The sequence below is a fragment of the Patagioenas fasciata genome, chromosome 30 (genome assembly GCF_037038585.1).
Source record: "Patagioenas fasciata isolate bPatFas1 chromosome 30, bPatFas1.hap1, whole genome shotgun sequence".
Classification (NCBI taxonomy): Eukaryota; Metazoa; Chordata; class Aves; order Columbiformes; family Columbidae; genus Patagioenas; species Patagioenas fasciata.
This window is the reverse complement of record NC_092549.1, coordinates 2232268-2500828: the sequence shown is the minus strand read 5'-3', so window position 1 is coordinate 2500828 and position 268561 is coordinate 2232268. Positions and strand designations below refer to the sequence as shown.

General features: G+C 63.4%; 20 protein-coding genes and 2 pseudogenes across 40 annotated transcripts; 11 read left to right on the top strand and 11 right to left on the bottom strand.

The window, feature by feature from the left end:
- Window positions 1–9600: 9600 nt before the first annotated feature.
- RHBG (Rh family B glycoprotein) lies at window positions 9601–15632 on the bottom strand. Its single transcript, XM_065857599.2, has 10 exons — window positions 15402–15632; window positions 13353–13539; window positions 12798–12948; window positions 12511–12658; window positions 12081–12247; window positions 11738–11875; window positions 11431–11564; window positions 11125–11246; window positions 10320–10393; window positions 9601–10128 (listed from the first exon to the last, which is right to left on the bottom strand). The coding sequence occupies exons 1-10, from the start codon at window positions 15580–15582 to the stop codon at window positions 10063–10065; spliced, it is 1368 nt and encodes a 455-aa protein (XP_065713671.1). The 5' UTR covers window positions 15583–15632; the 3' UTR covers window positions 9601–10062.
- Window positions 15633–18978: 3346 nt separating this feature from the next.
- Window positions 18979–21400, top strand: HAPLN2 (hyaluronan and proteoglycan link protein 2). The gene is made up of 5 exons (XM_065857699.2): window positions 18979–19189; window positions 19425–19775; window positions 20180–20296; window positions 20399–20584; window positions 20684–21400. Exons 1-5 carry the CDS (start codon window positions 18994–18996, stop codon window positions 20965–20967), a joined length of 1134 nt encoding a protein of 377 aa, XP_065713771.2. The 5' UTR covers window positions 18979–18993; the 3' UTR covers window positions 20968–21400.
- An 871-nt stretch (window positions 21401–22271) lies between these two features.
- Window positions 22272–40355, bottom strand: BCAN (brevican). 6 transcript variants are annotated; one of them, XM_071800359.1, is made up of 15 exons: window positions 38327–40354; window positions 37969–38249; window positions 32389–32481; window positions 31866–32258; window positions 31513–31687; window positions 31294–31421; window positions 30070–30363; window positions 28351–28746; window positions 26940–27746; window positions 24940–25047; window positions 24646–24804; window positions 23438–23520; window positions 22969–23113; window positions 22579–22761; window positions 22272–22498 (listed from the first exon to the last, which is right to left on the bottom strand). In XM_071800359.1, the coding sequence occupies exons 3-15, from the start codon at window positions 32471–32473 to the stop codon at window positions 22473–22475; spliced, it is 2982 nt and encodes a 993-aa protein (XP_071656460.1). In that variant the 5' UTR covers window positions 32474–32481; window positions 37969–38249; window positions 38327–40354; the 3' UTR covers window positions 22272–22472. The 6 variants fall into 6 exon arrangements, with proteins under 6 accessions (XP_071656460.1, XP_071656461.1, XP_065713607.1 ...); XM_071800360.1 differs by having other exon boundaries at window positions 38781–40354; XM_065857535.2 differs by having other exon boundaries at window positions 26940–27386; window positions 27558–27746; window positions 37969–40350.
- Window positions 40356–43482: 3127 nt separating this feature from the next.
- Window positions 43483–50765, top strand: NES (nestin). The gene is made up of 4 exons (XM_065857505.2): window positions 43483–44398; window positions 45239–45363; window positions 45899–45972; window positions 46546–50765. Exons 1-4 carry the CDS (start codon window positions 43586–43588, stop codon window positions 50286–50288), a joined length of 4755 nt encoding a protein of 1584 aa, XP_065713577.1. The 5' UTR covers window positions 43483–43585; the 3' UTR covers window positions 50289–50765.
- Window positions 50766–57590: 6825 nt separating this feature from the next.
- On the top strand, window positions 57591–61788 carry LOC136112761 (dnaJ homolog subfamily A member 1-like). The gene is made up of 8 exons (XM_071800372.1): window positions 57591–57726; window positions 58771–58913; window positions 58984–59182; window positions 59898–60002; window positions 60079–60306; window positions 60389–60619; window positions 60700–60800; window positions 60880–61788. The coding sequence occupies exons 1-8, from the start codon at window positions 57606–57608 to the stop codon at window positions 61102–61104; spliced, it is 1353 nt and encodes a 450-aa protein (XP_071656473.1). The 5' UTR covers window positions 57591–57605; the 3' UTR covers window positions 61105–61788.
- Window positions 61789–65135: 3347 nt separating this feature from the next.
- On the bottom strand, window positions 65136–69443 carry CRABP2 (cellular retinoic acid binding protein 2). Its single transcript, XM_065857700.2, has 4 exons — window positions 69296–69443; window positions 66908–67086; window positions 65918–66034; window positions 65136–65806 (listed from the first exon to the last, which is right to left on the bottom strand). Exons 1-4 carry the CDS (start codon window positions 69363–69365, stop codon window positions 65756–65758), a joined length of 417 nt encoding a protein of 138 aa, XP_065713772.1. The 5' UTR covers window positions 69366–69443; the 3' UTR covers window positions 65136–65755.
- Window positions 69444–72326: 2883 nt separating this feature from the next.
- ISG20L2 (interferon stimulated exonuclease gene 20 like 2) lies at window positions 72327–75962 on the bottom strand. Its single transcript, XM_065857666.2, has 3 exons — window positions 75294–75962; window positions 73490–73690; window positions 72327–72782 (listed from the first exon to the last, which is right to left on the bottom strand). The coding sequence occupies exons 1-3, from the start codon at window positions 75831–75833 to the stop codon at window positions 72669–72671; spliced, it is 855 nt and encodes a 284-aa protein (XP_065713738.1). The 5' UTR covers window positions 75834–75962; the 3' UTR covers window positions 72327–72668.
- Window positions 75925–80573, top strand: METTL25B (methyltransferase like 25B). The gene is made up of 7 exons (XM_065857790.2): window positions 75925–76033; window positions 76493–76621; window positions 76696–76986; window positions 79126–79188; window positions 79261–79973; window positions 80044–80231; window positions 80305–80573. Exons 2-7 carry the CDS (start codon window positions 76517–76519, stop codon window positions 80487–80489), a joined length of 1545 nt encoding a protein of 514 aa, XP_065713862.1. The 5' UTR covers window positions 75925–76033; window positions 76493–76516; the 3' UTR covers window positions 80490–80573.
- A 4-nt stretch (window positions 80574–80577) lies between these two features.
- Window positions 80578–83240, bottom strand: MRPL24 (mitochondrial ribosomal protein L24). The gene is made up of 6 exons (XM_065857681.2): window positions 83219–83240; window positions 81464–81647; window positions 81288–81383; window positions 81106–81209; window positions 80872–81002; window positions 80578–80783 (listed from the first exon to the last, which is right to left on the bottom strand). The coding sequence occupies exons 2-6, from the start codon at window positions 81641–81643 to the stop codon at window positions 80647–80649; spliced, it is 648 nt and encodes a 215-aa protein (XP_065713753.1). The 5' UTR covers window positions 81644–81647; window positions 83219–83240; the 3' UTR covers window positions 80578–80646.
- A 668-nt stretch (window positions 83241–83908) lies between these two features.
- HDGF (heparin binding growth factor) lies at window positions 83909–90473 on the bottom strand. 3 transcript variants are annotated; one of them, XM_071800329.1, is made up of 6 exons: window positions 90074–90473; window positions 85151–85227; window positions 84901–85039; window positions 84647–84829; window positions 84388–84578; window positions 83909–84290 (listed from the first exon to the last, which is right to left on the bottom strand). In XM_071800329.1, exons 1-6 carry the CDS (start codon window positions 90158–90160, stop codon window positions 84233–84235), a joined length of 735 nt encoding a protein of 244 aa, XP_071656430.1. In that variant the 5' UTR covers window positions 90161–90473; the 3' UTR covers window positions 83909–84232. The 3 variants fall into 3 exon arrangements, with proteins under 3 accessions (XP_071656430.1, XP_065713749.1, XP_071656431.1); XM_065857677.2 differs by having other exon boundaries at window positions 83909–84256; window positions 90074–90470; XM_071800330.1 differs by lacking the exon at window positions 90074–90473 and adding an exon at window positions 86686–86707.
- Window positions 90474–92789: 2316 nt separating this feature from the next.
- PRCC (proline rich mitotic checkpoint control factor) lies at window positions 92790–101722 on the top strand. The gene is made up of 8 exons (XM_065857585.2): window positions 92790–93518; window positions 94904–94951; window positions 95338–95898; window positions 96409–96504; window positions 98615–98758; window positions 99803–99868; window positions 100303–100423; window positions 100903–101722. The coding sequence occupies exons 1-7, from the start codon at window positions 93063–93065 to the stop codon at window positions 100387–100389; spliced, it is 1458 nt and encodes a 485-aa protein (XP_065713657.1). The 5' UTR covers window positions 92790–93062; the 3' UTR covers window positions 100390–100423; window positions 100903–101722.
- A 380-nt stretch (window positions 101723–102102) lies between these two features.
- On the bottom strand, window positions 102103–108006 carry SH2D2A (SH2 domain containing 2A). The gene is made up of 9 exons (XM_065857592.2): window positions 107676–108006; window positions 106666–106817; window positions 105909–106063; window positions 105661–105750; window positions 105414–105579; window positions 105031–105222; window positions 103989–104474; window positions 103151–103303; window positions 102103–102897 (listed from the first exon to the last, which is right to left on the bottom strand). The coding sequence occupies exons 1-8, from the start codon at window positions 107989–107991 to the stop codon at window positions 103163–103165; spliced, it is 1698 nt and encodes a 565-aa protein (XP_065713664.2). The 5' UTR covers window positions 107992–108006; the 3' UTR covers window positions 102103–102897; window positions 103151–103162.
- A 2398-nt stretch (window positions 108007–110404) lies between these two features.
- Window positions 110405–113857, top strand: LOC136112874 (death-associated protein kinase 2-like; annotated as a pseudogene).
- A 276-nt stretch (window positions 113858–114133) lies between these two features.
- INSRR (insulin receptor related receptor) lies at window positions 114134–125745 on the top strand. The gene is made up of 22 exons (XM_071800358.1): window positions 114134–114777; window positions 116473–117024; window positions 118496–118808; window positions 118897–119039; window positions 119180–119324; window positions 119410–119624; window positions 119694–119820; window positions 119993–120231; window positions 120310–120477; window positions 121213–121402; window positions 121526–121567; window positions 121676–121941; window positions 122095–122231; window positions 122781–122946; window positions 123120–123228; window positions 123363–123433; window positions 123988–124217; window positions 124296–124406; window positions 124498–124657; window positions 124745–124874; window positions 124960–125094; window positions 125263–125745. The coding sequence occupies exons 1-22, from the start codon at window positions 114684–114686 to the stop codon at window positions 125525–125527; spliced, it is 4008 nt and encodes a 1335-aa protein (XP_071656459.1). The 5' UTR covers window positions 114134–114683; the 3' UTR covers window positions 125528–125745.
- A 1530-nt stretch (window positions 125746–127275) lies between these two features.
- On the top strand, window positions 127276–136259 carry NTRK1 (neurotrophic receptor tyrosine kinase 1). The gene is made up of 17 exons (XM_065857541.2): window positions 127276–127524; window positions 128806–128880; window positions 129005–129076; window positions 129525–129593; window positions 129912–130066; window positions 130169–130317; window positions 130416–130542; window positions 130624–130953; window positions 131227–131244; window positions 131456–131514; window positions 131760–131862; window positions 132220–132366; window positions 132447–132577; window positions 132654–132826; window positions 134935–135175; window positions 135345–135503; window positions 135594–136259. Exons 1-17 carry the CDS (start codon window positions 127337–127339, stop codon window positions 135777–135779), a joined length of 2382 nt encoding a protein of 793 aa, XP_065713613.1. The 5' UTR covers window positions 127276–127336; the 3' UTR covers window positions 135780–136259.
- Window positions 136260–139718: 3459 nt separating this feature from the next.
- On the top strand, window positions 139719–152441 carry PEAR1 (platelet endothelial aggregation receptor 1). 4 transcript variants are annotated; one of them, XM_065857532.2, is made up of 23 exons: window positions 139719–139839; window positions 141456–141548; window positions 141649–141753; window positions 142074–142174; window positions 142247–142339; window positions 142910–143156; window positions 143244–143358; window positions 143440–143576; window positions 144070–144282; window positions 144813–144987; window positions 145785–145905; window positions 145981–146144; window positions 146605–146707; window positions 146787–146933; window positions 147013–147141; window positions 147224–147352; window positions 148653–148781; window positions 148855–149070; window positions 149141–149247; window positions 150718–150829; window positions 151012–151086; window positions 151890–152078; window positions 152196–152441. In XM_065857532.2, the coding sequence occupies exons 2-23, from the start codon at window positions 141457–141459 to the stop codon at window positions 152345–152347; spliced, it is 3051 nt and encodes a 1016-aa protein (XP_065713604.1). In that variant the 5' UTR covers window positions 139719–139839; window position 141456; the 3' UTR covers window positions 152348–152441. The 4 variants fall into 4 exon arrangements, with proteins under 4 accessions (XP_065713604.1, XP_065713603.1, XP_071656474.1 ...); XM_065857531.2 differs by having other exon boundaries at window positions 151890–152087; XM_071800373.1 differs by lacking the exon at window positions 139719–139839 and adding an exon at window positions 141015–141175 and having other exon boundaries at window positions 151890–152087.
- Window positions 152442–154285: 1844 nt separating this feature from the next.
- LRRC71 (leucine rich repeat containing 71) lies at window positions 154286–160308 on the top strand. Its single transcript, XM_065857956.2, has 15 exons — window positions 154286–154386; window positions 154459–154575; window positions 154660–154791; window positions 155053–155128; window positions 155209–155283; window positions 155365–155433; window positions 156859–157018; window positions 157087–157170; window positions 157249–157335; window positions 157434–157544; window positions 157642–157681; window positions 157752–157819; window positions 157891–157999; window positions 158078–158190; window positions 160134–160308. The coding sequence occupies exons 1-15, from the start codon at window positions 154293–154295 to the stop codon at window positions 160239–160241; spliced, it is 1443 nt and encodes a 480-aa protein (XP_065714028.1). The 5' UTR covers window positions 154286–154292; the 3' UTR covers window positions 160242–160308.
- Window positions 160309–160340: 32 nt separating this feature from the next.
- Window positions 160341–189818, bottom strand: ARHGEF11 (Rho guanine nucleotide exchange factor 11). 8 transcript variants are annotated; one of them, XM_071800340.1, is made up of 41 exons: window positions 189629–189818; window positions 182073–182164; window positions 180407–180505; window positions 179292–179341; window positions 179158–179215; window positions 177968–178146; window positions 177789–177860; window positions 177580–177699; window positions 177324–177378; window positions 177168–177244; window positions 176634–176774; window positions 175781–175855; window positions 175412–175513; window positions 174999–175097; window positions 173744–173786; window positions 172993–173089; window positions 172785–172907; window positions 172539–172562; window positions 172021–172165; window positions 171063–171156; window positions 169922–169951; window positions 169482–169608; window positions 169184–169363; window positions 168801–168848; window positions 168110–168297; window positions 167858–168004; window positions 167413–167492; window positions 167140–167265; window positions 166928–167045; window positions 166451–166629; window positions 166296–166371; window positions 165724–165891; window positions 165494–165581; window positions 165285–165386; window positions 164090–164178; window positions 163779–164015; window positions 162985–163245; window positions 162399–162491; window positions 161862–162022; window positions 161569–161755; window positions 160341–160969 (listed from the first exon to the last, which is right to left on the bottom strand). In XM_071800340.1, exons 1-41 carry the CDS (start codon window positions 189658–189660, stop codon window positions 160920–160922), a joined length of 4512 nt encoding a protein of 1503 aa, XP_071656441.1. In that variant the 5' UTR covers window positions 189661–189818; the 3' UTR covers window positions 160341–160919. The 8 variants fall into 8 exon arrangements, with proteins under 8 accessions (XP_071656441.1, XP_071656440.1, XP_065713916.2 ...); XM_071800339.1 differs by having other exon boundaries at window positions 169482–169611; window positions 189629–189817; XM_065857844.2 differs by having other exon boundaries at window positions 169482–169611; window positions 176634–176771; window positions 189629–189817.
- An 8231-nt stretch (window positions 189819–198049) lies between these two features.
- Window positions 198050–198168, top strand: LOC136113043 (5S ribosomal RNA; annotated as a pseudogene).
- Window positions 198169–207457: 9289 nt separating this feature from the next.
- LOC136112908 (ETS translocation variant 3-like) lies at window positions 207458–215348 on the bottom strand. Of its 2 annotated transcripts, XM_065857823.2 has the most exons (5): window positions 215198–215348; window positions 214208–214270; window positions 213124–213361; window positions 210851–210966; window positions 207458–208695 (listed from the first exon to the last, which is right to left on the bottom strand). In XM_065857823.2, exons 2-5 carry the CDS (start codon window positions 214251–214253, stop codon window positions 207530–207532), a joined length of 1566 nt encoding a protein of 521 aa, XP_065713895.1. In that variant the 5' UTR covers window positions 214254–214270; window positions 215198–215348; the 3' UTR covers window positions 207458–207529. The 2 variants fall into 2 exon arrangements, with proteins under 2 accessions (XP_065713895.1, XP_071656472.1); XM_071800371.1 differs by lacking the exon at window positions 215198–215348 and having other exon boundaries at window positions 214208–214524.
- Window positions 215349–219578: 4230 nt separating this feature from the next.
- LOC136112957 (SLAM family member 8-like) lies at window positions 219579–226826 on the bottom strand. Of its 2 annotated transcripts, none has more exons than XR_011736056.1 (7): window positions 226350–226826; window positions 223572–223913; window positions 222137–222430; window positions 221904–222023; window positions 221737–221817; window positions 220455–220579; window positions 219579–220359 (listed from the first exon to the last, which is right to left on the bottom strand). XR_011736056.1 is itself a non-coding variant. In XM_065857894.2 (7 exons), exons 1-6 carry the CDS (start codon window positions 226420–226422, stop codon window positions 220463–220465), a joined length of 1038 nt encoding a protein of 345 aa, XP_065713966.1. In that variant the 5' UTR covers window positions 226423–226824; the 3' UTR covers window positions 219579–220359; window positions 220455–220462. The 2 variants fall into 2 exon arrangements, 1 of the variants encoding a protein (XP_065713966.1); XM_065857894.2 differs by having other exon boundaries at window positions 221726–221817; window positions 226350–226824.
- A 9010-nt stretch (window positions 226827–235836) lies between these two features.
- KIRREL1 (kirre like nephrin family adhesion molecule 1) lies at window positions 235837–266905 on the bottom strand. 2 transcript variants are annotated; one of them, XM_065857904.2, is made up of 15 exons: window positions 266669–266905; window positions 246537–246686; window positions 245433–245582; window positions 242388–242545; window positions 242139–242289; window positions 240585–240690; window positions 240328–240476; window positions 240119–240246; window positions 239906–240032; window positions 239688–239788; window positions 239400–239598; window positions 239148–239279; window positions 238878–239017; window positions 238699–238776; window positions 235837–237880 (listed from the first exon to the last, which is right to left on the bottom strand). In XM_065857904.2, exons 1-15 carry the CDS (start codon window positions 266718–266720, stop codon window positions 237410–237412), a joined length of 2292 nt encoding a protein of 763 aa, XP_065713976.1. In that variant the 5' UTR covers window positions 266721–266905; the 3' UTR covers window positions 235837–237409. The 2 variants fall into 2 exon arrangements, with proteins under 2 accessions (XP_065713976.1, XP_065713977.1); XM_065857905.2 differs by having other exon boundaries at window positions 239148–239255.
- Window positions 266906–268561: the final 1656 nt, after the last annotated feature.

Below are 268561 nucleotides of genomic sequence, written 5' to 3'. Positions count from 1 at the left end.
TTTCAAGGTCCTTGTGTCCCTTCTGTGCCGCCCTAGAAAGGGAACAAAACTCTGTTGACAGCAAAATCTCAGCAGGAGCCCCTGGGCAAGGGGCACGGGGAGGCGAAGTGGAAAGGGTGCCAGGTTTCCGAGCGCCTGGAGGGAACAGGCTTTGGTCTCCGGCGTTTCAATGAGCCGGGGAAAGCAAATCAGCCCTTTCAAGGCCAATCACACTGTTCTGGAAGGCACACACTGCAGACAATGTGCAGTTGGCAGGGGGAGAGGGACTGGGTGGCCGTGGCAAGGGGAGGAGAGCTATGGGGCCGAGATCCGGTGGCCGCGCTCGGCTCCATCCATCCCACCATCCCGGGGCACGGGGAGAGGGACCAGGACCTCCTTAGCCCGATGCATCGGGAACGTGCCCGAGGAGGGGGGAGAAGGGACACCCATGGGTGTTTCTCTCTGTATATTGTGTTGTCCTTTGAGATGCTCATGGCTCTTCCCTCTCTGCCAGCACGGTGGCAGCTCCTTGCACAGAAGGAGCATCTGTGCACCATGCTCGCTGACCCTCTTCCTGCTCCAGCCTTTGGTTTCAAGCTTTTAATTCATTCTACCCTGTGAACCTGCAGCCAGGAGAGCCCCATCCCACCCCATGTGCTCAGTCTGGTGTCTTTCCCGGTCATAGAGGCATTTTGAGGAGGTCAGTGCCCTCCCCATGATGTCCTGGGGGGTGCGTGGGTTCCCGGCTGCTGTTGGGATTGGGGTGGGTTGGGGTGGGTTGGGACCTCCATTCCCGTGAGGAGCAGGGCCGGTTTTCCCTCTGCTCTGCCCACAGCACCATCTCCTGTCAGCATCGCTCTGGCTCGCACGGCCAGTGCATCCTGGGAATTTCCTTCCCCGGTGCCAGAATACCTTCACCCCAAACCCCATCGTGCACACGATCTTCCATCGTCATATTTAACGCCCCCTCCCCATCACTGACCAAAGCCAGGATGAAAGCGGCTTTTTCCCCCCACCGCTTTCTCTCTCTCTTTTTTAATGGCGTTTCATTAGCCTCCAAATCAGACAGGCTAAACAATGGTGTTCTGTCAGCGATGGGCTTTCGTGCTGATTTCATCTCCTCTCTCATCCGTATGCAAACCAGCCTCCAGCAGGCTTTGGTCATGCCATGGAAACCGAGGTGCAGGCCCGGAATGGGGGTTCTCGGAGTGAGAAATCTCCTGTTCGCTTTTTCCCATTTGCATAATGCAACTTTTCTTCCCCCAGACACTGAAGCGCTTTGTTTATAGAGAGCCGAGAGAAAGGGGGATGCCGGGGACAGAGGAGGAGCGCGGGGAGGGGGGAAGCGCCCGGTGGGAGTGGGGAAGAGGAGGGCAGCTCTCGCAAAAGAAGAACACGCAGAGAAAGGCGCGGGGTGACTGGAAGGGAATATATATGAGGATGGGGACTGGGAAATGGGGCTGGGCCAGTTCCTCGTGATCCTGGGACCCGTGCGCTCCTTTGGCCTCTCCGTGCCAGCGGAGGGGTATCGGGGGGACTCGGCGTGCCTGAGGATCCAGCTGAGAGCCTGGATCTGGGCTGAATTAAAGCCGGTTGCCATGATGATGCGCCCCAGAGGAAGCGGGAGCCTTTTCAAGCCCTGCGTGAAATACCTCAAAGGGTTTCGTGCAAGAAGCCCTTGAGAACCTGGTGGAAACCAAAGGTTGTTTGGAGGAATAGTGACCCGCAGGGTGGGCGGGAGGGTGGCAAAATGACAGCGGAGCGGGAGGACTCATTGTCCTGGGAGGTGGGAGAGAAACTGGGGAGGGATGAAATCGTCCTGGGTTTGTTCAGAAGGGTGTGTGGGGCTGGGGGGTAAGGAGGTTGAGCAACACAACGTTGCAGTCCGTTTCTCTCCCTTGAAACACGGCAAACTCCAGGGTTGCATGGGAAGGCAGGAGGATGAAAGGACCACAATCCAGTCCCCACCAGTGCCCCCAGTTTATTGGAGGCAAGTTACCTCCCACCTTGCACCTCTCCCTCTGCAAAACATCAGCTGAGTTCTCCTTTGCAAACCAGTTTGAGGTCTCCTGATGGAAGGGACGAGGGGTTGCTCACATGAATCTCAGCATCTCTGGTGCCTGCAGCTCCTGAAAACAGACACCGGTTATCACCCGCTCCGTCCTCGTCATTGGGGTGTCTCGTGTATGGATTGGATGGATGCACATTTAATAGTAATAATAACAATAATAGCAGGGAAATGTATTAATCAGTGACAGGTGACAGACGTGAAACCTGCAGTTAAAAGTATTTTAGAATATGTAAAAATCCCGGTAAATTATTTGTAAATGATTTGCAAATGAGGTGCAGATGGTAAAGTAGGCACCAATTGGGATATTTTTGAGTTTTGCCTTAAAGTGGGGTCACTCCATTTTTAAGGTGATTTAGTGCAATTTGGACGTACAGACGCCAGTTATTGGGTGAAAAGTCTCCTGTTGGTAACGTAAAAGCATCATTGATGCTCCAAAGTGTGGGACACCTGAGCACAACTGGCCAAGTCCTGCTAGAGTAGGCTTGAAAAGCCTGGGGGCTCGAGGGCTCTCACCTACATGTGGAAATCGCTCAGGTTTTGACTGGAATTGGTGCAAGCCCCACTTGTGCCATTTGCACTTTGGGTCCCTGGTTGCACATGGGACCAGATGTTACTCCATCCCCTCCAAAAGCAGCCGCGATTCATCTTGGATGAACTACTTAATGTAAAGTGTTAAATATCTACCTGCGGGCAGGAAAACTCCGCAGTCTAATCTCAGTGCCTGATGATTCTGGGACAGGGGGAAAAAGTGAAGGGAAAATATCAGCACTTTGGAGGATCGTGCTGTAACCGCACAGGGTTCCTTTTGCCAGCACCAACACCCACCTCGACACCCATCCCGGCGCGGCGGTACCTTCGTGCAGCTCAGCTCTGCGTCGCCGATGGGCTGCGATGCTGCTCGTGCTCTGGAAATGGGGATTTTGGGGTGGCTGCTTTGGGACTTTTTGTCTTTTTTTTTGCTCTGGTTTCTGCAGAAAATGAGATTTCTGCCATCGCAAGGGTGCATCTGTCACTTCTCACCTCTCTCGCGGGAGCTTCTGCAATGGGACAGCTTAGCCCTGTTGGGCTTGGCGCTGCTTGTTTGATCCCCAGTCTGTGGGAACTGCTCTGGGGCTTTAGTTATATTTGTTTTTCAAAAGCTCGTTTCTAGTACTGGCTCTAAAAAGCAGCTTTTACTTGAACACAAAAGATTGGCGAAGGGCTCTGGCCCTTGCCTTGTGGCAGGGAGAGGAGGGGTCTGTGGGGAGGGGTCTGCGAGGCTGCAGATGCCTCCGACCAGTGGTTAAAGCAGCATCAGAGCACCCGAGTCCAAGGAGACTTCAGCCCAAATGGGCTTTTACGAAGGAACCCAAGCCCATCGCGGCAGCTTTGGGCGGTGATGTGGGAGGAGAAGCACCACGCTGTGATTAAAACACTCAGCTTGGGTGTGGATTAAATCACTCAGGCAGGTGCCCGGTGCAGGGTGGGCAGGGGCAGCAGGTTGGGCTGTGCCGGAGCAGGGACGCGGTTTCCCGGCATCACTTCCACGCTCACCCTTCACCCTCCGGCCCGCTGGTCATGCCAATTTGTCACCAAGTTGGGATTTCAATTAAACCCCAAAAGGAGGGGTCAGGGGTTATGCAAACATGGTGGTAAAGGCCACTCGCCTGGAGGGCTTTCCCGGGGCTGCTGTGCCGGCCTCTTGCTTTACACAGTCCCGATTGACCCGGGCTGAGGGCCGGCATTGTTCCCCGCGCTCCATTCAAGAGGCAGTTTGTCAATAAAATTGACCTCTCGGCTCCCGGGGATGCTGCCTCCTCCTCTTCCTCCCTCTCCTGCCCGTCTGGCCAGAGCGCAGCTAATGGCCCCTCCATGGTCTTCACATCCCTGGATGTGACAAGGGTGAGAGCAAAGATGGCAGCAAAGGACCGCATGCTGCAGGGACACCGTGTGCTGCAGGTGACAACAGCTTCTTCCCCCTCAGTGCTTTTGTAAAACTTGATTTGACTGGTCTTTGCCCTTCGATGTCTCACATCTGAGGGCAGTTTCCAGCACGAGGACAGGGAACTGCTGGAGAGAGTCCAGCGCAGCCACCAAGATGCTGGAGGGAGTGGAGCATCTCCCGTGTGAGGAAAGGCTGAGGGAGCTGGGGCTCTGGAGCTGGAGAAGAGGAGACTGAGGGGGGACTCATTGCTGGGGATCAAGATGGAAAGGGGCAGTGTCAGGAGGATGGAGCCAGGCTCTGCTGGGTGACACCAGTGACAGGACAAGGGGCAATGGCTGCAAACTGGAACACAGGAGGTTCCGCTGGAAGATGAGAAGCAACTTGTTGGGGGTGAGGGTGGCAGAGCCTGGCCCAGGCTGCCCAGGGAGGTTGTGGAGTCTCCTTCTCTGCAGACATTCAAACCCCCTGGACCCCTTCCTGTGGAACCTCAGCTGGGTGTTCCTGCTCCGTGGGGGTTGCACTGGATGGGCTTTCCAGGGCCCTTCAACCCCTCACACTCTGTCATTCTGTGATTCTGCGAAATGTCCTCGCAAGCTCCAACCTCATTCATCCTCCCTTCTCCTCTCACAGCCATCTGCTGTCACGCTGCAGCCGCTTCCCTGAGCATCCCGGGGTGGTTTTGCCGCTCAGGTTGGGTGATGCAGGGGCCTGGAGGTCTCCTGTTCCTCCGGCAGAACGGAGCCTGCCACCCCTCCCCGTCACACAACCGACGCCGCGGTCCCATGCGGGCAGGATCTCTTCCTGCCAGGACACATTTGATGGTGCATCCCTCGGTCCAGGCTCGAACCCATTTTTTGAGGAGGTGTGAGGCTTCTCGGTGGGTTTGGGCAGCGAAACTGCATCAGCCGCTGCTCCTGCATGCTAATTGTGCCGGGCAGCGTTGCAAACGAGCAGTGCTTGAACCTGCAAGGCTGAGGAGGCCGTTTCAGCTGCAAGATAAATGGATATCGCGGAGCAAGTGGCAATTAGTGTGGGTAAAGAGCCCCTTAGTGACTGTCCCTTACATAACACCTTTGTTCCAGGCCCTTCACTTCATATTCAGTTTGTAAATAAACTTGACTCCCAGTTTTACTGGGGCCTTTATTCCCCGTGTTATTTTATTTTATTATTCTTTTAACCCGGCGAAGAACGAGCTGATTGTTAGCCCGCGGGGAGACGCGGCGCTTTGAGGCGCTGCCCGGCCTGGCCTTGCCCGCTTGCCCAGGAACGGGCTCCGGCAGCACCGAACAACAGAGCCACCCACACGGCCGCCATGCCAGCGATTTTAATTACTTTGCCCCCACTGATGGTGCCCGGAGGCTCATTACGGTGCTGATGATGAATGGGGGCCTGAAAACGGAGCTTCATAATTGCAACGGGTTCGAGATGGTGCGGGCTTTTGTTAGGAGGTGGTTTGGCAGAGGGGCTGAGCTCTGGCCCCCAGTTTTGGGGTTGGGAAAGGAGTCTGGGCGGCTCTGGATCAGCCCCAGCACAGGGACCTGTCTCTGATTCATGCCGTGTCCTCCCTGTCACCGTGTAACCCGCGGTGCCCCGGAGGCTTTGTCCGCACCCGGGGGTGGCCCCTGCTGGGCTGGCACTGAGAGGATGCTCTGAGATGCAGTGGGATGCGCCTTGGTGGATTTGGGGTGCCCGGTGCCAGGCATTGGGCGCATTACAGGGCCTTGATTCCTCTCCTGCCTTCCACCTCGAGCTGCAGTTTGCTTTTACAAGGTCCTTTTCCAAAGAGCAGGGCTTGGGAGCTACCAAAATGTCTAGTACCATGAGCAAGGGCCGCTCCTCCTCCACCGGTGCTGCCACGGCTCTTCCCCAGCCACGGCACAGTGCTGGTGCTGGGGATGCTGTGCCGGGAAGCTGTTGGGTGCTGCTCTTTGTTCGGCACAGGGATGGTTGGGCCCCTGCTCCTCTCCCGAGCCTTCCCTCTCCCATCTGGTGCCCATTATTAGACGCGTGCACCATCCTCGTCTGACAAGGAGCTTTACAGGTGTCGCTCGGCTAACGATTCACACTCTAACGAAGGTGGGAAAGATGATTAGCTGGCTTTCTATCAAACAGCACACGGTATCAGCTGTTCCTGGGGGTGGGGAGGCAGCGGGGGCTGCGGATGTGTAAGGACACGTACGCCGGGAGCCCAGGCTTTGTCCTGCCTCTAATTCCAATGGACTCTCATGCACTTCTTTGTGTGCCTTAGTTTCCCCAGCTGTAACAGAGGGATGTTGTTATTGCTTTGCCTTGTAAAACACCCTTTGAGTAGCTGATTGAGCTCCTGCATTAGCAAGAGGTGATTTAAGCAGGTCTCTTGGCAGCTGGGCTGCCGTGGGAGAGGGCAAGGGAGCTGCTGGAGTCGGGGCTCTCAGGGGACATGGCTGGTGGGGCGGAAACGTGAATTGAGTGCCCCCCCTTGCAGCAGGGATGCAGCGTGGTGTGTCTGGAGCGTGTCCCACGAGAGCCGCATGGCACGAGGACGGGTCCATGGTGCTGGGGTGGCACGGGCAGGCTTTGCTCCATGCAGACGGGTCTGTGCCCTCCTCTGCGGGGCCTCAGGCTTTTTCTCCTGCTTTATTTTAAATAAATCCTTGTTTAGCAGGAGGGTCAAAGCATCCCTGACACATGCACATCGTGCCCCAAAACCTCTGCAAAGCTTGCGGAATTTCTTCTCCGACTCTTTCCACGTTTGGGTATTATTGGGGGAAAGGCAAAATAGGAAAATGGGGGTAAAATGAGCTTTTCTCAGCTGTCCTCTGCCACTGTGCAGGGAAAGCGGTGCTGTCCCACAGTACATCTCCCTGTGCCAGGCTGCGATCTGGGGGTGAGCCCCGTTTTGGAAGTCACGGAGGAGAAAGACCCCCCCGCAAGGCTGGGGAAACTGAGGCACAAGCGGTGTCTGGCACCCAATCCACCCTCGAAGCAGCAGCAATGTGACCGTGGGGTGCTCGCCCAAGCTTCGATCGTCACCCACCCACCGCCACGACCCGCTTGTCCCGGGACGGGCCCCTGGAGCCGCGGGCAGAGCCGGTGCTGCCTCTCCCCGAGCTCGCGGGGCTGGCCGGATTATCTGCTTAGCTGCACCATCTGTTCGCCAAACTGCCATCATTATGTTCAACTTGGGAAGAAAACGGCCCCTACAGAGAAGCAATTTGTTCGCTGACTAAACCTTTCAGGCTCTCGGCGGCCGAACTCACCCTCGCCGCTGCACGGGCGAGCTCTCCGCTCGCGCCCGGCTCGCTTAAACAATCTGCGGGGAGAGTGGCGGCGTGCAAACCGGGCGTGCTGGTAAATGGGAGCGGGGAGGAGGGCGCAGGGCTCCCCTAATCCGATTACAAAACATAACAGCCTTTCAGAGGGGCCGGGGGGCTGGGAAGGGGGGGAGGTCCATTTCACACCCGACCCCTACGTCTGGGGGTCTCGCAATGATCTCACTGGAGGGGCTTTTCTTCCCGGCGCAGTGGGTCGCTTTTGAAACGTGCTGCGAGGAGTTCAAAAAGGGGAAAGGGGCTGCCTGGGAAAGAGGAGGAGAGGGCTGGGAAGGCGGTGGGGTGGGAGGGGGGGCGGGGAGCTGGGGGTGCTGCCTTGAGCTGGGGGTGCTGCCTTGAGCCGGGCCCCCCCTTGCTGCAGCATTGGCCCTGGTGCTGCTTCTCCCTCTTGCACCCGACTTGGCAGCACGGCATTGGGGAGTGGTGTGTGGCACCGGGGAGCGGCGTGTGACACGGGGACACGGGACGTGACACGGGGACACGGGACGTGACACGGGGACATGGGACGTGACATGGGGACACAGGACGTGTCCTCGCTGTGAGCCGAGCGTGGACGGGGCTGGGGTCTCTGCACAGAAACCCCGTCCCGACCGCCTGCAGCTGCAGCAAAAACGGAGCCGCGTGGCCCATTTCTCTGCGATTTCTGTGGAAGTTTAGTGGTGCCGAAGCATTTAGCAAGCATGGTGACTTCAGCAGGTTTTCTCTAACGGACAAGTGAAGCTGGAAAAGCTAAAGAGACAGTTTGACACGTCAAAGTGAGGAGTTTTGACCTTCTATGAAGCAGTGATTCAGGCTCCAAAGTTTCTCTGATTTGATCAAATTCCTTTTAGAAAGGATAAAGAGTCCCATTTAAACCCAAAGTTTTGTGGTCACCCTGTAATTAAATTGGTTTTATTATGTTTTTGCATTTTTTACGCAATAATTTAAAATATGTCTCAGCAGGTATCATAAGAAGATGGTGTAAAATGTGGCCCTTTCAGTGGGTAGCAAAGCACTCACCCCAAACCTCACTACACTGTCCCTGAACCCTGTTCCCTCTGCGTGGGACGAGGTCATGTCCCTGACTGCCCTGGGGAGACCACACCTGGGATATGGTGTCCAGTTGTGGCCCCTCAGCTCCAGAAGGACAGGGAACTGCTGCAGAGAGTCCAGCGCAGCCACCAAGATGCTGGAGGGAGTGGAGCATCTCCCGTGTGAGGAAAGGCTGAGGGAGCTGGGGCTCTGGAGCTGGAGAAGAGGAGACTGAGGGGGGACTCATTGCTGGGGATCAGTGTCAGGAGGATGGAGCCAGGCTCTGCTGGGTGACACCAGTGACAGGACAAGGGGCAATGGGTGCAAACTGGAACACAGGAGGTTCCGCTGGAAGATGAGAAGCAACTTGTTGGGGGTGAGGGTGTCAGAGCCTGGCCCAGGCTGCCCAGGGAGGTTGTGGAGTCTCCTTCTCTGCAGACATTCAAACCCCCTGGATCCCTTCCTGTGGAACCTCAGCTGGGTGTTCCTGCTCCGGGGGGATTGCACTGGATGAGCTTTCCAGGGCCCTTCAACCCCTCACATTCTGTGTTTCTGTGATTCCATGTCCCCCTCCCCAGGGAGGGTGCTGGCAGCTGGGGACACCTGCACCCACAGGACCCCCCCACAGTCTGGCATTGGAGGTGTGAAAGTGTCTGGCACCCCTCAGGCTTGTGGGTGTGGGTCCCCTCCGGGCCCCTCTTGCAGGGGACCCCAGCACAGCCACCCCCACCCCTCCAGGAGCCCCTTAGAGCTGTGTCCTGGCTCCAGGTGCTGTTGGACCCTCCCAGGCAGGAGATTTAAAGGTTGCTGCCTGCACCTGGGACAGGGTGAGAGCATCTCAGGGTGGGGGGATGTGTGGACACATGGAGCTGGGTGCTGACAGGGATCCTGGAAAATGGAGGGACCTGGGGGCTGCAATCATCAGGTCAGCATCCCTCTCCCAAAGAGGGTGAGCAACCGGGGGCACTTTCCTGTTTTGAGGGGGTGGGTGGCCTTTTCTTGCCCCCAGTCTAAGGTGCTGTGTGGGAAGGGGGAGGCGGGGGTCCCCTCTGTGCTGGGCACCCCATTGTCACCCTGGTCTTACCCCCAGTGCTGGCTGCTCTGGGCTGTCACACCCTCTGGTGGCCAAGGCTCTGGGAGGGGAGATGGAGATGGAGCAACCCTGGAACCCACAGCCTCGGTCTTTAGGGTGGGGGGTTCTGGGGGCTTTGCTTTCCTCCCTGGAAGGAAATCTGAAGGAAACTCAGCCCACAAAGCCGGGTGGGTGCTGTGCGAGTTCCCCAGGAAATCGCAAAGCTACAAAATAAGTTCTATGTGTTTTAATGTTGCGTACAAAAAGTGTCCACAGAATATCTCCGCTGCTTTCCACAGAGCTCGGTGTGCCCTTTCCTGACACCACAACCCTAAAGAAAAGAGCACCACTCCTTGCCTTCCTTTCTTCCATGCATCTCAGAGAGTGGTAGATGAGGAAACTGAGGCACAGAGCGGAGAGGGGAAGGGGCTGAGCCAAGTCTGGACACCCCGAGGTGTCCCTGGAGCAAGCCGGGTTGCTCCCACAAGCACCCGCATCCCTGCAGCATCTCTTCACCCCACAAAGGCCTGGGGGCACCCAACTGCTCCCCAAACCTTCGGGACCAGGAGTTGGTTCCCATGTGGGGACAAGCCTTTGGAGCCTGAAATTCGGGCTGCCAGAAGCTGTGCGGCGCTGGTGATGCTGGTGGAGGGTCACGCCTGACGGTGCAGGACCTCACCGGGGGTCAAGGTCATTACACCACGGTGCTGGTACCCGGCTCCTTTCTGCTCACCCCGCAGTCGGGTCCTTCCTCGGCCACCTGTGCCAACACAGAGACACGGAGAGGGGCAGAAATGGGCCCTCAGGACTATGGGGGGACCAGGACGGTTTTAATGAAGCTGTTTCCCACCCCAAACGCTGCAGCAGGAGGAGGGAGGGTATGGGCAACCGGTTCCTGCTGCAGCCTAAGCCCCCTAAACCACTTTTTTACCAGCAAACACCCAGCTTTACCTCCCGGAGGACTTTGCTTTCCGGGTACCGCGTGTCCGGAGGAGACCTCAGCCCCTTCAGCTTCAGGACGGCTCCTGGGGATGCAGAAAACCGGACGAGGGCGTCGGAGAGCGGGGCCGCCCGCCCAGCCCGGCTCTTCTCGCCGGGCTTCCCCTGACATCTAGCGGCAACGCGGGGTGGGCGGCGGGGACCCCGACCCTGGGGGGGCCCGGGACATCTCCAGCCTCAGCCCCGGGGCATTTCCAGCCCCGGGACATCTCCAGCCCTGGGTGATCTCCAGTACCGGTCCCGGGGGCATCTCCAGCCCCGGGGCGTCTCCAGCCCTGGGACATCTCCAGCCCCAGCTCCAGGAGCATCTCCAGCCTCAGCTCCAGGATCATCTCCAGCCCTTGCCCCAGGAGCATCTCCAGCCCTGGGACATCACCAGCCCTGGGACATTTCCAGCCCCAGCTCCGGGGCATCTCCAGCCCTGACCTCAGCCTCGGAGCATCTCCAGCCCCGGCCACGGGACATCTTCAGTCCCAGCCCCAGGAGCACCTCCAACCCCGGCCCCAGGACCATCTCCATCCCCGGCCCCGAGGGCATCTCCATCCCTGGCCCCAACACCATCTCCAGCCCTGGGACATCTCCAGCTCCAGTCCTGAGGGCAGACCCAGCCCCAGTTCCAGCCACCAGCGGTTTGTGCAGCACCAAGCACCACCCGCCCCAGTGCACAGAGAGGATTCACTTTGGGGGTGCTCCTGTTTTTCCCCCAAGTCCATCACTTCCTGTTGTACCCTTTGTCCCACCAAGAGGCAAAACTCACCCCCGAGGCCGCCCCCGAGTGCGGCCAGCAGCAGGGTGACGGGCAGCGCGCAGAGCTGGCAGAGTGCCTGGTCGGTGGCCGTCCGGCTGCCCTGGGCCACCAGCGGGAACACGAGCTCCAGCCTACAAACCAGAGTGGGGATAGGTTTTGGGGGAGCATATTCTCTCAGGCATGGAAACAGGGGATCCAATCATGGCTGTGGGTGACGTGGTACAAGCGGATGCTGTAATAGAGGGTGTATGGAGCATCCCCACTTTGGGGGGCTGTGGTGGCCCCAGCTGGTGTGTGGGGTCACTCACTTCTCACCTGCCGCTGTAAGCATCTGCAGTGGCCAATGCTGCCAGCAGTGTCCCCAGCAGGGTGCCCAGGATCCCCGGCAGCCCATGGACGTTGTGCACCCCACATGTGTCCTGGATTTTCAGCCTGGAGCGCAGGACGGGCTGCAGAGAGCACAGGAAGAGCCGGGTTATGGATGGGGGATGCTCGACCAGGGAGGCCATGCTGCGCCTCAGTGCTTGCAGGGTTGGGACGTGCCGGCTGGAAACATCCTGCCCCTGCTCAAAGGGCGTCCCCTGACCCAGAGCGGTGTCCTTGGCTGCCCAAGGCAACTCACCGTAAGGAATCTGAAGCCAAGCAGGGAGATCAAGCCAGCCAGAAACCCTGCAACGAGAGCCCCAAAGGGGGTGACCAGCATCTCCCCAGGCATCCCCATCACAGCCGTGCTGGCCAGGGCAGCATCCTGGATCTGAACCTAAGGGAGCAGGACATGGTCAGGGGGACATCAGCAGAGGGCCAAGGAGATTTGGGCTTCATTGGGGATCAAACTGGCTCTTAACAAACCCAGGAAAGCCTAACGGGCAGTCCCTTGTGCCTTGGGTGTGTTCGTGCTCACCATCCCCATGGTACAGGCCACGGGCAACGCATGAAACTTGGGTTTGTCGCAGCAGAGGACCTACCATCCGTGGCGTGCTCTCCTCATAGAGGACAGGCGAGAGCACGAAGGTGGCCAGGGTGCTCGCCGCCAGCGAGAAGTAGGTGTTGAGCACTGCCCAGGGCTCGGCGTTGTCATGGGCTGTGGTGGCTGAGCTGAAGCCGGGCCAGAAGATCCACAGGTAGATGGTTCCTGTGAGGAGGGGAAACAGGCAGGTTTTGGTGCTGGGGTGATCCCTCATGGGAAAGGAACTTCATGCAAGAGGCCACAGCTTGGAGAGCAGGAGGTTCAGGTTGGGCACAAGGAAAAGCTTTTTCCTGGAGGAAAGGTGGATAAATCCTAAGGGATACAGAGGTTCACCCTCCTTGGTGGTTTGCAGGTCTCTTCTAGCATTGGCAATGGTCCTTCCACCACCATGTCTGTAATTCCAGCGCTGTAGGGTTTGAGCTCCGTACCAACCACAGCAAAGACATCTGACAGGGGCCCCACATCCTGCTGTTCTTTCCTCTTGTCCATTTGGGACTGGTGCAAGATCCGTGAAACCATCAAGCCAAAATATGCTCCGAAGGCGTGGACGGTCAAGGAGCCACCGCTGTCGCTCACCTGGTGAATACAGAAAATGCTGTGCGGGAAGGAGGGATATGGGATTTGTCTCTACAGACAAGGTAGGTCTTGAAATGAGGAATCTAAACATAGACCTACGGTCACCCCCTTTCTGGTGGGCCCCCAGTTGGTGTCTCACCCCCATGAGGCTGAGCAGGATGTATTCGTTGAGACTGAAGAGGGTGACTCCCAGTAGGGTCAGCAGCAGCATCTGGACGGGGTTCACCCTGCCCAGAACGGCTCCGGCGGAGATCAGGATGGCTGCGGTGCAGAAGTCGGCGCTGACCATGCTGGGAAGGAGAGGGGGACATGGGGACAGAGCCAGCACTGCTGGGGGGTGAGCGCAGGAGCTGGAGAGAGCAGGGCTGGGGGGACAGGAGCTGAACCCACAACCTGGACCTTGCGTCCCATGGCTCCTGCAAGCCGAATGGGCAGCCCGAGCCTTGCGATATTGGTGACAAGGGGACAGCTGGGCTTGAGGCAGGTGGGGGTTAATGTGCCCCCCTCAAATGCTTGGCTGTAACGCTCGCGGTATTTACATAGCCCTTTACTAGCCTGATACTCAACCCAGAGTCCTACTTGTCCTTGTAATCCTCCTGCCAAGCAGAGCTGTGAGTTTTACAGAGGAGGGAGCCAGTGTGCCAGGGCTGGACCCGGCGGCAGCGTGGCCGGGCAGCAGCACCCCCCACCTTACCTCTGAGCTCCCACCTGAATTTTGCCATTCAGGAAGAAGTGTAAAAACCCCTGGATCAGGATGGCCCACTGGACGGCGAAGGCCATGGTGAGGATGCTGATGGCCACACTCCCCGGCCCATAGCGGCCGAGGAAGGCCACCAGGAGCCCGAAGCCAAGGAGGGCTTGGAGGTGGCCATCCCGGAAACCTGGTAGAAGAGAAACAGGAGGAGGATCTGGAGGGGGGAGGACAGGCAGCACCCTCCTGCCTGCTGGTCCCCCCAAGGGGACTTGGGTACCCTCAGCTCTAACAGGTTCTGGGGAGCTGGACGCTTCAGCTGGTGTAAATCAGCCTTGTGCCACCTACATGTTGAAGCACCTGGGGTGGATCAGGCCTTGGAGATCTCACGAAGAAAGCACAAGTGGTTGTTGCTTGTCCCAGTGACAGCTGTCCCCCCGTGACGTGGTCCCCCAACCCTTTGCAGTGCCTCCCAACCACCCCATTTTCAACCTCTTTGTGCATTACGTGCCCATGGGTCACCTGCAGCCCAGAACCTCCCGAGCTGGCCAGGAGCCCCCTGCACCCCCAGCACCAGCATGAAGTGGGGGCTGAGACGCGGCCGCCCCCTGGGACTTCTCTGCTTCTCCTGAAAATACCAGATACTGCTTCATGGGACGAAAGGACCCAAAGGGTGAGCAGCAAACTGGGAGCACTCTGGTACCATTTCACAGAACTACAGAACCATTTTGGTTGGGAAAGCCCCTCAAGGTCATCGAGTCCAACCGTTCCCCACCCCTGTCCCTGCCCCATGTCCTGAGAACCTCGTGTCCGTCTGTCCAGCCCTCCAGGGATGGTGACTCCAGAACTGCCCTGGGCAGCCTGTTCAATGCCCCACAGCCCTTTGGGGGAGAAATTGTTCCTAAATCCAACCTCAACCTCCCCTGGTGCAACTTGAGGCCGTTTCCTCTGCTCCTGGCGCTTGTTCCTGGGGAGCAGAGCCCGACCCCCCTGGCTCCAAGCTCCTTTCAGGCAGTTCAGAGATCAGAAGGTCTCCCCTCAGCTCCTGTTCTCCAGCTGAACCCCCAGGTTCCTCAGCCGCTCCATCACCCTTGTGCTCCAGCCCCTCACCAGCTCCGTTCCCTTCTCTCCACTCACTCCAGCACCTCAAGGGGTTTCTTGTCCTGAGGGGCCCAAAACTGCCCCCAGGATCTGAGGCGTGGCCTCTCCCCTTGTTTGGTGGCAAACCAGCGGAGGGGGGACCCGATTCTCACTTGGTTTCAATGCCCTTTGCACCCCTCGGCTCTGCCGACAGCTGCGCCGCGTCCTGTCTGTCCTGTCCGTGTGCCAGGCGGTGAGTCACACCGTGCTGGGTGGGGTTGTGCGGGCAGGCGGAACCGGGAGAACCTGCCTGCTGCTCCCTGCCTGCAGCTCCGCTCCCCTCCCTTGGCCAGGTCGCTCCAGGGGCTCCTTTCCCATCGCCTGGTTGCCCTTGGCCCCGAGACTCTGTGTCAGTCCCTCATCCCCCAGCCCAGGAGGAGTTTTGCAGCGATGCCCACAGGCAGGGGGATGCTCCTGATAGAGCAGACCCCCCAGCTTCATGTTGTGCCCTGTGGCGATACCGAGGGACCCAAATCCTCCGTGAAAGAGACTCAGAGCAAATCCCTTAACACAGAAAATCCCAGCGGGTCGGTGGGAAGTTTGGAGACCCCAAAGTGTGCAGAGCAGCTGCCCGGTTTCCCCCTGGGGACGGGAGGGTGATCCCAGCTGTGTCATCCTACCCAAGTGACCCTTCTGTGCTTCAGCTGCTGGAACACGTCCTAGACCCAAATGTCCCTGGTTTGGGCCAGGCTTTGTCCAAGCACATGGGAAACACTTGCAGCACATCTGCTTTCCACCCACCAACCCCTCCTTGGTGGAATGTTCAGCACCCCAGCCCTGCATCTCGCTGTTTCCCCTCCTCTGTTTTATTCTGGAGTCTGATCCAGTGCTGGATGGTGCAACAGGTGACATCCTGTGCCTGGGGACCAGGTAGAGCCGGCCTGTGCACCCACCCAGGGCAGGGGTACTCACGGGGATGCTGAAAACCCAAGTCAAGCTTTCTCCGGCTGCAGTTCAGCTGCTGCAAGCAGAGCTCGGCGCTGCTCTCGGGGCTGTACCGCACAAAGACGGCGAAGAGGATGATGGTGAGGGTTTGGAGGAGGAAGCACAGCCCGGAGAGCTGGAGCCTCGAGGTGACGGTGCGCTCCGGCATGTTGTGGGGTGTCCGGGCAATGTAAACCCCCGAAAGTGGAGACACGAGGAGTGACGTGCAAACCCCGCCTGCCCGGGCGGCTGCCAGGTCCTGCCCTGCCCCCGGGCTTCCCGCGGGCGGACCAGTCTGAACGGGAATGGGACGGTGCCGCCAACGCGGAAACCCCCGGCTGCCACCCCAGCACCCCTTGGCACCCAGTTCTACCCAATTGGGCAACTCGGGACACTGTGCCGGGGAAGCACACGGGGGTTTTGGTGTCAGTGCTGATCTTGGCTGAGTGGGAGATGGTCGAGGTGGGATTTGGGTGTGGGGGGAGCCGTGGCTGGGGAATCCCTGGGGTTTCAGTTTTCCTGGGGGTTCGGCATGGGAAGAAGGAGTGGTTTTGGGGGATCAGGTCAGACAGAGGAGATGGAGGGTGGTGCAGCAAGCACAGTGGAGCTGATTCATTACAGAGGTGCTGGGCTCTGGCAAGCTCAGCAAAACCAGGTTTAAACAGCAGGAAAAATGATGGTTTGGGGGGATTTTTGTTGAAGTAGTTGCCTGCGTGGAGAGGAGGAGGAGCTGAGCCTTGATAAACAAGGGCAAGAGGGGAGTTGAGAGCTGGGGGGAGCTCGGCGCTGGAATGTTGCTTTTGCTTTTGTTTTCTTTGGCTGCTTTTGCAGAGAGGTGTTTGTAATGCACCGAGAGCGGGTACAAATCCCAAAAACGGAGAGGAAGAGAAAGGGAGCTGAGAAGTAAAACACAGCGTGTTTGAGAAGTGATTCTGATAACTCTTTTCCAGACCGACAGGCCAAATTATGATCTCAGATAAGCAGCACTGGGCTGGGGTCGTGCCATGATGCTGATGGGAAGGGGAAGGGAAATGAGTCACATTTGGAAGCGTCGGCAAGTGCCCTGCTTTGGGCTGTGGTTTTGTGAGAGCCCAGGGTTGTAGCTATTGCCTTCATTTGGGAAAAATGCAAGAAAACACTCAGCTCCTTTGTGATACCGCAGAGCTGGGAAACAGCATCCTCTGGCCAAGGAGCCCTGAGGGCAGGAGCTGCTGGAGGGGGTCAGGATCCACTTTTGCAGCCACGGGCATGGGAAGGAGCAGGGAGTGTGATGGGCACTCTCTGAACAGCTGTGGACCAGCAAAACAGAATCACAGATGGTTTGGGTTGAAGGGACCTTTGAAGCTCATCCAATGCCACCCCTGCCATGACAGGGACATCTCCACCAGCTCAGGGTGCTCAGACCCCGTCCAGCCTGGCCTGAGATGTCTCCAGGGATGGTTCATCCACCACCTCTCTGGGTATCTGGGCCAGGCTCTCACCACTCTCAGGGCCAACAATTTCATTCTGTCCAGCCTGAATCTCCCTCCTTTAGTTTCAAACCATCACCCTTTGTCCTATCACAACAGGCCCTGCTCAAAATTCTGTACCCATCTCTTTTAAGTCCGGAAAGGCCACACTAAGGTCTCCCCAGAGCTTCTCTTCTCCAGCTGAACACCCCAGCTCTCTCATCCTGTCCCCCAGCAGAGCTGCTCCAGCCTCGGATCATTTCTGTGGCTCCTCTGGCCCCTTTCCAGCAGCTCCATGTGTGTCTGTGTTGGGGACCCAGAGCTGGCCCAGCACTGCAGGGGGGTCTCAGCAGAGCAGGGCAGAGGGGACAATCCCCTCCCTCCACCCCCTGGTGACACAGCTCAGGACACAGTTGGTGTCTGGGCTGCCAGCCCACATGGCCAGGTCATGTCCAGCTTTGATCCCCCAGCAGCCCAAGTCCTTCTCCACAGGGTTCCTGTCCACCCCTCCATCCCCAGCCTGGATGGACACCGGGGGCTGCCCTGACCCAGGTACAGGACCTTGCACTTGGCCTTGCTGAACCTCATGAGGCTGGCACAGCCCCACTCCTCCAGCTTGCCCAGGTCCCTGCGGATGGATCCCATCCCTCAGGTGTGTCACCTGCGCCGCTCACCTTGGTGTCACCCGCAAACCCGCTGAGGGTGCCCTCGATCCCACTGTCTATGTCACTGATGAAGACATTAAACGGTACTGGTCCCCGTACGGACCCCTGAGGGACATCGGTCATCACTGACCTCCACCCAGACGCTGATCCATGGGGACATGCGGGAGAGGAGCGTGCGGTGCTGCTGTGCTTCAACCCTTCTCTTTGAGCTGGGAGAGCCTTGGAGGCACCAAAGTCGGGCAGGTTGTTGCATTAACCCCTCTGCACAAGCAGCCCAGTCTGACCAAGGGCTGGGGGCTGTGGGAGCGGCTGGGGAGCCATTGTGTGCCCTGGTGCCGCTTTCCCTGGAGAGGTTTGTTTTCTGTGCCGTGCGTGCCACGGCAAAGCCGGGATCACTGTGTCCCTTGGTGCTGGGGACAGACGCTGCTTGTCTTGTGTTTCCTTTGAGATGAGCCGCCTCCACCCCTGGAGACAGACCCCGGGGGAGGGAGAAGAGACGGGAGCCCGGAACACAGCCTCATTGTCTGGCCTTGTTTTGTTCCCAGCAGCATCCCAACCTCAAGGTGATGATGGAGAAGTCTCTCTGGTGACTTTTCACCAGCCCCTGGGCTGCAAGAGCGGTGGGACCCCTCACACAACCCACAGGAGCCCCGAAAGATGGGAGCAGCATCCTTACATTGGATACGTGATGGAAGGCATAAAACAAACGATTGCCCTGATGTCTGCAGGAACAGAGAGCACCATCCCGGCACCGGGAGCCAGCGCCGAGGGGAGGCTGTGCCGGCCCAGGGGGCTGCTGGGGGCCTGTGCCGTGCCGGCATTTTCCCTGAATTCCCTGACGCTGTGGCCTGTGAATAAAGGGATGTTTGTTAGCTGGGACTGCTGTGTTTTGCCGAGCAGAACAATAAAGAGAAAGATGCTCACAATGGGAAATTGTGCTTCCTCCTCCCCGTGCGTTCCTCAGGGAGGTGTTGGGGGGAAAAATAGAGAAGAAAGCGGGAAGAGACGGCGACGGGGCAGGGAGTGAGGGTACAACCAGCGCTCGCCGCTCCCTCTGCCATGGGAGCCGACACCAAGGGACTGCGGGGCCGTGGGGCTGCCAGGACGCTGCCCGCCCCGGGACGGTGACAGGGCAGGGGCCGGGACCACCCGCTCACCACCTCCCGTGTCTGCGTGTCCCCTCTTCCCGGTAGCACTGCGACGCAGGTTTGGCCTTTCCGGAGCCCTCAGCCCTGTGATGTGGCAGCTGTGACGAGGACGGGACGCAGCGGGCGCTGGGGCACACATTGGAGACGTTGGATGGAAACGGTGGCTGCACAAAGGACAGTAAGAGGCGCAGGACACCAAGGAGTGGGATTGGGACATCCTGTGTCCTCAGTGTCCGGTGAGGGGACATCCCCTTGATGAGCCTCAATGGAGCCGGGCTGCTTGTCGACCCCACAGTGTCCCCGGCTTCAAGCCCTGCAGATGCGCCTCGCCATGTCCTCCGGTCCCCACCAAAGCTTGGGTACATCCCGCTGCACGTCGCTGACCCCTGCGCTCCCCCCAGGCACCGTCCTGCCCCCGGCTCTAAGGATGCGTTGGCTTCCCCTGCTCAGCTCCCTCTGGCTCTTGGTGGCCCCCCCAGCATCAAGCATCTTCCAACGGCCGACAGGGAGCCCAGGTAGGCAGCACAGGGGGGGCAGAGGGTGCTGCTGCTCGGGGTGGGTGCTGGCAGAGGGAGATGACGCCGGGGGCGTCCAGCCAGGGCCTTGTGTCCCAGGGCAGGCAGGAGGGGGACAAGGAGCCAGGATGGGCGCTGGGAATGGGGCTGGAGGTGCGGACAAGGGTTGAGATGTCAAGGGAGGTGCTGAGGGGGCCATGGCGAGCCCATGGCGAGGCTGCCGGCTGTGCCGCAGCCCCCCCACGCCTGCAGTATCTGCTGGAGCCCCTCCACGCCACGGTGCACACGCAGCGGGGGGCCACGGCCACCCTGCCCTGCGTCCTGCGCGCCCTGCCCAGCAACTACCGCGTGAAGTGGAGCAAGGTGGAACCGGCCAACTACCGGGAGAGCATCATCATCATCACCAACGGGCTGTACCACAAGAACTACGGCCCACTGAGCCCGCGGGTGCACCTGCGGCACAGCCACCGCTACGACGCCTCGCTCACCATCACCAACGTGGCGCTGGAGGACGAGGGACGTTACCGCTGCCAGCTGGTCAACGGGCTGGAGGATGAGAGCGTCTCGCTAACCCTGCACCTTGAAGGTGAGGCTGGGCTCCTTCCCACCACATCCCCTGGGGTCCCAAGAGGGAATCGGGGACCCATGCCCGAGTGTCCCCATCCCTCACATCCCTCGTTGCAATGCACCATGGCCACAGCCTTTTCTTCAGCACCAAATCCCCAGGGAAGAAATTGTTGACCCTGAGGGTGGTGAGAGCCTGGCCCACGTACCCAGAGAGGTGGTGGATGAACCATCCCTGGAGACATCCCAGGCCAGGCTGGACGGGGTCTGAGCAACCTGAGCTGGTGGAGATGTCCCTGTCATGGCGGGGGGGGTACTGGGGGAGCTGGGAAGGTCCCTTCAACCCAAACTATTCTGTGATTCAATGAGAAGCCAAAGCCTCCTTGGGGACAGCATTTCCTTCACCCTCCATCCCTGTCCCCCCAGGTGTTGTCTTTCCCTACCAACCCAGCAATGGGCGCTACAAATTCAACTACCACGAAGCCAAGCGAGCCTGTGAGCAGCAGGACTCCCGCCTCGCCACCTACCAGCAGCTCTATAAAGGTGAAGTATCCACAAAAAAAAAAACCTTTCTCCCCCAAAACACACCTTGCTGAGCATGGGGAGGAGGGAAGGGCTGGTGCTGAGCCCATTCTGGCCCCACAGCCTGGACGGAGGGGCTGGATTGGTGCAACGCCGGATGGATCCTCGACGGGACCGTCCACTACCCCATCATCAACTCGAGGGAGCCATGCGGCGGCCGTCTCCTCCTGCCGGGCGTCCGGACCTACGGGGCCAGGGACAAGCAGAAGGACCGATTCGATGCCTTCTGCTTCACCTCTGCTCTTCAAGGTAGTGCTGCGGTCCCCACCATGGCATCGCTGCATTGTCTTGGGGCTGGAGCTGTTCCCACGGTGGCCGCTCACCCGTTGTGTCCCCATCCATCCCCAGGCCAGGTCTATTTCATCCGGGGCCACCTGAACTTCAAGGAGGCCGGGCAAGCGTGCCAGAACCACGGGGCCGCCATCGCCAAAGTGGGGCAGCTCTACTCAGCCTGGAAGTTTTCGCAGCTGGATCGCTGTGACGGGGGGTGGCTGGCGGACGGCAGTGTGCGGTACCCCATCACCACCCCCCGGCAGCGCTGCGGGGGGCTGCCCGACCCCGGCGTCCGCAGCTTCGGCTTTCCCAGCAAGGAGCTGCGGATCTACGGCACCTACTGCTTCGCCGGGAAGTAGGAGCAGCGGGAGGAGAGGTGGGCTGAGCGGAGGGGACAGTGCGGGGACACCAGCCCTCGTCACCAAGGTGGAGAGGTCAAGGTGGGGGACTCAAGGGGGTCTCCCAGTGGTTTGTGCATCCTCCGACGGAGCGCTGGAGCTGGATTCGGGTGCTTATTGCATCCTATGATGGAGATACTCCCTGCACCCCAGCCTGCCTTGGGACTTTTTGGGGTTCGGGGCTCACTGGAGAAACCAAACTCATTGCTGGACAAGGAATGGGGCTCTGATCCCGCCCCCCAGGGGCAGCACAGGCTCCCCGTTCCCCAACCTCGCTGTGTCCTTCACCCCGTCCCCGCTCCCGCAGCCACGAGGATTCAGACTGGTGCAAGTGCGACACGCAGCTGGGCATTAACGAGCGTGACTAATGGAGTTTCGCCCTCTCAATTAATAAAGCGACGGTAGAGCTGCATGGCAGAGCCGCGCTCCCGCCTGGCCGCTGCCCCCTGGGACCGCCTGGCCCCTCCATGAGATTTGTCAAGGGTTTTCCACCTCAGACAGGGGGGTCAGCCAGTGTGGGGGCCCCCCAGCTGCCCTGTCCCACGGTTATCGGTGTCCCTGGCACCGCACACTGGGGGTTTCTGAGTTTTGCTGTTTGGCACGGCCAGGGAGAGCTATAAAAAGCCATATTGCTGGCACAGCGCCGGGGGAAAAAACTACGTGGGGAGATACCGGCATCCCCCAGCACCCGCAATGTGCCCCCAGGTCCCCTGTGTTCGCATCCCAGCCCAAACCCTGAGCGGTCCCCAAGGCCACCCAGATGTGGGGGCCAGTTTGTGCTGTTCCTGCAGTCCCTGGGGATGTTGCCGTGCCCAGGCTGTTCCTGGTGGCTCCACAGCACCGTTTGCGGCTGCCGTGAGCCAAATTTTGGGGCCGTGCAGCCCTGTCTGTCCCACCCCTGTGCTGGGGCTGCCCTAGATGTCCAGACCACTGCTCTGTGCCACCTATGTACGGGTTTTAAGACCCACAGCAACACGGAGGGCAGTTTGGGATATACGTACAGTAGATACGGCAGTGGATACGGCAGTGGACACGGCAGTGGATTCTACCTTTCCTGCAAGTGCAAAAGCCCCCAACCCCAGGATGGACAGTGAGCTGCAGCACAACTTGGGTGCCCCCGTGTCCCCCCATTGAGGGTCTCTGGCCTGTGGGCCCGAGATAGGAGAAAGGGGACGCTGGCACAGCAAAGCCATTGCCTGCCCGCAGTGCCCCCCTTGATTTGGACTCTGTTGAGGCTCCAGGAACAAAACACCCCTCGTGCTACGTTTTGAGTCGCTGTGGGTTCCTTTCAAGGGAATCTTTACTTATTAGGGTTTCTTTGTACAGATATAAAACAAGCAAGGAGGCAGACACCCAGCGGTGAGATTTTGCCACACGCCGGTGTCTGCGCTGGTGTCTCGGCACCGGCTCCGTCCGCGGTGGCTCCAGAGCCCAGAGAGGGGGCAGCTTCTTTCCTGGGGACTCGCTCAGTCGTCGGGGGGCTGACCCAGGCCTGGGGGGTACACGAGAAGCCCCAGGTGAAGGAAAAGCCCCAACAGATGCTGGGGGGAGATGGGGGAACCCCACACTCACCGGGGCGACAAACGAGCTGGGGGGGCTCCCATGTCCCATCCTCCCGGCACCGGATGATGGGCGAGTGGCGCGGGGCAAAGCCGGGGCGGCACTGGTAGCGCGTGATGGAGCCGATCTCGTAGCGCTGCTTTGGTTTGCCGAAGGCGCGGGCGTTGCTGACAGCGGGGGGGGACCCGCACTGCACTGCGGGTCGGGGGACAAGGGGCCATTGCACCCATCTGTGGATGGCCACCCCCAAACCACAGCGCGCACCCCCAATATACCCCAAACAAACCGAGGGTCCCAGGCACAGGACACATTTCCCCATTGCGGGGATGGTGAGGAGTGGCTGCTTTGGGGTCTCAGAGGGGTGCAGCCCCTGCCTGGTGCGGGGTGGGGGGTTCACCTTACCCAGCCCCATTTTGCAGGTGTAGGACAGGTGGTAGTTGCAGGGTACGTCGCTCCACTGGCCCCCGTCGTGCCACACAATGACCACACAGTTCTCCCCGGAGAGAAAGTAGCTGTCGGGCTGCCCGGGGTGCCAGTTCTCGTAGAGCTGGGGGGGACAAGGGGGACGGGGGGGACGGTGCACTGCAGCACACCCTTTAAGGGGGGGACCACACCAGCGCGCACCGAGCTGCAGCATCCTGGCCATGACAACCCATTGGGAGGGAGGTTCCATCTCCGTGCCACCTGGGACCCCAAACCCTGGGGTCTGGCTCACTCATAGCACCCCCAAGGATGCTCAACTCGACCGAGATGAGCAGCGCTTGGGGGGGCTGAAAGCCCAGCCCCAGGGTTGGACTCGCGTCCCCAAACGATGGAGAAGGATGACATGGTTCTTCTCAGGGGGCACACAGGGGCTGGCATCCCAACTTACCAAGGGGCTCCCGTCAGACCACTGGAAATCCCCCTCGATGGTCCGGTCGTTCAAGCCGATCCACTGGTATTCCCTGTACTGGTCTGGGGGGGCAGGGGGGTGCTGGGGGGGGGCACAACTGGGACCCCCAGCGCCCCCTGTAAGGGGGGGGCTCAAGAGAACTAGAGGCTGAATTTAGCGGGTCTGGGGGTGAGCATGGGGAGGTGGGGGTGTCCATAGCCCTGCAGGGGCGGGTGCGGGGGGGGTATGGGGACAAGGAGGCTCCAGAAGGGGGCACAGCGGGAACCCTCCCGCTCCGCGCTGCACCCCCGGGGGAGCGACGGGATGGGACTGGCCGGGAGGGGGCGGCAGTGCCCTGTGTCCCCACGGTCCTGCCTGTTCCTGCCTCTCCCTGCCTGTCCTTACCAGTCCCTGCCTGTCCCTGCCTGTCCCTGTCTGTCCCTGCCTGTCCCTGTCTGTCCCTACCAGTCCCTGCCTGTCCCTGCCCTTCCCTGCCAGTCCCTGCCCATTCCTGCCTGCCCCTGCCTGTCCCTGCAGGTCCCTGCCTGCCCTTTTCTGGTTCAGCCAATCCCTGCCCATCTCTGCCTGCCCTTGTCTGTCCCTGCCTGTCCCTGCCCCTTCCTGCATCACCCACGTCTCTCCAGGCCTCTCCGTGTCCCCCCACTGCTGTCCCCATCCCGCTCTCCCTCCCCGTGCTCTTCCAGCCTGGTCATTGCTTTGCCTTCAGGTGGACTTGCACATGTCCAGCCCTCTGCTGGTCTGTCCAACCATTGCACATCTGTCTGTCTGCTCCTGTGTCTGTCCATCTATCTGCCTGTCTGCTTCTCTGTCTGTCTGTCTGTCTATCCGTCCATCCATCGGTCCGTCCATCCATCCATCCATCCATCCATCCATCCATCCATCCATCCTCCTCCAGCCCAGTGATCCCACTGTCCGTCGTGCTCCCCCTGCCTCTCAGTAGCCAAGTGACCAGTGAGGATCCAACCACATTCTGGTTAATCCATCACATCAGTTATTCCCTTTTTTCTTTATTTTCTTTGGCTCCCTGCACAGTGTCTCCATCTCCCATGCCACAGCGGGGCTGGGGCTCTGCCTTGGACCTCATCTGCTTTTTGGCTTAAGGTTTAAATCTTGAAGGGATTCTGAGGGTCTGATGGGCAGAAGTTTTATGCGGACGGCGCATCGGGGCCTGGGGCGGCACCACGTACCGTTGATGAAGTCCTGCTCTTCAGGGGTCAGGATGGTGGCCAGGTGCCCCCCATAATGTCTGCACTGGCTCTCCGCGTCCTCCCAGCTCCGCCGTGTAGAGAAGTGCTTGTAGCAGGCTCCCTGGAAGCCGTCCCAGCCGGGGCTGCACTTCTCCAGCGCTGAGCCACGGCGGGGGCGAGGAGGGAGACAGGAGAGGGTCAAAGTGATGGAGCCCAACCCGTCAGCAAGAAAATGAAAAGAATAAACCTGATTTCCCCACATTTATGTCTCTGGGTTGGGCCGGGGGGACTCACGTCTCTCGCAGCTGCTGCCTCCATAGCCGGGCAGGCAGAGGCAGGCGGGGTGGGCACCGTCCTCTGTGCAGGTCCCTCCATTCAGACAGGGGTTGGGGACGCAGCCACCTGCAAGGGACACGCAGCCGTTCCTCACTGCGGGAGCTCACACGCAGGGACCACCTCGTTAGCGCCCGACATCGTTAAACATCATCTCTGCACTGAGCACCCTACGGGTGCCTGAGCCGGGCACCGAGTCTGGGACAGCGGGAGGGCTTGTGTGTGCAGTGACATGCCCGGAGCCATCCCGCCTGCCCGCGCTGCCCCCGGTTCTTTGGCGTCTCCCCGGTCACAGGGACATGAGATGGATGCTCTGTCCCCTGCATCGGGGGGGTCACTGCCATGCCAGCCCCCAGCCCTCTCCTGCTTTCCCTTGCAGTGACAGAGCGAACACGCTTTGGGACGGGATGTGCAAAGGACAAAGCCTTGGGCATGTCCCAGCCTGGCAGCAAGGTGAGCCCCATGTCCCCTGGTGTCACCTTCAGCCTGGCCAGGGCCGATAATTCAGCCGGCACCATCTCCGACCCGCACTAGCCCGTTACGGTCATTAAGGCACCCGGAGCACATCCTGTGCTCCCAGCCCAGCTCAAGAGCATGATTAACGCTGTCGCCACCGCCAGTGGAGCGGGGACTGGACGTCCTTGACACCCTCCAGCCTTACGATGCCCCATTTAATGGTCCTTGGCTCAGTGGAGCCGTGCCAAGGACAATGGTGCCGAGGATGATGCTGCTGCCCTTGCTCATCGCCAGACACCGTCACCTCCCCTGGCTCAGGACACCCAGCTCATCCCCAGCAGACCAGGGCACGATGAGCTATTTTTGTGGCACACGTCCGGCTCTTTCCGAGCATCTGCCCCTGCCAGGGCAGGAGCCGTCCCCCCAGGCCCAGCCATCTGGGGAGCGGTGCCAGGCAGGGAGGGCGCTGCCAGACCCTGGGGACTCCATAGAGACCCCCGTGCAGGGGGGCAGGAGGGCAGACAGGGCTTGGCTGCTGGGAGTGTCACCGGAGCTGGGAACATGGCAGGGGGGACAGAGGAAGGGTGACACCCACCTGTGCAGTTCAAGCACCCACCGCTCACCTCCAATGCTGATGGGTGAAGGAGTGGAGCTGGGGGGAGCTGCGGTCCCTGTGGGGCTACAGCAGCAGCTTTGGGGCACCTGGCCATTGAGGGGTGACCAAAGAGGGGTGCTCCTGGTGGGGCGCTGCACCCCACCACCCAAGGGTAGGAAGCCATCCCCTGCTCACGCCATGCAGGTTCCAGCCCCAGCTGGGGGAGCTGAGCCTGGGGGGGCCCTTGGAGGGCACAAAGCAGCCGTAACCCCACACCTGGTGTGGGGTCCCCTCCGCCCCACTCCCCGGGGACTCGTGGTGGGGGGGCCAGAGGATTAGTTCGTCAGTGGGAGAGGGCGTGGGGGAGCGAGGCAGCAGACGCGGGGACGAAGGGAAGAGCAAGCCGAGATGCTTGTTCTAGAAAGCTTTTAATTCCCTTTATTAGTACCACTGTTAGTCAGAGGAGGGGTTTGGCCCTTGGTTGCATTTTTTTCATGGAAACAGTCATTAAAACACTTCACAGAAGTAGAAGAGATTTAAGTGCATGCAAGCTCAGACCAATTTGTTTGACAAATATGTGCTTCTCCAGACCTGTAACCTTCCCTTACCCAGCTGAGGAGGAGAGAGAGAGAGAGAGAGAGGAGAGACAGACAGACAGAGGGAAGCACAGCGTGAAGGAAAGGTGTTGGCTTTCTCTAGTGGCACAGAGTGGCCAGGAGGGCTGTCCCGAGGGCCAGGGCGCTGCGGCGGGGACCCCCGGCCGGGTGGGCGCCCGCCCCCACGCTGGCCCGCTCGGTGGGGAGGGCGGGCAGGGGGGCGGCCGTGCTGGGGGACAGGTCCCCCGACCCCACCGGGGCCACCCCGGAGCCACCAGTATGGGGAGAGGTGAGGCCGTCCCTGCGAGTCCCACCTGGTTCTCCGGGAATGGCTGCAAGGAAACCCTCCACCGTTGCAGCGGAGGGAGCGGGTTGCTCCTCCTCCTCATCTTCCTCCTCTTCTGAAGATACAGTGGGCATCCCATGGTCAGTGCCTGGGGGTCGTGGCACAGCCTCCTCACCTCCTGTGGCTGGGGCACCGCTGCTGCCGGGCACCTCCGTGTGCCATGGGGTGACCACTGTCACCTCTGCCATGGGGATGGTGGTCCCGGCCCTTGGGGCCACAGGCGAGGGGACCCACAGGGCCCCTGACTGTTCCTCTCCCTCCTCCTGCGGCTGCGAGGGCGCCGGGGGCAGCGGGGACACCCTGGGGCTTTCGACCACGTCTCCCGAGAGCTCGGCGTCTTCGGTGGGGGGGACGGGGGTGCTCGCCCTGCCGGAGCCGTGGTTGTGCAGTGGGGTCCCACCAGGCTCTCGGCTATCTGTCGAGGTGGCAGAAGTGGCACTGGTTGGCGATGTCACCCGGTGTCCCGGTGCCCCAGGGCTGGCAGTGCGGGCCGGCTGCCCCATGGCATCCCGCGGGCGGTCAGGGCGGCACGTGGGGATGGTGGGGCTGGGTGGCCGGGGAAACCCCTCAGGGTGCTCCGTGTCACCTGCTGCAGCCCCATCCAGGGACAGGGCACTGGTGGTTCCCTCTGCACCCTCCCGTGGGACCATGGAGAGCATCTGTGTGCTGGTGACGGTGTCCGGCTCTGTGGGCTGGCTGGGGTCTCGCCCTCTGCCCGGGCTCTCTGCTGATGCGATGCCGGGGTCCCTGCCCGGTGCTGCTCCCTGCTCCTCCTCTGCAAAGGGCAAGGAGAACGGTGGTGAGACACCAGCACCAGAGCCAGCCCGCCCGCGGGGCTGCGGGCACTGGCGTCACCGGCCAGCACTGCAGTGGGCACAGCTCAGGGGCAACGCCAGCACAGAGATCCACAGGGAGATGGAAGCAGCCCTGAGCCCACACGACATTGTCCCCACCAAAGTGGCACGGTAGGGTGAGCTCCGGCTCAGTCGCCGCCAAGCCCAGCACCACACAAGGTTCCCTGCGGCAGGGGCCACGTGCAGCCCCTCACTGCTGCACCCGGGCTCCTCTCCCTCTGGCCAACAGCACCCTCCTCCAGCTCTCTGCAACTAAACTGTGGTCCGGCACCGACCTGCACGCTCGACCCTGGCCGAGGGATGGACAGACAGATGTCCCTGCGCTGGTGACTTGTGCACAGCCCTACGCTGAGCCACCCGTGCCCCAGCCATGGGTGTTCCCTCTACCAAAGGGACGGTGGCGGCTGCGGCAACCCAGGCACCCGCGTGTTCCTCTGACCTCTCCTGGCAATGCCGGCACCTCCATCCCTGCGGCTCCTCTCTGCACCCCAGCCCTAGCATCATCGCCGTGGCCGCTCGACCTACCCGTGCGGGACGGCTCATGCCCGGGCACCGGGCACTCCCCAACTGTCCCTGTCGCCCCCTCCTCCTCCGCGGGGGACCGGCTCCCCGGCTCCGCACCGCAGCTACGCGGGACGCCTGCCTCGGGGACGGCCGCGGCCGTGGGGAAAGGGACGGCAGAGGACACGGAGGTATCTAGAGGGGGGTGCCGGGCCCCTGGCCCCAGGGCGTCTTCGGGGGACAGGCTCGGCTTTTCCAGCTCCGCGTCCTCAAAGAAAGGGACGGCGTATATAGCCCCTCGCGACTCAATCTCCACTTGCGCTCTGGGCAGCTGCAGCTCCTCCAGCTTTTCTGCCACTGTAACAATCTCCTGGAGGCCCTCGGGCTCTCTGGCAGCCTCAGGGAAAGAGTTTGTCCCTTCTGTGGGCAAAAAGAAAGTGGGATATTACTGCCCGGTCCTGGCCATGGAAGGCAGAGATGCCCTCGTCCTGTTGCAGGGTTGGAGCCCTGGGGACAGCCTGGCACCCCAACGGGGACCCAGCTCTCCTTGACCTCCCTTCCCCTCTAAGCAGGGCTGGTGCGGGGCAGGATCAGGCCTCTGGAGCCGTGACACCGGGTCCTGAGGCCTGGTTTCATGAGGTGATGCTGATTTACGCTGCCCTAGAGCCACCCAGCCATGGCTCGTGGGTTCGACTGTTTTACGCTCAGCATTTCCTCCTCATCCCTGTCCTTCCCAATCGTGATTCTCCCCTTTCTTCCTCCTCCCCCTCCAGCAAACCCTGAACCTCAATGAGCACCAGCACCCGCCCTGGAGGGGTCCCTCTCCAGGCCCCCATCTCCATCCCCAAGGAACGCAGAGTTAGTGTGTTACGGGGGTCGCGGATTCATGGTACGGGTCCATCCTGCCTAACCCATGGGCTTTTCTGCCGAGAGATGGGGAAACTGAGGCATGGAGATGCGTGGCATCCCATTGATTCTGGGGCGCCCCCGTGGCTCCGAGGGGATGCACAGAGAGGAGGGAGGAGCGGAGAGGCAGCTCTTCCTCCCTCCCTGCCTGTTGTCCCTGCCAGCGTCCGTCCTCGCTCGTCCCCTCCCAGCTGTGTCCGTCGGTGACCCCCGGCAGCTCAGCGCTGCCCGTGGGGCTCGGTTCCCATTCACCGCTCTGAGATCCTGCCCAAAACCAGGACCCCGCAGCACCCCCGGCCAGCAGATGAACCATCCCGCAGCCGTGCCCGCGCAGCTCACACAGACCGACGGTGCACACGGGACATCCCTGCTCTGTCGTGATACAGTGGCGTGCGGTATTGAGGACATGCAAGGCATCCCTACTCTGTCACGATATATCGGCATGCACTATTGAGAACATGCAGAGCATCCCTCCTCTGTCACGACGTATCAGCATGCAGTATTGGGTCCATGCAGGTTGTCCCTCCTCTATCGCGATATATCGGCATGCAACAGAGACCATGCAAGGTATCCCTATCCTACCACCATAGGCTGACGTGCACAACTGAGACGGTGCAAAGCACCCCTGCTCTGTCGCGATACCATAGTGCACAGCACGGAGGGATCCCGACCCCACAGGACACCCCAGCTCCGCTGCACCCAGCTCTCAGTGTGTGGGTGGGCTCGAGCCAGCACCCCGCACACGCCAAGCACCCGCACCCTGCCCGGGGGTGCCCCAAACCCTCGTGTTGGTCCCTGCCTGGGAGCACCTGCAGGCCGGGGGGTGCCCATCTTTACCTCGAAAGCAGTACGCATCGTATCTGCTCTGGGCATCGGGGAATCCCGTCTGGTTGCGGAAGAGGAAGATGGTTTTGACACCCGGCAGGGCCCCGCCGCAGCGCTCCCGGGGGGTGACGATGGGGTAGCGGACGCTGCCATCGGCCAGCCAGCCGGGGCTGCAGGCGTCCAGCCCCGCGTTCCAAGCCGCGTAGAGCTGCCCTGTGCTCGCCAGCTCCGCGCCCAGCGCCCGGCACCGCGCCGCCGCCTCCTCCAGCGTGAATTTGTCTGGGGCCGTCTCCAAAAAGATCTCCCCTGCGAAGAGAGGAAGGAGGCGGCTGTCAGAGCTGGGGGGGACACACAGGCTCCGGGAGCTCTTCGCCTCCTCCACTCTCTGCACGTCCCAGGAGGTGGCTTGGGGATGGGGACCCCAACATGGTCCTCACGATGGGGGAACTGGGGGCTGGAGAGCCCTGCCTGTCTCTGGTCCCTCATGACAACCACAGCACGGGGACAGCTGGAGCGGCCACGCCACACGGGATACCTGCCCTTGCAAATGGAGCTGAGACTTTAAGGCACCCAGGAAAGGGACAGCAGAAGAGCAGGACCATGCCCTGCACAGCACAACGCACCTATGGGGACATTTCCAAGGGGACCTTCATGCTGCGAAGGGCTGGTGACCGCTGCCATGAGGCACGCTGCGTGCCAGCACCCACGACCGCACCGATCTCCCTGTCCCAGCACATCGTCCCTCGCACACCACCGACCAGCACCGCATCTCCGCCACCTGCACCACCCAGCCAGCCCCACAGCAGCCGCAGCTGCCGGCGGGGACCCTCCCTGGGGACGGAAGGAGGGGCTGGCCACCCCTGCACACCCAGCCAGGCGGGACGTGTCCCAGTGCAGGACACACAGCACCCCAGCGCATGCAAAGCACAACGTGAGCTGGCCCAAACCCCAAAACACCACATGTTGCTGTACCCACAGCGCAGTGACAGCCTGGGGTAGGTCACCCTGGGCATCTCCCAGCCCCAAGGCCAGGGGGTGAGTGAGGGGAGAGCCCCGTGTCCCCCAAAACCCAACCAGCAATACAGCACAGCGAGTCCCAAAGCCTTGCAGAGCTCAGAGGGTTCAGAGCCAGCGTTTGTGATGTGGGGTGGTATTTTCACGTGGGGTTACGGGGCTGAGTTAGTGCAGCCGGATAAGCAGGGAAAGGCAGGATGGGGCTGCGGGTACCACAGGCACCTGGGAGCTCCTCGGCATAGCAGTACACGTCGTACATGTCCTCCGGGTCCACCACCCCGTAGTTCCTCACCCCAGGGAAGCCGTTCATGTCTCCATAACAAGCCTCGCGAGGCGTGTGGATGGGATACCTGGGGTGGGAAAGCACAGGGAGGGCTGGCGACTGGCGGAGGGTGACGGGGGAGGCGACGGACGCGACGCCCGGGCTGTGGCGGTGCCCACCTGACGGTCTGGTCGGCGATCCAGCCGGCATCGCACTGCTCATAGCCGCCCATGTAGGCAGCGTAGAGCTGCTCGGGGGTGGCGATGCGGGCGCCGATCCGGGCACAAGCCTCCTGCGCCTCGGTGAAGGTGTAGGCGTAGCGCATGGAGCCCTCCCGGTAGTGAAACACCACCCCTGGGGGGGGACACGGGTGTGGGCATGGGGCTTCATGGCAGCCCCTTACCCCCACGGGTGCACCTTTGCAGCAGCCCCCCACCCACATGGGTGCATCTGCACCCAGGGTTTGCTGAGGCGGGAGAGGGACCCCTGTCCTCCCCCACCCCAAATGCCACCAGTCTCCACTCGGAGGTACCTTTGACTTTGACGTCGAGGATGTCATGGCCGTCCTCGATGCCGTGCTGCACGTCGCAGCGGTAGATCCCCGAGTCGTTGGGCCGCAGCTCGGTGAGCAGCAGGGAGGCGTTGGTGTAGCGCTGGTGGAAGATGGGCAGGGAGGCGCGGAGCCGATAGTCCTCGCTCACCTTCACCCTGTCCCCCCGGGCTACCAAGATCTCTGCCTCCTTGCCCTCGGAGATGAAGGTCCACTTGACCCGGGGGGCTCCCAGCACCGCGCGGCGCCCGGCCGTACCGGCGGTGGGCAGGGGACCGAGGTAGGTGATGAGGCAGGGTATGGTGATGTCGCCCGCCAGCACGGCGTCAAGGGCCGGGTGGCGCGGGATGGAGACCTGCAGAGCCTTGAGGTCCTCTGGATGGAGAAGAGAGGAGCCATGAGGGGGATGGGCACGGTGTCCCCACCCCAGCCCCTCACCCAGCCCCCCACGCAGCCCCCATGGGTGCAGGGAGCAGCACAGGTGCAGCCGGTGATGCTGAGTTACCTGTGCCATCTCCAGGGCCAAACACCTCCGGGACCACCGTGGGGACAAGCACGCAGAGCAGCAGCAGCGGGAGGGCTGAGGCCATGCTCTGCCCTGCAAGGGGGAGGAAAAACCACCAGCTGTGCTTACAATCCAAAACACTTCCAAAATATCCCTTCCCTGCATGGAGGGGGAGGTTGAGGGAGCCTCAAGCCCGTGGGCACCGGGATGCGGTGATGTGAGCGGTGTCAGGGCAGGGGGACGGGGATGCCGTGGGGTAACGCGGACCCATGTATGGTGGAAAGGAGAGAGAAGAGAAGGAAATGTGTCCTGGGAGAGAACACGGGGAACCGAGACTGTCGGCTCAGCACCACTGGATCACATCCAGCCCTCCCAGCCGGGTCCCCTGGGGACAGCAGAGCCCAGCCTGGCCCCGGCAGCACGGAAAGTCTGAGCCCAAACCTCAGCTCCGACAGGCGATGCCAGAGCTGGGGCTGCGTGTTCGCAGGCACCGCAGTTAAGAAACCTCAGAAGGGGTTTTTAATAGCTGGTGTTCAGCAGGAGAGAGCCAGAGAGCCCCGGTTGGCGGGGGTGAGTGCATGCACACACGTGCAAGCAGGGCACGCGCGTGTGTGCTTGTGCATCGGCACGCGTGTCGCACTTCTACACGCATGTTGCCCCATGCACACGTGCGGGTGTGCACATGCGTGTGCGTGCGCTCGTGCACGTGTGGGTTGTACGGGGGGGGGCGCTGAGGTCAGCGAGCTGCCGGGGACGGCCAAGGGTGCACAAAGCACAGGGCTTGGGGGAGGGAATGAGCGGGACGGCTTCTCTTTGCCATTCAGCTCACGCCGGAGGTTCCCTACACGCGGGCTGGGAAAACCGGGGCCGAGCAAAGCTGCCATTATGTCCCCGGCCTCTCTCAGGGCTGCCTGGCACAAAGGGCTCTCCCCCGCGGGCTGGGACCGGAGCTGAAAGAAGAGCCCGGTGGCTAGCACGGCTGTCACCAGCCCCCAGCCCTCCCTGGGGAGCAGCACAGGGACCGCTGTGGACACCGAGCATGTCACAGAGGGGCCCCGGCCACCCACGGCCTCTCGCAGCCTGCGGAGAGGAGGCTGATGCCGAGGACAAGGGGAGATGCTGTGTGTGGTGTAGGGGAGCGCGGCCCCAACGTCCCCACACCCCTCTGCACAGGGTCCTGGGGGTCTCCTCAGCCCCCTGTACCAGGGATGCAGCACGAGGTTCCCCAGGATGGGAGCATCACGACCCTGGGACTCGGAGCAGCTTTGTGATCTCTGAGCTCTTTGTGCTGCATTGATTTCAGCAGCCACAGAAGCGGATTTGGCACCTCCGCGGTGCTCTCCGGCTCAGGTCCCTGGCCGCCATGGCCAGCCCCATGGGAGGCTGTCCTTGTCACCCCCATCCCTCTGCGAACAGGGCTCCCTGAGACTACTTGTGGGATCAGCACCACAAAATGGCCATGAATACAGCCCTCACACCATGGTGTACAGCCCCCAGTGCCATGGATGTACAGCCCCCAGCACCATGCACCATGGATGTACAGCCCCCAGTGCCATGGATGTACAGCCCCCAGCACCATGCACCATGGATGTACAGCCCCCAGCACCATGCACCATGGATGTACAGCTCCCAGCACCATGCACCATGGATGTACAGCCACCAGCACCATGCACCATGGATGTACAGCTCCCAGCACCACGCACCATGGATGTACAGCCACCAGCACCACGCACCATGGATGTACAGCCACCAGCACCATGCACCATGGATGTACAGCCCCCAGTACCATGCACCATGGATGTACAGCTCCCAGCACCACGCACCATGGATGTACAGCCCCCAGTACCATGCACCATGGATGTACAGCTCCCAGCACCATGCACCACGGATGTACAGCCCCCAGCACCATGCACCATAGATGTACAGCCACCATGCACCATGCACCATGCATACACAATACCCAGCACCATGCACCATGCATGTACAACCCCCAGTGCCACACACCATGCATGTACAGCTCCCAGCACCATGCACCATGGATGTACAGCCACCAGTACCATGCACCATGCATGCACAATACCCAGCACCATGCACCATGCATGTACAGCTCCCAGCACCATGCGCCATGCATGTACATCCCCCAGTGCCACACACCATGGATGTGCAGCCCCCAGTGCCATGCACCATGGATGTACAGCTCCCAGTACCATGCACCATGCATGTACACCCCCCAGCACTATGTACCATGCATGTACAATCCCCAGCACCACGCATCATGGGTTCAACAGCTCCTAGCACCAGGCACCGTGAACACTGACCATCACATGCAGACCACAAACCACCCCCTTCCCCGCAGGAGCTCAGCACAGGCAGCCAAAGCCCGATGGCCCAGGACCTGGCCAGTGGTGCCAGAGCCAAGCTGGGGGCTTCCTCTGCTCCAGACGGATCATTTGAATTCAGCCCCACTCTCTGGAGCGAGGGACAAAACCGTCCTGCTCGGCAGCCGTGGCCGGGGTCCAGCACAGGGGCTGGCTGCCGTCCCCCGGGTGGCCGAGCGAGGAAAGCTTTTGTCACCGGCGCCTTTTCTTCCCGTTCCCAAGGCGCCATGGTGGCGTGGGCAGTGGCCGGCAGCAGCCGCGAAGCCCCGGGGAGGAAATCCAAGTGATAAAGCTCTACGGGAACGGGGCAAGTTGGGTTGAGCAGTGTCTGCCCAGGACCAGGGTGCTGGCGCTGCGGATGGGACACGGGGAGGATTAGACCTGGTTCCACCCTGTCCATGAGCGATGCCCTGAGGTCCTGGAGTCCTGTGGTGGCAAGAGACTCTCAGACGTCATGTTTGGAGTTTGGGGTTGGATTTTTGGGTTGGTTTTCTTTTGCTATTTACCACAAACGGAGAATTTTTCAGCCCAAACGTTAGGGAGGAAAATCTGGGAGCAGGGGCAGGGAAACGCAACCAAAAGGCTCAGCGAGGCGGGGAATGGCAGCGGCTCATGGGGCTCCATCGTCTCCATCACTTCAGAGCTCAGGAGCCGCTGGGAACAACCAAGATGCAGGCGCACACGTGGCAGGGCCGGCTAACCTCCATTTCTGTGGGAAATCAGGTGGAAAATGGAGCTGAGCTCTATTTTGGGACAGGAACGATCCTTATATTTCTCCCCTGAGCTCGGCTCTGCTTTCAGTGGCGGCTGCTCGAACACGGGGGCTGTGCATCTGGGCCTCCAGCACCCCCAGCGCCGTGGTCCCGGTGAAAGGCAGGAACTGCTGTGAGGGGCCATGGGGCTGGATCCCTTCCCATCTCCGGAGATGGGATTTCTCCTCGTCTGGGGCCAAGCCACCCTCCATGGCCCCTTGTCCCCTGCACGTGACAGCTCCTCACAAGGTGCCCTGCCAGCCCGCAGCGTGCCGGGGGGGCCGGTGGCTTTCCAGGGATGCTCAGCTGCAGAATGAGTCAGCAGCCACGGGCAGAGCCTGGCCCTGCTCCAGGCATGGGCGGGCAGCCCCATCCCTACCAGCAACGGGCTCCGGACAGACGGACACACTGACATCCCTGTCCACGCGCGCCCCCGTCCCAGCACATAAGTGGCTGTGTCTGTATCATCCCCCCCGCTCCTTTCTGCAAACTGTCCGTGTGTCCAGGATCCATCCCCAGCCTGGGGTGCACATGGGGTGCAGCTGCACGTGGGGGGTCCCCAGGGTGCAGCAGTGCTGGGGGCCACGCCGGCTCCCCTGGGAGGGGCTGGGGGGGCTGTGCTCTGCACCGGGGATGCAGCGGGAAGCACCCGGTTGCCTCTTGGCAGCAGCCGCTGGCAAAGCTTAAAAGCCCGGAAGCAGGTGGGGTGAAGGGGGGGTCCCTCTGGCTGCCAGAGCTACTCAGTCCCCCCAGCCCAGCAGCGAGAAAGCGGCTCCTTGTTGAAGGCTGGGATGTGGGAATGTGCCCCCCCGGCAGCCCAGGGGAGCCTGGGGAGGGTCCCTGGGGGATATGGTCCCTCATGGAGGGGTAGGGGTGCGAGCAGACCCTGTAGGGACCCCCAGGGACACACGAGCACATGCACACCAGGGTGAGGACGTTGCACACACACGTGGGGGTCTGCACACCCATCCCTGCCTCCCCCGAGGTTGCAGGGCTCTGGTGGGGAAACCGAGGCATGCGATGGGGCAGGAATTTGTGGGGTGGGGGAAAAGGGGTCCCAGATTTTGGCCCCGTTCCTCAGGTGGTACCCGCAAAGCTCCCCAGCCCCTCTGCATGCTCACCGGTGCACCCACAGCTCCCCGCCCAAGATCACAACGCCCCGAAGAAGGACCCAGGCTCCCAGTTTGCCCTTAAAAAGCAGCCCTAAAGCATCCTGCCCACCCTCACAGCGCCATGAACCCCCCCAGCAGCTGGGAAAGGCTCAGGGCTGGGGCACAGGGAGCTTTTCCCACCCCCTGGCAGCCAAAAGGAAGAGCAACAGGTTCTGGGTTGAATTGAGGATGGAGAAGTCAGCGTGATGGGAGAGGAGGCTTCAGTCAGAAACGGTCCCCGTAGGGGATGCTCAAGGGCAGCCCCTTCATCCCGGGACAAAATGCTTTGGGGACAGGGTTTGGTGCAAACTACCCAGCCCGGGGCACCCCATGGGGGACTTGGGGTCCACGCTGGGACTTCTCAGCAGGAAAAGCCATGAAAAAAACCATAAAACATTTCTTATTTTTGCCCAGCCCCTCCTGTCCCCCTCCTTGAGACACGGGCAGGGCTGGGGACAGTGCTGAGAGAGCCGGGGGAGCACGGGGACATCCAGCAGTGCTGTGCAGCCCGCCCAGACCCTGGACTCTGCCACAGCCCCTCCAGGATGGGGCAGCTTGGCCGCTGAAAACCTCCCCATTTGGCTGGACAGGAGAAGGGCGACCCGGTCCCCTATGTCTCCATACAAGACCCTATGCAGCCCGTGTCTCGGTTTCCCTTTCTGCCATTACCTTGACTTCAGCCTCCCAGGGACAAGGAGCCATCCAATGGCTCTGTCAGACAGATGGGGAGGGCTCCCCTGTGACCGGACCCCCCAGACCCATCCTGGACCCCCAGTCCCTTCCACAGTTCTTCTAAAATAAAGGTTCGTGAGAGCAGCTGCTGAAACAACCCCAAAAATCCACCTTATCCCCAAACATTTGAACCCGGCCGGGCAGCAGGACAGGTTGGGCTCCAGGCTGCGGTAACCAGCCGGCATCAAAGTCCTTTTTCCATCCAACTTAACAAGAACGCCCGCATCAGCTCCCTCGCTGCCTGAAGCGCTGCAGAGCCAGTGCCGGTACAAGCTAAACTTGCAGAGCGATGCTGTCCTCACGGGGGGTCAGCGACAAGGACAAATGTCCCCAAAGCAGGACCCCAGGGGCCACCGGCTCCGAGCATCCTCCTCCGCAGGGTGGGTCACACCCCGTACCCACATCCACGGGGGAAGCGCTCGGCATCCCCACGCCGGATCGATTCTCCTCTCACTTCCCCCCCTCGGCGCAGAGGTGAAATGAGATATTGAAATTAATAGCGCAGTACGGCAGCGTGGGACCCCGGGGGTGACATCGGCCGAGCGCAACGCTTTCCCCGCATCCCACCTTGCTCGGAGCGTGGCGGCAGCCCCACGATGGCCCTTCTCGGCGGCGGGGGGATCGGCGGCGCCGGGGGGGTCTCCGCTTGCCCAGGGCACGGGGCTGAGCTGCGGCTTGGCACGGGCAGCGCAGGCAGCAGGTTGGCAGGACGGCTGGGAACCAGCTCCGCCAGGCATAAGTGCAGGCGCCGAGAAAAGAGGAGTCCTCTGTGTGTGTCCGTGTCCTCGGCTCTCGTTTTCTTCTTTTCCTTCCCCTTTCCCTCCTCCTTTTATATTTTTTTCCTTCCCCTAATTGAGAAAAAAAAAGGAATTATTACCGTGTTGGCAGGGTGCTCGTCCCTCCCCGTCCCTCCCTCCTGGCAGACCCAGCACGAGATGCCGTGTGGGGAGCGGAGGATGCTCAACCCCGGCACGTTATTTAACCCAACGCAGCACAAGTGGAGGAGCAGCCAGCACTGGCTCCCCCGGGCTGGCTGGAGAAGGGGGTTCCCTCCATAGCCCCCCTCATGGCATGGGGATGCTCTTGGGATGGTTATTTCTCATACTGGGGAGGGGGCTGTGGGTGGGGTTCCCAGTAGCCAACGGAGGTTTTGTCATGCAAACCCCCCTTTGCTGGTGGGGTCCCCATGTGGGGGAGGCACCATCCGGCGGCTGAGGGACCGGGGGGGCTTCACTGGCCCCGGTGGGGTGCTGGGAGCATCCAGACCCGACCTCCCAGCACAGCACTTTCAGCTGAGCTCAGTCCTGCAGAGAACAGGCACCGTGCCTCAGTTTACCCACCTGCATCCATGTCGTGGGGCAGTGGGATGATTAACGCACCTTTAGGCATGCAGACCGCTGTTGGAGGCACGTGGCAGGACCTGGGTGCTCAGCAGGGTCTGGGGTGCAGCTGGGGACCCCCATTTGCAGAGTTGAGCCCCTCAGGACAAAGGCAGAGCCCTCAAAGCAGCGTTGGGGCTTTTTTGAACCAGATCTCGCTCAAACTTTCTCTGGTGCGCAGCATCCCCTGCCCAGGGGGCCAGCGCAGAGCCTGCCAGATAATTGCTCGGTGAGTTTGCAGAAAGCCGCAGCTCCTGAGCAGAATTAATCAGTCGTTGCCCCGGGAAATAATTACGGGTGGCGGAGATGGTCTCGTTAGCGGTGCGGTCCAGCGGGTGATGCACAGCGCAACGCTCTGCACGTGAGGCAGCACAGCGGTGCTGAGCTGATATGGATGGACATCAGGATGGATGCCGGGATGGACACCGGGACGGACATTGGGATGGACACAGGAATAGACACCGGGACAGGCACTGGGATGGACACTGGGATGGACATTGGGATGGACACTGGGATGGACACTGGACGGACATTGGGATGGACACCGGGATGGACACTGGGATGGACACTGGTATGGACTTTGGGAGGGACACCGGGATGGATGCTGGGATGGACACCAGGATGGATGCTGGGATGGACACCGGAATGGACGTTGGGATGGACACCAGGATGGATGCCAGAACGGACACTGGGATGGACACAGGGATGGATGCTGGGATGGAGACCAGGATGGAGACCGGGATGAATGCCAGAACAGACACCGGGATGGACACCGGGATGGACACCGGGATGGACACTGGGATGGACACCGGGATGGACAGTGGGATGGACACAGGGATGGACACCGGGATGGACACTGGAATGGATGCCAGAACAGACACTGGAATGGACACCGGGATGGATGCCAGGATGGACACAGGGATGGACACTGGGATGGACACAGAGATGGGTACTGGGATTGACACAGGGATCAATGCCGGGATGGACACGGGGATGGACGCTGGCATGGACACAGGGATCGATGCCGGGATGGACACAGGGAGGGATGCCAGGATCGACACGGGGATGGACGCTGGGATGGACACGGGGATGGATGCTGCGATGGGCAGGGGTGAAACCCAGGGGCTGCCCCAGCCTCTGCCCCCCATACCCAACCCACAAGGTCACATCCCGCACCCGGCACTTCTGCGGCAGACAGCTCAGAGCTGAGGAAGCACAAAGCGCTGGCTCAGCAAGGAGCATCCCCCAAACTAATTGGGAACAGATGTTCCCAGCCAGGGTTTCCGTTCTGGCCTAGGGTGAATCCTCCCAGGCTGCTGCTCTTTCTGCCCCTTCTCAGGGCAGCTCCTGGTCCCTCCAGGCTGGTGGCATCAATGGGGCAAAGCCCCCCGGGACATCCAGGCCCTGAAAGGGACACAGGAGCAAAACCATTGAGGTGCTGGAGTGAGTGGAGAGAAGAGAACGGAGCTGGTGAGGGGCTGGAGCACAAGTGTGATGGAGCGGCTGAGGGAGCTGGGGGTTCAGCTGGAGAACAGGAGCTGAGGGGAGACCTTCTGATCTCTGAACTGCCTGAAAGGAGCTTGGAGCCAGGGGGGTCGGGCTCTGCTCCCCAGGAACAAGCGCCAGGAGCAGAGGAAACGGCCTCAAGTTGCACCAGGGGAGGTTGAGGTTGGATTTAGGAACAATTTCTCCCCCAAAGGGCTGTGGGGCATTGAACAGGCTGCCCAGGGCAGTGCTGGAGTCACCATCCCTGGAGGGCTGGACAGACGGACATGAGGTTCTCAGGACATGGGGTAGGGACAGGGGTGGGGAATGGTTGGACTCGATGATCTTGAGGTGCTTTTCCAACCAAAATGATTCTATAATTCTGTGATTTTATGAGGTGGCATCAGGGCACTGCCCTTATCAGACATCAGAGAATCCCCACCCCTGCCCTCAGCCCCAGAGGTGTCGGCAGGTCCTGGCCTTTCCATGGCCCCAGGCCCAGACCCAACAGTCAAGGGTTTGGGAGGGGATCTCGTCCCACATGGACCCGGTTTAACAACCACAGGTGGCTCCCAGCTGCATGGAGGCTGGAAAGGCCCCAAAGCCCAGCTGTGCTTCCTCCTCCTCCTCCTCCCCACTCCAGCCCTGCTGGAAGCCACGTAGCAGCCCCCACCATCACCATGTGCCAAGTTCACCGTCACTGTGTCAATGCCCACCCTGAGGTGACACACACCCACTGCGCACCCTCAAACCTGTGACCCCCCCTGACCCCACTGCTTCCAAACGACCACCCCCAAGTACTTCATGGGGAGAGGGGGGGCACAGATGTCCCCATCCCAGGGGATCCTGATCCTGAGCAAGCCCTAGGGACATGGATGTCACCACCTCAGGTGGGTCCTGACCCCAGGCATCCCATGGGGACACAAACGTCCCCATCCCAGAGGATCCTGATCCTGACCAATCCCCAGGGACATGAATATCTCCATTCCTGGGGGTTTGGACCTCTAGCCTCTCCCAGGGACACAGATGTCCCCAGCTCAGGTGGATCCTGACCCCAGTCATCCCATGGGGACACAAACATCCCCATTCCAGGGGATCCTGATCCCGAACATCCCCTGGGGACACAGACATCCCCATTCCAGGGGATCCTGATCCTGAGCATCCCCTGGGGACACAGACATCCCCATTCCAGGGGCTCTGACCTCCAGCACCCCCCAGGGACCCAAATGTCCCCACCTTGAGTGACTCCTGACCTTGAACATGTCACAGGGGTGCACAGACATCCCCACCCAGGGTCCCCCAGGCAGGGAAGTGTGGGGACCCCTCTGCACCCCCAGGGACCCCGAGTCCTCCCTGGGCTGCAGGATTTGGGGTGTTCCACCACATCCCAGTGCTGGCTGGAGCTGAAGGGGACCAGGCACAATGGGGAAAGCCAAAGCAAAGGCACGAGGAAGAAGAGGGGAGCAAGGAGAGGGAGGAAGGACGCTCCATCCTGGACACCTCCTGGTGCAGCCACAGGTACTAAGGGCCACCTTGCGGCACACACCAAAATTGGGGGCCAGCCTTGGGGCACCTGGTCACCCCACGGGCACCCAGCGAGAGGAGGGAATTGGGAGCTGGTGGGAAAATCGAGCAGCCCAGCAGTGGGGCCGGTTCTGAAGAGGATAAAACAGAGAGGAGGATGAAGGCTCATGGCAAAGCTCCATCACCCCACTGCCCAGAGCTCCGGGGACCCGGAGGTGAATTATCCACCCACAGTGGTCCCTGTGCTGCTTAATGGTGTCTCAGTCCAGAGATGAGATGAGTGGAGATGAGCCAGGAAGCCGATGCCTTCGGGGACCCCCCAGCCAGGGCATCCCCCCATCTCCATCCAGGACACGGCAGCACCCGGGGGAAAACCCACTACCTGCAGTGCCAAGGGGACCGGGACCCCTGTTATTGCTGCTCTCAGATGTGGGGGGCACAAGGGATGCGGGGGCCCAGCCAGCTCCTGGATGGGCCACAAGGCTGGAAGGAGCTTGGGGACAGCTCTGGGTGGCTTTGCCAGCAGAGGGGACTGTTGCTTGTCTGTCCAGAGGAGCTCGCCCGGAGCCAGCCCCATGGGACAGCTGGAGAGGGGACATTTCCTCTTGTCCTCCTTGCCCTGGTGAGGACCGAGCAGGGGCCCCCCCGTGGGAAAGCCACCGTCTCTCCGGGGGAGGGAGGACCTGGCAAGGGCCTCTCCCCAAGCGATGTTTTACAGCTTCTTTTGTTCACAGAAGCCTCCCGAGTTTCAATTTCTAAACTTCCTTCCCTTGCCAGCCCTTTTCCCTCCCCCCAAACACATCAGCTGGGGGGGGGGGGGGGGGGAGGAGAAAATGAAAAATAATAGTCCCCAAACGCTCCCCGCAAAGTGATTCATAACCCCCCCCGTGACGGCTCGGCCGCGCGGGTGAAAGCTGTGAATGAAACCAAATGTTGAGCCGGCGCTTGCCAAGTTCTGGTGGCTGCCGGCGGAACCGGCCGCCAGCCGCAGCTGCGAGTCCCCGCTGGGCTCCCGGCCCCGCTCAGCACCTCCCGCCGCACACATCTGGAAAGAGAGAAAAACTGCAGCTGGACACAGCTGGATGCAGCACCATGGCGGGGGGCAGGCGGGGATGACGCCCCCCGCGGGGGGTTCCCCCTGTGCTCGTGTGTCTGGATACACAGCAGCAGCTCAGCGCTGCGCCAAGTCCAAACTGCCCTGGCCACCAAGAGGCACTGGTGTCACCTCCATGGGACTGCAGGACCCTTCATGGGCACCATCTGGCCAAGTTTCGGAGAGCAGGGGGCCAGCGAGCCACACTCAAGGATGTGCATCCCACCACCCTTTGGCACCTCCCGACCTCCATGCCGAGCCCCATGGCCCCCCTACAACCCCTCCATAGCATCCCCATGGCACCCCAGCACAGTGCTTGGGCTTTGCAATCCGATTTTCCCAGTGGATACCGAGCTGCACTGGGGCTGGGGAACATCCAGCCCACCAAATCACCCTCCCAAAGTGCAAGAAAACAGCTCGCCCTTGCCCAGGGCTGGGAAATCAGGGTGGGCTGGGGCTCAGCCCCCCCACAGCCAGCGTCGAGCCCACATGGGCTGGGGCTGCTCTGGCTGCGCAAGAGTTAAGCCCAGCTGCTCTCCCGGGTCTCGGGGGCCTCCCACTCGCCCAGCGTGGAGTATGAATAGCTGCTCTCCCCTCCGCTCCCAGCACTGCTTCCCTCTCTGCCTTCCTTCCCCCATCTCCAGAGCCCCGGCATCCTCCAGCAGCGCCGGCACCAGAGCCCCGGCATCCTCCGGCAGCACCGATGCTGAGCACGGAAAGTTTCGCGGGGGCGAGAGCCCTGGGCGAGGAGTCGCTGCAGATGTGGGACCTCAACAAGCGGCTGGAGGCGTACCTGGCCCGGGTGAAGTTCCTGGAGGAGGAGAATGAGGTGCTGCGAGCTGAAATCCAGAGCGCCAAGGGCAGCCCCGCCGGGGAGTCGTGGCGGGCGAGGTACGAGGAGGAGCTGCGGGCCCTGCGCGATGCGCTGGACCGAGCCTTCAGGGAGAAGTGCACGGCCGAGCTGGCCAGGGACAACCTCTACGAAGAGGTCCAGCAGGTCAAAAGCAGGTGCCAGAAGGAGCAGGCAGCCCGGGATGAAGCCAAGAGGCAGCTGGCCCTGGGCAAAAAGGAGCTGGAGGAGGAGAGGAGAGCGCAGATCTGGCTGAAGGAGAGAGCCGTGCAGCTGGAGAAGGAGGTGGAAGCCTTGCTGGAGGTGCACGAGGAGGAGAAAGCGGGGCTGGACCAGGAGATCGCCAGCTTCTCGCAGAGCCTGGAGACTTTCCGCTGTGCCCCGGTGGCTTTCCAGCCGGTGGAGGTGGAGGATTATTCCAAGAGGCTCTCAGAGATCTGGAGAGGGGCGGTGGAGACCTACAAGACGGAGGTGTCGCAGCTGGAGGGTTCCCTGTGCCAGGCCAAGGAGAACCTCTGGAAGGCAGTGGAGGACAACCAGCAGAGCCAGCTCCAGCTGCAGCACCTGGAGAAGGACCTGGCGGGGCTCAAAGCACGGAAGGAGATGCTGGAGGAGAACCTGGCCCGGCAGTGGCAGGAGCAGCAGGGGGAGGCAGAGAAGTTCCAGGTGAGTGAAGGCAGTGGGGAGGCACTGGTCCCCCAGGGAGGGGACAATGGGGTGCTGTGGGCGCTTGGGGGTGCTGGGGAGTGCTTAGCACACCCACGCCCTGCAAAGGAACCAGGGAGATGGACAGGAGGTGTCCAGACAGAGGGAGCAAACCCCAGGGTGGGGATGGACGACGGACAATGGCCCTGGAAGAGCCGCAGAGGGAGACGAGGGTGGGAGGAAGGGCAAAGCGGCTCGGTGACATCCTTGTCCCCATCATGGCAAGGACCTGTGGCCACCCCAGAAGCACCCAGACACCAGGTCCCCCCTCCATGCTGCTCAGTGCCGCTGCTCCGCGTCCCACCAGGGTCCTGGGGAGTGGCAGCGCCTGTCCCCTGCCCCCCAGCACGGGGCTCAGGCAGTGGGGGGTGTGGGAAGGATCAACTCTGACTTTGCTGCAGCCAGACAGCTGCAAAAGTCATTCAGCGGTGGGGGGGACGGCGCGGGCGCTGCCCGGGAAGGTCCCGCTTTGTTCCAGGTCCCCGGCGCCGCGGAGCAGGGGGTGCTGCCCACCTGGAAGATGCTGCTTTCCCACGCCGGCACCGTACAGTCCTGAACGCCCCCCCAGACTTTCCTCTCTCCTCCAGCAGCCACCCCCCCACTTTTCAACCCTCTCGCCTCCTCAGTCCCCGCTCCCCATCCTCAGCCCCTCCATGCTCACACCGAGCACCCCAGGACCACGTCCCTGCACCATCCCAAGGTGCGATGGGTGGAAGCGAGAGCCGCTGACACAGTCCCACGCCTGGCAGGGACAGGCAGGGCTGGGACCCCCCTGACCCCCTCCCTGTGCGCTGCCCGCAGCTGGCGATGGAGGCCCTGGAGCAGGAGAAGCAGAGCCTGCGGGCGCAGATCGCCCAGGTGCTGGAGGACCGGCAGCAGCTCATGCACCTCAAGATGTCCCTCAGCCTGGAAGTGGCGACCTACAGGTGAGGTGACAGGGCTGGGGACCCATCGCGTCCCCAAGGCGCCCGTATGCTGGGAGCTGGGGCCGAACCCTGCGCCGCCGTGGGAGCAGGGGGGGTCTCTGGGGCCCTCTCGCAGCCCCTCCAGATGGCCCCAGACAAAGGCAGGCAGCCAGGGGACTGGGGGGACAATTTGCATGAGAATAGGGGCTGTCCCCAGCCCGGCCGAGCGAGGGGCCTCCCCGGCAGAGCATGATGTCACCCGGTAGAGTCACTAATCCTGGGGACTGGGGGGATGGGAGTGGAGACAGGAGCAAGGGGGGGCTGCTCCGGTCCCCTCCATCCCCCCGCCGAGCTGGGACGGGGCAGCACAACCATCCCTAGCCCCTTCGTGCCTCAGTTTACCTGCAAAGCAGCCCTGCGGGGTGTGCTGGGGTGCACGGGGAGATGCTCAGCTCTCCCCGCAGTGCAGACACCCACCTGCCCCCCTGTACGCCTACCCCACAGCACCCCCCATAGCACCCCCCCCACAGCACCCACCCCACGCCTCTCCTTGCAGGACGCTGCTGGAAGCAGAGAGCACCCGCCTGCAGATGCCAGCCGGGGAATACAAGCTGGCAAACGGCTTGCGAGGTAAGGGGGCACCGGCACCATCGCCGCGTCACCCGGGGGGTTCAAGGGACAAGGCTGAATATAGACACAAGTATTTTCCTGGCAGCCATTGCCCAACTGCGATAGAAAGGTGTGAAAAGCATCCGGGGGGCTCCTGGCACGGGGTTCACAGCCACCGCGGGGCAGATAAGGGCTTATCGGCTTCTTTGCCTCACTTTTTGATTCCTCCCCTGCACGGGGGGGCAGGAGCCGCTCCGTGTGCCCAGTGGGCTGTTGTAATGAGTTGAGCATTTCTGTTTTCCTCCAACAAAAAACCAACAAGGAAATCCTGTCACCTGCGCGCTCCCCCCGAGCAGGACCCGGCTGCGGCTGCTGCGAGCGGCCGGGTAGACGTGGTCCCCCTGCTGAAACCCCAGGATCAGCCGCTGCACTCGAGGGAGGAATTTCCCACTTTCCTTGTTTAAAAATAGGAGAGGGGGCAGCTGGGCAGCAGAGGAGGGATGGGGGGGAGCAGGAGGGGACCCCACGTGCCTCCCCGCTGTGATAACCCGGTGCTTTTCGGCACGCTCACCACGCTCCCCCCGCTCTTTGCAGATCTCAAGCTGGAGCCCAGCAGCAGCACCAAGCTGGCACTGGTGAGCACCGAGCCCAGGCGGCTGCTGCCCCGGGACCCCCGTGCCAGCCCCTCTGGCTTCCCCAGGGCAGAGGGGAGGGGATGGCCAGCAAAAACCCAAAGCGATGCCCTGACACCCAAAAGCCACAGCCCCGGTGCCAGGGAGCTCCCAAAAGTCGGCGCCATCCTCCACACCACGGCACCACGGGTTGTCGGCACAGCCAGGGAGATGGTGGCCTCCAGTCACCCTGTGCCGAGCCTCTCACAGCCTGGCAAAGCTGCCCTCCCGCTCTCCACAGAGCCCCCCAGCCCTATGCTGAGGACCCCAGGGGGAGACGGTCCCGCCTGGCCAGGGGGAGCAGGGGATGAGCTGAGCCAGGGGAAGGAGCATCCTCCACCTGGAGCCGCAGGGGACACCCAGGACACCTGCAGACTGCAGTACCCGGCCCAGCTGGTCAACGAGGCGCTGGAGGATGCTCTCAAGGAGATGAAAGATGATGCTCAGCCCAAAGAAGAGACGACACTCAGTGCTGAATGGGCCCCCCAGGACGCTCGTGCCCCCAGCCCTGTTTTCCCCGTGGAGGCTTGTGGATTGGCCCCCATGCCTGCCACAGATGAGGCCAGCGAAAAGCGAGCCCCCTCCGAGGGTGCCGGGGATGGGGAAGCCCCCGAAGCGGAGGAAAGGGCTGGGGACACTGTGCTGCAGGGACTGGGTGCAGAGATCAGCCCCCTGCGGGACGGAGCCACCTCCTCATCGGGACCAGATCCCTGCGGCACGGCCGCTTCCCCAAGCGCCGTGGTGAGCTGGGAGGAGACCGGAGCGTGGGAGGAGGAGATGCCCACCACGCCGAGCCCAGGGGAACCAGAAGTGGTGGCCAAGGAAGGGGACATGAGGGTCTTCAGCCAGGCGGGCACCAGCTGGGAAGAGCCGGAGCGAGGGGAGGACAACATGGAGACCCTGAGCATGGAGACATCGCACCCTTCAGAGGATGAGGAGGGGAGAGGAGCCCAGACCCCTTGTGAGGAGGATGATGACCAGGGCAAAGGGATCGATGTGCGAGACGGGGGATCCCCGCAAAGGGAAATTGAAAGTGCTGGTGCTGTCCTCGTGGAAAGCCACCCGGTTTTGCCCACAGAAAGAGACGTGGAAGACGTGGCCCTTGTTGAGGAAGAGCAGGAGTTTGAGCATCAGGAAATGTCTGAGTGCGACATGGATCAGGCTGCCGAGGAGGAAATGGAGCAGGAGCCGTGCCCAGAGCAGGAGACCTTGAGCATCCCTGGGGCTGTCTCAGCAGAAGAGGCTTCATCAGGGGCTGAAGAAGAAGATGATGTGGGAGGTGAGGCCCCAGACAGAGCAGAGAGTGCTGAGGGAGAAAAGGGAGAGGCTGGAGGGGAGGTGCTGGGAGCAGAAGACTCCTGGGCAGAAGATGCTGTGGGACCTGGAGCCCTGGGACAGGAGAGTGGAGCTGGGGAGGAGCCTGGGGATCTGCAGGAAAAAGGCTTTGTGGGAGAGGAGCTGGAGCAGGAGGAACCGGAGCCGGAACTGGGAGAGGAGCCTTGGAGTGGGGAGGATGATGGCAACAGCCAAAAACCCCATCCAGAGGAGCAGGAGGTGACAGCAGAGGACACAGAGGGGGCTCTGGAGACAGAAGAGCCAACCTGGGTGGATGACACCCCAACAAGTGCAGAAGGGCTGGAAAGTGAGGACAGAGACCACACATCGCCAGCAGAGATGGAGGAAACCCAGGAAGACGATGAAGATGCTGGGAGTGACGGGATGAGCCAGCAGCAGCCACCAGCGCCCGAGACTGAGCCGGCCCCAGAGCTGGGGAGGGATGAGCAGGAGGGAACCACAGAGCCCCCCGGGCAGGAGGGCAGCCAGGAGCCGGCTGGGGCTCCAGAGGAGCCGCGGGAGCTGCAGGACGAGGACACCGATGACAAGCTCAGCGCAGAGCTGGGACAGCTGGAACATGGCAGCACCGGCCCTGTCGCACTTCAGCAGGTGCTGGGTGATGGATTGGAGAGCAGCGAGTCGGCGGAGGAGGATGCTGAGGGAGCGGGAGAGCCGGAGCCGGCACCGGGGCCAGGCAGGAGCGTGGAGCTGGAGGACACGCTGCCGGACAGCACACCCCTGCATCTCTATGAAGGGGAGATGTTTGCCGCGGCCACAGTCAGCCAAAACCCTCCAGTGTGCGAGGAGACCACCAAGACAGCCCCGGTATCCGAAATAGCTCCGGAGAGTGAAGGGTGGATGGAAGGGAGGGACAAGCCACCAACCCCCACCGTGCTGGAGAGCTGTGAAGAGGAGGCAGGGAGGGAGGCAGAGGGTGCCGAGGAGGAGGAAGGCTATTTCATCATTTCTGCTCCCAAACAAGAAGTGTCCAGCTCTGAGGAAGCTGAGATCTCAGAGGACTTTGAAGAAATCACAGTTGAAGCAACCGAAGCCAACAAAGATGAACTGGAAGCTCCCAGAGAGGTGTCTCCGGTGCCAGATGACAAAGGGCACTTGGAGGACTTTGTTGGTGAAGCAGATGAAGAGATGGAGGTGCCCCCAGAAGAACCTGAGATGCCAAAGGATGAAGATGAGGATGAGGAGGATGATGGGGGGTTTGCTGCCCAGCTGGAGGAAGGTCCAGCTCCACCCGAGGCAGGTCCCGGCTCCCCCGGGGCTGCGGGGCCATTAACAGGAGGCCCTGATGAGCCAGCCCAGGGTGACACGGGCACACTCGAGGGACCTGGGCACGAAGAGGGCTTGGCTGCTGAATCGGATGAGGAGCTTGATGGAACGATCGAGCCGGAGAGTGATGCTGACAGAGCCGAAACGCTCCCAGGCTGCAGCCTGGAGCAGGAGGAGGATGAGGAAGAGGAGGAGGAAGACAAGCCTGGTACAGCTCACCACGACACGGCCAAGGAGGCCCAGGAGGCGTCGGTTTCTCCACCGCTTGACCCGGCAGAGCAGATGTCGGATGAGCAGCCGCCGGCGGAGGAGGAAGCACCGCATGGGGACAGCCCGGCCACGGCTGGGGACAAGGAGCCCCCCGAGGCCCACCCAGCCCCACCGGGCTCTGTGCCGCAGCAGGGGGGGTTTCCAGAGGTGATTGAAGGAAGCCCAGATGCAGCCGATCTCTCTGCAAAGCTGCCGGCAGACGTGATGAAAGACTCGGACATCTTGGAAATAGTGGAGCAAGCTCTGGAGTACAACCAGGAGCTGGTGATGGGGGTGAGGGCGGCCGAGGGGCAGCAGTGGGATCCCAGCGGGACTGAGCTCCCCGGGGACACCGGGGAAGATTCGTCACCCGCCTCATCCAGCCAGGAGGAGCCAACAGTGCAGGAGGCGACGGTGCAGGAGGTGACGGCGGACGTGGCACCGGAGGCGGAGGGTCCGGTTCGGGCAGAGAACGGGCTGCACCGGGAGGCCAGCCTGGAGGACCTGGCCGAATTCACGGAGGAGGTGCTGAACGGCATCGCCGGTGTGCCGCCGGCACAGCAGCTCCCCGCAGACACCACAGACCCCAGCACGGCGGTGCCACCGCGGCCCCCTACACCTGGAGATGCCGCTGCCACCAAGCTGGCCGACGCCACCCCACTCAGCAAGCACGGTGGAGCCGACGCCGTCCCTATGCCATCCGCTCTGGGGGATGACGTCCTGTGCCTCATGGCCGAGCAGCCGCCGGCGTGCCGGCTGAGAGCCGAGCAGGAGCCCTGGTCCTTGGGGGATGAGTGACAGTGGCACGGGGCGACCCCTCCGGTAGCCCCCTCCCCACCCACACCCAGCACCCTCACCTTGCCCATCCACCCACCTAATGCTTCTCCATCTCCTTATGACTTTTAACACCTTCGTGTGGATTTTTTGCACCCCTTTTCAGAGTGAAGAACCACCAGACTCAGTACCCCACCCCCCCCCCCAAATTCGCATGCTTACTCCAGGACCCCAGTCTCATTTTGTGCCCTCCCCCGTCTCTGTGGGTTGCCATGGCCGTATTTAATTTAAACCCCATATTTTCTCCTTCCTGATGATTTCTCCCCTTCACCTCCCTTCAGCACATCCAGCTGGAGGTTGGGGACCCCCCCACGCTGCACCCTGAGACCCAGCGCCTCGGGGCCCCCCAACCCCGACCTGTTGGCACTCACGGGGTGACCTGCACCAGATGTACTCGATGGCTTGACGTTAATTTAATAAAGCCTTGTCCTCCCACTCAGACCCTCTGCAGCCGGGCTCTCCTCATTCCCATGAGCTCTGGGGGGGCAGGAGGGGAGGGGGCAGCAGCCTCAGGCAGGGCTGGAGGGGCAGGGGAGGGCACAGCTTGGGGGGGTTGCACTTCCAGGCTGCTTTCCACTGGGAATCTGTACCTGGGGCTGTGAGCGGGAGACGGGGTCCCCAGGGTGGTGCTCAACGCACCCCCCGGGGCGATGCTCTTCTTCTCCCAGGGTGATGTACCCCCCTGGAGCAATGCTCCCCCATCCTCAGGGCAATGTACCCCCCCAGGGTGATGCTCCCCCATCCCCAGGGCGATGTTCCTGCCTGGGCAATGCTCCTGCATCCCCAGGGTCATGTTTTCCTTGAGGTCATGGTCTCCCATGCCCAGGGCGATGTTCCCTGCCCTGGGTAATGCTCCCCCATCCCCAGGGTAACATTCCCCCCCAGGTGATGCTCCCCCATCCCGAAGGTCATGTTTTCCCTAAGGTGATGCTCTCCCATCCCCAGGGCGATGTTCCCCCCCAAGTGATGCTCTCCCATCCCCAAGGCGATGTTTTCCCTGAGGCCATGGTCTCCCATCCCCAGGGCGATGTTCCCCCCCAGATGATGCTCTCCCATCCCCAGGGCAACATTCCCCCCCAGAGTGATGCTCTCCCATCCCCAGGGTGATGTTCCCCGCCCCACATAATACTCCCCCATCCCCAGGGTGACATTCACCCCCAGGTGATGCTCTCCCTGAGGCCACGCTCTCCCATCCCCAGGGCGATGTTTCCCACCAAGTGATGCTCTCCCATCCCCAGGGTGATGCTTTCCCTAAGGCCATGTTCTCCCATCCCCAGGGCGATGTTCCCCCCAGGCGATGCTCCCCCATTCCCCGGGCCCGTGGATGCCACTCAAGCCTTGCTGCCAGCCGGGCATGTCCCCAGCCGCCACCCAGGCTGGCTGACGGAGCAGGACGGGATGCCAACCCACCCCGTCCCCGTGCCAGCGCCTTCAGCAATGACCCAGCAAAACCAGCCGCTGTTCCTGCCCAAACCGGGCCAGCTGCCGCATGGGCAGCGTGAGGTCCCAGCCCCGGGGGCACCCCCAGCATCGCGACGGGGACCCCGCCGCCCCAGCAGATGTGGCTTTTCCCTTTGTCCCAGCGAGTGCTGGGTTGCAGGGGGTGCTGCGAAGAGCCGGGGGACTCAATCACCCGGTTGTGCAGCCGAGTGTGGCGACGGCCGGGAAGAGCCGCATGAATCAGCCTCTAACCAGAGAATGGGTGCCTTGATGCCAGGCAAAGGGCTGAGTCACCCCGGGAAAGGGGACATAGGGACCCTGAGGACCAGCAGCCCCACACCCACGGGTGCGCTCAGCATCGCTCCTGGGGCGCTCAGGGCCGGGTTGGCTCTGCTGTTCACCCACACGCCGGATTTAGCCCGGCCGTGCCAGCACCCAGGGATGCTCGGAGCCAGGGACCGATAAGGACCCGGCGTTTATCTGCCTTCTTCCACACGAAGCCCCCGGCCCCCTCCCCGGCCCAGAGGCGACGGTTTCCTTTTAAGGACAAACTCCACCAGATCCAAACACCGTAATAAAAAAATAACCTCTCCGATTAGTTTAATCAGGCGCCGAGCCTGCGTTCAATCAGCGCTTGGCCCAAACGTGCCCCTCGGGCCAGGTCTGGGCAGCGTCAGCCCATCCGAGGGCGATGGCGGCTCCATCGCCCCCCCGCCACGACTCCCCTGTGTCCCCCCGAGTGGTCCCCCAAAGCTCGGCCCCCGGACGCCTGGGTCCCGCGGGTGAGGAGGGGCTGGCGGATGCTGTGGGGGAGATGGCGGCGGGCGAGGAGCTGCACAAGGCGGGGGGTGACATTCCTCTTGAAATGAATCCACATTCCAGCCGGTGCTGACAAAGCGATGAGGGGGGACAGATGGTGGGGGGAGGGCGAGCCCCTTCTTCACCCGAGGAGGAGGAGGAGGAGGAGAGGGTGAGGGGCTGGGGGTCACCCGGGAAAGGGGGAGGCTGCCGGGGGCTTTGCAAACCCCAGGGGCTGCAGCAAAGGCCGGGGATGCTCAGGACAGGCGTGGGTGGGTGTGCATCGGCGGCACCCAGTGTGTCCCCAGTGGGACCCAGTGTGTCCCCAGCAGGACCCATTGTGTCCCCAGTGGGACCCAGTGTGTCCCCAGCAGGACCCATTGTGTCCCCAGTGGGACCCAGTGTGTTCCCAACAGGACCCATTGTGTCCCCAGCGGGACCCAGTGTGTCCCCAACAGGATCCATTGTGTCCCCAGTGGGACCCAGTGTGTCCCCAACAGGACCCATTGTGTCCCCAGCGGGACCCAGTGTGTTCCCAACAGGATCCATTGTGTCCCCAGTGGGACCTAGTGTGTTCCCAACAGGATCCATTGTGTCCCCAGTGGGACCCAGTGTGTCCCCAGTGGGACTGAGCACATCCCCAGTGGGACCAAACGTTTCCCAAACAGGACCGAGTGTGACCCCAGTGGGACTGAGCACATCCCCAGTGGGACCGAGCGCGTCCGAAACAGGACTGAGTGTGTCCCCGGTGGGACTGAGTGTGTCCCCAATCGGACCAAATGTGCCCCTGATGGACCAAGTGTGTCCCCATCAGTCCCCCTGAAGGGACTGCATGTGACCCCAGTGGGACCAAGCGTGTCCCAAACAGGACCGAGTGTGACCCCAGTGGGACTGAGTGTGTCCCAAACAGGACCGAGTGTGACCCCAGTGGGACTGAGTGTGTCCCCAACTGGACCAAACGTGCCCCCGATGGGACCGAGTGTGTCCCCATCAGTGCCCCTGAAGGGACTGAGTGTGTCCCTGGTGGGACCGAGTGTGTCCCAAATGGGACTGAACATGTTCCCAGTTGCCCTGAACATGGGGAACCACTGCATGGGGACCAAGTGTGTCCCCAATGGGAACGTGTGTGTCCCCAGTAGCACCAAATGAGTCCCCAACAGGATGCCCCATGTCCAACCCCAGCGTGGGGCTGCAGCTCAGACACCCCCCTGCAAACCAAAACCCACGGGGCCACCCAAAGGCAGCACCCACACCCCACAGCACCCCCCACGCACACACAGTCGAATTTTGGGGACTGGGCTGCTCAACCCGCACCCAAACCCCACTCGCACGCCCAAGCGGCAGCACCGCGTGTGTGCAAAAGGGCTGGGGGAGCGCTGGGGTCATGGGGGGGTGCGGAGGGGTGGCTGGGCTGGTGCTTTAGGAGGCCCCCCAGAGCCCCCGCAGCCCAGCCCCCCCGAGCCAGGGGTTTTGTTTCCTCGCAGGGGGTTTCAATGGAGCCCACACAAAAACTCCCTGTGGGGTGAGCCCGCGCCGGGCCGGGGGGGGAAGCGGGATGACCTCAGCGATGACTTCATTCCGCTCACAGCTCCCAAAAATCATGGGAACCTTATAAGGAAAGGACTAAAAATACGGCTGGAGGGGCGCGGGCAGCCCCCGCTTCCCCTCCCCAAAATGAGCCCTTGGGGGTGGGAAATGTGGGCGAGCGGGGGCCATGCTGGGGCCACCGGTGCCCTGGTGCTGTCCCCAAGGGGATGCACACAGGGACCCAAAAGTCCCCAGGGGAGGGGAGGGCTGGCCCCCTGTGTGAGGCCGGGGCAGCGATACAAGCACTGGGTGCCCCCCAGCGAGGCGTCGCCACCCCCACCAGCACCATCCCTTCCCCAGGGTGCCGGGGGGCGGCTTGGCCACCCCCTCACCCGCCCTTCACCCCGGAATAGCTCCCGCCGGCTATAATCAGCTCTGCCCGGTTCGGGGGGCTCGCCCAGCTGCCAGGTCGTGACCCCCCCAGCGCCGCGACAGCTGCTGCCAAATCGGGGCGACAGCGATGCCTGCGGCCCAGCCCGCGGCCACAGCCCCGCCGGGAATGTGCGCCTGGGGCTGTCTGTCAACACCGGAGCCGCGGGGACCGGGGACAGGCCCCCAGCGCCGGGGCAATGTCACCCCCAGGTCACACACCCCACCGCAGCAGAGCTGAGTCACACCCCCACGCCATTGACTCCCCAAAGCGCTCCTTTGCCCCAAAACAACCTGGGGAACTGTGGCACCCACCCACCCAGACAACACCCCAAGAGCCCCCCGCTCCTCCCCAGTGCCCCCCACAGTGAATGCGGCCCTGGTAGCACCAGGGATGGCCCCGGTGCCCGTCAACAGCCCATGCCGGCAAACGGGGTCAGGATGCAGCCCGTCATTAGTGGGGTGGGAGTGGGACGGAAAGGGCTGTGGCGTGGGAAGCAGCCCGGCCGGCTCCCGACACGTGTGCCTCAGTTTCCCCTCTCGCCAAACCAGCCTGCGTGGGCCGGCCACACGCGGAAAGGTGCTGATGGGGAGCGTGGAGCCCCCCCAGGGCACCCCGCCACAGCGGGGCACCCAGCTGCACCCACACCGCTCCGCCCGTGGGGTGCGTGGGACGGGGAGCAGCGGGTGCCGGAGCTGAGTCACCCCGGCGCCGCGGCCGGAGGAAGCGCCGACAAAGCAGCTCCTTCCGCACGACACGGCCGGGCCCGGCACGCAGGTGGCACCGGGACAAACAGGGCTGTGACCCCCACCGGGAGATGCTGGGGGGGGGATCCGGCCCCAGGGCCAAACCCGCCACATCCAAACAGGGCTGGAACCCCGGGGATCCGGACCTGGTGCCAAGTGGGGCTTTGGGTCACAGGGTTGTGGACAGGATGTGACCGCGGCCAACTCTGAGTCACCGGGAGCAGCTGATGCCGGATCCGGCCCCGGGACAGGGCAGGAAGGTCCAGCAGCTCCTGCACCCCAAACAGCATCCCCGGTGTGGCTGGGGACCCCAGGCCCAGTTTGGGACCCCATGCCCAGTTTGGACCCCATGCCCAGTTTGGGAACACTTGTCCAGTTGGTGGACCCTGTGCCCACTTTGGAAAACCTTACCCAGTTTGAAGACCCCATGCCCAGTTTAGGGACCCTTTGCCCAGTTTAGGAACCCTTGCCCAGTTTGTGGACCCCACGCCCGGTTTAGGAACCCCTGTGCCCAGTTTGGAACCCTTGTCCAGTTTGGGGACCACATGCCCCGTTTAGGGATCCCATGTCCAGTTTGGAACCCCAGGCCCAGTTTGGGGACCCCAGGCCCCATTTAGGGACCCCTTGCCCAGTTTGGAACCCTTGCCCAGTTTGGGGACCCCTTACCCAGTTTGAGGACCCCATGCCCAGTTTGGAAACCCTTGCCCCGTTTGGGAACCCTTGCCTAGTTTGTGGACCCCTTACCCAGTTTGAGGACCCCGATGCTCAGTTTGGGGACCCCATGCCCAGTTTGAGGACCCCATGCCCAGTTTGGGGACCCCGATGCCCAGTTTGGGGACCCCTTGCCCTGTTTGAGGACCCCGATGCCCAGTTTGGGGACCCTATGCCCGGTTTAGGGACCCCTTGCCCTGTTTGAGGACCCCATGCCCAATTTGGGGACCCCGATGCCCAGTTTGAGGACCTCATGCCCAGTTCAGGGACCACATACCCAGTTCGGGAACCCCATACCCAGTTTGGAACCTTTGCCCAGTTTGTGGATCCCACACCCAGTTCGGGGACCCCATGCCCAGTTTAGGGACCCCTTGACCAGTTTGGGACCCCTTACCCAGTTTGAGGACCCTGTGCCCAGTTTGTGGACCCCTTGCCCAGTTTGGAACCCTTGCCCAGTTTAGGGACCCCTTGCCCAGTTTAGGGACCCCTGTGCCCAGTTTAGGGACCCTCGCTTAGTTCGTGGACCCTGTGCCCAGTTTGGGGACTCCTTGCCCAGTTTGGGGATCCTATGCCCAGTTTGTGGACCCTACACTCAGTTCGGGGACCCCATGCCCAATTTGGAACTCTTGCCTAGTTTGAGGACCCCATGTCCAGTTTGGGGACCCCACGCCCAGTTTGGGGACCCCATGCCGGACTCCGCTCCCAGTCCCTCGCCATCCATCAGCCGACGGCTGCCGCTTCTGGCAGGAATTCGGACCAAATTCCGCGCCCCCGGGCAGGTGGGATGGGGGTCGCTGAAACCCCAGCGGGGTGACAACTGCCCGCCGGGGTTGGGTTTCGGGAGGGGTGATTTATCGCCCCCGCTGCATTGCTGCCCCCCCACGGTACGGTTCTGGGGGACCGGGGCAGCCCCCTGGTAGCCAGAGAGGGGCCCGGCAGTTGTCCAAACATGGCCAGTGATTTCGGAGCTGGCTCGAAGGATGGCAGAGGGGTCACCACTGCGGGGGGACCCTGCGGACCCCAAACCCCACGGTGACACCACCTGGGGAGGACGAGGGGAGCCAGAGGATCCAACCCCTTACCGGGGGCTCAACACAACCCCCAGACCCCCGGTCCAAGCGCATCCGCACGGCTGGAAACGCCTCGTCCCGGGGGGGTGAGGGGCTGATAACCAGCATTGCTCCCCCTCCAGCCCAGGAGGGCAGCGCCCCAAAGCACGGTGGTCCCCGCTGCTCCTGGCAGCCCCCAGCACCCCCAAACACGGCGACATGGACCCCCTCCCTGCTGTTGGTGGCCACCCCTCAGAAAGCTTACTCGGCGTGCGGGGTGGCAACCAGGCATCACCCCAGAGAGGCTCCTGGGCGGGGACGTTGCCAGGCAGACCCCGCCCGCCCCCCAAAGCCTCTCCCGGTTGGAGGCACCAGGCAGGAGAGGGCAGAGCCCGCCCACCTTCCGCGGTCCCCCCGGATCGGGCCCCTCGGCGGGATCGGGCCCCTCGGCGGGATCGGGCCCCTCGGCGGGATCGGGCCCCTCGGCGGGATCGGGCCCCTCGGCGGGATCCATGCTGCCCCCTGCAGGACAGTTCAGAATTCCCACTCTTTTGTCTGATTGGCCGCCCTACTTCAGCCAATGAGAGGAGAGACTTCGGGTGGGGAGGCGGACCCGGCAGACATCGCAGTCAATCGGAAGCCGAAGCTGCGCCCCACCTCCCGAACCGGCCCCAAATATCCGACAGCCAATGAGATGCGGGGTAAGGGAAAGGGGGCCGGGCGCTGGGCGGGCTGCTGAGGGGGTCTTGGCCAATGGGAGTGGCGCAAGGGGCCGAGGGGGCGGGCCCCGCGGCTGCTATCCCAGCCAATGGGGCTCGCGGGGGGCGGGGTCCCGGTTTCCAGAGAGTTCGGAGACGGGTGGCGGAGCGGCTGGTGAGTGGGGGCGGCCCTGGCCCCACCGACCCTGGGCACCCACTGACCCCCGGTTCCCCCTGCCCGCCCCCCGCTCCCTGCCCTCCCTCGGCCGCGGGGACCGGCCCGGGCCTGGGGGCCCCCGGGAGCGGGGTCCGGGGCCTGTCAGCAGCGCGACGCGCGTCCCGCCGGCCCTGACCCGGCCTTGGGGGTCCCAGCGCCCCCCGTGCGGCGGCTCTTTGGGGGTTCGCGGTGCTTCGGGGTTCACGCTCCACGGGACCGCCGTTGTGGTTCCACCCGCGCTGTGGGTGTCGTGGCGGTGTCCCTGTGCTGTCACCCGGGGACGGGGCCGGCACATCGCCCGCGGACACCCCGGCACCCCCGGGACCCGGTGCGGCGGCCGCCCCGTGTGCCCGGCAGGGATCGGAGGTGCCGGACGGGGTGGGGGGGACACCAGCGCCCAGCTCTCCGGGTTGGAGCCGGAGCCCCGCGGGACAGACCCAGCCCTGGCCCCGGGGAGGGCGCCAGCCCTGGGGGTGCAGATCGGTTGCGTTTCTTAGGAGGAGCCGCTTATTTACCCCCCGTCAGGGCAGCCCGGAGCAGGACGGGCACTGCTCGTGTCCCACGTCCCCCGTGACCCCGGTTCCCCCGTGTCGCAAGATAAACACGTCCACACCCCGCGTGGGGCTTATCGGCTCCCGGCACATTGCCCAGCACGGGGGGAGGTGGCAGGGCTGGGGGAGCCCCCGCAGCACCCCCCGGGATGCTGGGGCTGTGGGGAAACCGAGGCAGGGCTGTGCAAGCAGGGCGGCTCCGCGGGAAGGAGAACGGGCATAAAGTGGGTCCCATGGGGGCTGCAGGTGTCCCATGCTCACAGTTCTCTCCTCTCGCAGCAACGAGGACGATGGTGAAGGAGACGGGATACTACGACCTGCTGGGCGTGCGGCCGGGAGCCAGCCTGGATGAGATCAAGCGGGCGTACCGGCGCCTGGCGCTGCGCTACCACCCCGACAAGAACCCCAGCGAGGGCGAGCGGGTAGGTGCAGCCCCCCAGCCCCCACCCAGCTCACCCCCACCTCATCTCACCCTCTTCTCCCCCTCCCCAGTTCAAGCAGATCTCCCAGGCCTACGAGGTGCTGTCGGACGCCCACAAACGGGCGCTCTACGACCGCGGCGGGGAGCGCGCCATGAAGGAGGGCGGCCTGGGGAGCCGAGGGGGGAGCAGCGGGTTCGGCTCTCCCATGGACATCTTCGACCTCTTCTTCGGTGGGGGAGTGCGGATGCGCACCCGGGCGGACAGGCGAGGTACCGGGGACAGAGGACCCTCTGGGAGGGCAATGACACTTGGGCACAGCGCGGCACTGGCCATGGGGGCAGCGGGATCCGGCTGGCAGCCCGCGGGCCACCTCATCCCCACGCTGCACAGCCCGACGCGGCTCCTCGTCATCATCATTACTTTCTCCATCTGCCCCTCTTCAAAGAGCCCTTCCCTGTCCCTGTCCCAGCTTTCCCCCGCTGTCCCCAGGGCTGGGGCTGAGTCAGCCCAGCGCTGCCCTGGGCTCCCTGCGAGCCCTGGGGAGGCTGCAGCGAGACACAGGGCGTGCAGGGCCGCTCCGGTGACTCGACGGATGCTTTTGGCCTGGGTCACGGGGAAAGGGTGACTTGCCACAGCGCTTCTTGCTGAAGTGGCACGATTTAATAGTGGGGTAATTAGGAGGCAAAGGGGAGCGTCTCCGGGCAGAGCCGGGCTGGAGGGCTGCGTAGGGCAGCAGTTGTGCCCAACCCACGCTGGGGACCCGGGGCCGCCCCGGGGCAGGTGACAGGATCTGGGCTTGGAGACGCGAGAGCCTCTCCTGAGCACTCACTCTGAGCCCGGCTTAAAGCTCTTTCTGTTCCTGCCACCATCCCCAAGATTTAAGTGGTGCTGGCTCTGGGAAGCTGTCACCCCCACTCCCTGGCGATGCCGGGATCCAGCCAGTGATGGCTCCAGGATGTCACTGACGCGGGGCTGTCCCTGCAGGGAAGACGGTGGTTCACCAGCTCTCGGTGTCGCTGGAGGATCTCTACAACGGCACCACGCGCAAGCTGTCCCTGCAGAAGAACATCATCTGCAGGAAATGCGGAGGTGAGCGCCGGGGGGACCCCGGGGTGCTCCCCAACACTGCAGCCCCGCTGCTCACCCCTCTGCTCCCCCCGCGCAGGCAGCGGGGTGCGGGAGGGCGCCCAGAGGAGGTGCCCCAAGTGCCACGGCTCGGGGATGGAGGTTCGCATCCACCAGTTGGGGCCCAGTATGATCCAGCAGATCCAGACGATGTGTTCCCAGTGCCAGGGGCAGGGCGAGTGGATCCGACCGCGCGACTGCTGCCTCACCTGCAACGGCCGCAAAGTCGTGCGGGAAAAGAAGATTCTCAACGTTCACCTGGATAAAGGTGAGAAGGGGCTGCGTGGGGAACGTGGGGGTCACCCCCAAAGTGGCCCCCGCACCCTGAGCTCACCCCGCGCACCCCGCAGGCATGAAGGATGGGCAGAAGATCACCTTCCATGAGGAAGGGGACCAGGTTCCCGGCCTGGAGCCCGGGGACATCATCATCGTCCTGGACCAGAAGGAGCACCCCGTGTTCCGTCGCAGCGGGGACGATCTCATCGTCAAGAGGGAGATCAGCCTGGCCGACGCGCTCTGCGGCTGCCGCCAGGTCATCCGCACCCTGGACAACAGGACGCTGCTCATCTCCTCCCCACCAGGTTTGGGGATGGGGCGGGGGCTCCACAAGGAACCCAGGGGTACCGGGAGGTGCCGAGGTGACACTAATGTCCCTTCTCAGGTGATGTTATCCGACCTGGGGACTTCAAGTGTGTCCCGAACGAGGGGATGCCTGTCTACAGGAGTCCCTTCCAGAAGGGAAAACTCATCCTGCAGTTCCAGGTGAGGAGCCGGGGCCGGGCGGGCAGTGTCCCCTGTCCCCACGTGGCCTCGCGTCTCCATGTCCGCTCTCCGGTGGCAGGTGAAGTTCCCCGAGCCGGGCTGGCTCCCCGCTGAGCGCCTGCGCCAGCTCCAGGCCTTCTTCCCGGCCCAGGAGGAGGTGATGGCCACCGAGGACACGGAGGAGGTGGAGCTCAGCGACTACACGGCGCACGGCGGGCCGGGCCGGCGGCCGTACGGCGAGGCGTACCACGAGGACGACTTCGAGGACGGCTCGCGCCAACACGTCCAGTGCCAGACCTCGTAGCCGGGGACGCTGCAGCCCCCCAGCAGCCGGGCTGGTCCCACGGGGCCGCGGGGCTGTGGGGGGGCGCAGGGACCTGTCATGTTCAGGGATGTACATAGGTCGCCTTTCCGACAGCACTTAACCTCCCTCGCCCCCACTCCGGGGAGCTGGTGTGGGGTTGTCCCGCTTTGGGGACCCCCCGGCCTGCCTGGGCAGGGATGGGGATGGGGAGTCAGGTCACTGGCTCCGAGGAGCCGCTGCTGTCGGGGGCTCAGCTGGATCCGCTCCCCCTGCACCAGGACTGATGGGGAGGGGGGGCCCCACTGCCTGCCTCAGTTTCCCCACCTGTGGTCTGGTGGGGCAAAGCCCCCACAGGAGCTGACTTGGGGGGGACAAGAACTACCCAGCTCAACTGCCGCCCCCCAGCGGGGTCCCTGTCCCCCCCAACGGTGCCGTCCAGCCCCGCACCATCGGGAGCCACTGCCTGGGCCCCCCCCGGTCCTTTGCTTTGCCCGTTTCTTTCCTTGCTGGGGAGCGGAGGGGATTTCTCTTTTCTCTTTGCACAGAACAGAAGGGGCTTGGGGGGCGGGGGGGGAACCCAGCTTTGGGGGGGGCCCATCCTTTTAATTTATTTTTGGAAGAATTTAAAAACCTTTTTCTTTTTGGGACACTTTGTACACGGCATTAAACGCGAATCCCAAGGCAGAGCGCGGCGTGTTGGCGCAGCGGGGCCGCCTGTGCCCCCCCGGGGCTCGGGCGGGACTCTGCTCCCCGCTTTGATCTCCCAGGCGTGCCTCAGTTTCCCCAGCTTTACACAACAGGGAGGGGAACCCGCTGGGCCAGATCCTGCCCCCCCTTTCCCTCCTGCTCCAGGGGCTGCAGGACATGGACCCCCCCCTCAGCACCCACCCCCCACACCCCGTTTTGCCCCATCATCCCACCCCAAAGCACCCATACTGATCCCCCCCACAGCCCCTCACCCCCATATTCCCCTCCCCAGACTCTGCATCCTTCCAACCCCCCCCATGATGGAAGCAGAACCCCCCCAAAAAAACACCCCTTGAACCCCCTTTTTCTGCCCTGCACTTGCCTTTGAGTGAGTGGGGGGCTCCAGGCTGTGCTATGGGCTGCAGTAGTTTCTCCCCCCCCCAAAAAGAATAAAACTGGGTCACTGTCCCCCCCCAAAAAATGAGGTCAAACTGCCCACAGGCAGCACCGCATAGAACACCCCACATCTTCTTCACCGGGCTGAGACCCCCCCCAATAGGATGGGGGGGCAAAACCCTGTAGCCCCCCACCCATGGGACCCAGGAAAGCGGCTGGAGCAGGAGGGGCCCAGCGGCTGCATCCTGGGGGGGTCCTCAGCCCCACAGACCCCCCGGAGGGTGCCCTGGGGCAGCGGGGGTGTCACAGCAGCTGGGAGGTGCCGGTCACCCCCCCAGAGCTGTCGCTGTCCCCTCCCAGGGCTCACGGCGCTTTTGGGGAGCCGCCCTGTTCACCCGGTTGTGTCCCCAGCTGCCCCGGTGCAGGGACGGGCGCGTCACCCGAACCAGACGGGGACAGCCCGAGTGTATGTGGGGGGGGAAACACCCCACTGGTGGGGACCCCCGCACTGGTGGGACCCCCGGCCGGGCTCTGTCTTGCTGTGGGCACAGGGACGCGCCACCGCAGGGCCGTGTCCCCCGTGTCACCGCTGTGTCGCCGCCGTGTGCCAGAGCCCGTTGGGACACGCGGCTCCGCGAGTCACGAACGCGCCCGGCACTGCCCCACCCGCCACGGCACCAGCACCACCAAGTCGGACACCCCCCCCCAGAAACCCCTGAAGACCCCTGAGATGTGACCCCCCCCCCACCCCAGCATCCCAGCCTGGCAAAGGGGGGCATCCCCTTAACCCCCCCAAAACCTACAGCAGTGGGTCACAATGGCGGGGACAAGAGCCAGCGCGTCCCCCCCGCTTCGGGTGGGATGAAGCCCCCCCCAGTCCCTCCTGATGGCTCCAGTATGGGGTGGGGGGCCAAGCGCTTGTGGAGGGGATGACGCGGGACCCCAAGTGGCCACATCCGCCCCGCCCCGCTCCCCCTACCCGGCTGAGCCTTTGCTGGGACAAGGGGCCCCCCCAGGGTCGGGCATTAATTACCGCAGCACAAAGCGGGGCGGGGGGGCCGGGGTCCCGCTTTGTCTCCGGCAGATGAAAGGCGAGGGGCCACCCGGCCCCCTCCCCATCCCGGGGGGGGCAACGGGGCCACCGGGGGCCCCCGAGGTCACCGTGGGGATTAGTGATTAGTGCCGGATTAGAGGCGCCAGGGCACCCGAAACCACCCGTGAGGTCCCGTGGGAGGCGGGGAGGGCACAGCCCAGAGCATCCCTCAAGGTTTCGGGATCATTCCCCCCGCCCCCCCCCCCCCCCCCCCCCGGCAGCAGCTGGAGGAGGAATTTGCTTTTGTTTAAGGAGCAGCCGCCGTCCAACGCCCAGCGCCGGCCGCCAAGTCTCGCTGTGGGGTGGCCACGCGTGGGTGGGGGGCACGTCCAGCCCCCACCACCCCAAGGACGCCCCAGCACTGTGGGGCAGCACCCCCGGCACAGGGCGGGACCCCCGTGGGCCCCAGTGTGGCCGGACCCCGTGCGGGGTGTCGGGGGCGCAGGCAGCTGGTGGCTCCAGAGCTCCCCCATGTGCAGCCCCAGCTCTCGGGGTACAGCCCCATAAGGGCCCCCAATCCTCCCCCCACGTCCCCCCCCAATGCAGAGGCAAATTGGAGCCTCCTCGGGGAGTGGGGGGGTGGCTGTTTCCATCACCAGCTGTTCCCCCCACACTGCGTTGTGGTTTGGTGGGGTCTCTGGAGAGAGAAACAGACGGGTTGGTGAAGCGGGAGGGGTCCGGATGCAGCGCCCACCCACCCCTGGCACCGCTCCCACCCGCGATGCCATCAGGTCCCGTCACGGCGCGGGGACACGGGCAGCGCCGCGGGAACGGTGACGGGCGGCGGGCCAAACGGGCACCTGGAGACACCGGAGCCCGTCCCCCCGTCCCCGGGGGCGGTGGAATTACAGCCGCCCCGCCGCGCAGCGCCGCACCCGGGACAAAGCCGGCCCGGGAGCCCGCGGCCCCCAGCACCGGGAGGCTGCACAGAGCGGGGACTCCCCTGCACCCCAACCTCTGCTGCACCCCAAACTCCACTGCACCCCCACACCCTCCCCTGCACCCCAAACTCCACTGCACCCTCCCCTGCACCCTGACGCTCCCCCGCACCCCTGGACCCTCCCCTGCACCCCGACCCTCCCCTGCACCCCCAGACCCTCCTCTGCACCCCAAACTCCACTGCACCCTCTCCTGCACCCCAAACTCCCCTGCACCCCCACCCTCCCCTGCACCCTCAACTCCCCTGCACCCAAATTCCCCTGGACCCCCACCCTCCCCTGCACTCCCAGACCCTTCCCTGAACCCCAAACTCCCCCGCACCCCCACCTCCTCTGCATCCCAACCCTCCCCTGCACCCCCAGACCCTCCCCTGCTCCCCCACCCTTCCCTGCATCCCATCACTCCCCTGTACCCCCTAACCTTACCCTGCACCCTCCCCTGCACCCCCAACCCTCCCCTGCATCCCAAACTCCCCTGCACACCCTGATCCTCCTCTGCACCCCCTGACCCTCCCCTGCACCCCAAACTCCCCCCATGCTCCTCCGCACCCTAATCCTCCCCTGCTCCCCCAATCCTCCCCTGCAGCCCCAGACCTTCCCCTGCTCCCGGGAGCCAGGACAGGAGCCCACGCCTCCTCCCCAGGGGTAATTAATACCACCTCAATCAGGGAAATTAGCAGGCAGCCCCAACAAGCAGCACCAGGAGCCACATCCCAGCAGGCAGCACCCACGGGTGAGGGTCTGTCCCCCTTGCTGAGCTGCATCCCTGCCCCACAGCACCCTCCCCGCCCCACAGCTGCCCCACAGCTGCCCCTGGCTTCCCACGCTGGGATGTGCCAATGGGGCCACCGCCTTCGCCCCCGGCCCCTTGCGCAACGGCTGCGAGGGCGGGCGGGGACGGGACGGGACACCCGGGAGGGGGTCACAGGACATTTATTAAAAGGAGGGAGGTGACAGGGATGATCCCGGGGGGGTTCGGACCCTGGGTGGGGGGTTTGGACCCGAAGCTGCACAACTGAGCAGCACATTGGGGGTGGTTTGGTGTTTCTTTCCGACACAATATTCACAAATAAATACTGGGGAGGGGGAGAGCGCGGCCTGGGGGGGTGAAGGGCGTTAAAAACAAAACGCAACAAAAACCAACCTTAAATTGAACCAAAACCAGTTAAAACCAAGGCGCAGGCCCAGGGAGGGGCCGCGTTACCCCCCGCCGCGGCCAGGGCGCCTCTCCAAAAAGCGGGCGCTTTGTCTGCAGCGAGAGCGGCGGTGAAACGGGGCCAGAGAATGAGATGTTCGCCCCCCACCCCCCCGGAGACGCCCCGTGCCAAGGGGTGGGGGGCAAAATAGCTGCGTGAACCACCCTCCCCCCCAAAAAATAATGCCGATGCATTGAGCATCTCCCTGGAGCGCGCACCCTCTCCCCACAGCAATGGGGGGACATGGGGAGCATGGAGAGGACGCGGGGTGGGTAGCGGGGTGCGGGGGGGCACATTGGGCTGGTGGTGGCTGGGGAGGGGGTGGCAGCGGGATGGGGGTGTCACTCCCGGATGTACACCCTGGTGCAGACGACGTCGTCGGCCGTCATGGTCTGCAAGGAGGAGCGAGGTCACGGTCATGGTCACGGTCACGGTCACCTCCCCCCAGCCCTGGGGAGCTTCCCAGCATGCACTGGGGCAGACCCCCCCACCCAGGTCCTCACCAGGATGAGCTCCCCGTCGTTGGTCAGCTCCCGCGACCACCCCGTCTTGGGCCCTTCGCCCTTCAGCAGCCGCTGCTCACACACCATCTTGTTCTCGCTCTCCCACTTGGCCAAACTCTGGGGGGGGGGGGGGGGTGGGGGGTGGTGAGGGTGATGCTGGGGAGGGGGGGGAAAAGACCCCGAGCAGCCCCCACCAGACAGGAGCATCCATCACCGAGCGAGAGATGGATGGAGCCATTTGTTCCCCAGCACCGACAGTTGCCCGGGCTCGTCTGTCACCTGGGGGGTGCGGGGAGGGGGTTTGGGGGGTGCAGGGTGAGAAGGACCAGCCCTCGGCACACGGGGGAAGGAGAGCGCAGTTGTGAGTGTGCAAACCGTGCGTGTGCAGGTGCTGACGGGGGGTGTGCGCATGCAAAACGTGCAGGCACCAACATGGGTGTGCAGGCATGTAAAACGTGCATACATGCACCAACAGGGGCGTGCATGCATGCAAAATGCGTGTGCAAGCACAAACATGGGTGTGCAGGCATGCAAAATGCGTGTGCAGGGTCTGACAGGTGTGCACGCACACTTGTGCGGATGCACGCATGCAAAATGTGAGCACAGGCACAAACATGGGCGTGCATGTAAAATGCGTGTGCAGGCACAAACATAGATTTGCATGCACACTTGTGCAGATTCACGCATGCAAGACGTGAGCACAGGCGCAAACACGGGTGTGTGTGCACACGAAGTGCGTGTGCATGCACAGTCGTGCAGATGCATACATGCAAAACGTGAGCACAGGCGCAAACACGGGTGTCCACGCACACTTGTGCACGCAGACAAAACGCGTGTGCAGGCACAACCATGTGCAAGCACCTACACGCACTGTGCGTGCACACGAGTGCTGCTGCACCAGTGCACGCACAAACCCACGCACACACACGCATGCCCGTGCACACCCACGCGTGAACGAGCTCTCCCGCCCCCCCCCCGCGCACTCCCCACCTTGCAGGGCCGCCCGTCCACCGTCTGCTCCTCGAACTCCTCCCCGATGCTGAAGTTGATCTCGGTGGTGCGCACGGTGGTGGAGGTTTTGATGTAGAACCTCTCCCCGTCCTGTTTGATCTCCACCGCCGGCTTCGAGGCGGCGGCCACCGCGATCTTCCTCAGCATCACGTTGACGCCTGGGGAAGGGGACGGTGACATTGACCCCCCCGCCCCCACTAAGCTGCGGCATCCCCGGTGTGCGGGGAAACAACGCTGCCCCTTCCCCGCGGGGTGAGCGGGGAGGTTAAGTGGCTCTTGGGGCAGGACGTGGCCCCCGCTCCCCCGGGAGCCCCTTTCAAAGCGGGCCCCCCCTCCCGAGCCCCAGGCGCTGCCGCCTTGTCGGCTGAATTGGTTGCAGCTGGCGGGGCGGGCGGTGCGAGGCTGCAGCGAACACCCGGTGCCGTCCCCCCCGCGGTGCCGTCACCCCCGCCGTGGGGTGCGTGGCTGGAGTGGGACAGGGTGACCATGGTGGGGGACATGGCCACAGCCCCCCCAAGTCACCTGTGACACACCCCAGGGGGACCCCAACAACGCAAGCGACTCGGAACAACCCGCGGGGGATGCATAACCCCCCCGTATGTGTCACATCTGGGCCACATCTGGCTCTCGTTACCTGCTGGGGAGGCGGGGGGGGGGGTGATGTCGGGGCCGCTCCGGATGCGCCCGGGGGTGACGGGGAGGGTGCGCAGGCTCGCCCAGCGCGGGGTGACCGTGGGGACAGGGCACCGGCTCCGGGCTCGCCCGGGGCGCAGCTTCACGCCCGGTGACCTGTGTGACCCCCCACCGCCCCCCAGCGCCCCCCCCGCACCCGGGGCTTTGTCCCCGCTCCCGGAGGCGGCTCATCCATCACGTCCCCGAGCCCCCGCCTGTCACCCGGGCCAGCCCAGCTCCTCGGGGAGCTGCTCTTTGGGGACATTGTTCCCGTGTCACCCGCCGGCAGCTGAAAGCCAGCGCTCCCGGGAGAGGGGCCATGCCCTGACCACCCCCCCACCCCGTGCCCCTGAGAGGGTCCCTGCAGAAAGGGGCCCCCCAGCACGGGGGGGACACAGTCCCAGTGGGACATGGGTAGGATACGGGTGCTCCAAGAGCATCCTCGGGACGGGGGGAGCACCAGGAGCTGAACCCTCCTGCAGTGGCGACAGACACGTCCCCACGGCCTGGCCCCCCCAGGATGCTGCTGCTGGCTGAGTGGTGGGGTCCCCACAGCCCCCCCCCCCCCCAGACTCACACCTGGGGGTGCCCAAAATTCACCCCCAGGCAGACGCAGCCCCACACGATGCTCACAGGGGGGATACAAGAAACTCCCCCCAAAGGCAGCAAAAGCCGAGGGGAGGGGGAGAAGCACACAACCAGACTTGGGGTCTCAAGCTGATCCCTCTCCCCCCAGCCCCCCCGCACAGGAGGGTCTGGAGGTATCAGCTTCCCCCAAAGCTGCTGAAAGGCTGGGGGGGCCGGGGGGGGCGCGAAGGGCAGGAGCCCCCGCCCGCTCCGTGGGAAAGGCCGAGCGCTCGCTGCGCTGGCAGATTGATTTTCCTGCTGAGGTTTCTCCGAGCGAGTTTCACTGGTGGGGCTGGAGGGGGAAGAGGGGCCGGGGGGGGGGGGAGAGGGGGCGGGGGGGGAGTGAAATCCAAGAAAGTGATAATTATCCTGAAATATTTGTTACGTATCCCCTAACCTGGAAAATATTCCGCTCCGGCAGCTCCCCAGCGGGAGGAGGGTCAGGCGGAGGGGAGCTGGGGGGGGGGCAGTGGGGCTGGCGCTGGCCCTTGCCCAAGCCGTGGGGACCCCCACAGCCTGTGCCCCCCAATTCCCACCCCCAGCGATAGGTCCTGGACCCCTGAGCCCCCCCCCGCCGCGACTGAGCACCCACAGCACAGTGGATGGGACTCGAAATGATCCCGGTGGGGACGGGGCACCTCTGGGTCTCATCGGGGCTGTTTTGGGGGACACCGGCCGTACCATGGCCCATTCGAGCAGGTGAGCCCCCCCGGTGCCTTCAGGGTGTTGGGGGGTGGAAGCGCTTGGTGCAAACGGGATCGTGACAGGGTCCTGGAGGGAGAGTTTGGAGGTGTCTGCACTTGGGAGGCCCCCACGGCAGCGAAACTGAGGCAGACGGGGGGGGCGCAGGGACTGGGGGAACTAAGGCAGCGCTGGACTCCCCGTGCCTCAGTTTCCCCCTTGGGGAAGAAACACCGAGGGCTTTGTGATCCGGCCACGAAAAGGGGGAGCGGGGTGGGGGACCCTTCTGGAGACCCCCCCACGAGGCGATAGGAGGGTTTGGGGGGCAGGACCCCCCCGCCCGGGGAATTGGGGGGACCGCGGGTGAGGAGCGGGGTTCGCACTCACCCAACGCCTTCAGCAGCTCCTCGAAGTTTTCCGAGCTCTTCATCTTCCAGTTCCCGGTGAAGTTCGGCATCGCGGCTGCCGGGACCGGGGGGGAACCGGGGGAACCGAGCGGCACCGACCGACGGACGGACCGATCGACCGACGGACGGACCGATCGATCGATCGACCGACGGACGGACGGACGGACCGATCGACCGACCCGACGCGCCGCTCCCTCCGCACCGGCACCGGCACCGGCCCCGCCGCGATCCCGCCCCGGCCCGGCCCGCCCGTTTTATTGCCGGGCTGGTCCCTCCCGCTCCGCCCCCCGCCCGGCCCCGCTGCGGGGACTCCGCGCTCACCTGCGGGGCCACGCACCGGATGGGGGAAGGGGGGGGGGGCGGTGGGAGCACCCCCCATCCCAAAATCCGCGCACCCCCCAAACTGCCTGCATCCCCCTCCCGAGCTTCTTGTATCCCCCAATCTCCCCGCCCCCCCGAACCGCTCACTGCCCCCCCTCCGAGCTCGCTGCACCCCCCGTGGAGCTGCTCACACCCCCTAAGCTGCCTGCACCCCCGTCCAAGTTCCCCGCACCACCCCGAGCTCCCGCACCCCCCAATCTTCCCGCACCCCTCGGGCAGGGACTGCGGTACCCCCGGGGTTCTGTTGGGGCTGCGGGCCTGGGGGATAAACAGGATTAACCCCCCGAGGAATCGGGCCGGGGAAAAGGGGGGTGAATGATTTTCTGGGGTTCCGCCCCCCCCAACAGGAACAGGTCCCGGCGGGGCAGGTTGAGCCCAAAGCCGGCAGGGGACAGAGAAGCGGCCGGTTCTGGTTCCTCGGCAGCTCGGACGTGGCAGGAGGGAGATTCCTGCGGGGGATTGGGGCGAGGACACCCCCCCCAGCTGCCGTGTGTCCCCCCTCCGCCCCGCCACATCCCTCCTCGCCCCCAGAGCTCCGGCTGCGATGCGGCGGAGCCAAGTCCCGGCTTGTAGCGAGTCCCTAATCCCCCGAAAAACAGGAATGATAACAAAGGGCTGCGACACCCCGGCGGGACGGGACGGGACGGGGAAGCGGGATGGGGACAGGGATGGGGGGACAGGGGTGGGGGGAACAGGGATGGGGGGACAAGGATGGGAACAGAGGTGGGGGGACAGGGGTGGGGGGAAGGGGGTTGGGGGAAGGGGATGGGGCAGGGGTGGGGACAGGGATGGGGGGACCGGGATGGGGGGGACAGGGATAGGGACAGGGGTGGGGGGACAAAGATGGGGACAGGGATGGGGGGACAAAGATGGGGACAGGGCTGAGGTGACAAGGACGGGGGGTCTGGGGAGACAGAGCTGGGGGGACAGGGCTGGGGACAGGAGTGGGACCCGGGGACGATGGTCTCTACAAAGCTCGGCAGAGCCGGGGGGGCTCAGGGAGGGGGTGCAAGGGAAGGCCCCCCCCACCCCTTCATCCCATTGGGGCAGGAGCCGTGTGACCCCCCCATGACGGTGACACGGGGCGGGGGGGGGGGCGATGCGTTTGCTCCGAGTTTGGGGAAAGGGAGGGAAAAACACCCCCACACCACCTCAATCTGCAGGAGAACCGAGGGGGGGGGCAGAGCCACTGGACCTGCCTGCACCGCCCCCCCCGGGCACCCCCATCCCCCCCGGAGCTGTTTCTGAACCCCCCCCGCAGGACGAGTTGCGAAAATCCTCATAAACTGCAGAAATTTGGAGCGCAGAGACCTCCCCCCCTCCCCGCCCCGGATCCTTCCAAATGGCCCAGAGCCCCCCGTGGGGGGGGCGACGTGGCACCCCCTGGGTTGCAAAGAAGCCTGAGGCCACCGAGGGCTCGTTTCCACCCGCCCCCCCAAACCTGTCAGTGCATTGACAGAGCGGCTGGGGGGGGCCCAGTACGGGGTGGGGGGGGCAGCACTGCGGGGGTGTCCCCTCCATCCCAGCTTGGGGGGGCAGCGCCCCCCGAGCCACGGAAATGAAACGCGACCGTGACCCCGACAGCGAGGGGGGACCCACGTGTGTCTCCCCCCAGTCCCAGGACCACCCAGCGCACCCAGAGTTGGCGGGGGGAGGGTCCCAGGGCGGAAGCGAAGCCCCCCCTGACCCCCCCATGGCCGCCGAGCCGGGGCCGGCGCCTGCTCCTCATTTCCAGAGACATAAAAACCACTTTAACGACCGGACATTTATTACCCGCCCCCCCTCACCCCCCCCGTTAATCGCTTCCAAACCCGGCCCAGACACAAAGGCTCCGGCTTCTCCCCTGCGCTCGCACCTTCCTGCGGATTTTGGGGCTGGAACAGCTTTTCCAGCCCCGCCCCCCCCCGGGGTGGGGGCACACACACAGGACCTGGGTGGGGACGGCAAAGCTGCCCCCCCCCAAACCAGCCCAGGGGATGCTCAGGCATCCCCATTCAGCAGTTTTGTGGTTTAACCCCAAAGGGGAACAGCCCCCTTGCTTTGGGGGCTGAGGGTGGAGTGGGGGGTGTCCCCCAAAACTCCCCCTTGCACAGACCTGCAGAACGTGACATGGGGGGGACCCGCAGCTCCCTGTCCCCCCCCGCCACGCTGCAACTGAAGGGGGTGAGGCCCCCCGTTAGCTGGCATGAGGAGGATGAAGGGTCACCGGGAGGCAGAGCGGCCCCAGCCCCACTGAAAGGGCTCATTAATCATTTCTTTTTAATTAAAATTCGGTACATAACCACTTCACTTCAAAGCAGCCCCCCCCGGGGCGGGTTGAGAACTCGGGGCACGTTCAGGAGTTCACGGAACGACCCTCATGCCGGGGGGGGGGACACGGACACACATGTCTGAAGGGCGCGGTGTCCCCAGGCGCGGGTGGACGGGGTGACACCGGTGACACCGGTGCCCCCGCGCTGTGCCCGGGCTCGTCCCGGCCCCCGCGCTTACACAACGAGGAAGATGGAGCCGAATCACCGAGGGGGGGTGGGGATTTCCCAGCAGCATCACCGGGCGCTGCCCCCCCTCCCTGGTTCTTGCCCCAGTCGAGGTAGTTTTGCAAGATGGGAAGGAACCCGCTCCAGGCACCGGATGGGAAGGAACCCACTCCAGGCACCGATTTCCCCCCGCAATGACCGGATTTGTACCCCGAGCCGCGGCCCCGCGGCATCACCGGCACCTCCGACTGTTCTGGGGGGGCACAGCACCTGAGAGACCCCCCAATAAGGCGCAGGGCGGCCCCAACTCTCCCCCATGTCCCCAAGGGAGGACGGGGTGAAACGGCAGCGGCGGAACAAGGCACTTTGGGGACACCGCGACGAGGCTTGGTGCCGCCTGGCTCCACCATCCCACCGTCCGGCTGTCTGTCTGTGGATGGACAGAGCGGCCCTGGGGCGCTCCCTGCTCCTCCAGCCCCATTTTGGGGTGCGGGGTCACTCCTGCTCGGGGTTCAGCAGCAGGTGTTGCTCCCACTCGGCCTCCACCACCTTGTAGAGCTCCATGGTGGCCCGGGCGTCCTCCACCGAGGAGTGGCCGCTCTTCCCGACCTGGGGGGACAGAGATGGGGTGACACAAAGCCCCATGACACTATGGGGCTGAGTTGAGGGGGCTGGAGGCTGTGAAGGGGAAACTGAGGCATGGGGGGGGCTGCCTTGCTCCAGGATTGGTGACAGCGGCTGAACTCGGGGCACTCAGGGCACAGGATGGCACAGGAATCAATGACGGGACACTGGGGAATGGGTGCAAACTGGAACACAAGGCTGAGGGAGCTGGGGCTCTGGAGCTGGAGGAGACTGAGGGGGAACTCATTCCTGGGGATCAAGATGGAAAGGGGCAGTGTCAGGAGGAGGGAGCCAGGCTCTGCTGGGTGACACCCAGTGACAGGACAAGGGGCAATGGCTGCAAACTGGAACACAGGAGGTTCCGCTGGAAGATGAGAAGCAACTTGTTGGGGGTGAGGGTGGCAGAGCCTGGCCCAGGCTGCCCAGGGAGGTTGTGGAGTCTCCTTCTCTGCAGACATTCAAACCCCCTGGACCCCTTCCTGTGGAACCTCAGCTGGGTGTTCCTGCTCCGGGGGGATTGCACTGGATGAGCTTTCCAGGGCCCTTCAACCCCTCACACTCTGTGACTTCCCCAGGGCTGACCTCACCCCTCCTGTCACCTCAGCGTGGCACAGTGGGGTCCCCACAGCGCTCCCCAGCTCTGGGGGAACACGGGGAGCCCCCCATCAAGGTTGGGGACGTGGCCGCGGTACCTGGATGTCCTTGTGCAGCAGCTCCTTGACCAGGCGCTTGAGCGAGATGGCCACGTTCTCGGGGAAGCCGCCCCGGCGGTTGAGCAGGGGAATTTTCGACGTGTCCCGCGTGAGCTCTTTGGGGTGGAAATACTTGAGCGCCTTGAAGTCGTTGTAGATGGCGTGGCCGACCACGACCTTCCCCGCGAGGATGCGCAGGATCTGGGGAGTGAGGATGGAGAGGAGGTGAAGAGCAGGACCGGGTCACCCTCCCGCACCGCGGCTGGGACAGCAGAGGTGTGGGGCTGCCCCACGGCCCCGTGGGGAGATGCAGGTTGAGGCCAGAATGGGAGCAGCGTGGGGAGATGTTCCCTCTGCTGCAGAGGCCACACGGGGACACAGGTGGCTCCTGTCCCCATAGCCAGCCACTTTTCCCCCCCAGACAGCTGCTGTCCCCATAGGCAGCCCCCTGGTCCCTGTAGGTGGCCCCTGTCCCCATAGGCAGCTGCTGTCGCCATAGGCAGCTGCAGTCCCCAGAGAGGGCCCCCTGTCCCCATAGGCAGCCCCTCGTCCCCCGCAAGCAGGTCCCTGTCCCCACTGCCAACCAATCCCTTGTCCCTCATAGGAAGCCTCTGTCCCCACAGGCACCATGGGGAGACACTCCTTCTACTGCAGAGGCCACACAGGGACACGGGTGGCCCCTGTCCCCACAGGCAGAAGCCCCTTGTCCCCACAGATGACACTGAGTCCCCATAGGCAACCACTGTCCCTGCAAGCGACTCCCTGTCCCCACAGGCACCATGGGGAGACGCTCCCTCTGCTGCAGAGGCCACATGGGGACACAGGTGGCTCCTGTCCCCACAGGCAGGTCCCCGTCCCCAGCCCCTTGTCCCCCACACAGTTGCTGTCCCCATAGGCAGCCCCCTGATCCCTGCGAGCAGCCCCTTGTCCCTGCAAGAAGCCCCTTATCCCCAACACGCAGCCCCCCTTGTCCCCACAGAGGCTCCTGTCCCCATACAAGGCTCCTTGTCCCCACTGCCAACCAATCCCTTGTCCCTCATAGGAAGTCTCTGTCCCCACAGGCACCATGGGGAGACGCTTCCTCTGCCGCAGAGGCCACATGGGGACACAGGTGGCTCCTGTCCCCACAGGCAGGTTCCTGTCCCAGGAGGCAGCCCCTTGTCCCCACAGAGGGCACCTGGTCCCCATAGGCAGCCACTGTCCCTGCAAGCAACTCCCTGTCCCCACAAGTAGCAGCCCCCTGTCCCCACAGCCACCATGGGGAGACGCTCCCTCTGGTGCAGAGGCCACATGGGGACGCAGGTGGCTCCTGTCCCCATATAAGGCCCGTTGTCCCCACAGACGGCCCCTGACCCCATAAGCAGTGCCTGTCCCCAGAGCCTGACAAACCCCACAAATGGCCCCAAAATCCTCCCACGCAGACGCCCTGGCCCCATGTCCCCCTCTCCATGTCCCTCTCTCTGTGTTCCTCTCCTTGTGTTCCCCCTCTCCCTGTGTTCCGATGTCCTCCTCTCCATGTCCCTCTCCCTATGTCCCCGTGTCCCCTTCTCCATGCCCCTCTCCCCGTGTTCCCCTCTCCCTGTCCCTCTCCCTATGTCCCCGTGTCCCCCTGTCCCTTTCCTTGTGTCCCCCCTCTCCGTGTCCCTCTCCCTGTGTTCCCATGTCCCTCTCCCTATGTCCCCCGTCCTTCTTTCTATGTCCTCGTGCCCCCCTCTCCATGCCCCTCTCCCTGTGTCCCTGTGTCCCGCTGTCCCTCTCCCCGTGTCCCCGTCCCCAGCCGGTCCCCCCGGGGTCACACACGCACCTCCCGCTGGGCGCTGCCGAACGGGACGGCGTTCAGCATGTGGTGCCGGCGGATGCCGCTCCAGCGGGTCCGGTAATCCACGATGGGCGCGGCGGGCCGCACGTACCGGTCGTACAGAACGTCCCCCCCGTAGCCCACGATGCTGCAGCGGGCGAGGGCGCTGGTGCGCCCGCCGGGCCCGGTCCCCACCATCTCGCAGTCGATGGCCACCAGCTTGGGGGGCGGCGGGTGCGCCCGGGGGGCTCCCCCCTTGCCCGCGGGTTTCGGTTTCGGTTTCGGAGCCGCCGGTTCGGGGCCGTTCAGGGCTTTGTCCCGGGGGGGGTTCGGCTTCTCCGCCTTCCCCCCGCGCCTCCCGCCCCGCCGCCGCTGGGCGCCCCCCCCGGGCGGCGCTTGTGCCGGGAGCTGCTTCTGCCGCAGCGCCCCCCGCTGCTCCAGCACCCGCCGCCGCCGCACGAAGCTCCGGTGCTTCTGGTTACCGGGCTCCCTCTTCCGGGGCCGCTCGGAGGCGGCGAAATCCACGTTGAGGATCAGATCGGCCATGGCGGCCCCGCCGGGGGGGCCGACACCGACCCCCCGGGACCCGCCGCCCCCGCCGCGCAGCCCGGAAGCGGAAGTTGCCCCCGCGGCGGAGCGGCACGTGGCCGGCGCAGCCCGGCACCGGCCGGTGGTGACGTAAAACACCCGCGCCGCGGCGGGTGGCGCCGTGCGCGTGCGCGGCGGGAACGCGGAGGGGCCGCGCGGTGAGTGGCGCGCGGGGCCGCTCTGGCCCGCGGCGGGGGCGGCTCTATGGCCCGGGCGGTGCTGACGTCTGCGCTGACGTCACAGCTCGGGAGGTGCCGGCGGGGGGGGGGGGGGGGGGGTGCGTGCTCGAGCCGCGTGGTGACGTCGTGGCCTGATGACGCCATGGCTGTGGGAGGGGCCAATTGCAGCGCTGGGTGATGCCGGGGCCTGGTGACGTCATGGCCGGCAGGGGGCGGGAATTGCATTCCTGGGTGACGTCATGCCCAAGGGGTGCTTCAGCGGGTGACGTCACACCATGGCGACGTCATCACCACTGAGAGGCGTTATGGCCCGGTGATGTCACAGCGCTGTGAGGTCACAGCCAGAGGGGGAGGGGGCACCCCGTGGTGACGTCACACCCCGTGGTGACGTCACATCCCGTGGTGATGTCACATCCCGTGGTGACATCACATCCCCAGGGGACACGCCCCAGGTGACCCCCAATGGCGGCCCCGCCCCGGCCCGCCCTGGCGCCCGAGAAGCAACGAGCGGCCGACATCATCCGCCTGCTGTCCCTGTACCGCCCGCTGCTCGACGCCTCCGTCGTCGTGAGTGCCCCCCGTGTCCCCCCGTGTCCCCCCGTCCCCCGTGTCCCCGCGTCCCCTGACCCCTCTCCCCACAGGATTTCTTCGCCGAGGGGCTGTGGGCGCAGCTGCCCCCGCGCTGGCAGGCGGCTCTGGCCACCGCGCCCCCCCCGGCGCTGGCCCGGCTGCTGCTGGGGGGCCAGGGGCCGGCGGGGGCCGCGTGGCCGCTGTCCCTCTTGGCCTTCGCCGCCGCCGCGCGCACCCTGGCCTTCCCGCGGGGACACCCGGGGACGGCCCCGCGCCCCCCCTGCCAGAGCCCCCGCCTGCACCCCCTGCTGCGCCGCCACGTCAAGCCCAAGAAACAGCACGAGATCCGGCGCCTCGGCAAGGTCGGTGACCCCACGGGGACCCCCAAACTCCCTGGGACCCCCCCAAACCCCTGCAAACCCCCAAACTCCCTGTGAGCCCCCACAAAATCCCTCCGACCCCCCCAAACTCCCATTAACCCCCACGAGCCCCCAAACTCTTTGTGACCCCCCAACCTCCCTGTGAGCCCCAAACTCCCTGTGACCCCCCCAAACTCCCTGTGACCCCCCACAAAATCCCTTTGACCCCCCCAAACTCCCATTAACCCCCCAAGCCCCCAAACTCTTTGTGACCCCCCAAACTCCATGACCCCCCAAACTCCATGACCCCCCAAACTCTGTGACCCCTCAAACTCCCTGTGACCCCCCCAAAATCCCTCTGACCCCCAAAACTCCCATTAACCTCCCCAAACACCTGCAAACCCCCAAACTCCCTGTGACCCCCCCCAAACTCCCATTAACCCCCACATTCCCTGTGATCCCCACAAAATCCCTCCGACCCCCCCAAACTCCCATTAACCCCCCCAAGCCCCCAAACTGCTGTGACTCCCAAATTCTTTGTGACCCCCCAAACCCCTTGTGAGCCCCCAAACTCCATGAACCCCCAAACTCCCATTAACCCCCCCAAATCCCTGCAAACCCCCAAGCTCCCTATTAACTCCCAAAACTCCCTGTGTCCCCCGCAAACTCTGTGTGACCCCCAAAAAATCCCTGTGAGCCCCAAAATCTCTCTGCAAACCCCCAAACTCCCCGTGAGCTCCCAAAACTCCCTGCGACCCCCCAAACTCCCTGTACCCCCCAGACACCGTGTGATCCCCCAAACTCCTTGCAACCCCCCCAAACTCTCTGCAACTGCCACAAAGTCCCTGTGAGCCCCCAAACTTGCTGTGAGCCCCCCAAAAATCCCTGTGGCCCCCACAAACTCCTTGTGACTCCATGACCCCCCCAAACTTCCTGCAACCCCCTCAAACACCGTGTGATCCCCCCAAAATTCTTGCGACCCCCCAAAACCTCCCTGCAAACCCCCAAACTCCCTGTGACCCCCCAAACACCATGTGACCCCCCAAAATCCCTACAACCACCACACAATCCCTGTGAGGCCCCAAACTCGCTGTGACCCCCCAAACTCTGTGTGAACCCCCTCAAAATCCCTGTGACCCCCACAAAATCCCTCTGACCCCCCAAACTTCCATTAACCCCCTCAAACCCCCAAAGCCCCCTGTGACCCCAATGAACTCTGTGCAACCCTCCAAAAATCCCTGTGACCCCCCAAAACTCCTTGTGACCCCCAAAATCTCCCTGCAAACCCCCAAACTCCCTGTGACCCCCCCAAACTCCTTGCGACCCCCCAAACTCCCTGCAACCAACACAACATCCCTGTGAGCCCCCAAACTCGCTGTGACCCCCCAAACTCTGTGTGAACCCCCCCAAAATCCCTGTGACCCCCCCAATCTCCCTGTGAGCTCTCAAATTCCTTCTGACCCCCCAAACTCCTATTAACCCCTCCAAACCCCTGCAGCCCCCCAAAGCTCCCTGTACCCCCCACAAACTCTATGCAATCCCCCAAAAATCCCTGTGACCCCCAAAATCTCCCTGCAAACCCCCAAACCCCCCATGAGCTCCCAACACTCCCTGTGACCCCCAAACACCGTGTGATCCCCCCAAACTCCTTGCGACCCCCCCAAACTCCCTGCAACCACCACAACATCCCTGTGAGCTCCCAACCTCCGTGACCCCCCAAACTCCCATGAACCCCCCCATACCCCTGCAAACCCCCGAAGCTTCCTGTACCCCCCACAAACTCTGAGGCCCCCCAAAAATCCCCATGACCCCCAAAATCTCCCTGCAAACCCCAAACTCCCTGTGACCCCCCCGAACATCGTGTGATCCCCCCAAAATCCTTGCAACCCCCCAGACTCCCTACAACCACCACACAATCCCTGTGAGCCCCCAAACTCTGTGTGAACCCCCCCAAAATCCCTGTGACCCCCCAATCTCCCTGTGACCCCCAAATTCCCTGCAAAACCCCAAAATCCCTCTAACCCCCGAAACTCCTATTAACCCCCCAAGCCCCTGCAAACCCCCAAAGCTCCCTGTGCCCCCCACAAACTCTGTGCGACCCCCCCAATCTCCCTGTGACCCCCACTGTCCGTGTCCCCGCAGCTGCTGCAGCGCCTGTCCCAGGCCACCGGCTGTGACCGTGTTGTGGATGTCGGAGCGGGGCAGGTAGGACCAGGGCGATTTGGGGGGGCCCTGGTGTGTCCCCCCCCGACCAAGCTGAGCACGTGTCCCCCCCAGGGCCACCTCTCGCGTTTCTTGGCCTTCGGCCTCGGCTTGTCGGTCACAGCGGTGGAAGGTGACGCCCGCCTGGCCACCATGGCCGAGCGCTTCGACCGCGAGCTGCTGCAGGAGCTGGCCAAACGGGGGGTGCCGGCAACCACGGGGCCCCCCCGGCGCTGCCAGAATCACCGCCCCCCACCTCCCCTCACCCCTAGGAGTCCGCGCCACGTTCCCGGTCGCCTGGACCCCACGGCTCCATGGGGGGAATTCCTACTGCCCCCCGACCCCCCGGGGCCGGGTCCCGCCGCCCCGAACCCGCTGTGGGGCGCGGGGGGGCAGCGGGTGCTGGTGACGGGGCTGCACGCCTGCGGGGACCTCAGCGCCGCCCTGCTGCGCCACTTCGCCCGCAGCCCGGCCGTGGCCGCCGTGGCCTCGGTGGGCTGTTGCTACATGAAGCTCTCCACCGCGCCACAACCCCCGGGGTGCCTCGCCGGGTACCCCCTGAGCGCGGCGGTGATGGCGTTACCGGGACACGTGCTCTCGTACCGGGCGCGCGAGGCCGCCTGCCACGCGCTGGAGGAGTTCGCGGGGCGGCTGGGGATGGGCAGCGCGTCCCTGCGCGTCCACTGCTACCGCGCCGCCCTGGAGAGCCTGATCCGTGCCGCCGACCCGGCGCAGCGGCGCCCGCGGGTGCAGACCATGCGGAAGGCGCACGCCCTCAGCTTCCCCCAGTGAGTTTAGGGCTTGGGGACCCCCCCGTCCCCTGCTTTTTTCGCCCCTCTGAGCGGCGTTTCCCCGCAGGTACGCGCGCCTGGGGCTGCTGCACGTGGGGCTGGACCCCGGCGCGGTGCCGCTGGACTCGGCGGCCGTGGGGGCCATGCTGGAGCAGCAGCACAAGGTGGTGGCGTTCCTGAGCCTGGCGCTGCTGCTGGCGCCGCTGGTGGAGACGCTGATCCTCCTGGACCGGCTGCTCTACCTGCGGGAGCAAGGTGCAGAGCGGGGGGGGTAACGGGGGGGTGGTGGCGGTGGTGCCGGGACTGAGCCCCCGCCGCATCCCCGCAGGTTTCCATTGCGCCCTCGTCCCCCTGTTCGACCCCCGGTTCTCCCCGCGGAACCTGGTGCTGGTGGCGGCGCGGACGCCCCTGGGCGCAGTGCTGGCGGGGCTGGATGAGGACGAGGACGGGGACGATGACGGGGACAGCACCGAGGACAAAGACACAGCGGGGGCAGAGCCCCCCTCCTCCTGATGCTGGGTGTGAACCACAATAAAGCTGGGATTTGTAGAGCCCACGGCTCAGCCTGAGTTGGGGGCCACCCGAAAGCACCACAAACAGGGAAAATAAAGGGTTGTCTTTATTACAGAGCCTGGGGGGCGGTTCCATTCCTCCCCAGTCCCCCCCTCAGTTAATACCAGTAGGATTTCTTGGGCCGGCGCGTCTCCACGATGCCCATGGCGTCCATGATCTCCTCCTCGAAGGTTTTCAGCGACGGTGAATACGTCTTCTCCAGCGCGTCCTTCACCGCCGTGTCCTTGGGGCTGTCTGCACGCAGCCAAGGGGACCGTGCTGAGGCCCCGTCCCCTCCTGGGGGTCACCAGCCGCCCCTGCTGTCCCCCCCGTCCCCGCTCACCGATCCACTGCTCGGGGACGATGCCGTCCCGGCGCTCCCGCAGGGGCAGGGGGATGATGCGGCCGCTGCGCAGGGACACGCGGACGCGCTCGCCCTCCTCCGTGTATCGCCACTCCACCTCCGTCGGCTTCCTGCCGGCGGCAAGCGGGGTCAGGACCCACTTGGGGGGTCGGGACCCACCTGGGGGGTCACGACCCACTCGGGGGTCCCCGTGTCGCCCCCTGCAGCCGTTACCGGTCCTCAGGGTCCACCAGTGAGATCTGGTTGACCAGCAGCGGCGCCTCGCTGGCGATGTATGTCCCGGCGTATTTGGCCGTTCGGTTGACGTAGCGGTAGTGCTGTGACAAACCGGGGGGTCACCCACAGCCTGGGTGTCCCCCCCCAGCACGGTGACACCCCCCCGGCTCCAGCCTCACCGTGTTCAGCCCTTCCACCACCACCCAGTTCCGGGCGCGCACAACCTGGGTGACCGTCGCCTGCTTCCCTGCGTCCTTCCCAACCAGGACCTGGACCTGTGGTGGAGGGAGGGGGGTCAGGGCGGCCCCCCCGGCCTGGCTGCCATGCTGGGGGGGCGGGCCATGGAGACACTCACCACGTCCCCCCGAAACACCTTCCAGTCGTCCCTGGCGATGGGCTCCACGAAGATCTTGTTGCGGCGCAGGCCGGGGGGGTTGCGGCGCTGGGCGGCTGCGGTGTCGGGGCGCCAGGTGCCGTGGCGGTAGCCGGGGGGCAGGCGCAGCCGCCCCGCGCACAGCAGGGCCGAGAGCCGCATGGTGCTGGGGCGGGGGGGCGGTGAGGGGGGCACAGGGAAGCCCCTCACACCCCCCGGGGTGATGGGGCGGGAAGGAGCGTGGGGGGAACCCAGGTGCCCTGTAGAGACCCCCCCACCTCCCAAAAGGGACCCAGGCGTCCTGTAGAGACCCCACCCTAAAGTGGACCCGGGTGTCCTGCAGAGACACCCTGGCTCCCCAAAGGGGACCCAGGCATCCTGCACAGACCCCTCCATCCCCAAAGGGGACCCAGGCATCCTGCACAGATCCCCCCCACCCCCAAAGGGGACCCAGGCATCCTGCACAGACCCCTCCACCCCCAAAGGGAACCCAGGTGTTCTGCACAGACCCCCCACCTCCCCAAAAGCGACCCAGGTGTCCTGCAGAGACTCCACCCCCTAAAAGGGACCCAGGCATCCTGCACAGATCCCCTCAGCCCCAAAGGGGACCCAGGCGTTCTGCAGAGATTCCGCCCCCCCCCCCCAAAAAAAAGAGATCCAGGAGTCCTGTAGAGACCCCACCCCCCAAAAGGGAGCCAGGCATCCTGCAGAGAACCCCCACCCCCAAACGGGACCCAGGTGTCCCACAGCACCCCATGCTATCCAAAAAGAACCCAGGCGTCCTGCAGGGACCCACCCCACCCCCAAAAGGGGCCCAGGCATCCTGGAGAGACCCCCTCACCCCCAAAGGGGACCCAGGCGTTCTGCAGAGACTCCCCCTAAAGGGACCCAGGCGTCCTGTAGAGATCCCCCCCAAAAGGGACCAAGGCGTCCTGTAGAGACCCTCCCCACCCCCAAAGGGGACCCAGGCATTCTGCACAGACCCCCCACCCCCCTCCAAAAGCGACCCAGGTGTCCTGCAGAGACTTGACCCCCTAAAAGGGACCCAGGCATCCTGCACAGACCCCCTCACCCCCCAAAAAAGGGCCCCAGGTGCCCTGTAGAGACCCCCGCTCCCCAAAAGGGACCCAGGCGTCCTGCACAGACCCCCCACCCCCAAAGGGACTCAAGGCGTCCTGCACAGAACTCCCCACCCCCCCAAAAGCGACCCAGGTGTCCTGCAGAGACCCCACCCCCCAAAAAGGGACCCAGGTGTCCTGCAGAGGCTCCACCCCCTAAAAGGGACCCAGGCATCCTGCACAGACCCACTCACCCCCAAAGGGGACCCAGGCGTTCTGTAGAGACCTCCCCCACCCCCCAAAACGGAGCTCAGGCGTCCTGCAGAGACTCCCCCCACCCTCCAAAAGGGACCCAGGCGTCCTGTAGAGACCCCACCCCCCAAAAGGGAGCCAGGCGTCCTACAAAGACCCTCTACCCCCAAAGGGATCCCAGGAGTCCTGTAGAGACCCCACCCCCAAAAGGGAGCCAGGCGTCCTGCAGAGAACCCCCACCCCCAAACGGGACCCAGGTGTCCCACAGCACCCCATGCTATCCAAAAAGAACCCAGGCGTCCTGCAGGGACCCACCCCCAGAGGGGACCGAGGAGTCCTGTAGAGACGCCCCTACCCCCCAAAGGTACCCAGGTGTCCCACAGCACCCCCTGTCCCCCACGGCCCCGCCGTCCGTGCCCCCGCTCACCTCCGCGGCGTCTCCCGCGCTGGCGCAGGGGGCGGGGCCGTGCCGCGGTGCACGCCGGGACGCGTAGTCCCGCTGGGAGGCGGCGCGGTGCACGCTGGGAGCTGTAGTCCGCAGCCCCGCCCCGTGGCGCGGTGCACGCCGGGAGCGGCCGCGGGCGGGTTAAAGCGGGCGGGGCGCGGGGCACGCCGGGAGTTGTGGTCCCAGCCCCGCCGCTCCCCACCAGCCCCGGGGCGGCCCCGGCCTTTCCCAGCGAACCGTCCCGTTCCCCCTCCACCCCGCCCCAGTCCGGCAGCTCCCCGGCTGGGCCTGGAGCGGCTCCGCGGCCGCCGCCCGGGGAGCCGGGAGCTGTAGTCCCGCGTTGGCGCTGGCGCCCGGCCAGGCCTCCATTTTCTGCTGCGGGAGCCGCGGGGGGGGCGGGATGAGATGGAGGTTCAGCCCCGGTGCGGGCCGGGGCGCAGCGGAGGTTCAGCCCCGGTACGAACACCCCGCTGGGCCCCCCCACCACCGCTTTCCCTCAGAACTGTGTCATTTTACCATTCCTCTCCTCAGAACCATCCCAGTTCACTCCGGTCCCACATTGTGTCCCATCCAGCCCCCCGATGGGGGCACGGGGGCCGCGTTCCCCCCGCCCTGCGGGGTCCGGGGGGCCCTGGGCAGCGTCCCCGCGCAGGGAGAGGCCGGCGGAACCGCTTTAAAAAGGCAGAATCGCTTTTATTTCAAATCAACTGATCAGCCCCCTAGAAATCACTAATACAAAGCATGCCCCGCGGCGGCGGGGCCGGGAGATGCGGGTCGGTTCAGGGGTGCGTGTTACCGGCTTTCTCTTCATTTCTTTCTCTCTTTGTCTCTCTTTTTTTTTGTTTTTTGTTGTTGGTTGTTTTTTTTTTTTAATTTTCTCTTTAAAAATTTTCAATTTTCGGTTTATTTCTCTCGTCCGGAGCCACGGCCGCGAGGAGCCGACGAGACGGGGCAGCACCCAGGGAGCCCAGCGGGGACGGGGCCGGCGGGATCAGCTCACCGGGGAGAGGCCGCTACGGGCTGCGGGAGCCGAGAACACCCACGGATGGACCCACTGGCCACACCGGGACCCCCCTCTCCACCCTGTGCCCGGGGTGGGCAGGGAGGAGCCCGGGGGGGGTTGGGGACGGGGGTCACGGCACCACCCTCACCTCTCCTTGTGGTCTCTGACCTCCTCCTTGCCCTCCTGCTTGGCTTCGTTGGCGTCCGGCGCGCTGGCGGCGTCGCTGTTCTTCTCCCCTTCGGCCGGGTTGGGTTTCGCCTCCTCCTTGGGGGCCTCTTCGTTTTCTACCTTCTTCTCCCCTTCCTGCCCCTCTGCTTCCTTGGTGCGTTTGGGGGAGTCCTGGGTGGGGGAGATGGGCTCAGCACAGCCCTGAATCCCCCTGCCCACATCCCCGATGTCCCCCGTACCTCCAAAGCATCTTCCGCTTTCCTCTTGCTCCCGCCTTTCTCGTTCTTCTCCTTGGACTGCTCGTCGATCACCAGCTTCCCCTCCTCGTCGCTGCTCCCCTCCGCGTTACCCTTCTTCTCCCCATCGCCCTCCGGCTCCCGCTGCGGCTCCGCGTCCTCGGGGCAGCTCTTCTTCTGGGTGGGCTGCGGGGACACGGGGACTCAGAGGGGTCCCGGGAAGGGGGGACACGAGGGGACGATGGGACAGGACGCACCTGGTAGCCGGAGGCTTTGACGGTGGGGTTGTTCTCGATCTCCCACAACCCTTCGCTGAACCCTTTCCGCTTGTTGGGTTTCCCGAACTTCTCCTTGCATTCTTCGTAGGGGAAGAGGTCTTTGGGCCCCAGGAATGCCCTGTGGGGGGTGACAAACAGTGAGGGACGGCGGCCGGGGGGGTCTCACCTCTCCCCAAAGCCCGGCGGAGGGGTCCATGCGTCATTCCCCACCCCCCTCAGCTCCACTCACGTTTCGTGGGTCCCGAAGAAGAAGACTTGGTATTTATTGGAGGAGGATTTGACTGCAGCTTCTGGCATCTCATCAATCTGTGTGACACAAGGACGGGGTGAGGACTGGGGGGGGACAAAGCACGGTGCCCCCCGCACCACACGAGCATCCCGGGTGCATTATCGGACCAACCCACACAGGGGAATCCACCCACTGCAACACCAGTTAATAAGACATAGGGCTGCGAACACGGGGCTCCCCATGTCCCCCCCATGGGGACAACCAAGGGGTGGCCACCGTCAGCTCTTGTTTAGACCGGCTCAGACATTTTTAGCTCAGCAAAGCCGCACCGGTGAAGCCAAAGGCGTCACCTCCTGCCCACGGCAGCGATGGGGAGCGCCCGGTGTGGGGACCCCGGTGCCAAATTAGCGCCACCCCCCCGGCAGGTGCCATTTCAGCGAGCGCTCCCGAGGCGCCACGCGGGAACGCGGCGAAAGCGACTCCGGCTGCTTTTTATAGCGTCTAAAAATAACCCCCCGGCTCCAGGCAGCACGAGGAGCGGGGCCATAAATTCCCCCAGCAAACCTCGCGGGGAGGCGAAGGAGCCGGGGGGTGCGGGCAGGGCGCCCCCACCCCGCTCCCGGCGAGCTGCTGACTCACGGCACGACCTGTGCCAAGTCACCGCCACCCTGGGCGCTCGCCGAGCCTCAGTTTCCCCAGGGGGTCCTTCGCCACCCCCTTCCTCCCGGCGCGTCACCGAGTGGTCTCAACCGCGACGCCTGGCCGAGGGTGTCTCCCAGTTTCATTCCCGGCGCTGGGAACACCGCGCGGCTTCGTCCCCGGCACCCGGGAACCGACACCGCGATGGGTAACGTGATGGGGTGGGACGCCTCTCTGTGCCGTCCCCGCTGCCCAAATGTGGTTTGGGGCATCCAGAGCCTCATCCTGCCCAGATCCATGCGGTGCTGTGGGATCGGTGACACATCTCTGCTCCCGGCACCGCTGTCCTGCCCCAAAGCCCCCGGTCCCCGTTGGAACCCCCGATGCACACAGGTGCCTCAAGAGCAGGGATGGGGTGCACGGGGACAGCTCGGTCTGACCCCCACAGGGCCACCGCAACCATGGGACCCCCAGAGCGGTGGCTCCATCACCGCACGGCACAGCCGGGGTGGCCGCCAGCCCAGGGGATGCTTCACCACAGGTGCCCCCCAGTTGATGCACCAAAGGCCCCACCACCCCTTGGAGCCCCCCCAAGCCCATCACAGTGCCAGACCCTGGTGGAGACCCCCAGCGGTGCCATTCGCTTTTAAAACCCCTTCCCTGAGTTCAAGGCGGCACAGGCGGTGCCGAAGGCAGCGGGGACGGGGACCCCAAGCCCAGTGCTGCCTGTCCCCGTCCCCACGCCACAAAGCGCCCTTGGCCGAGGTCACGCGTGGCCGGGCAGCGGGGGGCCCGGCGCCGCAGAAACCTCGTGGTGCAGCCACACGACGGCCCCTTATCAGCCCCGTCCACACCCAAACCCGGCCCCGCGAGACACGGGGACACGGGTGACGTACTCGGCGGGGACACCGGGAGCGCAGGCAGAAACCCCCAGAGGGCTGGGAAAGGGATGGGGTGGTTTGGAAACCCCCCACTCCTCAGAGACCCCCCCAAGGCTGCCAAACCAAGGGTGCGCGGCTCCCCGGGCGGCCGGGGCTCGAGGCGCTGCTGTTTGTCCGGTGTCTGTTTGTCCGTCCCCGGCGCTCGCCGCAGAGGTGGCAAGGGGGGGTTAAAGGGCTGCGGTGCCTGGGTAAAGTCCACGTGTGACCGTCGCCATTCCCCTGCCAGCTCCTCTGAATGGCACCGGTGTCACCAGATCGTCATTGCCTGGGGACCCATGGACCACAGCGCTGAGGGGGGACTGGGACGGGCGCCCCGAGGGAAGCGCTGGAGCGTGGCAGGGGAGCCACGGGCATGCACCCCTGTGTGGACTCTGTCCCCAACCTCTGCGCTTGACCTTTGCAACCGACCCCACGCCAGCCCCGGCGACCCTGGCAGCACCAAACCGGCCCTGCCTCAGTTTCCCCGCTGCCGGCCGAAGGGGAATTACTGAGTTAATTCCTGTGGGTCACACGCGGCACAGAAAGCACAAGGTGGGGGGAGCACATGCAGCTGGGCTGTGGGTCTGGGGCACCCCCGGCCCAGCTGTCCCCTGCCCCAAGGGACATCATCGCAGCCCCATCCCAGCTGGCCCGGCCTCAGTGGCCACTGCGGGGTGAGGGGGGGGGACAGCCCTGCCCCCCCCCCCCCCAACCAGCAATAAACTACCCGGTTTCTGCTTGAAACCGTGGCAAAGCACATGGCGGGCCCTGCGGTGAGGAGCGCTCGGCGCCACCGAACCATGGTGATGGGGACAGGAGATACTTGGGGTCCAAGCGCGGCTGGCGTCCCCCAGAATGGGGCTGGGACCCCTGGAGTGGGGCTGGGACCCCCGGAATGGGGCTGGGACCCCCAGAGTGGTGCCTGGAGCCCCGGAGCAGTGCTGGGACCCCAAAGCAGTGCCTGGACCCCTGGAATGGGGCTGGGACCCCAGAGCGGTGCTGGGACCCCTGAAACGGGGCTGGGACCTCAGAGCGGTGCCTGGACCCCCAGAGCGGGGCTGGGACCCCCAGCACAGTGCTGGAATCCCTGGAGCGGTGCTGGGACCCCCGAAATGGGGCTAGGACCCCAGAGCGGTGCCTGGACCCCTGGAAAGGGGCTGGGACCCCCAGAGCGGTGCTGGGACCCCCGGGTGGTACCGGCCCCCCCCCCAGCACCCCCCAGAATGGGGCTGGAACCCCAGAGCAGGGCTGGGACCCCCACAGCACCCCCTGGAATGGGGCTGGGACCCCTGGAGTGGGGCTGGGACCCCCCAGAATGGGGCTGGGACTCCAGAGTGGTGCCTGGACCTCTGAAATGGGGCTGGGACCCCCGGGTGGTACCGGCCCCCCCCAGCACCCCCTAGAATGGGGCTGGAACCCCAGAGCAGGGCTGGGACCCCCACAGCACCCCCTGGAATGGGGCTGGGACCCTTGGAGCAGGGCTGGGACCCCCCAGTACCCCCCAGAATGGGGCTGGGACCCCCGTGCCGCTGCACCGGTCCCTGCCGCGCTCCGCACCGTCCCGGGGGCCGTGAACGAGCGATGGCCTAGGAGGAAAAAGGGCTGAGAGGAAAACCGAAGGGCTGCTGATCCAGCCCCGGCATGGGGGTGACCGGAGGGGACCCCCTTAGAGCCACCAATGCCGCCCCCAGAGCCCAGGCCGGGGGGGTCGGCCCCGTCCCCTCCATTTCTCCGTCGCCTCCTCCTCCCGCTCCAACCACACCTGGCTGGGAGCGAATCTCGCAGGGGCCGCGGCGGCCGGGTAACGTTTCATCAGAGCAGCTGATTAGTCACGGGCCTGGATTAGTCACGGCGGGGAGGGCAGGGCGCTCGGCGGCACCCCAAGACCCCCCATTACACCCCAAAACCCCCCTTTCCACCCCAAACCCCCCCATTCCTCCCCAAAACCCCCGGCCATGATGGTGCCGCTGAAGCCCAAGGGTGCTAATTTGGGCCCAGCCTAACCCGGTGTCACCCCCCTGCCCATGGGGACACCCCCCGGGGACCAGGAGCATCTTGTGTCCCCCCTACAAGGGACGCGGTGGCTCCCCCCTCGCCAAAACCGCTTTCCAACGCACATTGGGGGCCGGTGCCAAAGCCAAAGGGCTCCCCACACCCTCCTGGCTCCCCCCCTCCGGCCTCAAACCAAACAAAAGTTGTTGAGCCCCGAGGAGGGAGAATGGGATGGGATGGGATGGGGTGGGATAGGATGGGATGGGCGGGGGGGGGGCCCTCGGCCTTTAAACCCGTTTGGCTGTAATTTGGGGTTTGGGGATGGGGGGGGGGGCAATTTTAAACTGCATCATTAAGCGCTTGCAAAAATAAGCGGCGCCGTTTTTCTGTGGCCGGAGCTGCACCCCCCCCGCCCCCCCAAAATGATGCGACCCCCCCCCCATATCCACACAGTGCCCAAACCCCGGTGTGAACCACCACACGATCGGGGGGGCAGCACCCCACCCTGACCCCCCCCCCCCAGATCCCGGTGTGTCCCCCCCCCTGCTCTGTCCCAAGTCCTCCGTAATTCTATTGATTTTTCAAAGCCCAACTCTGCTGGCTCCGGTTTGGCACCCGGGGTGGGAGGGGGTGAGACCACGCGGGGCGGGGGGGGACCCGCTGGTGAAGCCAAGAGGATGGGGGGGTGGATAATCCCACCCCCCGGTCCCCCCGGTCACCCCCAAACCGTGGGTGAAGCGTGGGAACAACGCGTGTCCCGTCCCCCCCCGCGACACCTCGATGGGAACCCCCTGGGTGAGCCCCACGTGGGAATTGGGACACCCCCCCGCCCCCCCCCAAGACCCATTGGTGGGTCCCCCCGGGTTGGGGGGGGCACGGCGGCCTCGTGCTCCGGTGCAGGTTGGGCCCAGGTTACGGCCTCATCCATTTGCATGGCGGGGGGGGGATGGGGGGGGGGGCTCGTCCCGCCCCCGGGACACGGAGCGGGAGCAACGTTGTGGGGGGGGTGTGTTGGGGGGGTCCCCACTCCCACGCGGTGGCACAAACCACGCGGTCCCCCCACCCGTGACCCCCCCACCTGTCTCATTCCTCCCCCCACCCCCCCCTCCCCGAGGGAAATGAATGCGGCCCATAGTTTCCAATACACAACCCCCCCTTAGAAAAAATACCCAGAAAGCGCTCCCCCCGCTCCAAAATCCCCCCCAACTCCGGCCTTACATAAGGCGCCGGTAAAGTTGGATCCAACCGTAAACCGGCACCATCCCCCCACAACCTGACCCCCGTTCCCTTCCCTCCCCCCCCGGTGTGCCCGCGTTATGCAACCGGGAGCACCGGGGTGGGGGGGTCCCCTGGAGCCCCCCCCGCGCCTTACCCGGGCAGGCCAGTGCGGATACCCCTTCATCTTGGCGAAAACCAGGTCCCCGCATTTGTATTCCTTCTGCCGGTTGGACCGGGACATCTTTGCTGGCGGCTCCTCCCGGGAACGGGGAGGGGGGTGGAGGGGGGGGGGGCGGGGGAGAGGAGGGAGGGGGTTAAGGGTGAAGTTTAGGAGGTAAAAACCCGGCCTAGGCTGGGATTAAAGGAGAGGCGGGGGGGGGGGGGGTTAAAATAATAAGAATCTAAAGGGGGAGGAGGGGAAGAAGCGGCTCCTGCCCCCCAGCGCGGGGAGCGCGGGGAGCCCGGGGGGGCGGCGGTGGCCCCGGCCTAGGAGCGGCGCGGCGCGGCGGCTCCGAGCCCCATGCGGTTGTTTGTGTTTGAATTCAATTGCTCCCTCCCTCCGCCACCCCGCTTCCCCCCCTTCCTCCCCTTCTTCCTCCTCCTCCTCCTCCTGCCGCCGCCGCTCGATGCGCTCGGCGCTCGGCAGCGCTGCCTGGCGCTCCCCGCGGGGTGCGAAATGATGGGGAACGGGGAATAACACCCCCCCCCCCCCTTAAATTAATTAATAATTAAAAATTATCCACCTGCAGGTGGGTTTGGGAGGCGGGGGGGGTGGACACACTGTGTGGGGGGTGAGCGTGGATGTGTCACGAGGGACGGGGACACGCACGAGGTGATGGGTGAGGGACAGGCTGGGAATGGGGGGGTCAGAAACCATTTAAAACCAGTATAAACCACCCGCCAAGCGCCACTGCAGCTGGAGGAGAGAAACCCCAGCCTTTAAAAAGGGCAAAAATGACAATTTATACCCCGCTTTGCAAAGCCCGGCCTTGGGGGGCCGGGATCAGTTGCTTTGTGCAAAACTCAGCATGTAGGGAGGTCTAAGTCGCTAAGACTAAGCCATAGGATGGGCAAATTGTCACCTCGATCCCTTCCCACCACTCAACTCGTCCCAGGTTTGGACTAAACCGGCGGGGCTGCCGCTGTCCGGGGTTCCCTTGTGCTGTAGACCTGGCTTAACCAAACACCTGCGATTAAACTAAGCGTGGCTTAAGCTGTTTGCAAGATCAGAACCTTCAATGTGGCTTAGCGGGGTTCCTGGGCTGAACTCTTTTCATTCCACCCCTCCTATGCTTTCCTTGGCTTAATTTCTCCTAACGAGCCGCAGAATAACACAAATAAATAACCCAAGGGGGACCCAGGGGTGAGGCCCCAGGCATCTGGAGCTTAAACAGCAAGGGTGGCAAAGGGCGTCTCTGAGCCTCTACGCCCAGGGGAAGGGACACAAAGCAAAGCCGGGCTTTGCGTGAGCCCAACCGGCCTGTTGTCCGTGGGTCGGTGTCACTTGGGCTTTGCTCTTCTAAGTCTCAGCTTTGTAAGGAGCGACGGGGAGAATAACGCACGTGGAAGTGCCACAGCAGCTGGAAACCACACCGGACACCCCGCTCGCTGCCGGAGGCCTCAATGCCTGTTTTTAATACGTTAATTTAATATTAATCAGGGGTTTTTGCTTTAATTACTTCTTGCTGCTTAGGGCAAATCGCCTCCTCCAGCTTTGCGTGAGGGACCCAAATGCAGAGCCCGGCTTTGTTCTTATTAAGGGCAGAGTGAAGCAGGAGGAGGTCGCTGGAGCCCAAGCTCGGCTCAGCCAAGCTCGGCCCAGGGATAAACCAGCGCGAGGGAGCCCATTGGCACCCCCACCGGCGAGGAGGGGTGAAGGGGGATGTTGTTCTACAGCTGATCCAGACCCCGAGCCCAGAGGGGGAAGGACTGAGACACCACGCCGCGAACCCTTAATGTAGAACAAAGCCTCTCCCAACTAATCCTGGAATTAAACTGATTATTTAAAAGTTAAGCTAGGGGAAGGGTAACCAAAAAGCCAGGAGCTCTGTGTTTTAAGGTGATGGGGTTGTTAGGAATAGATGAATGAGACAGGTAAACTGAGGCAGGTCGGGTCTGTAAACCCTGCAGTGCCGACCGCAGCAGCTGGGATTTTTGGGGGTATAAGCGGCGCTTTCTGCCTCATCCCGTGTGCAGCCTTTGGGTGGGACAGAATCTTCGGGTTCTGCAAAATCATTAATAAAATAGACTTTGGTGAATATCGCGCCCGGGCCTACGGGGAGGGGGTGTTCCCCGCACCCCCCGACGCGCCGGGACCGGCGGGCGCCGCGCGGACCCCGCGGCCGCAGGACGCGCACCCCGGGCACGCCGGGAGCCGCAGTCCCGGCCCCGCCGCCCGGCTCGGCGATCGGCTGGACGCGCCTTGGCGGGGGCGCGGCGCGGGGGGCACCGGGAGCTGTAGTGCGGGCGGGCCGGGTTGGCCGCGCCGAGGCCCGGGGGTTCGGCCCCCGCAGAGCGCGGCTCGGGCGGGCCCTCCAGCCTCCCCGCCCCGGAACGGCAGCGCGCCCCCGGCCGCGGCGGAGGCGTCTGGGGCGGCCCAGGCCGCGCTGTACCTCAGGGCCTGGCTAAGCCTGGTCTAGTCAGACTAGGCCTGGCACGGCCTTGCCCTCCAGGCTCCACCCCGCGCCCCCGAGGCGTTTCCCCCATGTCAGCTCGCGGGGCACGCCGGGAGCGGTGGTCCGGCGCGGGGGGTGCGCAGACTACATTTCCCGTGGTGCCGCGCGGCGCCGAGCGCTGGGAGCCTGCGGCGGCGGGCGCGGGGCACGCTGGGAGTTGTAGTCCGGCGGCGCCGAGACGCGAGGGTTGTGGGTGGGGGGGGCGCGCAGCCGGCAGCCATTATCTGCGGTCGCGGCGCGCTGGGCGCGGAGCCGGGTGCTGGGGCTGTCGTGCTGCTCCTCCGAGCCCACGGCCCCGCCGCTGCACGGGGTGGGGCCGCCATGGCGGCTTAGCCTCGCCCCCACCCTCCCCTTCCTCCCCGCTCCGGGCGCTGAAGGCGCGGCGGCGGTGCGGCCTAGCCGGGAGGGCGGATCCTCGGCCTCGCGTAGCGGCTCCTGCCCGCGGAGGGCTGCCCTCCTCGGAGGGCCATGTCCCTGGTGGCCTATGCCAGCAGCGAGGAGGAGAGCGATGCGGAGGAGGCCGCGGGCGAGGAGGAGGAATCCTCCTCCTCTTCTCCCCCCGCAGCCCAGCAGCCCCCGGCCCGGGAGCTTTTCGCTGATCTGCCTCCCCCCAAAGCCCCCGCGGTGCCGCCGCTGCCCCCGCCTCACCCCCCCCCGGGCGGCGGCTTCCCCGTGCTGCCGCCCCCTCCTTTCCTGATGGGCCCCCGCCCCGCTCCGGCCGCCAGCGGGGAGCAGCCCCGGCCGGGGGGGCTCCTGCTGCCGCCCCCGAAGAACGCGGCCCCCGCCGCCCCCACCCGCAGCCTCTCTCCTCCCGCTTTGGCCTCTGCTGCCCTGCCCGGGGCTGGGGGGGATTCGAGCCTCCCCAAGCCAAAGAAGAGGACGGAGCCGGTGCGGATCGCGGCGCCTGAGCTGCGCACGGGAGATGTGAGTATGGAACAAACCGGGGGGTCCCGCTCGCCCCACGTTTGTGCGTGGAATCCTTTCCCCAACACATTCCCCCCGGGTTTGTTTGCCCATAACCCACAGCGTTTCCTCGCCCTCTCCCATCAGAGCGCAGCGAGGTCCCAAAGCGCTCCCTGTTGCTGTTGCCGCATCTACGGGGAGGTTGGGCCTGGCCCCAATCCTAAAGCGCTTTGCGGAATTAAACTGATCTAGAAACCCTATTTATCATCGTAATACAGCAAACCCCAGATTATCCGCGCCTTTATTTATCGCCGACGTTAACGAGTTGATGATGTGGAGCTGCACGGCCTGGCGCAGGGATATCCCAAATAAACCCGGTTTCTCTTTAGTTGTTTGTTTGCTGTGCAGTCGATAAATCAGTAATAAAAAGGCAAGAAAACTTATCTAAAGGCTTCCAGACCCTTAGGAAATCATTTCCCTCTTAACTTGTGTTTTCAGAGCCCAAGGGAGCGCTGAATCCCTTGGTGTGAGCAGGGAAAGGAAGGTCCCTTTGATTTTTTCTGGGTGTCCCTGTTCAGCTTCGTTCCCCACCCCTGGGACTGTCCCAGCGTGGAGGTGACAGTCACATCTACCCCTGGTGCAGCCTCTGGCTGAACCGCGACGCTTCACGTCATTTATGGCTGGAGGACGAGCTTTGATTGATAAACAGCATCGATTAATAGCGATCTACCAGCACCTCGGGGAGCGGGAACAAAGTCTGGCAGTGCTGTCTTGGGGACAGGGGACCCGCTTTTTGCTCCCTCACCTTCTCTTTGGAACAAGCGCCTGGTGATAACGCGGGTGTTTGGGCTCTTGTGTTGCTTGTGTTCGGTAGAAATAAGCTCAAATAAAAGGGGATTTGTTTCCTTTCTCCCCCCGCTCCACACTCCAGCGTGTTGGCTTTTAATAGCGATATTACAGGTTGTTAATGTCGAGTGAAGGAATGAACGTCAATGGGAGAAAAGTACCTGAAAAGCAGCCAGTCTGAGCAGTTGCTGAAAGAACCTCAGCCTGTCCCCGATGTCCCCAACATCCTCCTTCCCTCATTCTCCCTAAAACACCTCCTGTCCCTTTGGTTTGGCCCCCTGGGCATTATCTCCTCTCTCCAAAACATAACACCCGGCTTTACGGCAGCTCTGGACTTGGTTTTATTTATGCATGGCCTTTGTCTTGGGCCTGTTTTATAATTCAGACAGCAAACCGGCAGAAGCCCTTGTTTCCTGTAATCTCTTTAAAGTGCTCTGCAGAGCTCGGAACCGATCAAGATGTTCAGACTGAAAAAGGGCCCGATCGCGCCCCGCTGTCACCGTTTAGCTCGTGATTCTGTGGTAGTTCACGTTGTGCTAAGCTCTGTTTTTCTTTCTCAGTCAGATTCAGAGGAAGATGAACCAGTCAAGAAGAAAAATACTTATCAGGTAATTATTGAGCTTCAATTCAATGCGTTACATAGGAAAGAATGACTTGACTTGACCGATTCCACTGGTGTGGATCGGCCGCTCTCATTGGCTCTTAGCCTATCAAATTCCCGATATCCCGTGGAGGGTCTTGGCCCTATTTTGGGGAAATTTCCTCAATTTAAAGTTCAGCAAAAAATACGCCTTAATTTGGGAAGCTGGTGACATTCGCAAGTGCCACATTTCCCTTAAAAGCCCCGCCGTGTGATCAGAGCCGCAAACGGTTGCGGCAAGCAACGGGAAACTCATAAATGTCGATAGAATCGCAGGAGATAATTGGCAGGGAGTCAGAGAATATAGAGAATCTCACTAATTTCTCTCCTTTCTTGCACCATGAACGTCTCCAGGGCCGCGGCGAGGGCACCGGCTTGTCGGCTTTGCTTCCTCAACCCAAAAACTTATCGGTGAAAGAGACCAATCGGTTACTTTTACCCCACGCTTTCTCGAGGAAAGCAACAGAAAACGCCTCCGACTCCAAGCCCACCAAGGCGCCAACCTCCTCCAAATCCAAACCCCCGGCCAAGCTGGCGGTGCCCACGACTCCGTCTCCCTCGGCCATCAAAGCGGCGGCGAAAAGCGCCGCCCTGCAGGTAACCAAGCAGATCACGCAGGAGGAAGATGACAGTGACGAAGATGTCGAGCCGGAAAACTACTTCTCCCTGTCCGACAGGAGCGAGCCCGGGCTGGCGCCCGCCGAGCCGTTCCTGTACCCGGCAACGGAGGAGCCGCCACCGGGGACGGAGCCAGAGCCCCAGTTCCAGGACGCTGCAGCCAATGCTCCTCTGGAGTTCAAGACGGACGCGGGTTCCAGCGGCGCCCAGCACGGCTGGTTACCCAAACCGGGAGAGGATTACGGCAGCCAGTACGGCCAGTTCCCCGCATACGGCGAGGCCGGCGCTTATTATCAGGTGGGTTGGCAAACTGAGGAGGTGAAGCTCCAAAAACCAGGCTCTGAATTAGTTACTGGAGCTTGTGGGAAGCCGGCTGGGCTGAGGAGCACTTGGCACGGCAGGTTCCTCTGTGCGAGAGCCAGAGATGCTCTTTGCTGGATAAATGTTTAATAACCGCGCTCGTTTTCAAACGGCCCCGCTGTTGTTGGGGTGCAGAAGCGCTGATGTCTCGAGGTTGTTTCTAGTAATTCAGCAAAGGATTTATGAGTACCTCATAGAAAAGATGCCCTGGACTCTTCAGGAGTGCCAGAGTAACGAGGTGTGATTAGCGATGATGGAGGACTCCCTGTCTCAGTCTTGGGAGGAGGAGTGTGTGTAACTGTGCTCTCCGGGGCTGAATCAAATCCCTTTGGGTGACAAAGCAGCAGCGCACAGGGCGATGTTTGTGATTCGGGGCTTTGGCCTCGCGTGCGGTTGCTCCAGAATGGATCTTGTCTCACAACCAACTCGTTTTCCTTTTGCTGGCAGGATTATTACAGCAGCGGCTACTACCAGGAGGTGGAACCGGCCCAGGCAGCGCCGCAGGAGACGAGCGCCGACTCCTCCTTCATAGACGACGAAGCGGTTGGCACTTTACTGTCTCTTCCGTTGTGAAGTTTGTATTCAGGCTCTGCTAGGACACCGCAGAGCGTCTTTATAACAAGGAAAGGCCGAGAGAGCTGAGTCTGTTCAGCCTGGAAGAAGAGGAGCCACAGAAATGATCCGAGGCTGGAACAGCTCTGCTGGGGGACAGGATGGGAGAGTTGGGGTGTTCAGCTGGAGAAGAGAAGCTCCGGGGAGACCTTAGTGTGGCCTTTCCGGACTTAATAGAGAGATGGGGACAGATTTTGAGCTCAACCTGTTGTGCTAGGACAAGGGGTGATGGTTTGAAACTAAAGGAGGGAGATTCAGGCTGGATAGAATGGAATTGTTGCCCTGAGGGTGCTGAGAGCCTGGCCCAGGTACCCAGAGAGGTGGTGGCTGAACCATCCCTGGAGACATCCCAGGCCAGGCTGGACGGGGTCTGAGCACCCTGAGCTGGTGGAGATGTCCCTGTCATGGCAGGGGGGACACTGGGGGAGCTTTAAACGTCCCTTCAACACAAACCATCTGTGACTCGAAGACTGAGGAGGGATCTTCTCAATGCCTTTAAATATCGCAGGGTGGATGTCAGAGGATGGACCAGACTGTTCAGTGATACCAGCACTGGGCCCTTGTGGCCAGGAAGCCAATGGGACCTGGGGTGGGTTAGAAGGGGGTGGTCAGTGGGTCAGAGAGGTTCTCCTGCCCCTCTGCTCTGCCCTGGGGAGACCACGCCTGGAATATTGTGTCCAGTTGTGGCCCCTCAGCTCCAGAAGGACAGGGAACTGCTGGAGAGAGTCCAGCGCAGCCACCAAGATGCTGGAGGGAGTGGAGCATCTCCCGTGTGAGGAAAGGCTGAGGGAGCTGGGGCTCTGGAGCTGGAGAAGAGGAGACTGAGGGGGGACTCATTGCTGGGGATCAAGATGGAAAGGGGCAGTGTCAGGAGGATGGAGCCAGGCTCTGCTGGGTGACACCAGTGACAGGACAAGGGGCAATGGGTGCAAACTGGAACACAGGAGGTTCCGCTGGAAGATGAGAAGCAACTTGTTGGGGGTGAGGGTGGCAGAGCCTGGCCCAGGCTGCCCAGGGAGGCTGTGGAGTCTCCTTCTCTGCAGACATTCAAACCCCCTGGACCCCTTCCTGTGGAACCTCAGCTGGGTGTTCCTGCTCCGGGGGGATTGCACTGGATGGGCTGTCCAGGGCCCTTCAACCCCTGACATTCTGGGATTCTGTGATTGTGTGCTCTGGTGCTCCTGCTCTCACAGGGCTGGACTGGGGGATCTCCGGAGATCCCTTCAACCCAACCAGCCTGGGATTGTGTGACAGGACCCACTTGGCAGCCGCATTCCTGCCCTACCAGCGTGACCTGTGCTTCACACCGACTCACGCTGGGTTATTCCCTGGGGTGTCACTCTGCGCTGTGGACGTGTGGGGTGTCCTGCTGGCTGACCCCCTGGGCTACCGCTCCGCAGGGATTTGCTTTACACAGAACTGATGTTTGTTTCCTCCAAGCCTGGTCTCATTCTCATAGGGCAGACGAGATGCGTGGAGTGAGGACGTTGCTTGCTGAGGCACAGGTTCAGATCCCTCCACGGTTCATCCTTTAACACAGCCGTGAGCTCCCTGCTCATCTCAAATGCTCAAAAAGTGTTTTAAAAGCCTGCTATGCTGGTGTTGATCTAATCTAGAAACCACTGGGCTCGTTAGCTGCAGCCTCTGCTCGCTCCCTTCCATAGGCTGCTTCACTTTGGAGGTGGGTTTGTGTTCTAGGAGGTGGGTTTGTGTTCCAGTTGGTGAATGCGTTGGAGGCAAAACTTCAGGCGCTTCCTTAGCGCTTAAAACAAGGGACCCAGGAGCCTGCGGGTTTTCTGAAAGCGCAAGTAAGCGTGTTTTCCCTTTGGCGTGGGAAAACGTGATTATAACCTCCATGCTCGGTAGTTGAAGATATTCAGATCTGTAGCAAAGCAGAACTGTCCTAAAGAAGATTAAATTCCTGCTGGAAAGGTGGTTGGTGTCGCCTGTCCCGTTGTCTCCGTTGACCCTCAGTGGTTTCAGGCTGGTGTTGGTGTGTGACACACCTGTTGAATTCTGGTTGTTTCCGTTCTTCCTCCAGTTCAAGCGCCTACAAGGCAAGCGGAATCGGGGCAGGGAAGAGATCAACTTTGTGGATATCAAAGGTGACGATCAGCTGAGCGGGGCCCAGCAGTGGCTGACCAAGTCCCTGACGGAGGAGAAGACCATGAAGTCCTTCAGCAAGGTGCGGCCAGGAAGGGAGTTCTGTCCAGTCCCCGTTTCAGTCGCAGCTGGCGTTGTATTACACACTGTGCAGTCACCAGGGTAGGGGACAGGGACTGTTTATAAATGCTTAGATGTGAGAGACCAATAGAGCTGCTCGGAATCTCCCCACAGTGGTTTAATATGAAACATCCAGCGAGACCTGGACAGGCTGGAGAGCTGGGCAGGGAAAAGTTTAATGAAATAGAACAAGGGCAAGTGTAGAGTCTTGAATCTGGGCAGGAACAACCCCAGGTTCCAGTGTAAGTTGGGAATGAGCTGTTGGAGCAGTGAAAAGGGAGCTGGGGGTCCTGGGGCCAGCAGGGTGAGCATGAGCCAGCACTGGGCCCTTGTGGCCAGGAAGCCAATGGGACCTGGGCTGGGTTAGAAGGGGGTGGTCAGTGGGTCAGAGAGGTTCTCCTGCCCCTCTGCTCTGCCCTGGGGAGACCACACCTGGAATATTGTGTCCAGTTGTGGCCCCTCAGCTCCAGAAGGACAGGGAACTGCTGGAGAGAGTCCAGCGCAGCCACCAAGATGCTGGAGGGAGTGGAGCATCTCCCGTGTGAGGAAAGGCTGAGGGAGCTGGGGCTCTGGAGCTGGAGAAGAGGAGACTGAGGGGGGACTCATTGCTGGGGATCAGTATGGAAAGGGGCAGTGTCAGGAGGATGGAGCCAGGCTCTGCTGGGTGACACCAGTGACAGGACAAGGGGCAATGGGTGCAAACTGGAACACAGGAGGTTCCGCTGGAAGATGAGAAGCAACTTGTTGGGGGTGAGGGTGGCAGAGCCTGGCCCAGGCTGCCCAGGGAGGTTGTGGAGTCTCCTTCTCTGCAGACATTCAAACCCCCTGGACCCCTTCCTGTGGAACCTCAGCTGGGTGTTCCTGCTCCGGGGGGATTGCACTGGATGGGCTTTCCAGGACCCTCCAACCCCTGACATTCTGGGATTCTGTGAAAAGCTCTTGGCTGGCTTTGCTCCCTGGGTTGGTATTTTTCCAGCCTTTAACTGTTCATCTTTCTGCTTACTAGAGAAAAGGAGATCAACCCACGGGACAGCAGAGGAGGAAACACCAGATCACGTACCTGATCCACCAGGTGAGTGGGCTCCTCCCCGCGCCAAAACCGTCAGATTGGGCCGTTTGGTGCTCATCGCTTTGGACCTTCCCCGCCATGCTGGCCCAAACAGCCTCACGGCAGTGGTGTCACAGCCCTGAGCGTCTCACCGCACTCAGCTTTTGGCTTGTGTTGCGTTTTGCTTTCCCCTTCCCCTCCTTGTTCTGCGTCCCCGATTCTCTGCTTCCCATCTCGCTGCCGTGCGGCCGGCGAAGCGGCTGCTGAGCACATCCCCCGGTGAAGCGTTTTGGCGTGAATGAAATGCCTCCGCGGCCCTATTAATTCAGTCCTCTGTCAAGATAATTGTGCTGACTCCCCTAACGACGCCGGAGCGCTCCGTAATCCCCGGCAGCGGGGCAGGGGAGGGCTCCATCCCGCCGAGTCAGCGCTCATGTTAATCCTCTCCGTTTCTGCAGGCGAAGGAAAGAGAACTGGAACTGAAAAACACATGGTCTGAAAACAAGCTCAGCCGACGGCAGACTCAAGCCAAATACGGATTCTAACGCCACCGTCCCGCTCGTTTGGCTCTTGGCCCAGGTGACCGTCTGCGTCCGGCCCCTCCTGGCCCTCAGCGCTGCCCGTGGCCATCGGGGGCTGCTCGGTGGGGGGGACGCGCCGTTCCCTGCCTGTTGGGAGAGAGGTGGAATGCAAACCGACCCCATTGTTTTCCCCCCAGCTTCTTATAATGTGAAAGGTTCCAAGTGTGTGCGTGGCGACCGTCCCGACGCAGCCGCACGAACGGCGCGGGGGTTGCTCCTCATTCATCACCGGACCCTTAGATTCGATCAGCTTCCAATTCCCACTTTGCTCCATTCTCAGACTCCTGGAGAATGTAATTTCCCTTTTGAAAAGACGGAGTTTCAGGAGCCTGCTTGTTGCTTTGGTTCTTTTTGTCCTTTTATTAGAGACATCCTCATGCGCTTGCCGTGTCGCAGTAACCCAGCGCTCCTCCCGCGATCGACTCAAGTCTCTTTGGGTGTTTATAAGCGTGGCTAAGTCGCTTTTTCTATCCTCAGCTCCGCCATCCCGTGCGTTTCGAACCGGAACCTCCTTTACAGAGAAGCGCAGAGCCACGCACAGAAAGCTGTGAGGATCTCTCGCCCGGCGCTGAGGGCATTGGGATAAAATCCATGTGTGTATGTACATTTTCCTTCCTTTTCCCCCTCTTTCCTCCTTCCCCCCGTACCGAGCTGCCCTCCGGACGTGTTGAAGCGCGTGTTCCACCCGTGTGGCGCCGCGTTATTCCCTCCGAGCGGACACAGATGGCACCTCCCAACTCTTTCAATTAAGCGCTAACTTTCCCCTCCTGGCTGGGAAGAGGAGACTGCGTCCGGCCTTATCTTTTACACATTAAATCGTTATTTAAGGTCTAAGCAATAACGACTGCAAATCATGTGCAGCCTTGCTGGCCAGATCCGCGTTTCCGTATCCAAATCTCGGTGGCCTCGCTCGGTTTGTTGTTTGGCAAAGGGAGCGGAGAGCTGGTCTGGTTGTTGAACTCACATTCCCATCGCTAAGGGTTGTGTTGGTTGGAACCTAAACCAGCTCGTGTTTGTTATTCCATTTAGAAGAACTCCAAGAGGTTGTTTTTCTCCCATGTTACCTGTTTCAAACAAGCAAACCAACCCCCAGGAATGACGTCTTTTCTTAGAATATTTTAAAATCATCTGATTTCTAGTTTAGCCCCCTGGATGTTTTAGTACTTTGCAGAGCCCGTTTGGAGTATTTGGACGACCAGAATAAAGTTACTGTTGAGTAATTTATTCATATGTGTACAGTGAAAAAATCCTCGGAGAAGAGATTTGATAAAAGGAATAAACTTTTAAATGAACCGAACCCGGCCTGGTTCCATCACAAGGTGCTCGGGGTGTCGCTTTTCCCTCGGGATGGCTGAAGCACCTTTAGTTTATTGGCGGAGAGGCTGATGTTGCACAACTGGGGACAGAACGCTGTGCTGCCATCCAGAGACATGGACAGGCTGGAGAGCTGGGTGAGCAGATATTTAATGAAATAGAACAAGAGAAAGTGTAGAGTCTTGAATCTGGGCAGGAACAACCCCAGGTTCCAGTGTAAGTTGGGAATGAGCTGTTGGAGCAGTGAAAAGGGAGCTGGGGGTCCTGGGGCCAGCAGGGTGAGCATGAGCCAGCACTGGGCCCTTGTGGCCAGGAAGCCAATGGGACCTGGGGTGGGTTAGAAGGGGGTGGTCAGTGGGTCAGAGAGGTTCTCCTGCCCCTCTGCTCTGCCCTGGGGAGACCACACCTGGAATATTGTGTCCAGTTGTGGCCCCTCAGCTCCAGAAGGACAGGGAACTGCTGGAGAGAGTCCAGCGCAGCCACCAAGATGCTGGAGGGAGTGGAGCATCTCCCGTGTGAGGAAAGGCTGAGGGAGCTGGGGCTCTGGAGCTGGAGAAGAGGAGACTGAGGGGGGACTCATTGCTGGGGATCAAGATGGAAAGGGGCAGTGTCAGGAGGATGGAGCCAGGCTCTGCTGGGTGACACCAGTGACAGGACAAGGGGCAATGGGTGCAAACTGGAACACAGGAGGTTCTGCTGGAAGATGAGAAGCAACTTGTTGGGGGTGAGGGTGGCAGAGCCTGGCCCAGGCTGCCCAGGGAGGTTGTGGAGTCTCCTTCTCTGCAGACATTCAAACCCCCTGGACCCCTTCCTGTGGAACCTCAGCTGGGTGTTCCTGCTCCGGGGGGATTGCACTGGATGGGCTTTCCAGGGCCCTTCAACCCCTCGCCCTCTGGGTTTCTGTGATAATATGCGTGTAGGGAGTTTGCTTCATGTGGCCTGTCCGGTGCGACCCCAGCAGGTTGTGCTCAGCGCTGGGGGTTCATCCCTTCAAACCCACGTTTGCTGATCCCTTTCCCTGTGTTTCCGTCGCCCGTGGTGCTGGGGCTCCGTCTGCTCCTCCAAACTCTTCTCTTGGGGTGGTTGGGATGAGCCAGAGCACCGAGCTGCTGGTTCCTCTTTATTTCCATTTTGCTGTGTAATGGCTCGTGTTCAGCACTAGAGGGGAGGTTTGAGGAGGGGAATCGCCGCTGACTCCCACTCTGCTTTTAGCTATTTCAGAGCAATGAAAGCCAAGACTTGTGAGAAGCGACAAGGGATTTTTCCGAGAGGTAAAATCCCTGCTTTCCCCCTCCTTCTTAAAGCACGAACACGTCTGAGCTTGGTGTTCTGGCTCCGGCTTGTGGCCGATATCTCACCCTGGATGCACCAGTGGGTTCCAAACCCACCCGAGGTCTTTCCTCAGCCCTACCTGTGCGCTGGCTCAGAGCCGCTCTCCAGAAAGCTGCTCGTAGATGTTCTGGGGCCCATCCTGCCTGGCCCTGGTTGTGTCTTGCTTTGTGACTCCCGTCCTCCAGCCGTAAAGGGGGTCGTCAAACTCCAGCGCAGGGTTTGTCATCACGACCTGGGGATTTGTGGAGGGAAATGACCGTGAAATTGTGTCGTAGCAGGTGGAGGTTTGACTTGAGAGCCAGGACCTGGTTGAATCACAGATGGTTTGTGTTGAAGGGATGTTTAAAGCTCCCCCCCTGCCATGACAGGGACATCTCCACCAGCTCAGGTTGCTCAGACCCCGTCCAGCCTGGCCTGGGATGTCTCCAGGGATGGTTCATCCACCACCTCTCTGGGTACCTGGGCCAGGCTCTCAGCACCCTCAGGGCAACAATTCCATTCTATCCAGCCTGAATCTCCCTCCTTTAGTTTCAAACCATCACCCTTTGTCCTATCACAACAGGCCCTGCTCAAAATCTGTTCCCATCTCTCTATTAAGGCTGCGCTAAGGTCTCCCCAGAGCTTCTCTTCTCCACCCCAGCTCTCTCATCCTGTCCCCAGCAGAGCTGTTCCCGCCTCGGATCATTCCTGGGGCTCCTCTGGCCCCTCTCCAGCAGCTCCATGTGTGTCTGTGCTGAGGACCCAGAGCTGGACGTGGTGCCCGGGGATCAAAGTTGATCCTTCACCCTCCCAGCCCTCAGCTTGGACTTGAGTTGGGGACCTGGGGCCTCATTTCCCACATCACCACGTTGCAGTGGGACCGAGCTCTGGAGCAACAGGCGGCTCCAGCGCAGGCCCCACCATGGGGACGGACGCACCTCGGTGGCTGCACCGGGGTCTCCTGGGTCCTTCCCGGGCGCTGCCGGGAGCTGCCGCCTCCTGCAGGCCTGGCTGGACACGCTGCGCAGGAGCCGCCGATGGGCCGACCTGGGGGACACGTGGCACTTGGGGGGCAGCGTGGAGAAGGGACCCCGGGCCACCCTGGGGAGCGGAGCGGGACGCTCCTGCTGGGCCGGCGCCACCTCGGAGTAGATGTTCTCCTGGGGGGGGGCGCGGGGGCTGCGGCCGCGGCCCACGGCGTAGAACGGGATGGGCTCCTCGGGCGCGGGGGCGATGCCCTCGTGGGGCTCCGCGTAGGTGTGGAAGCACAGGAGCTGCTGGTACTTGGCGTCGGGCGGCTGGGGCGGCTCGGGGGGGGCGGCTCCTCTGTGCACTGCAGCGCAGGGACCGGGGGGGCTGCGCGGCCCCGGGGCTGTGGCTGAGGAGGCGACCTTGGCTGGGAGCGGCGGGGGGGCACAGGGAGCCTGGGGAACAGAGGGGACAGGGCGGGGGGAGGCGGGAAGTGGGTCCAGCGTGGATCCATGGCGGCGGGGGCAGAGTCCCCCTCCCAGTTGTGTCCCCCCTCCCAGTTGTGTCCTCTCCCAGCTGTGTTCCCCTCCCAGCTGTGTCACATCCCAGCTATGTCTTCATCCTAGTTGTGTCCCCATCCCAGCTGTGTCACATACCATTTGTGTCCCCATTCCTGCCGTGTCCCCATTCCCAGCCGTGTCCCCATTCCCAGCCGTGTCCCCATCCCAGCCGTGTCCCCATTCCCAGCTGTGTCCCCATCCCAGCCATGTCACATCCCAGCTATGTCCCCATCCCAGCTGTGTCCCCATTCCCAGCTGTGTCCCCATCCCAACCACGTCACATCCCAGCTATGTCCCCACTCCCAGCCGTGTCCCCACTCCCAGCCCTGTCCCCATTCCCAGCCGTGTCCCCATTCCCAGCTGTGTCCCCATCCCATCTGTGTCCCTGTCTCACGAGAGCTGTGCCCAGGCCGTGGTCCCATCCATGGCAAAGTGCCGCTCCGTGTCCTACCGTCACCTCCCTGGCTGTGGCTCCCTGTGCGCCGGGCTCCGCGTGCAGCGGGGGCTCCACAGCTGCCGCCCGGGCTCCCGGGGGTCTCCTGGACACGGCGCCGTACGCCGGGAGCTTTGCCAGCGCCTCGCTGGGTGGGGAACAGGCGGCAGCGCCAGCGGTTGGGATCCGCATCTCTCCTCGGGGCCCATCCTGCAGCGAGCGGTGACGGTGGTTGCGGTGCGGCTGTGCCACCCGCGGTTCGGCTCCTCGCTCCTGGCCGGGGGTGCCGCGATGGCCACGATGGCTCCGGTGCCACCACCAGCTTGGATTTCGCCCAGCCCTGCAGCAGGAATAACTCCCCATTTTCGGCTGCAGGGAGTGAGGGGGCGGCGCGTCCTCACCCGAACGCACGGCACCGTCAGGAACTCGTGGTACGGCGTTACCGGGGCCGCGCTGTAGTGCCGCAGCAGCTCGGCCAGCTCGGCGTGGGCGCTCCGCTCGCCCAGGATCACGTAGCGCCCGTCCGGCAGCTGGTCCAGGACGAAGTGCCGGCAGCGGTCGCTGCCCCTGGGGAGAGCGCCCGCGGGACGGGGTCGGTACGGGGGGGATCAGCCGCGTCGCCCCTTGGGTGGGCCCGGGGTCCCTCACCTGTAGGACAGCACGAAGCCCACGGTGCTCTCGCTGAAGCGGACGAGGAAGCAGCCGGGGGGCTGATCCTGCAGCAGCTGCTCTGTTTCCCTGCGGGAAGGGGCTCAGAGCCGCTCGCCCTCACCCCCTTTGCGGGAGCCAGGGGTTGAGCTCCCGGTTTCAGAGCCATGGGGTGGGGACGCTGAAAGGGCCACGTGTCCCCTGGCCGCTGCCGCCCCGTCCCCTGCCTCCGTTTCCCCTGTGCTCACCGGCGGCTGATGAAGCCGTGGAACCAGGCGGGGAGCTCGCCCTCGGCGCTCAGCCTCCCCGCCTGCGTCTGCTCGAACCACAGCCTGGTCCGGGTGCGCAGGGCCAGCAGCTCCGGCCGCGGGGCCACCTCGGCTGGGGGCGAGACCGGAGGGACCTGGGTGGCAGCAGAGAGCGACCAGGGGCTCAGGTGAGGACGTGGGGCAGCGTGTGCCCCAGGGATGCTCCGCTCTAGGGACACAGCTGGGATGGGAACACAGCTGGGAATGGAATACAGCTGGGACACAACTGGGATGGAGACACAGCTGCGATGGGGACATAGCTGGGGTGGGGACATAGCTGGGATGGGGACACAACTGGGATGGGGACACAGGTGGGAATGGGGAGACAGCTGGGATGGGGACACAACTGGGATGGGGACAGAGTTGGGATGAGGACACAACTGGGGCACAACTGGGATGGGGACACAGCTGGGAATGGGGACACAGCTGGGACACAACTGGGATGGGGACACTGCTGGGAATGGGGACACAGCTGGGATGGGGACACAACTGGGATGGGGACACAACTGGGATGAAGACATAGCTGGGATGGGGACACAAATGGGATGGGGACACAAATGGGATGGGGACTCTGTCCCCGCTGCCATGGATCCTCGCTCCCGCTGCACACCGAGGACGCTGTCCCCACAGAAGGTGAGCTCGGGGGTGCTGGGATGGGGAGATCGGGGGACAAACCCTTCGCAGCCCCATGTCCCACCGTGCTGTGTGTGTCACGGTGTCCTGGTGGCTGCTCCGCTCCCTGGGGCTGGACCGGGCCTGTGTCGGGTCCTATCCTGGCACTGGCCACGTTGTCCTTGCTGATGGGTCTGAAGGTGCTGAAGAGGGGACGGTCCCCATCCATGGGGTCGCCTGTCCCAGCGAGAAACAAGCTCAGCACAGCGAAACTTCCGTGGGGCCTCAAAATGGCACCGTGCCCCATTGCTGCCCACAGGGCGCTGGGACGTGGGGGCTCCGTGACCCCCCAAGGGCTGCTCTTGCCCCCAGCCTGGCTGAGGGGTGTTTTGCCATGTGTCCCCCATTCCTGGGCTCGTCACTCTACTTGTCCCCAGGGTGGTGAGAAGGGACGGTGACCCTGGAACCGCGGAGGAGCAAAGCGCCGGTGGACGGGAGAACCGGGGGGACGGAGCGGCATCCGTAACCGGTGGTGGCGCCCAGCCCGTGCCGGTGCCCCGGGCAGGGCAGGCAGGGACGTGGTTGACAAAGCGAAACAAAACAACCCAAACCACAACCACCCAATGTGGGGAGCGCCAAGGAGGCAAATTCAGGTCAGGTCCTGTGGCTGTGCCGTTGGGGACAACGGTGTCCCCAGCTTGTGGGGGTCCCCACTCTCTTACCCAGTATTTGGCCTCAGAGGGGCAGCTCGGGGGGATTTTGGTCCCGGGTGCACTGTGCTCGTTTCACCCCCCTGGTGATGTGAGTGTGGGTCAAACCAGGGTTGAAACAGAGCAAAGCCCGGCCTTGCTCCTTCCTGGGCTGGATCTCCCCCCTCGAAGGGGCTGGAAAAGGCAGGGGTGGGCAGGCGACCCCACTCCTGCTCCCGCACCCCCTTGTCCTGCACCCCTTCCCCATCGAGCACCCCGCATCCCCCCGGCTCTTGTCCCTCCGGAGTCTCCTGCTCGGGGTTTGCCCCCCGGCCTTTTTTGTCCCATCCCAGCACAAATCCAGCCCCTGCAGACCCCGGCCCCATCTCCCAGCCGCTGTACCCACCTCCGCCCAGCCACGCCGGGACCCGGGCGTCCATGGCGGCGCCGCGGGACGGGCAGCGCTGGTGCTTTGCCGGCGTTTTGCCTGCGCCGCTGCCTCCGCTGCCTGCAAAGGGCAGGAAGTGGCAACCGAAGCCACAAGAGCTGTTGTGCGATGGCGAGACGTCACGGCGAGGCCGTGTGGGGCAGCGCGGGCTGCGGGGGCACCGGGGTGACACCGGGGTGACACCGGGGTGACACCGGGACCCTCGGCATGGGTGGCGTTGGCACAGGGAGCGGGGTCTCGCCGGCCCCTCTGCGCCACCCGCTCGCTGGTCCATCCGCAAAGGGCTCTTTGTTCGTCCCGTCCACATCGCGGCATCTGGTGCCACCGGCTGCGGGGGCAGCGGGGCTCGGTGAGCCTGGCCTTGTGCCAGGAGCTGGGATGCGGTGCCAGGAGCGGTGGGATCTGGCACCATTCGGAAGGCTGCGGTGCCTTTTCGGAGCTGGGCACATCCCGGGACGTGCTGGGGACATCGCAGCTGCCAGCAGCGCCAGCTCTGAGCCTCACCGGCCGGGACGCCCCATCCAGCAGTGCCAGGCTTGGCCAGGACCCCCATCCCGGCAGTGCCAGGTTTGGCCAGGACTCCCCATCCTGGCAGTGCCAGACTTGGCCAGGACGCCCCATCCGGCAATGCCAGGTTTGACCAGGACTCCCCATCCAGCAGTGCCAGGCTTGACCAGGACGCCCCATCTGCCGATGCCAGGCTCTGGTGAGAGCAGTGCTGGGACTGGAGCTGGCACCAGGTGACACTGGGACAGGTGAGCTGGGTGGTGGCTTTGCAAGCCATGGCAGGACCCGACACAACCCCGGTGCCCCCAGCACGCAACGCGGTGCCAGCCCCGGCTTTCACCACCTTAAGAAACCCATCACTCCCCGCCACCTTCACACCCTCCGCTCCACTTCCCCTCGGTGGCCGCGGTGCAGCGTTGTCACCGGTCAGCCGGGTTTCCTGCTCGCAATCCTCACCCTTATGGGCGCTGAGCGGTGCCTTGGGGACACCGACCAGGGGGACACAGCTTGTCCCGCTGCACACGGGAGGAGCCGCAGCTACCGGGAAGCACCAGGACCTCGAGGACCCCCCTGGCACGCTGGGGTTCGCTGGGCACGGCCGGAGCTGCGTGTGCCGGCCCTGGCACGGAGGTGAGGACAACGTGGCCAGTGCCAGGATAGGACCCGACACAGGCCCGGTCCAGCCCCAGGGAGCGGAGCAGCCACCAGGACACCGCGACACACACAGCACGGTGGGACATGGGGCTGCGAAGGGTTTGTCCCCCGATCTCCCCATCCCAGCACCCCCGAGCTCACCTTCCGTGGGGACAGCGTCCTCGGTGTGCAGCGGGAGCGAGGATCCATGGCAGCGGGGACAGAGTCCCCATCCCATTTGTGTCCCCATCCCAGCTGTGTCCCCATCCCAGCTATGTCTTCATCCCATTTGTGTCCCCATCCCAGCTGTGTCCCCATCACAGCTATGTCTTCATCCCAGTTGTGTCCCCATCCCAGTTGTGTCCCAGCTGTGTCCCCATCCCAGCCGTGTCACATCCCAGTTGTGTCCCCATCCCAGCTGTGTCCTCATTCCGGTTGTGTCCCCATCCCAGCTGTGTCCCCATCCCAGCTATGTCCTCATCCCAGTTGTGTCCCCATCCCAGCTGTGCCCCAGTCCCAGTTGTGTCCCCATCCCAACTGTGTCCCCATCCCAGCTGTGTCCCCATCCCAGCTGTGTCCCCATCCCAGTTGTGTCCCCATCCCAGCTGTGTCCCCATCCCAGTTGTGTCCCCATCCCAGCTGTGGCCCAATCCCAGTTGTGTCCCCATCCCAGCTGTGTCCCCATCCCAGTTGTGTCCCCATCCCAGCTGTGTCCCCATCCCAGCCATGTCACATCCCAGCTATGTCCCCATCCCAGCTGTGTCCCCATCCCAGCTGTGTCCCCACCCCAGTTGTGTCCCCATCCCAGCTGTGTCCCCATCCCAGTTGTGTCCCTGGAGCGGAGCATCCCTGGGGCACACACTGGGGTCAGGGTGCCCGTAGCCCAGGGCTCGGGGAACACCCCGGTGCATCGGAACCGGCTGGGGGGGTCGGGGGTGCTGGGTGCTTTTTGGCAGAGGGACACTGGGGAGCAGCCTGCGGGGTCATTGCCCTGGTCCCCCCGTTTTCTGACCGGTGCTGGGGTGTTTGCTGGGTGATGTGGGACCGCTCGTGCCTCAGTTTCCCTCCCTCCAAAAGCAGCGCGGTGCAGGGGGGGCTGTCAGGCTCGGTTTGTCCCCAGGGGACAAACGGACACGCTGTGCCCACGGGCGGTGTGTTGGACCCTGTGGCTGTGTCATGCGGTGGGGATGGTGCCACAGGTCCAGCCACGGCTGCCCCCACACACCCGGGGTGCCGGGACCGTCACCGTGAGCAGCCGCTGTCCCTGTCCCCGGCTGGGGACACCTGGGTGCAGAGCAAGGCTTAGGGGGCCGGGGGGCACAGGCAGGCTGAGGGCAGGGGTGAGCGATGGGGGACCCATCACTGTCCCTTAGTGCCACCGTAGGGGGGTTGGAGGGGTCCTGACCACTGCTTGGTGCTGACACTGGTGCAGCACAGGATGGGGACACACCGGGGGGCTGGAGGCAACCAGGGCGGGGGGGGGGTCTGTCCCCAGGAGGGGACCGTGACCCAGCTGGCCCTGGGGTCCCAGGGTGACCCATGTGGCAATGCCCAAACCCACCCCCAGAAGTGGGGGGAGCAAACCTCCCAACTTCGGGGGAGGTGAACCCTGCAATGCGGGGGGGGCAGGATCAGGCCCCCCCCATCCTCACTGGGATGAAGCCAAACCGGGCGGCCAGGATGGGGTCAACGTCTTGGGGCCTCGTGCTCCCTCATCGTGCTGTGTTCACCTGGGGGGGGGACCCCACCTCTGGCCAATATCTCTGTCCCTAACCCCATCTTGCAGCTGGGGAAACTGAGGCACGGGGGGGTCAGAGCTTGGTTTTCGCTGCTGCTGCTGTGGGGCCAGCAGCCCAAGGCCCCTCACCCCCACTTGTTGTGGTTGCAGTGATGGCCGAGTGCGCTGTCCCGGCCGGGGGGGCGCGGGGGCCACCCCCGACAGCACCCAGGTGAGCGGTGCCCTTGGGGGCTGTGGGGCACGACCACGGACTCACATGCATGAGCTCATGGAGGCCGATTTACCCACTATTTAAATTACATTCATACTATTTAAATTACATTAATACTCTTTAAATTACATTAATAATAATAATATATAAATAATAAAATAATATATAGATAATATAATAATATGTAGATAATATAATAATATATATATATATAAAATAATATATATATATATATAATAAATAATGTAATAATATAAATTCCCCAGTGCAGCGGGGGGCACGGGGCTGGTGTCGCCCCCTCCTCATTGCTGGGTTCCCGAGCACCTCCTGCCCACCCCGATCTCCAAATTGCCACGTGCTGGAGGGTTCGGTGCAAACCGGGAGCGCCGGTGGTTGGAGCTCAGTGTGCGGGGGGGATTGTGGTGCTTCCCATGGGGTGGGGGTCCCCGCATGGGCCGCATCCAGTGCTGGTGTGGACCCGCAGGACACGGACATGGCGAGCGAGGGGCTGGCGGCCGCCCGCACCCCGGGTAACACGGAGGAGCTGTATGAGCTGCTGGAGACGCTGGGCGGATGAGCGGGGTGCAGGGGATCCCACCCACATGGGGGGCAGCCGGACGCCTGGGTTCCCCCCTCCGCCACCCCCAGCCCATCTGTCGCCGCAGTGGCCACTTCAGCGTGGTGAAGCGGTGCTGGGAGCGCAGCACCGGCACCTTCTACACCGCCGAGTTGGTGAAGACGCAGCGGCGCCGGAGCAGCCGGCGGAGGCCGGAGCGGGCGCAGGTGGAGCGGGGGTCGCCATCCTCCACCGGCTCGACCACCCCAACATCATGCGGCTCCACGACCTCTTTGCCAGCGCAGCCGAGATGGTGCTTGTCCTGGAGCTGTGAGTGGGGGGTCCCGGGGTGGGGGGGACCCTGTTTTGTGGCGTGCGTGGAGCTGGCCGAGCTGGCCCTGTCCTCGCCCCGCTCTTTGACTTCATCGCGGGGAAGGAGTCGCTGTCAGAGGAGGAGGCCATCGAGTTCTTGGGCCAGATCCTGCGCGGGGTGCGGTACCTGCACAGCCGCCGCATCACCCACCTCGACCTCAATGTGTCCATGGGGACCCCCCGGCCCCGCTCCCTGGGGGATAAGGGGCTGCATCCCTCCCTGGGCATCTCCGGCCACATCCTGCCCAGCTCCCTGGGATGCCTTTGGGTGCTGCTGCCCTCTCTAGGGCAGTGCCCCACATCACCCCGTTGTGCCCCCCGTCACCCCATGGTCCCGGCCTTGTCCCCACAGCCCGAGAACATCATGCTGCAGGACAAGGACGTCCCCAAGCCCCAGATCAAGATCATCGACTTGGGGCTGGCCCAGCACCTGGAGGACGGCGTCACCTCCAAGAGCCTCTGTGGGACCCCGCAGTACATCAGTACGGGTCGGGGGGTCCCCGGGGGTGTCCTTGAGCAGCGCTGCTCTGTGGGGACATAGTGAAGTGGTGGTGACAGGACCCCCAGGCGTGGGGGGAGGGAGGTGGCCAGGATGGTGCTGTCCCCTCTAATGTCCCCCCCCGGCTCTGTGTTTGCCCCCAGCACCTGAAGTGATCAACTTGTGGTGAGGAGCAGGGGTTGGGGTGATGGGCTGAGCTGGGGGGCAGGTGGGGACCCCCCTGGGTGCCATGGGGGGGACCGTGGGGAGGCCAGCGCCAGACCCCCACCTCTGCCTTTCAGGAGCATCGGGGTCATCACCTACATCCTGTGAGTACGGGGCGACGGTTCCTGCGGTCAGGGGAAACTGAGGCACCGCGGCACCATGGCGTGGGCGAGCCCGGGTGCTGGGGGGCCGCGCTGGAGCTGTCCCGGCGCTCAGGGGCTCTGCCGGGACAGCTCAGTGGCTTGTCCCCCTTCCAGGGTGAGACGGATGCCGAGACCCCCCTCCAGCATCCTGGCGGGTGACTATGAACGCGAGGAGCGCTCCGAGACGGCGAAGGACTTCACCCGGCAGCTGCTGGGCAAGGAGCTGGCGTGAGTCCCTGTCCCCATCCCCACCTCCTTCTCCAGCTCCGTGACCATATTCATCTCCATCTCCATCTGTCTCTGTCCCCATCCTCATCTCCATCCTATTCCCATCCCCGTCTTCATCTCTGTCTCTGTCCCATCCAATCCCATCGTCATCCCATCCCATCATCCCATCTCATCCCATCATCCCATCCCATCTCCATCCCATCCATCCCCATCCCATCCCATCCCATCCCATCCCACCCCTGTCCCCACGGTGTCTGTGTGGGGCTGGGACGCCCGCTGCCCCCACACCCGCTGTGCTGCGGGCACCGCATGACAGCGGCCGAGTGCCTGGTGCACCCCTGGATCAAGGTCAGCGGGACGGGACGGGACGGGGGGTGGCGGGTGCCAGACCCCCGGGAGCGGTTGGGGACGCGGTGACAGCGCCGTATCCTCGCCCGGCAGCCGCGGAAACGGCAGCAGGCGCTGAACCGCAGCGGTTCCTCCATCAACATGAAGAACTTCCGCATGTTCAACGCTCGCAGGAAGTGGAAGGTGAAGGGGGGTGCCGGCCTGGGGGGGCCACCCAGCAGCGGGGTCCCCCCACCCACGGGGTCCCGAAGCACCTTGGGCCGTGCGCTACCCCAGGGCTGGCTGTGTCTTGGGGGCCTATGTGGGGACGTAGTGCTGTGGGGTGGGGGGGCAGAGCAGCGGAGCGGCCCCCCCGGACCCCCACCCCCTGCGCCCCCAGCTCTCCTATACCATGGTGTCCGCCTGCAACCGGCTCTGCCGGACACGGTTGCTCTGCGGCTTGAGGAGGGAGGACGAGGGGCTGGTGAGCGGCACCCGGACCCCCCCGGCACGGGCTGGGTGGGGGGAGACGAGCTTTGGGGGGGGCTGTGCAGTGGATGTGCAATGGGGGTGTCCCCATTGCCTGGGGTGCCCTGTCCCCTAGGGGCGGTGTCCTCTCTCCTGGGCGGTCCTGTCCCCCGGGGGCTTCATGTCCCATCCCTCCAACCCCTGCTGTGCCCCCAGCGACCAGCGGGAGGACGCGGGGGGCAGCCACCCCGTAACGCTGCTGCGCCGGTGGAGAAGCAGCTGCTCCTGAGCCCCCCCAGAGGAGACGGGACCCCCAGAGAGGGGCCACACCCCCAGAGGAGCCCTGGGGGGCGTCCCCGTCTCCCCATCCTGGCGGAAGGAGCACAACCAGCGCTCCAGTCTGGCCCCAGTGCTCCCAGTCCGGCAGTGCTGGGGGGTCACTGGGGCCCCTGCTCCTGCCCCCCCCATCTCTGCTGGGGCTGCCCCACGGCCAAGACCCTCATCGGTGCCCGTTCCCAGTATGAGAAATAAACGCGCCCCCCCCATCCATCCTCCTCTCCCGGTACTGAGCACCCAACGCCTTCCTCCCGCTCCTCCCCCTCCTCACCGCAGGGTGCCGGGGGTGGGACGTGGGGGTCTTGGCACCCCGAACTGACCATGCAGGGTGACCCTTGTGTCACCCCCTGGTGGGGGGGGTCTCCATCGGGGCTCGGCTGCTCCCCCAGCATCCCCACGCTGGAGCAGCCGCGACCCTCCCGCTCCGCCTGGGGAAACTGAGGCAGGACGCAGCCGTTCCCTCCCAGCCCCCTCCGGCGCGGGGGGAGCCGCCCTGTTTTCCCCCCTCTATTTCCCAAACAAGCCCCGGCCCCGGCCCCGCACAGTTGTCAGGTTAAATATTTAGTGTACGGCAGCCGAAAACAAAAGTGAAGGGGCCGCAGGATCGGGGCGAGGGCCGCGGGGGCCCTGGGGCCACCCCCATCCCGACGTGTGCTGGGGAGGGACACGGCGTGCGGGGCCGGACGCGGTGCAGCGGTGCCCGAGGCGGGACGGGGACGGGACGCCGGGGTCCCCCGCTCGGGGATGGGGACGAGGGTGCTGGGTGCCCTGCGGCTGGGGGTGACGCTGCTGCTCCTCGGCTCCCTCCCGCTGCCCCCCGTGGGCGCCCCCTCCGAAAGTAAGTGCCTGGAAAGTGGGGACCGGGAGCAGGGCGGGGGGGGCTTGCTGGGGGGGGCTGAGTCTGCACGGGGGTTTAAACCTCAAGGCTTCTTCGACGCTCCCTGCCTCAGTTTCCCCCCATCGCTGTGTGGAAGAGTGTGGGACCCCCCCACCGGCTGGGGGGAGCACAGCGGGGGCTCGGCTGGAGCCGGGGGCATCGATCGCTCGGCTCCATCAGGAGTTGGGAAGGTGGAAAATCGTAACTGGGCGGGAGCCGGGGTTGGCCCCTTCGCTCCCAGTGCTGCTGGGATGGAAAACAGCTGGGGAGGGGGCGGCAAGGGGGGGGGTGGATCTCACCTCTCACAGCCATAGCGGGGGGACATCTGGGGTCCCGTCCCAGCTCTGCTGCTGGTGGGGCTGGGGACACCAGGACCGCTGGTTCAGGGTCTGTCCATCTGTCCCGCCTTCCATTCTCCCCACCGCCCCGTGCCTCAGTTTCCCCAAGCATTAAGGATGTGCTGGGGAGGTGGGAGTGATGGAGGGGGGAAGGTACTTGTGGGGCCGGGCATGGAGCACCCCAGCAATGGGGCTGTGCTGAGAGCTGCCCGGGGGATGCTCCATCACTGTGTCCCCACCAGGGACCCCTGTCCCTTCTCTACCCCCGCTCAGGGACACGGGGAACCCCTGTCCCCTCGCTCCTCCAGCCTGCCCTGTGCAGTGGCAGGATGGGGTGACATTGCCAAGGTCAGGGAAGGTGCCATCACCAGCGGGGGCTGTGACACTTGGGCTGGTGCCACAGCTGGTCCCTTGCCCCCATGGAAGGAGGGAGGAGACCGCCGTGTCCTCCCCAGGGATGGGGGACAGGACCATGAGTCCCCTGGGGTGGCATCAACCTGAGCCGTGTGCCATGTGCCGTGTGGTGGCCGGCGGGTCCCTGTGGTGGGGCAGCCGAGCCGGGGCGCCGGCGCTGCGCCGTGTTTAGGGTTCACACCGAGCTGCCGTGTTTGCTCCGGGTGTTTACAGTAAATCCTGCTCTGGGATCTCAGCAGCTTCTTTCCACCATAAATCAGCATCAGGTTTCAGGCTGGGGATGCTGCCGCTGGGAAGCCGCTGGCTCGTCCCGGCTCTCACATCCCCACCGGTACCGGGGAACGGGAGATGCTTGGCCCCCGGTGACCCCCGATGCTCCAGCTCCTTGCAGGGGTTTGGGTGGAAAAGGCAAACCCACTGCCCAGGGGTGCTGGGGTAGCCCCGTGTGCCCCATTAGCCCCCTGGGGAGTTAATGGGAACAACCTCATGGGAGCTGCTGCCCCACTGGGGGGAGGACGCTGTGAGCCCCCTATGGCTGCTCAATGGCTCTGGGAAAGGGAGAAGCCCTTTGCACCCCAGCCAGTCCCCCGGGGGTGCACAACGGTCTGGGACCTGTTTCTGGGGCTGACACGGCCGCCCGGGCAGCCAGACCTCGTTAGCATCACCGCTCGCCGCGTGCCGGCCACGTCGTGCCCCGCGGAGCCGCGGCGCGCCGGCTGCGTGTCAGAGCCGCTCGTGGCTGCCCAAACCAATTGCAGCCACGTTTGACAGACAGGGCCGGGATATTAAACTCCCCTCCCAAGCATCGCTGGGAGCAGCGCGGGGGGGTCCCTGAGTGGTGGTGGTGGCAGGGGGGCAGTTGCCCCATCCCTGCTGCCCATGGGTTCCCCTCTCGCCACCCCAGTCTGCGGCAGCATGGACATCCGCAACGACATCTCCCAGCTGCAGAAGCTGGAGAACTGCTCCATCATCGAGGGCAACCTGCAGATCCTGCTGATGTTCACCACGGGTGCCGAGGACTTTCGGGGGCTCAGCTTCCCGCGCCTGCTCATGATCACCGAGTACCTGCTCCTCTTCCGCGTCTACGGGCTGGAGAGCCTGCGGGATCTCTTCCCCAACCTCTCCGTCATCCGCGGCACCAACCTCTTCTTCAGCTACGCCCTGGTCATCTTCGAGATGCCGCATCTACGGGACGTGGGGCTGCACAGTTTGGGCCACATCCTGCGCGGCTCCATCCGCATCGAGCGCAACCAGGAGCTGTGCCACCTCTCCACCATCGACTGGGGGCTGCTGCTGCCCGACGCCGTGGACAACACCTACATCGTGGGGAACAAGTTGGCCGAAGAGTGCGCCGACGTCTGCCCGGGCATCCTGGATGTGGAGAAGCCGTGCGCGCAGACCAGCGTCAACGGGCAGCTGGATTATCGCTGCTGGACGTCCAGCTACTGCCAGAAAGGTGGGTGCTGGCAGCGTGGGGGGCGCTCGTCCTGGCTGCTTCGCCGGGACCGTGTTGGCTGGCACTGCGGCAGCCGTGGGGTGAACTGGGGGGCACTGGGAATGGCTGGTGGAGGCACAAGGAGACGGCGGGCTCCGGCACGTGGCTGTCGCCGGGGAGCGTGCCGTGCCGGCAGCGCGGCGGGGTAACCGGATCCGCACTGTATCATCCTCCGGAGGAGAGGCCAGCGCCTGGCTGCCGTGTTTGCCCAGTGGTGAGGTAAATACGGGCCCCTCCCGGGCTCATTTGCTGTAAACAGGAGGAGTGGTAATGAAATATGTACTATAAACACAGATCTTTATCAGGCTGTAACCTCGGCTGCTGCCCAGCGCTGGCTGCGATGGGCAACTGGGGCTCAGCACGGGCTGAGCCTCACCCCATGTCTGTCCTGCTGTCTGTCCGTGTGGCCCTTCGTCTGCCCATCCAGCTCATCACACATTCACCTGGCCATCCGTTCGCTCAACATTTGGCCGTCCCTCCATCCCTGCATCCATCCCTCCATCCATTCCTGTATCCCTTTACTCATTCCTCCATCCCTCCATCCATTCCTGTATCCCTTCGCTCATTCCTCCATCCCTGCATCCTTCCATTCCTCCATCCATTCATCATCCATTCACCATCCCTCCCTCTATCCCTGCATCCCTCCATCCCTCACCCCACAACCCTTCCATTCCTGCATCCAACTCTCCATTCATTTCTGCATCACTCCACCCATCCTTCCATCCCTGCGCCCACCATCCCTACATCCATCCCTCTATCCATCCATCCATCCCTACATCCTTCTGTCCCTGCATCCATCTCTCCACCCCTCCACCCATCATCCCTGCATCCATCCCTCTATACATCCATCCATCCCTACATCCTTCCATCGCTGCACCCATCCTTCCATCCCTGCACCCACCATCTCTGCATCCATCCCTTTATCCATCCTTCCCTACATCCTTCCATCCCTGCATCCATCCCTGCACCCCCCATTCCTGCATCCATTCACCATCCCTCCCTCTATCCCTGCATCCCTCCATCCCTCACCCCACAATCCTTCCATTCCTGCATCCAACTCTCCATTCATTCCTGCATCACTCCACTCATCTCTCCATCCCTGCACCCACCATCCTTACATCCATCCATCCATCTCTCCATCCATCCCTACATCATTCCATCCCTGCATCCATCCCTTCGTCCCTGCACCCACCATCCCTGCATCCATCCATCCCTACATCTTTCCATCCCTGCATCCATCCCTCTATCCATCCCTCCATCTGCCCAGCCACCCCTCTGCTCTCTCCCCTCAGCAGCCCCCCACAGCCCTTCCCACCTCTTCCCTCTCCCCCCACACGAACCCCGGACCCCCAGCCTCACCATTCTGCCCCAGCGCCGGGCGATTGCACCTGCAGGACTCTCCTTGCCCACGGCACCGTCTGTCTCCCCACAGTGTGCCCCTGCGGCGCGGGCTCGGCGTGCACGGCGACGGGCGAGTGCTGCCACGCCGAGTGCCTGGGGGGCTGCGGGCGACCCCGCGACAACCGCGCCTGTGTCGCCTGCCGCCACTTCCACTTCAACGGCCACTGCCTGCCCTCCTGCCCGCCGCGCACCTACGAGTACGAGGGCTGGCGCTGCGTCACGGCCGAGTACTGCGCCAGCCTCCGCAAAGTCTCCGACAACCCCCGCGACGCCTCCAAGTTCGTCATCCACCAGCGCCAATGCCTCTCCGAGTGTCCCTCGGGTTATACCAGGAATGAGAGCAGGTCGGATGGGGGTGTCCGGTGTCCCCCGGCACGGGCATGGTGGTGGTGTGGTGCCCGGCTCATGTCCTGTCCCCGTTCCCGCCCGCAGCATCTTCTGCCACAAGTGCGAGGGGCTGTGTCCCAAGGAGTGCAAGGTGGGCACCAAGACCATCGACTCGACGAGAGCAGCGCAGGAGCTGGGGGGCTGCACCCTCATCGAGGGAAACCTCATCCTCAACATCCGCCGGGGCTGTGAGTGCCGGATCCAGCCCCTTGCAACCTGCCTGGGGCGGGAGACCTGCCGCGGGGCACGGGGGTGAAGGATGGGGGTCACGGGGTGAGTTAATGGGGGTGTCCCCCTCCCTGTGCTCACACGCGTGGGTTGTCCCCAGATAACCTGGCGTCGGAGCTGCAGAGCAGCCTGGGGCTCATCGAGACCATCACCGGCTTCCTGAAGATCAAACACTCCTTTGCCCTCGTCTCCTTGTCCTTCTTCAAGAACCTCAAGCTGATCCGTGGAGATTCCATGGTGGACGGGTGCGTGTGGGGTGTGGGTTTTGGGGGGACACGTGGGTTTGAGGCTGGCTGTGCTCACCCCCTCCATCCACATCTTCCCCTCCAGGAATTACACCCTGTATGTCCTGGACAACCAGAACCTGCAGCAGCTCTGGGACTGGAACCACCACGTCCTCTCCATCCCCGTGGGCAAGATGTACTTTGCCTTCAACCCCAAGCTGTGCCTGGCTGAGATCTACCACATGGAGGAGGTGACGGGCACCAAGGGGCGGCAGAACAAGGCAGAGATCAACCCCCGCACCAACGGGGACCGGGCGTCCTGTGAGTGACGGGGTCAGGGACACCCTGAGTCACCACGACCTCCTGTCTGAATGCCGTCACCTCTCCCAGGCAAAACCCAGACCCTGCGCTTCATCTCCAACGTCACCGAGTCCGACCGCATCTTCCTCAAGTGGGAGCGGTACCGGCCCCCCGAGTACCGGGACCTCCTCAGCTTCATCGTCTACTACAAGGAGTCGTAAGTGGCCCTTGTCCCCATCCTTCACTTGTCCCCATCGTGGAGGGCTCGGGGACCCCAGACCATGGTGTCTTCATGCCAAACTGCGGTGACACAAGGCTGCTGGGTACTGGGGGGTGTCGTGCAATTGGAAGGGAGTCCCAGGACCCCCCTGACGCCCAGGGTGGATCAGACCCTTCCAGAACGTGTCGGAGTACGTGGGGCAGGACGCCTGCGGGGCGCAGAGCTGGAACGTGCTGGACGTGGACCTGCCGCTCAGCAGCGAGCAGGCGCCGGGGGTGACGCTGCTCAACCTGCGCCCCTGGACCCAATACGCCATCTTCGTCCGCGCCATCACCCTCACCACCGCCGAGGAAGGGCGCAACTACGGGGCGCAGAGCGAGGTGGTCTACATCCGCACCATGCCGGCGGGTAAGGCGCTGGGAGGCGGCTGGGCATGCCCGTGGTGGCCCCCCAAAGATAGACTGACCCCCCTCCATGTCCACCCAGCCCCGACGGTGCCCCGGGATGTCATCTCCATGTCCAACTCCTCCTCCCACATCGTGGTGCGCTGGAAACCACCCACGCAGCGCAATGGCAACATCACCTACTACCTGGTGCTGTGGCAGCAGCTGGCCGAGGACATGGAGCTCTACATCAACGACTACTGCCACAAGGGTGAGGGCAGGCGGGATGGGGACACCAGCGGGATGGGGACACCAAGGGGATGGGGACACCATTGGGATGGGGACACCAGTGAGGTGGGAACACCAACATGATGGGGACACCAGCAGAATGGGGACACCAGTGGGATGGAGACACCAGCGGGATGGAGACATCAACAGGATGGGGACACCAGTGGGACAGAGACAGCAGTGGGATGGGTACGCCAGCAGGATGGGGACACCAGTGGGATGGAGACACCATTGGGATGGAGACACCATTGGGATGGGGACACCAGTGAGATGGGAACACCAACATGATGGGGACACCAGTGGGATGGGGACACCAGTGGGATGGGGACACCGGTAGGATGAGGACACCGGTGGGATGGAGACACCATTGGGATGGGGACACCGTTGGGATGGGTACACCAGTGAGATGGGAACACCAACATGATGGGGACACCAGCAGAATGGGGACACCAGTGGGATGGAGACAGCAATGGGATGGAGACATCAATGGGATGGAGACACCAGTGGGATGGAGACACCATTGGGATGGAGACAGCAGTGGAGTGGGGGCACCAGAGGAGTGAGGACACCAGTGTGATGGGGACACCATTGGGATGGAGACAGCAGCGGGTTGGGGACACTAGCAGGGTGGGGACACCAGTGGGATGGGGACACGCCAGTCCCTCCTGCCGAGGCGGGCTCTGGCAGCGCTGCCAGCCCTGCCCATCTGTGCCCGCAGGGCTGAAGCTGCCCACCAGCAGCGCGGACACCCGCTTTGGGGACGGGGACGGCCCTGAGGTGGAGCAGGACGCGGAGGAGCGGTGCTGCCCCTGCCGCCCCGCCGACGGGCAGCTCCGCATGGAGGGGGAAGCCGAGTCCTTCGAGAAGAAGTTTGAGAACTTCCTCCACAACTCCATCACCATCCCCAGGTGCCAACCAGGGGGTCTTCATGTCGGGGATTGTCCCCCAGGTTGAGTGCCTGGGTCTGCCCTGGGTAGGGAGTTGGGTGGCTTCTCCTGGTAGATCCTTTAACCAATTTCCCACTGTCTCAGGCCACCCTGGAAGGTGACATCCATCAACAAGAACGGGCAGAGGTGAGCGGGGACCACACAAGTCTGAAGGGTCTCCCCTCCCCTGCTCAGTTTTGGGGGACAACCCACGCATCCTGAGTCCCTGCTACCTCATGTACCCCTCTCCCACAGGACCCCAAAGCGGCGCAGGGACGTGGTGACCGTCACATCCCCGGCCAACACCTCCTCGGCGGAGCCGCCCGCCCCAAGCCGCGCCGGGCGCGAGCCCAAGCCCAACTTCCAGATCTTTGAGGACAAGGTAGTTCGCGACCGGGTGGTGCTGTCGCGGCTGCGACACTTCACCGAGTACCGCATCGACATCCACGCCTGCAACCACGCCGCGCACACCGTGGGCTGCAGTGCCGCCACCTTTGTCTTCGCCAGGACCATGCCCGAGTGTACGTCCCCGCAGCCTCCCCGCTCCCAAACCCATCTGCCCAGGCGATGCTGGGATGCTCTGGGGTCCTGGCACCTTTATGATGGGGATTGGCAGTGGGTTGGGGTCCAGGTGGTGCCCCCGGGGTGCTGACCACCTCTGTGCCCCTCTCCAGTGCAAGCCGACAACATTCCTGGCAACGTCACGTGGGAGCCGGCCAGCAAGAACAGCGTCCTGCTGCGCTGGGAAGAGCCCAGGAACCCCAATGGGCTCATCCTCAAGTACGAGATCAAGTACAGTCGTGAGAGTGAGGTGAGGAGCCCCCTATGGCACACCCTGCCTGACCCCACCAGGGGTGGCTACAGAGGCTCGACCCCATCCCATCATCCCATCCCATCCCATCCCATCCCATCATTCCATCATCCCATCTCATCCCATCCCATCATCCCATCCCATCATCCCACCCCATCATCCCATCCCATCCCATCCCATCCCATCCCATCCCATCCCATCCCATCATATCATTCCATCATCCCATCTCATCATCCCATCCCATCCCATCCCATCATCCCATCTCACCACATCCCATCGAATCATCCCATCCCATCCCACCCCATCCCACCCCACCCCACCCCACCCCACCCCACCCCACCCCATCCCATCCCATCCCATCATCCCATCCCATCCCCACCCCATCCCACTCCATCCCATCCCATCCCATCCCACTCCATCCCACCCCATCCCATCCCATCCCATCCCATCCCATCGTCCCATCCCATCCATCTCCCTTCCCCATGCTTGTACAAGACTGGGGGGCGGGGTATGAAGCCCCCTCTACCACCTCCTCCTTGTCCCCCACAGGAGGTCACCACTGTTGTCTGTGTCTCCCGCCACCGCTACTCCAAGTACGGGGGGGTCCACCTGGCTCTGCTCCAGCCAGGCAACTACTCAGCCAAGGTCCGGGCCACCTCGCTGGCCGGCAATGGCTCCTGGACAGGGCTCATCAAGTTTTACATTCTGGGGCCAGGTACCTGCAGGGGACAGCGGGGACACCAGCGGGGACACCAGTGGGGTTCCTGGCCACAGGGCAGGCCGGCAGGGGGGTCTGGGGAGCTGGGAGTCAGGGGTGCTGCTGGATCAGGGCATGGGGATGTCGGGGATAGTCACCGAGCTCCAGCCCATGGCCGCCTGCTCCTGCAGCCGAGGAGGAATCCGGCAGCTTCTACATCCTGCTCACCGTCACGCCCGTGGTCCTCATGGTGCTCATCTCCTGCCTCGCCATCTTCGTCTTCTTCTACAACAAGAAGAGGTAACGAGCGCTCCTGCGCCCCCAGGGCTGGGCTGGGGCCAGATCCAGCCAAATCGGAGCTGGGGAAGGGTCATGGGGGAGGTGACATCGTGCCCTTGTCCCCCCGTCCTCTGAGCAATATCCACCCCTCGCAGGAGGAATGACGGGTACCCCAGCGGGACGCTCTACACCTCTGTCAACCCCGAGTACTTCAGTGCCTCGGACAGTACGTAGGGATGGGCGGGGGTGTCCCTGTGGGGTCTGCTATCCCACTGGTGACAGTGACAGTGCTGGTGATGATAACAGTAATGGTGATGGTCATAGTCATGGTGATAATGGTGATGGTAATGATGATAATAACAGTGATGGTGATGATGATGGTGATGATGATGATGATGGTGATGGTGACAGTGATGGTGATGGTGATACTGACAGTGACGGTGATGGTGATGGTGATAGCGATGGTGACGGTGATGGTGACAGTGATGGTGACGGTGATGGTGACAGTGATGGTGATGGTGACGGTGACAGGGATGATGATGGTGATGGTGATAGCGATGGTGGTGGTGATGGTGACAGTGACAGTGATGATGATGGTGATGGTGATAGCGATGGTGGTGGTGATGGTGATGATGACGGTGATGGTAATGGTGACGGTGACGGTGATGGTGATGGTGATGGTGACAGTGACGGTGATGATGATGATGATGGTGATAGGATGGTGATGGTGATGGTGGTGGTGATGGTAACGGTGATGGCGTGTTCCCCCTTGCCCCGCAGTGTACATCCCTGACGAGTGGGAGGTGTCACGGGAGAAGATCACGGTGATCCGGGAGCTGGGGCAGGGCTCCTTCGGGATGGTGTACGAGGGGCTGGCGCTGGGGTTGGTTGCCGAGGGAGAGGAGACCAAGGTGGCCCTGAAGACTGTCAACGAGCTGGCCACCATGCGGGAGCGCATCGAGTTCCTCAACGAGGCCTCCGTCATGAAAGCCTTCAAGTGCCACCATGTGGTAGGTGGGCGGCTGGAGGGGAGGGAGGGGACACGGAGGGGTCAGGCTCTCAAGTGCCACCCCTCTTTGTCCCCCCAGGTGCGTCTACTCGGTGTGGTGTCCCAGGGCCAGCCGGCTTTGGTCATCATGGAGCTGATGACACGTGGGGATCTGAAGAGCTACCTGCGCTCACTCAGGCCTGATGCCGAGGTGAGGGGCTGGCCGGGTGCCACGGTGCCCCGTGGGCAAAGGGGCACCCTGGGGGGGTCCCCCCTGAGCCCTGAACCTGTCCGTGGTGCAGAACAACCCTGGGCTGCCGCCGCCGTCGCTGAAGGACATGATCCAGATGGCGGGGGAGATCGCCGACGGCATGGCCTACCTCAACGCCAACAAGTTCGTGCACCGCGACCTGGCCGCCCGCAACTGCATGGTGTCCGAGGACTTCACCGTCAAGATCGGCGGTGGGTGGGCAGCGGCGGGCGGGCTCGCTGCCAGCCCACGTACCCACTGCTCACACCTTCCTCCTCCTCCTCTTCCTCCTCCATCAGATTTTGGCATGACCCGGGACATCTACGAGACGGATTATTATCGGAAAGGGGGGAAGGGGCTGCTCCCTGTGCGCTGGATGTCCCCAGAGGCCCTCAAGGACGGCATCTTCAACACGCAGTCTGACGTCTGGTGGGTGTTGGAGGGGGGTACCGTTCCCTGGAGAGCGTGGAGGGCCCTGGGGGTTCGTCCCCCGCTGAGCGGTGCCGTGCGGCAGGTCCTTCGGCGTGGTGCTGTGGGAGATCGCCACGCTGGCTGAGCAGCCCTACCAGGGCATGTCCAATGAGCAGGTCCTGCGCTTCGTCATGGACAACGGCGTCCTGGAACGGCCCGAAAACTGCCCCGATAAACTGTGAGTCGGGGGGATCACCTGAGCCACCCACCCTGCTGCAGGAGCCAGGCACCCAGCCCATCACCCTGGCCTCTGGTCTTCACAGTGGGGACACAACCCGGCTGCCATCGGGAAGGCCATGGGGTGTTGGGACCCCCACCAAACCCACCGTGTGCCCTCTCTCCGCAGCCACGAGCTGATGTGCCTGTGCTGGCAGCAGAACCCCCGCCAGCGGCCATCCTTCCTCCAGCTCCTGGAGACCATCAAGGACGACATGGCGCCCGCCTTCCGCACCCTCTCCTTCTTCTACAGCCCCGAGAACGGCCGGCGCGGCTCGGGCGTACCCTCCGACGCCGAGACGGATCCATCCCCCGGGGAGGACGAGCCCCCCGCGTCCCCCCTGCCCACCCGCAAGGACCGCAGCCCCGGCCGGCTCCCCAACGGGACAGCCTGACTCTGACCCCGGGGTGTCCTCGGACCCCCACCGGACTCTGCACTCACCCCCTGCCCCACATTGCTCCTCCGGCCGCCCCCATCGCCGGGACCCTCTGCGTTATTTATTGCTTCCATGGGCCCAGCCGGTGAGCGGGTGCCTTGGGAAGGAGGGGCAAGCAAAGCGAGGATGCTCCATGCGATGCGTTTCCTGGGAATAAATTGGGGTGCCCTGAATTATGGGGAGGGGGCGGGGAGGAGGCCACACTGGTCTTTCCTACTTTTTTTTTTTGGGGGGGGGGAGGGAGAAATGGGGGTCTGAGGGCAGGGAGCGGGGTTTAGGGTTCAGGGACACCCCCCATCCGCCTGCCTCTGCTGCCGCTCCCCAGTCCCCAGCAAACAGGTCAGTAGTGTGACCCTCACCTTCTACACGTGGGGAAACTGAGGCACGGGGCAGCCCTGCGCTGGGAGATGCCCGGGGCTGCCCTCACACCCCCTCCCCACCCTTGGCACTGGGACCAGTGTCAGGGCGCTGCTGGTCCGTGGAAGAGGCGCCACCGTCGCATCTGTGGCCGCGGGATGAATGAGAATAAAGGGGAATGAAGCTCAGGCACGGCGGTGGCTGCATCTGTGGCCGCGGGATGAATGAGAATAAAGGGGAATGAAGCTCAGGCACGGCGGTGGCTGGTTTGTGGGGGTCGCGGATAGGTGGGTGGCACACGGGGCTTTCCACTCCCCCCCCCAGCCAGCCCCATCATTTCCTGAGTGTCCCGGCTGTGGCTTTGCCCTGTGGTGCCTGAACCGGGGGCGTTTCTGGGGAAAAACGTCAAAGTAGCGGAATTTGGGAGGACGTGCTGGGTAGCAACCACCGGCTTGCTCTGCCGGGGGGGTGCTGGGTGCGGACAGGGGGGTCTCATTATAGGGTCACCCCGGGGGGGACCCCGGGTCTGAGCCGTGAAGAACGCAGGTTGAGAACGTGCTCAACTCAGTGCGCAGATGAGCCCTCCCGAGGTGCTTCGGGACGGGCTTGGGGACAGGCAGCAGCCGCGTGGGGATGGGGACCCACGGCGGGAGGGCAGCGTGTCCTGCCCCTCCGGGGAGGAGGAGGAGGCTGCTGGCCAAGGGTGACAGCGGGGGATGGCCACTGTGCCACCCAATGTCCCCGCACCCCCAGCCTCTCTGCACCCCAACACAACGGGGCGTTGAGCGAAGAGCCCGGGCCAGGGTGGCTCCCTTGTGATTTGAGATTTTGCCGGGGATGGGGGGGGGGTGTGAAACATCGGAGGACTCTTGGTGGCTTTGTGAGCCTGGGGGTGCTGATGTCATGTCCCTTGTCCCTTACGCGCTGCCAGCTCTGAGCTGGAGCCAGGTCCTGGAGGGGGAGAGGTGTGGGGGTGTGTGTGCCCCAGTGGGACTGGGGGGGGCAGGTTTGGGGATGTGGGCTGCAGGTGTGCGGGCAGGGGTGCAGGTGCAGCACTGGGATGCAGGCAGACGCCCCATGGGTGCCCGTACATGGGCGGGACACCCACCCCACGGGGCGTGGGGCGCCGGGCAGGGCTGCGGCTGAGCCCCCCGGGACAGGGGGCTTCCCGATCCTCGAGTACCGGTGAATCCCGGCCGGGGGGGCAGGTCCTGCCCCTCCATCCCCGCCCGCGGGTCGGGGGGGTCTCCGGGGCGGTGCCGGGGCGGGGGGAGCTGCCGGCCCCTCCCGGGAGGCCGCTCCCTGCGCTGCTTTTAAGCCCCGCGCGGCCCCGTGCTCGGGTTGCCCGGCAAGTGCGAGGGAGGCGGCACCGGGTCCGGCAGCGGGACCGGCAGCGGGTCCGGCCCCGCGATGCCGCCGCTGCCCGCCTGGCTCTGCCTGGCCGCGCTGCTGCTGCCACTGCCCCTGCCCGCCCCGGGCGCTGCCCGTCCCTGCCCCTGGCCCTGCCGCTGCCCCCGGGCCGGTTCCCTGCTCTGCCGGGAGCCCGGCACCGTGGGCAGCCTGGCCCAGCTGCTGGGAACGCACAGCTTCACCGACGTGTGAGTGGGGCTGGGGGCGGTGGGGCTGAGGGATGCAGGGATGGGGCTGAGGGATGCAGGGATGGGGCTGGGGATGTAGGGATGGGGCTGGGGGCAGTGACGCTGGGGGACAGGGCAGTGGGACTGGGGGTGGCAGAGTTCCAGAATGGGGCAAGGAAATGCAGGGATAGGGCTGGGGGCGATGGGGCTCAGGGACAGGGCACAGGGGCTGGGGGTGATAGGGCTGAGGGATGCAGGGATGGGGTTGGGACAGGGCGGTGGGACTGGGTATGATGGAGCTCAGGGGTGGGGTGTAGGAGCTGGGTGTGATGGAGCTTGGGGGTAATGGGGCGATGGGGCTCAGGGGCAGGGAGGGAGAATGAGCACTGTAGGGCTGAGACCGCGGCGCTGGAGCTGGATCTGGGGCTGGGATCATTGCGAGGAGCTTGGCAGAAGGTTTTGGGGGCTACAAAGATGGGGGGTCCCTGCTGCAACCCCCCAGGGATGCTAGGACTGAGGGCGCAGTGGGGTCCCCGTGCAGGAGCACCCACACTGCGGCAGGCAGGGCCAGAGCGCGAGAAGGGACATGGCGGGGCTGTCACCTTGCCCCAGGGTCTGTGGGCTGGGACACTGATGGGGTTTGAGGGGATACCCAGAATTTGCTGGGTGGGGGATCTCCTCTGCTCTTGCTCATCCCCCTGCTCCAGGACATGAGCTGGGGAGAACAGGGCTGAGGCGAGCAGAGGTGAGGAGGGTGTTTTGGGGTTTATGGGTGACACTAGGGTGCCAGGACCCCTGCGTCCTCCCCACACCGCAGCCGTGGCCGTGCCGCATTGCCTGGGGCTGGCTGCGCCGTGTCTCCGTGCCTCAGTTTCCCCACATGCTGGGGGTGCTGTGCGGCGAGGCGCTGCCAGCTCTTTGTTCGCTGCCGGGTGGGGCCGGTGGTGGCGGGGATGACGGGTCCCCCGAGAGACCCTGGCTGTCCCCCTACCCCAGCCACTCTCATCCCCACAGCCTTGTCCATGCGGGTGGTGGTAGGGACCCCCCCGTTGTGGATGAGGGTCAGAGACCCCACTTCCCGCTCACCCCTGGCTGCCCAGGGGAAACTGAGGCACAGTGGGGCAGCTCAGCCCCTTCCCTGTCCCAATCCCTCCCTGTGGGCTGGCACAGGGTAGCGCAGGCACACCCTGGGGAGGGGGACAACCGTGTCCCCTCTGCTCCCCCCGCCCCACGCTTTGCTGGCAGCCCCTGGCATGGATGGTCCTGGGGCTGCTCCCCAATTCCCCCTCGTTTGCTCTCCAGCGTAATCGAGAACCAGCCGGCACTGATGAACTTGACCCGGGCTGACACCAGGATGCTGTGGGACCTCAGGAGCCTGTGAGCGCCACGGGGTGGGGTCCCTGCATGGGGAAACGGGGGGGCTGGCGATGGGGGATCTCTGGTGCTCCCAGGATGGGAGTTGGGGTCCCCAGTGCGGGTGCTCAGCCCTTCCCTCCCCCAGCACCATCTCCAGCTCGGGGCTGCAGTACATCTCCACCGACGCTTTCCAGGACACCCCCAGGCTGAGCCATGTGTGAGTATTCCCCCCCCCCATTTTGGGCCATCCCCGCGGGCGCTGCGTCCCGGCGCAGGGTGGCTGGTCCCCGCACCCAGCAGGATCGATGGTGTCCCTGCTGCCCCAGCCAGCCCTGGGGGGTTGTGTGGGGCTTCGCCTCTGAGTGGGAAACCATCGATCGGGGCAGGAACGCAGGGAGCTGCCCCCACCGTGTGGGAGGGGACCCCAGAGAGCAGGGGGCGACCCTGGGGTGCGTGGGGCTCCCCGCTGGCACGCTGAGCTTGGTCATGCTTGGCAGGGGTGGTTTTGCTTGGTCACGGTGTGACAACAGTGGCACTGGTATGACAATAGTGGCCCTGGTGCTGCCTCGTACCGTGGCATGTGCTGGACCCCCTGCAAGGGTTGGGGGGGTGATTTGGGACTGGTCTGTGGGGGAAGGGGGGGCTGATGGGGTCTGTGTCAGCAGGAACCTCTCCTCCAACGCGCTGCACGACCTCTCCTGGAAAACCTTCCAGCATCTGCCCCTGCAGGAGCTGTGAGTGATGGGGGAAAGGGGAGCTGGAGCTTCCCCCGCTGGGGCTGCAGCCCTGGGGGGACACGGAGGCAGCAATGGGGCTGGGGACGCGCCCCTGGTTGTGGCTGATGACAGCCAAGGGCATGGGGACGGGGATGGGGTGGCTGGTGTCACACAGCACCCGGCCCTGGGTGCATCCCCTGCCCGGGAGCGCTTGGTGCAGGATGGGTGCAGCCAGGGCTGGGGATGCTGTTGCTGACCCCGCTGCGGATACACAACCCCGAGCCTGAGCCGCCACAGCCCGTGTCAACCGCTGTCCCCTTCCCTGCCCCGTGCCAGCGTCCTGGTGGGAAATCCCTTCAGCTGCTCCTGTGGTGTCCACTGGCTGCAGCTCTGGCAGAACGGGAGCCGGGCCGAGCTGGGGAGCCAGCCGCTGGAGTGCCGGGAGGGCAGCGTCCTGGTGCCGCTGGGCAGCCGGCCCCTTCGCGCCTGCGGTACGCGCCAGGGCGCAGCTTTGGGTGCTTGTCCCCCTTCCCGAGCCACTTGGCTGGGGACAGAGCAAGGAGGCGACCCCGCTCACCCCCTCCCCTCTGCAGAGCCCCCGACCGTCCGCATCGAGCCCCCCGAGGCGGTGCTGCGCCAAGGGGACAGCGTCAACCTCACCTGCCGCATCGCGGCCGAGCCGCCGGCCACCGGGGAATGGCTGGTCCCCGAGGGGGGATTCGAGCCACCCATCGTCACCAAGGCAAGACCATCCCCTCCCTGGTGAGGTGGGCGGGGGACACTCAGGGCGCACAGCTCTTGGGGGGCTGTTTGCTCAGCCCATGCTGGCGCTCCCCGCAGCTCTCGGACTGGGAGATCGTCCTGGAGATCAACAACATCTCCTCCCGCCTCAACCACAAAGAGCTGACGTGCCGGGCAGAGAACACGGAGGGGTCGGCAGAGGACAGCGTGATGCTGAACGTCACCTGTGAGCAACCCGGAGGGGACCGGCGCGGGGTCCGGGTTGAGGGGTGCGACTCAGGGACCCACTCAGCGTTGTCTCCCCCAGTCCCCCCCGTGATCCTGCTCCTGCACGAGGCCATCCCGCAGCACTTCTGGTGCATCCCCTTCTCGGTGGACGCCAACCCCGTGCCCAGCATCCGGTGGCTCTTCAACGGCTCGGCGCTGGTCGAGGGCCCCTACATCCACACGCGCATCGTGGAGTACGAGCACAACTCCACCGTGCTGCACGGCTGCCTGCAGCTCAACCGGCCCACGCACGTCAACAACGGCAACTACACCCTCCTGGTGCGCAACCCCCTGGGCTCCGCCGCCCGCAGCGTCCAGGGCCGCTTCATGGACAACCCCTTCAGCTTCAGCCCCGAGGAGCCCATCCCTGGTGGGTGCTGGGTGTGGGGGGAGCTGCGTGGGGGGCCCCCTCCCCGGTCCCTGTGGATGGGCTGTGCCGCAGCTCTCCTTGCGCTGCTGTGGTGTCCGGCCCTGCCTGGTGCCTCAGTTTCCCCAGGGTGGGAGGAGGATGGGATGCTCTCCCCTGGGGAATAATGAGTCCTGTGCGTGCCTCAGTTTCCCCAGGTGGGAGTGGGAGGACTGGGTGCTCTTGCGTGGGAAATAATGAGTGTTTCTCCTTTCTCTCTCCCTTGGGCTGCACCAGTGTCTCTGTCCCCGCCGGGTGAGTGACGGAGCCCCCACAGGGGCCCCGCTGCCGTGGACCCCCCCAAACCAAGCATCCCCCCACACCGGGGCTGATCCTGGGGTATCCCCACCCTGCGGAGTCATTGCAGGGGTGTCACCACCCTGGGTGTCCCCCCACTTGCCAGAAGCACCCCAGGGGATGGGGCGCCCCCACCCCACGCTCACCCCACACCGTCTCCCTGCCCCAGGCACCAGGAACAGCTCGCTGGAGGGGCCCGTGGAGACGACGGACGAACACACGTTCGGGGTGAGGGGTTGCTCTGTGGTTTGGGCTGGGGGGGCAGGACACCCCAGGGAGGCTGGGAGAGGTCCTTGGGGCACAGCCCAACCAGAGCCAAGCGGGATGGGGACGTGATGGGGATGACGGGCACAGTCATGGCGCATCAGTTTCCCCTGTATCAGTTTATGGGACCTATGGCCACCTCAGCCCCAAAGGGCTGGGAGAAGGGACCTGGTGGGACCCCATCCTGAGCCTGTCTGTGCTGTCACCAGGTCTCGGTGGCCGTGGCACTGGCCGTGTTTGCCTGCCTCTTCCTCTCCGTCATGCTCATCGTGCTCAACAAGTGTGGGCGCCGCTCCAAGTTCGGCATTAACCGTGAGTCCCCCCTTTGCCCAGTGCCGCGGGGACCGAGCCGTGGCACAGGGACACCCCTGTTCCTGCGCCCATGGGGTGACCGAGGCCATGCCGGCTGCGGGGTGACAGTCCCTGTGGGGTCCAGACCGTGGGGGGTGACTGCGGATGGGGACCGTGGTGGGTGCTGCCCCCCCGGCAGCGCGGGAGCAGCTGCTAATTCACTCCTGGAATGGATTCAGCCTCTAAATGGGTTTGATCGGGCTGCCGGGCCCCCGGGGGCCGGCTGGGCTGGGGGGATGCTCGGCAGAGCCTGGCACTGGTTGCACTGGCTGGGGGGGGGCGTGGGACCCCCCGATGGCCTTGTCCCTGTCCCCCCAGGCTCGGCGGTGCTGGCCCAAGAGGACGACCTGGCCATGTCCCTGCACTTCATGAACCTGGGCAGCAGCCCCTTGTCCTCGGCCGAGAGCAAGCTGGAGGGGCTGAAAACGAACTTCATCGAGAACCCCCAGTACTTCTGCGATGCCTGTAAGGGCTGGGGGGGTGAGCATCCTCCCCTGCACCCATCCCCAGCCTGGGGGGCACTGATGGGTGGGTGTCCCCCCCAGGCGTGCACCACGTGCAGCGGCGGGACATTGTGCTCAAGTGGGAGTTGGGCGAAGGCGCCTTCGGGAAGGTTTTCTTGGCCGAGTGCTCCAACCTCCTCCCAGATCAGGAGAAGATGCTGGTGGCCGTGAAGGTGAGGAGGGGACGACGCCGGGCGGGGGGTGTCCGCGGCGGGGGGGTCGGTGCCGGGTGACGCCGTGTGCCGGCAGGCGCTGAAGGAGGTGACGGAAAGCGCCCGCCTGGATTTCCACCGTGAGGCCGAGCTGCTGACGGTGCTGCAGCACGAACACATCGTCAAGTTCTACGGCGTCTGCACCGAGGGCGAACCCCTCATCATGGTCTTCGAGTACATGAAGCACGGCGACCTCAACCGCTTCCTCAGGTGGGCCGGGGGGTCCCATCCGTCCCCCCCTCTCCGCTCCATCAGTGCTGCGGCGCAGCCAGCCTGCTCCCTGCTAATGCAGCCCTCCTTGCAATATTGATTAGATTAGCTGTCTGAGAGGCTTAAATAGAGAGAGATTGGCCATCAGCTGGAATAAGCAGAGACTTTTCGATTGCCCCCCCAGGTATTGCTGCGAGACGGGGGGGGCTGCCAGAGGCATCGCTTTAGTGGCCGCGCGATGAGCTCTGAGACGTGGCTTTTATGATTATTGTGATGGGACTTGGCATTAATGGTTCTGCCGAGCAGAACCCCCCCCAGCTCCCGGCCGCGGCCGCTCCGGCACGGCTGTCAGCCGCGCTCGCCGTCAAAGCAGGAACGGCTGCGGGGCCGGGGCCGCGCTGGCCGGCATCGCACGCGGTGTCACACGCGTCGCTGCGCTTTCGCACCCGGCCGGCGTGGGCTCGCACCCGCTCGTGTGCGGCTTCCCCGGCCTGACGGGCCGCGCACGCACATGCACAGCTCTCCGGTGTGCGTGCTCTTCCTTGGCACGTCCGCACGTGTGTGTGTGCACATGGGTGTGCTCTTTGCCAGCATGTGTGCATGTATGTGCTGACCCTTCCTCTGTGTGCCTGCACACATGCACGCCATTCCCTGACATGCGTGCACACATGGCCACACCTTTCCCCTGCACATGGGTGTACTCTTCCCCGGCATGTCTACATGTATGTGCTGACCCTTCCCCTGTGTGCCCACACACGTGCAAGCCCTTACCTGATGTGCATACATGTGTGCACACCTTTCCCCGTGCATGCACACGCGTGTGCGTGCTCTTCCCTTGCATGTGTGCATGTATGTGCTGACCCTTCCCCATGTGCCTGCACACGTGCACATTCTCCCGTCGTGCATGCACACATGTGCACACCTTTCTGCTGTGCATGCACAGGCGTGTGCGTACTCTTCCCTTGTATGTGTGCATGTATGTGCTGACCCTTCCCCTGTGTGCCCACACACATGCACGCCCTTCCCCAACGTGCATGCACACGTGTGCACACCTTTTCCCTGCGCACACCTTTCCTCTGTGTGTGCACATGGGTGTGCTCTTCCCCGGCACGTCTGCATGTATGTGCTGACCCTTCCCTGACATGCATGCACACATGCGCACACCTTTTCTGTGTGTGTGCACACGTGTGTGCATGCTCTTCCCCGGCATGTGTGCATGCATGTGCTGACCCTTCCCTGTGTGCCCACACGCGTGCACACCCTTCCCTGCCACGCATGCACACGTGTGCACACCTTTCCCCGTGCATGCACACGCGTGTGTGTGCTCTTCCCTTGCATGTGTGCATGCATGTGCTGACCCTTCCCCTGTGAGTCTGCACACGTGCACGCCCTTCCCCGACGTGCATGCACACATGTGCACACCTTTCCCTGTGCACGCACACACATGTGCGTGCTCTTCCCTGTCATGTGTGCGCAGACCTGTGTGCTCTTTCCCTCTGTGCACGCACACGCGTGTGCACACTCTCCCCGTCACGTGCACATACGCACACGTGCTTCCTCTCTGTGCACACACCTTCCCTGGCATGCACACACGTGCACACCTTTCCCTTGTGTGTACACACGCCAGGGAAGGATGCACGTGTGTGTGCGTACGTGTGTGCACATTCTTCTCTGCTTTGCACGTGTATGCCTTTCAAGTGTACGTGTGTGCACTGGCGCACACCTTTCTCCTGTGCATGCACACATGTGCACACCCTTCCCTGGCACGCACATACACAAGTGCACGCCTCTCCCTGCAATCTACACACACATACACACATATATACACGTGTATACTGTTCACCAGCATGTGTGGGCATACATGCACACCATTCCCCTCTGCATGTGCACCCCCTTCCCTGGCATGCGTGCACACACGTGCATTTCCTTCCCCGGCACGTATGCACACGTGCACAGCCTTCCCCAGCGTGCATGCATGCACGTGCGCATTCTCCTTGGCATGCGTGTGCACATTTGCACACCCTCCCTGGCACACACCTCTATGTATGTGTACACATCCCCCCTCATTGCTCCCGGCCCCTCTCCGAGCAGCCCCTGTGCCCCTCCAGGTCCCACGGCCCCGACGCCAAGATGCTGGAGCAGGGGCAGGGGCAGCCCCGCGCGCCGCTGACGCTGAGCCACATGCTGCACATCGCCACGCAGATCGCCTCGGGCATGGTCTACCTCGCCTCCCTCCACTTCGTCCACCGGGACCTGGCCACCCGCAACTGCCTGGTGGGCCACGAGATGGTGGTGAAAATCGGCGACTTCGGCATGTCCCGGGACATCTACAGCACCGACTATTACCGGGTGAGCGGGATGCTGAGCTGTACCCCCCTCCAGCTCCACGCTCAGTTTTAGCTGCGTCCCCCAACCCGCCCCCACTCGTATTTAATGGGAGATGTGCTTAATAAACAGGGTTAAGGTGGGGAGGTGAGTGGGGGGGTCCATGCCCCACTGACACCCCCGCTGCCGGCAGGTGGGGGGCAGGACCATGCTGCCCATCCGCTGGATGCCCCCCGAGAGCATCCTCTACCGCAAATTCACCACCGAGAGCGATATCTGGAGCTTCGGCGTGGTGCTCTGGGAGATCTTCACCTACGGGAAGCAGCCCTGGTACCAGCTCTCCAACACCGAGGTGAGCGGGGGGGAGGATGAGGATGATGCCAGCCCCCCTCATTGGGGTGCCAGCACCCCCCCCGGCTCCATCTCCACCCCCCTTGCGCAGGCCATCGAGTGCATCACGCAGGGCCGGGAGCTGGAGCGGCCCCGCACGTGTCCCCCCGAGGTGTACGGCATCATGCAGAGCTGCTGGCAGCGGGAGCCCCAGCAGCGCCGGCCCATCAAGGACATCCACAGCCGCCTCCAGGCCCTCGTCAAGACCCCCCCCGTCTACTTGGACATCCTGGGCTGAGCGGGGACCCCCACCCCGCCTCCCCGCTGCCCCCCAGCCCTCCCTGATGCCGGGGGGGTGCAACCCCTGTCCCTCCCCCAGCAGAGCCCCCCGGACTGATGTCCTGATGGGGGGAGAGGACTGCAACTCTATTTATGATGGGAAGTGCCAGCCCACCCCCTGGGAGCTGCAGGGCTGGGATTGGGACCCCGAAGCCATGTGTCCCAGGGTTGTGACCACGTCCCCCACAGTTCTGGCTGTGCCATCGGGCTCCTCGGCATTTCCCTGGCGTGCCAGGACGGTGGCGCTTGGCTGATGTGGGTTTGCTTTGGGGGGCAGAGCTCAGACCCCCCCTGCACTGGAGTTGGGGGGCTCGGCTGTGCCAGGGAGTTGGGGGTACCCCGTGGCTTGGCTGCTCCCTCGTCCCCAGTTTGGGGACACCCCACGCTCGTTTGCTCTGCAGCAAAACCGGTCGATAATAAACCATCCATGTACCCCCGCGCTGGGACCTCGCTGCGCCGGGGGGGTCTGCTGGGCACGGGGTGCGACTGGGGGGCTTTTGGGGAGAAAGAGGAGCCTTTTGGAACTGCGAGGCTCTGGCTGGGGAAGAGGAGCTGGAGGGGATCTGCTGGTACAGGGCGGGTCATGCTGCCACCCCCACTCTAACCCAAAAAGGGAGTTTTGGTTGTGCTGTGGGGACCACCCTGGGCAACCCTGCATCCCAGAGATGCTTCACCCTACCCTGGCCCGGATGCCTGGGTCCACTTGCCAAGAGCTCAGGGGTTGGGGGGGACAGGACTTTGCAGCACAAAGCAGCCACCCACCCCCCAAAAGATCAAAGCGCTCCCTTCCCTATGCCCCCTCATCGGAGTCGGGGGGTTATCGCGTGCCCTTCAGCGTCCACTTCATCATCCTCCCCAGGCCCTCCGGCTGCCCTGGTAATGGTTGAGACCTGGATCTGACCGTAATGGAGCTGAATTGATTTCATCTGGCTAATTAGGCAGCACAGGCAGGGCCCTGGCAGCTCCTTTGTTACCCACCGCGACCCGAGATAAGCGGCGGGGACGCAGGGCCATCGGGGAAACTGAGGCACAGAGCGGGGCGGGAGCGGCCGAGGGTCCGTGGTGGGTGCTGAGGGGCTCGGGGCCGGCACAGTGAGACCAGAGCTGTCCCCAGTGTCCCGCAGCCTGTCACCCATCCCAAACCCGCAATGGGACACATCCAGCCCCCAACGTGGGTTCTCGTTTAGCTCCAAATCTTTGCTGGGTGTCCAGCACCGCACGGGCAGGATCCGGCCCCACTCCAGTATGGACCCCACCTGCATCCCCCACCTGCTTCCTTGGGGTCTCTCTAATCGCTGCCAATGCTGATTTATGGCCTTTTTTCCTTCTTATCTAATTTGAGGAAGGAACAAGATTACAACCTTGAGCTTTTCCAGCCCCGCACCGCAGATGCCGCAGACCAACGCCCCAAACGGGACCTTGTGTGCTGCGGACCCCACCCCCACAGCTGTGCCTCAGTTTCCCCCCCAGGGTGGCTGTGCCTCAGTTTCCCTCTTGGGGCAGCCAGGGAAGGGTTAAGCCCCCCCAGCTGCTTTCCCTCAAGGGTTCAGCCCTGATTGATTTTATTCTCCCACCCCCCCGCCCCGTTCCTGCCGCAGTTTCTCCATTTCAGCCGCTCCGGGGGGAGCGGTAATGGACTCTGGCAATGAGGTAATTAACGGCTCCGCTCGCTGGCAGAGCTGCCCCCCCAGCGGCCCTGCGGCCTGGCCCCGCTAACGAGGGTTAATGAGGGTTGGGGGGCCCGGGCCCAATCCGGCCTCTTGCAGCCAACAACGCCACCGGTGGCCCGTGGCCGTGCCCTGCATGGGGGGTCCCACTCTGGGGGTGTCCCACCCTGCTCCCCAGTGCTGCCAGCTCTGCTCTCCGGGGTTCCCACCCCCTCCAGCAGCCCCCAAGGTCCCCGCCTAAGGGGACTGGCCGTGTGCTTTTGCGTCCCCCCCCCGGGCAGGGATGTGGTGGCTGATTTGGGGGCTGCGGATGCAGCTGCATCCCCGTGGGGGGGCTGAGCCCGGGTCAGACCCTGTGCCGCCCCTAAGTGCACCTGGGGGTCCTCGTCCTCTCCACCACTGGGGGTCTCGGGGGGGCTGCAAAGGCATCTCAGCGCTAATGAGGTGGAGCTGAAGTGCTGCTCAAGTGTCCCCGAGCAATATTTCCCCGTCACCCTGGGGACACCTTACTTAAAAGCAGCAGAGCTGGGGGGTCACTTCCACACCAGGGCCCTGGCTCTGGATGTCCCCAGCTTGTCCCAACCCCGATGTCCCCAGCCTAGAACCCCTCTGCCCCTGCGATCTCGGTGCCCGGCCCTGCTCCGGGAAGCGTTTTGGGGACCCCGGCTGCAGGTGGGCTTGATCCTAATGGAGCCCCCCGGTGGGCTGGGGGGGAACGGGTGAACTGCGCTGGGATGTGAAAATCGTTATGAGTGATTAGAGCTATTACTGTAACGAGGAGAGGCAATTAACGGCGCCTTGACATCAGTTGAGGCCAGCTAATGGAGCAGGGGGCGGCCGGGCATGGGGGGGCAACACGTGCTGGTGAGATGCTTGGCTGGGGTCCCGGGGGTGACGTGGGCAGGATCCCACCATGAGGGGGGTGAAACGTGGCTGAGGGTCCCGGGATGGAGCTGGGACACATGGCCGGGATCCCAGGGATCCGGGGGTGACACAAGGAGAGGGATTCTGGGATATGAGGCTGATGCAGCACCAGGAATCCTGGGACAGAGGAATGCGGGAGAAACACACGGCCAGAGGTCCCATTAATGCTGGGTGCTGGGTGCCTGGGATGCTGGGTGCCTGGGATGCTGGGTGCCTGGGATGCTGGGTGCTCTGGATGCTGGGATGGGGGATGCTGGATGCCTGGGATACTGGGTGCTCGGGATGCTGGGATGGGGGATGCTGGGTGCCTGGGATACTGGGTGCTCGGGATGCTGTGATGGGGGGATGCTGGGTGCCCAGGATGCTGTGATGGGGGGATGCTGGGTGCCCGGGATGCTGGGTGCCCAGGATGCTGGGTGCCCGGGACGCTGGGATGCTGGGTGCCCAGGATGCTAGGATGCTGGGATGCTGGGTGCCCGGGATGCTGTGATGGGGGATGCTGGGTGCCTGGGATACTGGGTGCTTGGGATGCTGTGATGGGGGGATGCTGGGTGCCTGGGATGCTGGGTGCCCGGGATGCTGGGATGCTGGGTGCCCTGGATGCTGTGATGGGAGATGCTGGGTGCCTGGGATACTGGGTGCTTGGGATGCTGTGATGGGGGGATGCTGGGTGCCCAGGATGCTGGGTGCCCAGGATGCTGGGATGCTGGGTGTCCGGGATGCTGGGCACCAGGCCCGGGCTCTGCTCCACGTTGCCACCAGATGCTGCTGTTAAGCCGATGGAAACCTCCATCCCCCGCTGCCCCTGCACCTTGCGGGAGCTGCAGCCCCCTCGACTGGGGGTCTCGTCTGCTGGCATGGACCCTGCGGGATCAACACTGCACCCATGGGTGTCAGTGCCATGTGGGGACCTCTGGGGAGGAGAAACGGGGGTCGGCACGGAGATCCCTGCCTCCAGCGGTATCCCTGCCCCCATCCGCTCCTGCACAGAGTCCCGGGGTCACCGGCCATGGGGGGACAGGGCTGACCCTGCTCTTGGGGTGACGATGGGGACACCCTCCGGCGACAGGGACACCCTCCAACCCTCGGACCCGGCCATCGGCACTGGGCTGAGGGGCCGGGTGGGCCATCCCCACAGCCAGGCTGCGAGACCCCCCCTGCACCCTCACCATGTGTGAGCGGCCCCGGTGATGTTGTTGTTCTAAACCCGCTGGTTTCTGGCCAGAAGAGGAAAAAAAAACCCGAAAGTTGTTGATTTTTTTCCCTTTTCCGTAGTCGTCTCTGTGTCCAAACTTCCTGAGCGCCGCTCCGGCCCTCCCTCCGCTTCCGACGGCCGCGCTGCGCCGGCCCGGCCGGCCGAGCCCCTCGGCCAGGCCGCCCCGCGGGGCCACCGCACCCCGAGCCCGCCCGCCCCGCAGCCCCGGCCAGGTGAGCGCCACTGTCCCCGTCCCGGGTCGCCCCGCTGCGTGGGGTCCGAGGGGACGCGCTGCCTGGGGGGTGGGTTGGGGGTTGTGTACCGGAGGGGACGGTCCCCAGCGCTGTGGTGGGCGGTTTGGGGGTGTCGCAGGTTCCCACGACCGGGGTGAGGGGACAGCGGCGGGGTGGGGGGTAGGTGGGGCGTGGGATGGGGCTGTGACACCCGAGCGCTGACCTTGACCCTGACCCCAAGCCAACCCCACTCCTCAGCCGCCCCATCCCCGCGGGTTCGCACCCCCGGAGGAAACGCGTCAGCCCCGGGGCTGCGGCAGAGGAAGCGCCGGGGCAGAGATAGCGGCTCTGGGGGGCCCCCAGCACCGTGTCCCCCCCGTGTCCCCAGCACCGCGTCCCTCCATCCTGTACCATTGCCCCGGTCGCCGCACCCCGCCACCGGCAGGCGCTGCTCCCCATGCTGCTCGGGGGGTGCTCAGGGGCACCCCTGGGGTGCTCAGTGCTGGGTTTGGGTGTCCCCTGCCCCTACAGCAACCCTGGGGGGGCTGCTCCCCGCGGCCGGGCCCCTCGGTGAGGAGCAGATGGGGCGCGCCGGCGTGTTTTGATGACTCCTCGCTTTTCCTGCCAGCATCTCCCGGCAGTTCCTGTTGTTGGCAGCAGCGCTGGGACCCCCCCCCGAGCCCCCCACTTTGCTGGAGCAGGGGATGGGGCCATGGGAAGGGCTCAGGGGTCCCCCCGGTTTTGTCCCCCGGGGTGGGAGGGTGTGTGGAGGAGCGGTCCAGGGGAGGGAGTTTTGGCTGAGGATGAGCAATTAATTCCTCACCGCCGGGAGCCGAAGGGAAATGGGGAGAAACTTTCCCACTGAACGGTTGTATGTACTCCATGACGATGGGGGAGTCGCTCCCTCTGCCCCCTCCCTCAGCCTTTATTTGTCCCCAAACCACAGCACGGCCCTGGTGACTCTGGGAGCCGCTGGGAGTGACACCTTTGGGGTGTCTCATGGTCGGAGTGGCGCGTAAGGGGCCGTAAATCCAGCTGTGCCGACCAGGAAACCTCTGTTTCCTCCCTGGGTGTTTACCGGAGAACCGTTTAATGCGATCCGGTGAATACGGCCCCCCGGCTGGTGGTTGGGGCCGTGCTGCCCCCCGCCCCGGCCCCCCGGCTGGCCGCGCTCCCGGAGCCGCCCCGGCAAAGCCGGACCCTTGCTGTGTTGAGCAAGAAAGCATCGGATCCAGGAAACACAACTGGGAATAAACACAGAACGGGTTGAAACGGGGCCACGCGGCGTCGGGCCAGCGCCGGGAACGGCCGCGCCGAGCACCCCCCGACACCCCGGGTATCCCCCGGCAGCATCCCGCAGGGTGGGGGGACAAGGCGGCGATGCTGGGATGTGTCCCCGAGGTGTCCGGGGATGCGGAGATGGGGCTGCGTGGGGCCGCCCAGGCTGCGAGCGGCCGTGCCTCAGTTTCCCCTTGGCAGCGGCCCGGGCCGGGGTTGGGGCCGTTCGCCCACACTGGAATGCGGAGCCCCGCGGGGAGGCTGTGCCGGGGCCGGGGGCGGTGGGTGGGGAGCGGGAATGCAGCGGGTGGATGGTGGAGCCGGCTCTCCCGGTGCAGGATGGTGCTGCGGGCCGCGGCGCTGGCGATGCACGTCTGGCTGCTGGCCGCCCTCCGCCCCAGCGACCCCAACGTCTGCAGCTACTGGGAGAGGTAGGACCGGACTGGGGGGACTGGGTGGCGGGTGGCAGGCAGCGGGGTGGCAGGGATCCCCTTTGGGACCTGCGGTCACCCGTGTCCTCTCCTCCGGCAGCTTCACGGCGGCGGTGAAGGAGTCCTACACCAAACCCCACATCGTGTCCTCCCCCGAGCCCTGTCCCGGGGTGCTGGGGTCCCCCATGCCCTGCGCACATCAGAGGTGGGAAACCCCCTCCCTCAGGGACCGCAGGGTGTCCAGAGGGCCATGGGGTCCTGGTGTGGGGCTGCAGGGTGTCCCCATGGCCATGCGGGGGCTGGAGGGGGCTGTCCCAATGCAGGGTGTCCCCAAGGCTTTGGAGGGGATTGTCCCACTGCAGGGTGTCCCCATGGCCATGGGGGGCTAGAGGGGACTGTTCCACTGCAGGGTGTCCCCATGGCCACGGGGGGGCTGGAGGGGACTGTCCCACTGCAGGGTGTCCCCATGGCCATTGGGGGGCCGGAGGGGGCTGTCCCCTTCCTGACAGTGCTGGGGGGGTGCAGGATCGTGTACCGCACCGAGTACCGTCAGGCCGTACGGACCGACTACCGGAGGCGCTACCAGTGCTGCCTGGGCTACTATGAGAGCCGGGACACCTGCGTCCGTGAGTGGGGGCACAGGGCGAGCGGGGGTCCCTGGGGGCCGTACCGTGGCTCAGCCCCGCCGTGTCCCGCAGCGCGCTGCAGCCAGGAGTGTGTCCACGGGCGCTGCGTGGCCCCCGAGCTGTGCCAGTGCGAGCCGGGCTGGCGCGGAGCAGACTGCTCCAGCGGTGAGGGACCCTGCGGGGGGCTGGGGGGGACACGGAGTGGGGACCCCCAGCTGGGGGTGTCCGTGGGGTACTGGGGGTCCCTGGAGGGCTGGGAACTGGGGGGGGTGGTCTGGGGGTTGGTTGATGGGAATAGGGATGGGATAGAGAATGGGGTGGGATGGGGATGGAACAGAGGATGGGATGGGAATGGGATGGAGGATGGGATGGGATGGGATGGGATGGGATGGGGATGGATGGGATGAGAATGGGATGAGAATGGGATGGGGATGGATGGGATGGGAATGGGATGGAGAACGGGATGGGATGGGATGGGATCGGATGGGGATGGATGGGATGGGGATGGAGGAGAGAATGGGATGGGAATGGGATGGAGAATGGGATGGGGACGAGATGGGATGGGATGGAATGGGGATGGAGATGGAACAGAGGATGGGATGAGGTGGGACGGGGTGGGATGGGATGGGAATGGGATGGAGAATGGGATGGGGATGAGATGGGCTGGGCTGGGGTGGGATGGGATGGGATGGGGATAGGACGGGGTGGGGAGGTACCCGTGGTCTCCCCCTGCAGAGTGTGACGAGCATTCGTGGGGCCCGGGCTGCGAGCGCCGCTGCGACTGCCACCACGGGGCCCCCTGCGACCCCTTGAGTGGGGTCTGCTCCTGCCCCCCCGGCTTCGCCGACCCCCAGTGCCGCCAGCCCTGCACCCCGGGCACCTACGGCCAGGGCTGCCGCCTGCCCTGCCCCTGCCCCCCCGCCGCCCCCTGCAACGCCTCCACCGGCGCCTGCCACTGCCCCCCGGGGCTCACCGGCCCCCTGTGAGTCGGGGCTCCTTGCTCTGCCCCCCCCATGGCACCCCTAAAGTGGGGGTCCTGCCGCCCGCTCACCCCTCGCCCCCACCACAGCTGCGAGGTGCCATGTCCCGAGGGGACATCCTGTGACAGCCCCTGTCCCTGCCAGAACGGGGGCATCTGCCACCCCTCCGGCTCCAACACCTGCGTCTGCCCCCACGGATGGATGGTAGGTGGGCTGTGACCCCCCTGCCTCACCCAACGCAGTTCCTGCCTCAGTTTGCCCTGCTGACCCCCGTGTCCTTCGCAGGGGGAGATCTGCTCCATGCCGTGCCCCCCCGGGCGCTTCGGCCCCGGCTGCCAGGGCGAATGTCGCTGCCACAACGGGGGCCACTGTGACCCCCAGGGGGGACAGTGCCAGTGCGCCCCCGGTTTCACTGGAGAGCAGTGAGTGGGGGCACCGCGGCATGGGGGGCAGTGGGGATATGGGGGGAGCGTATGGGGGAGTGGGAAGATGGAGGGACAGGGGACTGGGGGGGGACAAGGGTGTGCGGGCACAGGGGGATGGGGATGGGGCGGGGATGGGGTGCAGGGGGGATTGGGAGGATGGGGGGACAGGGGATTGTGGGGACAAGGGTGTGCGGGCACAGGGGGATGGGGACAGGGTGGGCGATGGGGTGCAGGGGATGTGGGGCAGGGAAATGGGGGTACAGGAGGCGGGGGGCTGCAGGCCCACGGGGATGGGAGCTCAGGGGACAGGAACACAGGGGATGGGGGCGGAGGGAGATGGGGGTGCAGAGGGAGGGGACACACGGGTGATGTGACACACGAGGACGGTGCAGGTGTGGGTGCAGGCAGGGCCACCCCAGCCCCACATGCACGGAGCCGGGCGGTCTCGGCTGTGGGGGGCTCGGGGCCGTGTCACCCGCTGTCCCCGCAGGTGCCGGGAGCGGTGCCCGGCGGGGCGCTACGGGCAGGACTGCCGGGAGAGCTGCGACTGCGACAACGGGGGCCAGTGCTTCCACGTGGACGGGGGCTGCCTGTGCCCCCCCGGCTTCCAGGGCAGCCGCTGCCAGGAGCGCCGCTGCCTGCCCGGCCTCTACGGCCTCCACTGCCAGAGCCGCTGCCTCTGCCACCCCCAGCACAGCCAGAGGTGGGACCCCCCCCGTCCCCCAGCATCCTCATCTTCATCATCCCCCAATCATCCTCACCCCCCCAGCACCTTCATCTTCCTCACCCAGCATCCTCACCCCCGCATCATCCTCACCCCCCCAGCACCCTCATCATCCTTCCCCCACATCCTCATCTCCCCCCACCAGCACCCTCATCTCCCCCTCAGCATCATCATCTTCCTCCCCCCATCATCCTCACCCCCCCAGCATCTTCATCATCCTCCCCCCAGCACCCTCATCATCTTCTCCACAGCACCCTCATCATCCTCTCCCTGCATCCTCATCTCCCCCCATAGCATCATCATCTTCCTCCCCCCATCATCCTCACCTTCTCCCAGCATCCTCAACCCCCCCAGCATCCTTGTCCCTCCCCGCCCCCCTTATCCCTGTCGGCCAAGTCAGGCTGCTGGCTGCCCAGGAAGGGGTTAATCCATGACCCCCCGCCCGGGGCAGTACTCCCAATGCCCCATACTGGGAGCAATGGGATGCTGAGCGAGTGCCCCCCCCGCAGCTGCCACCCATTGCTGGGTGACTGTGTCTGCCAACCCGGCTGGGCCGGGCTCTTCTGCAACGAGAGCTGCCCCCCCGGCTCGTTCGGGGCCGGCTGCCTGCAGAGCTGCCTCTGCCTGCACGGGGGGGCCTGCGACGGGACCACCGGGCTCTGCCGCTGCCCCCCCGGCTACACGGTGCGCGGCTGGGGGGGCACGGGGTCCTGGGGCAGAGCATGGAACATCCCTAGGGGGAGAGTGGGGGTCGGGGTGGTCTTGGGGGGGATGCGGGGGTGGGGGGGGCGTATGTGGAGGTGGGTGGTGCTGGGGGGGACACCATGGGGGTCTGGGCATCCCTATGGGAACAGTGGGGTCTGGGTGGTCCTGAGGGGGGGATGCGGGGGTCTGGGCATCCCTATGGGAACAGTGGGGTCTGGGTCGTCCTGGGCGGGGGGAACCATGGGGGTCTGGGCATCCCTATGGGAACAGTGGGGTCTGGGTGGTCCTAGGGGGGTTCCATGGGGGTCTGGGCATCCCTATGGGAACAGTGGGGCCTGGATGGTCCTGGAGGGGGCACCATGGGGGTCTGGGCATCCCTATGGGAACAGTGGGGTCTGGGTGGTGCTTGAGGGGGGGGACCATGGGGATCTGGACATCCCTATGGGAACAGTGGGATCTGGGTGGTGCTGGGGGCGGGATGTGAGGGTCTGGGGGGATATGTGGAGGTGGGTGGTGCTGGGGGGACACCATGGGGGTCTGGGCATCCCTATGGGAAGAGTGGGGTCTGGGTGGTCCTGGGGGAGACACCATGGGGGTCTGAGCATCACTGTGGGAACAGTGGGATCTGGGTGGTTTGGGGCGGGGGTTTTGGGGTCACCTGCTCTCCCTCCAGCACCAGGATGTCAGGAGGAAGGGACCGGGGGGCGGTCCCCAGACTCCTGTGTCCTGTCCCAACCTCGGCTGCCCTGCACCCCTCCCAAACCCTTACCCCCCAGGACGAGCACTGCTCCTCCCTGTGCCCCCCCGACACCTTCGGGACCAACTGCTCGGGGCGCTGCTCCTGCCAGCACGCCCTGGCCTGCTCCCCCCTGGACGGCTCCTGCCTCTGCAAGGAAGGTGGGTGCCCCCCCGGGGGATAGGGGGTCCCTGTCCCCGTCCCCGTGCCCACTCCGCTGTCCCCTCGTCCCGCAGGCTGGCACGGACCCGACTGCTCGACGCCGTGTCCCGCCGGCACTTGGGGGCCCGGCTGCAACCGGAGCTGCAACTGCGCCCGGGGGGGTCCCTGCGACCCCCAGAGCGGGACCTGCCGCTGTCCCCCGGGCTGGCAGGGTCTCCGCTGCCTGCAGCCCTGCCCGGTGAGTCCTGCCCGCCGCCTCGGTGCTGCCTGCACTGGGGTTTGGTGCTGCCTGCACTGGGTTCGGTGCTGCCTGCATTGGGGTTCGGTGCTGCCCACACTGGGGTTCGGTGCTGCCCGCGCTGGGGTTCGGTGCTGCCTGCATTGGGGTTCGGTGCTGCCTGCACTGGGTTCGGCGCTGCCTGCACTGGGTTCGGTGCTGCCCGCATGGGGGTTCTGTGCTCCCCGCACCGGGCTCGGTGCTCCCTCCACTGGGGTTCGGTGCTGCCTGCACTGGGTTCGGTGCTGCCCGCACCGGGGTTCGGTGCTGCCTGCACTGAGGTTCGGTGCTGCCTGCATTGGTGTTCGATGCTGCCCGCACCGGGCTCGGTGCTCCCTGCACTGGGATTCGGTGCTGCCTGCATTTGGCTTCGGTGCCACCACCCCCTGTGCTGACTCCCCAACCTGTCCCCGTCCCCCAGAACGGGACGTTCGGGGGGGGCTGCGGGCAGCGCTGTGACTGCGCCCACGCCGACGGCTGCGACGCGGTGACGGGAGAATGTCACTGCCTGCCCGGCTGGATGGGTAAGGAGGGACCACGGGGGGACCCCGCTGTGCCACCAGCCCTTGGCCTTCATCGCTGCTCCTCCTCCTCCTCCCGCAGGGCCGCAGTGCAAGCAGAGCTGTCCCCAGGGCTCCTGGGGCCGCGGCTGCCGCTCCCCCTGCTCCTGCCACAACGGGGCCACCTGCTCCCCCCAGGACGGATCCTGCACCTGCGCCCCCGGCTTCCGCGGCCCCACCTGCCAGCGCCGTGAGTGTCCCCCCAAAACAACGTGTTGCTCCTAACCCGCCCCGTCCAGAAGCTGGGCTGAGACTCCTGTCCCCCCCAGCCTGCCCCCCGGGGCGCTACGGCAAGCGCTGCGCCCTGAGCTGCTCCTGCGCCAACCGCTCCTCCTGCCACCCCGCCAACGGCTCCTGCCTCTGCGCCCCGGGCTGGCACGGCCCCCGCTGCGCCCAGCGTGAGTGGAGGGGCTGGGGGGGCCGGGGGGGGCGTGGGGAACGGGGCTGACCCCAACCCCACTCATGGCCCCCGCTCCCCAGCCTGCACCCCCGGCACCTGGGGGGACGCCTGCGCCCAGCGCTGCCTGTGCCGCCACGGGGGGACGTGCGACCCGGCCCAGGGGACCTGCCGCTGCCCGCCCGGCTGGACGGGGATGCTCTGCGCACAAGGTAGAGCCTGGCAAGGGACACCCCGGGGTCTGCACCCCCCGACCCAGCCTGGGCGGTGAGAGAGAAACACACACGTGGTCACCCCCACCCAGCTCCATCCTGGGCACCATGGAGGTATATGGGCCCAGTATGAAGCTATATGGTCCCGATATGGAGCTATGTGGTCCCAATATGGAGCTATATGGTCCCGATATGGAACTATATGGTCCCAATATGGAGCTGTGTGGTCTCAGTATGGAGTTATATGGTCCCAGTATGGAGTTGTGCGGGCCCACTATGGCACTATATGGCACCAGTATAGAGCTATATGGTCCTGGTACTGAGCCATGTAGTCCCAATATGGGGCTATGTAGTCCCAATATGGAGCTATATGGTCCCAGTATGGAACTATACGGTCCCAGTATGGAGCTATAATGTGGGCCCAGTATGGAGCTATAATGTGGTCCCAGTATGGAGTTATATGGTCCCAATATGGAGCTATGTGGTCCCAGTATGGAGCTATATGGTCCCAATATGGAGCTATATGGTCCCGATATGGAGATATGTAGTCCCAGTGCGGAGCTGTGTGGGCCCAACATGGAGCTATATGATCCCAGTATGGAGCTATATGGTCCCAGTATGGAGCTATGTAGTCCCAATATGGAGCTATGTAGTCCCAGTATGGAACTATATGGTCCCCGTATGGAGCTATATGGTCCCAATATGGAGCTATGTAGTCCCAGTATGAAGCTATATTGTCCCAGTATGGATCTATATGGTCCCAGTACGGAGCTATATGGTCCCAGTATGGAGCTATGTAGTCCCAATATGGAGCTATGTAGTCCCAGTATGGAACTATATGGTCCGAATATAGAGCTATGTGGTCCCAGTATGGAGCTGCATGGGCCCAGGCTGGCACTATATAGTTCCACTATGGAACTATGTGGTCTTGGGTAGTATGGGTCCAGTATGGGGCTATATGGGCCCAGTATGCAGTGTCACCATCCCAGGCATGGAGCTATATTTCCCCATTATGGACCCACATGGTCCTGGGCAGTATGGAGCTCCATGGTCCAAATATGGAGTGACCTGGTGCCAGACAGTATGGATCTATATGGTCCTGGTATGGAGCTATATGGTCTCAGGTAGTATGGAGCTGTATTGTCCCAGTATGGAGATATATGTTCCCACACACTATAGAGCCATGTGGTGCCAGTATGGAGCTGTACAGTCCCAGTATGGAACTCTGTGGTCCAGTATGGCACTACATGCTCCTGAGCACTATGGATCCATCCGGTCCCCCCACCCCTTGTGTCCCCAGCCTGTCCCCCCGGGACCTTCGGGCTGCGCTGTGAGCAGCTCTGCCGCTGTCCCCACAACGCCACCTGCCACCCGGCCAGCGGGACGTGCCCCTGCGCCCCGGGCAGGATCGGGCCCCACTGTGAGACCGGTGAGTGGGTGCAGAGCAGGGGGGGCCCCACCGGGGTCTTTGCCCCTCACTAAGGACTGTCCCCACCCCACAGGGACCCCTGAGCAGCCCTACACCATCGTACCGGCCCCCCCGGCAGCCTACAGCTCCCTGGGGGTGGTGCTCAGCCTGGTGGCCCTGGTGGCACTGCTGGTGGCCGCGGTGGCCATGGGGCTGTGTTACCGTCACCGGCAGAAGGGGAAGGAGAGCCGGCACCTGGCCGTGGCCTACACGGCGGGACAGACGGACACGTCCGACTACATGGTGCCAGGTGAGCGCGGTGACGCGCTGCGGGGACGCGGCCCCAGCCCCGGTGGCCCCGCTGACGCGTGTCCCCGCAGATGTGCCACCGAGCCACACGCACTACTACTCCAACCCCAGCTACCACACGCTGTCGCAGTGCACGCTGCCGGCGCCCGGCGCCCCGGACAGGGCCAGCTCGCTCAAGGTACGGCACAGCGTGGCGCGGCATGGTGCGCTGTGGCACTGTGCACCGCGGGGCCGGTGCAGCGTGGTGCAGGGTGGTGTGGGGGTGCAGGATGCACCACAGCGCAGCACGGTGTTGTGAGGTGCACTGTGGGGCTGCGGGGTGTTGTACAGTGAAGCACTGTGTTGTACGGTGCACCGCGGTGTTGCACAGTGCACCGGGGTGTTGTACAGTGCAATGCGGTGTTGCACAATGCACCATGGTGTTGTACAGCACACCGTGGTGTTGCATGGTGCACTACAGTGTTGTACAATGCACTGTGGTGTTGTACAGTGCACTGTGGTGTTGCACAATGCACCATGGTGTTGTACAGCGCACCGAGGTGTTGCGTGGTGCACTGTGGTGTTGTACAGTGCACCATGGTGTTGTACAATGCACCATGGTGTTGAGCAGTGCACTGTGGTGTTGTACAGTGCACCATGGTGTTGTACAATGCACCATGGTGTTGAGCAGTGCACTGTGGTGTTGTACAGCGCACCGTGGTGTTGTACAATGCACCATGGTGTTGAACAGTGCACCGCGGTGTTGCGTGGTGCTCTGTGGTGTTGTACAATGCACTGTGGTGTCGTACAGTGCACCATGGTGTTGCACAGTGCACTGCGGTGTTGTACGGTGCACCATGGTGTTGCATAGTGCACCATGGTGTTGTACAGTGAACCATGGCATTGTACAGTGCACCACAATGTTTCATTGTGCACTGTGGTGTTGTACAGTGCACCGTGGTATTGCACAATGCTCCGTGGTGTTGCACGGTGCACCATGGTGTTGTGCCGTGCATCGTGGTGTTGCACGGTGCACCGTGGTGTTGATGAGTGCACCTCGGTGTTGTACAGTGCACCGCGGCGTTGCACAGTGCACCGTGGCGTTGAACAGTGCACCGTGGTGTTGTACAATGCACCATGGTGTTGAGCAGTGCACCGTGGTGTTGTACAGTGTACTGTGGTGTTGTAAAATGCACTGCAGTGTTGTACAATGCACTGCGGTGTTGTACAGTGCATTGTGGTGTTGTACAGTGCACCGTGGTGTTGCATAGTGCACCATGGTGTTGTACAGTGCACCATGGTGTTGTACAGTGCACCGCAGTGTTTCATTGTGCACCGTGGTGTTGTACAAAGCACTGTGGTGTTGTACGGTGCACCACAGTGTCGCACGGTGCACTGTGGTGTTGCACAGTGCACTGCAGTGTTGCATAATCCACCGTGCTGTTGTACAGTGCACTGCAGTGTTTCATGGTGCACTGCAGTGTTGAACAGTGCACCATGGTGCTGTACAGTGCACTGCAGTGTTTCATGGTGCACTGCAGTGTTGAACAGTGCACCATGGTGCTGCACAGTGCACCGCGGTGTTGCACAGCACGGCACGGCACAGCTCGGCGTGCCACGGCACCGCTGCCGGTAGCCTCATGGCCAACCCTCCCCCGGGTGTCCCCAGGTGCCCGGCACCCAGCTCTTCCCTGGTGTGGACAGACCGTACGGCCCCGATGGCAACGCCACGCTGCCGCCTGACTGGAAGCACCTGGGGGCACCGGCCCTGGGCCCCAGGGGTAAGGGGGAGCGGGTGGGGACCTTGGCTGGAGCCGGGACACCTGGGTCCCCTCCGTGCTAAGGATCCCCCAGAAAGCTGCTGGGGTGGGTTGGGTGGAGCTCGGTCATGCTGGGGAGGGGATGGAGAGTAGGGGATGGGGACCCCAAACCTGTCCCCTTAGCCACATGTACCTGCTTCCAGGTGGGGGGAACCTGGACCGGAGCTACAGCTACAGCTACAGCTACAGCTACAGCCTGGGCACGTGTGATGGGAAAGGTACAGGGAGGGGATGGGGAGGGGATGGGATGGGATGGGCATGGGGATCAGGAAGGGATGCGGATGGGATGGGGATGGGGATGGGATGGGATTGGGAAGGGAGGGGGTGGGGATGGGATAGGATGGGATGGGAAGGGATGGGGATGGGATGGGATGGGATGGGATGGGATGGGATGGGATGGGATGGGATGGGATGGGGATGGGGATCAGGAAGGGATGGGGATGGGGTGGGATGGGATGGGAGGGGATGGGGATGGGGATGGGGATGGGGGTGGGGATGGGATGGGATGGGATGGGATGGGGATGGGGATGGGGATCAGGAAGGGATGGGGATGGGATGGAAAGGGATGGGGATGGGATGGGGATGGGGATTGGGATCAGGAAGGGATGGGGATGGGATGGCATGGGATGAGGAGGGGACGGGATGGGATGGGACAGGAAGGGGCTGGGATGGGATGGGTATCAGGAAGGGATGGGGATGGGATGGGATGGGATGGGATGGGATGGGATGTGGATGGGACGGGATGGGGATCAGGAAGGGATGGGGATGATGAAGAGGTTGGGACAGGGATGGGATGAGGAAGGGACAGGGGTGGGACAAGGTTGGGATGGGGAAGAGGATGAGAGAGGGATGGGATGGGATGGGATGGGATGGGAAGGGACAGACACAGGGAAGGGGATGGAACGGGGGTGGGATGGGGAAGGAATGGGGCTGGGACACAACCGGGACACAACCCGGACACGGCTGCTCCCTCGCCCCTGCGCTCCCTGCCATGGGGACCCCCTGACTCCTCCTCCCCCAGAGACCCCCCCGGAGGGGCTGGGGGCCAGCGGCAGCTCCCTGGCCAGCGAGAACCCCTACGCCACCATCAGGGAGCCCCCCCTGCCCGGCGCCAAGGCCCCCGAGGGCAGCTACATGGAGATGAAGTCCCCGGTCCGCAGGGAGATGTCGTACGCCGAGATCGGGGTCCCCGAGGAGCCACCCCAGGAGGGTACGGCCGGTGGGTCCCCTGGCCCTGGTGACTTTGCCTGGGGGGGGGGCACAGTCCCGGTGACACAGGATGCATGGCGGGGGGGACACGGCCCCTCACAACATCTTTTCATTGCAGAGCTTTGCCCCGGGGGGGCCGAAGGTGTCACCCCCCCGCCGCCCCCCAGCCATTACGACTCCCCCAAGAACAGCCACATCCCCAGTCACTACGACGTGCCGCCCAGCCGCCACCACCCGCCCTCCCCGCCGCTGCGCAGGAAGGGCCGCTGAGGGACCGGGGGACCGGACCGGCCCGGGAGGGGCCACCAGGGCTGTCCCTGTCCCCAGCCGGGGGATCAATAAAGGAGGGGTGTGTGCGGTGTGAGCCTGGGCTGTGGTTTCGTCCCTGGGGAGGACGGGCCCGATGGCACCGGGGGAGGGAACCATGGTGGCCCGGTGATGGCCCAGTGATGGGGTCAGGAGTAAGCCCAGTAAAGGGCCAGCGATGGGCTCCATAATGACCCGGGAAAAGGCCAGTGAGGGTCCAACAGTGGCCACAGCAAAGGCACAGGGACTGCCCAGCGATGGCCGCAGTACAAGCCCGGTCAGAGCCCAGTGCCCCCAGTATGGACCCAGTGCCCCCAGTATGGACCCAAGGCTCCCACTGCGGACCCAGTGTCCCCAGTATGGACCCAGTGCTCCCAGTATGAGCTCAGTCCGCCCAGTATGGACCCAGGGCTCCCAGTATGGACTCAGTGCTCCCAGTGCATACCCAGTGCCCCCAGTATGGACCCAGGGCTCCCGCTACGGACTCAGTGTCTCCAGTATGGACTTACCCAGTGCTCCCAGTATGGACCCAGGGCTCCCAGTATGGACCCAGAGCCTCCAGTAAGGAGTCAGTGCCCCAGTATGGACCCAGTGCCCCCAGTATGGACCCAGTGCTCCCAGTATGGACCCAGGGCTCCCAGTATGGACCCAGTGCCCCCAGTATGGACCCAGTGCCCCCAGTATAGACCCAGTCCTCCCAGTATGGGCCCAGTATCCCCAGTATAGACCCAGTGCCTCCAGTATGGACCCAGTGCCCCCAGTATGGAGCCAGTGTTCCCAGTATGGACCCAGTGTTCCCAGTACGGACCCAGTGCTCCCAGTACGGACCCAGTGCTCCAGTACTGACCCAGTGCCCCCAGTACGGTCCCAGTGCCCCCAGCACGGACCCAGCATGCCCAGCACCCCCCGTTCCGCTGTCGGGTGTCAGAGCTGGAGGCCCCGCCCCTTTCTGCCCAGTCCCCGCCCCCTTCCGCCCCGCCCCTGCCCCTTCCCGGCTGACCCCGCCCCTTCCAGACTGACCCCGCCCTTTCCGTGCCAGCCCCACCCAGCCAGCGCTGGCCCCGCCCCTTCCAGGCAAGCCCCGCCCCCGCGCAGGCGCCGTAGCAATTCGAAGCCGCGCGGCCGACGCGTTGCCACGGGAACGGGCACAGGCAGGACCCAGGTGGCAGCCGGGCCGGGGACCCCGCACCCCATGGGACCCCATGGGAACCCCCGCACCCCATGGGGACCCCGGACCTGGGATCTCCCCCGGGACACTCCCCCCAGGGACATTCATGGAGTCCCCACCCAGCACTTGAACCCCCCAGGGAGACTTCTATGGGAACCCCCATGGGGCCTACCCAACCCCGGTACTACCCCCCCGCCACAGTGACCCCCATGGGCCCCCCTGCCGCTGGGACACGCCCTTGCAAGGGGGTCCCCAAAGGGAGCCCACACCAAGAGACACCTCCACATAGGGACCCCTATAGGGCCCTGGGACCCCCATAGGTCCCCATAGGGTCCCCCACAGGTCCCTCCATAGGGCCCTCCTAGCTCTGGGACACCCCCTCACCCACATGGGGACCCCTATAGGTCTCTGGAACCCCCCCTCACCTGCAAAGGACTCTCCCAGCACTGAGACCCCCCAAGTGGGGCCTCCACAGGGCCCTGGGACCCCCCTGCACCCCCACAGGGCCAACAGGGCTGGTACCCCCCCAGCCCCCTATAGAGAACCCCATAGGACCCACTGCCACTAGGACCCCCCCTTCACACCCACATAGGGATCTCATCGGGTCTCCAGCCCTGGGACCCCCCTGACCCACACAAGAATCCCCGGGATGCGGGGGGGCCGGGTGCTGGGCACAACCAGCCCTGGGGCGGGTGGGTGCTGGGGGGCACTCAGCCCCCCATGTGCCCCCCAGCTGCGGCCATGAGGCGGCGGGGGGAGCGGGCGCCCAAGGAGAAGGTGGTGGCGGCGGAGGAGGAGGCGAAGGGCGCGGGGAGGAAGGCCGAGCAGGGCGCAGGTGAGCGCGGCCCCACCAGTGGGTGGGGGGCTGCGGGGGGGTCCCCGTCATGCCCGTGTCCCCCGCCCGCAGAGGAATACCAGTGCACCGGGCTCCTGGAGCAGGACTTCCCCGAGCTCTGCGCCCGCTCTGGCATCGCCGGCATCCCCAGAGTCACCCTCCGGCCACCCCCGAGCTTCCCCGAGGATGGTGAGCGGTGGGGGGCACCGCATGGGGGGTGCGTGTTGGGGGGTGTGGGTGCTGCTGAGCCCCCCGCCCCATCCCGTCCCGCAGAGGAGCCCGCGGAGCCGACGCTGCCCGAGACCCTCGCCCGCATCCAGCGCAAGTTCAGCCTCTTCCAGCCCTGCATCCAGGTGGTGCGGGAGCCCGAGGACCCGCGCGGCGTCCGCGGGATCTTCCTGCGAGGTGGGGCCTGGGGACCCCCCCAGCACCCATGGACCCGCCGGACCCCCCTGCACCCTCACGCGGCCAACAGGGCTGGGACCTCCCCCCAGGAAGACCTCCATATGGATACCATGGGGCCCACCCAACCCCTACAGAGACCCCCATAGGGACCCTGTTCATCCGCCCCCAGGGATCCCCATTGCGTCCCCAGCGCTCTTGGGGGGAAACAGCAGCGTTTGGGGGTTCACCCATCACGCGTCCGCGCTCCCCCCGTCTCCGCAGGCTGGAAGATCGAGGAGGAGATGCTGGGGGTGCTGAGCCAGTGCCTGCCCGCCCTGGCCGGGCTGCAGGCCGTGCAGTGAGTGCGGGCAGGGCCGGGGACAGGGACCCCCCCGGGGCCGCCCGTCACCTCCCCTGACGCCCGCTGTCCCCCCGCAGCCTCTGGAAGGTCGGGCTGACGGAGCAGCTGCTCCCGGCGCTGGCGGCGCTGCTGGCGCGCTGCCCTCGCCTCCGGTACGAGGGGCACTGCTCATCAGCACTAACTGGGGAAGGGGGTGCTGCGGAGGGTGGTTAATTGGGGGGGGGTCTCTGCAGGACGCTCAGCCTGGAGGGGAACCCCTTGCCTGAGCCCGCCTTCCATGTGCTCATGGGGAGCGACAGCACGTGAGTGGGAACCGGGTTGTGAGCGGGACCCGGGTGGTGTCCCTGAGGTGTCCCCAAGGTGTCCCTGAGGTGTCCCCAAGGTGTCCCTGAGGTGTCCCCGAGCTGTCCCTGAGGTGTCCGCAAGGTGTCCCTGAGGTGTCCCCGAGCTGTCCCTGAGGTGTCCCCAAGGTGTCCCTGAGGTGTCCCCAAGGTGTCCCTGAGCTGTCCCCAACATGTCCCTGAGGTGTCCCCAAGGTGTCCCTGAGGTGTCTCCGGGGTATTCCCGAGGTGCCCCTGAGGTGTCCCTGAGGTGTCCCCAACGTGTTCCTGAGGTGTCCCCGAGATGCCCATGAGATGTGCCCGAGATGTCACTGAGGTGTCCCCAAGATGTCCCCGAGGTGTCCCTGAGGTGTCCCTGAGGCGTCCCCGAGATGTACCTGAGATGTCCCCAAGATGGCCCTGAGGTGTCCCCAAGGTGTCCCTGAGGTGTCTCCAAAGTGTCCTCGAGGTGTCCCCAAGGTGTCCCTCAGATGTCCCCGAGGTGTCCCTCAGGTGTCCCCGAGATGTTGCTGAGGTGTCCTCGAGGTATTCCCGAGGTGTCCCTGAGGTGTCCTTGAGGTGTCACTGAGGTGTCCCCAAGCTCTCCCTGAGATGTCCTCGAGGTGTCCCCGAGGCGTCCTCAAGGTGTCCCTGAGGTGTCCCTGAGGTGTCCCCAAGATGTCCCTGAGGTTTCCCCGAGATGTCCCCGAGCTGTCCCTGAGGTGTCCCCGAGGTATTCCCGAGGTGTCCCTGAGCTGTCCCCAAGGTGTCCCTGAGGTGCCCCCGTGGTGTCCCCGAGCTGTCCCTGAGGTGTCCTGAAGTGTTCCCGAGCTGTCCCTGAGGTGTCCCCGAGCTGTCCCCAAGGTGTCCCTGAGATGTCCCTCAGGTGTCCCAAAGCTCTCCCTGAGATGTCCTCAAGGTGTCCCTGAGGTGTCCCTGAGATGTCCCTGAGGTTTCCCCAAGATGTCCCTGAGGTGTCCCCGAGGTATTCCTGAGGTGTCCCTGAGCTGTCCTCAAGGTGTCCCTGAGGTGTCGCTGAGGTGTCCCCAAGGTGTCCCCAAGATGTCCCTTAGGTGTCCCCGAGCTGTCCTTGAGATGTCCCCGAGGTGTCCCCAAGATGTCCCTGAGATGTCCCCGAGGTGTCCCCAAGGTGTCCCTGAGATGTCCCTGAGGTGTCCCCGAGCTGTCCCTGAGGTGTCCCCGAGCTGTCCCCAAGGTGTCCCTGAGGTGTCGCCGAGGTGTCCCTGAGATGTCCCTCAGGTGTCCCCAAGCTCTCCCTGAGCTGTCCCCAAGGTGTCCCTCAGGTGTCCCCGAGGTGTCCCCAAGGTGTCCTTGAGATGTCCCTGAGGTGTCCCCGAGGTGCTGCCGCGGTGTCCCCCAGCAGCCCCACCCCGCCGGCTCCCCCAGGCTGGTTCACCTCTCTCTGCGCAACAACGGCATCGGGGACGCGGGCGCGCGGCTCATCGGGCAGAGCCTGTCCCGCCCCGGCTCCGCCAACCGCAGCCTGGCCTCGCTGGTGCTCAGCTTCAACCGCATCTCGGACCTGGGCGCCAGCCACATCGCCGAGGTGGGCGCCGGGGCGGGGGGGGCTCCGGGTGCCCCCGCGCCCCTCACCCAGCCCCTCGTGCCCCCCAGGGCCTGCGCCTCAACCGCTCGCTGCTCTCGCTGTCCTTGGCCAACAACAACATCGGCGACGCGGGGGCCGCCCGGCTCGCTAAGGTGGGTGCCCCCCCCAACTTTGGGGTGCGCGGGGCCCGATCCTGCGCTGACCCCCCCCGCCCCCCCGGTGCTGTGCAGGTGCTGGGGCCGTTCGCGCTGACGCACACGGAGGTGGTGGAGCGGCGGCGGCTGCTCCTGGCGGAGGCTCAGGGCCGGTGCCACGCGGTGAGACCCCCACCCCTGTTCTCAGTGGGGTCCATTCCCTCCCCACCCCCGGGGAAGGTTGGGGGGTGCGGCGCCCTGATCCCCCCCGTGTTCCCCAGACCTCAAAGGAGCCCGAGAGCTGGAGCAAACGCCCCTCCAGCCAGAGCACCGGCACCGGCCCCGAGAAGCTGCCCCTGGGCAAGCACGGCAAAGCCCCCACCAAGAAGAAGGTGAGGGGGGGGGTGGACAGGGCCCTGCCTCAGTTTCCCCACCGTCCCACCTTCGTGGTGGGGGGCAGGCGGGGGCGCTGCAGCCGCTGCGTTGCAGGAGATGCCGCGGAAGGACGAGGCCAGACCGGCAAGGAAGGGTGAGCGAGGGGCTGATGGGCTGGGGGCCTGGGGGGGCCATGCTGGCTCAGCTCCCTCCCCTCCCGGCAGCACCGGAACCCAGAGGCGCCCGCGGCCGAGAGTTGAGGTCGAGCACCCAGGAGAAGCCGAGCTCAGAGGTGGGGACATGGGGGGACGGGGGTACCCGACTTGGGGGCCCACACTCCCTCACGGTCCCCCCCACCTCAAGGTGCTGGATGCGGCCGAGCCGCTGCACCCGCTGCTGCAGGAGGCGCGGGAGCACCGGGGCAGCGTCGTCCTGCCGGGGAACCGCGCGCTGCTCAACCTCAACCTCACCTGTGAGCCAGGGCGGGGGTCCCTTGTCCCCACCGCCCCCCCCGCCCCGGCTTGTCCCCAACCCCCCCGTCCCTCTGCAGACAACCGTGTCACCGAGCGCGGCCTCGGCGCCTTCGTGGCGGCGCTGGAGGGGCAGCGGCAGCAGAGGCTGAAGGGGCTGGGGCAGCAGGGGCTGCGCTGCCTGTCCCTGGAGGTGAGCGGGGCGGTGGGGCCGGCGCTGCTGTGGGGCAGCACTGCTGTGGGGCGGCATTGCTGTGGGGCGGCATTGCTGTGGGGCGGCATTGCTGTGGGGCGGCGTTGTTGTGGGGTTGCATTGCTGAGGGCTGGCGTTGTTATTGGGCCGGTGTTGCCACCAGGCACATGGTGGGGCCGGCATTACCGTGGGGCTGGCATTGCTATGGGGCTGGCATTGCTATGGGGCTGGCACGGCTGTGGGACTGGCATGGCCGTGGGGTGGTGTCACCACAGGGCTGGCATTGCCGTGGGGCTGGTATCGCTGTGGGGTGGCATTGTCAGGGGGCTGGTGTTGCCACAGGGCACATGGTGTGGCTGGCATCACCGTGGGGCTGGCATTGCCATGGGGCTGGCATGGCTGTGGGACTGGCATCACTGTGGGGTTGGTATCGCTGTGGGGTGCTATTGTCATGGGCTGGTGTTACCACTGGGCACATGGTGGGGCTGGCATCACCGTGGGGCTGGCATTGCCGTGGGGTGGCATTGCTGTGGTGTTGGCATCGCTGTGGGGTGGCGTCACCGCAGGGCTGGCATTGCCATGGGGCTGGTATCGCTGTGGGGTGGCATTGTCATGGGACTGGTGTTGCCACCAGGCACATGGTGGGGCTGGCATCACCATGGGGCTGGCATCACTGTGGGGCTGGCATTGCTATGGGGCTGGCATGGCTGAGACCGGCATTGCCATGGGGCTGGCATGGCTGTGAGACTGGCATTGCCATGGGGCTGGCATCACTGTGGGGCTGGCATCACCATGGGTTTGGCATCACCATGGGGCCACCATCCCCATGGGGTTGGCGGTGCCATGGGGCTGGCAGTACCATGGGTCTGGCATCACCGTGGGGCTGGCACCACCATGGGGCTGGCATTGACATGGTGCCACCATCACTATGGGGCTGGTGGTGCCATGGGTCTGGCATTGCCAAGGGACCACCATCACTGTGGGGCTGGTGGTGCCATGGGTCCACTGTGGGGCTGGCGGTGCCATGGGTCTGCCGTGGGGCTGGCGGTGCCATGGGTCTGGCATTGCCAAGGGGCCACCATCACCGTGGGGCTGGTGGTGCCATGGGTCCCCTGTGGGGCTGGCGGTGCCATGGGTCCGCCGTGGGGCTGGCGGTGCCATGGGTCCGTCATGGGGCTGGCGGTGCCATGGGTCCCCTGTGGGGCTGGCGGTGCCATGGGTCCGCCGTGGGGCTGGCGGTGCCATGGGTCCGTCATGGGGCTGGCGGTGCCATGGGTCGCCTGTGGGGCTGGCGGTACCATGGGTCTGGCATTGCCAAGGGGCCACCATCACCGTGGGGCTGGCGGTGCCATGGGTCGCCTGTGGGGCTGGCGGTGCCATGGGGCTGGCATTGCCAAGGGGCCACCATCACCGTGGGGCTGGCGGTGCCATGGGTCGCCTGTGGGGCTGGCGGTGCCATGGGGCTGGCATTGCCATAGTGCCACCATCACCATGGGGCTGGTGGTGCCATGGGTCCGCTGTGGGGCTGGCGGTGCCATGGGTCCCCTGTGGGGCTGGCGGTGCCATGGGTCCGCCGTGGGGCTGGTGGTGCCATGGGTCCGTTGTGGGGCTGGCGGTGCCATGGGTCCCCTGTGGGGCTGGTGGTGCCATGGGTCCCCTGTGGGGCTGGCGGTGCCATGGGTCCGTCATGGGGCTGGCGGTGCCATGGGTCCCCTGTGGGGCTGGCGGTGCCATGGGTCCGCCGTGGGGCTGGCGGTGCCATGGGTCCCCTGTGGGGCTGGTGGTGCCATGGGTCTGGCATTGCCATAGTGCCACCATCACCATGGGGCTGGCGGTGCCATGGGTCCGCCGTGGGGCTGGTGGTGCCATGGGTCCCCTGTGGGGCTGGCGGTGCCATGGGTCCGTCGTGGCCGCGGCGCTGCCACCGCCACCGCTCCCCGCAGAGGAACCGCATCCCCCCGGACAGCCCGGCGCTGGCGCGGCTGCGGGAGCTGCTCCCGCCGGACGCCCTCCCCGGAGCCCCCCAGGAAGAGCAGGAGGGGGGGGCGTGACCCCCCGGAGCCCCAAGGAGACCTCGAACCTCCCCTTATTTTTTAAGGAAAGCAATAAACCCTTTACCGCGGAAATGAGAACAGAGCCGATGCCACAGCCTGGAACAGCAGCCGCTCGGTCGTGGCTCTATTATATATAATATATATATCAGACCCCCCAGCGCTGACCCCGCCACAACACCCGGGTGGGGGGCACGGGGGGGACGCGTCCCGGCCTTTGCCCTGGCCCCCCCTCGGGTCACCGATTGTCACCAGTGGTCACCGGGGGGGGGAACCCAGTGCTGGGGGCGTCCCCGCTGCCCCCCGGCCGCGGCGGGCAGGCTGGGGGGGCCGCGGGGGTTATTTACAGGAGGGGGGGCACGTACGTACATATTTATAGGCGGGGGGAGCCGGGGGGGCCGCAGCACGGAGAGGAACAGAACAAAGTGCATTTATACAGACTAGATCCAGCTCTCGCGGCCGGGGGGGGCACGGGGGGGCCGAGCCGGGGCTGCCATGCGGGGGGGTGAGGGGGGGTCTGGCTGCCGGCCCTGCTGGACCCTGCTCCCTCCTGCCGGCCGAAGCCCCCGGCGGTCCGGGGGGGCTCCCGCAGCTGCCGGCATGGGGGGAGACACAGAGGGGCTGTCGGGCAGCGCCCCGGCTCCGAGTGACGCTGGGGGGGTGACCCCCCCTTCCCCACTAAAGGCCGGCGTCACCAGAGGGGTCCTCGGCCAGGGGGGCTCGGGAGCCTGGAAGAGATGGGGACATCAGAGAGTGACAGAGGGTGAGGGGTTGAAGCGGAACCTCCTGTGTTCCAGTTTGCAGCCATTGCCCCTTGTCCTGTCACTGGTGTCACCCAGCAGAGCCTGGCTCCATCCTCCTGACACTGCCCCTTTCCATCTTGATCCCCAGCAATGAGTCCCCCCTCAGTCTCCTCTTCTCCAGCTCCAGAGCCCCAGCTCCCTCAGCCTTTCCTCACACGGGAGATGCTCCACTCCCTCCAGCATCTTGGTGGCTGCGCTGGACTCTCTCCAGCAGTTCCCTGTCCTTCTGGAGCTGAGGGGCCACAACTGGACACAATATCCCAGGTGTGGTCTCCCCAGGGCAGAGCAGAGGGGCAGGAGAACCTCTCTGACCCACTGAGCACCCCCTTCTAACCCACCCCAGGTCCCATTGGCTTCCTGGCCACAAGGGCCCAGTGCTGGCTCATGCTCACCCTGCTGGCCCCAGGACCCCCAGCTCCCTTTTCACTGCTCCAACAGCTCATTCCCAACTTACACTGGAACCTGGAGATGGGGCTGAGGGGATGTGGGGGACACACGAGGGGCTGGGGGGGCACAGGACTCACCGGGGGCGTTGGCGGCAGGACCCTGCAGGCACCGCAGGGCGCGGGACAAGGGGCTGTCCCCATCAGGGCTGGGGGGCCGCTGTGCCCACCCGTCCGCCTGTGGGGCCGAGCCCCCCGAGGAGGTGACGTCGGCCGGGGCGCTGCCCCCCAGCGAGCGCAGCAGCTGCCGGTGCGCTGATTCCAGAGCCTGGGGGGGCCAGGACACAGGGTGAGAGGCGGTGAGGACAATCTCCCTGCTCTGACACCCCAATGGGAGCCCCCACCCCTTTCTTCCCCAGTTTGGGGGGTCTCACCTTCAGCCTGTTGAGCTTCAGCGTCAGCTGCTCGATGGTGCGGAAGATGAGGTCCACGTCGCGGGGGGGGGCCGGGGGGGCCGGGAAGCCCTCGGGGGGGCTGGGCCGGGCGGGGGGGGGCGGGGGGGGTCCCGCGGGCATGCTGACGTAGAAGTAGTTGCCTGCAGGGGGGAGCAGCGTTAGAACCGGGGGGTTGGGACATCCGTGGGTGCTGGTGGCCCTGGGGGTGCTGCCCAGGCAGGGGACAGCGGGTCATGTCCCTTTGCGGACTGATCCGGCCACAGAGCCATTTCCAGCTTGCTCGAGGTAACAACATCAGGACAGTGACACTGGGTGTCCTCAGCCACGGGGACAGGCCTCAGGGACACGGTGCCCCCACAAGGGACACTCATTCCAAGTGACAGTGTCCCCCCTGCCAGGGACTTGTGTCCCCCTAGAGGACACAGCTTCTGTCAAGGGACATGGGGACATCACCCCTGATGGGGACATGGGGACCCCCTGCCAGGTCTGGGGACCGGGATGGGGGGGTCTCTTTACCATCTACATTAGCTCCGCCTCCTTCCTGCAGCTCAGTTTCTGATTGGCTGCTGCCTGGCGAGGGCGTGGCCTCCTTAGCACCCTCCGCCTGGGCTGTGCACCCCAAAAAAAGAGGGGGGGAGGGAGAGGGGTGAGCAGGACCCGCCACCGGCACCCAGCACCAGCACCCAGTACCAGCACCCATCAGCATCCAGCATCCCACCACCAGCACCCCAAGACCAGCACCCACCAACAGCACCCCAACATCAGCACCCACCACCAGCACCCATCAGCATCCAGCATCTCACCACCAGCACCCCAAACTGGCACCCACCAGCACCACAAGACCACCATGCCTCAGCACCCCACCACCACAGCACCCATCAGCATCCAGCATCCCACCACCAGCACCCCAACACCAGCACCCATGAGCCCCCACACCCCTGGGGTGCACACAGGAGGGGGGGTTCACCCTTGGCCCCCTTGATCCAGCTCAGCCAAGAGGGGAGCGACACCCCCAACCCCAGCCAGGGGCAGGTCAGGGACAGCAGGGGGTCCCCAGCACCCATCCCTGCCTATCCAAGGACCCCCCCCATCACCCTGGTACCTTTCCGGACGACTTTGTAGCCGCTTGGCTCCTCAGCAGCCGGACCCGGCTCCTCCCGGCTGGACGGGGGGGTCGTGTCCTCGGTGGCGCCCAGGGGCTCTCCCAGCACCTCCTGGGACGCCGAGTCCTGGCTGGACAGCACCGAGTCCCAGGCCTGGCTGCTCCCCCCGGCCACCGACGGCGTGGGTGTCACATCGTCCTCGGGTTCCGCGTCCCGGCCGGGCAGGAGCCTCCGCAGGATCAGGAGCCGCAGGTTTTCCACTGCGGTACAATCAGGGAATCATTTGGGCTGGAAAAGCCCCTCAAGATCATCGAGTCCAACCATTCCCCACCCTGTCCCTGCCCCGTGTCCTGAGAACCTCATGTCCGTCTGTCCAGCCCTCCAGGGATGGTGACTCCAGCACTGCCCTGGGCAGCCTGTTCAATGCCCCACAGCCCTTTGGGGAAGAAATTGTTCCTAAATCCAACCTCAACCTCCCCTGGGCAACTTGAGGCCGTTTCCTCTGCTCCTGGCGCTTGTTCCTGGGGAGCAGAGCCCGACCCCCCTGGCTCCAAGCTCCTTTCAGGCAGTTCAGAGATCAGAAGGTCTCCCCTCAGCTCCTGTTCTCCAGCTGAACCCCCAGCTCCCTCAGCCGCTCCATCACCCTTGTGCTCCAGCCCCTCAACAGCTCCGTTCCCTTCTCTCCACTCGTTCCAGCACCTCAAGGCCTTTCTTGGTGTGAGGGGCCCAAAACTGCCCCCAGGATTCACGGTGTGTGGGTGGGTGTGAGGTTTGGGTGCCCCCCTGCACTCACCATCCTCCAGTGCCGCCTCTGCCAGCCCCTCCATGTCGCCGGGTCCTGGCAGCAGCAGGTGTGTTGGGGGCCCTGACCGCTCGGCCCGGGGGGTGCCAGGTGCCCCCAGGTCGGTCCCCACGGGCAGGGGGGCTGCGGGCGGCTCTTCATCCTCCTCCTCCGCCTCGCTGCTCGCCGGCTCCCCCAGCAGCGCCGGGGGCTGCTCCTCGCCCAGGAGCACAGCGGGATTGTCGTGGGCTGCAGGAAGAAGGGGAGAGCTCAGCGTTGAGCCCGTGGCTCAGAGACGGGCAGGGGGGCACGCGGGGGCTCACCTGAGCAGCTCTCCTCGGGCTCGGGCTCCGCGCTGGAGCTGGTGCCTCGGGACAGCACGGGGGACACGTCGGGGTCCTGTAAAACCAGACTGCGGGGACGGGGACAGCACGTCAGGACACGGGCAGGAGCCGGGGGCGCAGGGGGAGCACCCACCCCAGGGCACAAGGTGCCAGACACCCCCGGAGTCCCCAGGGAACCTGCCCTGCAGTGGGAGAATCCGTGTCCCCCGAGTCTCCAGAGAGACCCAGTAGCATGCTGGCCCCAGCCCCAGTACAGCACTGGGTTATTGCCCCAGTTCCCAGTTCAGCACTGGGTTATTGCCCCAGATCCCAGTACAGCACTGGATTAGGACCCCAGTCCCCAGTACAGCACTGGTTTAGGGCCCCAGTTCCCAGTACAGCACTGGGTTAGGGCCCTGGTTCCCAGTACAGCACTGGGTTATTGCCCCAGTCTCCAGTACAGCACTGGGTTATTGCCATAGTTCCCAGTACAGCACTGGTTTAGGGCCCCAGTTCCCAGTATAGCACTGCGTTAGGGCCCCAGTTCCCAGTACAGCGCTGGTTTAGGGCCCCAGCCCCAGTACAGCACTGGGTTATTGCCCCAGACCCCAGTACAGTGCTGGTTTAAGGCCCCAGCCCCAGTTCCCAGTACAGCACTGGTTTAGGGCCCCAGTTCCCAGTACAGCACTGGGTTATTGCCCCAGTTCCCAGTACAGCACTGGGTTAGGGCCCCGGTTCCCAGTACAGCACTGGGTTAGGGCCCTGGTTCCCAGTACAGCACTGGGTTATTGCCCCAGTTCCCAGTACAGCACTGGGTTATTGCCCCAGTTCCCAGTACAGCACTGGTTTAGGGCCCCAGTTCCCAGTACAGCACTGGGTTATTGCCCCAGTCCTCAGTACAGCACTGGGTTAGGGCCCCAGTTCCCAGTACAGCACTGGGTTAGGGCCCCAGTTCCCAGTACAGCACTGGGTTATTGCCCCAGTCCTCAGTACAGCACTGGGTTAGGGCCCCAGTTCCCAGTACAGCACTGGGTTAGGGCCCCAGTTCCCAGTACAGCACTGGGTTATTGCCCCAGTTCCCAGTACAGCACTGGGTTATTGCCCCAGTCCTCAGTACAGCACTGGGTTATTGCCCCAGTTCCCAGTACAGCACTGGGTCAGGGCCCTGGCTCCCAGCAAGCGCCGCGCTGCTCACCTGGAGGGTGCCGCACGGGTGGGCTCTGGCGTCCGGCGCTTGGCGGGGAAGGTGACGTTCCTGGTGGCGCTCTGCACGGCCTCCTCCAGCCGCTCCATCCACCTGCCCGGCCAGGACACCCTCAGCAGCTCCCCGGGGGGGTCTGCACCCCCAGATCCCCCAGGCAGACGCTGCCCCTCACCACCCGTGTCCATCCTGCTGAGCCTTACGTGTTTTTCTCGGAGGACGTCAGCGCCACCAGCTCGTAAATCTGGGGTCCCAGCTCTGACGTGCAGATGATGAAAAGGGCTCGTTTATCTGGGGGGGAGAACAGGGAAGGTCGGGATGTGGTGGGGGCGCTGACCTGACCCACTGTCACCAGTGCCGCCAGGGTGGGACGTGGCTGGAGGACACTGGGTCCCGCCAGCCCCCGCCGCTTCTCGGCGGTCCCCGTCGCTACCTGTGGCCACGGAGCGGATGAGCAGCGCGTTGAGCTTGAGGACGGGGCTGAAGCTCTGCTTGTTGTCTGAGGAGCCCAGCGCGGTTTTGCTGTGGCATTTGAGCACCAGTTTCTCATCCTGCTTCTGGAGCAGCACCAAGAGGTCCTCGAGGAGCAGCACGTGCAGGTCTGCGGCAGAGAAGTCAGAGAACCATGGAATCAGAACCATTTTGGTTGGAAAAGCCCCTCAAGATCAAGTCCAACCATTCCCCCACCCCTGTCCCTGCCCCATGTCCTGAGAACCTCATGTCCGTCTGTCCAGCCCTCCAGGGATGGTGACTCCAGCACTGCCCTGGGCAGCCTGTTCAATGCCCCAACTGTTCCAATTGTTCCCAAGATCCAACCTCAACAGCCAGGAGGGACAACGGCCCCACGGATGTGGCAATGAGGGGCTAAGGGGGTCGCTGTAAAGCTGCTGGTGCTGGGGACAAAATGCCCACGTCTTGGGGGATGCTGAGGATGCAGGGGGAGGTCTCCCAGTTCTCCCAATTCTCCCAGTTCTCCCAGTACGGGGCGGTGGGGAAGGTCCATACCCACAGTCTTGTCCTTGCCGATGCGCCAGGTGAGCGGCCCCTCGTGGATCATGCGCCGGGATGTGAGGTCCAGGCTCTGCAGAAGCCAAGGGGTGGTAAGCGTGGGCCGGGCAGCCCCCACAAGCCTTCCAGCACCCCCGGGGAGCTGGGGTTACCTTGAACTCGGCGGCCAGCGGGTTGCTGGTCCTCTCCAGCGAGGTGGTGTCCAGGCGTTTCTGGTAACCTTCCAGCCGGTGCCGGTTCTCCGCTCGTTTCACGGCCTCATTGACGTACTTGAGGATGTCCCGGCACTGGTCCCGCGCCCGGCACAGCTTCTCGTGCTCCGAGGTGCCCGCTGCCGCCGCAGGGAGCACGGTCAGTGGCGGCCGGAGGGGACCGCGCTGTCCCCATCCCGCTGCGACGGGCTCCCCGACAGCCCAGGCACCGAACGCCACTGGCCCAGAGCTCCCTGAGGATAAGAGGGAGGTTTTCCCACCCCCAGAACCCCCCGGGTTGGGCTCTTTGTGCTGGAAAAGCAGCACATCCTCCCCACCACCCTGGGAGGCACAAATCCCACGGCGGGAAGCGAAGGACGGGCTTGAGACGGGAACACAAAACCCTGAGGACAACTCCAAGTGCCCTCCACTCCGTACCCTCGGTGTGCTTGATGATGTTCTCCAGCAGCAGTGGGTACTTGGTCAGGCGCTGCATTTCAGAGATGATCAAGTCCTTGAGCTGCAGGCGTCGGCACTGCGGATTGCTTTCCGCTTCCTGGGGTGCGGGGAAGAGGGGATGAGCCCCGAGGGGGGATCGGGGGGAGCCACGGGGGTTTCGGGGTGAAGAACAGCCCAGGAGAGGGACAGACCTGCATGAAGATCTGGAAACGGGTCTCCTTGCGCTGCTTGGTTTTGATCAGCTCCAGGGCGATGGATTGGTACGAGCAGAAGTCGGCAGCGACCTGCTCGATCTCCTCTTTGGCCAGGCCGTCAAACTGTGTGGGTGGGGGGGAGAACTGCGCTCAGGGACCCCCCAGGCTTGGCCCTGAGTCTCTGTGACAGTGGGGTCACCTCCACCACCCCTTGAAAACGCCAGCCCCTCCGTGCTGGGGGACAAAAAGATGCCCCTGGGGTCCCCTTACCCGAGACAGCATGAGATCCCCAATTTCCTTGATGATTGGTCCTTCTTCCCGGAGCTTCTTCATGGATTCGGAGAGAGAATCTGCACGAGGACATGAAAGCCAGACTGAAGGTGACGGGGGTGCCAGGGCCACCCGCCGTGCGTTCGGGGAAGCACCCGCATGCCCCAAAGGGTCCCCAAGAGCCAGATGGGCTTCAATGGCTTTGTGTCAAGGAGTGTGACACCCAAAGTGCGTCCTGCGGGTGTCCCAGACAGGGGTGTTTGCAGAGCCCAGCGAAAACAGGCTCTGGATTTCTCCCAGGAGAGGGAAAGGAGAGGAGGGAGCGGTGATGCCGTCAGTGGGACCACTCGGAACGGTGGGTGACAACACAGGAGCCCCCGGCAGCCGCGCGCCACCCTCTGCTCCCACCGCAGGGACAGCAGGATCCACGCGGGAAGAGGCTTACTGTGGATTTCAATCAGGTCGGGGAGGTTGGGGAAGAGGAGCGCCAGCTCTTCCCGGGACAGCAGGCTCTCCTTCTTCATCCGCTGGTAGAAAAGGAGGTCGAGGACTCGGAGGATGCGGAGGTGAGACCCTTCGGTGGCAAAGAGCTCTGCGCGGAAGGCACAGGGGTGGAGAAGCGCCCCGGAGAGCCCCGCGGCGCTGGGCCGCGCAGCCGGGGGTCCCTCGCGTCCCCGGGGTGCCCCGTGCTCCTCACCGTTGATCACCTCTTGCCGATCGATCTCCTTCTGCGGCAGGTTGGCCACCAGCTCCCGGCTGACCGTGTGCTGCCAGTTCTGGGCGTCCAGCTCGGGCTCCAGGTCGGAGAGCTGGCCCTGCTCGTCCTCCAGCAGATGGGGAAGGAAGGGATCCACGCCAAAACCCAGGTTGGGCGACTCGATGCTCCTGGGAGAGTGAAAAGGCGGCGGTGGGAGTAACTCCGCAGCCACCCGCGTCCGGCCAGCCCACCCCCCAGCGCTCCCAGCACGGCCAATATCTACCTGGGCCCTATTTCGGCTTGAACCAGGGGCCTTCGGCACAAGAAGTACAAGCCTCTGACTCTCGAGCTAAAAGCCTAGGTCCCCCAGCAGACATTACATAGGTCCTTTAAGCTCCTGTGGGAGACACAAGGGAACAGAGGTGCCCCCTCGCCCCAGGAGGATGGAGAACTACGGGGGGATCTGCGGGGACCCCCTCCCAGGGCAGCCCTGGCCATCGCCTCCCCCTGTGCTCTCTCAAGACTCACTGACGGGGAGGGGAATGCTAAGAAGGCACAACTGGAGCCCCCTGAGCCCCAAAGCGGGGGCACGGCCCCGGCGCACCCCTACTGACCCTCCTGCTCTGTAGGTAGCCCCCCTGGAGCCCCTCGGCGCAGTAGAGACGGCGGAGAGCGCGGCTGAGCCACTCACCTGCGGCCCATCTTCGGCGTGTACGGGGGGGTGGGATTTTCCAGCGACCTGGGGAGGGATGGCACAGTCACCCTCGTGTCCCGTCAGCCTGGTCCCCCCTCCTCCCTTCGCCGTACCCCACGGGGCACCGTTCCCATAAGACATGGGTCCAGCGCTACCACGGTTTGGGGCGGAATTGGGGATTACACCCCAATTTGTATTGTTGTCCCCTGGGCAAGCTCTGTGGGCACCTGGGTGACGCGGGGCCGCAAACACCCTGTCCTGCATGGCCTCGACCCCCAGGCTGAGCAAAAGCTTTCCCAAGAGCCAGTGTTTCATTTTCCAGACCCTTAAGGCCAAATACACCCAAGGGAACCCAGTTCTCCCCGCATGGCGTCTCCCACCTCGTGGACAGGCTGGACGCGGAGGACGACGCCGACTGGTGCAGCCTGGTGGCCTCGGCCGCCGCGTCCATGTCCACGTCGCTGCGGGAGCGCGGCACGTTGTCCGCCTTCCGCGACTTCTTCATCTCCTCCCGGCCTTTCAGGCTCTCCGAGCGGCCCAGCTTGACTTCGGCACGGGAACTGCGGCGAGAAGACAAAGCCAAGAATAGGCTGAGCCTGGTAGGACAGGGAGGGTGCCCCCGTGGGTGTGAACCCCCCAAAATGTGCCGCGGGACCCCCGCGCGCTCCCCTACCCCACCTGTCTGACTCCAGCAGGTCCTCGGGGAAGCTGCCGGTGGAGAGGCGCTGGGCGCCGGGCTCCTGGCTCTCGTAATGCTGGTTGTTCTCAAAGTGCTGGATGATGTTCCTCACATTGCCGGGTTTGACTGCTGGGGCAAAAGCAGAGCCTCGGTGAGACGGGGCTGCGGGACAGCGCGGCCGTCTGTCCGTGCGCGTCTGTCCGTGCGGCACCACCAGCCCGGGCTGCGCAGGTGAAGGTGCTGGTGGCATCGTGGCCATTACCGAGTTGGTTTTCCCACAGCCGGGATGCCCAGGATGGACAACCAGCCATGGCGGGCACCCCAAGTCCCCACTGCACCCGTCTGAGCCCACCCCTGTGCGGAGGAACCTTGAGGAAGGGGGGGTAAAATAAAACGAAGCGCATGAGGTGAATGGCAAACAAAAGAAAAGGCCTTTTACCTTCAACGGGGGACAAAGGGACATGAAATGCTGAAAGGAAAGAAAACAAAAATGAGATGTCAAATCAATCCCGCACTTCGGCAACGAAGGAGGTGGTGGCTAACGGCATGAGAACGGAAAGCAGAAAGGGAGGAACACGCACACGTGTGCACACACACACACACACACACACACGGGTGGACAAGAGGAAACGGCCTCAAGTTGTGCCAGGGGAGGCTGAGGTTGGATTTAGGAACAATTTCTTCCCCAAAGGGCTGTGGGGCATTGAACAGGCTGCCCAGGGCAGTGCTGGAGTCACCATCCCTGGAGGGTTGGACAGACGGACATGAGGTTCTCAGGACATGGGGCAGGGACAGGGGTGGGTTATGGTTGGACTCCATGGTCTGGAGGGACCTTCAAAGACCATCCAGTCATGGGCAGAGACATCTCCAATAGAACAGGGACATCCAACCAGACCAGGGACATCCCAAATCAGACCAGAGACGACCAACCAGATCAGGTTGCTCAGAGCCACATCCAACCCAACTTTGGGTGTTCTCAGGGATGGGGCATCAACCACCTCCCTGGGCAACCTGGGCCAGAGTCTCCCCACCCTCAGCATCACAAATAGAGATTGGAGATGGGATCTTGGGGAACAATTTCTTCCCCAAAGGGCTGTGGGGCATTGAACAGGCTGCCCAGGGCAGTGCTGGAGTCACCATCCCTGGAGGGTTGGACAGACGGACATGAGGTTCTCAGGACATGGCGTGGGGAATGGTTGGACTCTTGATCCTGAGGGGCTTTCCCAACCAAAGGGATTCTGTGATTCTCTGTGCACACACTTGCCCTCCATGGCCGCCGGGAGCTCCTGCGCTGTGGCACTTTAAGAACCACAGGATAGGGCACAGATTTTGGGGTGAGTTCAGCTCAGCTCCTGTCCTGCTCCCCTCAAAGCCACGTGGGAGTGTGGACGGTTGAGACAACAGGTTTCCCACGAGCGGCTGGAGAAGAGCAGAGCGTGGCTGATGACAAGTGCCTGTTACTGGGTGACAGGGGGTCCCATGGGTGCCAAAGGCCACCTGACGGCCCCAGGTATGGCACAGATGCCCTGCAGGCACCAGGGGGGCTGCGGATACAACCTCCAGAAGACCCCAAGACTCACTGCTCTGGGAGATTTTGGGCTTCCCAATGTACTTGAGGATGGGGTTGCGCTTCTTGTCTTCAACAGCATCCTTGTCCTTCTTTGTGCTGCTGCTCTGTTGGGACAGAATCCCAGAATGTGAGGGGTTGAAGGGCCCTGGGAAGCTCATCCAGTGCAATCCCCCCGGAGCAGGAACACCCAGCTGAGGTTCCACAGGAAGGGGTCCAGGGGGTTTGAATGTCTGCAGAGAAGGAGACTCCACAACCTCCCTGGGCAGCCTGGGCCAGGCTCTGCCACCCTCACCCCCAACAAGTTGCTTCTCATCTTCCAGCGGAACCTCCTGTGTTCCAGTTTGCACCCATTGCCCCTTGTCCTGTCACTGGTGTCACCCAGCAGAGCCTGGCTCCATCCTCCTGACACTGCCCCTTTCCATCTTGATCCCCAGCAATGAGTCCCCCCTCAGTCTCCTCTTCTCCAGCTCCAGAGCCCCAGCTCCCTCAGCCTTTCCTCACACGGGAGATGCTCCACTCCCTCCAGCATCTTGGTGGCTGCGCTGGACTCTCTCCAGCAGTTCCCTGTCCTTCTGGAGCTGAGGGGCCACAACTGGACACAATATTCCAGGGGTGGTCTCCCCAGGGCAGAGCAGAGGGGCAGGAGAACCTCTCTGACCCACTGAGCACCCCCTTCTAACCCAGCCCAGGTCCCATTGGCTTCCTGGCCACAAGGGCCCAGTGCTGGCTCATGCTCACCCTGCTGTCCCCAGGACCCCCAGCTCCCTTTTCACTGCTCCAACAGCTCATTCCCAACTTACACTGGAACCTTGAGACCTGAGAGGAGCGCTGCTAAAAACCCGTGTCACCGCGTGGGCCCCGAGGTGACCCCAACCCTGACCGCGCTGGCTGAACGCCGCTGGCGCCAGGATCCTGCATCAAGAGCCTGGCCCTGGGGCAGAGCACAAGGTTGTAACCACGCCACCCACCTTCTTGGCCTTGGGGAAGAAGGGCAGCCACTTGTCCCTGTCCGGGAGGGACGGTGCCTTCTCCCCGGCGCCGGCCACGCGGGGCTCGCGGCTGCGGATGCCGGTGTGGCTCATGTAGGTGCTGAGGGCGAAGGCCATGGGGGAGCTGCAAGAGAGGAGAGCGTGGGGCTGGAGATGGGACACCGGGATGGGCTCTGCAGCTGGGGAGGTCATGGGGGAGGCCTGGACATCCTGAGGGGCTCTGGGGAGGATGGGGGTCCAACCCTCACCAGAGGACACCCAGGCAGGGATGCAGGCAAATGGGAAGGGACGAAAGGTAAGGAGCAGTTTGAGGGGGTGAGTTGGTGGTGGGGAGGGGGCTGGAAGTGTTTCCCCATCCCAGGGCCAGCCTGGGGACACGTGTGGCACTGGAGAGGGTGCTGGAGGCCGGCAGGGAAGGGGACGCTCATGCGCCTGCGCTCCTCTTGCCTCTCAGCCCTCCCATGAGGACACTCGCACTGCGCCCCGGGGCCACTCACCTCCTGTCCTCCTCGTATTTTGACCTGGAGGGAGAGATATTGAGGGATAAAAGAGCTTGTTTGGAACAGAATCCTCCCCCGAGTCTTACATCTCCCCCCTGCCCCTCGCTGCAACCCCAGCCTGCTCCGAACTCTCCTTCCCACCCCCAGTGGCGAACGAGCGGAGCTGGGGAGGTGTGAGCCCGCGCCCTCTCCCGATGGCAGGCAGACCCCTGCTCCCCGCGCGCTGGACGGCCCAGCACTCACAGGATGTCGCCCAGCTGCGCCAGCTGCTTCTCGGCCACTTGCCGCTCCTTCTGGGGGTCCCCATCCAGCTCCAGGAGGTCGTTCTCCCCGTACAGACTCCCCAGGCCCATGGTGCGCTTCGTTCTGCGGAACGCGAGGCTCAAGACCACCGGCACGGGCACCGGTCACCCCGGCAGCGCGGGCAGGACCACACCGGGCTGTGCCTCACCTGTAATCCTGGATCTGCTCCTGGATCTCGGGCATCACCATCTCCTGAGCCTCAAAGAGGGCGGCTCGGACATCGTCCCCGTTCCGCAGGCGACTCTCTGGGGACGGGAGGGGACAGTCGGGGTCACCAACCGCGCTCAGCTTGCGAGGACGGGCCCCAGGGCAGAGGCTGCAGGACCCCGCTGGCCTCCCCCCACCACAGCACAGCCCCCTTGTGAGCTTCTGCTCCCCCAAACTGGGGCAACCTGTCTCCCATTTTGCACACCCAGGCTCATAACACCTTTTAAATACCTCGGATGTGTTTAGAAGATGCATGGATGAGGTTCTAAGGGCCATGGGTTTGTGCCAGTGTTGGGTTAATGGTTGGACTCTATCTTAAAGACCTTTTACAATCAAAATTATCCTATGGTTCTATAAGAAGATCCCCAGGACTGAGCTGGGCAGAGCTCAGGAGCCCCAGCCCCAGTGTTGGGTTAATGGCTGGACTCTATCTTAATGATATTTTCCAATCAAAACGATTCTATGATTGTATAAGAAGACCCCCAGGACCGAGCTGGGCAGCGCTCAGGAGCCCCAGCCCCAAACCTCTTGGAGGGCGATAGGGATAAGAACAGAGGGGGAGCTGCTCAACCCCTTCAACGAGTCCTGCTGAGGTCCTTTGAGACCACAACCAACAGCCCTTCTTCAGGACAAAGGTGCTGGTGACACCGGTGCTCCGGGTGCCGCGGCACAGGAGCTGGAGCCGCACTCACCAATCTCGGTCAGGAGCTGCTCCGACACCTTCACACGCAGAGGCTGGGGAAGGAAGGCAAAGAACAGCTCAGTGGGGCTGGAAGGAGCTGGGAACCCCTACAGAGGGATCTGGATTGCTGGGCTGAGGCCAATTGTCTGAGCTCAACAAGGCCAAGTGCTGGGTCCTGCGCTTGGGTCACAACAACCCCATGGACACTGAAGGATGGGGAAGAGCGGCTGGAAAAGGAGCTGGGGGTGTTGGTGATGGGCTGAACGTGAGCCAAGAGGCCACAGCATCCTGGCTGGTGCCAGCACTGGTGTGGCCAGCAGGGACTGGGCAGTGACCGAACCTGTGCTGGGAATGGGGAGGACAAACCATGAATCCTGGGGGCAGTTTTGGGCCCCTCACACCAAGAAAGGCCTTGAGGTGCTGGAGCGAGTGGAGAGAAGGGAACGGAGCTGGTAAGGGGCTGGAGCACAAGGGTGATGGAGCGGCTGAGGGAGCTGGGGGTTCAGCTGGAGAACAGGAGCTGAGGGGAGACCTTCTGATCTCTGAACTGCCTGAAAGGAGCTTGGAGCCAGGGGGGTCGGGCTCTGCTCCCCAGGAACAAGCGCCAGGAGCAGAGGAAACGGCCTCAAGTTGCGCCAGGGGAGGTTGAGGTTGGATTTAGGAACAATTTCTTCCCCAAAGGGCTGTGGGGCATTGAACAGGCTGCCCAGGGCAGTGCTGGAGTCACCATCCCTGGAGGGCTGGACAGACGGACACGAGGTTCTCAGGACACGGGGCAGGGACAGGGGTGGGGAACAGTTGGATTCGATGATCTTGAGGGGCTTTTCCAACCAAAGGGATTCTGTGATTCTATGAATATGCCACACACCAGAGCCACATTCAAACCAGCCCTGTGCTCCGGCATCATTGCCCTACAGTGATTCTGCAGCTGGAAAAGCAAGAGCTGGGAGACTCATGCACCCGGCACCCAAACCCAACTCGGAGCAGCGCAATGTGAAACTGCTCCCTCCAAAGGGACACGAGGTCCAGGAGCAGGAATGGGAGCACCCAGTGCCAGGTCCCTCCTCTCCTCCCTGCACCCAGCGCCGGGGCAGCCGCGGTTGTGCAACGCTCGCGGCCGTGCCTTACGCAACCAGCCACACAGGGGAACCAGCGGCAACAGAGCAACATCAGTGGTAAAAACACCATTAAAACACCCATCCCTGTGCGAGGGACATGAGAGGCAATGGCGGCTTTTCCAGCGGAGCCCTGTGTCCTGCCCTTACCGCGTTCCTGTCCAGGAAGATGTTCCAGATGTCCTTTCCCAAGAGGCGGGAATCCTTGCTGGCCGTCTGCTGGCAAACGTCCACGCACAAGTAGAAGAGCTGCAAGGAGGGGAGAGAAGAGGTGGGCAGCAAAGGAGAAGAGAGGTTTAGAAGCAGGAACCTGAAAGGCTCAGCAAAGCGGTGCCCGTAGGGTCACAAAATGGGGTCTGGGGAGGGCAGCGCCGCACGGTTGTGCTGGGGAGGAAGAGGAGGAAGCGCAACCGTGCCCGGTGCTTCCCTCCTGTGCGTGGGGAAACCGCTGCCTGGTGTGGGCAGCGGCACCAGCAGCGCCGCCCCGCGCCCACCCCGGGAGGGGACGGCACCGAACGTGCCGCCCCGTCCGCGTCCCTCCCCGCGCCGCTCCTGTCCCTTACCAGGGGGCTGGGGTCCGCCTGGGAGAAGATGTAGCGCAGGAAAACCCCCAGGTGTGCCGGCCGGGATTTCAGCTTGGCCAGGTCCTGGAAGAGCGAGTCGCTCTGCGCCCACGGGGACCCCGAGGAGGAAAAGCCCGTTAGGATGGAACTGAATCAACTCGTCTGCATCAGCAGTGGGGAAAACCCCCAGCTCCCGCACCCCGCTCCTCACCCCAACCGCACATTTGCCGCCTCACAACCAGCCAGGCCCTGGGGGTCCCCTGGGAGGATTTCAAAACGCCACTGGGTGCCAGGACCCACGTGGGAAGGGGACAGTCCTGTCCCCTAGGGAGTGGGGACAAAAGCCAAGAATACTTGGGACGCCGTTACCTCGTTATTGAAATATCCCGGCTCGTAATCCTCCTCCGGCGCGATGATGTGGGCTCGTCCTGGCCGGTCTAAGCCCTGCGGGGCACAGGGGACAGAGTTTGTGAGGGGGACGCCTTGGTCGTCCCTGTAGCACCCACCCTACCGGCTCCTGAGGGAGGCTCGGGCCAGGTCTGGGGTGCTGGTGACAGCCAGAACGTGAGCCAGAGGGTGCCCAGTGGCCAAGAGGCCACCAGCATCCTGGCTGGTACCAGCACTGGTGTGGCCAGCAGGACCGGGGCAGCGACCGTCCCTGTGCCAAACTTTGAATCCTGGGGGCAGTTTTGGGCCCCTCACACCAAGAAAGGCCTTGAGGTGCTGGAGTGAGTGGAGAGAAGGGAACGGAGCTGGTGAGGGGCTGGAGCACAAGGGTGATGGGAGCAGCTGAGGGAGCTGGGGGGTTCAGCTGGAGAACAGGAGCTGAGGGGAGACCTTCTGATCTCTGAACTGCCTGAAAGGAGCTTGGAGCCAGGGGGGGTCGAGCTCTGCTCCCCAGGAACAAGCGCCAGGAGCAGAGGAAACGGCCTCAAGTTGCGCCAGGGGAGGTTGAGGTTGGATCTGGGAACAATTTCTTCCCCAAAGGGCTGTGGGGCATTGAACAGGCTGCCCAGGGCAGTGCTGGAGTCACCATCCCTGGAGGGCTGGACAGACGGACATGAGGTTCTCAGGACACGGGGCAGTGCCGGGGTGGGGAATGGTTGGACTCGAAGATCTTGAGGGGCTTTTCCAACCAAAATGATTCTCTGACTCTATGACCAGTCCAGCACCCTCCAGCCGCCCCAGCGGTGCCGTGAGACCCCTGCAGAGCCCAGCCCACCTGCTCGGCCGCGGGGGCGAAGGGGGTGTCGGATCCCTGCCGGCGATGGTGCTGGAACAGGCGGGCGGTGATGACCGGGGAGGTGCGCGGGCTGTCCAGGCCGTGGTCGGAGAGGACGGAGTTGCGGCTCAGGGAGATCTGCTGGGGACAGCAGGACAGGTGTCAGGGGACACGGGGACAGCCGTGCTGCCGCTCACCCACCCCCGCAGACGCGCTCGGGGCCATCTGAGAGCAGCTTCCAGGTCAGAGATGGGCACAGGGAACTCCGAAACCCCACAAACCCTCTGGTGGCCCCACTTTATGATTGGGACCACAAGTCAGCACCTCAAGTCCCCTCCATGTGAGGGGCAGTCACGCCACGTTAAGCTTTACAAGCCCAAGAACTTCAGAGCTGAGACGACGTTACAAGGAACTCAGCTCGTTCAGATGGCCAACGAATCAGGTCCTTGACCCCCAAGGATGAGCTGACTCATCCATCCGGGCTTTTCTCCCCATTCCCAGGCACAGCAGAAGCTGGGGGCTCCCCGCTCTCACCTCGCTCACGGAGGGGAACCGCTCCGGCCCCGACTCCAACCCGCTGTCACCGTCCTGCGAGTCCAGGGACAGGCGTCCTGGGAGCGGAGCAGAGAATGACCCACGTGTCCAAGAGACGGGGACGCAGGGTCGGTCCCAACCAGCGGCACAACTCACCTTCCGCTGCCCTGAAACCGGCCGGGCCGGAGTCGCCGCCTGGCCGCCCCAAATCCTGCAAGGCGAGGGGGTGAGTTGGATCAGCAGGATGTTCCCCGGCACACAGGGACACATGGGGACACGGGGACAGCCGCAGCGGCTCCCACCCAGCACAGATGTTGGAAATAGCGGTGTCCCCGCTGCCATGCCCGCTGCCTCGGGAGGGTGTCCCATGGGGAGCCACGAGGGCGCTCAGACCCCAGCGTGTCCCACGTACCACGGAGCCACCGGTCTCCTGGAGGATCTTGAGCTGGAGCTGGCTGACCCGCCGGCGCGCTCCCTCGATCTGCTCCTCCACGGCGCTGCCCGGGTTTCGGCTGTAGGCCTCGCAGAAGCGCTGAGCGGAGGGACGAGAGGGGACGATGACACCGGGACAGCAGCGAGGCCGCTCCGCTGCAGCTCCGCGCAAAAGAGCCACCGCCGTACCTGTAACTCGGCCTCCTCCTGCCGCAGCATGTTCCGGAGAATCTGCGTCGCGTGCTTCTGGACTTCAGGGTCCTGTAATTTGGGATGGGTGCAAAGACATGGGGTGAGCTTTGTCCTCCTCCCCGCACGACGTCCCGCTCTGTCCCACGTCACCTGGAGCGGACAGTGGGGTTTGGTACCTGCAAGGGCTTGGGGTCGGTGATGCGCTGCGGCGGGGGGAGCGGCGGCGGCGGAGGCGGCGGGGGACAGGCGGGGGTGACACGGGGACCCCCCGATGTGCTCACATCTTGCTGAGAGCCAGAGAGCCCCACCGAGGGAGGGGGGGAGCCCAGGAGGGTCAGAGCGACGTAAGCGCCGGCTGCAAAAATATGGGAGTGGGAAAGTGAGAGAGACTCCCCATTACGCACTCTCTTGACTTAAAACATTGAGCGGGCATCGTGGTATTGTGGGGGGCACATCCCTGTCCCTACAGCACCTCTGCTGTGTTGGGTGCCTGCGAAAACTCAAGGGAAGAACCAAGACAGATTTTCCCCTCTTTTCCCCCAAATCCTCCCAATTCATCCACAGCACCCGGGCGCGATGGAGGGGGCAGCTGGCTAGGGGTTCAACCCCAGGTTGCAGTGTAAGTTGGGAATGAGCTGTTGGAGCAGTGAAAAGGGAGCTGGGGGTCCTGGGGCCAGCAGGGTGAGCATGAGCCAGCACTGGGCCCTTGTGGCCAGGAAGCCAATGGGACCTGGGGTGGGTTAGAAGGGGGTGCTCAGTGGGTCAGAGAGGTTCTCCTGCCCCTCTGCTCTGCCCTGGGGAGACCACACCTGGAATCTTGTGTCCAGTTGTGGCCCCTCAGCTCCAGAAGGACAGGGAACTGCTGGAGAGAGTCCAGCGCAGCCACCAAGATGCTGGAGGGAGTGGAGCATCTCCCGTGTGAGGAAAGGCTGAGGGAGCTGGGGCTCTGGAGCTGGACAAGAGGAGACTGAGGGGGGACTCATTGCTGGGGATCAAGATGGAAAGGGGCAGTGTCAGGAGGATGGAGCCAGGCTCTGCTGGGTGACACCCAGTGACAGGACAAGGGGCAATGGGTGCAAACTGGAACACAGGAGGTTCCGCTGGAAGATGAGAAGCAACTTGTTGGGGGTGAGGGTGGCAGAGCCTGGCCCAGGCTGCCCAGGGAGGTTGTGGAGTCTCCTTCTCTGCAGACATTCAAACCCCCTGGACCCCTTCCTGTGGAACCTCAGCTGGGTGTTCCTGCTCCGGGGGGATTGCACTGGATGAGCTTCCCAGGTCCCTCCAACCCCTTTCACTGTCATTCTGCGATAGCGGGTGCCGGTCACCCATGGGGAGGAGAAGCCGCAGCTCCCTTGGCCGTACTCACACTTGATCAACTTCACCACCTCGAGGTGCGAGCTGTTGGTCACCATGGTGCCGTTCACCTGCAGACGGGAGAGGGGTCGCTCAGGGTGGGGGGGGCAGGGAGAAGCGGCGGGGCCGATGGCCAGGGGTGCTCACCTTGATGATGCGGTCCCCCTCCTGCACCCCGGCTTTCATGGCCGCTCCCCCTGCGACACAGGGAGGAGAGACGGACGTCAGGCGGGACGGAAGGACAGCAGACAGGGGATCCCGCCTGCTGGTCCCAGATCGCCCTGGCAGTGCCGGGGGGACACGGGGACCACCGGGCGTGAATTCCCCCCGTGGGGACCGAGTTGCGGGTGCACCCGGACAAGCCCCTCGCTGCTCACCCAGCCAGGGCACAGCCTTTTCCCCCCATCTCAGGACAAACAAGGGGACCTCAACTTGTCACCCGCACCCCGGGACGGCTCCGATGCACCCAGAGCCACCAGGTGCATGGAGCCAAAGGCAGGAGCTCTGCCTCCGCTCCCCCTGCCTGCTCCTTAACACAATACAGGATAAATTCACTTCTCCCAAAGCCAAAACCGAGAGGAAAAAGTTTCCATGAGGTTCAAGTCCAAGCCAAGGCTCTGAGACACGGCAGCCAGCTCTAAGACTGGAAAGTACATCGGATTATTTGGATTCTTTCGGCTTTACGGCCTCGTTATTAGCAAACGAACAGAGCTGGGAAGGAGGGGAGGGGGCTCCTGGTTGTGCTGTACCCCCCATGCATCCCGGGGCCGAGGGGGCCGGTGCGGGGGGGTCCCCAGAGCTCCAGCTGCAGGGCAGCCACCCCAGCACACCCTGCAATCTTGCAGCCTCTTCCCTTTCCTATATCCTCATTTTTCCTGGCTTTCGGGCGAGCGGGGGGAAGGGGGAGGAGGTGGGAACATCCGCTGTAAAATAAGCAGCTCATTGTCTATTTAAATTGCTGCTCCCGGCCCTGCCACCCCGCAAAGTCATTATACGGCGAAACCAGCGGCGTGTCCTGCAGCGCAGTGCCAAGAGTTGATCGCGAGGGAACCCCCCACCCACCCATCGGCTCCCCGGGGTGTAGAAGAACAGGGTGAAGCTCCCCAAAACCACCTTCTTTCCCTCAGCAACCACGTTGTGGCGGAAACCCCAAAGCAGCCACGTTTAGGGTGAAAACCCCCTTTCTGCTGTGTTTTCGCGGCTCCGAGCGAGTGAGGGGAGCCCCGAGAACCTCCCGCCCCCCCTTACCCAGCCCCCTTTACCTGGCCGCACCGACTGCACCAGGACGACGCGGTCCCCGCTGACGGTGAAGCCGAAGCCATGCTGGTCCTTCTGGATGATGACGCAGCGCTGGACCAGACCTGCGGAGGGATGGGAGGGAGAACCAGTGAGGCTGCGAGCCTGGGGTGGGCGCCTGGCTTGTTGGGACCCCATTATTCCCAGAATGAGAGAATCACAGGTGGTTTGGGTTGAGGGGACTTTCAAAGCGCCCCCCAGGGACATCTCCACCAGCTCAGGGTGCTCAGACCCCGTCCAGCCTGGCCTGGGATGTCTCCAGGGATGGTTCAGCCACCACCTCTCTGGGTACCTGGGCCAGGCTCTCACCACCCTCAGGGCAACAATTTCATTCCATCCAGCCTCAATCTTTCAATTTAAAACCATCACCCCTTGTCCTATCACAACAGACCCTGCTCAAAATCTGTCCCCATCTTTAAGTCCGGAAAGGCCACACTAAGGTCTCCCCAGAGCTTCTCTTCTCCAGCTGAACACCCCAGCTCTCCCATCCTGTCCCCAGCAGAGCTGCTCCAGCCTCGGATCATTCCTGGGCTCCTCTGGTCCCTCTCCAGCAGCTCCATGTGTGTCTGTGCTGGGGACCCAGAGCTGGACGTGGTGCCTGGAGCAGAGGGGACAATGCCCTCCCTCCACCCGCTCCCACGGGGCTGGTGACACAGCCCAGGACACAGTTGGTGTCTGGGCTGCCAGCCCACATGGCCAGGTCATGTCCAGCTTTGATCCCCCAGCACCCCAAGTCCTTCTCCACGGGGTTCCTGTCCACCCCTCCATCCCCAGCCTGGATGGACACTGGGGCTGCCCTGGAACAGGTGGAGTCGCCATCCCTGGAGGGGCTAAAAGGCGTTTAGACACATTCCCAGGACACGGGTTAGTGCTGGACTTGGGTTAGGCTGTGGTTGGACTCGATGATCCTGAGCGTCTGTCAACTGAAATGATTCTACTCCTAGTCTAGTCTAGTCTACTTCCATTCTAGCCTAATTCTATTCTATTCTATTCTATTCTAGTCTAATTCTATTCTATTCTATTCTATTCTATTCTATTCTATTCTATTCTATTCTATTCTATTCTATTCTATTCTATTCTATTCTATTCTATTCTATTCTATTCTATTCTATTATTTTACTCTATTGTGTGACCCACGTGCCAACTGAAATGATTCTACTCCTATCCTATCCTATCCTATCCTATCCTATCCTATCCTATCCTATCCTATCCTACCCTACCCTATCCTATCCTATCCTACCCTATCACATCCCATTCCATCCCATCCTGTGACCCAGGTGCAGGACCTTGCACTTGGCCTTGTGGAACCTCATGAGGTTGGCACAGCCCCACTCCTCCAGCTTGCCCAGGTCCCTCCGGATGGATCCCATCCCTCAGGTGTGTCCCCCGCACCGCTCACCTTGGTGCCACCCGCAAAGCCGCTGAGGGTGCCCTCGATCCCACTCTGTGTCACTGATAAAGATTTACAGAAGGGTCCTGCCCTCCCCAGGCACGTGCAGCTTGGGTGGCTCTGGGTGCCACCAAGGGGCAGAGGAAACTGTCCCCAAGGACTGCGGTGGCTGGCAAGTGCCACCAAGCTCCCCAGGCGCACAGGGGAGGAAGAGGAGCGGAGGAGGGGGCAGGGAAACCCACCTGTGGTTTCAGAGGAGTCCGAGGGCTGGCGGCGGTGCCCGGGAGACCTGCGCTCTGCCGACGAGTCTCCCAGGGACGACAGGCTGCTCAACCTGCCGAGGAGGAGGAGGGCACGTCAGCGAGGGGGCGGCTGGACGGAGCCACGGCCACGACCGGGACAGCTGGACAGAGCCACGGCTGGGACCGGGACGGCTGGATGGAGCCACGGCCACGACTGGGACGGCTGGACAGAGCCACGGCCGGGACTGGGACCGCTGGACGGAGCCACGGCCACGACCGGGACGGCTGGATGGAGCCACGGTTGGGACTGGGATGGTTGGACAGAGCCACAGCCGGGACCGGGACCGGGACCACTGGACGGAGCCACGGCCACGACCAGGACCGCTGGACAGAGCCATGGCCACAACCAGGACGGCTGGACGGAGCCACGGTTGGGACTGGGATGGCTGGACAGAGCCACAGCTGGGACCGGGACTGCTGGACGGAGCCACGGCCATTACCGGGATGGCTGGACAGAACCACAGCCAGGACTGGGATGGCTGGACAGAACCACAGAGCCACAGCTCCTTGTTTGGCTCAGGAAAACCAAACACACAGATCTGGAAGGTGACAGCAGCCAGCACAGGTAAGTGCTGCCTGTCCCCAAACCCACCTGTCCCCAAACCCACCTGTCCCCAAATCCACCTGTCCCCAAATCGCCGGTCCCCAAACCACCTGTTCCCAAACCCGCCTGTCCCCAAACCCACCTGTCCCCAAACCCACCTGTCCCCAAATCGCCGGTCCCCAAACCGCCTGTTCCCAAACCCGCCTGTCCCCAAACCCACCTGTCCACCAACCGCCTTGGGCAAACGCTCCTCTCCCTCAGCACCCAGAGCAGACCCCACTGGGGGTCAGGACCCTCATGCCGGGCGTTTGGTGGCGGGGGAGCCCCGGGTGCGTGGGGCGAGCAGCAAAGGTGCATCACGCAGTGCACACGGGATGGAGCTGAGCAGGTCTGGCCGGGCTGTGATGGGGCTGATGGACGGAGAGGCGTGAACAGCGAGGGACGGGTGAGCGAAAGACAGACGGACAACGGACAGCTGACAGTCCTCCCCTGTTGCTGCCGCTCGCTGGAAGCGCAGCAAGGCTCTGGATGCGGGATCGGTGCACGGGCTGGGACACAGGGAGGGGGGGACACATCCGCATGGCTCTTTTGACCCCCACCATTTATTCTCCAGTGAAAGCGGCTCCAGAGAAGCCAAGGCCAACGGTGGCCATCGGGCACTGAACCTGGCGGTGCCGGCAGGAGCACCTGGGAAGACTCAGCCCCTCACCCCTCCTTGGTGGCCCAAACCGGCTCCATCCACACCCCCGGGGTCCCGCGGTGCTGCCGCCCCCTCCGTGATCCCACGGGATGCTCGATTCTGTCCTCCCGTCCCGCCTCCTCCAAACCAACCCCCCCGGCTCTCCCTGGTTGGGCAGGGTTGGGGTGGGGGGGTCACAAAGCGAGAGGGGACGAGCAGCCGGTGTCTGCCTCACCCCGAGGGCTGCAGTGAGCCAGAGCGGGATGAGAGCGCCACGGCGCTTACCTGGGCAGGTGAGGCTGCCGGGGGGGACACAAACCGGCAGTGGTGGCACAAGGGACACCCAGAGGCCAGCGTGCAGGGACGGGATGGTGAGGACACAAATCATGAGGCAGAGGCGTGAAATAACCCATTGGGGAGGGTGGGGGGACCCAAAAACACCCCCCGGCGTCCAGCACGGCCCCAGAGCGCCCACCGGGCTCAGAGCTGAATTCAAGGGGGTAAATCACCCTCCTGGCTTCACCAATGACGATGAGGAGGGGGAGGCAGCATCACCCTCCTGGGGAGGGGACAGACACCCCCCGGCAAACCCCCACCCGCCCCAAAAACCATCTGTGCTGAACCCAGCCCAGTCTCACTGCAGGACCATGGAGCCCCGGCAGTGTGTCCCCCAAACCAGGCCATGGGGCGGCAAAGACACAGCTGTAGCCACATGGCCCCGCCGTCGGAGCCGCTTCCCGAGCCGTAACGGCTCCTTCCCCCTCCAGGACGGGAATATCCGACACAACTACGAGGAAACACCGCACTGAAGGCTGCCTGGGTCACCTTAATCCAGCCGTTATGCCGTAGTATAATTACTTGATTACAGAGGGGGGATAACACAGGACCTCAGCAGGATGGAGCCCGCGCGTGGTCACTGCACTGCGGGGAGGGGGACACGGCCAACACATCCCCAACAGCTCCCTGGGAGCTGGGGACGGGGCTGGCACCGCTCCCCCGTTGCAGCGGGGATCCGGGGCAGCGGCTCCTCCGCCGGGGAGGATTAACCCGCGGGATGACCCGGCAGCAGGCGCGGGGTCCCGGCGCAGGATCGTTGCCTGCACCCACCCACTGTCATTAAGTCTCTTCGTTAGGGAAGCTCCCCGGTGAACGACGGCACCACAGCTGAGTCCCCAGCCCAACATGGGGGGACAATGACACCGTGTCCGCCTCGGACCCCGTTTCCGTCCCCGGCCGGAGGAGCCGGGCCAGCGCTGGCTTATTGCCGTCTAAAAGAGGCGGTTAATTCGGCTTTGCATAAGCTCCTAATTGACTTACGGAGAGCCAAAACATGCCATTTTAAACCAAATGCTGCCAGCTTGACAGAGACCTGACCCCGGCGTTGTTTCCAGCCGGGGAAGCTCCTTTCGGTGCCGCGAAAGATCCATTATCCCAAAAACTATAATTCCAGAGCCCTTGTGCGATGCCCGAACCCTGCGACCGCCCCAGGTCCCCTGGTCCTGGCTCCGAACCAGCACCTCGGGTGCTTTGGAGCTTTCTGCTCTGAGGTTATTTTCCCCGATTTTGGCTAAACTGAGGGAGTGTGGTCTGGATGAGCGGGAGGTGAGGTGACTGCGAACTGGCTGAAGGGAAGAAGCCAGAGAGTGGTGGTCAATGGGGCAGAGTCCAGTTGAGGCCTGGATCCAGCGCAGTGGTGGAGCTGGGGGTCCTGGGGACAGCAGGGTGAGCATGAGCCAGCACTGGGCCCTTGTGGCCAGGAAGCCAATGGGACCTGGGGTGGGTTAGAAGGGGGTGCTCAGTGGGTCAGAGAGGTTCTCCTGCCCCTCTGCTCTGCCCTGGGGAGACCACACCTGGAATATTGTGTCCAGTTGTGGCCCCTCAGCTCCAGAAGGACAGGGAACTGCTGGAGAGAGTCCAGCGCAGCCACCAAGATGCTGGAGGGAGTGGAGCATCTCCCGTGTGAGGAAAGGCTGAGGGAGCTGGGGCTCTGGAGCTGGAGAAGAGGAGACTGAGGGGGGACTCATTGCTGGGGATCAAGATGGAAAGGGGCAGTGTCAGGAGGATGGAGCCAGGCTCTGCTGGGTGACACCAGTGACAGGACAAGGGGCAATGGCTGCAAACTGGAACACAGGAGGTTCCGCTGGAAGATGAGAAGCAACTTGTTGGGGGTGAGGGTGGCAGAGCCTGGCCCAGGCTGCCCAGGGAGGTTGTGGAGTCTCCTTCTCTGCAGACATTCAAACCCCCTGGACCCCTTCCTGTGGAACCTCAGCTGGGTGTTCCTGCTCCGGGGGGATTGCACTGGATGAGCTTTCCAGGTCCATTCAACCCCTCACACTCTGTCATTCTGTGATTTATCTCCTCCCATGTCTCCAAACATCACTGTGATCCTAGTTCTAAAGAGAAAGCGTTTTACAAACAGCGGAGCCCACACCGGCACAACTGGAAACCTTTAGCGGTGCGGCCCGTCGGAAAAGCCGCGAAAGCAAAGAGAAATAGAGATGGAAAAAAGGATCGAGAAACCCAACTCGGAAAGGGAAATCGGTGTCTTGGTGGGATGCTGCTGGCAACTGAGTCATCGCTTCCACCGCGGCCCGGCGCTGCGGTAGCCCCGGGATTACCCAGCGCCTCCCGTGCCAAACGCTGCCGCCGGCCGATGGGCCGGTTTCGCACGCTGGTATTCTGGGGACAGGAAGGAAGGAATTTCAGCGCAAAAAAAAGCATTAAAAACATTAAAATGATTCAGCTTCCTCCCCTTCCCCCTCCCCGCGGAGGGAAAACGCCGCGGCCGGGCCGCTGGAGCCGCTCCAGCCTCGCGGAGGAAAGCGGCCGTGCCGGGGATGCGCGGCCACCGGGACGTCCCCCTGCAGCCGGGTCCGTGTCCCCGCGGTTCAACCCTCGTTTTACGGATGGGTCGAGGTGCAAAGCTGCACGGTGACACATCGGGGGAGCTCGTAACGATGCGTCTGCCCCTCGGTTTGTACAGATTTAAACCTTCCCAGGGTGCCGCTAGCAAATGAAATAAAGGGGGAAAATGTAATTTCTCAACATCCTGGGCTCCCTGCGATGACACCCGCACAGAGTGAGAGTGACAGGGGTTGGAGGGACCTGCAAAGCTCATCCAGTGCAATCCCCCCGGAGCAGGAACACCCAGCTGAGGTTCCACAGGAAGGGGTCCAGGGGGTTTGAATGTCTGCAGAGAAGGAGACTCCACAGCCTCCCTGGGCAGCCTGGGCCAGGCTCTGACACCCTCACCCCCAACAAGTTGCTTCTCATCTTCCAGCGGAACCTCCTGTGTTCCAGTTTGCACCCATTGCCCCTTGTCCTGTCACTGGTGTCACCCAGCAGAGCCTGGCTCCATCCTCCTGACACTGCCCCTTTCCATCTTGATCCCCAGCAATGAGTCCCCCCTCAGTCTCCTCTTCTCCAGCTCCAGAGCCCCAGCTCCCTCAGCCTTTCCTCACACGGGAGATGCTCCACTCCCTCCAGCATCTTGGTGGCTGCGCTGGACTCTCTCCAGCAGTTCCCTGTCCTTCTGGAGCTGAGGGGCCACAACTGGACACAAGATTCCAGGTGTGGTCTCCCCAGGGCAGAGCAGAGGGGCAGGAGAACCTCTCTGACCCACTGAGCACCCCCTTCTAACCCACCCCAGGTCCCACTGGCTTCCTGGCCACAAGGGACCAGTGCTGGCTCATGCTCACCCTGCTGGCCCCAGGACCGCACACCAAACCGCATTTAAACCCTGGATCCCGCCAGCGACTTCCACAGCAGACCAGGGGATTCTGCAAAAGCTTTGTTTCAATTAAGACCTTTAATTAAATGGGGGGAACCAAATGCCCAGCGCTGGTTGGCGGGTGGCGCGGAGGCTGCGCTCCCCATGTTCCTAATCGCCCGTGTGCTCTGGATTTTCGCAATGCCAATTCCCCACGGGGAAGAAGCGGCGGCCGAGCGCGGGGACGGCCGTGATTTCGGGCAGTTCTGCAAAATTCAACGCGTTTCCAGTCTCACCGGGGTTGCTGGGCGAGCGGGGAGGTTGATACCACCCTGGTTGGGGCGAGAAGCCCCAAACTGCCCCATAGCATCTCCAAAGGGGCAGTGGGAGACCCTAAAGACCCCCTGATCCACTCCCCATGCTGGCTGTGGAGCTACCGAGCAGGGTCGAACCGGGGAGGGACGAGGGAGGTAAAGACGGTGCGAGGAAGTATTTATACCTTAATTAGATAATGTCTGCAAAGCACTTTGCGCACCACTCCGCTCCATAAATCCCGGGTATCGTGACGGCCGGCGGCAAAGTTAGGCCGGATCAGCGGCAACGCCGCGCACCACGAGCTCTTTGCTCCCACTAAACCGCGGTTCACAGGCCTGCGAGAAACCACGGCGGGGAAAGCGGAGCCGCGATCCGAATCCCCCGCGAAGGAAGACGCAGGGCCCGGCTTCCCCGGGCACGCCGAGCGCTGTAATTAATCATTAACGGTGCCGCTCGCCTCCTGGCAAAGCCGGACTGGCGGAGCTGGTTTGGCTGGCACTGACGGCGCTTGTAGGGTGCGAGACCTGTAGCAGCAAGCGAGATACGGAATAACCTGCCCCAAAGGGATGGGTTTTATTTCCACAACCTGCGTCCTAAACAGGCGCCGCGCATCCCGCGGCGGGAGGACCGAAACCACAGGAAAACCAGAGGTCGGAGAGCGGCGACCAAACCCACCTACAATCGCATCCCCGCTGGCCGCTGATGCTCCTCAAACCGGGGGAGAAGCACTGGTGGGCGCCCCGCGCGCCCCAAAGCCATCACTGGCTCGGTGGCCACGGGGAAACCAGAGGGGGCTGCCGGTGCGTTTTGGGGGGAAAAGTCCCCATGTTAACCCATTTTCCAGCGGTTTTGCTCCCGAAGAGCTGCGCCACCCGGCAGCGAGCGGCTCCGGCTCGGCCGGGGCACTTGAGGCGCTGACCTTAAAGAGCGCGGCTATTTAAAGAGCACAGAAGCCCTAAGCCCGGCAATGACGCCTCGTGGCTCCCGAGGCCGGGCAGTGAGAACGGGGCGGCGCGGCCCCACCGCTTCCCCACCCGGGATGGGGCCGAAATGCAGCACTTCTGCAATATCTGCTGCTGTGAAAGGCAAAGCCCCATCACCAGGCCTTGTGTCCGGGTTCTCCGGCTAATGAAGAGTTGGCCATAGGGCAAGCGCAGCCGTGGTTGCGCTCTGGCCGCTCTTCTCCCGGAGCGGGATGGCGAGGGAGCTCCACCCGCAGGTGCCAACGGGCGTCCCAAACCACCCCCCGGCACCGCCAGCATCAATGCCGCCTGCCAGGGATGTCACCAGGGATGTCACCAGGGATGTCACCGGCGCACCGCGGTGTCCCCAGCCCGCTCCGTCTGGGAATCAAAACCTCATTTTGGGCGCAGAGCCACGCCAACGGCACAACGGGACGAGGGGCTGCCGGCGCTGGATCCGCCGTGCCGGGGACACCGGGAGCAAACCCCACCGCCCGCTCAGCCCCGGGCGGACGGGCGCAATCTGTCTCCGTCCCTCAGGTCACCACAGAAGCGAACGGGGTGTTTTGGGGCGTTGTTCCCCCCGCCGCGCCGCTCTGCTGAGGCCGCGGATGCAGACGGAGAGGTCCGAGCCCCTTCCCAGCTCCAAATGCCCGTGGAATCCATCTTCCCACGCGTGGAGCGGGGAACGCGCAGAACCGCTGCCCACCGGGGGCCACCGCGTCCCAGGCTGGGGGGGACAAGCGGGACCCCCGTGCCCATGGACAGAAACAACCACATCCCTCAATCAGCTTAATGACCTGCGAGGAACTGAGCCCTGGTGGGGGTAAGAGGGGAGCGCGATGCCCCTGCCACCCCAACCACTTAACCTCCCCCCCCCCCAAATAAATCTGGGTTCAAACTGAAGCTTTTGGGGGCAAAACGCTCCCGCAGCGCCTGGGGAAAGTTATTCAGCAGCGGAGGAACCCGGGTGTTTCCCCTCTGCTAATTTTGGCCACATTTTCCCGCTGGGGTGGGCCGGTTGAAGCCCAGCCGTGGGGAACGCTCACCATGGAGGGCCGGGCTGGGGGCGAGGAGGAGCGGGGGGCCCCGAGGGCCCGGCCCGCCCTCCCCAGACGGCGACTCTCACCCCGAGGCACTGATTTTTCGGTGGTTATCTGCTCTGCCGCAGGGTCCCTCTCCCCCCGGGGCTCCCCGGCCCCGCTCCCCCGCCAGCACCCGCCCCGAGGCCACGGGCGGCTGCGCCCCCCCCGGCCCGGCCCTCCCCGGCCCCCCGGTCCCCCCTACCTGTCGAGGGCCTGCGGAGGCCGCACGCTCATGGTGCCTCGCCCGCGGCCCCGCGGCGCTCAGGGCGCGGGGAGCCGCCGCCCCGCTCCGGCCGCCACCATCCCCGGCGGCTTCGGCGGCCTCGGCGGGGCCCGACCCCCCCGCTCGGGCGGTGATCCCGGCCCGGCTGGGCTCGGCGCGGCGGCGGCGGCGGCGGCGGCTGCCACCCCCCCCCACCGCCACCCGCCCGGCGGCGCTGGGGGCCGGGCCGAGGGAGAGGCCTACGCCCGCTCCCAATCCCCGGGCTCGCCCAGCCCCCGCCGCCGCCGAGGGGGCAGCGCCGTCCGGGGCCGTGCGGGGGAGGAGGGCGGTGGCGGGGACACGCACACGGGCGGCGGGGACGCCCGGCCGGGGGCACCCACGGGGATACCCGGGTGTGGGGGCACCCGTGGGGGGGCTTGGGTGTGGGGAGCGACAGGGACAGTGGGTGTGGGGGCGCCCATGGGGAGATTGGGGTGTGGGGGCTCACAGGGACAACTGGATATGGGGGACCCGCGGGGACAGCGTGGACGGGGGGACCCACGGGGCTACCCGGGTGTGGGGGCACCCGTGGGGAGATTCGGGTGTGGGGAGCAACAAGGACAGTGGGTGTGGGGGCACCCACAGGGACAGCAGGGATGGGGGAGACCCATGGAGAGACCGGGGTTGGAGCCACAGGGGCAGCAGAGGTGTGGGGGCACCCACAGGGACAGCAGGGATGGGGGAGACCCATGGAGAGACCGGGGTTGGAGCCACAGGGGCAGCAGAGATGTGGGGGGACCCACAGGGAGAGTCCGGTGTGGGGGAGCAACAGGGACAGTCAGGGGTGGGGGACCCACAGGACATTGGGATATGGGGGACCCATGGGGTGACTTGGGTCTTGGGCCCCATGGGGTGAGCTGGGTGTGGGGGACCTGTTGGTAAGGGGACCCACAGGGACAGTGTAGCTGTGGGGAACCCGTGGGGACAGCGTGGATGTGGGGGACCCATGAGGGTACCCGGGTGTGGGGGGATCAATAGGGTGTGGGGGACCCACAGCGACAGCATAGATTGGGGGGGGGAACACACAGAGAGGCCTGGGTGTGGGGGACAAGGACACCCAGGTGTGGGGGGACCTATGGGGAGACTTGGGTCTGGGGGACCCACAAGGACCCCCAGGTGTGGGGGGACCTATGGGGAGACTTGGGTCTGGGGGACCCATGGGGTCAGCAGGGATATGCGGGGACCCACAGGGAGACCCGGCTGTAGGGGACACCCACAGGGACACCACAGCCACGGGGTGACCCATGGAGAGACTGGGGCATGGGGGGGACAAGCAGAGATGGGGGGGTCCATGTGGGCAGCATAAATGTGAGGGGGACCCACGGAGACACCCAGGGATGGGGGGACCCACTGGGATACCCGAGTATGAGGGACCCCCGGGGACAGGAGGGATGTCGGGGTACCCCGGGGGATACCCGGCTTTGGGGACCCACAGCAAGACTGGGGTACGAGTGACCCACCGAGACACCCAGGTTTGGGGGACCCACGGGGACATCCAGGTCTGGGGGTTCCATCTGTACCCCTGGTATGGAGGGCACTGAGTCCCAGCAGGGATTTGGGGGATGTGGGAGGGTCACCCCGGCCACCCCACCGAGGGGTGCTCTGCAAGGAGCCCCCCAAACCCTCCTCTCCAGCCCCCACGGGTGCCATGAGGGGAGATGTGTGATCCCCAAAAAGGGGAGCAGGACCTCCCACCCCCCCCCCCTGCCCCCGAGATTTCCCAGAGCGGAAAACATGGAAAAGCGAAAATGAAAATGGGGCCGTTTTCCAGGAATCCCTGGGAACGAGCGGGGGCGGCTGGGCCCGTCCCCCCCGCACCCCAAACCCCAACCCCGCACCGGCCCCCAACCTCCCCGTGCCCCCCCGGACCAGCTTTTTGGGGCCAGCCCGTCCTACCCGCGTCCCCCCCGCACCGCTGCCCCCCCAATCCCATTTTCGCACCCTCGGGGGGTGTTTGGGGTTGTGGATGTGGCCTCCCCTCCGCGGTCACGGTGGCTTTGGGGTGCCCCCTCCCCCCGGGGGGAGAACAGCCAGACCCCCCCCTCTGCAAATGGGTTTATTGGGGGGCTGGTTGTGCCCGTTGCACCGGCAGGAGGGAGCGGCAGCTGCCCGCGGGCAGGGGGGGCCGAGGGGCTGGGCGGGGGCCGCAGGGGCACCCCCGACCCCGCGGTGCCTGTGGGGGCTCAGCCGGAGCGCAGCGGCCGTGCTGGCGGTGTCACCACGTCCGGGGACTGCGGGTTCGGGACAAGGGGACAAGGGGGTGTCGTGGCTGCCCCCCCCCCCCATGCACAGCACACCCTTGGGGACCGGCCGGGGGCTGTGGGGGGTGCACCCCACTTCTGCCCGTATCCCCGCCTTGGACCCCCCCTCATCCCGGGCAGCTCTGCGCAGCGCGGGCACCACGCCGGCCTTCCTCCGCCTCCTCCTCCTCCTCATCCTCCTCTTCCTCCTCCGCCTCCTCCTCCTCCTTCTCCTCGCCTTCCTCCCCCGGCTGGGATCGTGGGGGCTCCAGCACCAGCCCCCCGGCTGCGAGCGGGGTCCCAGCGCCGGCTCCGGGGGGGCCGCTGGGGTGCAGCAGCAGCAGCGACGTGGGGACCCCCGGCTGGGGGGGCAGCGGCGGCGGGGGGCAGCTGGGGGGGGCCAGGACGTGGCCGGGGGCGGTGGCCCAGGCTGGGGCGGGGTAGCCCAGCGCCAGCAGCAGTGGGGGGGACACAGCCTGGGGGGGGAGCTCCTCCGGGTCCCCCCGCCAGCAGCAGGAGCCCCCCAGGAAAGGGGGGGACGCGGAGCCGAGGCCTGCGGGCAGCGGAGGGCGGGGCGGCTCAGCCGGGGCGCGGCACCCGGGCTCTCCGGGCCGGTCTCCCGTGGGCTCGGCCCCGCGCGGGGCCCGTCCTGCTGCCCACGGCGGCCGCTGGGTGCTGCTGTGGGACCGGCAGCCGCGTCCCGGCCGGCGCTGGGCTGCGGGCAGAGCGGCCGCCCCCGCCGTTCCCCGCGCCCCCCAACACCCGCAGCCCCGCAACACCCGCAGCCCCGCAACACCCGCTGAACCCCCATACCCACTGCACCCCAACACCCGCTGAACTCCAAATACCCGCTGAACCCCGAACACCTGCAGCCCCCGAACACCCGCTGAACCCTGAACACCTGCACCCACGGAACACCCGCTGAACCCCAACACCCGCTGAACCCCAACACCCGCTGAACCCCAACACCCACTGCACCCCAGCACCCGCTGAACCCCAAACACCTGCAGCCCCCAAACACCCACTGAACTCTGAACACCCGCTGACCCCAAACACCCACAGCCCCAGAACACCTGCAGCACCCCAACACCCACTGAACCCCAAACACCTGCAGCACCCCAACACCCGCTGAACACCGAACACCTGTAGCACCCCAACACCTGCTGAACCCTGAACACCCGCTGCCCCCAAACACCCGCAGCTCCCGAACACCCGCTGCCCCCCGAACACCCACTGAACCCTGAACACCCACAGCCTGCCTGCCCCCACCATTCCCTGCACCCATGGAACACCCACAGCCCCTGAACACCCACAGCCCTCCAAACACCCGCTGCCCCTCAACACCCACACCCTGTCCCCAGCGCGTCCCCTGCCCGCCGGCAGCACCGCGTCAACGGCCACCACCTGTGACCCCCCCAGCCCCACACTTACGGGTACCGGGGGTGGGCGCCTTCTTGCCCAGCACATCGGGGGGCTGGGGACCCCAGGGCCAGGCCAGCGGCTCCGCCGGCCCCCACTGGCTCAGCAGCACACTCGGCACCAACGGGGGGGAACCGGGGGCCGTGGCAGCGCTGGGGAGGCACAGCCTGTCCCCAGGGGTGTCCCCGGCCGGGCTGGGTCCCCTCTGACCCCACACCCGGCTGGGCGTGCGGGGGGGGTGGCACAGGCAGCGGGACCCCCACACTGGGCAGGGGATGAAGATGAATTTGCTCAAGTTGAACTTGTAGGTGAAGCGCTTGCCCTTGGTCTTGTGCAGGATGTGCTTGTTGTAGTAATACCTGTGGGGGTTAAGGGGTGGATGGATGGACGGACACCCCCAGCAAGGGCTGGGAAGCGGGTGAGCCGCGTCCCCGGTGTCACCCCATAGGGTCAGAGGGCCCCGCCGCGCCCCTCGTCCCCCGCAGCACCTGAGCGCCCGGCTCAGCTTGTCGTAGTTCATCTGGGGTTTGCGTTTCCTCGCCCCCCACAGCCGCGCCACCTCGCCGGGGTCCTTGATGACGAACTCCCCGCGCTCTCCGCGCTGCCAGGCGATGACATGGCGGAACCGCTCCTGCTGCAGCAGCTCCAGGAGGAACCGCCACAGCTGGACCTGCCGCGGGCCCGGGCTGCGCTCCCTCTTGTAGGCCCAGGCGGGGACGGCCAGTCCTGCGGGGGCTTGGGGACCAGGGGACGTCACCCCGCAGTCACGGCTGCGTTTTGGCTCCAGGGAGGAGGTGACCATGGCCGTGCCCTGGCCCAGGGGTGGCTGTGGGTGCAGGTGGGGGGACCTGTGGGGCTGAGGGTGTCCCCAGCACCCCTTGTCCCACTCGCTGGGCGCTCACCTGGTGCCCAGCAGGGACTGGGCAGGATGGGCAGCACATGGGGCCGGCAGCCACACGGCATCCGGCAGCCTGAGGGAGAGAGGAGCCCTGTGCTCAGCACCCAGGGGTGCACCCGACATGGGGGGGAATGCACCTTGGATCAGGGGTACACCCAGGATATACCAGCACCCGGGATGTACCCAACACATGGGGGTGCACCCAGCACATGGGGGTGCACCCAGCACCAGGGGGTGCACCCAGGATATACTGGCACCCAGGGTGTACCCAACCCCGGGGGTGCACCCAACACCTGGGGGTGCACCCAGCAGCCAGGATGCACCCAGCACTGGGGCGGTGCACCCAGCATTGGGGGGTGCACCCAACACTGGGGGGGTGCACCCAACATTGGGGGGGTGCACCCAACACTGAGTGGTGCACCCAGCATTGGGGAGATGGACCCAGCACCCAGGGGATGAACTCAGCAACTGGGATGCACCCAACACTGGGGGGATAGAGCCAGCACCAAGGGATGCACCCAGGATGTACCCAGCACCCAGGATGTACCCAGCACCCAGGATGTACCCAAATGCAGGGGTGCACCCAACACCTGGGGGTGCACCCAACACATGGGGGTGCACCCAGCAGCCAGGATGCACCCAACATTGGGGGGATGCACCCTGCATCCGAGATGCACCCAGCACCCAGGGGGTGCACTCAGCAACTGGGATGCACCCAGCACTGGGGGGTGCACCCGACACCAGGGGGATGCACCCAGCACTGGGTACCGCACCCAGCATTGGGGGGTGCACCCAGCATTGGGGGGAATGCACCTTGGACCAGGGGTACACCCTGCGCATGGGGGATGCACCCAGCACCAGGGGGTGCACCCAGGATGTACCAGCACCTATACCAGGAGGTACCCAACCCTGGGGGTGCACCCAACACCTGGGGGTGCACCCAGCAGCCAGGATGCACCCAACTTTGGGGGGATGCACCCTGCATCCGAGATGCACCCAGCACCCAGGGGGTGCACTCAGCAAACTGTATGCATGGTATGCACCCAACACCGGGGGGATGCACCCAGCATTGGGGGGTGCACCCAACATTGGGGGTGGATGCACCTTGGACCAGGGGTACACCCTGTGCTTGGGGGATGCACCCAGCACCAGGGGGTGCACCCAGGATGTACCAGCACCCAGGGTGTACCCAACCCTGGGGGTGCACCCAGCAGCCAGGATGCACCCTACATTGGGGGGATGCACCCAGCACTGGGGAGTGCACCCAATATTGGGGAGATGCACCCAGAACCCAGGGGATGAACTCAGCAACTGGGATGCACCCAACACTGGGGGGACGGACCCAGCACTGGGGGATGAACCCAACATTGTGGGGGATGCACCTTGGACCAGGGGTACACCCTGTGCTTGGGGGATGCACCCAGCACCAGGGGGTGCACCCAGGATGTACCAGCACCCAGGGTGTACCCAACCCTGGGGGTGCACCCAGCAGCCAGGATGCACCCTACATTGGGGGGATGCACTCAGCACCGGGGGGATGCACCCAGCACCGGGGGGATGCACCCAACACTGGGGGGATGCACGCTGCCCTTGAGATGCACCCAATGTTGGGGTGATGCACCCAGCACCTGGGATGCACCCTGCACTGGGGGGTGCACCCAACATTGGGGGGGTTACACCCAGCACTGGGGGTGCACCCAACACCAGGGGGTTACACCCAGCACGCGGCTGAAACCCCCTCCAAACACCCCATCTCTCCTCTTTCCAGAGCCCTTTCGGGGCTCCCACACCCCCGGCCAGAAGAGAAACCCCAAACCCACCACCCCAACCGGTTCCCATGGGGTCCCAGAGTGGGGGGACCCCGGACCCTCCCCCCCACTCACCTGTGACCCCCCAGGGGGGTTTCTGAGCAGGAACTGGAGGGAAAACCTCTGAGGGTCCCAGGGAGCATCACCTGGATATATATGGGGAGGGGGTGGGTTCAATGTAAATCTGCTTATATCCGGGGTGAGAAGCAGCCGGGGAGGGGGGCGCAGGGGGTGGAATTTGGGGGCGCTTCTCATTCCTCTCCTTGTTTCTTTATTCCCCATCTCGTTAGCGAGAGCCTGGAGCCTGTTCCCATCGCTGCTGTGCAGGATGGAGATTTGGGGTCCCCATGAGCCCTATGGGGGTGCTGAGCTTTCCTGGGTCTCCAGCTGAGGGTGCCCCCCGGATTAGGGGGGCAGGCGTTGAGCAGGGGCCATGGATGTGGAGGGAGGGCTCTGAATTGGGGCAGGGGGTCCCCAGTGCCCTGGTTTTGGGGTCCCCCCAAGAGACAGGGGGGTCATTGGAGGGGTTCAGGTTTGGGGGTGATCCTGCCTGTCCAGGTTGGGTTTGGCCGGGTTCCCGCTCCTCCATCTCCCCCAAATCCGGCTCAATCTCCTTACCTGGCCCTGGGGGCACTGCTGGGGGGGCATCGCCCGGTGCAGGTGGGGGTTTGTTCAGAAGCGTTTAATGCTATTAAAACAAGCGGATTAGGGAGCATCGGAACAGCCAGGAGCTGGGGGGGGACCCCAGCATGGCCGGGGGGGACCCTGGGCAGACCCCAGGTGTGGGGCAAAGGAAAGGGATGGGGAAGGGGCATCACCGCTGCCACCCCCGGTTCCACATCACCCCTCGTTTCCCAGGGCAGGGACACCCCCTGTGCGCTGGGGGACACCCAGCCCAGGATCGGGCCCAGTGCGTCCCCCTCCCTTCGCTCTCCCAGGACCGGGGGATTTAAAGGGCTTTGGCAAGGCGATCAAACAGAAACCCCGAGTGGGCTGGGGGGGACAAGGGGGTGAGGGTCACGTTGGACGGTCACGGCGCTGGAGTCACCCAGACGACAGGTTCGGGGGGTTCTCTGGGGTCCAGGCTGGTCCCCGAGCACGCGGTGTCCGGAGGCTGCGAACAGCCCCGAGCGAACGGGAGCGGTGACATCCGGTGTCCCCACGGTCCCGCACGGATCCGGGGCTGGATATGGTCATCCTGGGGCTGGATTTGGTTATACCAGGGCTGGATATGGTCATCCCGGGATGGATAGGGTCATCCGGGCCTGGATTTGTCATCCTGGGGTGGATATGGTCATCCTGGGGCTGGATATGATCATCTTGGGGCTGGATATGACCATCCCGGGATGGATATGGTTATCCCAGGCTGGATATGGTTATCCCGGGGCTCGATTTGTCATCTTGGGCTGGATATGGTTATCCCAGGTCTGGCTGTGTCATCTTGGGATGGATGTGGTCATCTTGGGGCTGGGTAAGTCCATCCCAGGCTGGATATGGTTAGCTCAGGTGTGGATTTGTCGTCCCAGGATGGATATGGTCATTTGGGCCCGGTTGGACTTGGTGCCAGGGCCAAGGGGTCATTAGATCCAGGTCCTCACGGCCGCCCCGAAGAGCAGGGCTGGGATTTGGGCTGAGACATCGTTGGTTTGAGCTCAGCCCTAATCCTCAAAGCTCGCGGGGGTTTTTCCTCTCTGGTTAAATCCTCTTAGAGCCGCAGCGAGCGGGGCTGGGACGGGGGCAGCAAACCTGGCCCAGAGTGGGTGAAATGGCTGAAAATGGGAAATGAGACCCCCTCCCTGCCTAAATTAAACCCCGCCTAAACTAAACCCTGCCTGCACTAAACCCTGCCTAAATTAAACCCCGCCTAAACTAAACCCCGCCTGCACTAAACCGTGCTTGCACTAGACCTGCGCCTCTACTCTGCCCTTGAAAAAAGGGTTTAGTTCAGATACTATGAGGATATGCTTGGGGAACATATAGATATACATAATGTAATCTATACAGCCATAGCACCCTGAGAACACCCCATCTGGTCTGATCTGGGAAGCTAAGCAGGGTCGGGCCCGGTCAGTGCTTGGATGGGAGACCAGCTGGGAACAGCGGGTGCTGTGGGCTGAGCCAGCACTGGGCCCTTGTGGCCAGGAAGCCAATGGGACCTGGGGGCGGTTAGAAGGGGGTGGTCAGTAGGTCAGAGAGGTTCTCCTGCCCCTCTGCTCTGCCCTGGGGAGACCACACCTGGAATATTGTGTCCAGTTGTGGCCCCTCAGCTCCAGAAGGACAGGGAACTGCTGGAGAGAGTCCAGCGCAGCCACCAAGATGCTGGAGGGAGTGGAGCATCTCCCGTGTGAGGAAAGGCTGAGGGAGCTGGGGCTCTGGAGCTGGAGAAGAGGAGACTGAGGGGGGACTCATTGCTGGGGATCAAGATGGAAAGGGGCAGTGTCAGGAGGATGGAGCCAGGCTCTGCTGGGTGACACCAGTGACAGGACAAGGGGCAATGGCTGCAAACTGGAACACAGGAGCTGAGCCCCACTCACCTCAACCATCTCAGGACGCCGGTGGTGACAGGGAGCAGCATTCCCCTGCGCCCCAGCGCCATGTGCTGGTTAAACAAGTGCGGGCAGTGCCGTGAAGGCCATACAGACTGGGGGTGACTGGGAGAGCACGGGGGGCACAGGGCAGCGGGGGCTCCAGCGTGGGTGCTCATCCCCTCGGGGACACCGCAAAACTGCCCCGCGGGGCTGGGGTCTCCATCTGCTGAAGACCCCGGCCGTGTGCCCACGGCGGCAGCACCGGCACCGCTTTGGCGGCTCCGCTCCTGCCCACGGGCACAGCCCCGCCGGAGCCAGGCAGCCGGGCCCTGGCAGCGCGGCGGGCGGGTGGAGCCGGAGAGCGTTTCTTGCCGATCCAAGAGCTTCGCTCCGAGTCCCGCAGGGCGTAGCCGGCTCCCGGCTGCCCACCCATTGCGACACCGGCAGCCACCGGCGCGGTGCCAGCGCCCCGGGCGCCCCGGCTCTGCCCACCCCAGCGCCGGGCGGGCTCGCACCCCTGGCTCTCCCTCCCTGTCCCTCGCACCCTGTTCAGACTTGAACGGCTGCGCTGTGCCGGGAGCCGGCGGCGCTGGAGCCGCGTCCCAGCGCATCCCCCGAGCGCCGGTCACCTCGCACATCGCGGTGGGCGCAGAGCCTGGGGGGCTCCCAAGCCAGCCCCGGAAATGTGGGTAAAGCAACGGGGCGACCCCTTCTCACCCAGGATGGAGCTGAGAAGCGTGGGATGGGGCCAAAAAGGCGTTTCTTAGGGGTTAATCCCCCCCAGCCCACCGGGAGACATCACAAATAATATTAATAACAATAATAACAATAATAATAATAATGAGGTTGGATGGGAATTGGGGGAAAGCAAGAGGTGGGTTGGGGGCTGAACTGGCAACAGGGGCTGAGATGAGGGCTCGGAGCAGAGGGAAGGGGTGAAAACAGGGAGTTTGGGGGGGTTGGAAGGAAAAGGGGTGAAAAGGGAAGGAGGAGAGAGGGTGCGAGGGGAGAGGGCGCATTTGAGGGTGAGGGGGAGATGAGGAGCGAGCGGACGTGGTGAAGCGGAGATGGGAGAGCGGAGGGAAGGCAGAAGATGGTAGAAGAGTGAGAGGCGGAAAGGAGAACGGAGGGGGGCGGCGGAGCGGGACGCGGTGGCATGGGCTGGACGCCCCGTCCCCGTCACCTCTTGGTGTCCCGTTAGCGGCGCCGACGGCAGCCGATGAGCTGCGATCACCGCCACAGGCTCCCAGTAACAGAGGCGTTTCACCCATGTTTCCAGGCACCCACGCAGCGCCCCCCACCCCAGCATGAGCCCCCCAAACCATGGCTGCCCCCAGAACCTTTGTCACTGTAGCTGCGCAGGATTGGGCCCCAACGCTTGGTTGGGGTGGCAGGCTCGTCCCCCCGGCCGCATGAGCAGCTTCTGTGCCGCTCCGGGTGCCAAGGGAGGATTAACGGCCCCCCAGGCCGGAGCGGGGCTGGGGGTGGTTTTAATTGCTCTTCGGAGCCGGATGAAAGAGCTTTGGGGTTTGATTCCACCTGTGGGTTTGGGAGGTTTGGCCCCCGGGGCTGCTCCTGGGATCCCCAGGGGAGCTGAGCCCCCTGGGATGAATTTGGGGGGGTGCCAAGGAGAGACGGGGTGGGGGGGGACGTGTGAGTGGGGAATCCCCGTGGCTCTGCCGGCTGCTGCCCGGGGGCGCCTCCCACGCGCCAGCTGGGCCGGGCAGCGCTCCCCAAAAACGCCTCGGAAAGTCCCGCAGAGATTTTTGCCTTCGCCGCCTTCTCTGGCTCACAGTGACCTCAGGGTCCCCACACTGTGCTCCGGCAGCACCGTGACCCCAGGGTCCCCATGCCGTGCCCAGGCATCACGGTGACCCCAGGTCCCTGTGCCGTGCTCCGGCAGCACAGTGACCCTGGGGTCCCCACGTTGTGCTCTGGCCCATGGTGACCCTGGGCTCCCCACGCCACGCTCAGGTGCCCGGTGACCCAGGCTCCCCATGTTGTGCTCCAGCACACGGTGACCCCATGGTCCCCACGGTGTGCTCTGGTGCATGGTGACCCCGAGGTCCCCGAACCACGGTGACTCGAGGTTCCCCACACCGTGCTCCAGCACACAGTGACCCCAGGGTCCCCACGCTGTGCTCTGGCACACGGTGACCCCAGGGTCCCCATGCCATGCCCAGGCATCACGGTGACCCCAGGTCCCTGTGCCGTGCTCCGACAGCACAGTGACCCTGGGGTCCCCACGTTGTGCTCTGGCCCATGGTGACCCTGGGCTCCCCACACCATGTTCCAGTGCACGGTGACCCCAGGCTCCCCACGCCACGCTCAGGTGCACGGTGACCCAGGCTCCCCACGTCGTGCTCCGGCACATGGTGACCCAGGGGTTCCCACGCTGTGCTCTGGTGCATGGTGACCCCGGGGTCCCCGAACCACGGTGACTCGGGGTTCCCTACACCGTGCTCCAGCACACAGTGACCCCAGGGTCCCCACGTTGTGCTCTGGCCCATGGTGACCCCGGGCTCCCCACGCCATGTTCCAGTGCACAGTGACCCCGGGCTCCCCGCACTGTGCTCCGGCACACGGTGACCCCAGGGTCCCCACGCCATGCTCAAGTGCACGGTGACCCAGGCTCCCCACGCTGTGCTCCAGCACACGGTGACCCCATGGTCCCCACGCTGTGCTCCGGCACATGGTGACCCCATGGTCCCCACGCTGTGCTCCGGCACATGGTGACCCCCGGGTTCCCACACCATGCTCTGGTGCATGGTGACCCCGAGGTCCCCGAACCACGGTGACTCGAGGTTCCCACACCGTGCTCCAGCACACAGTGACCCCAGGGTCCCCACGCTGTGCTCTGGCACACGGTGACCCCAGGGTCCCCATGCCATGCCCAGGCATCACGGTGACCCCAGGTCCCTGTGCCGTGCTCCGACAGCACAGTGACCCTGGGGTCCCCACGTTGTGCTCTGGCCCATGGTGACCCTGGGCTCCCCACACCATGTTCCAGTGCACGGTGACCCCAGGCTCCCCACGCCACGCTCAGGTGCACGGTGACCCAGGCTCCCCACGTCGTGCTCCGGCACATGGTGACCCAGGGGTTCCCACGCTGTGCTCTGGTGCATGGTGACCCCAGGGTCCCCGAACCACGGTGACTCGGGGTTCCCTACACCGTGCTCCAGCACACAGTGACCCCAGGGTCCCCACGTTGTGCTCTGGCCCATGGTGACCCCGGGCTCCCCACGCCATGTTCCAGTGCACAGTGACCCCGGGCTCCCCGCACTGTGCTCCGGCACACGGTGACCCCAGGGTCCCCACGCCATGCTCAAGTGCACGGTGACCCAGGCTCCCCACGCTGTGCTCCAGCACACGGTGACCCCATGGTCCCCACGCTGTGCTCCAGCACACGGTGACCCCATGGTCCCCACGCTGTGCTCCGGCACATGGTGACCCCATGGTCCCCACGCTGTGCTCCGGCACATGGTGACCCCCGGGTTCCCACACCGTGCTCTGGTGCATGGTGACCCCGGGGTCCCCGAACCACGGTGACTCGGGGTTCCCCACGCCATGCTCTGGTGCACGGTCGCCCCGGGCTCCCCACGCCGTGCTCCAGCACACAGTGACCCCAGGGTCCCCACGCTGTGCTCTGGCACACAGTGACCCCAGGCTCCCCACGCCGTGCTCCAGCACACAGTGACCCCAGGGTCCCCACGCTGTGCTCTGGCAGCAATGACCCCGGGGTCCCCGCACCATGGTGACCCGAGGTTCCCCACGCCGTGGTCCGGCAGCACAGGACGCTCGGCCCTGGCTCCAGAGCCAACGTCCCTTCCGGCAGCTGCCCCGACCCCATTTCACCTTCACCACCTTCACCACGGGGACAGTGTCAGCCCGGGGGTGACACAGTGTGAGGAGGAAGGAAAAACCCCGTGGGGTGTTTTTTTAACCTGTTTTTCTCTTTCCAGGGCTCCGTGGGGCTGGGGCTGTGGACCCAACCGCGCCGGCGCGTCCCCAGGAGCCGGTGCCACGGAGCCGCGGCGGGGACGCGGGTCCTGCCGTCCCTGCGAGGACATGGGGCAGCGGAGACAAAGCCGGATCGTGTCACCCAAAACGTCTGACGGGATGGAGCAGGCGGAACGCAGAGGGGATGGGGCAGAGGGGACAAGGGCTGAGGGGACAGAGGGGACAGGGCAGAGGTGACAGGGCTGAAGGGACAAGGGCAGAGGGGACAGAGGCAGAGGGGATGGGGCTGAAGGGACAAGGGCAGAGGGGACGGGGCAGAGGGGAGGACGCTGAAGGGACAAAGGCTGAGGGGACACAGGGGACAGGGCAGAGGGGATAGGGCAGAAGGGCCAAGGGCAGAGGGGCAGTGGCAGAGGGGATGGGGCTAAAGGGACAAGGACAGAGGGGACAGAGGGGACAGGGCAGAGGGGACGGGGCTGAAGGGGCAGAGGGGACAGGGCACAGGGGACAGGGCTAAAGGGACAAGGGCAGAGGGGACAGGGACAGAGGGGATGGGGCTAAAGGGACAAGGACAGAAGGGACTGAGGGGACAGAGGGGACGGGGCAGAGGGGATAGAGCAGAGGGGACAGGGGCTGAAGGGACAAGGGCAGAGGGGACAGGGCGAGGGGACAGGGGCAGAGGGGACAAGAGCAGAGGGGACAGGGCTGAAGGGACAGGGCAGAGGGGACAGAGGGGACAAGGGCAGAGGGGATGGGGAAGAGGGGCCAAGGCTGAAAGGACAGGGGCAGAGCCCCATCTCCAGCCACCCGGACTCTGTCCCCATTGTGCCACAGCCGATGCCACCAACCTGGTGTGGCCGCCGGGGCCTCCGCTGGGGACACAACCCGACACAGAACTACAGACGGACGAGGGACCCGGCCTGGCTCTCCGGCCCCCCCGGAGCCAAACGAGAGCGGTGATGGAGCCACCATGGCGACACCGGAACGGCGCCGGCCACCGGCTCCGCTTCGGGAAATTCCCGCTTGGGTTTTGCTGCAAATGTCTAAAAATTAAGCTCAGTTTTTCCAGTCAGAGCCCAAACCGCCACCATTTCCCATTGGGCTGGAAGAGGCCGCGTCCTCCTCGCCGACTCGGAAGAGCCGTTTGCAGTTGGAAAAAGCTGGAAAAACACCTACAAAAATGCGGTTTTTTCCCCTCATTTTCCTGCCCGTTGTCTCCCCGGGATGGTTTTTGTTCTGCAAACTTCCAAACAGGCCCCGTTTGTCCCTAAAACGTCTCAAATCGCCCCAAAATTGGCCTTGGAGCCACGTCCCAAAGCCTCAGCAAACACAGAGTCCTGAATTCACTCCTAATTGATAAATACTGATTAATTAAAGTAAATAAAACCCCGCCATGAGGATTAGCCGGCTGCCAGGCCTGTTGTGTGCGTGTGCCCTTGGAATTAATGGGTGTTTAATTAAGTATATGGCTAATTAGATGAATTGGATGCGAAAAGCCGGGCAGCTCTGGCCTTGTGTGTGAAGCGAATGGGGGGCGGTGGGGCCTTGAGGGGCCCTGTCCTGCTGTTCTTTCAGAGAATAACAATATTAAATAATAATAATGTAGTAAATAAGATGGAAAATGATAATAAATAAGATAGAAAATGATAATAGAGTAAATAATAGAGTAAATGATAAGGTAGTAATAAGGCAGGCCTGGAAAGAGGCCTAAGAGCCAGGAGCTCCGGCCTTCATCCCCTCCTGTCACCAATCGCTTCTCCATGCCCTGAAATTGAATTAAAATGAAATAAAAAGGAATAAAAAGGGAAATAAACCCCATCCCTAAGCTTTCCCAACCCCACCTCACCAAAGAAACACCACAAAACCACCACCGGGCCCCGTATCCCACCACAGAAACACCACCAAACCACACCAGGCCCGGCCTAGCGCTGCTCTCAAGACGCGGATTTAAGCCGGGTTTAGTTGGAATTGAGTTTAAACCTGACTTAAGAGCAAAGCCACGCGTTCCTCACCAAAACCCAGCCGAGCGCGCTGGGACGAGCCGCGGATGCGGGAAGGAGCCACCAAAGCAAGGACCAACCGCCAGCCCCCAACGTGCTTATTTAAAAGGTTTATTTAACTTTTTAATTTGAGGTAAAATACTTTTTTTTTTTTTTGTGTAATTTTCTTTTTTCTTTCAACTTCCATAACAAAATACAGAGCTATCAGATACCCCTGGAAAAAAAATATGTATATTATACATATATTTCTATAACATTACATCATATATATATAATATATATATATATGCCGACTTTTTTGTGGTGTTTTTTTTTTAAATTTTGTTGTTTTTTTTCTTTTCTCGAAGACTTTATAGAAAGTGGAACGTCTAAAGGCACTGCACAATTAGTCCGGGACTACTTTACATGGTATATACAGATCCATACGTGTTCTGTCCGCCGCATCGAGCCCAAGGCGCCTCGGGAAAAGCCATTTGTTCTGATATATCCTTTAAAAACAACCATTTTCTAGCGGTAAATACGGCCTTACAAACCACTCTACGAAAGAATCAAATTATTCATTAATTAGTATTCAAACAACCCCATGATTTCAAACCCAAAGTCGCTTGCGTTCAACCCAACCGGGATCCGGAAAACGAACAAAAAACAAACAAAAACCAAACAAAAAATTAAACAAATAAAATAAACCCTCCCCTCCCCCTCCGCCCACCCCCCGAAAATAAAAGTTATTTTAAAAATAAAAACGTAATTATGGAATAAATAAAAATAAGGGACAACCAAGCGATGGGGACGCGGAGTTAATGCTTCTGGAGGGGGTTTCCTCCTCCTCAACGGGGCTCGTTAAGCTCCGCGGCTCGTTAAGCTCATTAAGCTCCGCCGCAACACGGGGCTGATCCAATGGCTCCCCCCACACACACACCCCAAAAATTTGGGGGTGTCGCGCTGGTTGCCCAATTAAAGTCTCTTTCCTACAGCTTCTCTATGGCTAAACAAAGCAAAAGATCGTTTAAAAACATTAACATGCGCTTGATTAATTAATACAGGTGGACGTCGCGGTTTTGTCAACCAGTTAAACTCGACGAGTTTCGAGATTTTGGCACATCGGAATATATATATATTTATATATATCTCTTTTTCTCTTAGTTTTGTCTTTCAAACGGATTTAGAAGCGTCTCCTCCTCCGACGTCGCTGCCCAAGTCGAGTCCGGGCGGGAGGAGCCGCCACATCGTGTCGAGGGGACCCTGGAATTGAGGGGACCCCCAAACAGAGGGGACCCCAAAATTAAGGGGACCCCCGCACCCAGAGGACCCCGGAGCCGGCGGGGGGGACGTGGGGAAGGACGCACACAACCGGTCGCCCCCGCGCAGCCGCCGTCCCCACAACCTGAGTCCTTTATCCCTGAACGCCGAGCCCCCGTCCGCAGTGCAATGGCTATGGAGACGCCACCCCCCTCCCCAAAATAATTAGTACAAACGTTTAAAGCCAAACGACAGTTCAACTTCTCCTTTGTTGCCGTAAACGCCGCCGGCTCCGGCACTTGGGCGCGAGGGGCGGGGGGTGACGATATGATCGGTGATGGGAAAGGCCTCGTGTTTCGAATTCCTGAGTTCACGTCGACACTGGGTCCCTCGCCGGGGCTCCGCGCTCCTTGCGTCCACACGCGGTCCGGAGGTGAATCCAGGTGCCGGGGGGCGGTGAACTTGCCCGAATCAAGCGGATTCCTGACCCTCCGGGTACCGCACACAGCGTCTTGTTGGTGGGCGCCCGAGCGGCAACTCGCTGCGCTTGGAAACGCATCCCGCCCCACAACCACCCGCTTGCTCGGGATGCGGCTCCAGCGCCGAAAGCGGAGGTTTCCTCATGTTTTTTTTTGTTGTCTTTTTTGTTTCCTAAGCTCCTTCCGAGGAATCGTCGGGGAGAGAGACAAGACAAGCACGTTGCTCGGCGTAATCCGGAGCCTAAGTTCGTCAGCTTAACGAGAAGCGCGGCTGCATAGGGAAATAGCGGATTGCTAGCGAAAATACAGCGAGATTTACACGGCGAGGAGATGGAGCCCGCGGGCACGGCCGCCGGCGCTTCCCCGGCACCGCAACGGCCCAAAAACCGGCTCGGCCGGCCCGGTGCCGGCCCAAACCCTGCTCACATAAAGTGTACGCGTAGTTAAGGCATGAGTCAAGTGATAGGGGAACCAAACAAAGCAAACACCATTAACAAAGCTCCTGTCACTCCTCCTCCACCAACTCCCCACAATCAGCTCCATGTTCATCTGCCAATCACTCCCAGCTCCACCCATACAAAAATAATCCACCTAGGGTACATTTTAATGCGTCTATTAAAGGCATTAGGTTATTTCTTTTTTAGTCTTTCCCACCCCACTCCCTTTCCCTGAAAAATTTGTAAGGTTTTGCTCATGGCTTCTGCAGTATTTCACAAAAGGATTAAGCGGATCCTCAAGCGCTACCGGGAAGGCGGCTCTGGCTGCGTCGCACGTCGCCGACGCAATGGGGACTCGCCAAATTACGTCTTTCCGCAACTCGCCCTGCTCCACGGCCAGCGCAATGCTCCCTCGCCACCAAAACGCAGCCGGCACCGTGGTGCCGTGGCGCGAAGGGGTGGGAAATGCTCTCCCGCCATCAAAACGCCACCCAAAAAAAAAGGGGGGATTAGATGAATTTGGAGATTTCCCACTTCTATAAATCCCAGAGCGCCCAGAAAATAGACGGCGTCTGGAGTTCCTTGACCCCGCTGGAGTCCGTGCGAGGCGCGAAGCAAGCGGTTCCCTCGCCTCTCCGAAGCGGAGCGAGCCAAACCGCGTCTCACCTGCAATTCAACAACGAAAACAAAGAACACAACCCACCCCCCCTAGTTCGCTAGGATTCCCAAACCAGGCTAACCCAAGCCCCCCGCCCGCCCCCCACGCTCTGCAACCTTGCTACATAAGTACACCGATGTCTCCATCATACGCGGACCCCGCGGCTCCGCTGGGATCAGGCATCGGAGGCAGCAGCGGCCGCCACAGCCTTGGGGCCTGGGGCGAGGTGAGGGGTGCCCAGCGCCCCGTTCCAGTGGACACGGCCGTTGTGCCGCTCCTCGGGGCCGTCCGCCTGCCGGTCACCGTTCCAGCGGCGCTTGAGACGCAGCTTGGGAGGCATCAGGGCGTCCTCTCTCTTCTCCTGTGCCCCCGCATCTCCGGCAGGCTCCCGGGGGGGTGCTTTCTCCACGCTGTTCTCCCCCTGCTCCTGTGGCTCCTCAGCCGGGGTGGGTGCCGGCGGCACCGGGTGCCAGGACGGAGCTGCTGGTCTGGCAAACACGGGCCCTTTCTCCTCTTCCATGCCGGGGCCTTCCTCTCTCTCATCTTTGTCTTTACCTTTGGCCGGTGGCTCTTCGGGCTCTGCCTCCTTCTCCAGCGCCGGTTCCACCTTGACCCTTGGCGGCGGCGGAGCGCTCAGCTGCGGCGCCGCCGGCTCCTCGGCGCTTTCCAGTCTCTCCCTGTTTTTCCGGCCCACGGGCGGAGGCTGCAGCTTGATGGGGAACTGGGGCTGCTCCTCCAGCGGCACTTGGCACTGTAGTGGCGGCACCATGAGCGGGTAGCGGGGGAAAGTCCGCGGGCTCAGGTGGTAGTTGAAGACGGAGCAGGCTTGCGAGTGCAGGTAGTGTTTCATCTCCTCGGGGTTAAAAGAGAAGCAGCTGCTGCCGGTGAAGGGGCTGAGGCCCGGAGAGGGGCTGTAGGAGAACAAGGTGGGCGTCAGCGACAACGCAGGAGAGATGGGGACGTTCAGGACCCCGCCGCGCCCCGGCAGAGGGGACACAGCGAAGGGGCTGTGAGGATCCGGGTACATCCCGGGCCTGCTGAAGAGCGGGAGCATGATATCGGGTTTGCGCTTCTGGTGGTTGACGCCGCCGGCGCCCACGGCGTTGCGGGAAGCCATGAGATCCACCCCGCGGCGCCAATCCGAGGAGCCGTCCTCCAGCTCCGGCACGTCCGGCTTCCTCTCGCCGCCGTCGCCCAGCGCGTCGGGGTTGGACGGGCCCAGGGAGCTGCCGGGGAAGCGGCCGGGCTGGGCATCGTCGGTGGGAGAGTGGCTGTCCAGCGGGGGGAAGTGGAAGCGGGACGAAGCTGTGGGGACGGGAGGAGCGCTCTGCGGCACGACACCTGCGATGGGACAGAGACAAAGAGTTCAGAGCGCAGCGACTTAAATCATCGGTAAAAAGCTGCTTTTTGGCCGCACCCGTCGGCGTTCGGAGGAGCAACACAAACCCACGACGCACGGGAGGTGGGAGGTGGCTGCTCTGCCCACCCCGAAACCGCCCGCTGCTGCGGGTGAAGCTTGTCCTGAGGTTTCGGGAACCTCCGAGCGCCACTGAAGTCACTTCCACTTTTGGCCGCCCTCCCCTGACCTCCCCGCTCTGGTTTAACCAGCAAACGTCTCGGCGACGCTGCCTCTGGAGCTGGGTTAAGCAATCGCATTCAAACACCAGCAGCGCTTGTAAACCTTGAGCTCTTGGGGTGGAATACGGGGGAAAAAAAGACACAATAAATCACTGATTTGTGCTTTTCTGGGAAGCCGGCGCCTCTCCAACGCTTCTGCTGGCTCCTCTCCCACCGCCGTGCCCACGGAGCCGCCCGGCTCCGGCGCGCTCGTGCCGTAACAAGCCATCCCAAGGCGAATTCTTCCAGCCGCTTTCTCACCTCCGCAACACGCCCCTCGATTCTCCCCCTTCCCTCCAAAAAACCACACGAGAAACCCGACTCCAGCGCCCCAACCAGGTTTGCTCTCCCCACCCCCAGCCCAGCCAGAAGGAAAGAAAACAGGTTGTAATTAGACAAGTGCATTCCAGTTCTCCAAACTGCTTTTTTTAAATGCGTGCCCCAGAGATAGGAGGGAGTGGCTGCAAACAGGGAAAAGGAACAGCGCTGAGCAATATTGAGCTGGAACTGCCCGGACTTGTTGCTGCAAGTAATTATAGATTTGCAGCGCGGCTTCATGCTGCATCTTCCACCCCCGTGCTCAGGCTGAGGGCTCCTGGAGGAGACAATTCCCTCTCCATGTTGCTGTAAAGGCGCCGTGGCGAAGTGAAAACACCTCGATGAATATTTCTGCTCCCCCAGCGTTCTTTTGGGGTTACTCTTTGCCCTGAAATCCTGTGTTTGCGCTCGCGTCGCCTCGACTGCTGAACCAAGGAGCCATTGCTATATGTTGGCGCGGGTGCGCGAGCGCCGACACGAAAGGCTCCGGCCCACGCGTAACCTGTTTTTCTCTGCCGCCGGGGCTCCAGAGGCAACGCTGGGTCCCCGCTTTCCCCTGCTCTCTCCCTGCCAGACGCATCTTCAAGGCTTCCCCTGGGGGAAGGTGAGAGTGGAGCTGTGAGAACGGCCCGGCAGGCGCCTTCGCGTTGCTCTGCAGTCTCGGCCGTGGCTCTAATGACTTCCAGAAGGCCTCTTTGGTTTTGCTTCTGTGGATGGGCTCAATCGCCGCTCATTTCCCCGTTGTGCGGCGGCTCTGCAGTTACGCAGACGATCCCTCCAGCTGGAGAAATCCAGCTACGGGGGAACTTAAACTCCACCAAAAAGGATCTTGCAAACAAAAGCCCCTCTTGCCAGACAAACCACAGCAGTAGCACTGACTCCAGGACAAGACTCAAAGGCCTTTTAGGAGGAGCAGAGAACAATCCCGCTCCATTCCCAAAGCTTTTCGTTACCCTCAAGGTCAACACATCATTGGACGTGCGAAATACCTGCGATTTTAGTCAATTTGGATGAGCTCCTGCACTTCTAACTCTGCTCACTATTACGTTTCTCTGAACTCTGGATGTCAGCTGGTTGGGAAAAGTCCCTTTTGATGGAAAAGGAGCAGAACGGCAGCAAACGAGGGGCTTTTGAAGGACAGCAAACGGCTGTTAAGCCGTGAACTTTCCAGGGATACTCACGTGGCCGCCTCGCCACACAGCGCTAAGCTCCTTGTCACATCTATATGGCCCCATAAACGGGTGTTAAAAGCATCTGAGCGAGGCAAAGACCCTGCAAGAGCTCAAAATTGCTTCTCCCAAGGACGCCCGACCCCGGAGAGCAAAGCGAACCCGCCCCGCGGCGCCAATAAAGACAACCCACCAAACCAGTTCAAATAGGAAACCACCCTGTCCCGTGTCTCCCCTGCAGCCGACCGCCACAAACCCCAGGGAAAGAGTGCTCCAGATAAGGCTTTATCAGCGCCCGGACGCTCCCACCACATCGGCGCAATTGCCGCGGCGGGAGATGAGCGATACCGGCCCCGGGACGGCGAAACCGGCCGCCCCCGGCCCGCACTCACCGTTGGGCCGGATGTTAATGAAGGGGTAGTTGGGCATCACCAGCTTGTTGAAGTTGAATTTGTAGGTGAATCGTTTGCCCTTTGTCTTGTGGAGGATCCTCTTGTTGTAATAGTATCTGTTAACGAGAGGTAAAGAGATCGATCAGCGCGTGCGGTGACCAGTTCAAAGGTCTTGTTTTTATGTTACGAACGTAACGTCGATCCGGACATTTCCAAACGCCACCTGCTCCTTTTAACTGTGTTTTAGCAGCGGGTTTCAAACCATCAGACAGGTCATAATGTTCGTTAGAATGTGTGGGAAAAGGGGAGATGCAGAAAGCCGAACAACAGGCCAAGCTTGTCCATGCTGTTCTCACCCCTCTCCAAACTGGGACCAGTGCCAGACTGGGGGGGTCTCACACAAGCACCCTCCGTGGGGTGATGTGCAGAGGGGACGCGCTCGGAGCCGGCGCCGATCCCATCCTCACCGTCTGCCCCAAGGAAAGCTGAACAAAGCCCCGCGGGTTTAATCCCCTTGCGCCTCCTCCCCGCTTACACCATTTGCCCTCAGCCTCCTCCCACACGTGCACAAACAAAGGTGTCACACGCGGATCATCCCCAGCTGCTCCGTGCTCGGGATGGAGATGAACACCCGCTGCCGGGAGCCGCAAACGCCCCAGGGCCAGCCTCGAGCGGGTCGCGACACCGCGATGCCGAGACACCACCAGTTGGCAGGTGGAGGTTCTTTTCCACTCCCATGCGCCAATTACGGCCCCGACGCCGTCCAATTTACTGCTTCCTTCCTGTCCCAGTACAAGACACTGCTGTTTGCTTCCTTGTTTGTCTTTAGCAGCTCCACCCAGGAGGTATCAGAGGGCGTAAGGCAGCGAAGTCCACGTTACCGACTGATAATGCCCCAACCTGTCACGGCCCGGCCACTCCTGCGGGTGACGGGCTTGGAATGGTGAAACACTGGAGTTTTCCACTTCGAAACAGACAGTGAGGGCTGAAAAAGCAACTACGGCGAGGTCGAAATAGAGAGGGTGAAGTTGTGCTGTCTGCTGCAGACATGGGGGCTTCAGTGGAGAACAGGGGCTGAGGGGAGACCTTCTGATCTCTGAACTGCCTGAAAGGAGCTTGGAGCCAGGGGGGTCGGGCTCTGCTCCCCAGGAACCAGCGCCAGGAGCAGAGGAAATGGCCTCAAGTTGCGCCAGGGGAGGTTGAGGTTGGATCTGGGAACAATTTCTTCCCCAAAGGGCTGTGGGGCATTGAACAGGCTGCCCAGGGCAGTGCTGGAGTCACCATCCCTGGAGGGTTGGACAGACAGACATGAGGTTCTCAGGACATGGGGCAGGGACAGGGGTGGGTTATGGTTGGACTCGATGATCTGGAGGGACCTTCAAAGACCATCCAGTCATGGGCAGGGACATCTCCAGCAGATCAGGGACATCCAACCAGACCAGGGACATCCCCAACCAAATCAGGGACATCCAACCAGACCAGGCTGCTCAGAGCCACATCCAACCCGACCTTGGGTGTTCTCAGGGATGGGGCATCAACCACCTCCCTGGGCAACCTGGGCCAGAGTCTCCCCACCCTCAGCATCACAAATAGAGATTGGAGATGGGATCTTGGGGAACAATTTCTTCCCCAAAGGGCTGTGGGGCATTGGAACAGGCTGCCCAGGGCAGTGCTGGAGTCACCATCCCTGGAGGGTTGGACAGACGGACATGAGGTTCTCAGGACAATGGGTAGTGCTGGGGTGGGGAACGGTTGGATCTGATGATCTTTTCCAACCAAAACAATCCTGTGAAACACAAAGTGCAGGACACTCAGCCCTTGTCTCACACACAGGGCCAGAGAATCCCCAAATTTGTGTCACAAGGACTCAAATGCCCAGTCCAGGCGCTGGTTTAGCAGCCAAAAGACAACTATGAATGGTGTGAGACAGGAGAGCTGCTTTCTGTGAACCGGTACCCGTGATGGAGCGATAACAGAGCAACACCTCTGGTTTCCTCCCACACCTTCGTCACTCGAGTCGGTGCTGAGAGTGGAAGCTGAGAAAAGAGACAGGAAAATCTCCCCGGAAGGAAGTTGTCCTGATAACAACCACCCAAACCAGAGGCGCAGATTTGATGCCGTGACGCTGAACGGTGAACCCGGGACTGTCCCTCTGCCACCTCTCCCATCACACACAGTCCTACCCGAGCCACCCAGGAACTCGTTGTTACCCAAAGGAGAGCGGGTGGACTCCGGTTACCGGCCCCATCGCCTCCACGGGCGCTTGTTCTCACCTGAGCGCCCGGCTCAGCTTGTCGTAGTTCATCTGGGGTTTGCATTTCCTCCTCCCCCACAGCCGTGCCACCTCGTCGGGGTCCTTGATGACGAACTCCCCGTACTCGCCCTGCTGCCAGGCAATGACATGGCGGAACTCCTCCTTCTGCAGCAGCTCCAGGATGAAGTGCCACAGCTGGATCTGCCGTGAGCCCGGGCTGGACTCCGTCTTGTAAGCCCACTCCGGGAAATGATAACCTTGGAGAAGAAAAAACCCCCCAAAAATACAAATAACAGCCATTCAGACAGCGACTCGGCACGAGGGAGCGCGCAGCTGCCAAGCTCCACGGCTGGGAACGAGCGTCTTCGCTTAGTATTTATCATCTTTGCTCCAGAGCGAGACCACAAAGCATCGCTGGGGGCTGTAATCCTGTTAAATATTCACCGTGCAAGCTCAGAAACTCCGCTCTCCTACTCCAAACTGCTCATTTTCTTACTCATTTTAGCCCCCTCTCCTTGGAGAATCCCCAACCATGCCGCCGTAAAAGTGGTGGGAAGGAGCCCAGAAGCTTTGCACGCCGGTGCGATTTGGATTCCAGGTGCCTGAAATAAGGCGGCTCATGCAGATCGGAGCATTTGGAGCGCTGATGTTGCGGGGGGGACGGCTCGCAGGCGCCCGCTCCTCGCTCAGCTGCGCCGGCAGATGTTTCTGAGCCGCTGCCAAGTCCGGGTTTCTCAGAACACTTTCCCAGCCCAACGATTAAGGCGAGGGGTTTATTTTTTTGCCAAACGCACAATTTCAAGCTCCGGCGGCAGTGATGAAGCCGCATCACGCTCAGATGCCACCCACAAGCCCAGCGCGGGCTGAGCCAGAGATAAAACCAGTCACGAGCCGCACCAGACTGGATCCACCTCATGCACCCCAAACCCTTACAAATAAAACATCTCCGTGCGATCGATTTGCGCATTAAACCCGGCGAGCGGGCGGCTGATCGACCCGCGCTCACAGGAGCGTTTAGGACGTGGGATTAATCCAACCTGAGCGTTTTTATGCGGGGAAAGGAATTGTTAACAGCTGAACGCGCAGCCTTCAGCCTCCCTTACCTCCTCCTCCTTCTGGCTTATCCACGATGCTGCAGCCTGCTTTCATTTTCTCCCTCCTGCTGACTGCAAAACACAAGGAAAGCGGCATCAGCGACACCACCGCGCCGTTACCGGCACCGGCGCTCGGGATTCCTCCGGTGGAGCCACCTCCAGCCCCGGCGCGGCGCTTAATCCCAGCGCGGCCGTCAGACAGACGCGCCGAGCCAAACGCAGTTTGTCTCCTGTTACGAGACGGGTCGCGCTGCCAAAATACACACGCTGGCCCAGCTGCACCGGGGCGGGGGGGACGGGGAGGGGACGGCGAAGCCCGGCTCCCGATCCCCCCTCCCCGGGCTGATTCTACGTGGTCTCGGTGGGGGTCGCTTGGAGAACCCAGCGCTCCCCCCCCACTAAAGAGAAAGCCCAGGCTGGGGCGCAGCAGCAGCAGCGGGTTTGGGGCGCCCCCCCCCCCCCGCCCCGTCCCGGCCCCCCCAGCCCCGTCCCCGCCGGGTTTGGCCCTTTGAAGTGTTCAAAGGGTGGAAATGGCCGCCGGGAGGGGACGAGGCGCCGCGGCGGCGGCGGGGCCGGGGCTCCCCCGTTGCAGCCCCCGCCGGCCTGCCCCGGCCTGTCCCGCCCGCCGCTCCCTCCCCTGCCCCGGGCGGGGCGGCGCCGCCACCGCCGCCCTCCCCCCGCCGCCGTTAACCCCGCCACGGCCCCGGGGTCGCGCCGCTTGCACCGGCGGCCACGTCCCCCCCGCCGCCGCCCCGAAGCGCCGCGTTACCGGGGGTCCCAGCCAGGGCTCCCCGGAGCCCGTTCGCGCTCACCGGGATCCCCCCGTTCCGCCCCCGCAGCCCCGCGGTGCCCGGAGCCGACGCGGCCTCGCGGTTCTCGGTTCCCACGCGTCACCCCCCGCCTCCGGTAACCGCCCCCCCCCGCCACTTCCCCGCACGACCGAGCCTGCGCGCCCGGCTCCGCCGGGAGGCGGCGGCCGCGCCCGGTGGCGGGACCCACCTGCGGGGGGGCGGCGCGGCCGGGCCGGGCCGGGGGTGACGCGGGGGGCGGCGGTCGCGCCCGGGCCGCGGTGCCGATGCGGGGTCCGCGCCGCTCCGCTCGCTGCTGCCGCCGCCGCTGCCTCCCCCGCACGGCCGCCGGAACCGGAACCGCCGCCACCGCCCACACACTTCCGGGCACGCTCCCCACGCGCTTCCGCTTCCGGCTCGGGCGGGGCGGGCGCGCTCCCGTCGTGGCCACGCCTCCCCCCCCACTCCCCCGCCCGCGCCGGCGCCGCGAAGGGTGCCGGCGAGGGACAAATGAGGGCGGGAAGCGAAGGGGCCGGCTGGGCTGGATCCCGTTGTTAGGGGATCCTTCGCGATGGGGATCCAGCTGTGTGGGGATCTGGCTGTGCGGGCATCCAGCTGTGCGGTCAGCCAGCTGTTAGGAGATACGGTACACGGGGGTCCAGCTGTGTGGGGATCCAGCTGTGTGGGGATCCGGCTGTTACGAGCTCCGGCTATACTGTGGTCCAGCTGTGCGCAAGGATCCAGATGTGTAGGGATATTGCAGTATGGGGAGGGGGTGGAACAGCTGTGTGTGGATACAGCTGTTAAGATCACCGGCTATACGTAGGTCCGGCTGTGTGCAGGGATCCAGCTGTGTGCGGATGTTGCAGAACAGGGAGGGGGAGTTCCAGCTGTGCGGGATCCAGCTGTGCACACACTCAGCTCTGCCGGGGTCCAGCAGGGCGGTGAACCAGCTGTGCAGGAGCCAGATGTGAGGGATCCCGCTCTATGGTGATCCAGCTGTGAAGGATCCAGCTCTGCGGGAATCCTGCCCTATGGGGTCCAGGTGTGTGAGGGACCCAGTCCTGGGGGGTTTGGCTCTATGGGAACCAGATGTGCAGGGATCCAGCTGTGCGGGAACAGCACTGCGTGGGTGGGTGTGTCCAGCTGTGGGGGACCCAGCTCCGTGGGGATCCAGGTCTGCAGAGGTTCTGCTCCACTGAGATCCAGCTGTGCAGGAATCCAGATGTGCAGCTGGGTGGGATCGGGCCCTGGGGCAGGCGGGGGCCCCACCCCCACCCCCCCATGTGCTGGTGTCCCCCGGAGTCCCCCACCCCCCACAGCGGGGGCAGCCCGGGACCCCCCACCCTTGGGTGCCCCCAGAGGGGGGGTTTGACCCCCATAAATCCACCCACACATTGCTTCACCCGCCTTTATTGGAGCCACCGCTCAGCTGGGGGACATGGGGGGGGCTCTGCCACCTGCCCCCCCCTGCACCCCCATCCCCGCTGGGACGTGTCTGGCTGTAGGTGGTGGGGGGGTCCTGCTGCTGGGGGGCAAACAACAGGGAGAGAGAACCCGCTCTGAGCCTCCAGCCCTTTGGCAAGGGGACGGTCACAGCGCTGCCACCCGGGACATGGTGCCCCTTGTCCTGTCACTGGTGTCACCCAGCAGAGCCTGGCTCCATCCTCCTGACACTGCCCCTTTCCATCTTGATCCCCAGCAATGAGTCCCCCCTCAGTCTCCTCTTCTCCAGCTCCAGAGCCCCAGCTCCCTCAGCCTTTCCTCACACGGGAGATGCTCCACTCCCTCCAGCATCTTGGTGGCTGCGCTGGACTCTCTCCAGCAGTTCCCTGTCCTTCTGGAGCTGAGGGGCCACAACTGGACACAATATTCCAGGTGTGGTCTCCCCAGGGCAGAGCAGAGGGGCAGGAGAACCTCTCTGACCCACTGACCACCCCCTTCTAACCCACCCCAGGCCCCATTGGCTTCCTGGCCACAAGGGCCCAGTGCTGGCTCACGCTCACCCTGCTGGCCCCAGGACCCCCAGCTCCCTTTTCACTGCTCCAACAGCTCATTCCCAGGTTACACTGGAACCTGGGGTTGTTCCTGCCCAGATTCCAGACTCTACCCTTGCCCTTGTTCTATTTCATTCCATTTCTCCCCCCCAGCTCTCAGCCTGTCCAGGTCTCTGATGGCAGCACAGCTTCCAGTGTCACCCACTCCTCCCAGCTTGGTGTCACCAGCAAACTCGCTGACACTCACTCCATTCCCCCATCCAAATCATTGATGAATATATTGAACAACACAGCCCCAGCACTGCCCCCACACCCACCTGCTGCCACAAGGAGCGGGACCAGCAACCCAGGGACGCCGGGACACGGGTGGCCGGGTGACATCCCCATTGCTCCAACGCTGCAAGCTCGACACCTTGATCTCAGCTCTATGGACCAGCTGGGACGGAGCGAACACGCAGATCTGCCCCCCCAGCACCGCACCCTCCCGGGGTAGCGGCAATGCCAGCACACCTTGGGGACACCGCGGTGACAGCGCCAGGCCCCGGCGGTGCGGCCGCACGTTGGGGTCGGTGGGAATTCTCCCCGCTGCTGCAGCCCCGCGGGCTGGTCCTGGAGTCCCCAAGCTGGTCCCCGCTGCCCAGCCCTTGTTTTGCTCCTGGTTCCCAGTGCCCTGGGGGACGCTGCACTTGACCTTGGACCCCCCATGTGGCTGAGATGGGGCGGCTGCTCCTCCCGGGGAGGGTTTGCCTGGTTTGGATTGAGGGGAGAGGGGAATGTCCTGAGGGGCCCTCAGTGTCCGGGATGTCCTGTCCCCAGCCCCTGGGATGCTCCTGTCCCCTACACCCGGGATGTCCTGTCCCCTACACCCAGGATGTGCTGTCCCCTACACCCAGGATGCTCCTGTCTGCATTGCCTGGGATGCTCCTGTCCCCTACACCCAGGATGTCCTGTCCCCAGCCTCTGGGACGCTCCTGTCCCTTGTCCCCGGGATGCTCCTGTCCCATACACCTGGGATGTCTTGTCCCCTACACCCGGGATGTCCTGTCCCCTACACCCAGGATGCCTCTGTCTGCATTGCCTGGGATGCTCCTGTCCCCTACACCCAGGATGTCCTGTCCCCAGCCTCTGGGATGCTCCTGTCCCCTACACCCGGGATGCTCCTGTCTGCATTGCCTGGGATGCTCCTGTCCCCTACACCCGGGATGTCCTGTCCCCTGTCCCCAGGATGTCCCGTCCCCTGCCCCACACCTGCATTTCCCAGTGGGAGCTGGGCCAGTTTCTCCCCACCAGCAGCAAATCCCCTTCTCGGGCAGCTCTCCTGAAGCAGAGCCCCCGGCAGCAGGAGCCGTGTCCCCAGGGCACTGTCACCCTCCGGGCTCCCGCCACATCCCGGCTGCGATGGAGACTCTGTCTGTGACAGCCCCGCGGCTCTGGGGCCATGTGGGGCCGGGCTGGCACAGGCAGCGCAGGGCCCGGAGCGGAGGGGACCAGGTGACACCGGTGCTGGTGCCGCCTTCCGAAAAGGGGAGCGGGGGCGGCTGCAGCCCCGTGTGCACGGGGGCTGAGAATCCTTGGGGTGCAGCCCCAACCCGGGCGGTTTGCACGGCCCCGGGGGCTCTGACGGCAACGAGGCCACGTGCAACGCACAGAGAAACAGGCGTGCACACGTGTGCACACGCATGGACAGGCTTGCACACATGTGCATGCTTGCACACGCCTGCATATGCATGCACATGTTTGCACACACATGTACGCACTCGCATGCACTTGTACATGCCTGCACATGCATGCACATGGTTGCACACACACGTATATGCCGCACACACACATACATGCTTGCACACACCTGCACTTGCATGCACACACGTACACACACGAACATACCTGCACACACCTGTACATACATGCACACACATGTACATGCTTGCACACAACTGCACATGCTTGCACACAACTGCACATGCTTGCACACATGTGTACATGCTTGCACATGCCTGCATATGCATGCACATGCATGTACACACTTGCACACACGTGTACACTCCTGCATGTCCATGCACATGCCTGCACACACATGTATATGCCCGCTCACACATGAACACGCCTGCACACACCTGCACCTGCATGCACACACATGCACACACATGCACATGCCTGCACACACCTGCACCTGCTTGCACACACATGTACCTGCCTGCACACACATGTACCTGCCTGCACATGCATGCACACGCTTGCACACAGATGTACACGCTTGCACACACCTACACATGCTTGCACACACATGCACGTGCCTGCACATGTACATCTTTGCACACACACATACATGTTTGTGCATACCTGCACATGCTTGTACACAAATGCACGCGTGCACACACGTGTGCTTGCACATGCCTGCATACACGGTCCCCTTCCATACCTGCTTGCACACACCTCCACACCCTTGCACACACACGTGCATGCTTGGACACACCTGCCCATGCCTGCACACGCCTGCACACATACGCACTCACGTGTACATATGCACACGGTTGCACACGTACGCACCCACACGCACACACACGCTTGCCCATGTGCCCCCCCAGCTCTCCGCTGTGATCTCACCAACATTTATTTGCTGTGTTACAGGACGGGGGGTCCGGCCGAGCGAGGGCCCATGGCAGCGGGTGCTGGGTGCGCAGGCAGTGAGACCCCCCCATCGCAACAGTGCACGGGCTACAGGCAACAGCTATGGGGGGGCCGGGGGGAAAGGGAGTGCTGCTCAACACATTCACAGGGGTGACGGTCCCTTCTGTGTCTCTCTGTGTCCCCGGAGGTGCCACAGTGGAGCCGCGTGTGCCGGAGCTGGGGGGACGCCCCAGTGTCCCCCGATGTCTCTGTGGCAGTGGTGGAGCAGGTGGGCACCTCCCCATGGGGGGTCCCTGCGAGACCCCGGAGGGTTGGGGGGGACATTGGGGGTTCCACTACCCCGGGGGCCTCCCCATGGCCCCGCAGTGTCACACCGAGGTGACACGGCCAGACCAACACCGGGATGTCCCCCAGCCCCGGCCAAGCCGGCCACGGTGGCACATGGGAGGTGACCCCCGGGGTCCCCCCATCCCGGGGCACCCAGGGGCCGCGCAGGCTCCCCGCACTTCGCCGTCACCACGAGTCTCCGCTTCAATCCGGGGTCCCGCTCCCCAAACAGTCTGGGGGGGCGTCAGACAAGGAGGTTGGGGAGGAACCGGCGTGGGGGGGGCAGCGTCCGAACGGTTGTCGCCCCGAGACGGTGCCGTCCATCCCCGGAGCCGAAAGGGGGGCCGGAGGGGTGGGGTTTGGCACACAACGCACTGTACAGCCCTTCTGGGACATCCCGGTGCTCCGGCGCCGCGGGTGCCTGCGGACGGAGGAGCCCGCGGAGGTGACGGGATTTGGGGGCTCCCCACATGGACCCCCCAGCCCCGGGACCCTTTGGGGAGCACCCCAGCGCACCTGTGGGCCTATGTCACCTCCTCGGCCGTGTCCTCTGGCGCTCGGCTGATCTGCTCATAGACGGTGCTGACCGGCGCTTTCTGCGGAGAGCTCTGCTCCCCGTTAGTTTTGGGGTGACCGGGGCCCTGCAGCAGAAATCGGGGGGGTGCTGAGGGACCCACCAGCCCCGGGAGACCCCAGCACTGAGCCCAGCCTGACCCAGGGCTGGCAGGTGCCTGGAGTGGCCTGTGGGGCTGGGACCCCCATATGGTCAGGACCCCACTACGGCCAGGACCCCAACCCTCAGTACAGCCAGGACCCCCAGTATGGCTGGGACTGCAGCATGAGTGGGACGCTTGGCATGACCAGGACCCCCAGTATGGCCGGGACATCCAGTATGGTGAGGACTGCAGCATGGGTGGGACCCTGGGCACGACCAGGACCCCCAGTATGGCCGGGACCCCCGGTATGGCTGGGACCCCCCCCACGACCAGGATCCCTGGTGTGGCTGGGACCCCCATGGTTGCAATGACCCCGGTGTGGCCATGACCCCAACACAACTGGGCCCCTCAGTGTGGCCAGGACCCCAATGCGGCTGGGACCCCCATGATGCCGCGATCCCAGTGTTACTTTGATCCCAGTGTGGCCGGGCCCCCCATTGTTGTCAGGACCCCCAGTGTGGCTGAGCCCCTCAGTGTGGCCATGACATTGGTGTCACCAAGACCCCCAGTGTGACCAGACCCCTGACACGGCTGTGACCACCATGTGACATGGCTGGGACCCCCATGGTGCGATGACTTCCATGTGGCTGAGACCCTCAGTGTGGCTGGGACCCCCAATGTGGCTGGGACCCCCATGATGCTGTGACTTCCATGTGGCTGAGACCCTCAGTGTGGCCATGACATTGGTGTCACCAAGACCCCCAGCATGACCAGACCCATGGCTGTGACCACCATGTGGCTGGGACCCCCAGAATGGCTGGGACCCCCATGATGTGATGACTTCCATGTGGCTGGGACCCCCAGTATGCGATGACTTCCATGTGACTGGGACCCCCAGTACGGCTGGGACCCCCATGATGCAATGACTTCCATGTGGTTGAGAACCCCAGTGTGGCTGGGACCCCCAGTGCTGTGGCCACGACCTCAGTGTCACCAAGACCCCCAGCATGATGAGGCCCCTGACATGGCTGTGACCCCCAGGCTTGTCAGGACCCCACTGCGGCTGTGACCCCCATGTGGCTCGGCCCCCAGTGTGGCCGGGACCCCCCACCCAGCCCCCTGGGGCCTCACCTGGTCATTACCTTCCGGGGGGCTCCTGCGCTCGATCTCTGTGTACTGGGGCTCGGAGGGGCTCTCCTCGGCGGGCACCGTGGGGGTGGCAGCTGCATGGGAACAGGGGGTCAGGAAGGGCTGGGAACGCCCCCCCCCAGCATTCCACCCACCCCGGAGCGCCGGCGCATTCACTGACCTGGGTCTGCCGCCTTCTCGCTGTTCATGCGCCAGCACCAGAAGGCGCCCCCCAGGCTCACTGCCAGCAGGATGAGGGTCAGGACGATGTACCCCGACTTGGAGAAGGCCGTTTGTCCCCCTGGGGGGCGCAGAGAGAGGCACTGAGTGGCGCCAACCCCCCCTAAAGGCTGAGCCCACCCTGTGCCGACCCTGCCATGGGACCCCCGAGCATCCTCGGGGCGGGGGCCTCACCTCCGCCCTGGCAGATGGTCTGCAGGTCGAACAGGACGACCTTGCGGTCGGCGGGGTTGCTGACGGTGCAGGCGTAGGTGCCGTTGGCGGCGGCGGGCGGCAGGGCCAGCCGCAGGGTGGTCCCGTCGGGGGACAGCTGGTGGCGGTCGGCGGCCAGCTCGCGGGTGACGTTGTCCCTCTTCCAGGTGACGTTGACGGCGCCCTTGCCGGCGCCCTGGCACTGCAGCGTCAGGTTGCACCACTCCAAGGTGCTGGCCAGGAGCTGGCTGCGGGTCCGGGGGCTCGGCACCGACTCTGCGCCCGACACGGGGTGCAGATCAGCGCGGGGACCCCCAGTATGGTCGGGACTGCAGCATGGGTGGGACCCTCAGTATGGCCAGGACCCCCAGTATGGCTGGGACCCCCAGTATGGTCGGGACTGCAGCATGGGTGGGACCCTGGGCATGATCAGGACCCCCAGTATGGCTGGGACCCCCAGTATTGCCGGGACTGCAGCATGGGTGGGACCCTCAGTATGGCCAGGACCCCCAGTATGGTTGGGACTCCCGGTATGGCCAGCACCCCAGTATGGCCGGGACCCCCAGTATGGCCGGGACTGCAGCATGGGTGGGACCCTCAGTATGGTCGGGTCCCCCAGTATGGCTGGGACTGCAGCATGGGCGGGACCCTGGGCATGATCAGGACCCCCAGTATGGCCAGGACCCCCAGTATGGCTGGGACCCCCAGTATGGCCAGGAGCCCCAGTATGGTGAGGACTGCAGCATGGGTGGGACCCCCAGTATGGCCAGGACCCCCAGTATGGCCGGGACTGCAGCATGGGTGGGACCCTCAGTATGGCCAGGACCCCCAGTATGGTCGGGACCCCCAGTATGGTCAGGACTGCAGCATTGGTGGGACCCTGGGCATGATCAGGACCCCCAGTATGGTCAGGACTGCAGCATTCGTGGGACCCTGGGCATGATCAGGACCCCCAGTATAGCCAGGATTGCAGCATGGGTGGGACCCTCAGTATGGCCGGGACCCCCAGTATGGCTGGGACTGCAGCATGGGCGGGACCCTGGGCATGATCAGGACCCCCAGTATGGCCAGGACCCCCAGTGTGGCCGGGACTGCAGCATGGATGGGACCTTCAGTATGGCCAGGACCCCCAGTATGGCCAGGACTGCAGCGTGGGTGGGACCCTGGACATGACCAGGACCCCCAGTCACATCCCCGCCGTCACACTCATCCCCAGTTGGGGACACCCTGGGGACCCCTGGGGTGGCATCATTTGGCTTTTCACAGAGCTGTGGGGCTGCAAAGCTCGGGGTCTGGCACAACCCTGGTAAACCCCCCATTGCTCCGTGCCTCAGTTTCCCCGCCTATCGATGCCGCAGCTCTGGCGCTCGGGGGGGTTCTATGTTCCCCCTGCAAACCTCAGCGTGCAGCCGCTCACCGTAGACGGCGAGGCTGAAGGTCTGATCCTCCACCAGCGCGGGGTGCAGTTTGATCCGCGCCCCGTACACCCCGCTGTCGCCTCGCTCCAGGGCCCTGATCTTCAGCGCCGTCTCGTTGAACATCTCCAGCCGCTGCTTAAACCGGTCGTTGGGATCGGGGCGCTCGAAGCCGCCGGGGCCGAACTCGGCCACTTGAATCATGGCACCGGCACCGGCCGAAAAGCTCCACTCGATCTCCTTCACCGTCTTGTTGGGGGGCAGAGCCGGCGAGAGCAGCACGGACCCCCCCAGGACACCGTTCACCTGCTGGGGCTGCGCCCGCGCTTGGCCATAGAGAAGCTCTGTGGACAAGGCACAAAGTCACCGGGTGCTTGGGGACAAGGTGGGGACAACAGGGACAAGACGGGGACAAAAGGACCCCAAGGGATGGGTTGTTTTTTGGGGAGGGAAGAATCAGCATCCCCTGCCCTGACGCAGCCGCCGGGTCTCCTCTTGTTGCTGGGAACACGGGTGTCCCCCCAAAGACCCCGGATGGCGCTGGAGCGGCCTCCTGCTCCATCGGGAAGGGAAAGGCTCTGGGTTAGGCTACTGGTTTCTATGAGACAAGTCCAACGTCTACGGGTTCAGATGCGGGCGCCCCATCTGAACGGCGCGCCGGGCGCTCACCCGCACAGCGCTCCAGCAGCGCCGGGGAGGAGCTCCCAGCCGGCAGCTGCAAAACCTCATTGTCCGCCTTAAAACGCCCCTCGGCACAGATGCCTACGAAAGATGGACAAGGTTAGGGCCACGGGGGCGGCTGCGGGGGTCCCTGTGGCTGTGGGAAGGGCAGAACGGGGCTGATTCCCAATCACCCCCAATCCGAGGGGCACCTTGCGGCTCCCCCATCCGAGCCTCGTGTTTTTTGGCACCATCGCCAGCTCTCTGCAATAATCGCACCAGGAGGCTCTCGACACCCCCTCCCTCGCTCCTGGCAGCTCCCGCCTACCCTCCATCTGTCTCTACCAGCCCCGGCCCCCACGTCCCTTTGCCACCGTCCTTGTCCCACGCAGACAGACGGACAGCGCGGTGGGGACAAGGAGCTTCACCCCAGGACCCCCGGACGGACAGCGCGGTGGGGACAAGCGGCTTCACTCCAGGACCCCCGGACAGACAGCACAGTGGGGACAAGCGGCTTCACCCCAGGACCCCAGGACCCCCGGACGGACGGTGCAGTGGGAACAAGGAGCTTCACCCCAGGACCCCCGGATGGACAGCGCGGTGGGGACAAGCGGCTTCACTCCAGGACCCCCGGACAGACAGCACAGTGGGGACAAGCGGCTTCACCCCAGGACCCCCGGACGGACGGTGCAGTGGGGACAAGCGGCTTCACCCCGGGACCCCCGGACGGACAGCGCGGTGGGGACAAGCGGCTTCACCCCAGGACCCCATTGGGGGGGACGGATCCTGCATCAGCGCCCCCGCCGCCTCCCCCGCCCGCAGGATGCAGGAGCAGATGCGCCTGTATATTAAAGCAGATTAAGCGCAGTGTTTACTCCGTATAAACCCCCCTGGCAGCCCCAAATCACAAGCAGCCTCTTCGCTTTGCTCTTTAAGAAGCGCTTTGTGTCGCCGGGGTGGTTGTGGCTCTGATCCCGCTTCGCCCGGGCTTGAGTCCCATCCTTGCAGCCGAATCTGGGATCCCCCCCATTTCCGGCTCTTCCCCCAAGTTTTTGGGGCCCCATTGAGCTGAGATGGGGGGAGGATGCTGAGCCCATGCAGGGGGATGTGTTGGGGGGTTTGGGGATCCCAAGGTGCCACATTGGGGTCCAGGGTGGGGACAGAGGGGATGGAGTTGGGGTCAACAGCAGAAGCTCATTGGGCATACGGAGCAGCTTGGGGAGGTGCTCCTTATATATACCCCTATATATAGGTATATATACACCTATACTAAGGCAACTTAGACATAAGGATTCTTTAGGACTGGGGAATGCAGGTGTATAAAATACTGCTGAAAATACATAGAGGAGGAAAATTATAGGAGAGTTCAGCCAAAATGGTCCCAGTTTGGGAGGTTTTCTTTGTATGGTGTCGAATGGGAATGTTGCTGGTGTTAGAGTGTTATCTTCATATTGTAAATCAAACAGCTAGACAATAAAATAAAAGATAATTAAAAATCTGACCCTAAAGATGTAATAAATGAAGCTACAGGGCTGATTTTAGCCTAAGGTGCTAATTCTCATCATCTTCGCCGCTATCAAATGATTCTGATCAAAGGAAGCAGCTGGAAGGCTCCGAAGCATCGTTGACAACCTGTTCTGCATCGGAGCTGGGTCAGGTATTTGTCACCCGTCTCGCTCCTGAAGCCAATTAATGGTTAGGAAGATAAACCCCCCCGGCCCCCCGCTAATCTGCCTGCACTACGAGGCGCTTTCTGTAGGAATCGGAGATTTTAGGGGAATTATTAAATGTGTGGATTAGCACGCTGGGAATTAAGGGGGATTCCTCGCTGCTGCTTTACGTAAGGAGCCGCTTTGCTGCCAGATCCCTCCCGGCCCCCCCGGGGTGAGGGGGGTGACGGGGCTGGGGGGGCGCGTTAGGGACCAGGGAATGGGGATGGAGCTGGGGGTCGCTCCCAAAGCTCTCGTTAGGCCTCGAGCGGCCAAGCGGCGGCTCCGGGAAGCGCCCCGGGGGCGGTGGGGAGGGATGGAGGGGCAGGGAGCGGGCGGCATGGGACCAGCATCCCGCCCGCCGCGATGCTCCGGTCTGGGTCGCGGTGTCGGTGTCGCCGCCGCACTCACCTGGCCCAAGGCCCAGCAGCGCCAGGAGCAGCGCGGGCAGCCGGGCTCCTCTGCTGGCCCATTCCCCCTCCATTCTTCCTCCTCCTCCTCCTCCTCCTCCTCCTCCTCCTCGGTCCTTGTGCGGCTCCGGAGCGGCGTCAGCGGCGGGAGAGACGGGGAGGAGCGAAGCCACCGCTCGCCGCAGCCCGTGGGAAGCCGGAGCCGCTCATGGCGAGCAACCGCTAACTCATTAATTAGCTCGCCCAGCTCATTAATTAGCTCACCCAAGCACCGATGGGGCGGCCCAGGGGACCCGCAGCGCTCGGCGAGGGGGGGTGCGGTGACCCCCGGTCCTGTGACAGCGCTGAGTGCCCGGATCGACGCTGCGGACGGCCCTGCGCTGTCCCCGTGTGTCACCTCCGTGACACGGAGCTCCCCAATATCGAGAGCAATGCCCTGTGGAAGCTCCGGCCGGAGCTGGGAGCACCCCCAGCTCCGCTCCTTGGGGCGCCCGAGCACCCTGGGATGCAGAAGCAGCACGGGAGGGGGCGTCCCCAAGGGGCTGCGTGGGCTTGGCTGAGACACAGGGACCTTCAACTGCTGATCTGGAACGTGCTGGGGAAACTGAGGCAGCTGTGGGGGGACACGGGGTGTCGATGGCAGGGAAATGCCCCAAAACCGCTCTCGATTCCAGCTGCTCTCCCAGCGGTTCTCGATTCCAGCTGCTGTCCCAGGGCACCTTCAGCTGCAGATTCGGAAAGTGATGGGGAAACTGAGGCAGGTGTGTGGAGATAAGAGGGGCTGTTTATGGCCGGGAAATGCCCCAAAACTGCTCTCAATTCCGGCCGCTCTCCCAGGGCACCTCCAACTGCTGATCCGGAAAGTGCTGGGGAAACTGAGGCAGGTGTGGGGCTACATGGGGTGTCGATGGTCAGGAAATGCCCCAAAACCACTCTCGATTCCAGCTGCTCTCGCAGGGCACCTCCAACTGCAGATCGAGAAAGTGCTGGGGAAACTGAGGCAGGTGGGGGTTGAACAGGGGCTGTCTATGGCCGGGAAATGCCCCCAAACCGCTCTCGATTCCAGCTGCTCTCCCAGGGCACCTTTAACTGCAGATACGGAAAGTGCTGGGGAAACTGAGGCAGCTGTGGGGGGAAACAGGGGTTGTCAATGGCCGGGAAATGCCCCAAAACTGCTCTCAATTCCGGCCGCTCTCCCAGGGCACCTCCAACTGCTGATCCGGAAAGTGCTGGGGAAACTGAGGCAGGTGTGGGGGGGACATGGGGTGTCGATGGTCAGGAAATGCCCCCAAACCGCTCTCGATTCCAGCTGCTCTCCCAGGGCACCTTTAACTGCAGATACGGAAAGTGCTGGGGAAACTGAGGCAGGTGTGGGGGAAACAGGGGTTGTCAATGGCCGGGAAATGCCCCAAAACCACTCTCGATTCCAGCTGCTCTCCCAGGGCACCTCCAACCGCAGGAACGGAAAGTGCTGGGGAAACTGAGGCAGGTGGGGGGTGACATGGGTTGTCGATGGCTGGGAAATACCCCAAAACTGCTCTCGATTCCGGCTGCTCTCCCAGGGCACCTTCAGGTGCAGATCCGGAAAGTGATGGGGAAACTGATGCAGGTGTGGGGGGACATGGGGTGTCAATGGCCGGGAAATGCCCCCAAACCACTCTCGATTCCAGCTGCTGTCCCAGGGCACCTCCAACTGCAGATATGGATAGTGCTGGGGAAACTGAGGCAGGTGTGGGGGTACATGGGCTGTTGATGGCTGGGAAACGCCCCAAAACCACTCTGGCAGGTCCCCCCACATCCCTCAGGAAACAAAAGCGGCCGGGTTTGGGTACGCGTACAGCTATCTGCATTTGTAAAGCATAAATATTGATGAATACATAATTATATATAATTAGACATCTAGTGATACGATACCCAGCAATTGTCTCAAGCAGGGAAATTACACGTTCATATACACGTCGTAGAAACACACGGGGTGAATCGGAACCGTGCGCCTCATGAGCTCAGGTGAGGATTGGATTAATGTCTTATTTTGGTGTCCGGTGCGCACAATTGAGTTCCGCGCTATCCTATTTTCCCCAAATTACCAAGTATTGCAATTAAAATGGATATAATGTCAACAGGTGAGCAACATCTGCCCCATGCCTGGAGACATCGCAGGCCGGGCTGGACGGGGCTCTGAGCAACCGGAGCTGGTGGAGAGGTCCCTGCTCATGGTGGCACTGGGGGAACTTGAAAGTCCCATCAACCCAAATTATACTGGGATGGTGACACCGGCAGCATCTGGCGGTGCTGGGAAAATCCGGGCAGAGGTGCTTGTGCCACCGGGGGCTGTGGCACCTGGAACAAGCCAGCGGGTTGTTCCCCCACCATCGCGCTGGGAAATGCTACGGGCTTGATCCTCTGTGGCGATACCAGGGTGTCGAGGGTTTAGATTGCGGGGTGACAATAAAACCACGGCAGATGTATCGGTAACAACCTCTCCCCCGCTTCAGCCCCTCTGTCTCCTCCCTTCGCACTCAGGACAGAGGATGGGGAGGGAAAGAAGGACAGAGAGAAGAGAGTTGGAAAAATTAAAGACGTTTTACTAATGCTGCTGATAAAATAGAGAAAATAATACAAAATATACAAACCCAATCTTCAAAGTCCCAGCAACTGCAGAGCTGGCAGCCGAAGTCCTGGACTGGACTCTCCAGCCAACCGGAGCTGGATTCACTCTGTCACTGGCCTCAGTTCACAAGCCAGCAGCCGAAGTCCTGGACTGGACTATGCAGCCAACAGGAGCTGGATTCACTCTGTCACTGGCCTCGGTTGGCAGGTACGACTCACAAGGTCCTCTCCTAATGTCGCCATAAGGAAACGGGGCGAGATCCTCGTGATCTCCCACTTCTCTATGAAGTATCAGGTGGATGGGATGGTGTACTCAGTTGGTCAGGTTTTGGTCACCTGTTTCTCGTTGTCCCTCTTGTGAGATGTCCATCCATCCTGATCCATGACCTCACATCCCATTGCTGTGTTCACCAGAACATGGATCTGTTTTTCCAGGAAAACGCAGCTGATGTGAAGCTTGAGCTGGCAGACAAATTCGCTACAAGAGAAACTCATTGTTAACAAAACCAGGACAGTGGTGACAGTGACAGAGCCCAGGGAACGGCAGAAGATGTGCCAGGGGGGGTCAGTTGGACGTGACGAGAAGGTTCATCCCCCAGAGGTGCTGGGCACTGAACAGGCTCCCAGGGAGGTGTCACGGCCTCAGGTGACAGTGTTCAAGTGGACAACGTCCTCAGACACACGGGTGAGCTGTGGGCTGTCCTGTGCAGGGGCAGCAGTTGGAAGCGATGATCCGTGTGGGTCCAGCCAGCTCGGGACACTCTGAACTCTGTCCGTGGGCCTCGGGGGAAAGATCTCAGAACCCGATGTGCGATCGAGGTCGGCATTCCCACTGGCACACACGGAACAGGCTGCGGCTCTCAAGGGACGTCCCCACAACACAGGGACATTCCAGAAAGGGCGGCCGGGAGGTGCCAACACAACGCGGAGAGCGTTGGTGAGGGTGGGCACGGAGTCCGAGCTGTCACCACGTCCCCTCTTCACCGGGGTCGGTGCCAAGGGGGGACTTTGGGAAAGCCCAGTGCCACAGCACAGATCGCCAGGAGCGTCCCCGGTGTCACTGTGGTGTGGCAGCCGCCCCGCTGCAGTGAGGGGACACGGGGCTGCCCAAACAGGAGGTGGCTTGTGGTGCCGTGTGAGGCCTTTTGGAAGCCGTCAGCTCTGGATCTCAGGGTCCGGCAGCGGCTCCGCAATGGGACGTGGTTCCACACACCAGCACAAGCGGATCCTACTGTCCCAGGGAGCTTGGGGACAACCTAAAGCCTGGCAGCAGCCACACAAGCCCCATGGCCACAGGAGGAACGCAGTACCCTGTGCCCTCAAGCCTGGCACAACCACAATGCACCGGAGCCGGGAAACGGTGCCAGGAGCTGCTCACCAGCCGCGGTCGGCAGCCGCCGTTTGGTGGGTGAGGATTGGCAAGCGCTGCGTGCCCACAGGGGCAGTGTGGGGTCCTCCATCCCGACCCCATTTGTGGGTGACCCCAGCACTGAGGACATCCCGAAGGCACCGAGCGCTGGGACCGCGCTGGGTCACAGTCAGGAAAACCGCATCATCCACCGAGAACTCGGCTCGTCCTGACCATAAATTGCCGTTCAATTGGCACGTGGTGGAGGGAAGGATGAGGGTAAATCTGCTCCCAGCGCTTGAAAGATCTCAACGGCTCTGGTGGAAGGGCCGCACACCGAAACAAGGACATTTCTGTCATCTCAGCGCCTGAACATGCCTACACAACCAGGGACCAAGGGGTTCAGTGTTTCCCCACTGTAAACAAGAATCTCACGTCCGTCTGTCCAACCCTCCAGGGATGGTGACTCCAGCACTGCCCTGGGCAGCCTGTTCAATGCCCCACAGCCCTTTGGGGAAGAAATTGCCCCCAAGATCCCGTCTCCAATCTCTATTTGCGATGCTGAGGGTGGGGAGACTCTGGCCCAGGTTGCCCAGGGAGGTGGTTGATGCCCCATCCCTGAGAACACCCAAGGTCGGGTTGGATGTGGCTCTGAGCAACCTGGTCTGGTTTAGACGTCCCTGGTCTGGTTGGATGTCCCTGATCTGCTGGAGATGTCCCTGCCCATGACTGGATGGTCTTTGAAGGTCCCTCCCAACCCAAACCCTTCCACGATCACAGAATCACCATTTTGGTTGGACAAGACCCTCCAGATCATGGAGTCCAATCATAACCCAGCTCTAGCACTGCCCCGTGTCCTGAGAACCTCATGTCCGTCTGTCCAGCCCTCCAGGGATGGTGACTCCAGCACTGCCCTGGGCAGCCTGTTCAATGCCCCACAGCCCTTTGGGGAAGAAATTGCCCCCATGATCCAATTCATGGGTCCCCGTGTCCCCCGCAGCGATCACCAGATTTTGAGTGCCCACAACCAGCAGCATCCCTGGAGCATCCCTGTGGTTTTTAAGATGCTTTTGCTCCCCAGTAAAAGAGCCGTGACGGGTAAAGCACCAAGAGCTGCTGCGAGGAGCTCCGCTGAACAGCATCGCCCCCACCGCCAATGCTCGTGGTGAACTAGGCCACTGCGCCAGAAATGGCTGCGGGGGGGCTGCCGGCGGTCGGAGCGGAGAAAAGCCGTGTTCTATTATTTATCACCAACAGCCGGGGTAGAACCGGCTCCTGGGCAGCGCTGCCTGCAGCACTAACGCTGTTCAGCACTTCGCAAGCAGCGTCTTCCCCAGGAGACCCCACAGCACTTGGGGAGCCCTGGCCCCTCTGCTCCGGTTGCCCTTGGGTGTGAGTCTGGGTGCTGTGGGTCCCCCCCAGCTGCTCGGGGGTCACCGTGCTGGGGTTCAGAGGCCTCTAGGGCTGTGAGGGTGGAGGTTGGGGGGACCCCAATGCTGGCTGCTGCCTCCCAGCCAGGGACAGAGTTCAGAGTGTCCCGAGCTGGCTGGACGCACACGGATCATCGCTTCCAACTGCTGCCCCTGCACAGGACACCCCACAGCTCACCCCGTGTGTCTGAGGACATTGTCCACTTGAACACTGTCACCTGAGGCCGTGACACCTCCCTGGGAGCCTGTTCAGTGCTCAGCACCTCTGGGGGAAGAACCTTCTCGTCCTGTCCAACTGACCCCCCCTGGCACATCTTCTGCCGTTCCCTGGGTTCTGTCACTGTCACCACTGTCCTGGTTTTGTTAACAATGAGTTTCTCTTGTAGTGAATTTGCCTGTCAGCTCAAGCTTCACATCAGCTGCATTTTCCTGGAAAAACAGATCCATGTTTTGGTGAACACAGCAACGGGATGTGAGGTCATTGATCAGGATGGATGGACATCTCACGAGAGGGACAACGAGAAACAGGTGACCAAAACCTGACCAACCGAGTACACCATCCCATCCACCTGATACTTCATAGAGAAGTGGGAGATCACGAGGATCTCGCCCTGTTTCCTTATGGTGACATTAGGAGAGGACCTTGTGAGTCGTCCCTGCCAACTGAGGCCAGTGACAGACTGAATCCAGCTCCCCTCTACTCCGCCCTGGTGAGACCCCATCTGGAATATTGTGTCCAGTTCTGGGCCCCTCAGTTCAGGAAGGACAGGGAACTGCTGGAGAGGGTCCAGCGTAGGGCAACAAAGATGATTAAGGGAGTGGAGCATCTCCCTTATGAAGAAAGGCTGAGGGAGCTGGGGCTCTTTAGTTTGGAGAAGAGGAGACTGAGGGGTGACCTTATTAATGTTTATAAATATATAAAGGGTGAGTGCCACGAGGATGGAGCCAGGCTCTTCTCAGTGGCAAACAATGATAGGACAAGGGGTAATGGGATCAAGCTGGAACACAAGAGGTTCCACTTAAATTTGAGAAAGAACTTCTTCTCAGTGAGGGTAACAGAGCACTGGAACAGGCTGCCCAGGGGGGTTGTGGAGTCTCCTTCCCTGGAGACATTCAAAGCCCGCCTGGACACATTCCTGTGCGACCTCACCTAGGCGTTCCTGCTCCAGCAGGGGGATTGGACTGGATGATCTTTTGAGGTCCCTTCCAATCCCAAACATACTGTGATACTGTGATACTGCTGGCTGGAGAGTCCAGTCCAGGACTTTGGTTGCTGGCTTGTGAACTGAGGCCAGTGACAGACTGAATCCAGCTCCGGTTGCTGCAGAATCCAGTCCAGGACTTCGGCTGCCGGCTCTGCAGTTGCTGAGACTTTGAACATTGGGTTTGTATATTTTGTATTATTTTCTCTGTTTTATCAGCAGCATTAGCAAAACACTTCTAAGTTTTCCAACTCTCTTCTCTCTGTCCTTCTTTTCCTCCCGATCGCCTGTAATTGGTTGGAAGGGGGGAGATGGACGGGTAAAAGGAGGAAAGGGGGGAGATGGGTTAACAACGCACCTGCCAGGGTTTTATTATCACCCTCAACCTAAACCCACGACACCAGGTCACCCTCCAGCAGGTTTATGTCCTTTACCCCGTGTCCCCAGCCCCGCACACAGTGAATGCTGGAGGTGAGGCCAATCCCCCCGCCCATGCTGTGCTGGGTGTACCGGGACACGTGTCCCCCATGGCTCCAGGGACACTGGTGGCCCACGTTCAACTGGCCACTGACCAGACCCCCAGGCCCCTCCCCATGGAGCTGCTCTCCAGCACCTCACCCCCCGCCTGTCCACACAGCCAGGGCTGTGTGTCCCAGGTGCAAAATCCAGCACTCACTCTTGAGCTATGGGGGCAGCCGACCCCCAAGGCCCCCAGCCGTGGTTTTCCTCAGCCCCAAACCCCCAGGTCCCCTTAACCCCGCGTCCCCAGGACCCCCGGCGCTTCCGCCAGACCCCAAACACCCCCCACCGCCGGCCTCACTGGCGCCCAGTGATGACGCACAGAACAGCAGCCAAGCCCCGCCCACAGGCCTCGTTCTCAGCTGACGGTAGCACTGCCTGAGTCTCGCGAGATTCCCGAGGCTATAAATAGACCCGCTGAGGGGCGGGCGCCGCAGTGCCGGGCGTGGCGGGGGCGTGGAGCGGGGCGGGGGCGCTCGGTTCCCGGTGCTGGGGCACCTCAGGTGAGCCGGGGCGACTGCCCTGGAGGTGCCAGGGCTGAGGCAGTGAGGGCTGAGCCCTGGTGCTGGGGGGGTCTCGCCCCCTCATTCCCCCATCCCCGCAGCCAGCCTGGTCGGGGACCCTGCGGGGTCGTGGCTGGAGGGGTGGCCACTGTGTCACATTGTGCTGTGGTCACTTGTGTCACCTTGTGCTGTGGCTTGGTGCTGAGCAGGGACCTGGCCCAGCCAGAGCCCTGGGGGCGGGGAGGAAACGGCGGTACAGGGGAGACTGAGGCGGGGGGGAAACTGAGGCACAGGAGAAAACGAGGCCTGTGGGCAGCAGTGGCCACGCGCTGGATTTTTGTGCCAAAACAAGAACATTTCTGTCACCTCCGCACCTGAACGTCCCCACACAACCAGGGACCGAGGGGTTCGGGGGTTTCCCCACTGCCCTCTGCACACATGATGTGTTGGATGGAGATGAACGCACACGGGTGGCCCTTCCAGCGCAGGGGAGCGTGGCCAGGACAGGAGCTGGTGACGGGCACAGCGACTCCTCACCCACACGAACCAGCACTTTGCAGCCATCTCACGGCTCTCAGACCCCATTTCATCCCATTCCCTGTCCCGTCTCACCCCATGGGTCCCCCTGGCGCTGCCACCGCAGCCCCAAAGCACAAGAAGCAGCAGCCGGGGTGCTGACGTTAACCCCCATTTCCCCTCCCTGTGCTACGCAGACAGGGAAACCTCAACCCTCCCTCTGTCTTTTTACTCTCCTGATTTATTAGGAATGTAATCAAATTATGTTTTATCACCGGGCCGCGTCGCAGAGGGGCTGGAAGATTAAATTCCCGGTGGTGCGGGAAGGGCCAGGCGTCGTATCTCGGTTTGGTTACACGTGTTATTATCGGGCGCTGGGCTCCGAGAGGCAAATAACAGTTTTCTTGAAGGAATCTTTATTTAATTTATTTATATATATTCTTTTCCCCAACCTGCTGCAGCTGTCAGGGCGACTCGGAGTTAAATTTCGGTACCACCGGTAAACAGGCTCCTGATAAGGAAAAGGCTGCGGAGTTGTGATTATTGCCTGGCTGGTGTTTCCACCGCAGATTCGGCCGAGGGTGAGTGTGTGTTGGTCTGAACACCAGGATGAGGGGGGGGTTTCACCTCGCTTGCCACCCCCCTTGATGTCGCATGGAGAGGAGGATGGGCACCCGAGGATGGAAGTGAATTAAACATGAGGTGGCCCCCCCAAGGCTGCAAGGGAAGGGAAACGGGGAGGAAGAGCCAGGGGAGGGATTGCTGAGCTGCTGTGGGGAATAAACACAGAACCACCTCGGGAAATAAATGTGCAGCCACCTCGGGAATGAATTAGTGAGCAGAGGGGGGTGTTTAGTGGGAAAAGACCCCCCCCAGTGCCCGGATTTCGGCACTGAGTGCGTCTCTTCGAAGCCGCTGCCTTGGTTTGTGTGGCGGCGTTTGGGTTATGAACGGAGAGGAAACTTAATGGCTGCGCTGGACACGCTCCCACCCGCCCGCTCCGCTAAAAACCATTAAAAATGACAAAGCGCCTGTTTTTCCTTCCCTTTTCGTTCTAAAGATGCGTCCCGGGGAGCAGCGGGCGGATCGCTTGGTTCATGCGTAATAAACCAGGCGTGGAAACGCGCCGAGTAACGAGCTGCGTTTGGGGGAAAAGAAACCATTAAACGAGCCCGTTTGTGGGGAAAAACTGACATAGAAAACCCTGTCCAGCCCTTGGCTGCGGGGCCAGGGGACCCCTGGGAACATTGCCTGGGGTTCAAGTGTTGCCCCCGTGTCCCCCAGCACCGTGCAGAGCTGCTCTGTCCCATTGGGGGGTCACTCCCCCCCATCATGCAGAACAAAGACGACGTGCGGCCCCTTTGAGTTTTTTTTTGAACATTTATATTTATATATATATATAAAAAATTAAATATATATAATATATCGTGTTTAAGACTAAAAATATAGTACATAATATTTAAAAAAAAGGAAAATGACAAATAAAAAATGGGAGGTTGGGGGTCACAGATACGTGTCTCTAAGGGTCTAAAACAGCCTGTGCTGGGGGGGGGGGACCCTCTCGCTTGGTGTCGGGGGGCTCAGCTGTGGCCTGGGGGGGCCCCATTCCCACCCCGGGATGGGGGGAGTTTTAATTAAAGCTTCGGCTTCGATTCGCAGCCCCCCATCCCCCCCAGGCTGGCTATTGCTATTGACATGGGGGTGCAGCACCTGGCGTGGGACCCCCCCCAAAAAATGGGGTTGTCCCTGGTGGGGGGAGGACACATGATGTGGGCAGAGGAGGAGGAGGAGGAGGAGGGTTAAATCAGGCACCATTGCGAATGGCACGAGGTCCTGCGGTGGGGGGGTCAGGCTGGGCAGGGGCTCAGCACCTTCCAGGGTTTGGCCCATCCTGACAGTACCTCTGGGGGGCCAAGGGGAAAAAGGGGGGCCCCCAGCCCCTTCCCAGCCGCCCCCCCAAATCGTACCTGTGGCAGCTGGGAAGGGGGTGTAGGGGGGGTGCTCGATGTTTCGTACCTGATCCTGGGGGACCCAGGGACAACGAAGTGAATGGGAAGGGCCCCCCCCCAGACAAAAATCCCACCTCACGCCTCCACCCCCACCCCAAAAACACCCCACATCGTTCCCCAGCTCCTGAACAAAACTGCCCCCCCAGCCCAGTGCTCCCAGTCCCAAAACATTTACCAAACTGGAGGGGGGGTGAGAAGCTGTAACACTTGCTGGTGGCCCCCCCATATACACCTGTATATACATTCATAAGGGGACCCCCCCACACACCCACACCAGCGGTGGGACAGACAGCCCCCCTCGGTAGGAGCGTGTGTGTGTGGGGAACACGGGGACACCGGGGTCACGCTGGTCCCGACCCCCCCAGACACCCCCAGGGTGGGGGCAGAGGCCAATGGGATGGACGGGAATGGGGGGAGCCGGCCCCCCCGCGGGGGCTGTCCCCAAAATCAAGGCACAGGGAATGGGAACGGGGCTTTTTTGGGACAACACAAAAACCCGGGTGTTGCGTCTATGTGCGCGTATGTATAGAGCACATATAGCACCCCCGCGTGGGGTCTGCTGGGATGGGGAGGCCTGGAGGCGGCTCACGTGCCACCCCCGCTCCTGCTGGGGACAGAGGTGGGTGCTGGGGACCCATTGGGGACGGATCCGGCCCCGTGGAACGCGGGGTGGGGGGGTCCGGGGTTGCGGAGTCGTCTCCAATGGGCGCCCGCACCCCCAGCCCTCCCCTCCTCCAGGAAGGTACCGGAAAACCAAACGGGATGAGTGGAAGCTCAAAGGGACTCGGGGACGTCCCTGCCGGGCTTGGTGGCACAGCACGGGCACTCCAGCGGGGCCAGAGGGTCAGGATGAGCCCCTGAATATCAGGGGACAGTCGTGAGGTACCTGTGCCCCCCCAGCCTGCGCTGCGCCCCCCGCCCGCCCTAGACGTGCGTCTGCATCCGCTGCTGGAAGCGCTGCCCGTAGTCCGAGTGCTGGGAGGTGTAGGAGAAGCGCGTGGCACTGGGGTACTTGCCCATGGGGTCGTAGGCGTCATAGGGCGCCCGCTCCAGCCCGGGGGGCTGCCCGTACCCCAGGCGGTAGGTGGCATAGCCAGCGCCGGCCGGGAAGGCGGCGTGACCCCCATAGTTCTCATAGGACAGCTGGCTCGCCGTCTCGCCGCCCGCCGTGCCGGGAGCGGGGCCGGGGCCCGGGGCCACCTCGGCGTTGTAGTCGGACGCGGGGCCGCGGCTGTAGGTGCTGAGCTGGGCGTAGCCGCTGGAGTGCGACAGGCGGGACGGGGGGCGGGTGTCGTAGCGCGCCGGGCCGGGGTTGCGGTAGTCGGTGTAGAGGACGGTGCGGGAGGACGGGCGGTCCTCGTGGGCACGCACGTTGTAGTAGCCGTTGGTGGGGTCCTGCGGGGAGAGGGGTGTTGGGGGGTGTGCTGATCCCCCCCGAGTCCCAGCTGTCTGCTGAGCATCACGCGGCCACGCGACCTGGGACAAAACGGCCTCAAGTTGTGCCGGGGAGGTTGAGGTTGGATCTGGGAACAATTTCTTCCCCAAAGGGCTGTGGGGCATTGAACAGGCTGCCCAGGGCAGTGCTGGAGTCACCATCCCTGGAGGGTTGGACAGACGGACATGAGGTTCTCAGGACATGGGGCAGTGCTAGAGCTGGGTTATGGTTGGACTCCATGATCTGGAGGGTCTTGCCCAACCAAAATGGTGATTCTGTGATCGTGGAAGGGTTTGGGTTGGGAGGGACCTTCAAAGACCATCCAGTCATGGGCAGGGACATCTCCAGCAGATCAGGGACATCCAACCAGACCAGGGACATCTCCAACCAGATCAGGGACATCTCCAACCAGACCAGGTTGCTCAGAGCCACATCCAAGCTGACCTTGGGTGTTCTCAGGGATGGGGCATCAACCACCTCCCTGGGCAACCTGGGCCAGAGTCTCCCCACCCTCAGCATCACAAATAGAGATTGGAGATGGGATCTTGGGGAACAATTTCTTCCCCAAAGGGCTGTGGGGCATTGAACAGGCTGCCCAGGGCAGTGCTGGAGTCACCATCCCTGGAGGGTTGGGCAGACAGACATGAGGACATGGGGCAGCGCTGGGGTGGGGAATGGGTGTACTCGATCTTAAAGGTCTTTTCCAACCAAAATAATTCTCTAATTCTAAAACCTGCCCCTTGTTTGTGCCCCACACGCCCCAGGACCATCACCAGACCTTGAGCTCGTACTCCTCGCGGGTGTCGATGGTGTCGCAGCGAAGGTCCTGCTTCAAATCCACATCATCCTTGAACGACTGCAAGAAAGGACGGGAGGGGCGCGCTCATTCCTCCCTGGTCCCATCCACCCCGGTGCAGACACCGCAGGGTGACCCCCCCAGCGTGGGGTGTCCCCTACCGAGTAGATGGCCTTCATGACGCGGGTGGCCGTGGACACGCTGGCCGTGTCCTCCTCACGGTCCGTGTGCAGCGTCAGGGGCTCCCTGTTCACCGTCTCCACCTTGATGTCCAGCTTGCGCAGGGTGACATCCTTGCGGCCTGGGGACACGTCGGAGACGGAGGTGACGCGGCGGGGGCACGGCCCGGGAGGTCCCCTCGCCATGGGTGAATCCTCCCACCCACGGTCCCCTCTGCCACAGTCCCCGCCGTGTCCGTGTCCCCCACTCACTTCCTTTGCGGCGCCGGTAAAGGACGCAGGCGAGCGCAACGAGGAAGCTGATGACGAGGATGCTGGCCCCGATGGTGGCCCCGGCGATGATGCCCACGGGCAACACCTCTACAGGAGATGGGGACACGTTAGCTGGGGACAGGGGACAGAGACACTGCCAGGGGGCGGCTGCAGCAGGATGGTCCCCACCCTCGCTGCAGCCCTGAGACCCGGCTGGGGTCCCCGGCGTCCCCGGCACGGCGCCGCCTGTACCTTTCTCCTCCAGCTGGATGATGGCGGTGCCCGGCCCGAAGCTGTTCCAGGCCGTGCAGTTGTAGCGCGTCTGGAAGTCGGCGTCCATGACGTTGTTGATGGTGAGGGTGGAGAGCACCCCGCTGCCCGTGTTCGTCCGCTCCACCGTGTACCGCTCCAGCGTCCCCGCCTCCAAAATGTTCTCCTTCCAGGCCCACGCCTGGCCCCGCCGGGGTGGGGGAGAGGGGCCGTGTCAGCACCTGCGGCTCGGCAGTGGCCCCGGAACCCCCCCGGCACCCCGTCACTCACGATGCGGTCCGGGGGCGGCGTGCTGCCGATGAAACACTCCACCTTGCCGCGGTCCCCGCGCACGGCGTACTGCACGGCCTCGCTCGAGATGATGGGGGGTCCTGCGGGAGTTGCGGGGGGCTTTACCAAAACCCCGCGGACATCGCTCATCGCAGGCATCGCAACCTGGGTGCTCGGGGGGGTCGGTGCATGTTCTATAGGGTTGGGGACACACTCACCGTTGACAAAGAGGGTGACCTCGCGCTCGCCCACGCCGATGCGGGGGACGATGGCTTTGCAGACGTACTGCCCCGCGTCCGCTTGGGTGACGGATTTCAGGTACAGCTGGTTGCTGTTGCTCAGGACCTGGATGCAAATACCGTGGGGGCTTTAGGGACAGGGTACAGGACCCCCCCGTGGAGCTGGCCCCCAGCTCGACCACCCCGCCCTACCATGTTGGACTCCTTTTTGGTCCAGGTGAGGGTCAGCGGCGGGTTGCCGGACCACACGCACGTCAGCGTCACGTCGGAGCCGATGTCCGTGACGGTGGGTTTGGGGTCCACCACGATCCGAGGGGCGACTGGAGAGGGGAAGAGGGTGACAGGGCAGTGCCGGGGGGCAGCAGCAGCGCGGGGGGGGACACGGATGCTGCCGCACTCACAGTGCACGTCCACCAGCGTGCTGACGTTGGTGCTGCCGATGTCGTTGTGCACCTCGCAGGAGACGGGCTCCGTGAAGAAGGTGTAATCCACCTGCGTGTCGTACCGGTTCTCCTTGGCGTCCTCGATGATCACCCCGCCCTTGGCCCACCTGGAGGGGGGCAGAACCCTGAGGTGGGTGCGTTCAGGGCCCCCCCCCCACCCTGTGATCCCCATAGGATGCTGAAACCAAGGCAGGAGATGTGGGGACGACCCTCACCTGTAGCCTTTGATCTCGGGGTTGGCAGTGGCCATGCAGGTGAACACGACCCTCTCACCCTCCTGCACCGTCTGGGGCTGGATGGACAGAGTGACGGTCGGGGGATCTGCGGGGGGCGGATGGAGATGTCACAGTGTCACGGGTTCGGTGTGGCGGAGGGGACACAACGGGGGTGTCCCCCATCGCCCCCTCCCCACGCAGCACCCAGGACACCCCAAAAGCTGCAGCGCTCAGTGCGGGGACGTCCCTGCCCGTGGTGAGTGCCCAGTGTCCCTGCCTGGTGTGGGCACCCAGGATTCCTGCCAGGTGTGGGTGCTCACCCTGGGCACCCAGCATCCCATTCCAGTGTGGGTGCTTGCATGGGCACCCCATATCCCTTACTGGTGTGGGTGCTCGCCACGGCCACCCCGTATCCCTTACTGGTGTGGGTGCTCGCCATGGCCACCCCATATCCCTTACTGGTGTGAGTGCTTGCCACGGCCACCCTATATCCCTTACTGGTGTGGATGCTTGCCATGGCCACTCCATATCTCTTACTGGTGTGGGTGCTCACATGGGCACCCCATATCCCTTACTGGTGTGGGTTCTCGCCATGGCCACCCCGTATTCCTTACTGGTGTGGGTGCTTGCTGTGGACACCCAGCATCCCTGCACAGTGTGGGTGCCCAGCATGGGTGCTCGCGTGGGCACTCCGTATCCATTACTGGTGTGGGTGCTCGCGTGGGCACCCAGTATCCCATTCTGGTGTGGGTGCTTGTTGTGGGCACTTAGCATCCCTTCCCAGTGTGGGTGCGTGTGATGGGTGCTCAGCATCCCTTCCTGTTGTGAGCACCCAGCATGGGTGCTCACATGGGCACCCAGTATCCCTTACTGGTGTGGGTGCCCAGCGTCCCTTCCCAGTGTGGGTGTGTGTGATGGGTGCTCAGTGTCCCTTCCCAATGTGGGTGTGTGAGATGGGTGCTCAGTGTCCCTTCCCAGTGTGGGTGCATGTGATGGGTGCTCAGCATCCCTTCCCATTGTGGGCACCCAGCATGGGTGCTCCCATGGGCACCCCGTATCCTTGCCCAGTGTTGGTGTGTGTAGTGGGTACCCGGCAGCCCTTTCCACTGTGGGCGTGTGCTGTGGGTGCCCAGCATCCCTGTGTGATGTGAGTGCTCAGCATCCCTGCATGCTGTGGGTGCTTGCCATGGGCACCTCTGCCTGGCAGGAGCGGGTGCCATAGATACCCAGTATTTCTTCCCAGTGCGGGCACCCCACATCCCCACCCACCATGAACACCCCACATCCCTGCCCGTCATGAACACCCCACATCCCTGCCCGTCATGAACACCCCACGTCTCTGCCCGTCACGGGTGCCGGGAGCATTCCCGCAGCAGCCACTGGAGGTCGGTGTTCACCTCCAAGTCCCAGCGCGGCCACTCACCTCAGCCTGGCACCCACTCGAGGCTCCAACCACGGGCTGGGGTCCCCCAGTCACCCCACGACACCCCAGCTCCCAACTGCGCCACATCCCCCGCGCAGGGACTGTCCCCTTGACCCCCGACACCGACTCACGGTGAACGTTGAGCTTGACGAAGGTCTCCTTGCCCGCTGGGACGGCGTCGTTGGTGCTGCGGCAGGAGAACACGCGCCCGATGTCGAGGTCGGTGGGGTTGATGGCGAGCAGGCTGGTGGTCGTCTCCCGCTTGCCGTCGGCCAGCACCTCCTGCGAGGAGAGGGGACGGTCCCCGTGGGCTCCCAGTGCCGTGCTGGGGACACCGTGGCGCAGCGTGGGGTGGAGGGGATGGATTTGTGTCCCCGTACCGTGGTGGTGACAGCTCCGTCCTGCTGCAGCCCATCGCGGTACCAGACGATGGTGGCTGCCGGCTTGGCGCTGCGTGCCCGGCACGTCAGGTTGTAGGGCGTCCCCGCGCGCAGCAGAATCTCGGGGGCTCCGTCGATGGTGGGGTCCTCGGGGGGGACTGCAGAGGGGACAGCGGGTGGGTGCCCAGCGCTGGGGCTCTGGGACAGGCAAACCCGCTCCGGGCCATGAGACGCTGATAAATCGATGCTGCTTTGATAACGGGCAGGTGATTAAGGACAGCGGGGCAGATCTCGTGCGGCACCAACGGGGCCAGCGCCACCTCAGCGTTAATCCCCTGTTCCTAAAGCCCTGCTCTTGATGTCTCAGGGCTGGGCTCTTGGCAGAGGTAACGGCACCGTTTGGCATTGGGACGTTGGCTGAGCCAGCGTGGTGGCTCATCCCCAGGTACCCCTGACATTTGGGCTTGGAAAATGGGATTTGGGGGGCGGTTTGTGCTGAGCCCCACGTTGGGTAGGGGATGTGGGGGACCCCTGAGCTTGGCAGGGGATGGAGGAGACCCAGGGCACCCCCAGCCCTGCAGTGACACCCCAGAGAGGCTGGGATGGGCTGTTCCCACTGGCTCCCGGCCCCGCCAAGGCCAAACGCAGCCCCTTTGAGCCGGGGGGTCCCCGGGGATCGTCCCTGCGCGGCGGCACCAGGAGACGTTGCTTAGTACCCCAGCCACATCTCCCGCTCGCTGCCTTTTATCTCCCGTCTTTCCAATGGGAATTTCAATGCCGGGGGAAACAGGAGAAAAAGGGAAATAAAAAATAAATTAAGAAAAAGCAAGAAATCCGCCCCAAAACCCCCATTTATGCGACGTTTCCGCTGGGGCTCCGGCATCTTCTTGCCTTTTTTGTTGTCTTTTACAAGACACAAAAGTCAGGGAAATCAAAGTTACTGCACTCGTAGGGCCCGTAACTCGGGCACGGCGTGAATACAGATTGAGGCACTAAAGAGAACGGCACAGCCAGGCTGGCGCGGGAGGGGGAGGCAGCGCAGGCGGGGACAGCACGGGGACACGGGCGAGGGGGGGACAGGGGTGGGGACATGGGGAATGGTGGGGGACATGGGGTGCAGCTGGGGACATGGGATGTGGTCAGGGACATCAAATAAGGCGAGAGACGTAGGGTATGATGGGGGACATGAGGTGCAGTTGGGGACATGGGTTGCAGTTGGGAACACGGGATGTGGTCAGGGACATAGGGTATGATGTGGGATATGGGGTGCAGTGGGGACATGGGGTGCGGTTGGGGACATGGGATGTGGTCAGGGACATAGGCTGTGGTGGGGGACATGGGGTGCAGTGGGGGACATGGCGTACAGAGGGAGACATGGGGTGCAGTGGGGGGCATGGCGTGTGCTTGGGGACATGGGGTACAGTGGGGACATGGGGTGCGGTTGGGGACATCGGGTACAGCGATGGACATAGGGTATGATAGGGGACATGGGGTGCAGAGGGGGACATGGGCTGTGGTTAGGGACATAGGCTGTGATGGGGGACATGGGGTGCATTGGGGACATGGGGTGGGGTTGGGGACATGGAGTGCAGCGAGGGACATAGGGTATGATGGGGGACATAAGGTGCGGTTGGGGACATGGGGTGTGGTCAGGGACATAGGCTACGGTGGGGGACATGGGGTGCAGTGGGGACATGGGGTGTGGTTGGGGACATGGGGTGCGGTTGGGGACATGGGGCGTGGTCAGGGCCATAGGCTATGGTGGGGGACATGGGGTGCGGTTGGGGACATCGGGTATGGCGATGGACATAGGGTATGATGGGGGACATGGGGTACAGAGGGGGACATGGGTTGCAGTTGGGGTCATGGGATGTGGTCAGGGACATAGGCTGTGGTGGGGGACATGGTGTGCAGTTGGGGACATGAGGTGCAGTGGGGACATGGGGTGCGGTTGCGGACATGGGATGTGGTCAGGGACATAGGCTGTGGTGGGGGACATGGGGTGCAGTGGGGGATATGGGGTGCAGTGGGGACATGGGGTGCGGTTGGGGACATGAGGTGCAGCTGGGAACATCGGGTACAGCAATGGACATAGGGTATGATGGGGGACATGGGGTGCAGTGGGGACATGGGGTGCAGTTGGGGACATGGGCTGTAGTGGGGGACATCGGGTACAGTGAGGGACATAGGGTATAATGGGGGACATGGGGTACAAAAGGGGACATGGGTTGCAGTTGGGAACATGGGGTGCGGTTGGGGATATGGGGTGCAGTGGGGACATGGGGTGCAGTTGGGAACATCGGCTATAGCGATGGACATAGTGTATGATGGGGGACATGGGGTGCAGTGGGGACATGGGGTGCAGTTGGGGACATGGGATGTGATCAGGGACATAGGCTGTGGTGGGGGACACGGGGTGCATTGGGGAGACAGGTGTGGTTGGGGACATGGGATGTGGTCAGGGACACAGGCTCTGGTGGGCAACATGGGGTACAGTGGGGAACATGGGGTGCAGCTGGGGATATGGGGTGCAGTGGGGACATGGAGTGCGGTAGGGGACATTGGGTACGGCAAGGGCCATAGGGTATGATGGGGGACATGGCGTGCAGTGGGGACATGGGATGTGGTCAGGGACACAGGCTGTGGTGGGGGACATTGGGTGCAGTGGGGACGCGGGGTGCAGCAGGGACATGGGGTGCAGCGGGGACACAGGGTGCAGTGGGGCCAATGGGGTGCAGCGGGGACACGGGGTGCAGTGGGGACATGGGGTGCAGCGGGGACACGGGGTGCAGTGGGCACACGGGGTGCAGTGGGGACACGGGGTACAGCAGGGACATGGGGTGCAGCGCGGACACGGGGTGCAGCGCGGACACGGGCTGCAGCGGGCACACGGGGTGCAGTGGGGACACGGGGTACAGCAGGGACACGGGGTACAGTGGGGACACGGGGTGCAGTGGGCACACGGGGTGCAGTGGGGACACGGGGTGCAGTGGGCACACGGGGTGCAGCGGGGCCGCGTGGCGCGGTGCGGGGCTGGCTCCTTACTGAGCACGGTGAGCTTGGCGCGGCGCGACCGCAGCGCGGCCTCAGTGGCCTGGCACTCGTACACGGCGTCATCGGACAGCTCGGCGTTGCTGATCTCCAGGTTGTACTGGCCCGAGTCGGCCGTGCCCACGATGCGGTAGCGTGGCCAGGCTGCGGGGACAGCACGGAGGGGACAGGGTGGGCCAAACTCTCCGGGGTTGGGGGATGGTCCGGGGCTCGGGGGATGTTCCGGGGCTCCTTTCTCAGGGAGAAGCGGCCGGTGCGGAAGGGACCCTGACCCCCCTGCTCGTGGAGCGGCAGCTCCTGCCCGTTTGGGTGCGGCTGGAGCAGAGCCGGGTGCTGCTGCTTGCCGGGCTCTGCGGGGACAGCCCAGCGGGGACACGGGCACGGGAGGGGACCTGGTGCATGTGGGATTGCTGATGCATGTGGGATACTCAGCACACATAGCGACCCTGGTGTGTGCAGGGACCCCAGGGTGTGCAGGGACCCCGGAATATGCAGGGACCCCGGTGTGTGCAGGGACCCCAGGGTGTCCAGGGACGCCAGGGTGTGCAGGGACCCTCGTGTGTGCAGGGACCCCAGAATGTGCAGGGACCCCAGAATGTGCAGGGACCCTGGTGTGTGCAGGGACCCCAGAATCTGCAGGGACCCCAGTGTGTGCAGGGACCCCGGTGTGTGCAGGGACCCCTGTGTGTGCAGGGACCCCAGAGTGTGCAGGGACCCCGGTGTGTGCAGGGACCCCAGTGTGTGCAGGGACCCCAGGGTATGCAGGGACCCCAGGGTGTGCAGGGACCCCAGGGTATGCAGGGACCCCAGGGTGTGCAGGGACCCCGGTGTGTGCAGGGACCCCAGGGTGTGCAGGGACCCCGGAATATGCAGGGACCCTGGTGCGTGCAGGGACCCCAGGGTGTTCAGGAGGGCGCAGAGCGCAGGTCCCCAGCCCACTGCCTGCGCACATGGCACCAGCTTGGGACACTGCACAAGGAGCCGGGAAATGGGCTTTGGGGAAATGGTGCTGTGTGTGACATAACACCCAAGAGCCTCCCGTGCAGTGACAGCCCCCGCATGGTGATGTCCCCAGAGCCACCGCCACCCCGCGGGTACCTTTGAGCCCCTGTCCCATGCCCAGGGCGAGCCCGTCTTTGGTCCATTGCACGATCCCGGAGTAGTTGAGCACCACGCAGGAGAGGACGATCCTCTGGCCGGCCACCACCGTCTGGTCCTCGGGCTCCTCCACGAAGCGGGTCTGCGCCGCTGCGGGCAGAGGAGGGGGCTCAGCGAGGGCCTGTGGTGCCCAGCAGCCCGGCGCCGGTGCCGCCAGCTCCCGGTGCTCCGTCATGCTGGTGGCTCCGGCGCCGCGGCATCGATCTCGACGCCCCGGCACGGTCCCCGTCACGCGCTCAGCGAACATCGACCGGGACATGGTGGGTGGGGGGAGGCGGGTGTGCCAGCGCTGACGTGTGTGACACACGTGTGCCTGACACACGCGTGTGCCACCAGCCACGGGACAGGGACCAGGACCCCGGGCGGGCAGTGGGGAGCAGAGCATCTCGGTGGAGGAGCCGCCTCTCCCCTTGCGGTTTTCCCCCTCCAAAGCCTTTTTTCTGGAATATTCAAACGATTTCTGCCACGCTGAGGGAGATGGGGAAGCAGAAATCCCTTCAGGGGATGAGCCAGCTGCAGATAATGAAGCCACTAAGTCCCCAGCATGGGCTTGGCGTGTGTGGCCTGGCTGGGTCCGGCACGGCTGTGCTGCCCACAGGGTGCCCTGTGCCCTCACCACGGCCACGCTGGGCACAGCCACCCCTCAGGAACCCCGAGTTTGTCCCCAGTTTGTGCTGTGTCCCCAGAGGTGCTCCGGGCTCCCTCCCACCTTTGATCCTGCACACAAATCCCCCGCCAGCTCCCCAAATCCCCGCACCACAGCCAGGGCTGATGCCATCGCGGCACCGCCGCTGCCACACCAGCCCCGGGGACGCTGCAGTGAGCAGCCCAGCCAGGCTGCCTGTCCCTGCCCAGGGTCCCCGACACCCTCCTCACCGTGCGCGGTGCGGGGACTGATCCACCACCGGCACCGCGGCACCTGCCCACGGGTGCTGGCGTGGGGTGCAGTGCAGCAACTGCAGGCTGGAGCTGGAGGGATCCGATGATCCACACAGCATCCCCGGCTGGGCTGATGGGTGCATTGACAGCACCAGGTATCCCCGAAACCCCAGGATGGGGCACCCCAGCATCCCCCAGAGCTGGTACTCCAGGACTGCTGGGATGTGACACCCCAGGATCTCCAGAATGGCGCATGCTGGGGATGGGGTACCCCTGGATGAGACACCCAAGGATCCCTGGGACCTGGTACCCCAGAATTGCTGGGATGTGACACCCCAGGACTGATGGGATGGGATCCCCTATTCTCGTTCGGACATGGCACCCCAGGGTACCTCAGTATCCTTGGGGGTACCCCTGGCTCAGGCACTCCAGGATAGGGCACCCCAGGAGCCCCAGGAGGGGGTATCCAGGGACCCCTGGGAGGGGGTACCCCCAGATCAGGCACCCCAGGATCCCCACAACAGGGCCCCCCACAAACAGACCTTGCAGCCCTGCTACCTGCGCACTGGGGACCTGCGGCCGTCATTTGGGGACAGTCACTGCTCCGGCCACCCCGAGGGGGCCTGTTGTCATCCCCCAAGCCCCAGCCTGTCCCTGCCTGTCCCCATGGCCCCCGGGAGAGGTGACAGAGCAGGGATGCGGAGAAACAGGGAGCTAAAGGGAAGGAGCGAGCCGGGAGAGGAGGGGAGGGATGGAGCAGGAATGGGGGGAAGTAAGAAGCAGAGCGGAGATCAAAGAGGAAGGTGCCTGGAGACAGGTGGGCGTGAGGAAACATCAGAGCGGGGAGGGGGGAGCGAGACGGGGGGGCGAGAAGCGCAGACAGCGTGGGGGACCCGCACCCCCTGGCCCCGCTGGCCCCGCGCTGGCCGCGCTTTGGCAGACGAAGGCGACAACGGTCCCTGCGGCGAGGAGCTGCCCACTTGGGATGCTCGGCGCTCCCCCGGTGTCCCCACTGCGGGGCTTTTCCACCTCCAAACCCCCATTTGGCTGCCAACCCCAGCCGTAGATAACCAATATTTTGGCTGCGAGCCACCGGTGCGGCAGCTGCGCCTTCCTGGGTGGGACGAGGGCCCCGCCACAGCGGGGATGCCCGTGGTACCCACCCGGTGCCCAAGGGACACCCTATGCCCATCCCCAAGCACCAAAACACCCCTTGGCAGCACCTCCTGCACCGCAGCACCCGCCGCAGCGGTCCCCTGTGGCAGCAATGATGGTGCCGCTGCCACCCCGTGGGCGCCAGGTCACCAGTGGGTGCTGGCGGCGGTTGTCACAGCACGGGAGCCGCCGGCACACGATGCCTCCTTCCCTTGCTCTCCCCTCCGTGAAGGGGCTCTGCGGAGTGTCCCAAGGGATGAACTTCACCGTCTCCCCCATCACGCGACGGCCGGCGCTGCCGGGCAAAGGGCTGTTTAGTCTGGGGGAGCGCGATACGGGGCCAGCGGGCACGGGGGAGGCTGCGTGCCGAGCGATCGCCGTGGCTCAGCGAGTGCTGAGAGCCTTTCCATGTCGCGGGGCCGTGACGTTGTGCTGAGCAGATGAGCGGGTGGAGGTTTCAATGGCACCGGGTGCCCCCCAGCACCGCCATCCCCCCCGGGAAGCGTCGGCACCGTGGCACGGCCAAGCCACCCGCTCCGGACCCCACGGCGGGGACACGTGTGGGGGTGGGTACGCGCGCGTGTGCACGTGGGTTGTGCTGGGAATGTGTGTGCATGAGAGCACAGGCAAGTGTGCATGGGAATGTGCGTGTGTGCGTGGATCAGGCGTGTGGGCATGGGAAAATGCGTGTGCACATGGAAACCCAGGCAAGCGTGCCTGAGATTGTGCACATGTGCATGGGAACACGCGTGTGCACAGGAAAATGCAGATGTGCATGGGAACACATGTGTGTGCATGGGAAAATGCAGATGTGCATGGGAACACATGTGTGTGCATGGGAAAATGCAGATGTGCATGGGAACACGTGTGTGCATGAGATTGTGCACATGTGCATGGGAACACGTGTGTGCATGGGAAAATGCAGATGTGCATGGGAAAATGCAGATGTGCACGGGAACACGTGCGTGCATGAGATTGTGCACATGTGCATGGGAACACATGTGCGTGCATGGGAAAATGCAGATGTGCATGGGAACACGTGCGTGCATGAGATTGTGCACATGTGCATGGGAACACATGTGCGTGCATGGGAAAATGCAGATGTGCATGGGAACACATATGTGTGCATGGGAAAATGCAGATGTGCATGGGAAAACACCTATGGGCATGGGCACACATGCATGTGTGCATGGGTCACGCATGTTTGCATGGGAACTCACGAGAGTGTGCATGAGCTTGTGCCCATATGCATGCAAACATACCCAAGCGTGCATGGGAATGTGCGTGTGTGCATGGGAAAATGCATGTGCACATGGGAACCCAGGCGAGCGTGCCTGAGATTGCACCCGTGTGCACGGCAACACATGTGTGTGCATGGGAAAATGCAGATGTGCACGGGAACACGTGTGTGTGCACGTGAAAATGCAGATGTGCACGGGAACACGTGTGTGTGCACGGGAACATGCAGATGTGCACAGGAACACGTGTGTGTGCACAGGAAAATGCAGATGTGCATGGGAACACGTGTGTGCGTGGGAAAATGCAGATGTGCATGGGAACACATGCACGTGTGCATGGGTCGCATATGTTTGCATGGGAACACATGCGAGTGTGCATGAGGTTGTGCCCATGTGCATGGGAACACGTGCATGTGTGCATGGATCATGTATGTTTTCATGGAACATATGTGTGCATGGAAACGTGTGTGCATGGAAACGTGTGTGCATGGGAACACACGTGTGCATGGGAACATGTGTGATGGGAACATGTGTACATGGGAACACATGTGATGGGAACACACGTGTGCATGGGAACATGTGAGCATGGAAACGTGTACATGGGAACATGTGTGCATGGGAACATGCGTGTGCATGGGAACAAATGTGCATGGGAACAAATGTGCATGGGCACACGCGTGTGCACAGGAACATGCCCGAGCACCTGGGTTGTGTACGTGTGCACAGGACTGCACACATGTGCATGGGAACACACATGTGCACAGGAACACGCGTGTGCATGGGAACATGTATGCATGGGAACACATGTGCATGGGAACATGTGTGATGGGAACACATGTGCACAGGAACAATTGTGATGGGCACACATGTGTGCATGGGAATGTGCCTGAGCGCATGGGTTGTGTATGTGTGCACAGCAATGAACACATTGCACACGTGCATGGGAACACGTGTGTGCATGGGAACACGTGTGATGGGAACACGCGTGTGCATGGCAACGTGCCCGGGCACCTGGGTTGTGTCTGTGTGCACAGGACTGCACACATTGCACACGCGTGCGCGGGCAGACGTGGGTCCCCATGTCCCTCTCCCGTGTCCCCACCGCTCCTGCACACAGCTCCTGTTCCCCCCGCTGTGGGGCCGGCCGGGGGGGCTCCGGGACCCGGGGGGGCTCCGGGGCCGTGGGGCGGGGGGGCCGGCAGCCCCACTCCTGCCCTGTCTCCTCCATTCTCCAGCGCAGGGCTGATTAAGCCCTGGGGCTGTGCTCCAATCTCCCTCTCTCTCCTCTCGCTATTAAACTCAGGGTTCAAAGCAAAGCTTTTTATTTGCGCTGACAGCTTTCAGATGGAGCTAAATCTCCCCGCGCCGGAGGTTTTTGCCTTATTTTATTATTATTTTCTCTCTCTCCCTCCTCCCCTTCCTCTCCTCGCTGCTTTTAAATTTAAGCCTTTCCCCCCTTCCCCTTTCCAAGTTGTTCAATTCTATTTATATCGAAGAAAAAATAGGCAGGGAGGGGAGAAAATAAACCCCCAAACCCCAACCCTGCGCTGGTTTTATTCTGCAGGAGAGCAAAGAGGATTTGGCTTCTTGAGGCCCTGCCGGGCAGAGCAGAAAGGGAGCGATGGGCAAGAAGGGTGGGATGAGGCTCCTGTCGCTGTCGCTGTCGCTGTCCCTGTCCCCCCGAGCCGCTTGGCACCCAGGACGGACTAAAGCACAAGTGCCACCGACCCAACGCAGCCGGTGACGTGGGGACCCCTTAGACCTGTGCGTGGGGACACTGAGGCACGGGGTGGGATGAGCTCGGCCCCAGCCGGCAGCACCGGGTCCCACTGACGGTCTCATTGTGGCCGCAGCCCCCGCGGGGTCCCATCCTGCCCGGTGCGGGCAGCGCTGTGCGGCGCTCGCCCGGGGATGCGTCGGCACCGAGACAAGATCGGCCCTGGCACGTCCCCGCGCTCCCCCCGCCAGCGGGGGCTATTTTAGGCGCTGGCAATTTGGGTCTCTCAGCTCAACCGGCCGCGTCTTTGGCACGGAGTGGGGGCGGCTGGTGAGGCTGGTGACCCCCCCACCATAGGGTTGCGATGGGCCACATCCTGACCCTAGGGGTGGCGAGCGGAGCTCCTGGTCACCCCACCCCCGGGACACAGCGCCAGGGGGGTCCCCACTTTGCGGGTGCCACCACCCCGCTCCCGCAGCACCAGCGCTGGCCCTGGCAGGATGGACACCCCCGCGGTGCCCGCTCCCCGCCCCCCCCGCCGGTGAATTAGTGTTTGCTTCAGAAGGTCCCTGTTGCCATCAACGATTTAAGAGGCTCCTTTGCGGCGATCGCCCCGACACGACAGCACCGGAGCTGCGTGGCGGAGGAGCCGCTTCACCCCGTGTCCGTGGTCACAATGGTCACTGTCCCCATCCCTGTCCCCGTCCCTGTCCCCATCCCTGTCCCCATCACTGTCCCCATCCCTGTTCCCATCACTGTCCCCATCCTTGTCCCCATCCTTGTCTCTATCCCTGTCCCTGTCCCCATCCCTGTCCCCATCCTTATCCCCATCCCTGTCCCCATCCCTGTCCCCGTCCCTGTCCCCATCCCTATCCCCACCCTTGTCTCTATCCCTGTCCCCGTCCCTGTCCCCGTCCCTGTCCCCATCCTTGTCTCTATCCCTGTCCCTGTCCCTGTCCCCATCCGCTCCCATTTGCTTCTCAATCCCCTCGGGTGTTTAAAGCCACCAGGGCCGGATGGCGGCCCCCGTGACGGTGCCACCGGTGCCACCGCAGCCCAACGCATCCCGCAGCATTTGGGGTGGGAGCTTTGGCCCCTCCCCGCTTCATCGGCGCCCCCCGCGCGTCCTCGTCGAACGGCCCCGTTTGACAAGAATCTCCTCTAATCCCGCTCTGATTGACGTTAATTGAATATTACTATCCTTTAATTCCTCGTTAATTAAATCTCGCAGCCGCTCCCCGGTGATGTGCGGAGGTGGCAGCAGCTCCGGCGCACCAGCATCCTCGGCGGTGCTTGTCCCTGTCCCTGTCCCCGTCCCTGTCCCTATCCTTGTCCCCATCTCTGTCCCTATCGCTGTCCCTGTCCTCATCATTGTCCCCATCCCTGTCCCCATCCTTGTCCCCATCCCTGTCCCTGTCCCTGTCCCTGTCCCTGTCCCTGTCCCTGTCCCCATCTGTGTCCCCATCCTTGTGCCTATCCTTGTCCCCATCATTGTCCCCATCCCTGTCCCCATCCTTGTCCCTATTCCTGTCCCCGTCCCTGTCCCCATCCCCGTCCCTATCCCTGTCCCCATCCTGTCCCCATCCTTGTCCCCATCCTTGTCCCTATCCCTGTACCTGTCCCTGTCCCTGTCCCTGTCCTTGTCCCCATCCTGTCCCCATCCGGGTCCCCATCCTTGTCCCTATCCCTGTCCCCGTTCCTGTCCCCATCCTTGTCCCCATCTCTGTCCCCATCCCCATCCTGTCCCCATCCTTGTCCCTATTCCTGTCCCCATCCCTGTCCCCATCGTGTCCCCATCCTTGTCCCCATCCTTGTCCCTATCCCTGTCCCCATCCCTGTCCCCATCCTTGTCCCTATCCCTGTCCCTGTCCCCATCCTGTCCCCATCCCTGTCCCCATCCTGTCCCCATCCTTGTCCCCATCCTTGTCCCTATCCCTGTCCCTGTCCCTATCCCTGTCCCCATCCCTGTCCCCATCCTGTCCCTATCCCTATCCCTGTCTCCATCCCCGTCCCTGTGGCTCTGGACCGCGTGTCCTGGCTCAGCTCCGCGCTGGCGGTTCCTCCCCGGCCCGGCAGGAGCGGAAAGTATTTCCCCACCATCACATGAGGCCGGCGCATCGCTGGCCAGCGCCCAGCGCTCGGAGGCTCCGCACGGGGCCGCATCAGCCCGGCCCCCGCCACCATCTCACGGCCCCAAGTGTCCCCAGCTGCCACTCGACCCCGTTACATCCCCACATGTGACAGGGGGAACCAGGTGTGGGGGCAATGGGACCCCGCAAACTGCCCACGGACCCCCTGTGCCTCAATTTCCCCCAGGGCTGCACGTCCCTCCGCATGTCTGGGGACACTCGAGCGTCCCCAGTGTCCCCGCAGGCTGCTGGGGGGCCGCTCCGCGCCCCCGCTCCCCGTTGCCGAGGCCGGTGGTAGCGCAGCTCTCGGGGGAAAGGACGCTCCAGTTATTTTCATTTCTTAAAAGGCAAAATTATAAAAACAAATGAGGAGGAGATTGGTTTCCCTCCCCCGGCCCCGCCGCCTCTCCCCCCACCTCCTTTCGGCAGCGTGGGGTCCCCCCCGCCTCCCTGCGCCCCGCTGGGGTCACCTTGGCCGTGCCCCCCGGTGCGGTCACCCCGGGATGCGCGATGGGCACCATGGGGGTCAGGGCTGGCTCCCCATCCCCCCTGTGCCACCAAAGCGCCCGTGGTGACCCCAGCTCCGTGTCCCCACCAAACCACGGCGCCACGTCCCCGCGACCCTGCGATTCGCTCATTTCCCGGCTCCATCTCCTCTGACACCAACCTCACAACAAACTGAGCAGCGCGTTTCCTGACCCATCAATATCCCACCTCCATCATCCCCTGGGCGGGGAGCCGGTGTCACCGTGTCACCGTGTCACCGCGTCACCGTGCCACACCACGTTGGACCCATCAACCCCAGCCCACAGCCATCGGGGCAGCTCCAAGGACCCCGGGTACCGCTCCCCGGGCAGCATCCTCAGGTTGCCATGGTTCCCAAGCGATGCTGCTCATCCCCCTGGGGAAACTGAGGCACGGGGACGGAGAGACCCGGATCCCACGGCAAACGCCGTCCCCTTGGCCACCGCCGTGACCTCCCGCCTTTCCCAACCCAAATTTCCCACCCGAATCTCCCGCCTTTTGCCACGCGGCGAAGGCACCGGGTTGGAATTCGAGGCGATGTGGGGCCCACGCAGACCAATTCCAATTAAAATCCCATCGGGATGGGCGTAGATACCGGCGGGGGTGACGTGGAATTGGGTCCTATTTCTCCTTCCCAAGGAGCATTAAATATTCCCCACCTAATAATAATAATAATATAGAAATAAATGAACTCCCGACTTACGCAACAACGCATAAATTCCCCTCGTAATTACGTTAATTCAGTGCTGCGAAGATGCCAATAAAACACAAACCGGCACTGGGGAGAGGGGGAAATAGAGGAGAAATGAATGAATTGCTGTGGGGAGATATGGCAAACGGGGGGGGACCCCACATTGCCGCCCCACGGGTGACACTGCGGTCCCATGGGGCATGGTGTGTGTCCCCAAGGCCGTGCTGGGGGGGTCTGGGGGTCTTTGAGCCACCAGGCAGCGTTTGGTGACACAACTCGGCCCCTCGCGGCCGTTGGTGGCGGTGAAAGGGGGCAGCCAGGCAGAAAGACAAAGAGCGGTGGTGCTGGGGGGGCGCTGGGGACAGGGGGACGGGGAAGGGATGGGGGTGAGGGGGCAAGGGGGGAGCGGGGTGACGCGGGGGACACGCAGCAGCGGGGTGTGTGTGTGTGTGTGTGTGTGTGTGTGTGTGCATGTGTGTGTGCACACCAGCTGTGTGCTTGCACGAGAGCGTGTGTGTGTGTATATGTGTGTGTGTGTGCACACCAGCTGTGTGCCTGCACGAGAGCGTGTGTGTTTGTGTGTGTGTGTGTGCACCAGCTGTGTGCTTACACGAGAGCGTGTGTGTGTATATGTATATGTGTGTGTGCACACCAGCTGTGTGCTTGCACGAGTGTGTGTGCGTGCATGTGTGCACGCCAGATGTGTGATCGCACGAGAGTGTGTGTGCGTGTGTGCATGCACCCAGCTGTGTGCTTGTACGAGTGTGTGTGTGTGCATGCCAGCTGTGTGCTTGTACGAGTGTGTGTGTGTGTGTGTGTGCACCAGCTGTGTGCTTGCACGTGTGTGTGTGTGTGTGTGCATGCCAGCTGTGTGCTTGTACAAGTGTGTGTGTGTGTGTGTGTGTGCACCAGCTGTGTGCTTGCACGTGTGTGTGTGTGTGTGTGCATGCCAGCTGTGTGCTTGTACGAGTGTGTGTGTGTGTGTGTGTGCACCAGCTGTGTGCTTGCACGAGTGTGTGTGCACACACCAGCTGTGTGCTTGCAATGGAGCACACATGCACGTGTGTGCGTGCACCAGCCGTGTGCTCGCACAGGAGTGTGTCAGGGTGTGCTTGCACACCAGCTGCAACCCTGCACAGGCGTGTGTGTGTTTTTGCACACAGCCATGCGCTTGCTTGCGAGTGCATGCATTTGCACGCCAGCTGCACGCTTGCAATGGAGCGCACGTGCATGTGTGCACTTGCACCAGCCACGTGCTTGCACGAGAGCGTGTCTGTGTGTTTGCACACCAGCTGCACACTTGCACAGGCGTGTGTGTATTTTTGCACACCAGCCACGCACTCGCACAGGAGTGTGTCAGGGTGTGTTTGCACACCAGTTGCACACTTGCAGGGGCGCATGTGTATTTTTGCACACCAGCCATGTGCTTCCTTGCGAGCGCATGCATTTGCACGCCAGCTGTGTGCTTGCAATGGTGCACACGCGAGTGTGCACCAGCCATGTGCTTGCACAGGAGCGTGTCAGGGTGCATTTGCACACCAGCTGCATGCTTGCACATGCGTGTGCCTGTTTTTGCACACCAGCCAGATGCTTGCACAGGTGCGCGTGTATTTTTGCACACCAGCCATGTGCTTCCTTGCGAGCACACACATTTGCACACCAACTGCGTGCTTGCAACGGCGCACACCTGTACGTGTGCACCAGCTGCGTGCTCGCACACGCGTGCACATGTGTTTGCACACCAGCCCATACCGCACTGTGTGTGCACACGCGTGTGCGCCCCTAAACACGCTCCTTCATTCTCCCTGCGCGTGGGGCTGGGGGTCCCGGGGTCGAGTGGCACCGTTGGTGCTCGGGGGCTCCACAGAAGTGCGGGGGGCGCAGACCGGAGCTGCCTTCGCACCCCAACCTTCCTCCTTCTCCTCTTCCTCCTTCTCCTCCTTCTTCTCCTCCTCTTCCTCCTTCTCCTCTTCTTCCTCCTCTTCCTCCTTCTCCTCTTCCTCCTTCTCCTCCTCTTCCCCCTTCTCCTCTTCCCACTTCTCTTCCTCCTTCTTCTCCTCCTCCTCCTCTTCCTTCTCCTCCTTCTCTTCCTCCTTCTCCTCCTTCTCCTCCTCCTCCTCCTCTTCCTTCTCCTCCTTCTCTTCTTCCTTCTCCTCCTTCTCCTCCTCCTCTTCCTTCTCCTCCTCCTCCTCTTCCCACTTCTCCACCTCCTCTTCCTTCTCTTACTCCTTCTTCTCCTTCTCTTCCTCCTTCTCCTCCTCCTCCTCTTCCTCCTCCTCCTCCTCCTCTTCCTCCTCCTCCTCCTATTCCTCCTCCTTCTCCTTCTCCTCCTTCTCTTCCTCCTTTTCCTCCTCCTCCTCCTCCTTCTCCTTCTCCTTCTCCTTCTCCTTCTCCTTCTCCTTCTCCTTCTCCTTCTCCTTATCCTTCTCCTCCTTCTCCTTCTCCTCCTCCTCCTCCTCCTCGCCCCCAGCGCTGCCCTTTGCGCGCCTGCCAAACCACGGCCTGGGCTGCAGATGTGCAGGACGCTCCAGATGTTGCTCCCACCCGGGCTCCTCAGGGTCAGCGCACCCCTCCCTGCACCCACCCCATAGACCCCCCCAGGGACGGCTCTGAGCCCCGGGGGGGACCCAGGCGTCCGGGCACCCCCCTGCAGACAGAAGGAGCTGGCGGAGCTTCTCCCCTTATGATTTCCTCTTCATTTCTGGGCCTGTCAGAATTATGGAGCAGCGCTGTTTATTGGCTTGAGTTTAATTAATTTGTGTAATATCCCTGTTAGGAACAATGTCTAATTAAGACTTTTGTTGGTGTGTGCACGCTGGGGCGGGGGAGGGGAAAAAGAGGGGGGAAAGAAAGGAAAAATCGCTAATCATTAATGAAGGGGGGGAAAGAAACATTGAAACAGCGCTGGCATCCGTCCACCGAGCGGCTGGGGAGCGCGCTCGTTACAGATGTCTTAATGAGACATCTCTTAATAATGGGATTATCATTCGCATTGAATCGGGACGAGCAGCTGCGAGCGTGAGGCTCCGATCGGGCCCCGTGTCCCAACGTGTGGGATGGGATGGGATGGGATGGGATGGGATGGGATGGGATGGGATGGGATGGGATGGGATGGGACGGGATGAGTCAGAGTGGCCCCAGAGTCACAGGATCCCAGAATGTGAGGGGTTGAAGCGGAACCTCCTGTGTTCCAGTTTGCACCCATTGCCCCTTGTCCTGTCACTGGGTGTCACCCAGCAGAGCCTGGCTCCATCCTCCTGACACTGCCCCTTTCCATCTTGATCCCCAGCAATGAGTCCCCCCTCAGTCTCCTCTTGTCCAGCTCCAGAGCCCCAGCTCCCTCAGCCTTTCCTCACACGGGAGATGCTCCACTCCCTCCAGCATCTTGGTGGCTGCGCTGGACTCTCTCCAGCAGTTCCCTGTCCTTCTGGAGCTGAGGGGCCACAACTGGACACAATATTCCAGGTGTGGTCTCCCCAGGGCAGAGCAGAGGGGCAGGAGAACCTCTCTGACCCACTGAGCACCCCCTTCTAACCCACCCCAGGTCCCATTGGCTTCCTGGCCACAAGGGCCCAGTGCTGGCTCATGCTCACCCTGCTGGCCCCAGGACCCCCAGCTCCCTTTTCACTGCTCCAACAGCTCATTCCCAACTTACACTGGAACCTGGGCCCTGCTCTGACGACCCCCGGCCTCGTTAGGGACAGGGACCGCGTGGGCGCTGTGCCTCATTTTCCCTGTGGGCAGCTCGAGCTGTGGCCGCTAAAGGCGGTGCCGCGGGGTTCGGTGATGGGATGAGGTTGGATTCGGCGTCGCCGAGGGAGCTGGTGATGCCTCCTTTCCACCCCAGGAAACGGCGTTTAAGAAAAGCCACATCCAGAAACGGGCTTGAAGGGGAGATCGAATAGTGCTGGGGATGGGGTACGGATTGGTGCCCCCCAAGGCTGGGCCCCCCATTCCCCGCCCCGGGCGCTCCCTTCCCCCTCCGCTCCTGAGAGGACAACATGGGCAGGAATTCCAGCTCCTTCTGCGTGCGGAGTCACCGCCCGGCACAGCCACAGCGGGTTTGGGGGGGACCCATCACGGTGGGAGCCCCCCAAGCGCTGCCCACCCCACGGGGGACCCACAGGGCACCCCACATCTCCCCTTCCGCTGCCACATCGCACCCCAAACCCGCTTCGTTTCCCCATCAGGATTTGGGGTCTCATGTCACCCATGGCCCCACCCAGGACATCTAGGGGTGTTCCCATGGAAGTTTGTGCCCCTGTATTGGCTCGGTCACCCCAAACTGGGCGCTGTGGTCCCTATGGCTCGGGGGGTTGCAAGCATCATGTCTCAGGGTTTAGGGGGGACTTGTTGCACCCCAATGGGGTGACTCTGTTTTTTGGGGGTGCACGGCCCTCCCTGCCCCTGGGGCTCTGCAGAGCTGCAGCGGGGGAGCTGGAGCTGGAGGGAGCAGCGCTGGCTCCCGCTCCTGCGGTCGGAGCCCAGCAATGATCCCACCAGCCTGGAATCTGAGGAATTTCCTGCCAAGGCTCTCTGGAAGATGAGGGAGAGAAAGCAAAGCCGGAGCTTAACCCTCAGCTCCCCGCTCCGGGGAAGGGGCTGGGGGGCGCTTTGGGGGGCGCTTCTTGCTGCTCCCCAGCTCTCCGGGCCAACCCCTGGACCCGCGGTGATGGGGAAAGCAAAGCGCTTCGTGCCTCAGTTTCCCCGCTCCCTCATCCTCAGGGAGCCCCATCCAGCTGAACACAGCACCCCCAGCCCATCCCCAGCCTCCCTCATGCCCCACAGGCCCAACAAAAGAGGGCTCAGCACCCCCGGTTCTCGCCGGGACACAGGATGGAGCCCTGCACGCCCCAAACCGGCAGCACGGGGTGGGAAATCCCCTCTTGAACGCTGAAAGCTCTTATGTTCAATCAAATCCACTCGAAAGGTCGGGATTTTGTTAAAATAAAGAGCAAAAAGGGAAGGGAGGAAGCGAGAGAAGATGCGGATGGAGCCCCCCCAGGGGTTACGAGGGTCCTGCTCTGCCCGGGGAGCGATGGGACCCAGCACCCGGTGCCCAGCCTGTCCCGTTGTCCTCGCACGGGGGAGCCGGCAGGGACCGCTCGGCACCCACGAGGGTGCTCAGAGGGGACGCGGGGGTGGGCGCCCCCCGGTCCCGCAGCCCCACGCGCTGTGCCATGGGGAAAACCCCGCGACGGGGCCGCAGCCTTGACCCCCGCTGCAGCAACGCTCCCCCCTTGCACGCCCGTGTGCTCCCTGGCACGCTCCTTCGCACACCCACGTGCATGCGTGCGCCCTTGCACGCCCGCAGGCCTCCAGGTGCCCGCACGCTCCCTTGCACACCCCCACGCTCCCTTGCACGGCCTTGCACACCTGCACACTCCCTCACTCACCCCCAGGCTCCCTTGCACACTCCCTTGCACGCCTCCACACTCCCTTGCACACCCCCACACTCCCTTGCATGACCTTGCACGCCCGAATGCTCCCTCGCACACCCACAGGCTCCCTTGCACGGCCTTGCACACCCACATGCTCCCTCGCATGGCCTTGCACACCCGCCCGTTCCCTTGCATGCCTGCACACTCCCTCGCACACCCACAGGCTCCCTCGCACAGCCTTGCACACCCACACACTCCCTTGCACACCCCCACACTCCCCTGCATGCCCGCACGCTCCCTTGCATGGCCTTGCACACCCGCATACTCCCTTGCACACCCCCATGCTCTCTCGCATGGCCTTGCACGCCCGCACGTTCCCTTGCACACCCCCATGCTCCCTTGCACACCCCCATGCTCCCTCGTATGGCCTTGCACACCCCCATGCTCCATTGCACGCCCCCACGCTCCCTCACATGGCCTTGCACACCCGCACGCTCCCTTGCACACCCCCACGCTCCCTCGCACGGCCTTGCACGCCTGCACGTTCCCTTGCACACCCGCACGCTCCCTTGCACGCCCGCTCTCCCGCTCCTTCCCTCGGTTCCCATGGCAACCCCTCCCAGGCTCACAGCCGCTCTCCCATTGGAAAGAAAAGTTGTTTTCCCTTCCCTGCTCCTTTCCTCCACTCTTTCGCTCCTTCCCCCCCCTTATTTTCATTTCCATTTGGATCATAATCCACCCGTTGCCATGGCAGCGCTGGCAGCCCTTTATGTCCCAGCCCTTGCAGAAAAGGCCTCTCTCCCCCTTTTCCCTTCCCGGCGCCTTCCCCAAGTGCTCTTTAAATCGCTCCTTCCCGCCATCCCCGCGCAGCAACGACCCCGGCATGGCCGCATCCGGCCCGGCTCCGGCGCCCAGCGTGCGCCACGTCCCATCGATGCCACCCACGGCCGGTGGGTGGGTGGGAAGGAGCTCCCGGCCCCAACAGACACGTCCCACGAAGCCCAGGATGGATGGGACAAGAGCCCTGTCCCTGTGCAGATGTCCTGAACCCTGCTCATGGACGAGCATCCCCCTTCTGGGATGATAACGGGGGCTCCTCACCAAGCACCCCCCTTCAGGGATGATAACGGGGGCTCCCAACCGAGCATCCCCCTTTGGGGATGATAATGGGGGCTCCTGGACGAGCATCCCCCCTTATGGGACGATAATGCTCGCTGAGCATCCCCCCTTCTGGGATGATAACAGGGGCTCCTGGACAAGCATCCCCCTTCTGGGATGATAATGGGGGCTCCTCACCGAGCACCCCCCTTCTGTGATGATAATGGGGGGTCCTGACTGAGCATCCCCCCTTCTGGGATGATAACAGGGGCTCCTGGACAAGCACCCCCATTTCTGGGATGATAACGGGGGCTCTCAACCGAGCATCCCCCAATTTGCGAAGGCATCCGGGGGCTCCTTGTTGAGCATCCCCCAATTTGCAATGGTACCCAGGGGCTCCTCATGAGCATCCCCCAGTTTGCGATGGTACCCATGGGCTCCTCACCGAACATCCCCCAATTTGGTACTCAGGGGCTCCTCACCGAGCATCCCCCAATTTGGGGTGGTACCCAGGGGGTTCCTCACCAAGCATCCCCCAATTTGCAATGGTACCCATGGGCTCCTGACCGAACATCCCCCAATTTGGTACCCGGGGGCTCCTCACTGAGCATCCCCCAATTTGTGATGGTATCCAGAGGCTCCTCGCTGAACATCCCCCAATTTGGGATGGTACCTGGGGGCTCCTCACCGAGCATCCCCCAATTTGCGATGGTACCCATGGGCTCCTGACTGAACATCCCCCAATTTGGTACCCGGGGGCTCCTCACCGAGCATCCCCCAAATTGCGATGGTACCTGGGGGGTCCTCACTGAGCATCCCCCAATTTGCGATGGTACCCATGGGCTCCTGACCGAACATCCCCCAATTTGGTACCCGGGGGCTCCTCACCGAGCATCCCCCAATTTGCGATGCTACCCATGGGCTCCTCGCCAAGCATCCCCTCCTTTTGGTTGGTACCCATCCCTGCCCGCTCGCCAGTGCAGGCGGTGACAGGGCAGCCACGCCGCCACCAACAGGAGTGACGTGGGTCCCGCTGCCAGCGCCGGATGGTCCCTTGGTCCCCTGCGCCTCCTTCCCTTGCCGTGCCCGCTCCTGGCTGGGAGCAGGAGGTTATGAAAATGAGCCGTGTGCCCGGGAGACTGTAATTATCTGCTAAGTGTGAAAGCTGGAGTGATTAATTAAGAGATAATAAAAAGAAAAGGAGGCTGGAGAGGGAATAACGGATGCTTTGATGATCAAACCTGAGGTAAGGCGAGCAATTAGGGGAATCTTTCTGGAGAGTTAGCTATAATCCCCGCGTTGCTGCGCGTCAGCCGGACGCACGGACAGACCCACAGACGGCGGCATAGGAGCGGTGAGGCTGGCTCCGGCACCCTGGGGATGTGCTCATGCATCCCGGTGAACCCGGGCGCTTGGGATCCCAGGTGGGATCCAGGCCAGGAGAAAAGCCGGGTTGGGATTAAACCAATCCTGAATTAACAGACGGGAATGTAATTAATGCCGCTCGGCTCTGCTCGGTGGGAGAGGGGTGCCCGACGACCCTCATTTCACCTCCGACTGTTGCGTTGCGGGGCTCACTGCGGACGGACAGGCGGATGGAAGGTCCTGAGAGCGCCGGACGGACGCTGTCGGCACCGGGGGTGCTGCCGGGGGAACCCACGGCCGCGCTGGCCGCCCCCCCCGGCGAAGCGGGCCCCGGCGCGGCAGCGGGTGATTCAGCGCTGGCACAGGCCGCCCGGGCAGGTCCCGGCACGGCGCGGTGGCTGCGGCGCGCAGCCCGTCCCGCCGGCCCCCGGGGCTGCCGAGGCGCCGCAGCGGGGCAGGATCCGCACCCCCCCCCGCATGCAAAGGTGGAGGAGGTGTCCCCATGGGGACAAAGGGGCTTTGGTCCCTCCGTGTGCCGGGGAGGCGGAAGCGCCGGAGAACCCCACCGGTGCCCACGAGCTCCGGTCCCAGTTGCAAAAGGTTTTCTGAAGGGTGGTCAGAGGAGCGTTGGGTACAATTGGGACCTGCGTGGAGGGGACACGAAGGACACTTGAGACCAGGGGTAAGGGGACGGGCGGTGGGGCAGAGGTCATCCCGCTGCTGGGCACCATGCGGCCAAACCGGAGCTGGATCTGCTCCTCCAGGGGAGAAGCTCTGGGCTCAGGGCACCGCATGCTCAAGGGGACAGCGGGGTCACCCCGGGTGAGCACCCAAGGGACACACAGGGACCCTGCGGGGCATCAGGCACAACACAGGGGCCACCAGCTCTGCCACCCGTCCCCAAATGCCCCCAGGAGGGCACGATGCCAAATGCTGATGGCTGCAGAGGGACACGGTCCCCCCCAGCACGCTGCACCCCGGAGCGTCTCCCGGGGGTTTTACTCTCCTGCAGCAGACACCCGGCATCTTACAAACCGCATCATGGCACCAGCAGCACATGGAGCCGAGCGCCACGGCTCTGCCCGAGAGGGGACAGGCAGCTGCCCAGCACCGTCCCCATCACTGTGACCACTGGGACCGTCCTGTGCCCCCAACCCCTTGAGAAACCGCCGTGGGCAGAAATTGCCAGGATCTGGGCCAGATGGTGCCCTGGCACTGTCCATCCTGCCCTGGAAATCCAGGGCTGGCGGTGGGGATGAAGGACCCACATTCCAGCACCCCAGCTCCATCCCACCATCCAGCTCCATCTCAGCTCCATCCCAGCTCCATCTCAGCTCCATCCCAGTTCCATCCCAGCTCTCTCCCACCATCCAGCCCAATCCCACCTCCATCCCAGCATCCCAGCCCCATCCCACCATCCAGCTCCATCCCAGCTCCATCTCACCATCCCAGCTCCATCCCACCATCCAGCCCCATCCCAGCTCCATCTCACCATCCCAGCCCCATCCCAGCTCCATCCCACCATCCAGCCCCATCCCAGCCCCATCCCAGCCTCATCTCACCATCCCAGCTCCATCCCAACTCCATCCCACCATCCCAGCATCTCAGCTCCAGCCCACCATCCAGCCCCATCCCAGCTCCATCCCACCATCCCAGCTCCATCCCAGCATCTCAGCTCCAGCCCACCATCCAGCCCCATCCCAGCTCCATCCCAGCATCCCAGTTCCATCCCAGCTCCATCCCACCATCCAGCCCCATCCCAGGGGCCTGAAGAAGCCACCAGCAAAGGGACGGGCCCTGGCCTCCAAGCCACCCAGTGCCACCCCTGCTCCCCCAGCAGCGACGCGCCCCGAGGTGACATCTCCCAAGGGCTGCGCAGCGAGCGCACTGGGTCCCAGAGCCACATGTTGGGGGGTCCACGAGCCCCTATTGTCCCCCCGCTCCAGCAGCCCCTCTCCCCACCTTTACAAATTCAAGGCTTTTGAGGGGGGGAAGGGCAGGGGGGTGGAATTCAAAGAAAAACGACACAAAAACAAAGCAAAAAAACCTCACAAAGAGAAGCAGAATCGCCCAGAAAATGAATAAATATTCCAATTTGAGGCGCAATCGCAGCGAGTGATTGAAACGGGGCGAAGAATAATGGCTTTCATTTAGATAAGATACGGCAAATTATTCCGCGAGAAACGAAGAGCGATGAAACCCATTCAACATCTTGGTGCGCGGCGACGTAGACGGCACCGACCCCCCCCCCCGAAATGTGTTCACCCCTTCCCCTGCACCCCAAATTGTGCCTCCCCAAGAGCAGCAGGACCCCCTCAACACCCCAGTTTAGGGCTCTCCGAGGTGACAGCACAACTTGGCCGGTGGGACCGCAGTGGGATGGGGGTCACTGGGGGCAACGTGTCCCTCACCCAGGGATGTCACCCCCCATCCCCACCACACCAGAGCTCCGGGCCCAACCATCGGGCCCTCCCAGGCACCCGAACGGTGATGCTGGAGCTGGGCCCCCTCGCCGACCACATCCACATCCACATGGCACCGGGGCGGGAGAGCGGGCGCTTTTGTTCCTGGGAGGGCAGCAGCGCTTCCCCCAGCCCGGCGCGGGGCAGCCTGGGATCTGCCCCCCCCGGCCCCCTAAGAAGCTTTGCACGCTCCTTTTAAACCCCGGGTCGACTCATTTGGTTTCCCTCCTCCTGGCATCTTAGCAACGCCGCCCCCTTAATTAAAAATTAGATTGGATTTTGCAGCGGGGAAGGAGCCGGAGGCCGCGCAGGGGCTGCCCGGCTCCCATCCTGCGCCGCGGAGGGGCTGAGACCCTTTGGGGAGCTTTGGGGGGGCCCGTGGGGCCCTGCTCTGCTCCTCTTGCTCTGCGTGACCTTGGATGAGCAACTCCCGTGCCTCAGTTTCCCCGAGAGGGCACCGCGCAGCCCTTTGGGGGTCAGGATTTGGTGGGGGGCTCGGGTTGCCCCCCAGCTTGCAGCAAGCCCTGTAAAGCAAGCAGGGGGAAGAGGGTGCCCCATGCCCCTCGCAGCCCCTCTCTCAAGGGCTCCCTGGCCAGGAGCCGGGGGTCCTGGCTGCCCCCTAGGGATACACCCTGTGCTCCCCACAGACGGACAAACGGACGGTGGATCCCCACTCAGCTCCCCACCAGTGCTGCCATATCTGCGCCGGGTCCCCAAACGTTTACCACCCCATTGCGCTCACCACTGGGTCCCCATGGAGCTGGGGGACTCACGGCCGGGTCCTCGCTGCTGGGGCACCCTACGGACCCCACGGCGGGGCTGGGGTCCCCTTGCCTGCCCGGCACCCACAACTTCCCCCGTCCAGCCGCCGCGGCCCACCCTGTACCCCGACTCCTCCCGCCTCCCCAGCTCCGGCAGCACGGGGCCCTGGGACCCCGCGGGACCGGGATGAGGGGACAAGACCGTGACCCCAAACCGGGGCACCCACCAGGACCCAAACCGGGGAACACCTGCAACCCCGGGCTGGGGGGAACCGGACCCAGCTCCATCAGGACCCTCAATAAGACCGGGTCAACCAACACCGGACCGGGGTCCCAGCCCAGGGCGGGCGGTCCTGGTGCCCGTGCCCTGCCCGCCACCACCGAACCACAGCGACGGGGGGGGTCCCAACGACACCAGGACCCCCCGCTCCACCCCGCCGGCTCCCGGGGGGGGCGAAGCGGCCTCGTTCCCCGGGCGAACCCGCGCGTATCCCGGGGCGGGCGGGCGAGCGGCACCGGGCGGGAGCGGAGCCGCTGGCCGAGCGCAGCCGGGGCTGGAGCGCTGCCCGCGGAGTTGGGACGCGCACTTCGGGCCGCCCCGCGCCGCCGCCACCCGGTACCGCCACCCGGTACCCGGTACCGCCACCCGCTGCTCCGTACCCGCTGCCTACCTTGCCCGTGGGTATCGGCGAGAGTCAGGAGGCACAGGAAGAGGATCCGCATGCTCCCGTCCCGGCCGAGCTCCGGGCAGAGGGCGCGGGGGGTGGTCGTGACCCCGCTCCGCCGCCCCGCTCGGTACCGGTACCGGCACCGCTAGAGCATGGCCCGGCCACGCACCGGGCCGCCCGAGAGGCCGCGGATGCTCCGTGGGCTCCGCTGGCTCCGCTCGGCGCTGAGCCCCGGAGTGCGGGGCGGGCGGGGCGGGGCGGGCGGGGGGGGTGGGCGGGGCCGGGGGCGGGCGGGGCCGGGGGGGTGGGCGGGGCCGGGGGCGGCCACTCGGGACAGTGGGGAGGAGGGAGGGGGCGGGGGTGGTGCTGCGTGTGCGTGGGGCGCGCGAGTGCTGCAGCGAGGAGGGGGCGGGGGGGTGTTGGCGTGTGTGTGTGTGTGTGTGTGTGTGTGTGTGTGTGTGTGTGTGTCACGCGTGGGTTTGGGAATGGGGGTGCGGGGGCATGGTGGGGTGTGCACATGTGTGTTGGGTGTGTGCATTGGGGTGTGTGCACATGTGTGTTGGGGCGTGTGGGTGTTGGGGGCGCACATGTGTGGCAGGGTGTGTGTTTGTGTGGATGGGCATGTTGGGGTGTGCACACGCATGTTGGGGTGTGCACATGTATGTTGGGGTGTGCCTCTGTGTGTGTGTACATGTTGGGGTGTGCACACGCATGTTGGGGTGTGCCCGTGTGTGTGTGTGCATGTTGGGGTGTGCACGTGTGTTGGGGGGTGTGCACAGGTGTGTGGGGGGGTGTACACGTGTGTGTTGGGGTGTGCACATGCATGTTGGGGTGTGCCCGTGTGTGTGTGTGCATGTTGGGGTGTGCACATGTGTGTTGCGGGGTGTGCACGTGTGTGTTGGGGGGTGTGCACGTGTGTGTTGGGGTGTGCACATGCATGTTGGGGTGTGCCCGTGTGTGTGTGTGCATGTTGGGGTGCATACATGGATGTTGAGGTGTGTACATGTGTGTTGGGGTGTGCACGTGTATGTTGGGGTGTGCACACGTGTGTTGGGGTGTGCTTGTGTGTGTGTGCATGTTGGGGTGTGCACATGTATGTTGGGGTGTGCCTTTGTGTGTGTGCATGTTGGGCTGTGCATATCCATGTTGGGGTGTGCACATGTATGTTGAGGTGTGCACATGTGTGTTGGGGTGTGCCTGTGTGTGTGCATATTGGGGTGTGCACATGTGTGTTGGGGTGTGCACATGCATGCTGGGGTGTGTGCACATGTGTGTTGGGGTGTGTGAACATGTATGTTGGTGCGTGAACATGTGTGTTGGGGTGTGTGCACGTGTGTTGATGTGTGCACATGTGTGTTGATGTGTGCACATGTGTGTTGGGGTGTGCACATGTATGTTGGTGTGTGCACACGCATGTTGTGGTGTGCCTGTGTGTGTGTGCATGTTGGGGTGCATACATGCATGTTGAGGTGTGTACATGTGTGTTGGGGTGTGCATTTGCATGGATGTGCCTGTTGGGTTACACATGGGCATGTTGGGGTGACCACATGCATGTTGGGTTGTGCCTTTGCATGTTCTTGTGCATGTTGGGGTGCATACACACATGTTGGGGTGTTCATATGCATTCTGGGGGGTGTACATGCATCTTGGTGTGTGTGTGCATGTTGGGGTGTGCATATCCACGATGAACCCCACAGCACCCACCGAGGACCCCAAAACACCCACTGAGGACCCAACGGCACCCACCTGGGACACCACAGCACCAACCGAGGATCCCAAAATAGGGCGTTTTGGGGTCCTCGGTGGGTGCCGTGGGGTCCCAGGTGGGTGTTTTGGGGTCCTCAGTGGGTGCTGTGGGTTTACAGGTGGGTGTTTTGGGGTCTCAGGTGGGTGTTT

Coding starts and splice junctions, on each gene's coding strand:
- RHBG (XM_065857599.2), bottom strand. CDS start 15,582: ATGCCGGAGCGCACCGTCACCTCGAGGCTCCAGCTCTCCGGGCTGTGC. Junction 11,565..11,737: donor TTGGCTTCAGATTCCTTACG/GTGAGTTGCCTT, acceptor TGCTCTCTGCAG/CCCGTCCTGCGCTCCAGGCT. Junction 10,394..11,124: donor ACTCGGGGGCGGCCTCGGGG/GTGAGTTTTGCC, acceptor CTGCATCCCCAG/GAGCCGTCCTGAAGCTGAAG.
- HAPLN2 (XM_065857699.2), top strand. CDS start 18,994: ATGCGCCTCGCCATGTCCTCCGGTCCCCACCAAAGCTTGGGTACATCC. Junction 20,297..20,398: donor CTACCAGCAGCTCTATAAAG/GTGAAGTATCCA, acceptor CTGGCCCCACAG/CCTGGACGGAGGGGCTGGAT. Junction 20,585..20,683: donor CTTCACCTCTGCTCTTCAAG/GTAGTGCTGCGG, acceptor ATCCATCCCCAG/GCCAGGTCTATTTCATCCGG.
- BCAN (XM_065857533.2), bottom strand. CDS start 32,473: ATGGCCTCAGCCCTCCCGCTGCTGCTGCTCTGCGTGCTTGTCCCCACG. Junction 31,422..31,512: donor ATCGCCGACCAGACCGTCAG/GTGGGCACCGCC, acceptor TTCCCACCCCAG/GTATCCCATCCACACGCCTC. Junction 30,364..31,293: donor CTATGCCGAGGAGCTCCCAG/GTGCCTGTGGTA, acceptor CTCTCTTCGCAG/GGGAGATCTTTTTGGAGACG.
- NES (XM_065857505.2), top strand. CDS start 43,586: ATGCTGAGCACGGAAAGTTTCGCGGGGGCGAGAGCCCTGGGCGAGGAG. Junction 44,399..45,238: donor GGGAGGCAGAGAAGTTCCAG/GTGAGTGAAGGC, acceptor CGCTGCCCGCAG/CTGGCGATGGAGGCCCTGGA. Junction 45,364..45,898: donor CTGGAAGTGGCGACCTACAG/GTGAGGTGACAG, acceptor CTCTCCTTGCAG/GACGCTGCTGGAAGCAGAGA.
- LOC136112761 (XM_071800372.1), top strand. CDS start 57,606: ATGAGAGGAGAGACTTCGGGTGGGGAGGCGGACCCGGCAGACATCGCA. Junction 57,727..58,770: donor GACAGCCAATGAGATGCGGG/GTAAGGGAAAGG, acceptor CTCCTCTCGCAG/CAACGAGGACGATGGTGAAG. Junction 60,620..60,699: donor GCTCATCTCCTCCCCACCAG/GTTTGGGGATGG, acceptor GTCCCTTCTCAG/GTGATGTTATCCGACCTGGG.
- CRABP2 (XM_065857700.2), bottom strand. CDS start 69,365: ATGCCGAACTTCACCGGGAACTGGAAGATGAAGAGCTCGGAAAACTTC. Junction 66,035..66,907: donor TGGACGGGCGGCCCTGCAAG/GTGGGGAGTGCG, acceptor CCCCCCCCCCAG/AGTTTGGCCAAGTGGGAGAG. Junction 65,807..65,917: donor ACGACGGGGAGCTCATCCTG/GTGAGGACCTGG, acceptor TCCTCCTTGCAG/ACCATGACGGCCGACGACGT.
- ISG20L2 (XM_065857666.2), bottom strand. CDS start 75,833: ATGGCCGATCTGATCCTCAACGTGGATTTCGCCGCCTCCGAGCGGCCC. Junction 73,691..75,293: donor TCGGCAGCGCCCAGCGGGAG/GTGCGTGTGTGA, acceptor CTCACTCCCCAG/ATCCTGCGCATCCTCGCGGG. Junction 72,783..73,489: donor TGCTGCACAAGGACATCCAG/GTACCGCGGCCA, acceptor CTGTCCCCCCAG/GTCGGGAAGAGCGGCCACTC.
- METTL25B (XM_065857790.2), top strand. CDS start 76,517: ATGGCGGCCCCGCCCCGGCCCGCCCTGGCGCCCGAGAAGCAACGAGCG. Junction 79,189..79,260: donor TGGATGTCGGAGCGGGGCAG/GTAGGACCAGGG, acceptor TGTCCCCCCCAG/GGCCACCTCTCGCGTTTCTT. Junction 80,232..80,304: donor GCTCTACCTGCGGGAGCAAG/GTGCAGAGCGGG, acceptor GCATCCCCGCAG/GTTTCCATTGCGCCCTCGTC.
- MRPL24 (XM_065857681.2), bottom strand. CDS start 81,643: ATGCGGCTCTCGGCCCTGCTGTGCGCGGGGCGGCTGCGCCTGCCCCCC. Junction 81,384..81,463: donor AGGTGTTTCGGGGGGACGTG/GTGAGTGTCTCC, acceptor CCTCCACCACAG/GTCCAGGTCCTGGTTGGGAA. Junction 81,210..81,287: donor TGGTGGAAGGGCTGAACACG/GTGAGGCTGGAG, acceptor GGTTTGTCACAG/CACTACCGCTACGTCAACCG.
- HDGF (XM_071800329.1), bottom strand. CDS start 90,160: ATGTCCCGGTCCAACCGGCAGAAGGAATACAAATGCGGGGACCTGGTT. Junction 85,228..90,073: donor ATCCGCACTGGCCTGCCCGG/GTAAGGCGCGGG, acceptor TGTGTCACACAG/ATTGATGAGATGCCAGAAGC. Junction 84,830..84,900: donor TCAAAGCCTCCGGCTACCAG/GTGCGTCCTGTC, acceptor GTGTCCCCGCAG/CCCACCCAGAAGAAGAGCTG.
- PRCC (XM_065857585.2), top strand. CDS start 93,063: ATGTCCCTGGTGGCCTATGCCAGCAGCGAGGAGGAGAGCGATGCGGAG. Junction 95,899..96,408: donor AGGCCGGCGCTTATTATCAG/GTGGGTTGGCAA, acceptor TTTTGCTGGCAG/GATTATTACAGCAGCGGCTA. Junction 96,505..98,614: donor CCTTCATAGACGACGAAGCG/GTTGGCACTTTA, acceptor TTCTTCCTCCAG/TTCAAGCGCCTACAAGGCAA.
- SH2D2A (XM_065857592.2), bottom strand. CDS start 107,991: ATGGACCAGCGAGCGGGTGGCGCAGAGGGGCCGGCGAGACCCCGCTCC. Junction 106,818..107,675: donor CCCGGCGTGGCTGGGCGGAG/GTGGGTACAGCG, acceptor TCGCTGGGACAG/GCGACCCCATGGATGGGGAC. Junction 104,475..105,030: donor CCACAGCCAGGGAGGTGACG/GTAGGACACGGA, acceptor TCTGTTCCCCAG/GCTCCCTGTGCCCCCCCGCC.
- INSRR (XM_071800358.1), top strand. CDS start 114,684: ATGGGGACGAGGGTGCTGGGTGCCCTGCGGCTGGGGGTGACGCTGCTG. Junction 122,232..122,780: donor AGTACAGTCGTGAGAGTGAG/GTGAGGAGCCCC, acceptor TGTCCCCCACAG/GAGGTCACCACTGTTGTCTG. Junction 124,875..124,959: donor AACACGCAGTCTGACGTCTG/GTGGGTGTTGGA, acceptor GCCGTGCGGCAG/GTCCTTCGGCGTGGTGCTGT.
- NTRK1 (XM_065857541.2), top strand. CDS start 127,337: ATGCCGCCGCTGCCCGCCTGGCTCTGCCTGGCCGCGCTGCTGCTGCCA. Junction 127,525..128,805: donor ACGCACAGCTTCACCGACGT/GTGAGTGGGGCT, acceptor TTTGCTCTCCAG/CGTAATCGAGAACCAGCCGG. Junction 132,827..134,934: donor GACCTCAACCGCTTCCTCAG/GTGGGCCGGGGG, acceptor GTGCCCCTCCAG/GTCCCACGGCCCCGACGCCA.
- PEAR1 (XM_065857531.2), top strand. CDS start 141,457: ATGGTGCTGCGGGCCGCGGCGCTGGCGATGCACGTCTGGCTGCTGGCC. Junction 146,708..146,786: donor CTGCCTGCCCGGCTGGATGG/GTAAGGAGGGAC, acceptor CTCCTCCCGCAG/GGCCGCAGTGCAAGCAGAGC. Junction 147,142..147,223: donor CGGCCCCCGCTGCGCCCAGC/GTGAGTGGAGGG, acceptor CCCGCTCCCCAG/CCTGCACCCCCGGCACCTGG.
- LRRC71 (XM_065857956.2), top strand. CDS start 154,293: ATGAGGCGGCGGGGGGAGCGGGCGCCCAAGGAGAAGGTGGTGGCGGCG. Junction 157,545..157,641: donor AAGCCCCCACCAAGAAGAAG/GTGAGGGGGGGG, acceptor GCTGCGTTGCAG/GAGATGCCGCGGAAGGACGA. Junction 157,682..157,751: donor GGCCAGACCGGCAAGGAAGG/GTGAGCGAGGGG, acceptor CCCTCCCGGCAG/CACCGGAACCCAGAGGCGCC.
- ARHGEF11 (XM_071800339.1), bottom strand. CDS start 189,660: ATGAGCGTGCGGCCTCCGCAGGCCCTCGACAG. Junction 172,908..172,992: donor GAGCAGATCCAGGATTACAG/GTGAGGCACAGC, acceptor CGCGTTCCGCAG/AACGAAGCGCACCATGGGCC. Junction 167,266..167,412: donor GGGATCTCATGCTGTCTCGG/GTAAGGGGACCC, acceptor CCACCCACACAG/TTTGACGGCCTGGCCAAAGA.
- LOC136112908 (XM_071800371.1), bottom strand. CDS start 214,295: ATGCCGCTTTCCTTGTGTTTTGCAGTCAGCAGGAGGGAGAAAATGAAA. Junction 210,967..213,123: donor AAGCTGAGCCGGGCGCTCAG/GTGAGAACAAGC, acceptor TCTCGTTAACAG/ATACTATTACAACAAGAGGA. Junction 208,696..210,850: donor CATTAACATCCGGCCCAACG/GTGAGTGCGGGC, acceptor GTCCCATCGCAG/GTGTCGTGCCGCAGAGCGCT.
- LOC136112957 (XM_065857894.2), bottom strand. CDS start 226,422: ATGGAGGGGGAATGGGCCAGCAGAGGAGCCCGGCTGCCCGCGCTGCTC. Junction 223,914..226,349: donor GCTGCTGGGCCTTGGGCCAG/GTGAGTGCGGCG, acceptor CCTTGTCCACAG/AGCTTCTCTATGGCCAAGCG. Junction 221,818..221,903: donor CGAGAAGGCGGCAGACCCAG/GTCAGTGAATGC, acceptor GTTCCCATGCAG/CTGCCACCCCCACGGTGCCC.
- KIRREL1 (XM_065857904.2), bottom strand. CDS start 266,720: ATGCGGATCCTCTTCCTGTGCCTCCTGACTCTCGCCGATACCCACGGG. Junction 239,789..239,905: donor GGTCACCCTCTTTGTCAACG/GTGAGTGTGTCC, acceptor CAACTCCCGCAG/GACCCCCCATCATCTCGAGC. Junction 238,777..238,877: donor TCATGAAGGCCATCTACTCG/GTAGGGGACACC, acceptor CCTTTCTTGCAG/TCGTTCAAGGATGATGTGGA.